This window comes from Pygocentrus nattereri, chromosome 3, assembly GCF_015220715.1.
Source record: "Pygocentrus nattereri isolate fPygNat1 chromosome 3, fPygNat1.pri, whole genome shotgun sequence".
NCBI classification, from domain to species: Eukaryota; Metazoa; Chordata; class Actinopteri; order Characiformes; family Serrasalmidae; genus Pygocentrus; species Pygocentrus nattereri.
In genome coordinates this window covers 35,451,502-35,695,294 of record NC_051213.1, presented here as the reverse complement: position 1 = coordinate 35,695,294, position 243,793 = coordinate 35,451,502, and the positions used below count along the sequence as shown (strand labels likewise).

The 243,793-nt window shown below is 40.3% G+C and overlaps 3 protein-coding genes across 19 annotated transcripts in view; all 3 read left to right on the top strand.

Moving 5' to 3' along the window:
- The first annotated feature begins 14,106 nt into the window (after positions 1-14,106).
- On the top strand, positions 14,107-169,673 carry LOC108429248 (F-actin-uncapping protein LRRC16A). Of its 7 annotated transcripts, none has more exons than XM_037536903.1 (40): positions 14,107-14,401; positions 21,929-22,026; positions 62,421-62,471; positions 68,516-68,575; positions 70,193-70,314; positions 70,919-71,016; positions 72,784-72,854; positions 75,553-75,626; positions 77,130-77,205; positions 84,251-84,339; positions 85,927-86,021; positions 87,675-87,761; positions 91,253-91,356; positions 93,582-93,659; positions 93,896-93,972; positions 98,372-98,476; positions 99,226-99,295; positions 105,747-105,758; positions 106,329-106,410; positions 109,633-109,732; positions 110,049-110,103; positions 117,374-117,546; positions 118,131-118,199; positions 122,475-122,568; positions 123,287-123,385; positions 124,657-124,785; positions 126,438-126,569; positions 134,752-134,927; positions 137,387-137,474; positions 138,404-138,544; positions 141,741-141,758; positions 146,521-146,587; positions 146,843-147,036; positions 149,115-149,221; positions 149,762-150,302; positions 157,843-157,891; positions 158,607-158,819; positions 159,747-159,884; positions 162,852-162,995; positions 165,797-169,673. In XM_037536903.1, the coding sequence occupies exons 1-40, from the start codon at positions 14,362-14,364 to the stop codon at positions 165,982-165,984; spliced, it is 4,404 nt and encodes a 1,467-aa protein (XP_037392800.1). In that variant the 5' UTR covers positions 14,107-14,361; the 3' UTR covers positions 165,985-169,673. The 7 variants fall into 7 exon arrangements, with proteins under 7 accessions (XP_037392800.1, XP_037392799.1, XP_037392804.1 ...); XM_037536902.1 differs by having other exon boundaries at positions 14,109-14,401; positions 149,112-149,221; XM_037536907.1 differs by lacking the exon at positions 162,852-162,995 and having other exon boundaries at positions 14,109-14,401; positions 149,112-149,221; positions 159,747-159,899.
- Positions 169,674-174,130: 4,457 nt separating this feature from the next.
- scgn (secretagogin, EF-hand calcium binding protein) lies at positions 174,131-197,214 on the top strand. Its single transcript, XM_017700881.2, has 11 exons — positions 174,131-174,324; positions 174,486-174,556; positions 176,616-176,708; positions 183,801-183,890; positions 184,064-184,120; positions 186,266-186,343; positions 191,650-191,705; positions 192,360-192,405; positions 192,503-192,562; positions 194,133-194,201; positions 194,442-197,214. Exons 1-11 carry the CDS (start codon positions 174,255-174,257, stop codon positions 194,562-194,564), a joined length of 813 nt encoding a protein of 270 aa, XP_017556370.1. The 5' UTR covers positions 174,131-174,254; the 3' UTR covers positions 194,565-197,214.
- Positions 197,215-215,608: 18,394 nt separating this feature from the next.
- Positions 215,609-243,793, top strand: part of LOC108429251 (protein MTSS 1-like) — a 63,384-nt gene continuing 35,199 nt past the window's right edge. For all 11 annotated transcript variants that reach the window (XM_017700886.2, XM_037536779.1, XM_037536777.1 and 8 more), the window contains exons 1-3: positions 215,609-216,093; positions 219,457-219,518; positions 225,544-225,617. In XM_017700886.2, the coding sequence (XP_017556375.2) occupies positions 216,022-216,093; positions 219,457-219,518; positions 225,544-225,617 (208 nt within the window). In that variant the 5' untranslated portion in view covers positions 215,609-216,021. The remainder of the gene's footprint in view (positions 216,094-219,456; positions 219,519-225,543; positions 225,618-243,793) is intronic.

Below are 243,793 nucleotides of genomic sequence, written 5' to 3'. Positions count from 1 at the left end.
CTTTTGGATTAGCGTCGTCACAATCAACAATAATAAACCTTACTTGATACATGCTTTTTTAGGATTGGTTTATCAATTTGAGTTTAACCACTCAGGATGCTGATGCTCAGCCAAAACTGTTAGCCAGCTCTCTGTGTTCAGCGTAGTTGTGGCCAACTATAGCTCTCTTATGAAGCACAATGACTTGTGCATAAGTTGTGTCTTCTTTCATAGCAGTAAACACTGCAGAATTTTTCATTAAAACACAAAAACGTTGATTGCAGAAAATATACTCTTCAGTAATGACACTTTTTTATTGTTACACACTGATTTTCAGACTTTGGGACACACTTACATCCAAACTCTGGGGTCTAACTGCTCATCACATGGTCATGATGGACAGAGATTCAGTCTCACTTGCTGCTCTAAATTCTGTGGCTTCAGTAAGGCTCTGCCTATAGACTAAAACTCTTCCAAAGCCACATACTACCATAATATATGCATCCATCGATCCATCCATCCATCCATTATCTTCCGCTTCTCCGGGGTTCGGGTCGCGGGGGCAGCATCTTTAGCAATGAGGCCCAGACCTCCCTTTCCCCAGGCACTTCCACTAGCTCTCCAAGGGGGATTCCGAGGCGCTCCCAGGCCAGCTGGGCGATATAGTCATGCCAGCATGTCCTGGGTCTTCCCCGGGGTCTCCTCCCAGGTGGACTTGCCTGTGACCTCTCCCGAGGGAGGCGTCCAGGAGGCATCCTAACCAAATGGCCGAACCACCTCAGCTGGCTCCTCTCGACATGAAGAAGCAGAGGCTCTACTCCGAGTCCCTCCCGGATGACCGAACTTCTCACCCTATCTCTAAGGGAGAGTCCAGACACCTTGCGGAGGAAACTCATTTCAGCCGCTTGTATTCGCGATCTCGTTCTTTCGGTCATTACCCAAAGCTCATGACCATAGGTGAGGGTGGGAACATAGATCGACCGGTAAATCGAGAGCCTTGCCTTATGGCTCAGCTCTTTCTTTACCACAACAGACTGGTAAAGAGCCCGCATCACTCCTGACCCAGCACCAATCCGCCTGTCAATCTCCCGCTCCCTTGTACCATCACTCGTGAACAAGACCCCGAGATACTTGAACTCCTCCACTTGAGGCAAAAGCCTATCCCCGACCCAGAGAGGGCTCTCCACCCTTTTCCGCCTGAGAACCTTTAGAGGTACTGATTCTCATCCCGGCCGCTTCACACTCTGCTGCAAACCGATCCAGCGAAAGCTGAAGTTCGCGGCCTGATGTCCCCAATAGGACCACATCATCTGCAACCAGCAGCGATGTGACCCTGAGGTCATCAAACCGGACACTCTCCATTCCCTGACTGCGCCTAGAAATGTTATCCATAAAAATTATAAATCGGAGACAAAGGGCAGCCCTGGTGGAGTCCAACTCTCACTGGGAACGAGTCTGACTTACTGCCAGCAATGCGAACCAAACTCCAGCTTTGTTTGTACAGGGCCTGAATGGCTCGTAGCAAAGAGCCATGTACCCCATACTCCCAAAGCACCTCCCACAGAATACCCTGCGGAACACAGTCAAATGCCTTCTCCAGATCCACAAAGCACATGTGGACTGGTTGGGCAAACTCCCATGAACCCTCCAGAATCCTGGAGAGGGTGAAGAGTTGGTCCAGTGTTCCACGACCAGGGCGGAACCCGTACTGCTCCTCCTGTATCCGAGGTTCGACTATAAGCCGGACTCTCTTCTCCAGTACCCCTGCATAGACCTTACCAGGGAGGCTGAGGAGTGTGATTCCCCTGTAGTTGGAACACACCCTCCAGTCCCCTTTTTTAAAAAGAGGCACCACCACCCCAGTCTGCCAATCCAGTGGCACCACCCCCGATGTCCACGCAATGTTGAAAAGGCGTGTCAGCCAAGACAGCCCCACAACATCCAGAGCCTTGAGGATCTCATCCACCCCTGGAGCCTTGCCACCAAGGAGCTTCTTAACTACCTTAGCGACTTCAGCCTCAGTAATGGACAAGCCTATTCCCATGTCCCCACACTCTGCCTCCTCACTGGAGAATGTGTCGGTGGGATTGAGAAGGTCCTCAAAGTATTCCTTCCACCGCCCAATGACGTCTTCCGTCGAAGTCAGCAGCACACCATCTCCACTATATACAGTACTAGTGGCACACTGCTTTCCCCTTCTGAGTCACCTGACGGTTTGCCAGAATCTTTTTGGAGCCAACTTAAAGTCACTTTCCAAGGCCATACCAAACTCCTCCCATACACGGGTTTTTGCCTTGGCGACAACTGAAGCCGCAGATCGCTTGGCCTGTTGATACCTGCCAGCTGCCTCTGGTGTCCCACAGGTCAACCATGCACGGTAGGACTCCTTCTTCAGCTTGACGGCATCTCTCACCTGGGATGTCCACCACCGGGTTCGAGGATTACCGCCCCGACAGGCATCATCTACCGTACGGCCACAGCTACAGTCAGCCGCTTCAACAATGGAGGAACGGAACATGGCCCATTCTGAGTCAATGTCCCCCACCTCCCCCGATATCTGGTCAAAGTTCTGACAGAGGTGTGAGTTGAAGATCAATCTGACAGGTTCTTCTGCTAGACGTTCCCAGCAAACCCTCACTATACGTTTGGGCTTGCCTGGTCTGACCGGCATCTTCCCCCACTACCTGATCCAACTCACCACCAGGTGGTGATCAGTTGACAGCTCAGCTCCTCTCTTTACCCGAGTGTCCAAAACACACGCATGCACACGTGAAGTTTTTTTGGACCATAATATATAGTAGGTCAAAATAGTTTGTCATCATTAGAGGTCCAATCATTAGAATAGTGCACAGTACATTAGCAGTACAGTAGTGTCAGGTTTTTGATGCAGCTTTTGGGTTTGTGTAGTGACATGAATGAATAGAGTTTTGTTTATTTAAAAATTAAACTCTTTCAACTTCACTTTAAAAGAAGTAAAAATCTTTAAAAACATTAAAAAGATACAAAAAATGACAGTATTATTTTCAGAAGTTTGGGACAGACACCTCCCAATGGAAAGTAAATGATGATGATAAGTAATGGTTTTGTATATACTTAGCTTATTACTATCTTTATTAATGACTTGGGTTTAAATAGATCCTAACATAATAGCCCTTGTTAAGATCTAAGCTTTGAATACTTCTTTTTTTTAAATAGTTTTTACTGTGAGGCAGTCTGAACTAAGCTCGTAGAATGTACCATATATCTCTCAGCCTTTCCAGCTGTATCCGGAGTGAGACATTACCCCACAGAAAGTGCTCTTGATTGCGTCATTTTCCACAGGGCTAAGTCCAGTGCAATCATATGACATCATCGAAGTGTGACAATAGTGACCTAGCAGTAGAGAGATTTTGTGTATTGTCATGTTGTTTTATAATAAACAAAACCTTTCTATTTGCTTTATACATCACATTTGTATAATATCACACATCTACTGGACATGTTTAAACAGTCAGGGTTCGGTGTGATAATTTCATAGGTTATTTTTATAGGTTTTATTTACATACAGTGATAACTTTCAGACCTACAGAGTAGACTTAGTTATAATACATTGGGTTGTTTGTCAAATATTGTTAGCAGCACTCTTGAAATACAATAGAAGAGGCATTCTATATATGAATTTGTTAGAACTTCATTCTTGATGTTATACAGCTTTCTCAATCATTTTACAATCATCTACAACTCTGTTCAAGTTTGGAACCAATATTTTCAACATTATAAAGCCAATTTGATTGTATATAATTGTATAAAATGATTTTCATATATTAGGGCGGCACGGTGGCGCGGTGGGTAGCGCTGTCGCCTCACAGCGAGGAGGGTCTGGGTTCGATTCCCTGGCTGGGGGACCGGGGTCCTCTCTGTGTGGAGTTTGCATGTTCTTCCCGTGTCTGTCTGTCTGCCCTGTGATGGACTGGCAACCTGTCCAGGGTGTATCCTGCCTTCTGCCCAATGACTGCTAGGATAGGCTCCAGCACCGCCCCCCCTCCCCCGAGGGACAAGTGGCTTAGAAAATGGATGGATTTTAATATATTAGTCCTGTACTTCATATTTTTCACACAATTAGTAGGACATTAGAAGAGAAAAGATTCTAAAATAACTGAGACCACAACTGGGAATTACATCATAATAAAAAAAATCTCCATAACTGATCATACTTTAAAAGTTGAAATAAATTGATATAAAATGAATCTACATAGATAATTACAGAATAATTTGGGTCATTTTGTTAAATTTTTGTTCACAAGACTCCTAAAATAATTCGTAATATTTAAATTTGCATTACAACAGTCATCCTTGTATATAAAATCAAATAACCATTGTGCATTGTGTACAGATATATTCAGCATTTTGACCAATTTTTTTTCATTTCTATGTTCCGACTAGTTATTTCAACCTGAGGAAGTTGCTCAGGACCATCCATCCATCCATCCATTTTCTAAGCTGCTTCTCCGTCAGGGTGCTCAGGACCAGCATATTAGAATTATTATTAAGTTAGCAGCCAAATTGGTTTTTATTGGCGTCTAACCTTTTAAACGGTAGTGTATTTCAAGTTAGTTTTGGTTCATGTGTTTAATACTGACACATGAACTTCATTCTTTTTCATCTTTTTTCCCACATTTCATTAAATGTCCAATTTCTGCTAATTTAAAATTCCACTCTTTCTTTCTCACTGAGCATTCTGACATGTGGGTGATAACAAGGAACTGACTGTTTTGTTGTCCATGGAAGCCAAAGTGACCCCGGTGACTGAGCCACTGGAAAGAACATCAGCCGCTATTCAGATTCTCTACCACAAGGTTGATGTGTGTGCCACGCTTATAAACTTGGTTTGTGCTCTTTGTCTGAGATATGTGACAATTAGGTTGTTTTGTCCAATTTTTCCAACTTTTGTCAACTTTTGCCACTAATCGTGTGAGGAAATGTCTGGAAACATTGTCGAAAAGTCGTGGTTATTCTGAAGCACAGCAAAATCCTCCAGACAGGAAGATGGCACTAAGACTCTGCACATCTCTACAAACATCAGCTATGGCAGATTCATCATCCACCCACTTTGAAGAGGAGCGGAACCAAGCCATTTTTCTAGATGGTCCAGTTCTTTTGAGGTGGAACTCTAGACTCAGACATCGAGGCTTGCCATGCATGCTGGCCTTAGTCCTACCAACACACCTAATGGACAGTCAGGGTTCCTGTGCTTTATTTTCTTAGTTTGTAAAAAGAAGTGACATGTCCAAGGACAAACTTATTGATGGTTTTGGCCCAACACTCTTGGCTACTCCACTGAACCAATGTGAATGCTTGCTTTGTGAGTGCAAACGATATAAAATTTTACAGTGCAGACATCACTTATGATTACACTCTGAGGTTAGGTTTATATGTAGCCTTCCTATGCCCAATTGCAGTTCACAACAATGGGTACCTTTCGCCAGTGGATCTGGAAGTTATATCTTTGTGATCATGATATGGGGCTGCTGCTCTGCAAACAGTACTGGGTTATTACTGGTAGTAAAAGGAAATATGAATGGAGAGGTGCACTGGGAGACATTTGAGAAACATTTAATCTCCTCGGCCAAGAAACTGAATCTTGGGAGAAGATGGACGTTTCACCCATGGAAGTTTTTGAAATTGTCCAGAAGAGGGATGGCTTGATGATGGGTTGTCAAGAGGAATGTGCCAGAATTTAACTACATCGATACAAAATCTTTTCAAAGCAGTTATTGTCAGCTTAATCTTTAGTATATGAATACTTTTTTCAAATGTTTTTAAGCAAATCGTTATGAATATTTGTTCATATTTATATGTACAAAGGCAAGAGACATTATGTGTGTAAATCTGAAGTGGATATATGCACTAGAAATATATAAATAAGTCCATATAATGTCTGAACACTGATTTCCCCTCAGTGTAAATCTGCGCTATATGTCCAAAGGTGTGTAGACCTTTCACTTGCTCATCCAGTTCTTACAAAATCGAGGCGATGTCCTCTAATATTAGAAAGGCTTTACATTGCTGCCAGTATTGCGTTTAGCCGCAAGACCATCAATGAGGTTAGTTTTGGATCACAAACTCCAAATCATCCCAAAGGTATTGGATGGAGCTTCATCACTCCAGAGAACACAGCCCAGTACTGAGGAGCTTTACAACCCTTTACCTGATGATTGGCATTGGACTTGATGACCTTAGCACTGCAGTGCTTTTCTATGGAGCTATGGGTGCAACATTTATTTCAGCACCATTAAGTAGCTGATCTGACAAATTAGAATTGAATGGAATAGTCACTAACGTTTTGTCCAACATTGCTTGTCCAACCTTACAACAGTTGTTAGGACAGTACACATTTATGGGTGTGGCTAGGTCAAATTCTGAAGGTTCTGGAGGCAATTTACTCCGTAGAGAGTTTATAAGTGATGTGCAAAACCAAACAAAACACTGAACTCGCACAACGCTAGGATTTCTGGACTAAACAGACCATCAATTCATTGAGTCTGGGCCTCTAGTCTTTCATAATCTCTCCTGAAAGATTAACCCTGTTCATGAACTCATTGTTGACTTTTTTGATCTAGAAGGTAGTCCTTCTCCAGCCCTATGATGATGGGCAACCAGTTCAGAGACCTCTACTGTACCAGGTATGACCAGTGTGTCTACAATGTCTGTAGTATGTACATCCGAACCTCAGTTATCTAAGACTCATAACAGCAGAATACAAAACCAACCTTGTAGTCCATCTCACTGTCCTCATGCCAATGTGTTCTGAAGACATCATCATAAAGAGTGTCATTCAAATCGGGAGCCATTAGCAACAATCAACACCCAGATTAGCCAAATGCGGAATTTGACTGTGAAGTCAAAAGAGTGTGGACATGGTAACAGTGGAATCAGACAGTCAGCAAACTGAGGATAGTATAAGCATTTGCATTGTCAGTTAAAACAGTGCCGTAATGTCAAGGCATGCATGGTAACCTATGCCTGTACATTCCTTTGAATCACCTCTGCTTTGTATATTATCAACGTAAAATCATCTCTGCTTCTGATTTCAAGGCCTGCCTCTGTCAAACTTCCGACTCTTTATCAGCATGCTAGCATTTCCTGAAATGGTGATGTGCCCTGGGGGAAACCCAATAGGTTAAGAGAGAGGAGAATGCTTTTCTACCCATTTTCAGAGCCAAAAACAAATGAATAAGAACGTCGGCTTTGGATTCGCCTGTGTGGTTAAAAAAAGGTGAGTCATTTAATTTAGTTTAGGCTATTGTGTTTCACTTTGCCACTGTTGTGGTTATAGTGACAGCCTGTGCCATTTAGTGATTTGCAGCAACATTTTAGGTATAACAATGGGATGAATAAGAATTGGACAGGCTGCCCCAAACTCACTCTAACCAACACTCATTGTATGGAAGAGATGATAAAGTTGACCTGGGGGTGGAGGAGGGGGGTTCAATGCAATATTCATAGGTTAAGTAGACCACCATGATGGCTAGAGAAACAGTAGAAGAAAGGGGCCTCATTTAAGCATTCCACAATACTCCTAGCACATTGCTAACTAGCAGCAATTGAAAATGTTTCAATGCAGCTAGTTAATCTATAGCCACAATTTAAAAAGCTTCAATGCTGACAGTAAATTGCTAACTAGCAGTAATTTTAAAATGTTGAACATCCACGTTCCAAGGCTGACAAATGTCAGCCATGCTGAACAAAGGCTTTTAGAATCATTAGGATTAAAACTTGATTGGACACCACCAGGAAACAACTGAAACTTTTAAAGGTTTCTATGATTTCTTTAGCAGGAATGGCCTGGAATTGACGCTGGATTTAAATAAAGTGGTATGTAATTTTAAACAAGCTGCCATTGTTAATATGTGAGTAAATACATTGTGGAAACAATATGAGTTTTAATAGTGTTTTTGCCTGTATAACTGACGGAGCTTCAGACAGATGAGTTTGCAGTGACTCCTGAACACCAGCATGCTGCTCTACACGGGACACATTCTAGAGCAGTTTTCTGAGTGCAGAATATAAAATGAGTGTTCAAACAATATCAACACCAGGTTCAGACAAAGACATAGCGTGATTCTCGTTTCATCACAGTCACATTGGGTTTTCCACAGGTTGTTGTGCAAATCAGACGAACACAGTGAACTTCATATGGAATAATGTACATTTAATTGATGCTCTCGCCATTCATTCCCTGAGGAAGTCAATTCACCATGAAACGCTCGCCCTGAAAATGAGTCTGTTCTGCCCTCTAGTGTCCTTAAAGGCAGCAAACATATACCTCGCTGTATTATAGTGACAGAACTATCATTGTCATACAATGACATGCATTTACTGCATACTGAGTAATATGTGTATATATATATATATATATATATATATATATATATATATATATGTGCACTGCTCACAAAAATAAAGGGAACACTTAAACAACACAATATAACTCCAAATAAATCAAACCTCTGTGAAATCAAACTGTCCACTTAGGAAGCAACACTGATTGATAATCAATTTCACAGCTGTTGTGCAAATGGAATAGACAACAGGTGGAAATTATTGGCAATTAGCAAGACACACTCAATATAGGAGTGGTTCTGCAGGTGGGGACCACAGACCACTTCTCAGTCCCTATCTGCTTTCTGGCTGCTATTTTGGTCACTTTTGAATGTTGCTGGTGCTTTCACACTCGTGGTAGCATGAGACGGACTCTACAACCCACACAAGTGGCTCAGGTAGTGCAGCTCATCCAGATTGGCACATCAATGCGAGCTGTGGCAAGAAGGTTTGCTGTGTCTGTCAGCGTAGTGTCCAGAGCCTGGAGGCACTACCAGGAGACAGGCCCAGTACACCAGGAGATGTGGAGGAGGCCGTAGGAGGGCAACAACCCAGCAGCAGGACCGCTACCTCCGCCTTTGTGCAAGGAGGAACAGGAGGAGCACTGCCAGAGCCCTGCGAAATGACCTCCAGCAGGCCACAAATGTGCATGTGTCTGCACAAACGGTTAGAAACCGACTCCATGAGGAAGGTATGAGGGCCCGACGTCCACAGATGGGGGTTGTGCTCACAGCCCAACACCGTGCAGGACGCTTGGCATTTGCCAGAGAACACCAGGATTGGCAAATTCGCCACTGGCGCCCTGTGCTCTTCACAGATGAAAGCAGGTTCACACTGAGCACATGTGACAGACGTGACAGAGTCTGGAGATGCCGTGGAGAGCGATCTGCTGCCTGCAACATCCTTCAGCATGACCGGTTTGGCAGTGGATCAGTAATGGTGTGGGGTGAAATTTCTTTGGAGGGCTGCACAGCCCTCCGTGCTCACCAGAGGTAGCCTGACTGCCATTAGGTACAGAGATGAGATCCTCAGACCCCTTGTGAGACCATATGCTGGTGCGTTTGGCCCTGGGTTCCTCCTAATGCAGCACAATGCTAGACCTCATGTGGCTGGAGTGTGTCAGCAGTTCCTGCAAGATGAAGGCATTGAAGCTATGGACTGGCCTGCCCGTTCCCCAGACCTGAATCTGATTGAGCACATCTGGGACATCATGTCTCGCTCCATCCACCAACGCCATGTTGCACCATGACTGTCCAGGAGTTGGCGGATGCTTTAGTCCAGGTCTGGGAGGAAATCCCTCAGGAGACCAGCCATCACCTCATCAGGAGCATGCCCAGGCATTGTGGGGAGGTCATACAGGCACGTGGAGGCCACACACAATACTGAGCCTCATTTGTACTTGTTTTAAGGACATTACATCAAAGTTGGATCAGCCTGTACTGTGTTTTTCCACTTGAATTTTGTGTGTGACTCCAAATCCAGGCCTCCATTTGTTAATAAATTTGATTTCCATTGATCATTTTTGTGTGATTTTGTTGTCAGCACATTCATATTCAATGAGAATATTTCATTCATTCAGATCTAGGATGTGTTATTTGAGTGTTCCCTTTATTTTTTTGAGCTGTGTGTGTGTATACATATATTCATTCTATATCTGTTAAAGCACACATTTATGACATAATGCCTATAAAATAGCAATGTCCCTGTTGCCGAGTGGTCTGTTTTTAGTTCTTTAATTGTGCTTTGTGCACTTTTCTCATGCTTTCCTGGCCCCGACAGCTGACATTTAAGTCTGTCACTGAATGCTTCATAATGTTTTGAAAGAAGAATTTTAAATCCATTAAAACTAAATAAATAGCAGGTTTCCTTTTCTTAAATGTGGTTTGTGTCTGGGTAACGTTTTCAACACTGTGCCAGGCATCCTTTGTTGTCATTTGAACAGAACGGCCAATAAAAACAAACTGTCTGGTTCGTAAGACATTCTTTTACTGAATAGCACCAGCACTCAGGAAGCATTTACTTCAGTGATGATAATATTTAATGGCAACTTAAATATGATATACTCACAAAATGTCATGGTATTGAATTTTATCTCCATTTATGCAAACCTTAGACATATAGTATGTACAGTATATGCAGAGTAAAATGGACTGAAATTGTTAGAGGAATAATTTAGATTATATTATGTAAGTTATATTATAGATAGATAAAATAACTTAGACAGAAAATAATTTAGGGAAGGGATTTTCTCCTAGATCCACAATGTCTGATCTCAAACTCACACTCTTTTTATGACATTTAGCCACTACAAAGACCTCTTATATATAAAATCACTGTACTGAAAGTAGTGATTGGTTCCCTAGTGATCCCATTAATCATCCTCAGTGGCGGCCGAAATGTAGCATTTTCTGTACTTCTAAAAATCATCTCCTTTGTTTTCTCCACACTTATGTCCAGGGTGCACAACTGACATGACATGCTGTAAGTATCAAATCTCAGTAAGAGTTTCCTGCTCTTTAAGCAATGTTGAGCCTTGTCATCTGCATATATAAATAGATAAAAAACAGATATCGTGTATAGGTTATGGACCAGGCCAGGGGTCAACAACATGCGACTGTTTAACTGCTCTGTTGCAGCTCCACAGCAGAATTAGATTTTGTGGGAAAACTAAACTCTAACTAAACTGTAACTCCTTTACAGTAAAATAAAGCTCTAACCCAGTTTAACACTAAGAGGTCTTCAATGCTGGACTTGATGTATAACTGTTGATGTATGTATGTAGAACTGCTAACGTTAATTAACGTTAAATAGTATCTAACGAAAAGACAAAGAGAAAGATTTAAGATGAACATTGATCATTGATCACTTGGCCTGTTGCACTCTAGAACTACATTGGTTTTATGCAAGATGATTCAAAGCCAACCTGCTTCACTGCATGTCTTATAATGCATCTCAAAATGTAGAGGAAAACTGTGTCTCCCACTTTATGCACTGCAAATCAATCCATACAGATATAAGTATTCAATTCAGGATGGCCACACTATTATTACCTACTCTACCACTGGTATGTGCTAATTTACTTTACCACTAGTATACTGTAAATTTAAATGAGTTGACTGAAAAATCATGCAAACCTATTGCCACAAAAAGATAAAACTATTAAACAGGTTCAGGCTTAATAACTATGTTTGAGTTATAGTGGCTTTCTAATTTTCAGTGATCCACGCTTCTGCAGCAAATAAGGTTAACAGCCCAGTAATTATAAATAGGTTCCACTGAGCTACACTGAGCTGATCTACTTTCTGTGTGATCGTGAATTTGTTTGATTAATTCCATTCAACTACTCACCTCTGTGTAACGTATTAGCGCATCAGTGAAATCAACTCCATTACATTACATGGACTGTTTAGTACAGTAAAGAACAAATGGCATAGATAAGACTAGAATCACCCATTTCTGAGGAGTCTAATAGCTTAATGCAAGGGTTCTCAACCATTTCCACCCCAAGGCCCATCTATTTATAACTATAAAGCATAGCGGCCCACAGACAAACTAAAATCCACTTATTTTAAAATATTTTTCATTTTTTCTTAATTGCTTTGAAAAAGATTAGAGTGTCCATTTCACTTCAGGCACAGAAGCCAAATTTTGCAGTTTGGATTGACGTCACCACAGTCAACAATAATAATAAATCTTATTTGCTTCTATTGTCATTAGTTTATCAATTTGAGTTTAACTATTGCTGATGCTTGGCCAAAAATCAAATATAGATTTTGGTTATTGTTTTAAGGCTTGCAGACCACTAGTGCTTTATGGTCCACTGGTTGAGAAACCCTGGCTCAATCTACACTCACCTGCCACTTTATTATGTACACATGTTCAATTGCTTGTTAACACAAATAGCTAATCAGCCAATCACGTGGCCACAACTCAATGTATTTAGGCATGTAGAGGTGGTCAAGACACTTTGCTGAAGTGCAGACATTAGAATGGGGAAGAATGGTGATTTAAGTGACTTTGAACGTGGCGTGGTTGTTGGTGACAGACGGGCTGGTCTGAGTATTTCAGAAACTGCTGAGCTACTGGGATTTTCACGCACAACCATCTCTAGGGTTCACAGAGAATGGCCTGAAAAAGAGAAAATATCCAGTGAGCAGCAGTTGTGTGGACGAAAATGCCTTGTTGATGTGAGAGGTCAGAGGAGAATGGGCAGACTGGTTTGAGATGATAGAAAGGCAACAGTAACTCAAATAACCACTTGTTACAACCAAGGAATGCAGAATACCATCTCTGAATGCACAACATGACGAACCTTGAAGAAGATTGGCTACAGCAGCAGAAGACCACACCAGGTCCCACTCCTGTCAGCTAAGAACAGGAAACTGAGACTACAATTCGCACGGGCTACAGAAATTGGACAACAGAAGATTGGGAAAATGTTGCCTGGTCTGACGAGTCTCGATTTCAGCTGCAACGTTCAGATGTTAGGGTCAGAATTTGGCACAAACAACATGAAAGCATGGATGCATCCTGTGTTGTATCAAGGGTTCAGGCTGGTGATGGTGGTGTAATGGTGTGGGGGATATTTTCTTGGCACACTTTGGGCCCCTTAGTACCAATTGAGCATCGTTTAAATGCCACAACCTGCCTGAGTATTGTTGCTGACCATGTCCATCCCTTTATGACCACAGTGTACCCATCCTCTGAGGCTACTTCCAGCACGATAATGCACCATGTCACAAAGCTCATATCATCTCAAACTGGTTTCTTGAACATGACAATGAGTTCACTGTACTCCAATGGCCTCCATAGTCACCAGATCTCAATCAATAGAGCACCTTTGGGATGTGGTGTAACGGGAGATTCGCATCATAGATGTGCAGCCGACAATTCTGCAGCAACTGCGTGATGCTATCATGTCAACATGGACCAAAATCTCTGAGGAATGTTTCCAACACCTTGTTGAAAGTCTGCCATGAAGAATTAAGGCAGTTCTGAAGGCAAAAAGGGGTCCAACCTTATACTAGCAAGGTGTACCTAATAAAGTGGCCAGTGAGTGTATATCTGTTAGCATCCATGGCTCCAGGCTGAACTGATGAACCTGAACATAAAACATTGTGTTTTGTGGACAGAACAAAGTGAATGTTTTGAAGATGAAGACATGATTATTTTATGTGAGTATAACTGTTCACAGCTGTGTTTACTGGTCATTTACTGGCTAGTATTTTTAAGTTCTCAAAATTAGCTTAAATTGTCACTACTAAACACTCCCTACTGTAATATTGGCTAAAGTGCTATGGTTGTGTTTGGTAGTGACAAACTGAAATGTTCAAGAATTGATTTGAATAAAACAAACATAATTAAAGTACAGAGGCCACTTAAAGCAAAACGCCTTTAGTCTAAGGCAGGCATGTCATACTGGGGACCTTCCAGGCCAAAGTGCTGTGGAGATTAGCGTCTACCACCATCCAGCTCTCTGACTCAGTTCATGAAGGCCTCGCTAATTAGCTGATGAGCTGAATCAGGCGTGTTTCATGAGACTGCGTGCAGAGGTCAGCAGTGTTTTGGCCCGTTAGGACGGGAGTCTGACACATGTCTAATGTCTGAGTGAGAGCCAGTTCAGTATAAAGGACCTGACTGGTCGGCTGGTTGACTCGGCGTGGAGTTGACTCGTGCAGTTCTCTGTTCCTCCAGCAGATGTCGCCGCCGCGCCTCTCCTGCCGCTCTCACCGGCCTCCGTGACTGGGGGCGAGGCGGGGCCAGCCGCTCGCTCGGTGTAGTAAAAAATAGCAGCTCGTTCTCCGCGAGGCGTCGTACGCGAAGCCTCTCCGGTTAAACCGGGATCTCACCGAGAAGATCGTACCATCGCGGGCGAGGACGGCTCGGAGGCGCGCGATGTCCCGGATCTACGGCTGCACCTGGTCTCGAGCTCGCCTGTTCCGTTTGTCCGGACTCTTCATCGCTCACGAATAGCGCCCAACATCAAGCGGAGAAAAACAAAACAAAAGCAGGATCGGCAAAATGAGCGAGGAGGCGTCTCACGTGCCCAAAGAAGTGCTGGGTAAGGGCTGCACGCGCTCTAAGCAGCAAGCGATCAAACCGGTTCTCTCTGTAATCAGTGCGGTCAGTGTGGATTATACCAGCCCGGTCAAGTGCACGACTGATTTTAACATTAGTTCGATCAGAGCTGTGAAAATGTGCAGCTGAGCGCTGATCGTGAGCTGTGTGGCCGATGCTGTGCAGGCTGAGGGGCTGAGGGGGCTTCATTGTGATGTGCAGTGCTGATCTGCTGATCTGGATGGTGCTGTGGTGATAGCAGGTTGGATGGCCAGGCGCTGAAGGGCTGGGCTGGGCTGGACGGGGACGGAAGGGTGGGCTCTGTGTGTGAGACGGCTTTGGATGTGAGGAGTGAGGAGTTATTATAAACCTTACATCACTGTAAAGCGCAGCTGATCTGAGCAGGTTCATCATCTCTTAGTTGGTCTTGTTGGGGACTGAAGTGCAGGAGATCTGCAGAGCCTGCTGACATCTGAAGGCTTCTTCTGATATTTCCTCTTTCCGTCTTCCTCCTTCTCCTTGTCATCCTCTCATCATCAGATTTCATATTTATCTTCTTTCTTCTTTAACTCACCTTTTCATCTTAATCCTTCTCCTTTATCTCCTCGTCCACTTATCATCGTCTTTATCTTCTCGTCCTCTGCCTTCTCCTCCTTCCTATTTTTTTATTCAGTTGATCATCTTCCCATCCTGTCGTCGTCGTCTTCTTCTTCTTCTTCTTCTCACCCCTTCCTCAACTTCTTATTCTCCTTCTTCCTCGTCCTTCTCCTTCATCGTCTTGTTCTCCATTTTTGTCTTCTCATCTCCTCCCTGCCATCGTCATCTTTATTAGCAGTGTTTCGTTTTCTTCTTCTCTGCTGTAGGTGCTGTGTATTTCAGTTGACCTGTAACTCTAGATTCTGCCGCTGGAGGTGATGATTACAGGTGTCTGAACAAACCGTGTGGACAGGTTTCCTCTGTAAAGTGTGATTCCTCTTCACGCTGACCGTGTAACACGTCTGTTGAGGGCAGTCAAGAAAATCCGTATCTTAGCTGCACACAATGATCAGTGACTGTGATTAGTTGTCGTGAGAAACGATAAGCGTTCACAAGTGCAACCACAACTCACGGCAGAGGATCAACTAATGCTGTGAGCATGTTCATGACTCTGTGATTCCTACTAAAATGCTTTAGTAAGACGCTTCAGAGTCATCTGTCAGTGTTATGACTCTCAGTGTCTGTCCGTCTATACATCCATCCATCCATCCGTCCATCCGTCCATTCAAAGCTTCAAGTAGTGAACTCCAGTCAGCAGGTCTAAAACCTAGTCTAGCAGTAAATAATGTTAAAGGGGAATCCCACCAATTTTTAAAAGGCAAAATTTCTGCATAATTCAGTTGCAGAGATGTAAACATTACGCCGGGTGGTTCATTAGAAAGAAATTGCTGACTTTACAGTGAAGATAACAACCAGACATTGCGTTGTTTATAACGGAAACATAGCCATATTATTTACTGTTCAAACAACCAGTGAACCTGCATTTCTGCTGAGCTTTAATATGTAATGTTAATAATGTTAAAATAAGGGTAACTATATAAAAATGTATTTTTGGTATTATTTAATTATACCTGCCTTCAGTGGATTTAAAAAAATACATTTTAGTCCAAAACCATTTTGACCTTATTTCAAAACTGATGTAAAAAGGTGTCTTAGGCAGCGAATCTATAACCAGTTCTTGTAATGCCTTTTTGTGGTGTAGCTTTTAGATACATTTAACACTTCAGACATCGGGGTGGAGTCAGGATGGAGTATTTCCGATCAAAACATTCTCACTGTCCTTTTTGACAGTAACTGTTGAATTTTGTAGACATTTTGTGGAATTCCCTTTTACCTGTAGAACCCAGCAATGTATTATCTGGACAGAAGAAAAAACCTTTAATTGACGAGTGAATGGTGAATGAATGGTGTTATTGGATAAACCTCACAAAAGAGAGAAGCTGCAGAAATGATGTAACTAATAGAAATTCCGCCAAGTTGAAGGTCATACATTTATCTTGTTGCCAGGTGTACAGAGTGCATATTCATGTGTCTTGTTTGTGCATCGCTTCAATCGATCACTTGCAGGAAGGCATACAGATTGTGAGGAGAGGCACACGGAGCACAGCCCCATCCATCCATCCATCCATCCATCCATCCATCCATCCATCCATCCATCCATCCATCCATCCATCCATCCATCCAGTCCTGTCTTGTAATGCTGTTCCTGCAGACTGTTGTTGTTGCAGTGTGTCAGATAAGACACAGTGGGAAAGAGAAAGACAAATGCACAGAGAATGACTGTAGAAAGAGGATCTCGTTGGCAGTGTGTGAAACAATGGGTAATTAGTCCTCGGCGTAACGAGGAAGAGAAAGCAGCTGCATTGTTTGACTGGCCGAACACAAGTGGCCGACAGCGCCGAGAGGAGAGAGGAGCATTGTTCTCCCTCAGTACAGAGGATGTGGCGAGAGCTGTCACCTGGTATGTTTGTGTGAGAGAGCTTTTTGGGATGCAAACCACTAAGTTCAGCCCAAGTAGAGATGGCACAGTTCTATAAAAACTGTTAAAACTGTTTAAATGGGCTTTTTTTAATTGTAGTACATCACTTAAGTTGTTTCATTGACACTATTACCTGATGAAGTGGCCAACAACAGGATTGTTAAAAGTTAAATTCAGTTAAATTCTTAAAAAAACCCAGAAACCTCACTTAGAGAGCAGATGTGTGCAAGAAGATTTAACATCAGGAATACATCTGTACAGGAATTATGAGGCAGTTCTGATATTCAGTATTTTTCATGGTTGTATTAAGGGTGTGTGTGTGGGTACTTGAGGGACTTGGTTAGCCATTCTTGGTGCCAGTGTTTGAATACTGAAATACTGTTTGGTATTTCTAGACTCCACACAAAAATAGTAAAAATATGCAGGCCTTTCAGTAAAAATCTGAATTTATGTTTTAACAAAAATGTAAAATGTGAAACATTTTGCTTGTATTTGCAGGTAAGTACATTATGCTGTACTTTGCTGCTCTTAAATGCAAGTACCTTAATTTATTGTTGCCAAGGATGCAACTGAGAAAGAGACAGCGCAGCTTTTATCGCTAAATATAAATACAGATATCGCCCAACAGCTGGGTGCAGTTCAAATATATTTCTTTGACAAACTAACGTATTGGCATGTGGTTCACTGAAGAGGAGAAAAATCTATACAATCTATAAAATGAGTCTCCGTCAGCATCCAGTGTTTTTTAAAATTATTATTATTATTATTATATAATCAACCGTATAATCTAAACAATTTTAAGTGGGGAAATTTAAACCAGTAACACGGAGCTGGTTATCTGCCTTTAGATGGAGTCAGACCAATAGAAAGCAACCAAATGTGATGTCTCAGTCGTAGCTTACTGCCAGTCTAGGGCACTGCATTCCGCATTCGAGCTTTAAGCGAAAAGAACTGGATTTGCTGGTGTTTTTGGTGTTTGGGGTCTCCTTTGTCATATTTTTTATTTCATAATTCACCATATGTTCTCAGTGGCGACCGGTCTGGATTGCAGGCAGGCCAGTTAAGCACCCGAACTCTTTTAATATGGTGCCTTCACAGATGTGCCTGGTAACCATGTCATGTGCACTGATGCCCCCTATAACATCATGAATAATGGCTTTTGAACTGTGCACTGCTAGCAAGCTGAATGGTCTTTAGCCCAGAGGACACTGTGTCCATGATTTAAAAAAAAAAATCAAATGTTAATTAATCGGACTACAGCACACTTTTCCACTTCACCTCAGTCCATTAAATGAGCTCGGGCCCAGAGAAGGTGGCAGCATTTCTGGATCCTGTTGATATCTGCTGTTGGTGTCTTCTTTGCATTTTGGAAGCAGCGATGAACTGTTTTACAGACAGTGGTTTTCAGAAGTGTTTCCATGCAGTGATTTTCACTACAGAATCATGTCTGTTTTTAATGTAGTGATGCCTGAGGGTGTAGATGATGAAAAGCGAAAATTTTTTGCTATTTTGTATTGAGAAACGTTATTCTTGAATTGTTGAACTATTTGATTGTGCAGTCTTTCACAGAGCTGCCAATTTACCACCAGATGTTTTTTTGTTTGTTTTTTTTAAGCATTACACAACTTTAGAAGCCTTTATTATCCACGTCCCAACTTTTTTGGAACGTGTTGTTGGCATCAACAATGTGATATAGGGTTTAAAGGATTTGCATATCATTGCATGTTGGTTTTATTTTCATTTTGCACAGTGTCCCAACTTTTTTGGAAATGGGGTTGTATCATTTTAAATCATAATATTGGTGAGAAAAATCACACATTTTTATATATATATATAAAACCTACCAATTTCCTTGTGTATTCTGAAATGTATGTCTGTGCATGAAGCAAAACTTTTGTGCAGCATCAGTGCTGTCACCTCAAACCAGTAAGCCACAGGTCTACATTTAATATCAGTTTTAATGCTTTTTTAACCATTGTCTCTGTGGTTAACCATTCATGAATTGTTATGAATACTTGAAAATCAAAATTAGTCAGAATGCACATCTCTAGTACGTACCAGCCGATGTTGGTACATAAACATTTATAAGTGTAGAAAGTGGGACTACATCCACATCGCTTAGCATAACAGAAAAATAGAACGTTTAATTCTGTAGAGTTACTAATACAGTATAAAACACAGGCATGCTCTGCTCTTCCAGAAGACAGTAAATACATTATCAGATGATTGGCAATGTTGCTTTCAAATCAAACTTTTTTTGATGCTAATCATTTTTGAAGCAAATTTCTGCAGATGCTAGTATTATTAAGACACCATGATGTATTCCTATTTAAAATATGAGTGGCACCACCGTCTTCAGATGGCCAGAAGTCCAAGATGGCATAAGTGAGCTCGCTGTCTCTGGGTGCATAGGATGGTCCTCTCTCTCCCCATCACTCATCACATTGGTAGCCAATGTACAGGTCTATTAACTCAAGTAAACAAAGTTACCGTTCTCCTCCAGATGAACACAGAATATGAATGGAATAGCTAGTGGCTAGAATGGGAACTAATTTGGCAAAAAAGACTTGGCTAATAGTCGATTTAGTGGTAACATTAGGCTACCTGTAGTTACTGTTGTTATCATATGAACTATTGCGTGTTAACGTTATGTTGCACTACAAGCAATTTTGGGATATTTAAAGCCAAGTTACAGAATCAGATAATATTTATTCTTTATTTTCCTCTAATAGCTGATCCAGCATTTTCTACCAGTATTGCCCCAAATCTCATATTGCCTATGCCATCAGTGCCATCTCTTCAATTCAGTTCAGTTCTGCTTCATTGCTGCTGTATAATTAATAAGCATAATTTTTGCAAAGATGCGACATTTTATTCAACTGACTTTTTTTTACAGAATTTTCAAGCGTGAATTTATTTGACAAGTCGCTGTTTTTTTTCTCACATTGGCATGGCAACAACCAAGATGATGTACCAAGATGACCACTAGAACTTTTTGACAACATCCTCTGCTTCATCACCTAAATATCTTCAAAAGCACCCCAAACTGAGTTAGGGACATCAGAGCTATTTGTGAAAGTACTTCCTAAATGAAGGGATAGAACATTCCCTGCTGATTTAGCTTTTCCGAAATGAAAAGTAGGCTGCCCAGTGTCACCATGTGACCACTTTTTAGTGGAGCCAAGGGTATTTCTTTTGATTTTAAGACTGTTTGTTTGTAAGCCTGTTGATTTTACATCAGCAAAAGAAAACCCAACTAACATATAATTATGTTTCTTTCGTGTATATTATTTTAGTGGTAATCATGTTGGACTATTCTGCATTTTTGTGTTCATTTCTCTTGGGTTCGGTGTGTTGCAGCCTTTAGTTTTCAAGACCTTTCTCATATTTTTTTGTCTTCTCTCTGCTCTGGTGGCTGACCTTCTGCCCTGTTCTTTGGCTGGACAATTTGCAATTGTGTATCTGATGCCACCCAAAAATAACACTCACCAAAAGTCCACCACTTCTGAACGTCTTTTCTTCACTAACGGACTTCCGAAGTCTGAACTGCAGCATGAAGGCACATATGACCCACTTCTCCCATAATCCTCTTCTCATGGATGGAAGCAGCTCCGTGAGGGTGTGGAGAATCAATTTGAGCAGAACAGTGGAGTAACTCTTGACTGCTGCGGAGGTTCTCCGTATTGTCAGGCTGAGGAGGGGGTGGAGGAAAGCTGAGGCAAATGTTGTGTTATGGAAGGTTTGTTTTGTGAAATGGTGACGAAGGCAGAATCTTACCTCTCAAACCTCATTTCCAGTTTGCTAGTTTCTTATATTCTCAAACTTCAGTTCAGTTCACTTAGTTGAGTGATTTCCCTATTGTAGCACTCTTTATTGAATCCTTCAACTAATTATCAAGACGTCTGAGTTGAATCAGGCACACGTCTGTTATCATAAAATTTTAGCTGACTGTTAGATAGCATGGGTGATATGACAAAACAAATCACGATGCTTAAAGATATTTTCATGACACACAATATGAATCACAGTATTTACTTTTTCTGAGATTGGAACAAGCAAAATGGAACCTATATAATAAAAAATAGTAATAAACCTACAACTTCAATGATTATTATGATGTTTATTTTCATGTTTTATAAGCTATGCTACACTAAATCCAATAAAACAGGCCCAAATATGCTCTGTTCATAATGAACCATCTGGTTAGTCTGTGTTCTTTAAGTACTAATTATACCCTGAAAAGGCCACTGTGACATAATCTATCATGATAATAGTAAAATATCATCATATTGCCCACCCCTAATTGCCACATACAGAGTTATGATTGTATTTTTTATTCATTGCATCTATCAAGGTGTAAACCTAAAGCATACAAAATAGCTGATTAGTGTTCTTGCTTTCTAGTGAGACGCACCTGATTCACATTCTGTTTGCTGTGATGTCAGCATATAATTGTGAACCCTAACAACTCTGAAAGTAATTACGAGCAGCTTAAATAATTATGATAATCTCAAATATTTGCGATAAGGTCATTATGCAATATTTTTGACAGGCCTGTCAGGCATTTTAAGCAGAACATCTTGAGTTGAATGGGTTGTTTTAAGCAGAACTTCATTGGGATAAATCAGGTGTTTAATGCAGTATTTCTTGCATTTAATAAGGTGTTTTGAGAGAGAAGTTCTTGAGATGAACCAGTCATTTTGAAGCAGGATTTATTGAGTATTATGAGGTCTTTTGGTAAAAATAGAACTGTTGGCAGTGTTTTCCAAACAGTACTGTGGATTTACCAGCTCCACTATGTCAGATGCTGTTTTTTGAGACATTATGGCGTACGCTGAAGTTCCCTCAGTGCTGCAACGTTTTCCAACTGCTTTTGATCTGTCATGCCCGTATCGTGATGTCTCAGTGGAAAAATCTTAACTTCTACAGTTTTGAGTGCTCTGGTTGAGTCAGGCTACGGCTGCTTATCCCATCCGGACACATTGTAAGTCTCTTCATTTTCTGTTCTCGCTGCAGAGAGCGTGAGGGATGCTGTGGGGAGGAAGATCAAGCTGGCGGTTAAGAAGAGAGTTAAACTGGAGATCAAAGGGGACAAGGTGGAGAACAGAATCCTGGTGAGTTATGCGGACCCCATCCTCCTGTCTGCATTTTAATATCTCCTTCTCTGCCTTTTTTTCTATTCTGTTGTGAAAATGCAAAGCAGCCCACTCTTTCACTCTCTTACATTTGATTTCCAGCATGTTTTTAGGATTTATACCCAGACTCTGGAGTCCCGTGTTTTGAGTGGTCCTTAAAAGAATAATTGGGTGAAACATCAAACTTGGCCTAATTTTATTGGATAAGCCGAGACATATTTGCAGCTAAGGCAAGGTTAGCCCTGTGTAGACTGCGTGCATAAATCACACCCTTTAAATTGCATGGAGTTGACACAGTTAATGACACAGTTTGAGGTAAGCATGTGATGGTTTAGGGATGCAGTTTGCACTAATTGGTGAGGTATGACCTTCCATTACTAGTTAGCCGCTCAGAACTCCAGTCCAAAACTAAGGAAACAAAGAATGAACACCAAGCATGTCTTGGCTGATCAACTACATTTGAGCAGAATTGTGTAAATTCAATGTTTCACATGACTTGCACCAGTATTATCTGAAGCTGCTGTTAGGAATTCCCATAGGCTGAGCTGGAGTGATAGCTGCTTGGTTTGGCTGCCTCTGAGAGGAGAGCTGTTCTCCTATAGCGCATTATCACCTGTGCGAGCTCGGTTAATGGAAGCGGGTGTCTCAGCTGGAAATGTCTGAAAAAGCTCAATGCTGAGGAGCTATTGGCAGTGCTTGGCCTGCTAGTAGTGATGTGGCTGGATTTTCCGCTTGAAGGCCTGTCAGGTAGCTGTCAGAAGCATTATGGAGCTCAGGTAAGTGGTTATATCAGAGCTCCGCTGGGTCCTGTGAATGTAGGTGCTGTCTGTATGTGTGACATATGGTTGAGGTAGTGAATGTGCTTGTAATGAGCCAGTGCTGCTTTTGGGTACTCTCAGTATTAGAGGGGATTTGGAAGGATGACAATAACAAGGATAAAAATAACACAAAAATCCTGGCTTTTCCACTCTCACCATTAGTGGGTCAGGGTCTTAGTCCTGAGGTTATGGTGGGGGACTGTTCAGTGATGTGATTGGAAGGCAGCCGGACCTCAAGCCTCTTTAGTGTTATTAATAGATCTGGAGCTCAGTTGAGTCCACATTGTGGTACAGCGATGCCTACAGTGCTGCATCAGTGTGGGAGCAGTGCCTTAACTCAGACAGAGAGGCTGCAGTGGGTTGTGGGGTACTATGTAAGCAGAACCTAATAAAGATCTCTTTAATTACAGCTTGGATTTCTAGAGTCAGGTCAGCATTGGTGATTGGCAGAGGGGAAACCTCAGGGCGCGAAGGCCTAATGATTTCTGTGAAAAAACTGCATGTGACATTTTAATTCATTTATGCGACAGAATCATCATGCTGTATTTTAACTCTGCAAGTGCTGTAGAAATACATTTATTTCATTATTACGATTTAGAACATTTTCCAATCATATTTTCCCCCCATATGGTTTCTAGATAGATACAGCCAAGCTATCTCTCCCATTGGTTAGGAGCTGAATTGATGGCCTAATACAACAGATTAACCAGTAACATTATTAAAAAGTGACCAATCATATTTAGAGTCCCAGTGTGTGGGGCTAAATATATCAGTAAAAACTACCTGTATTACAGGAGTCCCTGTAATACAACAACATACAAATAAATGTTAATGTCTTTTCAAATAAAACCTGGAAATCTTTAGCTTTAATTGTCAGTGTTTAATCTAGAACAGCTAAAAAGTGTTCATGCACATGGCCCTTTGCTTATGCTGACACAGTACTGGAATTCCTGAGGATAGCTTGCAGATATTAGCATTATCATACAGATGTTTTTTGATATTTATGGACCAAATTAAAGGCCTAGCTATAAGAGTCATGGTTTTCCACTTGTGACTGGTGTTATGCACAGTTTGAACAGATTCTTGGTTTTGTGTTTAGGCAGTTTGGGGCGCATTAGCATGTTAAATATGCTTGTGTTCACTTTAGGGGTAGACATGGTTATTGTGTTTATTGATATCCAGACTTTCAGGGCAGTTCCTGTCTTTGAGAGTAAGCAAAGTCTTAATGCTTTGATGTGAAATGGTAAATTTGAGAAATGTAGCGGTCTGTGTTTCTTTACAGTGCTGATGGGAACCAGAGGACACAATGTCTATGACCCAAATATTACTATTTTAATTATTTTCCAAAACCACCTACACCACAGTGAACCTACACCAGTATATTTCTATAGAACATTTCACATCAAACGACTCTGAATGACTTTGTTTAAAACTTAATGACTGAATTATGCATATACGATGAGAAATCAGTGGAATTCCCCTTTAATATCCATTTTAGTGATGCAAATGATCAACTGATTAACTGACAAATAAACAGTTTGACCAGTGCTATCAGTTAAAAAGGCAGGTTTATGTTCAAGTTGAGGAATGCTTTTATATTGCATGCATGAGAACATAATAGGCAACTGGCTCCAATATATGCTAGTGCAGTCTCTTGTCATCTCAAGGCTTGACTACTGCAACTCGCTCTTGGCTGGTCTTCCCATGCAGGCCATCAAGCCTCTGCAACTCATCCTCTTCTTCAATCTGCCCAAGTTCAGCCACGTTACCCCACTGCTGCACTCCCTTCACTGGCTTCCTGTAGCTGCACGGATCAGATTTAAAACCCTAATGCTTGCCTACAAAGCCAAAAATGGACCAGCCCCTACCTACTTGATGGCAATGATGAAATCTCGAACTGTACCACGAGCCCTTTGAGCTTCGAGTACAGCTCGGCTTGACCCGCCATCCTTCAAGGCGCGTAGAAGACAAGCGTTGAGAATGTTTGCTATACTGGCACCCAAGAGGTGGAATGAACTCCCACTGGCCGTCTGTACAGCAGAGTCACTGTCTTCAAACGCAGACTGAAGACTCATCTCTTTACACAGCACTTAAATGAGCACTGAATTATAAGCTGCACTTATATATATTTTATTGCATTGCATTGAATGGCACAGAGTTCTGTGTTAAACTCTTCCTTTTTCTCTCTGTATCTACAGTGACATTTGTTTCTAGCAGTATCTGAGTGCAGGACTGTCTTTTTCTCTAAGCTATTGGTAACTAGCAAAGATATTTTCTCTAGATAGACAGAGCACTTCTTGTATGTCGCTCTGGATAAGAGCGTCTGCTAAATGCTGTAAATATAAATGTAAATATATAGACCTACTAAAAAATGAAATGCACAGCTTAATATAGTGGACATAATAAAGGACAGTGAAAAACCACGTAGAAAGCAAACATCCACAAGTGATATATTGGACAACTGTTCTGTTAAATAAAGGCGAGGTGGACGGCAATGAACACCCATCCTTAAAAATGGTTACAGTATCCATCCCTTTACTGTAATGTGAGGTTTATATTTATGAAAAATTCCATTTATCCATCCACTTATCTGATGGCTGATGGAACTGGACTATTGCGGCACATCAAACCCGTAAATCCCCCCACGCACACAGATCAGTGTCATGCTGGGACTCGCGTTCATGGACTATGATAAATAGTGTGGAAGTGAGTGTGTGAGAGAAACTGAGTAAGAGGGGAAAAAAAAAACATAGCTGGAATTTCCCTGGAGTTCACTCTAAATTCCATGGTGGTTCCTGAACCATGAGAATAAAACGCTGACTCTCCCGCTGCCCTGTTTAAATTACTGAGCAAATAAATGCCCCATTGCAGTAACTGTCGGCTGAGGACGCAGATAACCATTTGGGCGGAAGTGGCAGAAAACAAAAACAAACCTCCAGGCCCACTTTTATAGTCTTGCCCATGGCTCCCAGCATGCTGCTGGATGATTTGGTGACCTTCTCTGTGGACTGGCTCTGAGGAGGTTCCTAGTGTAGATATATGTGAAAACACTGCACTAAACACAGATTTCTCCCTTCACTCCAAATGTAGTTTGTAAGCAAAGAGGTGTTGCCTGAAGTTCACGTCTTTAGTCTCGTAGCAGTGAAAAACTACTGTAGCAAGCAAGTAACTGAAGCTTATTGCCACCATTTAAACATTGCTTAAACTGAGTGTCTACATCATTACATGCCACTGCATCATGTACTATTATCTGAAAAATGAGTACAAATAAGAACAAAATTCAGGTTTTAAGTAGAGCTGGGCAAAGGTGTAATATTACAGTACACAATACTTCTAGATGTTATCACAATATGGTATTTTTTTTGACATCTGATATGTTTAAACACAATGTAGTGCCACATTAAAAAAAACAATCAAAAACTAAAATTGTATACTCTAAACTCTATATTATTTATATTTAACATTTCACACACTAACAGGAATAATTATATTCTCTTTTTGATCAAATAAGCAGTTGGGAAATATCCACAGTATTCTCAGAAAGGCATAATGTGACATATCATGATGTATTATATCATGATAACTATAAAAATTGTCCAGTCCTAGTTTTAAGATGAATGCTGCTAATATTTTTAGCTATATAAGGTACTTTTGACTACTAACACTGATTTTTTTTGTGTGTGTGTATGTGTATCCAAAAGTATCTAGACATCCCTTCTGAATTCAGGTACTTCAACTTATTCCCACTGATAGCAGAGGCAGCAGGCTTGCAATAACCCCATGGAGAATTATGGGGATCTACTGATACCCTTGATTTTGGAAGAAACGTTGGATGAGTGGGTGTCTACACTCTTTTGGACATGTAGCATATTTATTGTATGCCTAATACTAGACTACAAAGAATTGTAATTGTTATTCATCAATGCTGTTGCTGTTTAATCCACGACTAGCTGTGCAAATACCATAATCAGCAGGTCAGGAACAGCAAGAACATTACCATAAGTCATCCTCATGTAGCATAATTACAACCCTTTCAAAGCAGTTCCTCGTATATATTAACCATCCGTGAAGTGTTAGATGGCTTCATTAAGGCTCAGAAGCATCATGAAGTGCGTTTTAATAAAAATGCATGCTCTTCATATCGCGCACTGCAAGCACTGAATCAAATCCCCTCTCTTAGTCAAACTGAATCGCACTGTCGTTTGGGTGTAAGGGCATGATGTATGGGGTTTTCCCTGCATAAAGACTCCTGGGGGCAACAGAAGAGAGCAAGCAGGTGTTTTAATAATATCACTACATCAAAAGGTAAATCCCAATGGATTATCCACAGCAGTGGAGGAAGGCAAGAGGGAGAGGGAGAGAGACCAAGCTTCAAACAATGAAGCTCTCGCACTGAAAGCTTTTCACAACACTGCAGTGCCTCAGGCCTCAGCTTTCTGCCCTTATACTGCTGCTTTGTCTTCGGCTAGCAGCCCCTGTATCCCAACCCTAAATTCAGCTCTGGTCTGGCCTCCCCGTATTCTCATTTCACAGCATTACCTGCTTAAGCAAGTGCAATCACAAGTCTGGTATCTGTGAGCCCTATGGATCTGTTAGCTTTAGTCGGCCAGCTTACTGACCACTCTCAGTCCTGTTGGCGTCCTTTTCCCTGTGTGGCTTGGATCAGTCAGTCAGAAAGCTGGGGTTTGCCTGGCTTTTCAGAGTGGACATTACAATAATACTCTTAACACAGAAATATCGTTGCATTTTATCCGTGCTCTAAGGGTTTGGCTCAGAGGATTTTAAATTGAGCTGGAAACCGATTAGCTCTTATTTTAAAAAAAAAAAAGCACACTCTTCATGCTGTTTTTGCACTTTTGAGTTAATTATCTGTAGCACTGCAGAACAGTTCAGACAAAGTTCAAATAAAACAGAGAATGAATCTGTGTCTGGTGCACTGAGGTGGAATGCAGTGGATGTTGAGGAAAATTAGGCTCTGTTTATGATAAATGACATGATGTGTTTTTTCATAAATGTAAAAACTTCCATGTGTAGGGCAATTCACTGCCATACAATTAGCTTTTTCTGTTGTTAATTTGAGCTCAGCAAATTTTTAACCAGAAGCGGGAACCGCAACTGATGCATGGAATGCACTCCTGTGTTAATCAGTGTAGCTTTTTATACCAGCCATGCACTACAAGCAGCAATAGTGGTTGTGTGTATGAAGTGTTTGATGTTTTGAGTCTATTTTTGTGGCTCTTGTTGTGGGTGGTGTGCTCCAAGCAGCATATACAACATACCCCCACAGCATTCTTCACTTGTGACTGCTGTGTAATTTAAACAAAAGCTTTGTTGTAAGGTTCAGTTTTGCTGTGCAGCAGCGCTTTTGCCGTATACCTAGCCTAACAGACTGATGTCTGCTGTTGATATTTAGCCTTCAGTGAAGCACAGTGGACGGTACATTTCCACACATGTCCCGAATACTAAGGTTTGGACACAGAATCGGTTCTGTGCTTGTTTTGTGGAGAGGGGCTCATTACTGCTGGTATGCTTCACACATAAAAATTGCATCTAAACTGTGGATTGATAATGAATTTTTCTTTTTTAGTTTTGTCCCCAATTTTTGGACATAAATAAAACCACCCACTAGTTAGGATTCCCCCAATCACATGATACCACCAGCGCTAGTAGGGCAAAAGCCAGCACAGGCCTGCGCATCTTTTTGAACTGCGGCTAACGCAACATCACTGGATAGCTGACGCCAACCCACAGTTCGGTTACGTCAGCTAACAGACAACTAGCATGTTATCCTCCCAAAGAGAGCGAATCCAACTGTTCTGTCTTGGACTCCAGGCCAGGAATGTCTGTAGCATTACCAGGGTTTAAATTTGCGATCTCCTGATGATGGGGCCAACCCTTAGACCAGGCATGTCAAATGGGGGAGCTTTCAGGCCAAAGTGCTGCATAGATTAGTGTTTAACCTCATCTAACACTCTGAGTTCAGTTCATGTAGGCTTATAGATTAGCCGATGAGCTGAATCAGGTGTGTTTAATGAGGTAGTGTGCTGAAATCTGCAGTGTTTTGGTCTTTAGACATTGCGCAAAGTAAAATTTGGCAAAAATAGAGAGACAAACCTTCAGTGAAGGTTTTTTGTGCAATAGTGATCATATTCTTTTTAATATTGGGATATTCAGCAGTGTTAGTTTCTGGTGGTAGTGTCCCATATTGCAGCAGTAAGGCGTCTTTTTTGGAAAATCTGACGCCTCAGAACAGTAACTATGGGCCTTTTTTTGACTGTTACTTTGATGCATCAGAGGCTTAATGTGTGTTCCTGCTTTCTGAAATATGTCTCATCCTAAAAAGGAGAGCTCTGAGTAATGAAAAATAAGAAGTATCCACTTCCTCCACTGTAAACAAAGCATGTATGGTCATTGCGTTAAACAGTGACTATGTGAACCTTCTAGAAGAGCTGTTAGGCGGCTCAGGCTCAGGGTTATAAAAAGTCTTGTTTAATTGCTGGCAAATATGTACTTATTAATTATTTAATTATGTGATTTGCTTGCGTAGTGCTGGCATAGTGGTCCTTAGAACTGCACTAAGGTCTGCACACAAACAGGATGGCTATTAGTTTCAATGATAAAGTAATAATTGATGTATATTCTGCGTATCTATGTGATTTATTTACCTGTTTACCTCTGGGTATCTAATATGATTTATTTCCTTTACTGAAAACTAATAGTGTCATACGAAAGGTCAGAGGGGTCAGCCACCTCCAGAAGTCTCTCCCTGATTGGAAAGAAGCTTAGCTTGATTGGTCAAAGAGCCTTTTATGATTCAAAATATGTATCATGTTTCATTTTTTTTTTTTTAACAACATAGGCACTGAAATTTATATAAAAAAGTTATGTTATTTCTTATTGTAAGAAGGACCAGTAGGACAATTCCAATCAGTGTAAACCATCACAGTCCTCCTGTGAGCGCACACATAGAGTAGTCTGGATGCTACAAAGTCATGTGTGTGTGTTCTCTGTACATTGTGCAGTGCGGTGGGCGTCCTGCTAAATTCCACATCTGTATGAGGGTCTCTTTCTCTCTGCTTGTCTTAACATGACAGCGAAGATTACAGAGTAGCGTGACAATTAACACAGAATCAGGGTCCTAATGCCCCTCTTCTCTGCACACCAGCCATGTTACTGTGCACAGCATTTTAATGGAAAAAAAGTGCTGAATTAGTTATAATGAAGTGTAATTTTTGTGTAAGTTAATAAGTGTTAATATCATTGTGTAATGGTACTGTGATGTCGTCCCACTGAGGCTCTGATCATTATCAGAGTTGGATCATTACAGAATTATAATGATTTAACTGAGTTCAGCATTAGTTCAGTATAGCTTTGCTGTATGTAGGATGAGGAGGTTAGCCAGGTTCTTTATGCTCCTAGCTCCTGCTGCAGCGCTGCTATTTGAGTGATATCCCCCCCCCCATCAGGCATAACATTATGACCACCTCCTTGTTTCTGCGCTCATTGTGCATTTTATCAGCTCCCCTTACTGTATAGGTGCACTTTGTTGTTCTACTATAGTCCATCTGTTTCTCTACATACTTTGTTAGCCCCCTTTTACCCTGTTCTTCAGTGGTCAGGACCCCCATTGGACCCTCACAGAGCAGGTATTATTTGATTGGTGGATCATTCTCAGGACTGCAGTAAAACTGATGTGGTGGTGATGTTGTGTTAGTGATTGTGTTGTACTGGTCTGAGTGGATCAGACACAGCAGTGCTGCTGAGGTCCCCTTCAGTCTCCCCCGCTGTATCCTTCACTCCTCAGTTCTGACATCATCTTCGTTGTCCTTCAGTCTCTCATTGTCTCTGTTATTCTCCTGCTGTCTCATTCACTCTTCCATTGTCTCCTTCACTCTCTCTCTGTCTCCTTCAGTCTCTCACTATCCTACAGTCTCATTTGCTCTTGTGCCACCTCCTTCACCCCCCCCTAAACTGTGTTCATTTAGCAGTTAAATTGAAGTCAAAGTGGAAAGAAATATGAAAATGTCTCTTTATTTTCTAAAAGTGAACACCTCAGTGAAATCATATGGCCAGCACTCAGTATTAGAGCTGAGGCTTACTGCCTCACACACCCACACACACTTCATCCTCCTCTGTCTGAGCCGTAGACTCCCGTTCACCTCTAACGAGTCCTGAGGGGAAGTGACCGACTCTTTATCTGCTGTGTGGTTGTGCAGTCAGACAGTCAGCACTCGTCTCACCTTTATGGTAAACTGAACCAGTCTCTTTTGTTTTAAGAGCTCTGGGTTTGTGGTTTTGGGCTGTAAGGAAATGAATATAGTTATGTGATTTCAGTAGTTCCTCTAAATCCAGCTCAGACTGGACGCTTCCAATTCTGAATAATTACACCAGCAGCACTGTAGAGCTGCTCTGTTAGGTTACCAGGTATAGATTACAGTAAGATCAGGCTTTGAATTTGAGTGGGACAACCTTCCTCCTTCTTCTTCTACTTCTTTAAACAATTGTTTCCTCTGACTGTGTATAAGGTGTTGCTATTTATAATAATGCACACATATATGGATAGAATTCAGGCTGCTATTGCTGTTTTTAGCTATGCATCATAATTTTGTTTGTTTTTCTTGAAAATGTCATGCAATGTCAGGAACTAAATGAACTATTATGCCTCTTAAAATCAGCTGATGCAACGTATTTCATTAACAATACAGCTACTAGATGAAATATGCGAGATTGCTGCATTAATACTACAATAATAATGATTTTTGATTGAATTTCATTGACTGGCTTAATGGTCTGGCAACCAGTTATTGTAAAATCACTTTTTTTCATGTGTACGTAATGGTGTAAGTCTTGAAACTGTTACAAGCTGTGGATTAGGTCATGTTGTTGGCTCAGGCTTGATGAAGCCAAAACTCAATCCATAACGGTCCTTTAAACTATGACTGGAATAACACTGACATCACTACTACTTTCACTACAAACACAAGTCAGAGTCCTCTATTAAAGGGCCCATATGCCACAATTTTCTGGTATGTTGTCTACTTATAAGGTCCACTTATAATGTTTGTTTGGGTCAGGGGATGGAAACGTGAGGCTCTTTTACTGTATTTTTGTGGCTCCACAGCAGATTTTTTTTAAGTAAAAATATAAATAATCCTCCTTTGCAGTAAAATAAAGTTCTGCTGATGGTTCTAATACAGATTTAACAATAAATTATCTTAAATGCTGGAGTTAATGTACAACTGCTAATTGGTGTGCAGACTGCTAGTCACACAGGTGACAGTCTTGCCTAGTTAGTAGCTAATGAACAGGTGAAGGATTTAAGACAAACTTTGATAATTTGGAGACAAATTAACTTATTTGCCTTCATAAGTAGTCAGCTGGTATTCTGATATGTTTAATCTGCAATGAGTAACTGTCGAATACTAAAAAGTCTTTTTTCTCATTTTCTCATTTAAATTTTCTCATTTAAATTTTCTCATCTTAAATGGTGCAGCAATAACATTTAAGGTTGAACAGGAAAATTCCAACATTAAGCCAGTGAATGAGAGACGGACTTCAGCCTCGTAAGAAGCTGATTGCTGAGAGACATTTTAAAAGAGGCTATTCTGCATTTGAGGAGAAGTTTCCTGCCGGAGATGTGAGAAAAGTGCTTGTAGCTGAACTAAAGCTTAAAGCAGAGCAAAGTCAGTCTTTGTTTTCATTTATATTATATTTTTAGCCTATAGTAACATACTAACATACTTACAGCCAAGAAGAATGGACATGAACTGTTGTGGTTGCTAAGGTGGTTTGATTTTTCTGGAAAGGACAAAATGGCTCTTCTTAACATTTGGGTTGCTGACCCCTGAATCAAGTGTGGGTTAATGTACCAAACACAGAAGTGCATCTTCAAATGACCATTTGCTCCAGTTTCTGTACCGCTTAGAATTAAGCAGGTTGTTTTTGTGCCTAAACTATTATATGTTAATGACCTCTGTTCTGATATGCTCCCTGCATTGTACCTCTTTTAAAAAGCTCTGTGGGCTGAAAGACTCCTTATAACATCAGTGTAGGTGGGCGGGGCTAAACTGCTATAGGCTGATAGGCTGAGTAGGCAGATAAATGTAAATGGCTTGACATCACAAAAACACTTCATTCAAAATAGACTGGAGAGTGACCAGTACATTTTGAGACTTAATAGTGTTTCTATATGCTCTTAAAAACAATGGTTCTTCAAGGGTTCTTTAGTAAAGAAAATAGAACCATGAACACTGAAAGAACCCTTTGCATGATTAAAGGGTTCTTTGCATCATTGTGAAATAGCTCTTCAGATTGATGGAGAATGTGCTGGAGTTTTTTTTTTTTTTTAAGGGTTCTATATAGCACCAAAAAGGGTTCTTCTGTTGTAATAAGGTTTGCTTTGTAATAGTAGAACCCTTTATGGTGCTATATAAGAACCATTTTCAAAAAGGCTCTATATAGAACCATCTATAGCACATTCTCCATCAGTCTGAAGAACCACTTCTTGGTGCAAAGAACCCTTTAATTATGCAAAGGGTTCTTTGAGTGTTCATGGTTCTATATAGAACCATTTTCTTAATGGAAGAACCATTGAAGAACCATCTTTTAAGGAGTGTACTACGTTTTATTTCACATAAACAAGGAAAAAGTTTTTTTTTTTTCAAATATTTAACCTTCAGTAATAAGCAGTTGCAATGTAAGGTAGCTTAATGACCTTGATTGTGGTTGTGGTGGTAGTAGGAGTGCACCTGGAAGATGTGACCATGAGTGGACTTTCCATTGATAATACCATCCAATGCATCTGCAATGTTTGATCCCCAACATTTTAGCATTTATCAACAACCTGCTGCAACCGTCCTCCTGCCTCCCAGCTCTAGTATTGTTAGGAAGTTGTGTGACCCTGTGCTTATAGTCCTCATATTTCCCTGAACTGTTAGCATTGTGAGAACTCTGAATAATAAACCTAGAACAGAAAACTGAATCAAATCATGGGCTGAGTGTATCATTTCACCTCTGTCCACCAGACACAGTGACAGCTGCATTTAAAAGGTCATTTGTCACCCCGTGCTTAGAACAGATCTGCCAAACGACCGCATGGAGCTGCACAGTATGATGTCAGTTTAACTCTCCATATAGCATATTGGATGTGAAGCTTCTGAAGACTCTATCTACATGATTGATTCCTGGGAAAACCAGATCCAGCTTTAAATTCCTGTCCCTCTTTTCTCTATCCTCATCTATATACGAACCCGAGAGTATGCCTTCCTCCCCCTCTCTGCCTTTTTTATACGCACCCGTTAGGCTGACTTTAATCTCATTCCGAGCCGGCGTCAGACAGATGCTGATGTCTTTTGAGGAGCAGATATATTATCTCTCTGCTGGTCTGTCTGTCAGCCTGTTCCACAGCTCAGTGTAACTCTGCTGTGTTTGTCTCATAGGATGAGATAGTGGGGAAAAACAGGTGCAAGCATGTGTGCAGACAACTTATAGAACATTTACAGATGTTTACAGGTTAGAAAATAAAGCCTGACTGATTCCGTTATGTGTGAAGACTAGATGATACAGTTTTCTTTGGTAAAAAAATTCAAAATAGTTAAACAGCAGGTGGTTTATCACAATAATTCACACTTCAGTACCAGCTGGTCCAAGACTTGTTGCATGCAGCTGACTGAGTCTGGTGGTTTCTCAGGCAGTGTGAGAGAAAGTGCAGTAATTGGTCAGGTGTCCATGTTAAGCTAAGGCTGACCCTAAAAGACTGGCTGGTTCTTTATGTCCACTGCTGCAAAAATTTGGACTACTTCACATGCAACTGACAAGACAGTGGGTGGTAATTGTGGGGTGTGCTGTGTTTTCATGTCCATTGGAAGTGTGACACCCCTAGGCTATTCAGCTTAAGCTAACATTGGTGTGTTTCGCACTGCTTGTGCATCATGTTATCTGTGTGACATACGTGAGGAAGAATGTCTAACAGAATACCAGATGCACCATTATGAACTGGTGTCCCACCCAGGTATCCCTAGCTATTCTTTCTCTCAATTTACCCAACACACATTCCCCTAATTGTTTTATAGCACACCGTTAAAAGTCAGAAAGTCAGAGCATGTCATGATAAAATATCATGAATCGTGAAATCTAACGACTGGATAAACATTGCGTAGAAGAAGAATAATTGCAATCAGGCAATTACGTAATAATAATAATAATAATAATAATAATAATAATAATGTTTATAATTGTGAGTGGGCTAATTATTAGCCAGCCAGTCTACAGTTTTGAATGATGGTGGAGTTGTAGAAAAAATATCTAATTAAGTAAATTTTCTCTTATGATTGTGATTAAATGCATGTTTTCATTAAATTGAGCTCCAGGGCTTTTAATAATAATGTAGGGCATTAATGTAGGGAATAATATAGGACATAATTAAAACATGCAGCTCTTGCAATTTGAAAATTGCACTCAATTTTGACTGTGATTTTGATAAAAACCTCCAGTAAGATTACATTTCTTGATTTAAGTTTAACTTAAATGAGGCATTTTCCTGCCACGTTTTGTCTTTTATTTTTCATTTTAAATTCTGCAAATAAAATGTTATGTGCATTATGATGTGCAGAAATGTGTTGTCTGTAGAGCAGTGGTCACTAATCCTCCTCTTGCAGAACTGCTTTCCTGCAGAGTTTAGTCCCACTATGCATCAAACATAAAGCCCCTCCCCTTTAAATGATTTCTTTGAATCTGATCCAGCCAGATCCATCTAGAACTTCTGAGGAACTTGATTAACTGGAGCAGGTGTGGCAGAACTAGACTCCTCAGGAAAGTAGATCTCCAGGGTTAGTGACCAATGATGTACTGGATGTGTTAACTTATTTTCACTTTACAAAACTTGAAGTGCCCAAATTTTTGCATGCTGTGACATCATCTGAATTCAGTATATACCTCTACCTATCTGTCTGAGGACCCTCTGGTACAATGCAGAGCAGATTTTGTTTCCAAAACCAGAAACCATTAAGCTTTTATTGGCTGTAGCTTACACTCACTGGGCTGTATTCCCGGACGTGGATTAAGCTTTAGACTTGAACTAAATCACAGCACCAGTGATGATTCACTGCCGGAAACCCTTTTTTAGTCTAGACTCAGGATTTATCTGGGTCCGGGAAGCAGGCCCATTCATTTATAAAGCTCAGGCACATTTGGCGAGTTGCTGATCAGACGTTAAACCAGTCCTTCTCTAAATTAAAAATTTTAAGAAAGATTAAGCCTGTTTTAGAACATGTTTAAGAACGGCAGTGCTTATTAAACCAGATGAAAAGGGCCATTTTGCCAAGGCTTAATGCGCGTCTGGAAATCCGTCCCTATGCGCTGAGCTCCCTGTGCCTCTTTTGACTGCTTCAAAAAGCTGATAAACTGACATTTATTCAGCCATGGAAAACTACTATTATGAATAAGTCATTTCCTTGTGGACAAGGCAAAGAATCTCGTCTTTATCCTGGGTGAAAATTGTTATACGACGAGTGAGATACCATCAAAACATAGAATTCCCCATTTGAGCGTCCTCCATCATGGAGGAGCCAGTCAGTGGGTTTTTCCCCTCCATCTGTACGTGCCTCTCATCATAATTCAGAGGAGAGAAGCGGTGCTTCCCGGCCACGGCTGAGTCTCAGGGAGATTTGAGAGGTGCTTGGGGGAGGCAGAGACTTGCTTTGTCTAATTAGGTTACAGGGAGTGTGTGTGTGTGTGTGTGTGTGTGTGTGTGTGTGTGTGTGTGTGTGTGTGTGTGGTGGGGGGGGGGGGTTAAGCATTCTGTGTGAACATTTTCATTACTTCAGACTGCTTTTGCTTGGTCACACACCGCTGCTCCTCCGCAGCCACAGCAGCACATTATAAGAGCAATACACTTTCAGTTTGCACAGACTGGTAGTCTTGTGCAAGGAATTGTCACAATTGTTGATTAACCTTGATTACTCAGTTAAAAATGTTATTGATTCATGAACCTTCTCCATGAACCAGCAGTGATAAGCTTACACATTTTCATTATTATTGGACATTCACCGACTTTTCCACCACCAAAAATGTTCAGCCAAAAAATAGAAATATGGTGAGAAAGAACAGAGAATAGCCACCTGGAATCATCTGGATGTGGTATGAGTTTGAATTATGAATTCATAACATTATTTTTTCACCTTTAAAATTATGATTTATTTTGAAGCAAGCTATGAACAATCCGATCGAAGTCATAAATCTAAGGAAGAAAGCAATAAAGATATAGCAGCACACTATTTCTCAAGCAAGCGTTTCATCATTTAATATCAGAATATTTCAAAAATGAAGTAGAATGCAAGACAGACTTGGTGAAAAGAAATTGAATAGCAGAATTGAATAGACAATACAGTTTACACAGTCATTGCAAATAATGTTTCTATTATTAATAATAATAATTAGTATTATCATTCTCTTTTGCCTTCTTCTGAAAATACACTGTCAGGTAGTGTGAAAATCCACCTTGGTATCTACACTATATGGTTGCCTCCAAACATTTTGGCCCCTTTCATCAAATGATGTTTGGTTGAGTGCTAATAATTCAATTCAATTCAATTCAATTCAACTTTGTCATTATACAATACAGGGTAGCACAGTGTTACAAAACACTATCGGGCTACTTTTCCAGTGCAGTAATAAAAGATGAATAGCAAACAGTGCAAAGACAAAAGACAGTAAAAGACAAGGCAAAATGTGCAGAGTCATAATAAGTGAACGCATCCTCTACAGAGAGCACACCTGTGCACATTTTGGCCCAGTCCCATTTCACCCCTTGCCCCAACAACTTAGCCTTTAGCCCTGTGTCTAGGTGTAGAGTGTCCTGATTTTTGTTGAGGTAGAGGGGTAGGACGAAGTGTCCAAACGGAGGTTTTTCAGGGGCTCGCTCCAAACGGAGGTTTTTCAGAGGCTCAGTCTAAACAGAGTGTTATGAGGGGAAAAAAAAGGTAAGATGGCTGCGCTAGCGACCAAAGAAACTCACAAATGTAAGTATTTTCTCTGTTAAAAAAATTACACTAACCATTATATTATCTTAGTTTAACATCGTTTCAATATATTACAGTCCTTTTCTTTGTAACAAGCATAAAAAATCGCTAACAGCATGCTAATGTCTTGGTAGCTAGTTAGCTAATTTTCTCGTTCCGCCTTAAATAGCCCAGCAGTTGCCTAAAGCGCCAGAGTGTAACTGCTGCACCAGTTTAAGGTGAAACAGGAAAATTCAAACAAGAGATTTTCGGGTGGTGAACAGCCGAATTCAGCTTCGTAACACCAAAGGGTGACAATAACTAATTGTCTTATACTCCACTGTGAAGGCATATGATGCCCAGCAGCGAGGAGCTGAACTTTATCCTCCTATGCTATCACTGAAGATGGGTAGGGTCGCCTACACACCGCTATTAGCCTGTTAATGAAGCAAGGTGTTTTTTTTATTTTTATTTATTTATTTTTTAATTTGATGGTTGTTCCATTTCATAGGGCAAGATTTCAACCACTACCCATTGCAACTCAGTTCCACTTAGTGACACTCTAAAACAACGTGTAGGGGTAAAAACTAGAAATGGGATTGGGCCTGTAATGCACAGTTAATATTTATTTAATTTATATATTGTGCAAATTGGGGCCTGTGCAAATGTTATGGCACATTTTTTGCCTTATAAATTATACTTGATATTTTGTAATGGTTTTACAAGATTTTTTCCCCATTTTTTTGCTAAACTTAGCAAATAAATAGAATATGCGCAGGAAAGAAAAGTCGTATTTAATTGTAGAGGTTAACCTATTTTCACTTAGAATATCAACAAAACATGTAATTTGACCAGGGGTATTCAAAGTGTACAGACTGTTATGTGACTCTATGTGGCCCTGAACGATGAGCTTATGGATCCTGCTGCTTCAGGTATGAGCTGTTCTTGCTCGTCCCAATTCACAAAAACAGCACTTACAGTTGACTATGGCATCTCTAGCAGGGGAGTTTTAAGTACTGACTCACTGGAAAGGCGGTGTCCTCTGAAACTTGCTTGATTTTTACACACGTGTCAGCTGTTATCCTAAAATGAAGCAATGGGTGAACATCCTTGTGTTGTGGTCACCTCTTTAATGATATATTTACAGTATCTTGCTCTGAGAAAATGCCAGTGGCCGAACCCAGCGAGCAAACTGCACATAACACACCACCTTATGCTTTCAAGCAGAGCTCTGTGAGCCAGAGGGCAGGTCTGCAGTTGCGTCAGTCTTTTCTGCTGAACTTTACAGGTAGGCATTGCAGTGACTCATATGTCTTGTCAGCTGTGTACACAGAGTACTCCTCACAGAAAAACCTGACCTTTATGTGGGATGAGGGAGGGCTGCTAAGGAGAAAGGTCTCTTGTTTCCATCTCCATATTCTTGTTTTGGTCTTTTAAGAGAGGGTCTTGCTGTTAAATTGATTTGATTTGTCGACAGCCTCGTCCATAGTTTGTGTTCCCTGCGGGCCTTCTCTCGTTAGTGAAAGTGGAAGGAGCTGAATGCAGCTACTAGCATGTATCATGTACAAATTGGTATTTAATTCAGTTGATACCTCATTGACCTTTATAATAATATGAATATCATAATAGCAATGATAATACGTTTGTTTATATAGCATCCTGTGTGAATTACAATGCAGTTCAAGGGATTCACATTGTGTGCAAATAAAACAGTAAAGCTGGAAATAAAGCAGAGTAGGAAAAAATAATAAAATAACAAAATAAAATATCTCTTAATAAAACCAAAAGCAAAACGGTTTTTATTAATTAAAAAAAATTAAAGAAGTGTTGAACATTTAATAACTAGAGTTCCAAATCTTTGGCGCATGATAACAAGTTTGCATGCAGTGATGACTTTACATCGTGGGCATTTACATTATGAAGCTGATGGTATGAGCATCAGAGTCACCTTTGTCAGTTCTTTGCTTTGCAGTTGACCACCTAATAAAATTCATGTTGCCTATGCTTGATTTTTTTCACTTTTTCATCCTCTTGAGCAGAGGAAGAAAAAAGGCCATAACCATTATTGTGCTCAAACAGAAGTTTGTTTATGGCTGCCATGTGTTTACAGAGCGGGAGGGGCAGAGGGAAGTGGGACGGGACCTTTGCCTTTGTGTAGCCTCCTTAGGGCTCTTTACACTCTCCTGTTGTTTGGTCAGAGACCGGTATGTCTGGTGTTGATAGATATTCACCAAGACCACTGACCTCAGCACTGCTTTGACACAAACAGTGAAAACACCTCAGCTGTATTTGGCTGCTGTAAAGTTAGATGGTAATAGGTGTGGTAAGTGTGTGTCCTGAAACAGGGCCGCCTACTTGATTATAGTAGATCAGTTATAAATCACCCTTGTATGAAATCCATTTCTCTGAGTGTTTCATAAAAGCTCTATTTGGAGCCGTAGCAGAAGCGAAAATGTTTCCATGTTAAATGTGAAACTCTTGGGCTCTTCTTGGAGTCAGTTTCAAGCAATAGTGTTTCTGCTAACTGGGTCTGATTTGATATGAAACTTTTGTGGCCGATACTGATTTTAGGGGGCTAAAAATTCTGACATCATGACCCATATGTTGGCCAGAAAAAAGTTTTTTTTTTTTTTTTTTTTTTTTTTTTTTTTTTTGTTTGATTGTTTATTTTTACGTTTTAATTTTATACTCAAACTTTTTTCTGAACATTGCTTTGCTGGAAAATATGATTGTCAATTCTTAATTACCACACTTCTTAAACACAGGCTACGTAAATGGTATAATACCGCCTTAGGGGCAGAGCTATCAAGAACACTTTGTGCTTTTGGTTTCTGTTAATCATCTCTGTTGTTGTTGTTGTTGTTGTTGGTGTTGTTGTTGGTGGTGTTGTTGTTGTTGGTGTTGTTGTTTTCATGTATTTTATGGAATACCATCATTTACCATCATCGAGAGATACAGGCTTGAATCCACTTGGACCTGCAACCAAACAAAAGGAGCTGATTATTGTTGCTTTACTTGCGAAATTATCAGCCCATACTGATGATATCCACACGTTTATATATACAGTGGTTGGGCTCTAATCCATATAGTGATGGAAGCCTACAGTTTTACTCTTTATTTTTGATTAGTTGTATAACAGACGTGTTAGTAAGATACTGAAAATGGTTCATTGCGGTCTGTTCTGCACATCACATATTTTGAAGAAACAGAGCACAGAATTAAGCAAATTCAGTTAGTTTTGCATGAAGGAAATGCATAATATCATTTCCTCAAGTTTCACTTTCACAGTCAGAGTTGAATTGGCAGATTTTTTTATACCTCTGCTTCGTATTAGCATTTTGCTTACTTCCTTATAGAGCTTCATCATCATGTAGCTCTGTTAAATGCTGAAAGGATAATGATGGTGTTATATGCAAGCTGTGGCTTGTGTTCATGAACTTGTTATTGTTCACTGTTAATTTTACAGTCGTGGTTTCACAGTTCATAAAGTTCATTACTGAGTACTGCCTGTGCTGCTGCCTTTGGGTTTACAGATGATCACTCCTCTCCCTCATACTTAAGCTCTGATCAGCACCTCAGAGTGAACCATACCGATAATTAAGCATCCTCAATGTATATTTTACTAATTTTATTGTTGGTTGTAGACAAATATTGTTTTCCCAGCAATGTTTATTTGTTCTTTATTATTTTGGTCATTTGAAGAATAAATTTTTGGTGCAAAAATACTGTAATATTGTACATTTATCATCATGCATGTCAAGTTACTGTTTGTGCCCAGTTCTTCTGATGGCTGCCAGAGGAATCTTCGCATTTGTTTATAACCGGTATAGATGTTGCAATATGTCTGACATAGAGAATGTGATTGAGCATTTTTGTGTCAGAGCACTTCAGTAAAAATTGGAACACTTTAATTTTTTAATGTACAATTTTATGGAAAATCAAGATATTCAAATTGCGCAGTCCTGCCTCTCTCACAGTCATAGTGGTTTCATGGGTAGTGGATTCCAGGCTGCTCTGAACCGGCTGCTACTGCCCACAGGGAGACACCTGCCCCATGTTTTCTAGTGCCAGAAAAGGCTGCCAACATCACTGGCTACAGGAAACAGCAGCTCATTTTCTGCCCTGGTTTGCAGGACAGGCCCTGGTGGACATAACAGACCAGGGGAAGAATTCAAACCACAGCGCACTGTGTTTCTGCACTGGCCTTTCTGTGGTTTGTGCCCTGGACAGATCTGCTCCAGGCTTTCAACACCATTGTTAGATGGCACTTCTGGACGGGCTGAGTAAGAAATACTGTCTCAACAGCTGCACACAAACCATGTTTTGAGTGGCCTGCTGAGTCTGATATTTGTAGATTGTAGCTACCACAAATTCTGTACCTTTGCTAAACTTGCTGATTAAAATGTTTGTAAATGAAAATGCAATTCTAATGAAGACGTGTGCATCAGCTTTTATTAGCCGGATGGCTACCGGTAGCAGCATATCCGAACAATACAAGATCATTAAACCTGCACATTGCAGAAAAATGGCAAATGATGATCATCAAATGGTCACTCCTGTCAAAGCTAGGTAATATCTCAGCAGTAGTCAGAGGTCAGGCTGTCAAGACCTTCAACTGTCTGTTTTATTGCTCTAATTTAAGGCCATAATAATGAGGGTGAAGTTCTAGTCCTATTCAACAGCTTCTCATTCACATTGTCATCCACCTTAAATGGTGCAGCAGTTATATTCTGACATCTGCCACATTTAAGGTGGAATGGAAAGTTGGAATAAGAAATTGGCAAATCAGAAGTTAACCTCAGTGTAACCCCTTGTGTGATAATGTCGGTTTTAATTGCTTCGTGCAGTCTCAATGCTTTTCCTACTGCTCCTGATTGCTGGCTAGGAGTTTGCTTTGGTGTAAAATGGTTTTGAGCAGCTTAAAAAGCTTGGCCATATCTAAAACATGGTCACTGCCTCACTCATTGTCAAGATGTGACCAAAAAGCTGGTCAGTTTTGAAGTAGTTAAGGTGCGGTAAAGAAGCTGTATCCTCAGCTGTCCTGCTCTACTTAACACTGACACAACATACAAATATGCTACTTATAGTGGCCGTAACTGTTTATCAATTATGGTTTTCCACTAATTGTAGTCTTTCAAGTTTCACTAACAGTAACAACTGTTGTTAGTGTTGGTGGTATTATCCAGTAATATTTATTTATTTATTTATTTATTTATTTTAAGGTGAACTAATTCATATGGAATATTTGAATATTAAAGATTTAATATTCAGTAGAAGTAGAAAGCATCTTCAAATGTTTGTAAGGTGAAAGTAATTGAGTTGGCCACATGATTCAATAGCACTGCTTGTTAAGATCCTAGTTACAGATCTTGAGAAGTTCAAGACAGTGTGGTGATTTGTTTCTAGATGTAGGAAAACACATTTTGAGTTCATGAACCCACAGAGAGGCCAAGCAAGGGTCATTTTCCTTATCCAGCAGTTCACTTTGGATCAGTTTAGGGCTCCGACTTGGTGCCTGTTTGAAGTCGTGCGGTGAGATGGAAAGTGTTGAGGGCGAGGTCCAGAAAGCCGCTCTGCTGATGGAATAGTGTGTTTGGATGTGGATGATTGCTATCGGATCAGGGAAACATGCCCGTTTACAGCGGTGGGTGATATCACCTCATCAGATTGAGCCTTTGGCAACTCCATGCCCCCCAATCCCCCCCCGCCACTGGTCTTTCAAGTGGCCTGTGATTTAGCGCATTGAGCTAGCTTATTTGACGGTACTGATTGCCTGTTTACTTTTCCAGGACCTTGACTGATAAATGAGTTGTTATTGTCAGCTGTGCTGGACTTTCACACTGTTTATTTGGCTGTTAGATTACTTTCGATTACCTTTGTCTGATGGGGAAATTTGATAACAGCTAGTTCAGGGTTCCCACAAAACCTGAAAGTCTTTAAACAGATATGAAAAATAAAAGGTAATAAAATGCCTGGAAATGTTTTATTTATTACTAAAAGCAGGTCATAATTTAATGGATGAGGTAGCTGCATCATCAGGGAGGTCGATAAAACTGGATCATAATAGATTGAAAGCCAAAAAGTCATACATAGTAAATCAAACGTGTGTGCTGCCAGCAGTCCTGTGGTCAGAAACTCACCAGTGATGAAGGGCTTGAGGTTGGCTTAGCTGACAAAGTCAAACACAGGTAGAAGACTATAAGGATCATGCAGTCTCAAAGCACAAATCCATGCTTTTACAGCCAGTCGCTTTGTATGAGTTTGTGTGCTCTGTGTAGTTCAGATGATATTATTTTGGTTCCTTACGGCTCTGTGATCTAGTGATTACAGCATAACTTTGACACTAAGCTTTAGAAACTCAAATGTCAGCATGGCCCCATCTACAGCAGGAAAGTCGTCTCGAACCCGAATGACTTAATCAGCCCCAAATGCCAAGCTACATGCTGTACGTCTGTCTCTGTGGATCTGAAGTGTGATTCATGTAAACAAGGCCTGCAGTCAGATTAACGTTTGCTTTCAAGGATCTGTCACTGGCCAGTTTGGCAGTATTACAAACTGCACTAGCTATACAGGAAATGACGCCACCTATCAAGTTCCCTATCAACTTGTTTCTTGTTATGTTGCTGTTAAGAGCATATAATGAACGCATCAGTGGAAACTGACAGAGGAAATTCCTCGTAGCTGTCAATAGTGGCACTGCTGGCGGTGATCCAGTCCCCTGGCACCCCTGCTGGACCTGGAAGCTGGCCAGTCGCTTTTTGACCAAGCTAATGTGGGCGAGGATAGAGGTGGTGGGTGTCGGGTAGTGTGTTTTATAGCTGGACAGCTATAAAAAGCAAGATATTTTAATTGCTGGGGAAGTAAAGCTCCATTCTTTCTCCAGACATCATTGTACATGTTTTTCGGTTGGAATTTATCCATAAATATTTTTATATTTATTTCATTGTGATATAAATATAGTCTTTTCTTTGGTTGTCATATGTAACTATTTGAGCCTTTAATAGCCATATTAGCTGATCAGCAATCTTGCTTCCTTGTGAAATTACATTTCACTGCTGTCTGAAGAAAACCTTGTATCTCCATTTTAGTTGTTTTTCAGTTTTTGGTATGATTTAAAAATACCTGTTGCTCTTTACATTGTGTGTAAATTTCATGATAAATGGACGAAAAATAAGTGGTTCATTCAAATTTTTTGAGTCGCATGATTTCTCAATAAACAAATTCACTGCTGTCTTTTATTTACATTTATTTGCTTCAGCCAAGCTCAGTATGATGCAGTATGATTGTGAAATCTAATGACTGTGGAAAATGATTGCAGTCAGTTAACATAATGGTGGTCATCTCAAGTAATTGTAATTTGTTGATTATGTAATAATTGTTTCAGGACTAAAGAAGCACAAAATGCAACCTACTTCTAAGACTGAACTTTGGAAGTGGAAAAAATACCCCAGCAAATTTCTTTTAGAAATTGAAAGCAAATCTCCCAAAAAGAGACTAAAAAGTCACAGTGGATGTAGTAAATACTGAAAAATTGTATATTAAGTTGTTGAGGCTGTTAAATGTGTATTCTGCTTTTTTTGACGCTGAAAAATGAACAGCTTCTGCTTGGTGACCTTTTTAACGGGAAAGGAAATGAATCCAGGATGATCTCTGAATTTCGTAAGGATATCACTAAACTGTCTGGGGATCAGTAACTTTGACTGATTCTGTTTTTTTCCATTGGCAGAGCTCTAACAAAGGGATGTCTGTGTGGCTGTGTTGGGCATGGTGTATTCAAAAAGCCCTATTGTCAGTGTGGAGAGGCAGGGAGAAGAGGTGGGCACTTGTGCCTGCGTAATCCTTCCTTACAATGGAAAATGATAGAAAAAGGCTCAGCCTGTCTGAAGCGTGGGACAATGAGACTCGCTCCTGCTTTCAGGATGTGTAATTGGAGCACTTTTCTCAACGACAAAAGGAGTCCACCGAGAATAACCAGCAGCACCTTTTATAAAGCCACACTGCGGGACGTCGTCACCTGGTCAACCTGGTCAAAGACTGAAAGGGAAGAACTTTACTGGAGCTCACTTGAATATACAAGCAAATCTGATGGCACATATTGACTTCATATGTTGTATATTTGGTCCAGTACAGACAGTGGCCAGGTTTCCATCCAGCTGTTGAATGAAATTCAAGCAAATGGCTGAAATGCCACAAAATAATTATGTGAATTAGGATGGGTTTCCTTCAGCTCTGTGCAAGAGGGCATAACTCTTTATGACACATTCATAAAAACACTTCTGAGAGATATGAGCAAGTGTACAGTGAAATCTTTGAAGCTGGGCAGCTTCTTTTCAGATTCCTTTATTGATCCCAGCGGGAAATTGCAGTTGTTACAGTTGCAGCCATTTATGTAAAAATAAACACTTTACTAATAATTTAAGACAATATAGAGAATTTACAATATGTACACCAGATTTAAGTACTCAAGAATATAGTAAGGTGGCAGTGATTTTGATAGTAATATGAAACATCAGGTATAAAGCGGTTACAATTATTTAAATTATTTAAATTAAGTTGGTGTCCCTCTGAGTTATTGCACACACAATTGTTGTTATTGCACATTTGAACAGTTTCGTATTGAGTTTTGTGAATCAGACACTGAGGGAGGAGTTATAGAGTTTGATGGCCACAGGTAAGAATGACTTCCTGAACATGAACGGGAGCTACTGTAACAGGCAGCATGCACGTTGGCGCATGCGCACTCTCACTTTTTGCTGTTTCCTTTCATTTTATGGCTGTACTTCGCATTGTAAGAGCAAAGACAAAATGCAGTGTTGTGATAAAATGGCTCAAGGTCAGTTGCAGTGCTGGTTTCTTCTTTAATAAGATATGCATACATTTAAATTTCTTCATAAGTCCGCTGCTGCCTTCTGCCCAGCTATGTTGTCTTACACTGAGTGAGCATCACAGAATGTTTCCTTTGTGATTCATCCTGTATTTCTTTTTTTATTTGTCCTTAAACTAGTGTACAAACTTCCAAGTCAATTTTGGAGATTTTATTTCTATTTGTCATTTTTTTCAAGTCATTGCATATCAGAATATGCATGGGAACTGGGGGTGTCGCGATACACATGTAAATATGAATGTTTTCTGATATAGGATAGCAAGGCAACATGCAATGTGAATCGATTACGCAATATCCACAATATTCCTAAAAAAAAGATAACCACAAAGGTTAAAATACTCCGTTGTGCAGGTATCAAAACCAGAAAATAACAGTAGTCTTGGTTTGGTCAGAGAGCGCTGGAGCAAGCAAAGTCATCCCATTTGGGAACACCTCCATTTCGCATCAAGCACAATAATAATGGGACAAGAGTGGTAGATGAAGTGACTGTGTGATGACACTGGTGAACATGAGGATGAAATATCTGTGCTTGTGTCGTTGCTAACTGTAGTGAACATGCCACTAAAAGACATTACTTTTATAGTCAGTCGCCAGAAAGTAACTTCAATTAATGTGGGACATTAAATATTAGAAGCTGGCGAATAGGAAATCAGCTTCAGCCTCATGGAGAATGCTGAAGTCTCAGTAGTCACTTCTCCCCACAGGATTCCAGCAGAGTCTGCACAGGTAAAACGAATAACTCGCTTTGTAGGGGTGTTGGCGACCAATTTGCAGCTCAGTTTGGCTCTAGAGAGTCCTGGATTACGCAGTTGAGTCATGTTACAAAATGCATTCACACTCATTTTAGCCAGAAGGTAAGAGCCACACTTTATGGAGAAAAACACAAGATCTGAGTGTAAATAAATTTGTAAAGCACAGTTCATTTCACTTTGAGATGCAGCCTTAAAGTCCATATTTTGTTTACTTTTATTATTATGAGCAATAATCACACGCTTTTGCCAAAAACAAATGCGAAATGTGCAGTAAAGAGCTTGTGTTTGTGTTATTTTTGCTTATTTTATATCTTCTTAGAGCTAGTTATTCCTGTAACAGGCACTTTTTTTTATCATTTTGGGACAGCAATGGAATTACCAAGGAATTAATGCAAAAATAAATAATATACATTATAAATAAATGAATTTCTTTTCTAATTCTGTATCACCTTTGTATCACATCATGGTACAAAAATAAATGTCATGTAATGAAATTTGCGCATCGTCACAGCTGCTGTACATTGAAGTGAAAGCTCAGAGAGCACAGAACTCAGCACTCATGATGTTGGTCAACACCGTCTTGTGTCAACTGGCTCGTACTGCATGTGGCAGCGTTCTTTCCTCTCTATCCTGGAGGGCCGTGGCTTCGCATGATGATTCAGCTCATTAAGGGCTTGGAAATTAGCTAATGGGCTCATTGTGGTGTGCTAGGCTGAACTGATGGGTTCAGTCTGGTGCGTTAGAAAAGCACTAAACTGTACAGTGCATTGCACCTCCGGCAAAGGGAGGGGAAAACGTTCCTTTTCTCTAAGAATAGTGGGCGGGTGTTCCGAAGCATATAGTACAGCCAGCACTGAAACACGCTTTGTCTGGTCAGCAGCTGTTGGACGTCTTGCCTCAGTGCCTAGTCCTTTGTAGATGAATCATGTTACCGGAGTGAAGCAGGGACGATGTGCTGGTGTTGTTTAGTGGGTTGACCTTGTTGTCCCTCCATCTTGATAAGCAGGCGCAGTAGGATGCTGCAGGGCGACATGTACAGTCGCCCAGTCAGCAGGTTCTCTCCTGCATCACGGGAATTGATCTCTCCAGTTTCCCTATGCAGATGTGTGGAAGTCTCCCCTCAGCAGATTCAATCAGAATCGGTCTTCTGTCCCTGATGAGATTCATGAATTCAGGCAAATTCCTGACTTCTGTCATTTGGTGGATTGGAAGCAATTAAAGTCTGTAATGGAGTCCTAGCATGTTTGGATTCTTGTTATTGTTTTGCTGATGGGACTCAGTGGGGAAAAAACAAGATATGTGTAAAAGAAGCAGAGCTAGCAACTAAATGCAGGCTAAATGCTTTTACAGCTAAATAGTCTGATGTATTTTCTCTTTCTGACAGGGCAGACAGTAGGACACTGTGATGTTTATTAGGCTTGCGGATTTTATGTCTGATTTTTTTAGCTGTTTTTACCATCTGTATTAGTCCAGGCTGAAGCCCAGTTGCAGCCCTCAGTATGGATTTTTAATAACTTTTAACCCATTAACAATCCAGCCTTATTACAAAGGTTTGTTATTCAGTAGCTACAGGTATGCAAATGAATAGAGCTATTCTTAGGTTATATAAATGTGTAATAATATTTGTTAAAGGGTTAAATGAATATCTTCAGCACTTCAGCAGACTACACAGTGCTTGTGGGAGATCGAAAGATAATCAAAGTGCTGAAGTGCAAACCGAGCATCAAAATGGGGAAGAAAGGTGATTTAAGTGACTTTGAACGTGGCATTGTTGTTGGTGCCAGACGGGCTGGTCTGAGTATTTCAGAAACTGCTGATCTACTGGGATTTTCTTCTTATCACGCATTGTATAGCTTGAAATCTAACCGTATTTGGTTCACAGCATGTAACATCTCACGACCCCTGTATAAAATAAACGTGAATGTTAAGCTGCATATCGTGACGCCCGCTGTGACTACTGTTAGAAGCCTATCATGGTGAAGTGTTTGCATGAATAAGTAAAGACCTCTGTATAGTGTGAGGAAGGTGAACCGGTCTAAGATTGAATAGTTCTGGTTAGTCCATGCAGGCACCAAGGTCTGTATGTGGTCCAGGTCAATATGGTAGCATTATGACTGTAATACAGTATTTTGTCCTTCAGTATTTACACGTTCTGTTGAAAAAGAAAGGCATCACATCCTGATTCAGAGATACAAGCTCTCAATCTCACATGCAGTCTCAACCAGTGGCTATGAACAGATATGTTCTCAACCTCACAATGCCGCTGATAGATGCTATCTATATCGTTCCTGTAGGGAGATGTTGTAGTTCTGTTCACGTGTGCACTTACTGCCCCCCCTTCGAGATCCTGTGTTTTTTATTGTCTCGTCTGCGGCGTGTTCCGTGTTGCCTGGAGGCTCCTTGACTGTGCATTACTGTGCATTACATCATTTGTGGTTATTCACCGATAAAGACTGAGAGAAGAAAACACAGGACTGGTGTAGCATATGGTTTATAGGCAGTGCTGGTGTCTACTTTTGTGATGAATGGGAATTATTCATGTAGATGGTGTGGCAAAACACTCTTGCCCTCTTCAGACCACTAGAGCTGAACAGAACGATGGAGCTTCAGAATGTGCACTGAAATTCATTACTCCAAGTGCTGGAAAAGCATCTCTGAAAAAGTGCTGAGTGATGTCTTCTATACCAGTATATCGAGATTGGTGTCACGCCACGCAGCGTTGATGGATAGATAAATTTGAGTTAACAGCAATGTACATCATATTGTAGTAAGAATCTTTGGAAGTGGGGTTTGTGTCTGGTTAATGTTTACAGTATACTATATAAAAATGGCAATATAGCAAACATATTGTGTCACAATAATTCAAGATATATTCACAACACACTGCACGCATCACGATATTTAGTTTTTCTTAGAGTTTATAAGTTGGAAGAAGAAGAAGAAGAAGAAGAAGACCACAGCGATTTCTGTTCCATGTTAACAAACTGCACTAAATTCAATTAAACAGACTTAAATATACTCACTTTGTAATGAAACATGCAGTTAAGTGTTCTTTATTGACTGACATTATCCATGTTAGACTCAGAAAACAGTTTTGTGACATGATTTATCACAATAATGATGAATATCGTCATATTGCCCACCCTTGTTACTATATGAAGTTCCTTTTGTTGTCATTTAAGAGCAGCCAAGCAAAAAAACAGTTTGTATGACGTTATTTTGGAGTATAGTGTTTTATCAACTCTTTAAAATCTCAGGTCTATATACTAAGGCGTATTGTTCAGTAGATACAGGAAATTCAGTGCAGACTAGCTGAAGTACTCTTAGATTATAGAAGTGTGCAAGAAAACTTGGGGTCCTCTGGTGAGTCCTGGCCATTCAGGGGGTTAGCACTCTATTATTGCTCCACTGATTTTTCAATCTTTCTATGTAATTCAGTGGATTATATGGAAAAGTCATTCAGAGTGGTTTAATGTAAAATGGTTCATTGTAGAGAAACTTGCCAACTCAGATTTCTTTACAGTGGTGGTGATAGAGACCAGTGGTCACAATGTCAACAACACACATTACTGACTATCCAAACCCACCAGTGAACCTACACATGTCTGTATGTTTTAGATATAATGCTGATAATGGCAAACTAGTGGTGAGTCAAACTAAAAAATTCTTTTTTTTCCATTTACCTTTCTGTCAATAATGGATAAAAAAATCCCCAATACTCATCTTAAAATAATGATCATAAAATTGTTTCTCAGACATCAGACTGTGTATTCTTTAGCATTTCATGTAACAACTTCCTGTAAGGTAGTTTTTAGAGGCATTTAAACATGGTGGTTCCTATTTGTTACCACTGTGAATTCTGACTCCAAGTCTCAGTATAACACAGAATTTCACATCAAACTTCTCTTACTATGTTTACATCTTAACTATTTTTAATTATGCAGAAATTTGAGGGAATTGGAGGAGTTTCCCTTTCAAAAGTGGGACAGTTGAGAACTGTTTAACTAAAACAAATGCAATGTAACATTAACATATAAAAAATAAATATAAAACAAATTAGCTGATATTATTATTATTATTATTATTATTATTATTATTATTATTATTATTATTATTATAGGAATTGGTTTTGTTGTCAGTTCTGGAACTATATTTGCTATCGTCTGCTTCTTTGTCTTGTTGCCTATATATTTCAAAACATGGAACCAAGAATTCCTTGGAGGTCTGGATGAAGCAGGTTTTACTGAGCTCCTTCAGACAAAGAGAGATGGAGGTTTTTCAGGATCCTGCCAAGCTTCATGTGTGGAATTAGTCATGTCTGCATGAGCCGCCTCCTCAGCCATGCTTTTGGTGGAAGTAGGTTAATGTGGAGGAGCCAGGAGGCACTGAGACACATGAGCACACACGCTCAAAAAAAAAACCCCAAGTGGTTGAGGTTCCTGAATATACACGCCCGTCTCCTGTGCTGTGGCTTAGCTGGGCTAGCTGTTGGTCGGATGGTGCATCATCTAGCCTGCAGGCCTAAGCGTCTGTTGGTGTGTCTGTGTCTGTGTCTGTGTGTGTGTGTGTGTGTGTGTGTGTGTGTGTGTGTGTGTGTGTGTGTGTGTGTGTGTGTGTGTGTTTGGGGGAAAAGCACAGAGTGAGTGGCCTACAGAAAGCTGGACAGCATATTTCAGCCCATGCCCCAGTAAGCCAACCACACTGGGCTTTGCCAAAATGCTCAGGCAGAACAGCATGGCTGGATTCATGCCCCAATAACTTCAGCAGGCTTTCGTTTGCTTGTGGTTTGTCAACAAAATTGACTGTTAATCCATTCCTGATGGGTAATCTGTGCAACAATAGCTAATAGAGACAAATATGATTGATCTTAGATGTTGTAAATGACAGAACAGCCTCTTTAACTGTTCCAGGATTTGTGACTCAGAATCTGTTGAACTGTTGGTGCTGATGCTTTTGATCCTCATAGAATGTGGTTTGTTAGAACGTGGTTTCCTGTCCTGTCGGGAGTCTGAGCCAGCAAATGAGATGCGACTAACAGTGCGCTTCAGCGAGAACCAACATGCCAGAACATTACCTGTTCTATTGGTCATCCTTAAAGCAACAGCACAAAAAGGACGCATCAAAAAATGTAGTCAGTCAGTCAGCAAAAGACACATTTGAAGAAAAGTATGTTAATGGTTAAAAACAGTAGTAGCCATCTTGAAGCCTGGATTTCGGCCATGCCTTTGTCCATTTTGTCCCATTCACACCTGGAAGTCCTGGGTGACATGATTAGAGGTGGAAAATGCAAAGTACGCATGTAAACGGGGTCCTGATGTGCCTTGAAGATGTATTATAATCTGATAACTCAAACCTCCTTTGGAGGTATTCAGGGCCGTAACATTCTTAAAGCCTTTGTCCACACATTTTAATAATTTTCTCCTATTATGTATAGTATTTGTGACGTTTTTACAGTTAATTGGCAGAGCAAGAGTTTAATATAGAATCTGTTTCAGGACATATATTACACAGTATTTCACAAAAGTGAGTGCACCCCTCATATTTCTGCAAATATTTTATTATATCTTTTCATAGGACAAAACTATAGATATGAAACTTGGATATAACTTAAAGTAGTCAGTGTACAGCTTGTAAAGTAGTAAAGATTTACTGTCCTCTGAAAGTAACAACACACAGCCATTAATAGCTGCCAACACAAGTGAGTACACCTCACAGTGAACATGCCCAAACTGTGCCCAATTGTGTCGCTGTCCCTCCCTGTTGTCATGTGACTCAATAGTGTTGCAAGGTTCCAGGTATGAATGGGTAGCAGGGCTGTTAAATTTGGTGTTTTGGGTACAATTCGCTCATACTGGCCACTGGATATTCAACATGGCACCTCATGGTAAAGAACTCTCTGAGGATGTGAGAAATAGAATTGTTGTTCTCCACAAAGATGGCCTAGGCTATAAGAAGATTGCTAACACCCTGAAACTGAGCTATAGCACGCTGGCCAAGGTCATACAGCAGTTTTCCAGGAACGTGTTCAGCATCATATCCAGAGGTTGGCTTCAAAAAATAGACACATGAGTGCTGCCAGCGTTGCTGCAGAGGTTGAAGAAGTGGGAGGTCAGTCTGTCAGTGCTCAGACCATATGCCACACAATGCATCAACTCAGTCTGCATGGCCGTCGTTCAAGAAGAAAGCCTTTTCTGAAGCTGACACACAAGAAAGCTCGGAAACAGTTTGCTGAAGACAAGCCGTCCAAGAGCATGGATTACTGGAACCATGTCCTGTGGTCTTACGAGACCACTTGTTTGGCTCAGATATTGTCCAGCATGTGTGGCGGAGGCCTGGTGAGAGACCAAAACGACTGTCTCTTGCCTCCAGTCAAGCATGGTGGTGGTAGCTTCATGGTCTGGGGCTGGATGAGTGCTGGAGCTGTGGTTCATAAAGTGGAAACATGAATTCCAACATGTTCTGTGACATTCTGAAGCAGAGCGTGATCCCCTTCCTTCAGAAACTGTGCTGCAGTTTTCCAAAACGATAACGATCCCAAACACCCCTCCAAGATGACAGCTGTCTTGCTGAGGAAGCTGAAGGTAAACGTAATGGACTGGCCAAGTATGTCTCCAGAGCTAAGCCCAATAGAGCACCTGGGGGCATCCTCAAGCGGAAGGAGGAGGAGTGCAAGGTGTCTAACATCCACCAGCTCTGTGATGTCATCATGGAGGAATGGAAAAGGATTCCAGTAGCAACCTGTGCGGTTCTGGTGAATTCCACGCCCAAGAGGTTTCAGGCAGTGCTAGATAATAATGGTGGTCACACAAAATATTGATACTGAGCACAATTTGGACACATTCAGTGTGAAGTGGACTCACTTGTGTTGCCAGCTATTTAGACATTAATGGCTGTGTGTTGAGTTACTTTCAGAGGAAAGTAAATTTTTACTGCTAAACAAGCTGTACACTGACTACTATTATATCCAAGTTTCATTTCATTTGTGTGTGTGTGTGTGTGTGTATATATATCTGTGTCGTTAAACTCGTTAAAAGAGTTTTTTTTGTTGTTGGTATTTTTTTTTTCTTTATAGAGAACACCTTTCAAATTTAATTGCGTTCTCTGACTGGGGATGTTCAAACTTTTGCATAAGAATCTTGAAGGCACAGTAACAAAGTAACAGCCTCTTTAATTCTAAGGAAAAAATAATAAACAGAGCTTGGAAAATGATCATGTAAAATGGAATAATCACTTCTTTGGTATATAAAACTGCAAAAACAATGTGAGAAGTGTGTGATTCTGATTTAGTTACCAAAATCACAAGTAATTGTGATTCTGATGAGACTGAATGTTATTTTTATTGTTTATTTATTTATTTATCATTCTTTTTTTCTCCAGTCGTTTTGTGTACATGTGCACCCCGCCGGTGAGCAGAGATCTTGGCGTGGTTTTAATGCCACCAGCTAAAAGTTCCGTTTCCAAGACAGGGCTGTAACCATGGAAACCGTGGTTGGGGTTGGGAGGGGGGTGTAGGGCTGAGAGTGCGAGTTTGACAGTGAGGATAATCTGTTGGTGTGTGGAGAGCACACACACACACACACACACACACACACACACACACACACACACACACACACACTGCTTTCTGAACTGATGCTGTAAAATAAACACACATGCTTTCACACACTTCAGAGTTCAGCACACTTGAGTGTTCGAGAGCGAAACCGTTGAGTGTGTTTCCATTACTGCTGTGTATTTGGAGTGTGTGTCTACTGCCTGCCCTGTGGCTGCTGTCCGACAGGACCTGTCCATCTTACTTCAGGCTCCAATTGTACCATCTGTGGACGCTGACAGATGATTGGCTGAGCAAGCGCAGCAGGGGGAGGAGCATGCAGCACACTGCCACACATAATCAGACAAATATGTGGCACATTTTTACTTCCAGTCATCAGACTGTGACACTCACTCAGAGGAACATGAATAACCTCAGTGCTACTGTAAGTGCAGCACATTGTTAGGCTGGTGGACATTTTGCTTGTAAATGCTTTTAGATTAACAGTTCAGGATTTGTAACTTTTGTTCCAGGATGTTAGACTCCTGTAGAGAGTGAGCTAACGTCTCCAGCAGAGCACTGATCAGTGAGGTTAATAAGAACACTTTCAGACACTGTGTGATGTACCATTATGTATAAAAATGGAAAAAAGTATGTTATATGGCCAAAAACAGTTGTGGCAGCCATCCTGTAGCCTGTTTTTTATAGATAGAAGTATTTAAGAACATTTACATAGAGAAAATGTTTCTGTATAATTCAATTAAAAAAAAAAGTTTTATTCTGGGAATATTTTCGCATGTTACTGCCCTCCAGGGATGTATGGCTTTTGAAAAAGACAAGTCTCCTCAAAACAATTGTGACACAGTAAGTGTGATTACATGGACTTAATATTTCGATAACTGCAGGTTTTGTCAGTAATCTGATCATGTTTACATGCACTTGAATAATCAGATAATGGGAAAGTGGGTCTTTCTTGAGACAGACAATAATTGGATTTCTGCTTTACAATTAGCCAATAAACTCGCAGCACAAGACGTGACAAACGTAACACACTTCACTTAAAAAAATCACTTTTTACATGAAAATATGAACATGCATAATTTAGAAAATGAAGAAAATTTAAATCCTCCATTTTTTTTTTTCAACCATGTAGTTGGTTTCAACGTCGCTTATTTCCGGGCCGCCGTCTGTTTCACACATGCCCAGGCTGAGAAACCTGAAAGAAATCAGAGTAAAGTTTACATGCACTGAGAAATCTGATTACTGAGCTAAAATCCAGCTCTCTATTGGATTTCTCAATCAGATTTCTAGACCTTACTCTGATCTAAGGAATCGGGGTATGCTGTTTATATGACTGTTTGAATAATCAAATAACTGCAGAAATCCGATTATGGTCAAATTATTGAGTGCATGTTCACAAACAGTGTCTCAGACAGATCGACAGTGTATAATCATTTCATGTACTTTCTGTGAAGGAACTTTTAGGGGCCTTGACTCTTCACACTTCCTATCACCACTGTGAACAATTCTGACAGGTTCCTCTAAAACAAGATCATTTAACACCAAACCACTCTGAATGACTTGCATCTTTAATGATTGAATTATGCTCAAAGTCAATCTGTCTCTTAATGGTTGCCCCTCGTCCCATTTGAGAGATGAAGCCCATCTCCTCCACCCCCCCCCCCCCCCCTCCAGAGACTGACCATCTATAAGTGATCCCCACTGAGTTCCCCACTTTACTCATCCCTGTACTCACTCACTCACTAACTTCCTCTTTCTCTCACTTTATAGCATTTTATCTTCCTCTTTGGAAAACGATGATAAGTGAGTCAAACGTGCTGCACTCTGTCATGCACAGTCTGTTTTCTGAGAGGTTAATGTATTAGAATTAAGCACAGTGGAGAATTAGGTCCTGATACACATCATTACAGTACCTGAGCTTAGGTTTTCTACAGGCTTTTTCAGCTCTCTCTCTCTCTCTCTCACACATCAAAATAAATCTCCCCTTTGATTTATTTCTGTCTTTCACTAGCTTTTAAATCTCTCTCTCTCTCTCTCTCTCTCTCTCTCTCTCTCTCTCTCTCTCTCTCTCTCTCTCTCTGTCTCTCTCTCTCTCTCTCTCTCTCTCTCTCTCTCTCTGTGGAGCGACTTCACACAAAAGTGTCTCACTCACTCAGGCCCCTCGGCAGGAGCTAAATCCGGATGGTTCTGATTCAGCTGGACGACCTCATTGGAGTTGAGCGTGATGATTCTCGGCCTCATTATATTCTTTAAATCAGTACAAAACCAGTCAGAGGACTCCTGATGGCCTCCAGTGACTCCAGTCCAAAACACTTGTTGAATATATATATGTAGCTAATCAGCCAATCACGTGGCCGCAACTCAATGCATTTAGTCGTGTAGAGGTGGTCAAGACAACTTGCTGAAGTGCAAACTGAGCGTCAGAATGGGGAAGAATGGTGATTTATGTGACTTTGAACTTGGCATGGTTGTTGGTGCCAGACGGGCTGGTCTGAGTATTTCAGAAACTGCTGAGCTACTGGGATTTTCACGCACAACCATCTCTAGGGTTTGCAGAGAATGGTCCAAAAAAGAGAAAATATCCAGTGAGCAGCAGTTGTGTGGACGAAAATGCCTTGTTGATGTGAGAGGTTAGAGGAGAATGGGCAGACTGGTTCAAGATGATAGAAAGGCAACAGTAACTCAAATAACCACTTGTTACAACCAAGGAATGCAGAATACCATCTCTGAATGCACAACATGACGAACCTTGAAGAAGATGGGCTACAGCAGCAGAAGACCACACCAGGTCCCACTCCTGTCAGCTAAGAACAGGAAACTGAGACTACAATTCGCACGGGCTACAGAAATTGGACAACGGAAGATTGGGAAAATGTTGCCTGGTCTGACGAGTCTAGATTTCAGCTGCAACGTTCAGATGTTTGGGTCAGAATTTGGCACAAACCACATGAAAGCATGGATCCATCCTGTGTTGTATCAAGGGTTCAGGCTGGTGATGGTGGTGTAATGGTGTGGGGGATATTTTCTTGGCACACTTTGGGCCCCTTAGTACCAATTGAGCATCGTTTAAATGCCGCAGCCTACCTGAGTATTGTTGCTGACCATGTCCGTCCCTTTATGACCACAGTGTACCCATTCTCTGAGGCTACTTCCAGCACGATAATGCACCATGTCACAAAGCTCATATCATCTCAAACTGGTTTCTTGAACATGACAATGAGTTCACTGTACTCCAATGGCCTCCATAGTCACCAGATCTCAATCAATAGAGCACCTTTGGGATGTGGTGGAACGGGAGATTCGCATCATAGATGTGCAGCCGACAAATCTGCAGCAACTGCGTGATGCTATCATGTCAATATGGACCAAAATCTCTGAGGAATGTTTCCAACACCTTGTTGAAAGTCTGCCATGAAGAATTAAGGCAGTTCTGAAGGCAAAAGGGGTCCAACCTTATACTAGCAATACCTAATAAAGGTATGTACCTAATAAAGTGGCCAGTGAGTGTATATCTGTTAGCATCCATGGCTCCAGGCTGAACTGATGAACCTGAACATAAAACATTGTGTTTTGTGGACAGAACAAAGTGAATGTTTTGTGTTTGAAGATGAAGACATGATTATTTTATATATAAAGTATAACTGTTCACAGCTGTGTTTACCGGTCATTTGGGATGATTTGGGATGAGTCAGAGTTGTCCACAATGGTGGTGATGGGACCCAGACGAAGTGTTTTATACCTCTAAAATCTTCCTCACAGAAAGTTATTACTTGAAATGGTTATGAATAATACTTTGTTTTATGATAGTTATGACCTAAATTATATATTTTAATATTTTCATAGCCTAGAGGGAAAAAATCAGCGCATAAAAACATTTTTTTATATACCACTATTTATGTTAGATCTAAAAACTCAGAAGACTTCTGTAGGCTGACTAATAATTTGGATAGTCAACAAAATGTCTTGTATTGTAGACATCAGGACGCCTAGTTCCTATCAGTACCACTGGGGTACTTTAATGTTGTGGATCTGATTTCGCTTAAAATTTAGAAATGAAAAATGTGGCATGATATGGCTGCAACACCTCGCATGCTTAGTCCAAAAAAAAACACTCCATTACATCTACTTCTATGGTTTTCATCAGGCTTCTGTGGCTCAATGGACATTAATTTTCCAAAAGGATAAGTAGAAGTTCTGTACAACTTACAATTTTTATAGCAAAATTGCAATTTAAAGGAGTATAGGTTTCAAATCCCAAGTACTGCACTTCTAATTATAGCTTACAAGTTTTAAGAAGGGATTTTTTCACCTAATAACATGGAGCTTGTGAACTGCCTGTGGACGAATTGGACCAATCAGAAGTAACCCAGCGCCCACATATCGTGTACATGACAACACACCCACAACTGACCACCACCAAGGCTTGAACCTGAGGACAAAAAAGCAGGGTGTGCTGATCTGGAGCTGAAATTATTAAGAATCATCAGTTCGCAGTTACACTTTTAGTCCTAAAAATCTGTTGTTCTCAAAACATATGATCTTTTGAATGTAGTGTGATTACACACTGGTTTAACTACAAACTACAATACATTGGGCAGCTAGTAAAATGGGCAGCTAGTTTTCAGTTTCACTAATACTTGAGTAAAGTACAAATCTTCCAAAATAATACTTAAGTATAGTTCATTTGACTCCACTCCTGTTAATCTAATACTGAATTACAGTGAAGTTAGGTATTATAGGTAATTATTAAAGGTGACTATCAACACTACTCAAAATCTTGTTATCCTTAATAAATACATACTGAGTGACTTAAGTTACATTTGCATTTGAGTCACATTCAATATGGACCCGTTCAAGTCTGCATTTATGATTTTTCTTTGTTTGTTCTGGTGGCAAAAAGTAACATGTGGTTAAAAATGTAAATAAGGTTTTTTTCTTCCATTCTTCAGAAACAAAAATAACATTTTGATCTAATAAAACATCACATCTGTTCATAAACACGGATGTGGTATTGGTTGAAAGGGTAGAATCAGTACTTTCATCAGAATCTCTCCGCTTGTTTCAATAAGCTACAAATGTCTATTTGTAACATGCTCTTGTAACTGTGACTGCTGTGGAAGGAGCGGTTTTGCTGGAGGTTAGCAGATCAGACAGATGGAGGAGGACTTTGTGAGGGTGCGCAGAATCAATGGGGCGAGAAAAAGCGGATTTGTTTTGCTGTGCTTCAGAAGTGCTGTTTTTCTTGTGTTTATTCATGTTTTTATAATGTTTTTTAATCCTTGTTGCCCAAAATCAGCCACCGTTATGACACAGCAGTCTGTTACATACTGTCTTACAGGGGTATGTCAAGGACAGCTGGACCTCTGAGCTGAACAATTCTCTCTTTCTCTTTCTCTCTCACACACACACACACACACACACACACACACACACACACACACACACACACACACACACACACACACACACACACAAATACTCCCCCACTTACGTTTCTCTCCACCCAAAACCGCTGTGAGCCCACTCTGCAGGTCACTCAGCCAAAATAAACCGTCTGGTCCGTGCCCTTGTTTTTGAATGGTTTGGTTTTAAATCATTGACTAGCTCGGCCCCCCTTAAGGCTTTAAACCAGACCCTTTCAGGATAGATCACAGGTCACACCCCTGCCGGAGGATTAGGCTTCAAAATTCCCATGGAAACCAAATCGATATTTCACATTCTTCCTCTCCTGTACACATCAAGCGTTAAAGCAATGTTATGTGATCATTTTACCTGAGAAGAACAGCTTCAAAATCATTTTGATGGTACACTGACTCAAAATAGAGAGAGTGATGTCTCCATTATTGCCTCTCTAGGCTTGGAATGCCTGCTATAGCGCTATGTAACTTTGGTGGAGTAGGCACGAGACCTCTCGCATAACTGCGTAACTCAGTATGGCACCATGTCACACAACAACTAATCCAGCTGTGAGAGGTAGCTCAGTATTCTCAGTATATTCATGGCAGAAGCTGCCAAACAACTGAGGAAAGTGTCAGAGGAAGCGAGGAAGAAGAAAAGGGATATAAGACAGACTCACAGCTATCGGGAAAACAATGAAAATCCTTCAGCACAGTGTTCATCTCTGCTAGTGATATTTATGAAAGACTGTGATGTAGGCTGAGACCTTATCTGTGTCTTTCCTGTCTTACAGAGTTTTATAGTTTTTCTGGATGCTAGAAGTTATCTAACCTCAGTCCTGTTTCAGGCTATGTAAGCATGCAAAGAAATGACTTCCTCTCACGGCAGAAGGTTTGGTCAGTCTCATGTGAAATAAGCCTTGAACGTTTGCAACTTCTTATAACAAAATTCTGTATAATAAATTATGTTTCAGTTATACCCAACATTGTGAGTGTAATCTGTAGCGTCCATATGCCTGCACTACAATACACAATACACTCTGCAACTGTAGGAGCAGCCCAGGAGCATCAAATACAAATTCTTACAAAAAGCTACTTTAAAAGAAGTAAAAGCAGATGCCAAAAATGGTAAATCACTGCTTGTGTGTAGGTGCAAGTATTCCAGCTATATTTCTACTTGAATAAAATTACAAAATTACTTGTGAAAAATGTTTTTAAATATCAGGAGTAAGGGATTTGGAGTTAAGGATGTTTTGATGAATGAGTTTTATTAAGGAGACCTGTGTGACCGTTTTTCATGTTTGCAGTCACACAGGCCTCTTTGATAGAACATGTTCATCAAACTGAAAATAAAAACCTATATAAATAATATAATATAAATATAAATAAAACCTAAAATATAAACCTATATAAAACATAGTTACATAGGCTGCAGTTTACATAGTCCTTTAAAGGCAGAGTTTTCGACAGCAGAGAACGGCTCTGGAATGAACTTTTTGCCTACACAGTATTTTTGTGATATTTTTCTCATTTTAGAGCTCTGGCTACAGATGGACTTTCCTGTCTGCTGTTGTTATGCTGTATTGTGCTGTCATGAGGGATGTCATGTTTTCAGGTGTTGTTAAATCTGTAGTGAAGAAATTCTTGGGTGTTGTTTCTCCTCCTGATTTCGGCGTGAACAGAGATTATATAGTTTTCCTCTGTTTCTCACAGAAAGCATAAAATTTAAAATTTAAAAGTTTTCATTGTTGATCTGCTGCTGCTCAAGCTGTTTGAGTGTGTCAGTGCTGACAAAGAACAACATTTTTAATCACTGCTTCTCATTTTCGTTGCCATTTTCACTTTTTTTTCTGTTGCCAAATTTCCAGTCCAGTCCTACTTTTAACACTTAAATACATTAACAGGCAGTTACTTTTGTATGTTGCACTTCTTGTTTGTGTGTGTGTGTTTATTGATGTGTGTCTCTTTTCTGCAGGCACTGGCATCACATCGCGGATACCTCCTTACTGCACGAATCCCAGCAAAGGTAATCTCTCTCTCTCTCTCTCTCTCTCTCTCTCTCTCTCTCTCTCTCTCTCTCTCTCTCTCTCTCTCTCTCTCTCTCTCTCTCTCTCTCTCTCTCTCTCTCTCTCTCTCTCTCTCTCTCTCTCTCTCTCTCTCTCTCTCTCTCTCACTTTTCGTTCTGTCCCTCTCTCACTCAGTTTCCTTATTGTTTATCTCTCTCTCGGGTGCTGCACATATTGTAGTAAAACATGTTATAGTTGGATGTAGACTTTTTTTAAAAATCCAGTCACATTATGTTGTGTTGATTTTCTGAGTGAAAACGTTAACACATCTTTCACAGAGAACACACTTAAATGACATGTTTCTGCTAATTTTATTAGACAGTTTCTGTTTATTTAAAATATTAGAAAAAATAAATATATTTAATTCAGCAAAGATCCAGAAATGCTATATTCAAATATATAATATTGTGCAGAAGTGTGTCTCTAGAGGAAATGTAACTTATTTTCACCTAGAAACTCAATAAAAATGATAGATTGCAGGCATCAAATTCAAAATGAGTGAATATTTGCAAAAAACAATAAAGTTTATCCGTTTGAACATTAAATATCTTGTCTTTGTAGTGTATTCAATTGAATATAGGTTGAAAAGGATTTGCAAATCATCGTATTCTGTTTTTATTTGTTTTACACAACGTCCCAACTTCACTGGAATTGGGGTTGTATCAATGTACTGACAACATAGGCTGTTAATGACGACTTGCGGTTTTATTAATATCAGTGAAAGTAAGCCTGCAGTCATACAGCAGTGTCAACCAAAGTCTGTTCCAGGTTTAAATATCCTGCAATTTACTGCTTATCCACTCACCACCCTTTGTGGATACTCCAGCAGCAAACTCAGCTGAAAGGAAAATCTCTAGTCCAAAAATTAGTAGACACATTAATAAACAGATGTGCACTCAGGCTGTTATTTATGCTCAGTTTGTACTGTTGTGTTTATCAGATCAAGCTGTGCCAGTGTCTTACTCGTAAATTTAAACTAGTTTGTATTGTAGTTGTTTGTATTGATTTTATTACTGCAGTTTCCACATGCAGTAAGTCATTGTGGAGAGGAGTCTCGTAAATGAACAGCTGTAAATGTCTATTATAAATAAAATGAGTTTTACAGTTTATTCTCCAGGCTGAAATCAGGACTAAACGAGCAGCAGTGGCTCTCGGTGTTTCTCCAGTGTGTCTTGTCCTCTCTCTGCTTCTGAGGATTAAAGCCCTAGTTAAAGTCTGACCTCTGAGACTCCTACTGACCACCCTTGACCTCTGACCTCTTGAGCTGAGCCCAATTAGTATCTCAGATGAGCCTAAAAGTCTGCTCACAGTGGGGCTGTGTGTCCGAGCTGTAAGCCGATCAGCTGGATTACTGATTGGTTTTAGTGAATCCTTTGAGGAATCGACTCCTTTGAATGAATTCAGGTTTTCTAATAAACAGTGAAGCTGTATGTCGCATGATCTTGTGGTTCCATGATGAGGGGCTGCACCCAAACAATGTTAATATATTACAAGGTGTGTCACAATCATGCAACCACACTAGGAGCTCCTACATTGTAGTTCAACATTGCTGGTTTATGGTACATGGGAGTGTAGCTTATCTGTTAATGCACAGTTTGTGTTTGCCTTCCTTAATGGCCTGTTTCCGACTACAGAGCTAAACAGTGGTTAATATGTAGTACAGTCTGGGTCCAGTTTTTTTTTTTTTTTTGCCCCTTGATCTGGTCTGAGAACTGTAACATTGGCAGATACTGTCCTGATCTTTGAGGTTTTATTGATTATACAGCTTCACTATTTAGGTAAGATATTCTCAGCTGCTGATTTTCATGGATATGCTTGTTTTTGTCCTACTTAAAAAAGAAGCCCTTTTTAGCGTGTTTATTACTGACTTATGATCCAGTTTGACCAGCCACTTTAAAATCCTGCAGCGTAATCAATTCTATACAAACTGCTTTTTAAATAGCCATTTTGAGTTATGAAGATGCTGTAATTTCATATTGCTGTAACGCGTGTAGTATAAATAATAAACAATGATGTATCCAGCTGTAAGTCACATGATTCTGTGGTTCCTATAGACGGTCTGATAGTGGCCCATAGCTTTTCCTAGATTGGTACAGAGATTCCATTCCCCCTTAGGTGGGCCAGCGATTGTCCTGCCTGGTGTCTTCTAGCGGCAAACAACATGGTCATAAAAAAGATGGCAAATGGCTGTAAAGTCAATTCTACTTAAAGCAAAAACCGAGTTAAATCTGTGTTGCTCGATGCAGCCCCGCATTATGGTAGCCTACGTCACGTTAAGGTTCTTCGCATAACTGCAGTGGATGGACACAGCCTAATTCACAGTTTTTTCTTCTGGGATTTCATAAATCATTTCATAAAATTATATCAATTGATGTAATTTGAAATGTTTGAATGGAAACCTTGTCACTGACTCACATTACTCCTCAATGTATTAATGTTCATTTGTTAATTGTAGTATAAAATGTGTAATATTCTGAGCAAATAAGTTCTAATTAACTGAAATAGCTTTTTGAATGTAGTTTATCGTATATAAAAGAAATAAAATATGTAAAATTTTGTTCCCATAGCAAGGATATTGAATACATAGACCTGTGTTTGTAGTAGTGTGAGATTTGAACCTGTTATTCCTGTGAGCTTTGTGTGGTAGAGGTTTATTGAATGCAGACGTTGGGTTCAGTCCAGTGTATCTTCCTCACTGCTGCAGATTTACTGCCGGAGTCAACATGCGCACAGAGACCTTACACACACACACACATACACACACACATACACACACATACACACACACACCTCTTCAAATATTGATTTGTTTTCTTTTTTCTCTACATCTGAACCCACCTTGAGGCAATCTCTGACAATATCTCTCTCTCTCTCTCTCTGTCTCTCTCTCTCACGGTCTGTAATCATTCAGTCTGTTTGGTCTCTGGACTCCCTGCTTGTTTTACAGTGATACTCCAGGCAGAGGTTGGCATGGTTTGGTTAGCTGTGCTGTGTCAGTGAGTCAGTGTGCTTGTGTGACTGCATGCCTTTGTGTGTGTGTGTGTGTGTGTGTGTGTGTGTGTGTGTGTGTGTGTGTGCGCGTGCTCGTGCTCATGTTTGATTAGCTCTGAGGTGATTGGCAGGTTGCCCACAGCAGAGTTGTGTTTCACTGTGTTGCACTGTATGTCTCACTCTTATATTATTGTCAGCCATCAACCACTAATACTGTACAATGCATCCTTTGTTAAGCATTATTGCAGTACTGGCCTTTGCAATTGAGAGATAACTATTTTGAACATGTACTACATTTTAACTTTATCACACAACAACTAAATATATGCGTCAACAACTGAATATATTTACAATCTGTCAAAATTGAGTATGTTTATGTTGCCTTTATCACAGCTTCTGTTCTTTTTTAGGAGGCACGCTTTCAGTTTTTTTAGGAATATTTTTCCGCACTTTCATAGTTCAAGGTGGCTGTGTTTTCTGCTTCTCACAGTCCAAATAATTCCAATTACATTTAGTAATGTTGAGGTCTGGACTCAAGGTGGTCAATCCATTTTTCTGAGAACACCAGCAGCTTCTTTATTTCAAAAGTACATCTTGATCTTCTCTGCAGTGTGTTTGGGGTTGTTATCTTGCTGAAGAAATAACTTCTGTCCAATTAAAATATGTTTTCAGCTTTTTTTCCTGACACTGGAACATGAGTAACTTGAACTTAATGGCTGTTTTTGAATGGAATAGAGTGCTGGCTCATACACAGTATTGTAAATAAACCCTCAAATAAATCACTAGATGTTGTAATGTGTGCTGTGAGCATCCTGAGTGAGCTCAAACGCTCCAGATGTTTCTGGGGGTGATTAATTAAATCATTTTGGTCAAAATGGTGCGGGTTGGTTTTTAACTACGCCATATCTGGGATCACCCATGCAATGTTAATATATTACAAGGTGTGTCACAATCATGCAGCCCTGCAAGGAACTCCTACATTGTATCTCCACCTTGCTGGTGAACAGTTAGAGACTGTAGCTCTGTTAATGCAACAGTTTATGCCTTCATTAATGGCCTGTTTCCGACTCTTTTTGGCCCCCAATCTGATCTGAGTGGCCGATACTGAACCGATATTTGAGGTTTCGTAGGTTATACAGCCACACGTTTTAGGTAAGATATTCTCCACTGCTGACTAATGCTCTGTACACAGTGTGACATTCTTGATGCATATGGATATGCCCTTTTTAGTGTGTTTAATACTGGTTTATGGTCCAGTTTGACTGACCTCTCTAATGACTCGGCTACTGGTCACTGTTTTTTTTTTTTTTGTTTTTTTTAAATAGCCATTTTATAGTGTTATGAAGACACTACTATGTCATATTGCTGTATTGCGTGCAGCACTTGCTCATCGATTTCCAATAAATTAAATTGATGTTGGTACTTTCATTTTTAACTGGACTTGACTCGTGAGTGAAAAATGTGGTGGGAGTATACACTTCTAACGAAGTGAAATGTGCCCTTGTTTTGATCAAAAATAGCTGGTAGATATTATGTCAGTGAAGATATTATGTTTTCATTTTCCACTGTTACATAGTTCCACACTGCAGACATTTGCGCTATTTTCTTAACTTCTGAAAATGAGCCTCACACAAAAATAGGCACAGGAATGCAAGTGGATCAGGCTTAATGTAGCCGATACCTTGTTACATTATCTATTAATATACACCTAGATTAGATGAGGACATCCCTGGTACAGTCCCAGCACCAAGGTGGAGCTACAAGGCAGGTGTTTCAAATAAAGTGGCTGGTTTATAGTAACAGGAGGTACATGAATAAGGTTACAGTTATAAACCAAGGTCCAGTTAGTTTTGGATGTAACAATTCTAACTATAATGTGTATAATTAAGTGGAAAATCTCTATAAAGATTGTAATACACTTCTGGGCAAGTGTTGGTCTGTGTTGGCCCAACAGAGCTTAGTAACCTCAACTGAATCACAAAGTTTATTACACAGAGGAAATTAACTCAGTGAATTGCTATTCTCTGTCATGTTTCTCAGTATGGTGCCTCATCATGAGATCATCGTTCAGCTGAGTTTACCTAAAGAAATAAACTCATCGTTACTTCTCATACCATGTTTACCACAACATGCCATCGAAGTCGAGGGTTGTTGTCGTTTATGTTATAGTTAGTCATATAATAAATTAGATTTATAGTCGGCATTCCGTATCCACAGGTTCGAGAATGCATTACTGGCACTTTCTGTAAATTTAAATGTAACAAACAAACAAAAACCAAACAAAAAAGACTAAAACAGTCAAAATGTTAAGGAGTGAGACACTCTGAAAGTGAGGGGGTGTGTACATATGTGTGGGTCTGTGTGTTTGCTGTTATTAGATCTATCTCTCTTTTTCCATTGAATCATTTACTACTAATTTCCTCTCTTCGTTAGCCTTCTCTTCTCTTCTCTTCTCTCCCCCTCCATCTCTCTTTATATCCTTCTCTCTCCATCTTTCTCTTTTTTACTCTGTCCTCCCTTTTTACTTTCTTTCCTAAATTCTTTTTTGTCTCTCTTCCTCCCCTTCCATCTTTTTCTTTATATTCTTCTATCACTCCTTCTCTTTCTCTTTTTTCTCTGACTCCATGTTTCTTTCTTTCTTTCTGTTCTTCATCTCTCTCTCCCTCTCTTTCTGTTTATTCTCTCTGTCTTTCTCTTTTTTTCTGCATTGTAAGGGGTTTAATGTGTGGGTCATTATTAAGGTGTTTGGTGGTCAGAGTTAAACTGCTCCACATGTCAAACCCACCCAGCTCAGTTTATTCTGTCACTGACAGTCTGTGCTGATCTCCAGTCCTGTTAGAATTCCTCAAGAGACAGTGAAATAACTCAGACCACTAATTCAGCATACTCAGACTGTTACTGTCTGTTTCTGCTGTTTTTCTGTCTCTATTAATAGTCTGTTGTTTTGCTGGAGTGTCTGGTGATTCTGATAAAAATCTGATGTCATGATTTATTCATGTTGTGTCTATTTCAGGTGGAACAGACATTCAGTTATTTGGAGATTCAGGGCATCACATGCAACAAACCCACACAGGTAATAAATCACATGTCTTCTCAAAACTGTCCGACAGGCTCAGCCTGCCCGCACAGAGCTGATGCTGCATTATTCCTGTACTGTCACTGAGTTTTACCAACCAGAGCCAGCAGATTAGATTTCTACAGCAGACAGATCACATACCAGTCAAAAGTTTGGACACACCTACTATTTGACTTAAAAATATGAAATTATACAAATGGAGTTATTGCAGCGAGCAGCAAATGTTTTAAATGCATTAAAGGGCACATATTATGGAAAACCGAATGTCTCTCACTTTTTAAAATTTTTAAATGAAGAATTTGAAGGAATATGTAAACATTGCCAACGTTTCAATACATACCGTTCACTCCCCAGTCCGTACACTCAGTATATGGAGACTATGCTGCAAAAACAGCCTGAAAAAAGCCCTGAAAACAACTTGTTTATGAGAAGCATTTCATATTTTAAAATACTTGTTTTGGAGATAAATCCACATGTAGATACCCATTTCAAGCACCTGAGCATACACTTTCTGAAAAGCTTACATTGTCAAGTGTTCCCAAACATTAGACTGATTCTCTAGATGGTAAACAGGTACAGCAGGGCCTTTAGTGTAATTGATTATACTGATTATTCAGGTTATGATGCTTAAAAGCTTTGCTGATAATGAACTAGCAAACTGTCTCTCAGTCCCTCATCACATCATCCACTGATAGGACATCAGCAGCTGACCCTCTTATCAACACTCGTCTTGACCGCTGAGTGGTGATGGATGATGCAAGGGAGGAAAGGTTAATAGATCTTCATTTTATTGGGGTTTTATTTATCGTGCTGCTCTTTAGGGCCTGCAGGCCGGGTTTACTGTCGTGATCTTGAAGATGCTATTCAGGCTTGTACAGTCCACTGGTTTGTTAGATGCTGGATGCTGTTTTTCAGGCACTTTATTTAAGACTATACAGGTTTACTGTACCTTCAGCTCATATCTAGTACTATACACTCACTATATGACAAAACACTCCGTTTGGAAGTGTTTGTGAGAACAGCACATTTGTTTCACAACTACACTGTAATTTACTGTTAATGCATTCCCTTTACCACAGACAAAAACAGAGCGTGACTGTTGTCGGTTTCTCTTGGAATAATTGTCCAAAAATGGCCAAGCCCGCGTTTTATATGATGATCTACAACCAAGTATATTTCCAAAATATCCATCATCAAAGTTCTCTGAGCATAATGGTTCAGAAACGCAGAACACCTACTGTGATGCCCTGGTGGGTAAGGCAGAAGGCGTATAGAGGAGGCAGTGTCAGCAGGCAGAGATATTTTATTCTTTCTCTGAAAAAAATGAACAAAAACAAAAAATCGCTGAGAGTCACTCAGAGGTGTATTGGTTTCACATTTGAATGTAATCATGTGTTGCATTTTTGTATATAAACACTTCTGTTTCTCTGAAAGTCTCTTCAAATTGCAGACATTACATCAGTTGATGGCATGCAAGTAGGCGGAGTGGACTAAAGAACAGTGCTGAATATTACTCACATGTGTTCTCTCTCTCTCTCTCTCTCTCTCTCTCTCTCTCTCTCTCTCTCTCTCTCTCTCTCTCTCTCTCTCTCTCTCTCTCTCTCTCTCTCTCAGTTTGTGCTGGAGTATGAGAAGGGTCAGATCTCACTCAAGTTAACGTCTGTTGAAGAGGTGAATGAGGTGGTGGCTCACATCGGGAGCTGCCTACAGAGAATCATCCCTGGCCTGTCTCCTGTGTAAGAGAGAATGAATGAATGATTGGAATCAAGTGATAATACAGTAGCCGTATTCGGATAGGATTAAATTTACATGGGGTTGTGGGGTAATATCCTCCTCTACAGGTCCTCAGTGGTTTAATTTCCGTTGGGATCGGTCATTAAATATTTTCCCAGGTGTGAACAGTGGATGCCTTCGAAGTGTTTTAACCTAATATGCTTGATCTTGGTGATAGAATTTCATCTCCATCCTCTCTACACTGAGAGAGCTTCAGCAGTGGGAGAAACAAAAAAGAGAGAAGCCAGATCTCACAGGCTGATTAAAGGGGACGACGTATAATGCACTTTATGTTTACATGCCGCTATTCAGTCTCATCCAAGCATTATTTCTTCAAAGCTTTGCAGTTTTGCTAACTTCTCATGCTTATAGAGTGTAATCATTTTACCAGGTGTGATATAAACATCCAGGTTTGTAGGTTTGTAGAAATTACAGCCCAAAACTTGTGCCTCTTGTAGACATTATATTGCTGAGCCTGAATTTTATCACACAAAACATTATCACATGCCCCCTCATAAACTGCTCCAATCCGAATGATTGAGTTGGGTCTCTTTCTCTCTCTCATAGTAAAGTGATAAAGAAGTTGTCGATGGAGCCTGCAGAGAGGATCAGTGCTCTCCAGAGTGTGTGGGACAGTCAAAGCTCAGCAGAGCCAGGACCCTGTGGTAAATATATGCACTATGTGTGCATGTTTGTACATTTTAAAGGCAATAAATTCTTGATTTTGTAAATAAAACTCAGAAAAACAGAGTAACCTACAGTATCAGCATCAGCATCAACAAAACCATTCTGAAAAATCGGTCTGACTTTTTCCAAAACCTACACAATTCACTTTTTAAGTCTAACAGGCCAAAAACATTTTGGTTACTGCAGTTAGTTTTAGTGTTAGGCTTAGGAAACACTTTCTTAGCTTAATACACTTTCATTTCTGTCTGTTCATCATGAAGTGTTCACACAGTTTATATGGCTAATAGTGTTTTCAAAATGGGTAAAAATAAATTGATTAAATACCACCCTATTTCCCAAAATGTTGGGATGCTGTGCAGAATGTAAATATAATGCGATGATGTGCAAATCATTTAAACCTTATATTTAAATGAAAAAACTACAAAGACTACATATCAAAGGTTGAAACTGAGAAATTTGATTGTTTTTTGAAAAAAAAAATGCCCATTTTGAATTTGATGCCAATAACACACTACAAAAAGTTGGGACTGGGGAATGTTTACCACTGTGTTTCAATACCTCTTCGTTTAACACTCTGCATGAGTTTGGGAACTGAGGACACCGACTGTTGTATTTTTGAAAGTGAAATGTTTTCCCATTCTTGATTGATATAGAATTTCAGCAGCTCAACAGTTTGAGGTCTCCTTTGTCGTATTTATCAATTCATAATGCAGCAAATATTTTTAGTTGGTGACAGTCTGGACTGCAGACAGGCCAGTTTAGCACCCAGACGATTTTAATACAGAGCCATACTGTTGTAATACATGCAGAATGTGGCTTGAATTTCAAGCACCACATATAACTCACAAGCCAGACTTCTGCCTTACACTTTAAGGAGAGTTTCTCTGTTTGCTTGTTTTTTTATATACATGATTCAGTCATTACAACATAAGCAAAGTAATTCAGAGTGATTTAATGTGATATTCTAGTGAAAGTCATCATTGTGTTAGGAACCGGACGTCTGAAGCGTTAAGTGCCTCTAAAAGCTACGTCAATGACAGTTAAATGAAACAGTTGCATGTTTGCTGCCTGAAGCCTGAGACACTGTTCTGCAGTAGTTTATTGTGATACAATTTTGGCCTAAAACATTTTTTCTTAAATTCATTCATGCCGGAGGGGTACATGCAGGGTGTTGTTTGGCAAAGTAGTACTAGGAAAACCTTTTTTGGTGTCATTGCTCTTTTACTATTATTGCCATTCCATATCGTCTCTGTCAGACTGAAGTTCTGTGACGTGTTGGAGTATTAAACTGTGCACAACATGCTTGGGCAAAGCACACAAGGATATCTCATTTAAGAGCTATGAAACACTTCATAGAAGACTGTTGAATACCTTTCATTTTAGTTGATTCATCTGTCTCAGGAAGACTCATCACAGCGTGCAGAGCAAGTAGATAACCAGTCATAATCCATCTGAAAATTTATCTGAAAGTTCTTGGCAGCTTGATATGTATGACATATCAGACACTCCATGTCTGTGTGGGTGGAGTGTCTGAGGATGAGACTAGGATATGAAACACCCCACGTCCTCATATTATATAAAAGCAAACCTGTAACACTCTGACTTGTACACTTTACTAGAGACTGACAGACTGTTTGATTGACTTGTTCTCCTTTTTCTCTTCTCTCTCAGACACTTCCTCCCCTTGTGTGTGTTTATAGTGTGATCATGACTCACATGAAGTGTGATTCTCTGTGTTTCCTTAGGGGGCTTTTCTCAGCAGTACAGGTGTGTGTGTGACTGGCTTGGATTGCCGTACAGAGAAGAGGTTCAGTGGGTCAGTATGTGTTTACATACACATACATACACATTCAAACGCTACAAGAAAAGCTGTTTCACTTGAAAGCACATTTATTTTACCCATAAAGCTTAACAGGCCATTTTGTATCTGAAAGCCATTCCACTGAATTTTCATAGCGAGTGGTGAATATAATTTAGATATTGTTGTCTAAGGCTTTGTTCACACAGTAGGTAAAAGTGGCCCAAAACAGACCTTTTTCTTCATACGTGATCTAACCGTCTTATCTGTGTGGCAGTATGAACAGTGTGGTGGTGTGGAAACACACAGAATCTGACATTTTTGGGACACTTTCTTATGGAGTGCTGAATCCGATGTGCACCAATCCGACTCAGTCTGAAAAGCCAGATCGGAATTCAAGCGACTTTTACATCAATCCAGCTCAAAGTTTATCATCATTTTGTGCTTCTGAGACCTCATAAACATTTGGGGTGATGTTTCTGTACAAACAATATTGGACACTTCTCCATGCCTGAAGAGATTTCTAAAGAAATGACCAAATGTAGGAGAACGAGGCTGCATTGCCAAAGATGAGGTAAAAGTCTGAAAGCAAAGTTTAAAGAAAGCAAAGACACAAACCTAAGAAATGGCTCTGGTTGAATGACTTGCCCTTTTTACAAATTCTGGGTGATGAGCTAAACTATCAGCCATTGAAACTTCTTATTAGCTCCTATGATGCTGGTGAAGATGTAACTGGACCTGCATCCATTGGTTAGTGGCTGTTACTGTTGACATTTTGGCTGTACCTCTGCATGAGCGCACCCCGTAGAGGTGTCAAATCCAGGTTCAGAAAGTAAAAATCCTTCCCAGGATTTTGTTCCAAAAGGCTGGACAGCTCTGCTGGTGGTGTGATCTAACTAGAGAAGCCAGCCTGGTGGAACAAAATCCTGGGAAGGACTTTTACTTTCTGGACCTGAATTTGACACCTCTGCGGAAGCATTGTTCTTTTGTACATGCGGGTTTAGAAGCATGATCTATTCGGACTAATTTCGCATACAGGTCACATTTAAAAGATTATTGTGAACAGCCAAACAAAAAAATCGGATTTGGTAAGAAAATCACATTTGGGCTGAATTTACCTGCTGTCTTAACGAAGCCATAGAGTTGGGCGGTATCCACTTATTTCACACCTTCGAACCACCCCCAAATATTAGTATGTTGGTATGGTATTACCCAGGTGGTGGGGATGTAAATGCATCATAAGTGATGCAAAAGCATTTATCTTTTTTTCTGCTATTTATTTCACAATTTGAAAAAATTAAAATGTGAACAGGCTGCACAATTTTCTTTCCATAAATCTCAAACCATATTTCTAAAAGTTGGTAACTGGGACTAGGACAGAGGGGTGGTTAGCATTAGCTCCACTAGCATGTTGGCTATCAAATTTAGATGATCGCGATTCAGATCAGAGGGAGTGAAGTCAAGCCGCTGGCATGGAAAAGACAGAAAGGGAAATTTAAACTTGTTCTGTGGTGTTTGATCTTTAGCTTGGTGCACTAGCTTAATGTTAGCTTGGCAAGCAGTTTGCAGAGCCAAAAGGTGCCACATGCCCCAGTACAGATTTGAATCTGGCTAACCCATGCTCTGCTAACACAAGTTTAGATTATTAAAATCTCTGATAAGTATCTGAGAGAGCAAAAGTTGAGTGACCTGTGTTGGAGTGACAGGAAGCTGAAATCAAACCTGTTCTGTGGTGTTTGGGACAGTAACATATGGGCTAAGCTGACGATAGCTTTGTCAGCAGGCCAGAAGATGCCGAACAGCACAGGCTTGTTTCCAGCTAACTGATGCTAAAATCATTCCTGTTTAAAGGAGAGTGCAGGTGTTGGATTGAAAGCTGAAACTAAACATGTTCTATGGTTTGTAGCTCTAAGCCATCACAGAGCCACTGTCATGCTTAGTTTTTCTGAGATGTTCCTGACTCTGATTTTTCCACTCTTTCTGTCAGCGATACCTAGTGATGAAGTCCCACACCACCTCTAAATATAAATGACTCGAATGGGTTAATTTGGCCATTCAGACTTGGAATAGAAAGAATGACATGATATGATTTTGAAATATCATTATTTAATTACAGTCATTTTAAAATGCAGCAGTATAACTTATTAACATAATACTGCCCTGCAACCATGTCTTATTAAATCTGTGGTTCATTCTTCTGAAGTGGTTCAAATTGTGCTGTATAGTAACTGAGCATACATACATATTTTCAGAATTTGACCTAGTTTTAGACACATACAGACCATGCATTCTCCGCTTTGCAAAATGTATCTGTTTTGAGAGCCTGTTTACATGCCAGCGTGCAACATCAGCACAGTTGGCTTCATTTGATGGTTGCATACTGGCTAATAATGCTGGGCAGTGCAAATCCATAGATGTTTCTGCTTTGCCACTGTGCAACTGACAGCAATGCGGTAAAAAACAAGATTTTAAAATGTTTCGAGGTTTTCTTTTCAGCATAATTTCAGTGGTTAAATTTGGGGACTGCAATGCCCAGTATAGGACAGCATAAGAACATGTTTTTATGAAATTCAGCATGTAACTGTAATTGTTCAGTTCAGAGGGAGAGTCTTTTGAACCACTTCTGTTGAATGACCCCTTATAAACATGAAAATGAAAAAGCTTTTATGTTATTTTATGCAAGCATGGCTTGACTGCTTTATGTCCCTCTCGTCAGGATGTGGACACGATCTATCTGACCCAGGACACACGAGAGTTGAATCTACAGGACTTCAGCCACCTGGAGAACAGGTAGCCCAACTCGTGTCTCTTTGACAGCCTTTAATGGGTTTCTAATTAAATCAAATCAAATCACGTTTGTCACATCACACTTACGCAGGTGGAAAGTCAGTGAAAATCTTAGGTGCGTAGCCCCCTTATAGAATTTAAATACAAAACAAATATATATATATATATATATATATATATACATACATACATACACTGACTGTGAATATACGCATACACACAATATACACTAATATTGCACTGTTCCAATGTGCAGTTGTACAGTAATAAGTTATTAAATAAAACTATGAAATGTGCTGCTGTACACATTCCGTATGTGCAGTTTGTCTAAGGTAGATAATAAATGAGATGCAGGTATACAGGGGATAGAATACTGATATAGAAATCTTCCAGATTGTACAGGATAATGGATAGAGATGTCAATCTATATGTGTAAGTGCAGATTTGCTAGACTGAAGGTGCAGTAAGATCAGAGTGAGTCTGTTGGTGTGGATGAGGTTTAGATTGTCCATGGAGATGATGACTCAGAGGTGCAGTGACAGGCCTATAGAGCTGCACAATATATAGTTTGTTTATGGTTATCTCAACATTGGTCTTTAAAGTAGTAAGTTTATTGGGAGATTTTATGGGGTGAATAATAATTTTATAAATGAGGTGTAATGATACAAAATTGCAATTTGACTCAGTACCACAGTGGTGTCGAGCTTTTATACACTTTTTTTTATTACGTGAAATGAAAGTTCAGCTTTATATTACCCCAATCTGTTGCTCTCACTGCAGTCTTATGTTTGCCCCAACCTAACTCACTAGCCATAGGCTATGCCAGTCACAGCGCAGTATGATACAACATGATACGCTGTATTGTTACCTCGCCATGTAAATAAAGCCACAGACTAATCACTGAATGTTTTGTGTGCTGTGAGCATCATGACCAGCTTTCACACATCCCATAAGAGAATCTGTAGGTGTTTGGATGGATGAATGATTTACATAATTCAAATGATAAAAACCAAAATCAGACTTGAGTGCGATGTCAAATGTTTGTAAAGATTATTCCAGATCATGGGGTTATGGGGTTTTGAATGACGGCAGCAATAACTTAAATATTGGTTTTGTGGTTGGTATAGTGTAGTGGGTAAGTGTAGTCTACGTTGTAGACTGGGGTTCAATCCCCCCACTAGGGCAAACACCCTACACTATACCAATAAGAGTCCTTGGGCAAGACTCCTAATACCACCTTGGCTTAACTGTGTAAAATGGTCAAATTGTAAGTTGTTCTGGATAAGAACGTCTGCCAAATGCCGTAAATGTCTGTAAATGGTTTTGTAGTAGTTACTGAATAATTCATAGAACGTCCTGAATAATAAAGTCTTACAGCGGAATAATATGCCTGTGGTTGGGTGGTTTAAGTATCTGAAGTGAAGCAGCTCTAAGCAGCTCAGACTTTATCCATCATCATTTAGAAGAACACGTCTCACTATGTGTGTCTGTCTCTCTCTTTGGCAGGGATTTGGTAGCGATAATTGCAGTGCTGGAGTTCAACCAGTGGTTCACCAAGCTCTCCACAAAGGATTATAAACTGGTGAGTTAAACTGCAGTGGTAACCCAGCAGGCGCGACACGTGGCCTGTCGGGTAACGACTGCTTCTTCAGGTCATCTATTCACCAACGCAGCAACGTCTGTTCAACGTATCTACAGTCACAGAACTCAGCGCTGCTGAGAAAGTCTCAAACCTGTTATACCACAATGATTGCGTTCACATCCGATCATAGTTGGATTTCTGCAGTTGTTTGCTTGTTCAAATGGTCATGTAAACAGCATACTCCATTTTTTAGATCAGAGTAAGGTGTAGAAATCCGATAAAGAGGCTGGATTTTAGCTCAGTAATCAGATTTCTCAGTGCCTGTATACTCTTACTGGGATTTCTCAGTCTGCGCATGTGTGAAACCGCCCTCAGTACTGGAAATAAGCGAGTAGTGTTGCTGTGAGATGGCAGCAAAACCACATTTGGAGCAATCCTGAAACCAGCTACATGCTTGCTGAAATGAAGGATTTAAATATTCTTTATCTTCTAGATGACACACGTTCATATTTTCAGGTAAAGTATAGTGGTGTTTAAAAAAAGCAGCAACATTTGAAACATTTGAGTTTTACATTACGTTTACATCACGTTTTCTTCTGTGAGTTTATTGCCTGGTAGCAAAGCAGAAATACCATTACTGCCTGGCTCATGTTGATCCAGAGCTTCCCCATTATCTGATTACTCAAATGCATGTAATCACGTTGATCGGATTACTGACAAAATATGATTTTCCACAGCTATCGAATTATTAAGTGCTTGTAAACACACTGTCTCAGACATCAGGCAGCATATTTGTAACCGTTTCTTGTAGTAACTTTCTGGGAATTAAACTCTTCAGATGTCTGGTTCCTATTGCTACCACTGTGAACGATCCAAAAAATGTTGGCTCACTAAGTATCTCTAGATTGGAGCATTTCACACCAGACCACTCTCAGTGACCGTTTGCATCTTAACCTTTTAATTGATGCAGAGATGTTTTGAAAATCATTGGAAATTCTCCTTTAATTATAGCGTATAGTTTAGTCCAGAGGAGAAGGGGTTGCTCTTCTGAGTCCTAGCTCCTCTCATTGTTTCTTTGGGATTCTCTTAGGCAGTTTCTCCTGACACTGTCTCCCTCAGCTTGATCGTTAGGTGATCTGCACCCACGTTTCTGGAAAGCTGCTTTGGGAGAATGTAATAAAAAGCTCTAAAAAGGTAAATCTGATTTGTAATTAAATCAGAAATGCTCTGCTATTGATACCAAGAGACAATTGGCAGCTCCCTTGCTGAGGTTTGTCCAGGTTTTTCCTCTTTAGCTAATTTCTTTACATGGTTTTAAAGCCTTTGTGGGTGTGATTGGGACTGATCCATGTTCTGTAATGGGGCTGGTTTCTTTTGTCTGTGGGGCACTCCATCTCCATGGTTACGCTTAATGGCTTTATGCCAAAACCGCACACTTGGGACAATAACCGAAGGTCCAGCACCACTGGGGACGTCTCGCAGATGAAAAATGAGCGCCTGCTATAGGTGAATGATGTGTTTTTTGCTGGTGATAAAGAGCAAGAGGAGAGATGTTAAAGCAAATGAGATTTACACAGTTTACAGAGATAATCCAAGTGTAGTTCATCAGCAAAGACATGTTTGTTTTTTTTACTGGAGCTACGAGGCTAAAGTTACGGAGGCGTGAAAGTAAAAAAAAAATAAGGATAATTTGAGCAAAAGTTGTGCAGTTTGTACGCACGTTTTCTCTTATTCGTGCTCCCTTTGTTCGCTTGTTTTCTTTTAATTGTGTGCACATTTTCTTTACTTTGTGGGATTTTTTTTTTTTTTTAATTCGCAATCACGATTTTCTAATTTGTTTTCTTTTAACCGTGGTCATGTTTTATTTAAATTTATAACAGGTCCCTGAGACAGATCCCTGTCTGACAGGTTTTGATGAGTTAGATTGATGAGATCATGAACAGAGACGCTCATCAGTTTCCCTCTGGGATCTGCAATTTCCCTCTGGAAACAATAAAGATCTATCCATCCATCTATCCATCCTCCCATCCAACCATCAATCCATCCGGTCTGATTGTGATTTTGGGGGGTTATGAGGAAACTGCAGCTCCTCTTCACAGCAAAAGGCCTTCAGGGTTTCAGTGATGTTAGAGACAATCACACAATTACAGGAAGAAATCATCAGCATTTCAACATCCTCACATTAATATATCTACATCTAATACATACATCTATTAAACTCTCTTGCCATTTGACCTCATTCCACATGAACGTTTCTGTGTATGTTTAATTTGAGTTTTTTTAAACGTTGACGCTGGTCATTTCTTCCTGTAATTGTGTGATAATCTCTAACACCGTAACTTGTGGCAGGGGCAGAAACAGCGCTAAGCAGCCAAGCTGCATCTGTATCTGTTAAATAAGATCACTAGAAAGTGCAGTTTAGTGAAGATTGTGGCTCTAGTTTACTGTCTTCCTTCATTTCACCACCAAACTGCAGCTGCACTGATGAATCTGAGGGCTGTTTGCTGTGAAGAGGAGCTGCATAAGCTTCATAAGGCCCCAAATCAGAATCAGACCTGATGAGCATCTCCATCATTTCAACAGTCTAACACATCAGAACCTGTCAGACAGTATCAGGGAGCTGGTAATTACTCCTGCACAGGACAAATAACACGACCTGTAGCTACTACATTGACTTTACGCACAAATTAAAAAAATAAACAACGTGCGTTACGTTAAAAATGAAACTTGACAACTATTAAAAGAAAAGGAGAGAACGAATTAGACAATCGTGATCGCACATAAACAAAAACATACCCATGAAGTAAAGAACGTGTTTACGTTTAAAATAAAACGAGGGAAGGATTTAAGAAATCCTAAACATGAATAAAAGAAAACGTGCGTATGAACTGCAAAACGTTTGCTTGAATTAATTAATTTTTTTACCTCCATCCCCTCCAGGGCTCCGTATAAAGTAGCTAATAAGTAATGAGAACTTTTTACGAATAATCTGAAAGACTTGGCTAGGCCTTTGTGCTTTCTGACACTGTGTGGCACATTCATGTCTATAAATATGGAGTACAATAAACACATAGTGAAAAACGGTTGTAGTTATCTATGCTGTAGTACTTGAGTCATGTCTCGAGAGCGCGTATCAACAGTAATTTCTCTACATGTTTAAATAAAATGTGTTTGTTGATGGTTGAGAATCGAATTGATCTTTCTATGATCATGATCGCTGCATATAATTCAAACATCCTCTGAGGGCGGATAAGAATGTACGTCGTTTGGTTTATATTCTGTTGACTTTAGGTGGTGATTCTGAGTTTTCCAATATAATATAATGTAATTGAATCAGCTGGACTACACTGAGACTAAAGACTAAAATATAATAATAATGAAGATTATTTTTAGGCTATATAGTATTTAAAGTTAAATCTAATAATTTTAAAATCCTCTATCTCCAAAATGATAACTTTACAGGACAAGGAGAAAACATGCTTTAATTTCAGTGCAAATCAATGGAACCAGACATCTTTCCAAGTAATTCTGGGCCATTTCTTTTGGTCCATTCATCATGAAATGTACACACAAAATGAATGTACAATTTCAGTTTCAGTATTTTGTGTTTTCTTCTTCTTAATTTTATATTCTGAGAAAAGTCTTAATCTGGTCTCTGTCTTGTTTGTGCCTTAGTCACTTCAGGTCTTGGTCTTGGCTCAGACTCTTCTCTAGTGGTCTTGATTTCACTAGCAGTGGTCTTGAAACCTGAATTTTGTCTCTATGTTTATTATGTTCTGTCACAGAAGAGCAGGGGAAACGGTGGAAAAGGGTTAAGAAGTCAGAGAGAAGGAAAGGAAGACAGGAGTTAGGAAGGAAGGGGAGGAGAGAGGGAGAGGGAGTGAGGGAGAGAGAGAGGTCCGAAATTGCACTGCTAATTGCTTTATCTAGTGCGTATGTGAGATGAATTGGGGGACTCCAGCACAGATGAGAGATTAAATAGCAACGAGGGAGCTGACAGTGATCCTCAGACTCAATCTCTCTCTCTCTCTCTCTCTCTCTCTCTCTCTCTCTCTCTCTCTCTCTCTCTCTCTCTCTCTGTCTCTCTCTCTCTCTCTCTGTGTCTCTCTCTCTCTCTCTCTGTCTCTCTCTCTCTCTCTCTGTGTCTCTCTCTCTCTCTCTCTGTGTCTGTCTCTCTCTCTCTCTCTCTCTCTCTCTCTCTCTCTCTCTCTCTCTCTCTCTCTCTCTCTCTCTCTCTCTCTCTCTGTCTCTCTCTCTCTCTCTCTCTCTCTCTCTCTCTCTCTCTCTCTCTCTCTCTCTCTCTCTCACCCTCTCACCATGCCTCTCTTGTATTCATGCTGACTCTCTGGCTGTATATTATGTTGAGATGGATGGTTTGTTTTTCATTTAGGATGGTAGAAGATGCTTAGTGCTGTGTTTTGGAGCAGATGTGCTTCTGGATTTTAGGATGAGCGACTGACAGAGAGGAAAGACGTACTTGAATATGCACTTCTGTTTTATCTTTAACCTACAAATGGCCGCCATTCCATCACATGAAGATATCACTGCAGTGTTGAGAATAATTCACCATCTAAATAGTATCTGATCAGCAGAAGTCATGTGGACAGAAACTGACCAGTGATGAGGTAGAGAGTGTTTGACTGCAGTCTTTTACAGTCAATTACAATCCTTTATTGAGTTGCCAGTTCAGTATATTTAGTGTTGTGCCTCCTTTAGCCTGTGGAACTGCATGCCTTTGTCTTGGTGTGGATTACAAGACGTGGGATGTGTTGTGCAGGAATGGTGTGTAATATGGAAAGACTGCATTGTGCAGGAGCTCTAAAGTAAACGTGTACAGAGATGCAGGAGTTTTCAGCTGGGGGTGCTGAAATTTTTAGCAGCATATATGTGACAATGTGACACCAATGGTAAATACCTTAGCTGAAATATTAATAGACAAATGCGATCACTGTATTTTCCCTGAGATTCCACAATGCAACACAAAAGCTGTGTGCTTACAATAGCTGTGAAGACACCTACAGTTTACGTGTTGTTTAATGCAGAAACTGCAGATATTGCAAGTATTGGTTGAATGTGTGTGAATCTGTAATTGCAGAGGCCTGTGTAGTGGCCACGTAAAATCGATGGAGCTCAAGTGGACAGTAAGTGTATAATTGTATGTTCACTCTTGCTCAGTGGTGCAGCTCTGCCATGGGCCCTGCTATAACATTCCTCACCACTTGCACACACCAGCAATCCTGCTCACCTCCTTTACAACCCACTGTTTCCCTATTAACAGACAACAGGGAGCCTCCCATGAACCTGTGTTAGTCTGTGATAAAGAAATCTGCCACAACAGTTATTCAGAGTGCCTCCTCTGTGCAGTCGTTTGGTGGAATATGAGCAATATTTTTTTTGCCCCGTGGCTTCAGAAGATCCTGTGCTGTCTGGGGGCGGCTAGTGGAAGTGGGTCAGCTCTCAGTTGAGCTAAAATTTTTATTCCAGCCCAAATGTAGTCTCATCTTTAGGAGAGAGGGCAGAGTGGGCTGCTATTGCTGCACAGATTCAGAGATGTCTGGTGTAGTGTTAACCAGGAGGTTTTGGCTGCAGAAGCTGCGCGCTGTCTCTCCCAGAGCATTTCTTCTGAGAAACCTGCACCGTGTCTCTGAACATAAAGGCCTCTTTGTGCTCTGCTTTGAAAGGATGGGATCTGAAACCAACCAAGAGGCGAAATTTAGGGAGTCGCTTTCAGAGCTTTGAGGAGCAAGTTGGTGTGTGTGTGTGTGTGTGTGTGTGTGTGTGTGTGTGTGTGTGTGTGTGTGTGTGATGTGCTGAAAGCAAGTCAACATAGACAGTTTAGTCTGCAGTGCTTTAAAAAGGATCTGTCAATCATTCTGGTTTTTCAGTCATTCACCTACATGTCATGTCCATATTTAGACATTTCTACTAGGGAGTAGATATAGGATTTATAAGACTGATACCGATCAGCACATCCCTGTTTATACAATATCACTTAAAAGGCATGCTGGACTGAAGACGCACAAATATTTTCCATGTAGAACTTAGTACTTGTAATGTTGAAGTGCAGTTCTCCAACTTTATCCTAATAATACATAAAGGCTAGTTACAGGAAACTGTACTCTGCAAAAGTTTCTTACATACATTCATATAACATTCTGTTAAAGCTGTCTTTCTGGGCAGTGAACATTTATTTGTTAAAAAAACATAAAGCACAAATGAACAATACATTGTGATTATTTGTCTGTCACTGTTTTAGCCTAACCATTTCCAGGTCTCTCCTTGAGGAAGTCCAGTTTTTAGCCTTGCCATCCAACACCTGCTTCAGCTAATCAGTCCTTCATTAAATTGAATCAGGTGCTGCTGATGGAATTGACAAATCCATACAGTGGCTAAGTGCAATGAGAACGACTTTATAAAAACAAAATATTCTTGCTGTGAGTTGTTGTGTATGTTGGTATTGATTCTGTAGTGTTTGGTTATGGAGTGTTTTACGGGCAAAACCACACATACCATAGATACGAGTACAATGTGCAATGACAATAAAGTTCGTTCGTTCATCCATCCATCCATCCATCCATCCATCCATCCATCCATCCATCCATCCATCCATCCATCCATCCATCCATTCATTCATACCACATGTACTGAGATAGAGTACTAAGACATCTGCACAGTACAGTACATCAAGATTTTTTACTAGTACTGTATGTGACCAGTATCATGACTGATGATTGCTATAGCTATATGTCCACTTACAGGTCATTTCCGCTTAGAAGTCATTTGGGCGAGTAGTTAATATTGGTGCAGCTCTTATTTCTGTGTTTATACCAGGGTTTTTGGCTTGATTGTGAAGTTTTTTGGCTCTGTGATTAGGTTTGACTAAAAAAAAAAAATTAGCTCATCTCAAAAGAGTAAAGCAAATTTTTTTTTTTTTTTTTAATCAAAAGTGGATAGTTATTTAATGTTTAACACTTACTAACATTAATTCTCTCTCTCTCTCTCTTTGTGTGTGTGCGTGTGTGTGTGTGTGTGTGTGTGTCTAAAGCCTGCAGATGTGTGTGATCAGATTCTCCGAGTTGTGGCCCGCTCCAGTCGTCTGGAGGAGCTGGTCCTGGACAACGCAGGACTCAAAACGTGAGAAACATAACAATCAGGCATTTGGACTGTCTTTATCATGCAAAAACCTTGTATCTCCAACAAAATTGTTCTTTTGTTCAAAATTCTTTACTTTTTTTTGTTTGTTTCATTTTTTTAAAATAATGTGCTTAGGTGCCTGACACTTGCTTTCATACATGCACTATGTATATATAAAAATGTTATATATATAAAAATGTTATATATATAAAAATGTTGTATATATAAAAATATATATATTGCTGTTGTCAGAACAAAACCTCGTATCTCCATATTTGTTGATTTTGAGTTTTTGACATAATTTGAAAATGCATACTGGCCTTTATATTGTGGGTAAATTTCATGAAGGATGAACCAAAATATAAATGGCCAAATGATGGAAAAAAGTCTGGTTACATTGACTTACATTGAAAGTTGTTTTTATGTTTTTACTTTCTTCTGTGAAGTTACCATTTTGCAGATATGAGGTTTTGTTCCGACAAGAGCGATATATAAAGGTTTGCTTAGCCTTTAATGGGTTAGCTGAGCTGTTTGAAATGGCGAGCTTCCTTTGAAGAGTACAGCAATGATACACAAAGAGTGGTAGACTGAATAGTGACAGTGTGCCAACATTGCTTGACACATGGAACAAAAACCCATGCTAATAACTCAAAAATGCTAAACTAATTTCTGAAGACATCACCCTAATGGGTCAGTTACCAGATCAAGAGGAGATAAATTCTCACTTTTTACTCTATTTGTGTTTATTTGCATTTATTGTAATGTTACATAATGTTTTTACTGGCAAAAGCACACTTACTATCGAGATGAGAGCCAAGATGCTCTTTTGACTTTTACACCTTACTGTGTATGAAAGAAATGTTTTCTAAATCTACCCTTAATTTTAAACTCAGTAACCAGAAAGAAATGGTTTTACCTTTTCAGTTTTATGAATTTTTTTTTTTTTACAGCATTTGGCTGACGCTCTTATCCAGAGCGACTTCCAGTTTGATCATTTTACACAGGGAGGCCAAGGTGGTGTTAGGAGTCTTGCCCAAGGACCCTTATTGGTATAATGTAGGGTGCTTGCCCTGGTGGGGGATTGAACCCCAAATTGAATCTCAAATCTCGGCTATTATAGATGTGACCATGCTGAAATTGGTGCTAAAGCCCATAAAGAGAGAATACACATCACAGGATTTAGTATGTTTAGTTATTAAACTGAGGTCAGACAGAGAGTACAGGAACATCTGCCTTATTCCTTGAATACACGTCGTCCCACTACATCCTATCAGAATCGGTCGAAGGCCGTCAGATCTCGTTTGTGAGTTTTATCCATTTTCTCTTCAAGAGCAGGTAAACCAGCATCATCATCCACTGAGGATTTACAACAGTTTAGTCCTTACTTTCTTCATTTAAACATACCTTCCTGGTATTCAGATACACAGTCATATAACCAGTCATGTAATAATGGCTGAATACTATGCTAATAAAGAAGATAACCAGATTAGTCAAAATTATGGGGTGAGGTTGAAACAGACACCTGTTGTCTTGATGGATCACGCTCCACAGCCAAACCTCAGTGTTGTCTTTGTTTTGGTTCCTTAGGGACTTTGCACAGAAGCTGGCGAACGCCCTCGCCCACAACCTCAACTCAGGACTGCACTCTTTAAACCTTGCCAACAACCCTCTCGAGGACAGAGGTGAGTGCATATGGTGTGGGCTGTGTTCCAGTCTAAAATGAACCCTACACACATCCCCTAGGCTCCGAATACAGATTGATGGATTAGGGATTGTTAAGAGTTAAGAAAATGCATATAAGTAACTTGTATATTATATATACATACTATGTATTCATAAATTCTAAATGTATGTTGTGTGCATATGCATATGTGCAAAAGTCTGGGTGCCCCTGGTCAAATGACATGTTTTGTTAAAAAAATGACATTTCTTTTTTTGTTATGTTATTTATGTTTGCATTATATAATATTGTATAAATATAATATATTTATATAATAATTATATCATTTTGTATAATAATTATATAAAAAGCAGCTATATAACATATATACATATAATGCAAACACTTGGTATATAGCTAGCTAGCATGGACCAAGACAAATGGCCAAAAATAACTTGGAATGAAGTCTGGTTACATTGACTTACAATTACATTAAAAGTAAAACATGTTTTTTTCCTTCTCCTGTAAAGTTCTCATTTTGGAGATATGACTTTCTATTCCAACAGCAGCAATGTATAGTATTAAAACTCTTAATTGCTATTAGCAAATTAAGCCTACATGTTCACTGGATGTTAGTTGCAAATGAAGAGTGCTTAATCTGAATTGGAAGCAGTGATCGATGTGATCTTATGCATATTATCTTGAGGGACGGTGATGAAGAGATTACAGTAATAATTTTACTGTACTTACTGTATTTACTTTAAAAAATTACAGTAATTTGGATTGAAATTAGACCACTGTTTAGGAAATTAAGCATCTGATTATGTAGACAATATGTACGTGTGAAAGTCACGCCAATATTTAAGCTGAGATTTCAAGTTAGTAGGTCAGCATGCTAATGAGTGTGGGCTGTAAAAAACAAATGAACTGTTCAGTATTTAACTGTAATTGAGGGCACGATAGCACAAGCCAGTGTTCCAGTCCCAGTCCTGTTCTGCTTTGCAGAGACTCATTTCTTCCTGCTCTAACACACCTGTTCCAGCAGAGATAACTATGCAGAGTGACGTTCTCTCAAGCATTGTAGCATTGTGTAACGGTCATTACTGATAACATTTCTGGTGATCTAGGGCTTGTACATAACCTCTGTTCACGCTGGACCTTGACGCCTGGCTGAGCTCACCTGGGCGTCTCTTGTAATTAAAAGCATTTGTCATGCAAAACTGCAAGTCAGCCCGTGTAACCCATAAAGAGGATGTTTTCAGGCTGCTCAGCCAAAGTTAGAGGTTTAATATTTCATAAGACCCTGGAGAGTCAAACTTTTCTTTCTGGGCTATTAATTAAACATGGAGCCAGAGCTTAGTGCAGGCTTTTGTTTGTCCTTGTGTAAAATGTGGGAGTCATGAAGGTGGACGGCCTGTAAGTGCAGTCTGCTTGTCTGCTTTCTGTCTGTACCTACTACACCAAGAGCAGTGGATCAACAGAAAGAAAGGCAAGAGTGATGGACAGGAGGAGACGGAAGTGAAAGAAATGGGGAGAGATATGTTGAGCCATATTATTATAATGTACCTCTTATGAAAATATCACTCAGTTATAAAATAATGTCACCAACCATTACAAACACTGAGTAATTGAATGTTTTAGCCCTGTTTCACTGTTAAGTGATTGTGTTTTGCAGGAATCGCCTCTTTGGGTGCTCAGTTTGCCAAACTCCGTAAAGGCCTCAAACACCTCAACTTCTCCAGAACCTCATTGTCACCCAAAGGTAATCACAACACCTTTGCAGCAGTAGTCGTAACCTCCTGTCTAGTGCTGTGTGATATATCTATATAACAGTGTTGGTGTCCATGATATAGATTTTTTTAGTTGTAGTGGTATTGATAGATGATAGATATAGTTATATATGTTGTGTGCTTGGCACTTCAGATTGGTCTAAAAGAACAGCTTGAAGTCCATAAAAGCTAAATATATAGTCACTGTCTTGAATTTCCTTCCCGGAAATGTGGTTTCTGTCAGATTTCTGGCTTACAAAAATCTGTAAGGTTCCTTTTGGTGTCATTTTAAGAGCAGAACTTAACAGTTCTGAAAACAAGCTATGTCAGGTTTGCACACTAGTCTTTAAGCAGGAAGTACCAGTACTCAGAAGGAATGTGCTTATTAACTTTATTAACACTAACTTGTTAACTTTATTAATGCAAATGTATGGACATCATTATCGCATAGACAGCTGTCGATGCTTTAAAAACGCTTATTATTCATTTGCACTACCTCAGTATTTATTGAATTTACCAGATTTCTTCTTTAACAATATGAAAATCTGTAGAAAATCTATTGGGCTCTTTCCAAATATTCTCTCATATCATGATGCAATGATGAAATGTGGAAAATATTGTGATACTGAATTTGTTACATATCGCCCAGCCCTAATTGTGTCCATGTGAGTGACTGGGGGCACCTCAGCCAAAACCAGGAGTTTGTGGTTCAAATCCTGAGTAGGATAACAGTTCGATGGATGGATGGAAGAATGGAAGGATGGATGGATGGATGGATGGATGGGTTTCTTTTGTTTTGATGTCAATGGGATTGTGAGATATTTTCTTCAGAATAATTTCTGAATATGGGTTACAAATAACCACAATCCATTGTGCACACAACTCTTGTTGTATATCTTGATTATATCTGTAGCTTGAGTGAAATTCCCTGATTAGGTATGGTATACGGAAAAAAGCGACTGGAAAAAAAACAACTAAAAAAAATAAATAAATAGAATGGAATAAAAAGAAATGAATGAAAAGAAATCTCATTTGCCTTAATACCTGTTACACTTAACTCAGTATGACCTTGTTAAAAAAACTAAATGTACCAAGTTGCCCTGCTCTGACTTTAATAGAGCTCTCACTCCTGAAAAAGTAGCTCCGCTGTAAATGGGACTCTGCTAAGTCAAATAAAGGGCACAAAGGGTTGCGCATAATTGCTGCTTTTCTTTGCTCTGTTAAGCTATTGAATCATGATCTCCCTTGTGCTCTGTGCTGAGCTCTGAAATTCATATTTCATTTGTTAGAATTTAATGTTTTCAAGTGGAAATTGGCTCGACATTTTCCGAGCTCGCACTTTAAATGAGACACTTCACACCAGCTGGCCCTGTGTGTGTAATAAGACACTAATGAGCAGCGCCTTACGCTCTCTGAGACAGACCGCTAACCCTCCAGTGATTACACACGTCATTTATGTACGGCAAAACTGCAGATTCACGCAACACAAGTGCACATCAGAGGCAGCAGCACGTCTGAGGAAATATTAACTGGAATCCAAAGAATTATAACAGCTCATTTTACTCACTAATTGTGCTTTAAAGAACAATACAACTTTTACTGTAAGACGCTGTTCCTCAGTTTTCTATGAAGAGTGAATCCCTTAAAATACGTATCTACCCTGTTAATGAAGCCTGTGCAGCTGAATTTTGAACAACATTCTCAGCTTGATGTCCATTCCATGGGGGCCTAAGCAGTTGCTTGGTTTGCTTGCTCTGCTTGCTCTATAGATCTGCCTCTGCTGCCAGGGGTTGTACTGGAAAAAAAGCAAACAGCATAAAAACGTCTTGCTGTCCAACTCTGCTCGACAGCTGATGGCCCCTGTGCTCTCGTCCTGGCTGGCAGGCGGAGCGCTGTGAGATTCAGAGTGGGAAGGGGCACGGGGGGGCAGCGCAACTATCACTGCCAAATCTTTAGCAGCACAGACCACCCACAGCAAGCTTCACGTCAACACTTATAGTCTTACATATAATGAAACAGTGTAATGAAGGTCTTTTTTCTTTTCATCATCAAGATGTGATCAGTAAGTGACCTGAGTACAACAAAATTCTGTCTGAACTGACCCACGTACAGCAAAGTTCTGTCCAAAACTGACCCAAGTACAGCAAAATTCTGTCGTAAACTGACCAAATTGCAACAAAATGATGTCTGAAATTGACCCAAGTACAATGAAATTCTCTCTGAAAGTGACCTGAACTGGACCATCACTACCCAAAGTGCCAAATAAAACCTGAGGGCCCAGGACAGGTAAATTACTACACAAAGACTATAAAAGTGGGCATTAAAAATATGAAAAATGAAATTCTGCATTAGTATATTAATTAGTCAAGCAGTGTTTTTAAGTGCCATATTTTTGAGTGGCAGTTACACTGTCTCATAATCAACCCTGTGTCCAGTAGGAAGCCTTTCCAACAGTGTGTTCACGTTGTGTAACCTGGATTCTGACAGTAATGCATAATTGAATATGTTGAGAGCTTGACGAGGTATTAGCCACATCCTCATCATTTTCTGAAATAATCCAGTGTGTGATTGGTGTGTCTACTCAGAGAACTAATTAGAGAAAAAGTGATCTAAAGGCCACCATTTGAAATGTCGGCTGCTACTGGGAGATTTTACCATTTATTTAAACTCTGGCAGGGTCACTTGTCCTTCCGGGCTTCAGTGGGTCAGTCATGTGACTTTTCATGAATCAGAGATGTGTGCAAACTTGTCTACTTTTGTCAAACTGCAGGCGGTCAGCTGATATCTCTTTGCAGTACTGATCTGTTGATGTAGCTTGAAGTAGTTAGAGAGAGTTCATTGTGACCAAATGTTTTATTTATATATATGCCATTTAACTCTCCTATCACACTGGCTTGTGCTGTTATGAGTGAACAGCTAGACTCCTTTCATGTCTCGTGCACCTAATGTAGCGAAGTGGCATTTGTTCAAAGTTTAAGCCTTTATGGATTAAGGACCAGAATCAAAAGTGCGTTTTACACGCATTATCTATACAGATTGCACAATAGCTTAAAGTAGTCTATCATTCTCAAGCTACTCAAATACTCTTCTGTCCCACAGCTAACAGCATCACACAGTGTGATTGTTTGCTGTTTCAGGATAAGTTTGTTACAGGATTGGGTTGAATTTTTTTAATATCCTTTGCTATACCATCCTGGATATTCCGGTGATTTCAGCCTGATACGCATTGATTCTGATAGGGCATCTCTTACCATCAGCATCAAAAATGTCTGATTATATCTTTAGCACCTAGGCCTACCTGAAAGCACCTTGTGTAATCTCAACTTCCCTGATTTCTAGTTATTGTAGACGCATTATAGAAATCCACGTTCCAATTTCAATGCAAATACAACATTGCAAGGTGCACACCAACACTCAGCAGCTTGAGTTCAGCATAACTCAGTGTATTTTCTAAGCTACTGCCCTCTTTCTGTTTGTGTCAAAGGGGTGAACAGCCTTGCCCAGTCACTGAGTGCCAACCAGTCCATCCTCAGCACCCTCAGCCATCTGGACCTCTCAGGGAACATTCTGCGTGGGGATGACCTGCCGGTAAGTGCTGCCCCCTGCTGGAGGGAAGGAGGTGGTCAGTGCAACAGTGTTAGGGATTGGACTGGGGATTGCCCACAGAGGCAAGAGCTGGGACTTGATTCTCTGAATCCTCGGGGGGTTTGGGCCAATGTAGGGATTTTATTTCTGGACATGCTCTGTCCACAAAGCCTGTTGGCTGTGTCTCTCTTTCTCTCTCTCTCTCTCTCTCTCTCTCTCTCTCTCTCTCTCTCTCTCTCTCCTGCTCTCTCGCTCTCACTCTCTCACTCTCTCACTCTCTCTCTCTCTTGCTCTCTCGCTCTCTCACTCTCTCTCTCGCTCTCTCTCTTGCTCTCCTTTTCCTCTCATTACATTCTGTCTCCTGTTCTGTGGTAATGGTCATATCAATAACAGCTGATTGATCTGCTCCTCGTGCAAGCTGGGATATTGACGGGCATGTTTTTGTGGGGTTGTTTGGAGTCAGAGGGGAGGTAAATCAGTGTAGCATTCACGCTGGGGTGGTATAGGTCGGCCAAGCCCCTCTCAGTGAGAGAACATGACAGATATTGTAGTGTAGTGCATCCGTCATAGTGCTAATACTCCAGGAAAGGTTAGTGTCAGCAGAGCTGTGAGCTTTGACTGATGATCATGCCCTGAATTTGAATGAAGGTGCAGGCATCTTGTGTTGGTTTCATCAAAAGTTTCATTTTCAGTGATTCCACAAAAATCCGTGGTCCGAGAAAGTATAATTAGCCTCCCTCTCTCTGGGTGGGTAGGTTGCTTCTTCATTTCCCCCACCACTCAGCAAGATGCTAGCCAACGCAGATGTTTGTTAGCTGATGTAATAGAATAAGCAGTTAGTGTTCTCCTCCAAGCGTGTTAAGATGTCCAATGACGTGTTAGTGGCAGTCTGAAAGAATAACGCTTGGCGTGACTTGGGGAGAGCTAGTGGGAAACCTGGCTAGTGAGTGTAATTGGCTACAGCTAAAATTGGAAGAAATAAAATAAATAAATAAATGTACATGAAAAATACAGCTAAAAAGCCAAAAGTCACTAAAAGAGTGATGCAAAACAACTAGACTTGGTTCCCTAATAAAACCTTTCAAGAACATTTTATGCATTATTACTCAAAATATAGGGTAATAAAGGTTCTAGCCTATTAATATTCAACCCAAAATAACTTTAGGAACATTTATTTTACATTAAAATGTACCATAGTTCGTGTAAATGTATGGCATAGGTCTTAATAAGTTTGCAAGTGTGTTCAGTTTCAGAGGAGGTAGAGTCATCGTTCTGTCTGATCTGGTCAGTCGTTCAGTGGGTCTGTCTGATCTGGTCTGTCATTCAGTGGATCATTCTGCAAAACGTTACACTTTATTAGAAACACTGCCTCATAGCTTCCCCTTGCTCGTGTGTAAGTTTAGACAATTGACAATCTCTTGATGCACAATTTGACTTGGACATCCTCTGGGCCTTCATTAATAGTCAGTTTCTGACCACAGAGCTGCTTGGCTATGTTTTGGGAGTTGGACCAGTCTCCCTGACATGTAAAAACTCCAGCCCACACACACTGCCACACCACTACCATGTCAGAGCCACAGCTATGCTGTGAATGATCCATCACCCAAATAATATTTGGTCAACAGTGGTCCTGTGGTCAGAAAATACATGCATACAAACAGTAGATGGGCTGCAGTCTGTAATTGTATACCAGTAAAGGGTTTGATGATATTCCAGCAATGTAATTTCATAATACATGAACACATTTATGATACAATATACATACCATAGTATTTCATTATTCTGAGATTTTCTGAGACATATTTTAAAAAGTTTTTAGTCAACGTTTTCAGATACTCCACACACTAAATCTAGCTGAAATGTCAGGCTATAATGATCAAATTTAAGGTCACTTGTTCCAAAGTAAAAGGCAATAAGCCACTACCCATCCGGGATGCATTGTTTTGCACTGTCTGTACATCCCTTCCTCTTGTAAACCTTTCCCTTAATGTGAATATTAGTTCATATTTAAATCAGGTGTGACTGACTCCAGTTCAGCTGACACAAGCAGCTTTCTCTTTGATAACCTCATCAATTCCTGTCCACTTTGGCTCAGATTGCATTGATTTTGCCATGGCTGATGCAGTATGGAGATCTGTTCTCATAATCATGAGTTTATGTAGAACAGTATTAATGTTTAACATGCTATTTCTGCACAACCAAGCCTCTTCATTACCTTCTTTCTGCAGAATTTTTACAATTTCCTCAGCCAGCCAAACAGCCTGAGCACCCTGGACCTGTCCAATACCGACTGCTCGCTGGACTTGGTGAGTTCCAGCATCTGAGCTGCCTTCTTCTGTGGGACTCTTGACTGAATTTGATTAATAGAATGAAGGTTAAATTAGCTGGTTGATGAATACATTAATTCAGCACCTTCATTTATTTTACGCCTCATGAGCATGAATAATTGAATAACTTCTAATATGCTTTAAGTCATCGGTATGTAAAAGTGATGTAGAATCCTTTGTACATTTTAATAGTGTTGTATGTGTGTGTGTTCCAGCTTTGCTCTGCACTTCTTAGAGGATCTGTCCAGCATCTTGCCGTCCTCAACGTGTCTAAGAGTGTCTTTGCCCACAGGTAAACACTGTAGGCTGGTATATGAACTTTGATTTAAACTCATTGCATCTGTTTATCCAAGACTAAGTGCTCTAAGGTTCCAAAGTACCGAGCGTTTTGCGCTAGTTTTGGCATATTTTTCAGAAAGAAGTTTCCACAGCTCGCCTTTTGCTTCCAATTAACTAACACTTCAGTGGTTCCTGATTTCAGGGGGATATAGTTCATCTCAGCAAAGTGCAATTTAATGGATCAGGTGTGTTGGGGCTGTCTAATTGAAGCTGTGCAGGTCACAGGGTCCCCATGACTGAAACGGGGAACCGCTAGCCTAGACTTTCTGCCTTAGCAACCATGCAGCACACACCCACCCTGTGTGCTTTTGCAGTAGTATTGTCTATCATGGTGGTAACACTCCACATCCTTACCTAATCGCAGTGCTGCTGCGTCAACCCCGCTGCAACACCCATATTCAGAGTGCACACTGATAGAAATGCTGAGAAGATTAAAGACTCTAATACACACTGAGTGGGAGATAATTACAGGCTTTTAAACCATTGAAAAAAATCGTAGGCCTATTGTCACCAACATTTCAAAGAACTAGCCTGCATGTGCAACTATACGCAGAGTTGACTCTGAAGCTGGAGTTAGTTTTGTATAATGTTACTTTTAGACTTTAGTTTTTTTTTTATCTATCTATCTGTCTATCTGTCTATCTGTCTGTCTGTCTATCTATCTATCTATCTATATTTATTTTGGTTATGAGTTAATGTACCCAACATTCAGTATTCAGCATGCTACTATACTCTGTTGCTGTGTTGTAGTGATTACTGTGTTGAAACGTTATGATCAAATAAGACACTGTTGAGTCTGTTGTAGTAATACAACACTGCCCACACTGGCAGAAGCTGCTACTGAGTTGGCCATGTAGAGCTCCCTGTTCAGCTCAACTACAGACTGGAGCATATGGAGGGAGAAGAGCTGTGTCTGTAGGGAACACACACACACACACACACACACACACACACACCAGACTTGCAAGCTCAGTTATAGGTCGAGATGGACAATATTTTGTTGTCGTCATGATTAATGACAGCACAGTTCTGTTTTCTGAGCATGTCATGAATATTGTCTGTACTTAAGTAACCAACTATTTATTTTTTTTATCACAACGAGAGCATAATTAGTCCTTTGATTAATTTTTTGGAATGTTGTTTTTGATGATATGTTTTAAATGTGGCTTTCCTTTCCAACTTGTCAAATCATAGAAATGCAAAATATAGTGTATCATACATCATAAAATCACAAATGCCTTTAATATTGTGAAAATGATATATTTTGTCATGTTGCCCTTTCTAGTCATAGGTCCTCGTTCATCCATCAAAACACAAACATTTGTTACTCCTACTGGATGCAAAGATATAACTCGAGCACTCCAGAGCGCGCACACACACACACACACACACACACACACACACACACACACACACACACACACACAATCGCAGGGCAAAACATCCACCCAAAAGACATTTGCTCTGCTTGCCTGACAGCATTATTATATTCAGATGGTTTTGGGTTCTCTCTCTGCAGAGTGAGAGAAATTGATTTGAAGTCTCAGGAGGTTTATGATGATTGAATGGCAGCCTGTTCTCCCTCAGGAGACCATCTGGAGTCACATACCACACACACTCAGCTTACAACACACACTAACCCCTTAGACTGAGCATGTACACACACCCCCAACTTTTAATCTTGCCTGATGATTAGTAGTGATGATTTATGCAGCTAAGTTTTTAACAATATTAATGCATTTTCCTAGTTTTATGTGAACCATGATTTTGGCGAGACAGAGAGAGAAGTCATTCCTCCTTTGAAATAAAGTAAAATAATGTTGTCTTTATGCAGACAACAGAAACCTGAGAGCCATTCCCACCAGTTGGAAATTCTGCCCCTTGATGTTAGCGATTAGTCTTCCCTCCCTTAGTGATTACAGCAACCATGTGGCCATTTTTGTGTTTGTTGGGATCCTTTGTTGGGATTTTGGGGCATTTGGAGACCAGGATAACATGCATTCAGGCCAATTGGAGATGATAAATTGCACCTAGCTTAGATGACGAGTGTGTGTATTTGGTTAATGACTTTATTCATTCTCTAGGGCTGGGAGTCAATCCCAAAAAGAATCAATTTGCAATAGACACTCGATTCCCAAAATACCTGGAATCGAAATTATGCTGCAAAGCTTTGAACTCCGTTCCATATAGTGGTACGTTTTCCTGCACCTGAGTGCACATGGAAAAATTCTTTCCAAAACAAAGATGTCCAGCTTTAGAAAAGGTTTGAAGTAAAGTAGAATATAATTTACAGTCAAATTATATTGCTAGTGCCAAAACATCTGCCCACCTGAAGTGAATACACAGAAAAAAAATCAGGTACAACTCAGCCAGCCCATCTTGGTCAGAGAGGTTCATGCTGGCATTAACTCTTCACATTTCCTTGCCAAATATAATAGTCACAGATTATAAACATTGTAGATAATGTATATTGTACATGTGCATTCTATTGTATTTTTTTGGAATTGGAATCTGGAATTCTGGAATCAAACAGCCTTACCAGTTTCCACTTCCTTAAACTTTTTTGAAAATGCAAGCTCCACCCCCCTAGTTTTCCAGCTTTGTCCATAGTATTCCTGCTTCTTCCACAACCTTGGTGCTGTATAGAACCATTTTCAAAAAGGTTCTACATTTAACCACATCCAGTGGTTCTAAATACAACTGTTACCTTTACTGAAAAACCCTTAAAGGACCTTCTTGTTCTTCAACCCTCTTTGTTCATTGTCAGGGACTCACATTTTGACTGCTGAATAGACTGAAAGTCATTCCTGCAGCTCATTCCTATGAAGTGAGTATTTTCGGTTCAAGATGGAGTGGTCAGTCAAGTTTCAGCTCCTTTTCACTTTCAGACTGGGACAGGAAGCCTGTGCGCTCTTTCAGATGGCTAGAAAGTATCTACCCATCCTCTATTGGATTGCAGAGATGCATGCTAGTTAATCTTTTAATCCTTTTATTTATTTATATACATGGGACAGTGCACTTTAATCAGTCAGGTAAATGTTGCAGTGTTAGCCAACTGGCTAATTTTCAATGGCAGTGCCTGAAGTCTGAAGTCATTAGCTGGAAACAATTCAAGCCGGTTCAGTGTGGTTCTTAGTGTTGCATTACGAGTACAATCAGCAGTCAGCAGGCTGCTGCCGAAAGAAGAAGGGAGCAATTATGTCAAGAACATGAAGATTAGCATAGACGTGAGAGTAAAACGTCTCTCCACAGGGTCCCGCAAGACCCCATCAGCACTTCTAACTGAGCAAGATGACTTAACAACTTAACACATGCTTGTGAATCTGCTTCAAGTGACTCTTGTTAATGTAAATGACTGAAACGATGCACTTGGTTTAGCCAAATCACTGCAGTTACTGTGTTATTGCTGTCTGCTGTAGCAAGTTTAATGGGATTAAAATTTGATCGTTCTCAAAAATGTTGCTGCTGTAAGAAAAAATCAGAAGTATTGATATCTGGGCTGCTTTGATTGGATTAAATGCTATTTCAGCTTCTAAATCTGGACATATTTTCAAACTTGACAGCGAGATTTGTATGAGGATGAGTGTAAAAGTTGCTAAGGTAGTGCTAAGTGCTGCCCAGGGATGTAGCAGGTCAACTCCGAATGCCAGTGAGCGGCCAGTCACAAACAAAAGTTTGGGTGCCCCTGGTCAAATGACATTTAGTTGGTTTGGTAAGTGAAAGTGAGTTCCTCTACAACACATGCATCAGACTCCAGTCCTTGTGGGCCAAAACACTGCAGACTTCAGCACACTGTCTCATTAAACACACCTGATTCAGCTCATCAGCTCACTAGCAAGGACTTCATGAACTGAATCCAGGGCATTTGCTGATGGAAATTACTCATCTCCACCGTAATTTAACCTGGAAGGTCCCCAGTTTGACGTGCCTGCTGTACAGAGAACACACTTTTGCACATGATAACACACAGTTGCTGTTTATTTGCTGAATATAATATATATGTATTTTTTATTTTGCATTTAATCCCCACTATAAGATCTGTTATTATGAGTTTAGATTTAGCAGTTTTTCTCATTTCGTCTATTTTGTCCCTTGCACATGGAATTTTCACAAGATCAGTTTACCACTTTAGATCCTGACTGTATTAATATTATTGTGATCATTTATTTTTAGCACAGTTGAGTTACAGGTTTTAGATTCACTCTTTTATGGAGAGGTTATGGTTTTCAAAGCTGAAAAGCTTAAGCAGTTGTGTAAAAATGTGTCTTAGTAACTAATTAACTGCTACATGTCTTTGTGTGTGTGTGTGGGTGTGTGTGTGTGTGGGTGTGGGTGTGTGTGTACGCATCCAGGAAAAGTAAAGATATTCCTCCTGCATTCAAGCATTTCTTCAGCAGCGCTATGGTCCTCAACACCATCAACGTGTCAGGAACCAAGCTGCCGCCTGAAGCTTTGAAGTAAGATACTTTTCCCCTCTCTCTCTTCTCTTTCTTTCCTCTTTGTCTCTCGCTCTCTCTGTCTCCCTCTCGCTCTCTCTCTTTGTCTTTTTTTTGCTTTCTCTCTATCTCTCTGTCTCTCACATAGACTTTCAGTCACATTTGACTGGTCAGTGACTGTTTGTGGTCTCTTCTAGAAAAATCACTAGATAATAAACCCACTGCTGTCTGGGTGTATCTAATGCATAAGTGTACATAGTATAAACAATCATAAGGCTCTAAGTACAGGAACATATAGCTGTCTGTTTAATTGACTATAGGAGTGCAGTAATGCATTTTGGCGCTGATATCACAGCACAAAACTGACAGTCCTTTGTGAAGAATGGATATTCTGATAATTAAGTCATCTAATGAATTTGCATTTTTTAAAAACACAAATTAAAAAAAACATGTAATTGATCAACAGCCCCTACTTCCCAGCTGTAGTTAGACATAGTAGAAGTTGTGCAACAGCATGATTATTGTTTTTTTTTTTATTTGAATTTTGTCCAGAGTGTCATGTGAATATAGATTCATGAAGCCAACATTGAAAATCAAATGAAGCGTATTGTTACGCCTCTAATTGATTATAATAAAACCGAATAAATTGAATTGAATTGCGGAGAAATTTGAGTTTGGATGTTGCCCTGAATCTGAATGTCCTGAAGAGTTGTAATCAATGTAATGTCAGCCATTTAAATCCCTACAGTGACTGTTTGTTTCTCTTTCAGAGCCCTTCTGCTTGGTCTGGCCAGCAACCCCAACCTCAAAGAGGTGGCACTGGACCTCAGCTGCTGTGAGGTAAGACACTTGTGGTGAATGTGAGCTTGAAATATGTCAACATAAGTAGTGGCTCAGTGCATTCATCTTTTGCATCTTTGCGACAGGTTGCGTCTCTATTTATTTATTCTTTCTTTTGGACAACCCTGATTATATACACACACACACACTGTCCACTTTATTAGAAAGCCCTACCTTGTATATGCACTCCCTTTGACCTCCACCAACCTTACCTACTCTATAACAAAGCCTTTTTGGTGCTATATACTATACAGTGGCAAAAAATAGTATGTGATGTGTGTGTCTTCTCTCTGTACACTGATTAAAAATTCACAGTGCAAAAGTAAGTGAGCCCTTGGCTTTAATGACTCATTGAACCTCCTTTGGCAACAGTGACCACAGGCAAGTGATTGTGGTAGCTATAAATCAGACCTGCAAACTGTTCGAGAGGAATACTGGACCGTTCCTCCTTACAGAACTGCTTCAGCTTGTGAATGGCTCTCTTGAGGTTATTCCACAGCATCTTTGTTGGGCTATCTCCAGAAGGCAGATTTTCTTGTTTTGAAGCAAATCTGGGTAGTAGATTTACTTCCACTCAATCTTAGTTAGTCCACAAAACTTTTCCCAGTAGCATTTTGGAGAGTCAAGGTGCTCCCTGGTGTCTTGCCATGAACACCGTGCCTGTTCAATGTTTTTTGCAAGGTAGACTCATGAACAGAGATGTTAGTCAGTTCCAGTGTTTTCTATAAGCCTTTAGTTCTGTTTTACTTTATTGAACGATCTGCTTTCTGCCTTCTGAGCGATCTTGGCACTTCTAGGGAGAGTAGACACAGTAGTAATTCATCTCTATTTGTAAGCAGTTTGTCTGACTATGGACAGATGAATACCTCAACTCTTTTAGATCACTTTGTAACTGTTTCCTGTCTGAAGGAAATCAACGATTATTGATCGTAGGTCTTCTGAGATCTCTTTTTTGCGAGGCATGGTTCACGTCAGCAGATGCTTCTCAAAATGTTGGAGCAGTTTTTAAAAGTCAAAGTACCTCTAACCCAAACCTCTAGTCTCATCGATTGGCATCCCAAGTTTGCTAACTATTGATTACAGTTAGCTTGTGTTGTAGTCATTAGCCTAGGGATTCACATTTTTCCAACCTACACTGTGAATGTTTGAATGATGTTGTCAGTATGGACAAGAGCAATACATTGTTTTTTTTATTGTGTTATCATTTTAAACAGCTTGTGCTTTTCTTTATCAGAATTTTAATGAAGACCACTATAAAACAACTTACATAGGTTCACATACTTTTTTGCCGCTGTAGGTGTATGAGCTAGATAAGCTAGTTTCTGACCACAGAACTGCTGTTGACCAGAGATTATTTGTATGTAGGTCCATTCTCAACATGACAGTGACCCAGAAAGGTCCAGCCCAGTGTGGAATTAATGAGACTAAGTACCATATGCCAGCTAGCTTGTTCTGTACCACTGAGTCCCCCACTGTCAGTCAGACCCCAATATTCATTTCACTCAGATTGAAACCATGTGCCAGTTCCAAGACGGCGCCCTGCATAGCAGTGCTGTAGCCGCTCACATCCTGCCTGCCTCTCTTCCTCAATGAATGGAGGAAACGTTCCAGCCTCAGCTGCCAAATGAGCTTCAGTCAGAGTTAATCATCCTCCATTACAGCTGAGCTGAGTCTGAAGTTAATGCTCAGGCAATACTTTGGATTTCTTATCATCATTTCTTATCAACATTTGATGTGATCTAGCAAAGCTCAGAATTCATCAGTATCTTGTGAGCTACCATTTGGTGCTTCTTTTATACTGTGATACAAAACACAGTGGAGAAAATGAAGTGTTAAAGCAAAACTTACAATACTTCCAAAATTCAAGGGTTTGCTATTTCCAGTCTCCCAAATGTTGTCAGTTAGTTATGGTATGCTTAGTGTATGAAGTGTGTTTCATTCATCATTCCTGGGCCTTGAAACAACCACACTGATGTTGTGACACTTTTGACTGTTATATTATTATATCAGGCTTTACAGAGAGATGAACAGCAGGAGCGCACACACATCTTATTTTATGAACACTGCTTCTTCTAATTTTAATAAAAGAATCTTGTATAGTACAGCTTTGTCATCAGAAATATGGTTTTGGACTCTATATGATAGTTATCTACACAAAAACAGATAAAAATACATTTCCTACAATCCCAATTCCAATGAAGTTGGGACGTTGTGTAAAACATAAATAAAAACAGAACAAAATCCTTTTCAACCTATATTCAATTGAATGCACTACAAAGACAAGATATTTAATGTTCAAACGGATAAACTTTATTGTTTTTTGCAAATATTCACTCATATTGAATTTGATGCCTGCAACACGTTCCAAAGAAGTTGGGACAGGGGCAACAAAAGACTGGGAAAGTTGAGGAATGCTCAAAAAACACCTGTTTGGAACATTCCACAGGTGAACAGGTTCATTGGAAACAGGTGAGTGTCATGATTGGGTATAAAGGGAGCATCCCTGAAAGGCTCAATCGTTCACAAGCAAGGATGGGGCGAGGTTCACCACTTTGTGAACAGCTGTCTGAGCAAATAGTCCAACAGTTTAAGAACGTTTCTCAACGTGCAATTGCAAGGAATTTAGGGATTTCATCATCTACAGTCCATAATATCATCAGAAGATTCAGAGAATCTTGAGAAATCTCTGCAAGTAAGCGGCAAGGCAGAAAACCAACATTGAATGCCCGTGACCTTCGATCCCTCAGACGGCACTGCATTAAAAACCGACATCATTCTGTAATATTACCACATGGGCTCAGGAACACTTCAGAAAACCATTGTCAGTGAACACAGTTCGTCACTCCATCTACAAGTGCAAGTTAAAACACTGCAATGCAAAGCGAAAGCCATATATCAACAACACCCAGAAACGCCGCCGGCTTCTCTGGGCCCGAGCTCATCTAAGATGGACTGACGCAAAGTGGAAAAGTGTCCTGTGGTCTGACGAGTCCACATTTCACATTAGTTTTTTTTTAAATCATGGACGTCGTATCCTCCGGGCCAAAGAGGAAAGAGGAACTGTCTGGATTGTTATCAGCGCAAAGTTCAAAAGCCAGCATCTCTGATGGTGTGGGGGTGTGTTAGTGCCCATGGCATGGGTAACTTGCACATCTGTGAAGGCACCATTAATGCTGAAAGGTACATACAGGTTTTGGAGCAACATATGCTGCCATCCAAGCAACGTCCCTGCTTATTTCAGCAAGACGATGCCAAGCCACATTCTACACGTGTTACGACAGCGTGGCTTCATAGTAAAAGAGTGTGGGCACTAGACTGGCCTGCCTGCAGTCCAGACCTGTCTCCCATTGATAACCTGTGGCGCATTATAAAGCGCAAAATATGACAACGGAGACCCCGGACTGTTGAGCAACTGAAGTTGTACATCAAGCAAGAATGGGAAAGAATTCCACCTACAAAGCTTCAACAATTAGTGTCCTCGGTTCCCAAACACTTATTGAGTGTTGTTAAAAGGAAAGGTGATGTAACACAGTGGTAAACATGCCTCTGTCCCAACTTGTTTGGAACGTGTTGCAGGCATCAAATTCAAAATGAGTGAATATTTGCAAAAAACAATAAAGTTTGAGTTGAAGTTGAAGTGTCAAAATAGCTATAAAAAATACATGACTAGAATTTGAGCTAGTGTGTCATATACTGTCAGAAAGCACATAAGCAAGTCTTGACTCATATACAACATTTTGGGGTAAGAGGAAAACTATTTAAATTAGATTTTCGTGCTGAAATATTCCTATAAAATTGTGCTTTGGGGTTCGGCTGTTGGCTGCAGTAGTTCTGTTGATGTGAAACTGAGCACATGCTTTACTAAACAGCGCTGTGACCGCAAGCAGAGCATTCCACAAACCCTCAGCACTGAATTCTCACTCCCTCACAGTACATGTCAGACGTTCCTCTGCAAATATCTGCATAATGTGATGGTGGACAGAAGCAGCAGAGAGAAATGGCATTTACAATGCTAATAATGGGTTTGGGTGAGGGTTGGACTGTGTGTGTGTTCTAGCATATAAACAAAAAGGCCACGCTAATGTGTATGTGCACACCCGCTCTGATGGCCCTGGCTCAGAGCAGATTCCATTCAGAGGTGCTTAAGATAATGCATGTCCTCAAGCAGGGTCAGGAAACCTAATTAAAGCTCTGGTGATAAGATCTCACTCTCGGGTTTGACTGAGCACATTCGTGGGCATCTGGTTGTAGAGTTAAACTCAGAGTTGATGCCTCTTGAATTAGTATGTACATGTGGTTTTGTTTCTGTTTGTGTCTGTGTGTAGTGTGGCTGTATATAGTGTACATCAGTGAACTCTGGTACTGGAGATCTGCCTTCCTGCAGAGAAGAGTTTGAACATGTATCCAATAAGCTACTCTGCCCCTTAATCACTCTGATGCATTTGATCCAGCTAATCAGGGACTTGGGAAGAGGTTGGAAGAGGTTTGGCAAATTGTGGTTGGAACAAGGCTCCGCAGGAAGGGAGTTTTCCAGAGACCATTGTTGTACATACTAGGCCTGTCACGATTATTACATAATCACTTGATTGCAGTTATCTGAGCTGATCAGAGTAACTTTCTACAGTTGTTAGCTTTCACAATTGAATGTTTACATTGCAGCAGACTGAATTCGGTGGACTGACTTTATTGAAACAATAAAAGACAAAGTCAAAGCTTTTGTTTTTGTGCTGGAACACCTTTAGAGATGGAGTTTGGCATGGCTGAGAGGAGGCAGTGAGTAATATTTGCTTATTTGAGCTTGAGCCGTTTGTGTTGTCAGTCAGGAGCTTCTGAATATCGAAATTGATTGATTATCGAAGATGGTCAGCCAATTTGGCCACATTAGCTTTGTAATTTAATGGTTGCTTACAATGAACAATGAATTGTTTGTTTCAGCTACTTATACGGCACTTTATCAACTCAAATTACATGATCGTGACAGGCCTAGCAGACATGCCTGTTTGTACTATTGGCCAAAATTATGGAAGCTGTTTTTTTTCTGTTTTTTTTTTTTTTTTTTTTTTTTACATTAATATCCAACAAATCACATTTACTGACATCTAGTTTAACTAAAGATATATATTTTTTCCAAAATACTGTTTTGCTGTGTAGCAATGCACTCTTACTATAGCATATTATACAGAAACAAACTTTTCACTTTTCAGTCTTTGATGATAATACCTCATGACATAACACAGTTTTTAATTATTTACAAACACTTCTCATTTAACAAACCTGATTCAGCTCATCAACCTTCAGGAGCAGCTAAATGTGTGAATAATTAAGAGCTGCGATAAAACTCTGCAGGATAACCACCAGGAGCAAAACAAATTAAGAATTAGTTGTAAATTAGTGCTGCGAGACAGAAAATGTAATGTGCGATGAAGTTGGATATTGCAATGATGTCATAAGAAGTGATATTTTATAATTATGAATAATATAGAGTGACTGATTATAGATACTTCTTTTGCTGTGTAATGAAACAGAAATCTAACCATTCAATTAAGTCAACTGCAAAAAATACAGTCACTAAAGCACCAAAGTGTCATTTGATATTGGGCATACAGCTGCTTACAAAACAACTGCAAGCAAATTTTTGTAAGTCTGTGAGAAAAACAGTCAGTATTTTCTATATTATCAGCTGTTTTTATTCTATATAGGCCTACAAAAGTGAATGAACATATATTTCATTACTTAAAATGATGCAGGTTTGTTGTAACAGTAGCATTACTACATTACACATTTTACACAACTCTGGGAGTGAGTATAGTCATGGCAATTGAACTGTGTTCATACACTAGTAGTTAAGGATTAATTAGCTTTTAAGCTGTGCATGTGTGTGTGCTTTGTTAGTAGCTAGATAGCAGAATGGTTAAGTCAAATTCAAAAGTGGGAGAGCAGAGTTCAACTCCCAGCTCATCAAAGCACATTGCTAATGTTAGACTCTGCTCCTAAAACCACCTTCCCCTCTGATTTGCAGCCATTGATGTTGCATTCATTACAGAAACTCATAGCACAGTAAGAATAAAATATAATTAATCATGCAAATCGTGCTGCTAACACTTAGTCAAATCCTTTAGTACTGTGTTAATAAACAATTTTTTCTCTTAGATCTTCTAGATCATTTATATTTAGAAGAAAATAAAATGGCTATAAAAGTTTTTCTTCCAGACTTTTGGCCTGTAATGAATAACAATTACATTCTCATTGATGGACGTACCAGTGCATAATTGATATTTATTTGTTGATTGATTAATTAATGTAAGTGCACTTATGAGCTTGGCTGCTTTTTTTGCACTCTCCTCCTGGCATGATGCTTTTTCTTTAATTTACTTTTATGTTGCATAATAAAAAAAAGCATTTACAAGCCACTAATATATACCCCCTCCCTTTCCCCTAATGCACCCCTTAGCTTGGCCACTGTGTAAGTACAGCTACCACTAACCACTCTTTGCTGCTGCTGCTGCTGTCTGCATGTCATTCACCATCACTCACTGAGCATTCTTCACTCTACACTCAGATATATTAGCACTGTAAATGTTAACACATTATCTTGTTAATAACACATTAAAGTGATTATTAACAGCACAGTTTTCTTAATATCATTAATGCATTTTCCTTGATTGACCTTTCAAACTGGCCATAGTCCTGCAAGCTGAAGTCCAGCTGCTGACATGTTATATGTCAGCTATTACAAAATGCACTGCTTTTCAAATGGAAAGAAATCTTTCTTGAGGGTAAATAATCATATAAGACAAATATGATTAATCACAATTAACTAAGAATGCAGTTAATCATTTGACAGCCGTAATAGGCACATGGTCCATTTCATAATGTCATAAACCTCTCACCATTTTACTACATTACATAGATGGTAGACTTCATGCATGCATACTAACTAATGCCATACTATTGTCCTTTTCAGAATATCAGAAGTATGGCTAGCGTTGTTCTTGTATTTCTCTCTTTCTTCTTCCCTCCATTTCTCCTTCAGCTACGGTCTGGAGGCTCACAGATTCTGGAGGGCTGTATCGCAGAGATCCCTAACATTTCCAGCCTGGACATCTCCGACAATGGTGAGTTAAATGGGCATCCTGGACTTGAGCTTAATATGTTATTTATCATGTTATTGAAGCATTTTGTAGCACAGTATCATCTCTCAGTCTCATTGGTATGACAGATTTCATAGTTTTGTATTGTTTCTATGGTTTCATTCACCGAGGTTCTCTCACTGCAGTACCCAGCATGAATTACGCAGATACCTCATGCAACTACTGTGAATCCCTGTGGTTTTAACCAATACAGGCTATAGGCCTAGTAAGTGGGCTACAGGCTAATGAACACAACCAAGTTTGGATTAGCTTACCTCAGATCTTAAACATCATAAAGAAAATAGTAATTCTGTCTTTTCAGCACAAATGGGACACCAGAGTTTTTTTTTACCCTTTCAGCCAGAGAAGAGAAGCTACCTCATTAACTTTAGCTCTCAGCTTATTGACCCCTTCATCTGACGAAACATTTTTGCCGTTTGAGTGCGTATTCTCTCTAGTTGTAGAGATTTTAAGACTGTTATAACAGTCATATAGCTGTAATAAGGTGTTGGCTTCCTAGCAGTAACATTTGGTGCTAATCCACCATATGGTTGGCTTGACTCTACTAGCCTTTACTCTGTTCCAGCTACTTAGTTTTCCACTGCAGATATAGCAACAATTCAGTGTAGCTGGTCAACATAGCAAGGCTGCATAAAACAGCTGTGACATGATGGAGACAAATTTTTTTTCAGAAGAGGCTCATAGCAGCAAGACAAACACTGCTGAAAAAACCAGAAGGGTTTGGGAAATGCTGCAGTTCAGATGATGAGATGAGTTGGCCATCATTCAGTGTTACTATGGCAGCAGCGCCAAAAAGAAGTTAAAGCATTTAAACAGTGGAAAAGCAACACATCTCACTCTTTTCACATTGATCTCACTCTAATAATGAGCAGCTGAGAGCTGTTCAGAGTTAATCATCTTCGCAGTGAAGGCTCGTTCTGACTGTTAGTTTGTTTGCTGATGATTTACGTGATTCATTCATGTGGTGTTACTGAGTAGGATGTGCTCATTCGGGTCATTTCAGGACACCGGTTTGTTTACATTCATAACAGATTTGAATCAATTACCAATCAATTACGAGTGTGAACCATCAAGTCGGAGAGATCGGAGTAGTGATGGTTAAATTGTGTTTTAGCAGGAGTTCCTTTTAAAGGAGTACTTTGGGCTAAAATGCTATCATTGCAGATTCAGTTTGCTGCCTAGCCTTTTGCTGAATGTTGCCAGTACCCACATTAAAACATTCCCATGCTTTCCCTTAATCTGCATCAAGATCTAAAAATGGACAAAAGTACATCACCCATGATTTGGCTGATTATATTTGGGGTAAGGGGAAAAATTGTGAATAAAATTTTTCACTGAATTGTTTCTTTAGCTATTAACTGAACGACTGGCATCTACATTTGCTTCTCAAGTTACAGTCTGCCTACCTAACTTTCTTTGTGATGGTCACATTACGTTGTAATTTCATTCGGTGTGGTAGGAGTCAGCTGTTCTAATTTGCATTTTCTCATTGTGCCTGTAATCCACCGTTTCATTACTGCAGTTAAAGATAAGAAGATGCCATTAGGCTGTGAATCATCACCATCCTTTGTTTTGAGAGGATTCCTCTGCACATCATGTCAAACTCTGCAAGCTGGAGAGAGATTGGGTTCTCCCCTGTGGATTCTGCTCACAGATTTCAGCTGTTACTCACAGATTTAAACCTCTCGATAAGCCGCCTGGTTCTAATTAATCTGCTGATTGACAGTTTCTGTTGCAATATTTTGAGTCATATGGCAAAAAATATGAATATCGCATCTATCAATGTAAAAGTGTGGTAGCAGAAAAGCCGTTGATATGTATTTTATTAATCCTTTCATATGCCATCGTCAGAAAAGCTCTTGATTGCTCTAGAATCTTAGATCTGCACTCAGTAAAGACTTTCTTACACTCGGTGACCGCTTCATGAGCTCCACCTGCCTAGTGGGTCTATATGGGTGTACAATTACAGACTGTAGCTTATCTGTTGATTTGCAATTTGTCATCCACCCTGTACCCCATTCTCAATGACTAGGTCGATTTGACACCACACTTAATCCTTGGTTCATGTTTGCAACATTTTGCTGGCAATAAACACGTTAGAGTCTTTGTTTTTAGCTGTATAGAGCTACTCTTTTTTTACAGTGCTTCTCCAGAGAGACGAGAGAGTCTGTTTCATTTTCAAGAGCTCAGCAGCCGCTGTTAGCATTAGCTAATGTTCCTCTGTCCACTGCTTAGTAACTCATAATGCACTGTGGTATACATTTAGCTTGTGGCATTACATTACAAGCGCTATGGGAGATTGTAGTGTCCACAAAATCATTGTGGAATTAGGACACAAAATGATGCACATAATAATGCCAAAAAATGCAAATAGGGATCTGCTTTAGTCGCAGCCAAGGTTCTGTTAGTGCTCCTTACACTTCCTGTTGAAGTGGTTCTCTATGATAAGGTTATTATTGTATGCTTTTGTTTTTAAGGAGACATCCACTACCAACAATTTTACAGTCAGGTGCGTCTTTGTTGACATAAACTGACCACTGTTTAAGGACTTGAGCAATGGTCAAGTCCTTAGGGAAGGGGGAGCAGCATTGAATGAGTGGGCAGAATTAAACACTACAGAAAAGCTACCCTAAACCAACCATGAATGTCAAGATTCAGTTTAAGATTCGATTTAAATGGCACTTTTTACAATAATGTCACACAAAGCAGCTTTAGAGAAAACTGGATCCAATCCCCAAATGAGTGAGCCTGCAGGCTGAATGGTAAGAAAAGCTATCTAAGAGTAAGAGGAAGAAACTTTCAGATGAATCAAGACTCAAAAGGGGGACCCGTCTTCCTCTGGATGACACTAGATAGCAAGAATAATACAACAAGAGCAATAAGAATAAAGAATTGACAATGAATATAAGCCTGTCACTAAACAGAAGTATTTAGATAACCCTCCAGGAGAAGGCATGGTAGCCACTGGACTAGAGAATGGGTAACAGTTCTTAGTCAGTAGGTAGACTACAGTCTCTAACTGCCTCTTCACTTTTAATAAATAATAAGGAAATCTTAGAAAACTCTGCCTCAAGACTGTTGTGTTGCAGCTGACCGAGGGAGTCGGGGCGAGAGGAAACAAAAGCAGGTTGGTGTCCATGCTAAGCCATTTCAAGGGTCAGCCATTTTCTGTCATCTTCTGTTCAGGTCTGGACTCCGACATGAGCACTCTGCTGGTGTGGCTGGCCAAGAACCGCTCCATCCGTCACCTTTCTCTGGGGAAGAACTTCAACAACATCAAATCAAAGTGAGTACAGGAGGGAAGGAGAGATGGGGAGCGTGTGGAGAGAAGGTTCAGATGAGAGGTGGTTTTGATGTTTGTTTCTGAGTGCACTCCAATATAAAATATTGATGTGGCTGATATCTGAGCGCATGTTGACCTTTGTTTTTAAGTATTTCTGAATGTTGACGTTCTTTGTTTTTCAGCCTGCTGTAGCTGGACGCGCGTCTGTTGCTCTTTCTACTGTGCTATCTTTGACGCGAGTCTTTGATGAAGGCTGATTTAAAATGCAGTGTGTTGTGGTTTTCTGAAAGCAGCGTGTTGTTTCATCGTGTTTTTGCAGAAACTTGGCACCTGTCCTGGATAACCTGGTCCACATGATCCAGGAGGAAGAATCGGTGAGCGATGTCTGCAGTAGTACTGAGATTCAATGAGTCCCTATATGTTTGAATTTGATGTAGAGCAGTGAAAGTGCGTGGACAGACTTCACCTTTTTAGATGAATGGCTATTTCTTCCATTTTATTTTATTCTATGATCATCATATTCTATGATGATGGATGGATGGATGGATGGATGGACTATTATTATGGGACCTGATAAAATGGACAGTGAGTGTAGATACAAGTACCTAAAAAGGTGGTCAGTTTGTTTAAAGAACCATAAATTAGAATAAACAGACTGTGTTAAATGTAACGAGACATCCAAGTCAGCAAATTGTTTCCAAGTCGATTTAAAATAATGAAAAACAGCAAAAAAAAGTCTATGGTGACACTTTATTTTGAGTGGTCCTTTTTAGATTAAACAAACACACAATAGACTCCCAGTGTCAAAAAACATATGACTGTTAGGATTTTTTTTGGATTGAGGTTAAGGTTAGGGTTAGGATTAGGACCAGGGTTTAGGATTAGGTTTTGGTTTAGGATTAGGTTTTGGGTTGAGGTTAAGGTTAGGGTTAGGATTAGGTTTTGGGTTGAGGTTAAGGTTAAGGTTAGGATTAGGTTTTGGGTTGAGGTTAAGGTTAGGATTAGGTTTTGGGTTGAGGTTAAGGTTAGGATTAGGTTTTGGGTTGAGGTTAAGGTTAGGGTTTGGACCGCTTTACATGCATTACATTATTGCTTGTTCCGTTTTGCTCATGAGACTTAAGAACTCATACTTGTGAGACAAAGAGAAATTGTGGGACTGCTGCAGTCTTCAGGAAACTCATGCATAAAATGTGTGATAACTGCAGTATTCAGTGTTGCCCAAGTTTGTAACTCCAGCAAATAATTGTAAATATATTGCAAATATTCCATACTTCACCCAGCCCTTGAACTCTTTAGTCCTGTACTTACCAACTTGATTTGGAAAAATGATTTTTAGTAAGTAAAGTTTAGTTTTACGATCTAAAACTTTCTTTCAGCTTTATGATTTTTAGTCTTCCACATAAGTAATCTTCAGCTCACACTCTTTCTCACCCCAGATTCAATCTGTGAGGGGGTTTAATCTGTGTGTGTGTGTGTGTGTGTGTGTGTGTGTGTGTGTGTGTGTGTGTGTGTGTGTGGGTGTGTGGGTGTGTGGGTGTGTGTGTGTGTGGCTTCGCAATCCTGTAGAAAGAAGACAGATGAGCTGATTGTGGAACCACTTGTGATAGGAGCACTGCAGCTCTTTATCAGAAAGTTCAGGAGGGACTGGGAGGTCTGTGTGTGTGTGTGTGTGTGTGTGTGTGTGTGTGTGTGTGTGAGAGAGAGAGAGAGGTGTTGGTCTGCTGGAGTGATTTCTTTGTCTCCCATTATAGCAGATCTCTCTGCTTGTAGCTGATGGATGAATAAGGACGGGACACTGATCTTATGCTTGTGTGTGTGTTTGATGTCACGTTGTTCTCTGTAAATGATGTTAATCTGTAGTGCTGCTATTAGTTGCTTCTTCAGTGTTTTTTTTTTTTAATGAAACATGATGAGACTGTGTTTTCAAATACTGAAATTACTGTATAATTATATTGAGCATAATGAAAATATGAGGCCTGTAACTATGCAGTGTTTTCATTTTCACATGTTGACTATTTAAAAAAGCTCAGTATATGTTTCACTTTCACTGGGTAGAACAGTATAATTATTTCTGTCGCTCTTCTTATTACTATTTTTAAATATTATTAATTCTATTATTACTGTTGTTTAATTTGTTGTTCAATAATTCAACCTAGTACTAAAAGGTAAAGGAAAACATCACTGATATATCAATATTTTTATAGTACATTGCATTAAAATAAATAATTAAATAATTAAAAAAGTAAACCAGGGATCCTGCCCAATCTGGCAACCCTGACACAGATTGCAGGCTCTATTTGAGCAGCGGTGAGCACTAAAAGAGAGCAGCATCTTTTTAACCATCACGTTAAAAAAAACAATAACAGCAGCTTTGTGGTCAGCTCTTATCAGTGAACGGGGGAGTGATGAATTTTTTAAAAGCTGTTAAAAACCACTGTAGACCAGAACATACACTAAACACTCTAAGCCATATCAGCTTTATCACCCAGTGCAGTCTGCATACTTTTCCTGCAGCTCTCAACAGCTAGCTAGACTGCACACTCTCATTTATTCTCACTTATTCTCAAAAACATGCTAGCACTAGCAGTCCAGCACTGCTCCTGCCTCCCAGCTTTATTGCTGTAACTCAGTAAGTTATGCAATGGATAACTTACTGAGGTTACAGTCATTTTGCTTCTTGTTGTCAAAAATCACACGACTATAATGTGTATAAAATGCACGTGGTTATAAACCTGCAGACAGGGCAGGTGCTCTTACCCCTGATCCCTGGCCGTCTGTGTGTCCACTGCACGGTCCCAGTGCAGAAGGTCCAGCCACAGAATTTAGCTTGTCTTATTATGTTGTGAGGCGCAGTTCCAACGCGTAGATTAGAGCAGAGAAATCAGCTGGCAGGCAAGAGCGAGAGAGATAAAGATAGATGGGTGAATGCATTTCTTAAAGCAAAAGCCGGGCCAATATCTCCACTGTGAGCTTAACTGTCACAGAGCAGCTCAGACAGAGTCAGACTCTCTGAACAACGAGAGACGGTTCATTTATAATGGTACATCACAAGTGGCCTATAACAAGAAATTTTAATAATAGCTGATTTAGTCAGAATATTATTATATATTAATAACTCAATACATGAAATGGGAGTTCCTCCCATTTTTCAACAATTCTGCATAATTCAGTGGTGGAGATTAATTGTTATTCAGAGTGATTTGATGTGAAGTGGTCCATTGTAGAGAAATGCGCTGATTCATATTTCTTTACAGTGGTGGTGATGTGAACCAGAGGTCATGATATCTACAACATAAATATAGCCATTTTATTTACTATCCAAAACCACCAGTGAACCACATTGTCAGGGTTTTTAATAGTGGTAAATCCTATATATATATATATATATATATATATATATATATATATATATATATATATATATATATATATATATATATATATATATATATATATATATTTAAATAAATAAATACTTTCAGGGCTGGTACACATTTCATACATGTCTTTGTCATGAATGTATTTTAGGACGTGGCCTGCATCCACTGATTTAATTTCATATCTGGTGAAAAATGCATAGTATTTCAAGATGTGTGAAGATGCAAGGAGTAGAGGTCGTAAAGGTGGATGACTTCAAATATCTTGGGTCAACCATCCAGAGCAATGGACAGTGTAGAAAAGAGGTGAAGAAGAGGGTGCAGGCAGGATGGAGTGGGTGGAGACGGGTGTCAGGGCTGATGTGTGACAGAAGGATAGCAGCAAGAGTGAAAGGGAAGGTTTACAGGACAGTAGTGCGTCCTGCTATGATGTATGGTTTGAAGACTGTGGCTCTGTCTAAAAGACAGGAGGCTGAGCTGGAGGTGGCGGAGATGAAGATGCTGAGATTTTCATTGGGAGTGACAAGGCTGGACAAGATTAGAAATGAGCAGATCAGAGGGACAGTGAAGGTGGAGCAGTTTGGAGATAAAGCCAGAGAGGCCAGGTTGAGATGGTTTGGACATGTGTTGAGGAGGAATAGTGGATATATTGGGTAAAGAATGTTGGAGATGGAGCTGCCGGGTAGAAGGAGAAGAGGTAGACCTCAGAGGAGGTTTATGGATGTAGTGAAGGTGGACATGGAGATGGTTGGTGTGAAAGTAGAGGAGGCAGTGGATAGGGCAAGATGGAGGCAGATGATCCGCTGTGGCGACCCCTAAAGGGAACAGCCGAAAGAAGAAGAAGAAGAAGATTTCAAGATGTGTGTTAGTTGTTATGAAAATATCTGGAAATATGGTGTGCTGTTCCTTTGTCCTAAAGTATGGGTTTCTGTCTGAGTCTCCTTGTGAGAAAAGAGTGGGTGTTCTGTACACCCCCCCCCCCCTTCAGCCCAGTCTCTTACTCTCTATTTTCTCTCTCTCACTCTTTCTCTCTCTGTGGGTGGTTGCAATTGCAGTAGTAGTAGACACATACAGAGTCTGCATTTCAGTTCACCATGACTCCATCAGGCCTAGTGGACTTTATCTCTTCTTTGAAGCCAGTGAACTGGATTGTTCAGTTCAAAACTCTGCACTTTTTCCCTGTAAAACTTTTTTTCCTTTTTATCAGGCAAACATTTATGAATGGCCATGATAATATCAAACTAGGCTCCTGTCATTTTAGATTGATTATTTCTCAATCATAGCTAACTATGATGAGAAAAGAGCATATTCTAAACATGCAACATACTCCACATACTTACATGTCTTCCATGTTTTTATGGAAAAAAGTTGTAAGTACAGACTAAATATAAAATGTGATTCTAATGTAGTTCACTCTGTAATTCATCATGTATATTATGTTTAAATAGCAAAATGACAGAAGTAAATCTAGACTTTTCAGGCTTTATAATCCTGACAGTCCTGGTGACCCTGATTTAACAAAGCCAGAAATGACTTCGTCAGTGTATCTGAAGGCCGTGTAAGTGGAAGTTACTCTCGGCCTCTTTGATCTTCTTTGCAGTTAAACTGTTCTGGCCGGCTGGTGGTGGAATTTTTTGCTTCTTTGAGACAGGCTAATCCTCGGGTCAACCCTTGTATTTCCTCCTGCTTTAACAGACTTCTCCAAATCTGCTGAATCCTCATGATTTAAGTGCATAGATGGTACCGCCTCTCCCTCTTTCACTCTCTCTCCACCAAAATAATCTCTACGCCCTTTAACTGATTGACTTCTGCATTCTTCTGACTGTGAAGCAGCAGTCGATTTTTGATATCCAGAAAAGCCCTGTAATGTGAAATGCTTGACAAAAATAATCCCATCAGAGAGAGTGAGAGTGAGAGAGAGAGTGAGAGTGAGAGAGTGAGAGTGAGAGAGTGAGAGTGAGAGAGTGAGAGTGAGAGAGAGTGTGAGAGAGTGAGAGAGTGAGAGAGAGAGAGGTTTTGAGCCATGTGATCCAAGGAGCAGGTTGCAGTTATTAAAGGCTAAACAGGAGATGAATGGTAAAACCTTTTAATAGGTTAAAGTGTTTCTGCTGGTTTGTTGTGGACCCCTGCTGTTGGTCCGTTAGATTAGATTAAGACTTTTATTGTGAAGTGCTGAGTTTCTTTGATAAGCGCAGTGCTATGGAGAAGCATGTGAATGCTCCTAAGAGGCAGATTAATCAGTATCATGCAGGGTTGGAATGATGGCAGTTTCAAAAAGATATTTTCTTTTCAATATGAATAATAACTGGGCAGCTAATAAACTGTCCAGCCTGCCGGGTTGGTTCCTGTAGCTGTGAGTGTAAGATCAGCTACCACAGTCATGACTGACCATTTAAATTTTTCATTCTTATATAACTAATATATATATATATATATATATATATATATACCTTTTACTAGCAGGGTGTACCTAATAAAGTGGCCTCTGTGTGTGTGTGTGTGTGTGTGTGTGTGTGTGTGTGTGTGTGTGTGTGTGTGTGTGTGTGTGTGTGTGTATATATATATATATATATATATATATATATATATATACACACACACACACACACACACACACACACACACACACACACACACACACTGTGTGTGTGTGCGCGTGTGTGTGTGTGTGTATTTCTGTTGGCAGAAGAAAACCTTGTATCTCCAAAATGGTAACTTTACTGAAGAAGGGAAAAAAACTACTTTACTTTTTAACGCAAGTCAATGGAACCAGACTTTTTTCCACGTCATTTTAGGCTGTTTCTGTTGGTCCATTCTTCATGAAATTTGCGCATAGCATAAAGGACCACAGGCATTTTCAAACTAAAAAACGCAAAAAATGAACGATTCAAAAGAAAATCTGACTCAGCATGAACGCTGTACACTGAGCACACACGCCTTTAATTTAGCTGTTAAGTTTAGTTAATTGACATACCTAGTACGCTCATTTAGACTGGTAGGTGATTAAATCTACATTCTACAATCTATAGAGTGAAAGCATCAGACAAATCCACAGAGAACACAGAATTAACCACTTCACTCACAGAAACACAAATATTGCAATAAGAGTCCCTTATAATCTACTGTTATGTAATTGTTATACTTACATACATATGTTATACTGTTATGTAATTAGTTAACTTGCTTTAATTGAACATTAAAATATTCACTTTGTGTTTTTTAATATTAAAAAGAGTGATAATAGTTATACAATAATTATAGTAGTAATAGTAGCAATAAGCATTGACTTGGATGCACTTAAATGGGTGTGTATGTTACATATGGGACACATCTTATGAGACCAGCTGGCTAGTGGCCCTCCTGTAATTTGAGTTTGAGACCCTTGCTTTAAGAGATTGAGTGCATTATTTAACATGAGGTGGCTAGGTGTGCTCTTCTTGAGAGGTTGAGTGCTATAAAACAGCTTACCTAGCTTGTAATGTTTGGCAACAGGATTATAGCAACCTGGCTCTAGATAGCTAAGGTACTGCTAAGGCACTAAGGCTAGCTGTTTGGAATTGTATGTATGTATGTATATATATATATATATATATATATATATATATATATATATATATATATATATATATATATATATATTATGTAAAAATGTCTCTCCTTTTAAATATAGGATTTGTCAGCAAGAATAACCAACTTCTCAGCTGTTTCAAAGGGTTTGCTTTTGTTCTAATAGTAACAAATCATGTCTTTAAGTTTAAAGATAAAAGCAGAATTTACAAGCCTGCTGATAAAGAAATGCAAATTGTTGTTTTCATAATTTTACAACAAAAAAAGTAAATGACCATATGGTGGTTAAAAAGGCTTTGTGTTTCACTGCTTGCGGCACTGCCACCGTCAAACTTGCCATTCATTCATTCAAGCTGGTAGTTGGATATCCACATATTGACGCTGTGTTGCCAGTTTCTTTCTGTTTTTATTTTTTACATCATCTGTGTACATCAGTTGCTTTTTACACTATGTGAATTTGAATGGACAACTAGAAATGCTTTAAACATTACTGAAATAAAATGTAGTTGCATACATGTACATTACAAGTATGGCTCCAACCTGAGAGGAAAGAGTCAGCTAGCTCAGAGACCCGCCTTGATACTTCAGTCAGCATGTTTACTGAACATTGAAGAATTGAGTGGCTTGCCTAGTCTGAATGTTGCCGATGTAGAAATCTCACTGGGTATTGAGACACAGCTGTTTTCTCTTCTTCCTTCAGCCACTGACTTCTCTCTCTTTGGCGGATTCCAAGCTGAAGGGTGATCTGACCATCGTCCTGAACGCTCTGGGCAGTAACAGCTCTCTGACCCGAGTGGACATTAGTGGTAACGGTATGGGAGATATGGGGGCCAAGATGCTGGCCAAAGCCCTACAGATCAACAGCAAGCTGAGGTGAGAGATCAGAAGCACTAAAACGATATAGTTCAGGGTCCTCTGTGAGAAGAACATACTGGTGTGGGGTTGCTGTGTCAGAGTTCAGTACTCTTGATGAATGCATTTTAGGGAAGAGATTAGTTTGAAAACTGAAAAATAAAATGTGAAATAATGTGAAATAAGTTCATTACAGGGCCCATGATAATAAATGAGAGTTCAATGTAGTATGTAAACATTGTTCCAAAATGTACTGTGTTCTCCCAGTCCATACAGTCCATATATGGTAACTAAACTAAAACAGCCTGTTTTGAAAAACAGAAAACTAAAATACAAAACATGTAGAATACAGGCCCCCTTAAGGATAAAGAAAATCAAAATGTTAATTGAGAAACATTTCAGTGAAGTGTACAGATCAGTGTTGGACTGAGGTGTTTATTGTGGCCTTCAGCACTTGCTTTCTGGCTGTGTTTATGTCTGTGTGTGTCTGTGTGTGTCTGTGTGTGTGTGTGTAAGTGAGAGAGAAAGAGAGGCAGTAGTTTTATTGATCTGTAGTGTTTGATTCATCTGCTCTTTTCTGGCTGAATGTCTGTTTGATTCTCCAGGACGGTCATCTGGGACAGAAACAATGTTAGCCCACAAGGTCTTCAGGATGTAGCAGCAGCACTGGAGAAGTATGTATGACTATTAATGTGTGTGTGTGTGTGTGTGTGTGTGTGTGTGTGTGTGTGTGTGTGTGTGTGTGTGTGTGTGTGTGTGTGTGTGTGTGTGTGTGTGTGCACGTGCGCATGTGAAGGTTCTTGTATGGGCATCACATCCAATATTAAGGTGTTTGTGTTAGAGCTCAGCCAGTTGAACCAAGAAGAAAATGATGTCACTGATATTGTTGTTAAGGAACTACAAATTCCATCAGCTCATAATATTGGCTGGTTTTATTTAATATGGTCAAAAATTAAACAAAACCCCAGTAGTTTTAGTAGTGCTGACCAAAACAGCATGCTACAGCCTTCCTGTACTCCTTGATTCCAAATGACCACCCATATACTCATTCTCAAAATCACCTGTCCTAACAACGGTTACTTGGCCTGTCAAACATTTGAAATATTTATCATGATTTATCGCATTTGTAAGTGCAGTTAATTGTGATTAACCATATTTGTCTTAGCTGCTCAGATTTCCTAGATGGAGATTTTTTGCATTGTTGTAGCCACATGAGTGGACTAAATTCCAACTCCACCATTATTGTAGCCCTCCTGCTTTAATATAGCAACACTACATTTCACTATGCTAATGCTTTGCTATTTTGTGGCTGTTCATTTACCCATAGTTGTCCCGTGAACATAATCTGCAGGCATTTTCCTGATATTGCTGTATCAGAACTGTGTTGATGCTTCAGACTCGATGTACAGTGATTCACAACGCTGCGGTAGCTGAAAATAACTTTAAAAAGAGCCTTGAATGGGAACATTATTAAGAAATGAGTGAATCAGCTCTAATCTAAATCTGATGAATATGTGGCGCCATACTATCAAGCCGTTTTATCTGCCAGCTGATACTGACAGAGCCTAGTTTGGAGAGGGAGAGGGAGAGAGAGAGAGACAGAGAGAGGGAGAGACAGAGAGAGGGAGAGAGACAGAGAAAGAGAGAGACAGATAGAGAGGCAATAAAATAATGAAGGCCTGTGCTGCACCTCCTCTCCTCTGGGAATCCAGACCTTTCGTCTAGCCCTTTCATGTCTCCATTTCTTTCTACACTGATGTGAGAGAGAGAAAGAGAGAGAGAGAGAGAGAGAGAGAGAGAGAGAGAGAGGTAAACAGAGTTTGGAGTGCTTTCAAAGGAATGCGTGTAAGTTATTTAATACTATATCTGGGTGTAAGCATGCGATGGCTTCATGTTATGGGCTGGCATCTCTCTCCTTGCATCAACCTCATTTGAATAACATTTGCATAATGACCACCGGAGCGCTGGTATTGGCTGCCCGCTTCCCGCCAAACAGCGCTCCTCTGAGACACAATTTGGCAGCGGCTAGCAAGCTCGCCCACGGTGGCAAACGCAGGAGTGGAGAGAACAGAGAAAAGACAGAGAGGGAAGAAAAGGGGGATGGGGGTGGGATTTCCTCTGGCAGAAAGAGGGATCATCTTGTGCTTCTTCCTCTGAGACCCTCCTGAATTCGAGATTTAAAGGAATAGTATAAGCTGAGACATGTTTGGTATAAGACGTTTGTTTGGGTAGCTTTGGAGCTATGAGCTAATGTAGCTATGAGACTAATGTCACTAGCGAGTAATGGAAGCTCACACCCACTAATTAGCATGAACTGCATGTCTAAATGGTCGGACACTTGCCTCACGCCACTTTGAGTGTTTTACCCTAGAAGACCAAACCAGCCCCATTAAGACTAATGTTTATGACACATGTTTAAACCTAAATAGCTTTGCAGCTGTTTAAAATATTAATAAACATTAAATTCCATGTTAAATTTGAGAAACTGGGCTTAATGACAGTATGGAGAAAAATGTCACATAGCTAAAAACAGTAGTAGCAGCCACTTGAACAGCTGGATTCTGTCTGGTTTTTGTCTATTGTTATAGAGGAATGTGTATCATACTTTGTCAGAAACAATACTTTGGACTGCAATTATATCTTCGCTGATTGACTACATTTGGGATGAGGGGGAAAGTGTGTGTGTGGTTTTTTTTTTTTGTTTGTTTTTTTTTACCTGAAGACCCCTCCTACACTGCACTGTAGTATGAAAGTGGTCCAGTGCATTGTGTGATGTTTATATGAATCATAATTTGGCAGATGTCATCATTTTCCATTGCACATCAGGAGACCCTCGTACATCAGGCCCCTTACATTGTCCTAGTATGAGGACTCTAGCCTGGCTTCGTAGATAACTCAGCAGTGTCAGGTTAAATCAGTGAACGTAGGTCTAATAGCCTGTTGTGTGTGTGCTGTGGTGCTGTGGCTGTGTGTGTCCGACTGACCTGACCTTGACCTAAACAGTTGTTCAGTGAAGGTGGGAGCCAACAGAGGAATGAGGTTTTTGTGTTTTTTAGATACACTTTACCCCAAGACACACACACACACACACACACACACACACACACACACACACACACACACACACACAAATAATCCACAATCACTCTCAGACCTTTGATGGACAGCTAGAATCCTCGCTCTCCGCTCTAAAACAGCCTCCCCCTCTGCACTGTTTGCCTATGTAATTGTGCATAATTTCCCCCAGATTCACTGTGACTGGGATCAAAGCGCTGGTGAAAGCCTGCCCCTCCCCCATCATCACCACTGAGAGTGTTACACACAGAGAGAGTGTGTGTAGATCATTGTGCCAGGCCTAGACCCTCAAGGCCACCGTTCAACATTTTGGAAGGGGGGCCGATGAGACCCGGTGCCCTGATCCTCTCTTCTTATTATGACTGACACTTTGTCCCATCAGGTAGCTTGAGCTTCATTAAAAAATAAATAAATAAATAAATAAAAATAAAAAGCATACTTTCATTTAAAGGAATTATTTGATGATAATTCAAAATTACACAATTTTCCACTGACTCCAGATGTGGCTGATTACTCAATATATGTTTGCCATCCAAATGGTGCTTCTTTAGAATAGAACTGGAGCTACAAGGCTAAAGTTGCTAATAAACGATAGAAGTCAGTAGTCACACAAATCTTTTCTGTAAATACAGTACTGTGCCAAAAAACCTAAGTACATTATTTAAAGCCATTTATCTTGCTAATAAGTATGCTTGTAAAAAATCATATATTATTAGAATAAATGCAAATAAACATAAACCAATAAGCATAAACAGTAGTAATAAAAAGTAGTTGGTATCTTGCGAGCTAGTTTAAAGAACAATGTTTAATTCCAAGGACGCTCAATAGAACATTTAATTTATCTTAATGAAGCCTTTATTGAGTCAAACAAGGTATTGGATGGTAACTACAATTAATACTGTGCTACCACTGAGGAGAGATTTGGAAGAAAAACATTGACATATGCAGAATCGTTACCTGGTGTATTGAAGTTATTCGTAATGAGAATCAGAATCTTTCAGGGATATTAGCCTTGCAACACCAGTACTAAAAAAAAACTAAATATGGACAACATGCATGTCTTAGCTCATGTCTCAGTCTCTAGGGTAAGAGAAAATAGAATGACAAATGAGAAAAAGTCATTAACTATTTAAATACATTTACATCATACAGTAGAATGATACTAACAAGTCTACACATCCAAAAATGTGATTAGGGTGAATTGTACCTTCTGGTGATGTTTCGTTGGTGTGCCTGTATATGAATGAGCTCAAATCTCGCTCTCTCCCCTCAACTCCTGGCTCATGAATATTGATGGTCTGTGCCTGTCTGAGGGTCCATTCCGCCATTTCAACAGGATCAGTAACCTCAGTAATGATGTCAAGTCTCAATCAATTAGCCTTTTCAGAGGCTGATCTGTTGTCACTGCCACTGCTGATGTGCTTTTGTTCTCTGGGCTGTTTGGCACTGAATGACTGATCAGCTCCCCTTCAAAGACATTTTTACACAAAGTGTTTGGCTTATCCAGACAGCCTCTCCATGTGGGTTGGAACCAGCCATGTGTATATAAATCCTTCATCAAGTGCATATTGTTGTTTAACAGGCCTTATTGTTCCTTTTAGGATTTTTTTTTACGTTTGGATTTTTGTATCCTCCTCAAAAAGCTAATCACAAAATCCCTCTCTAATAGCGAAGCAGAGCCACATGAGCGCAGGTGTGTTTTCTTTAGTCATTTGTCTGTTCAGACCTTTAATTCTCACCTATTTTCTCCTTGGTTACACCTTAATTGGATGTTTTGGCTGGATGAAATGAGGAGTAGGCTGTGACTGTTTAAATATTCACATCCCTGTGTGTGTGTGTGTGTGTGTGTGTTAATTCTCATTTTCTTCCTTCAGGAACTTCACCATCCGCTTCATGCCCATCCCCATAATAGATGCGTCACAAGCGCTGAAAGCCAGTCCGGAGAAAACTGAGGACGCCTTGCTGAGGGTGAGAACGCGTGTAAATCTGGGCCGTTTAAGATATAATCACTTTAACCAGTTCACAGGTTAAATGTTTGTGTTGAGTGAGAAAATGTTGGCAACCTAGTAAAAGCTCATACAGACCCTACGTTTACTGCTAAATGTATTAGTGAACTTATTAACTTAATTATGTGTACTGTAATCACATTATGTATGTACATTCACCCAGTAGTGGGTGGTATGGCCAAAAATGTACATCACAGTAAGATTAACAATAAAATAGTGTGGTATATATGGTGGGGGAAATATGTATTCAACATGTCTACAGATTGTTGTTTAATGAAACAGACACTCAGTGAGCTCTTTATTAGGTACACCTACCTAATCTCTTCACTCTGTCCATTTTATCAGCTTCACTTACCACTTAGGTACACTTGATAGTTCTACATTAACAGACAGTAGTCCATCTGTTTCTCTGCATACTTTGTTAGCCTCCTTTTACCCTTTTCTTCAGTGGTCAGGACCCCATGGACCCTCACAGAGCAGGTATTATTTGATTGGTGGATAATTCTCAGCACTGCAGTGCAGTGGTGAGTTGTGTGTGTTGTGCTGGTGCAAGTGGATCAAACACAGCAGTGCTGCTGGAGTTTTGCTGCAGTGCTCAAATTTGGATGGGGTACCCAAACTTTTGCACACTTCAGTAGGCTGAGAGATGAGCCTGCTGAGTTTCTCTTTTTTCCTTCCAGATGGAGAACTACCTGTTTAGGAACCACGAAACCCGCAAGTACGTGCAGGAGCAGGCGTACCGGCTTCAGCAGGGCATCGTCACCACCACCACACAGCAAGTGAGAACATTTATCTGTTCCTTTTCATACTAGACTTGCATGACATAGACATTTATTAAATGAAGTCACTTTTTAAAACGTAGGGAATTGTGATTATAGTTAAAGCCTGGCCTACATTATGTTTGATCACAGTGGTTTATGTTTGTTGTATCATGCATCCACATCTGTATTGTCAGAGTGTGTCAGTTGAAAATTTAATGATTGTTTATAGACATTATTTCCATTTTGCAGCCTTCTGCAATATCAGAATTGCAAGGGGCGATATCATAATAAGTAACAAACAGACCCGCAGTTGGGTGCACAAGTATTTGAACAGTGATTTTTGTCTTTTTCCCTCTGTGAAAATGAAGGGACTGTTTGCAAAATGACTAATTCCTACAGTTAATGCAGTAGTTTTGTTAATTCCCTTGAGTTAAAGCTGAACGTCTATACTTCAGTCACATATTGACAGCATCATTTCAGATCCATTTCAGTGATATATAGGGGCAAAATGACCATTTATATCACAATATCATTCAAATTTCTGATGCTTTTGGCATGTATCACAATACATAAATATGTTAGAATATAATGTTAACAGTGTGTTATTATTCTGAAATATCCTTTCACTTATTAATAAGAGCCATAACCACCAAATTAAATCTAAACTATTTTAATTGTGTAATAGTAAAAACAAAACTGAACAGTACATAGATAAACCTATGCCAGTATTGTTTTTCTGGCAGAAATGGTGCCAAATACTGAGGCACATATGACTTTTTACAAGGCTAAAGTTGTTTTTTCATCTGGCAGATTTTTAGTTACAGCCAGTATATCAACCACAGATACTATATAATACACAGACAAGTCCCTCCTGCTTGCCTTGGTCAGATTTAGAAATAACTGGAGTCTTCTTCTGTTCTGGGCTGTATCTACAGTCTTATCTGCAGCTAATAACTGCTTGTTTTACATGAATAGTTGTATTAGCATGTCTAAAACAGAGATGTAAACGGATTGATGATGCACTTGGTGGCTAATGGGCAATTACAAATGCTAATGAATAATTGGAGGAATAAACCCCTCGTGACACTGCTGGAGCTTGAAGTCAAGATTTCTTAGTTTAATAAGTATTTTTTTCCGTTCCTCTTTGAAGTCCAGCTGCACAATTTATGCTGGCTTATGATCCCTGAGCGGATGGGAAATGTGATTCTGAAGTGGTTTCTTCTCGTTAAGAAGCCTGCTCAGGGAGAGTGGGTCCAGCTGAATGTGTAATCACGCCTCTCCCTTTCCAGATGATTGACCGAATATGTGTGAAAGTCCAGGACCACCTCAACTCTCTGAAGAACTCTGAGAAAGACACCATCCTGGAAGATGTCAAAATAGCTGAGAACCTCATAAAGGACGCAAGGAACTCAAAAACGGTAAAAAAAAATGCAATAAAGAAGAAAGAGTAATCGACTCTGGTCCTGGAGGAACAGCTTTCAGCTTAGTTTGGTGGTTTCCCTGCACAAGCACACCTGAATCAACTCATTTAATTGCCAGGTTTAGTTGAGTTTGAGAGAGAAAGTACTGACCCTTCAGGACCAGCGTTGAATAGCCCTGGTCGGCAGTATCAAAACGTTTCCACGTGATCCATCATGTAACTGTGAAAATGCATGCATAGTTTGTATGTATTTTGCCTTCTGTTTTCATCAAACCATGTTCTCCAGCTGCTGTCCTCCTCTTATATAATGAAACAGCAGTGGAAAGACATAGTGGTCTTAAAATTAAGCTCATTTTAAAAGGTTCATGTCATGGGAAACAGAATTTGATGTAGCATGTAAACATTTTCTAGTCAAACCATTCAAACCCCAGTCCATGCAGTCCATATGTGGAAACTGCTCTGCAAAAACAGCCTGTTTTAAATTCACTGTTTCTGTGATGTCACAACATCACCTGTGCAGCCTAGAGCAGGTTAGCTCCGCCTATTCACATTAAAGTTATATGCAATGTTTCAGTCTGCTTGTTGACAATAAAGGACAGCTAATCAGAGCAGAACTCATTTACATGCATCCATCTTAAAGGTACAGTAACAAAAACTGCCTGTTTAATTCTAAAGGATGAAGAGTGGTTAGGAAATGGTCAGGTAAAAATGTATAAATGCACAAATGTCATAAGTGACCAAAAAAAATATAAGCCTTTCGAAGTTGCGGTTATTGCCAGTAATAGCAAAAGCACATATTAATATTGTATTGCTTATTTCTCTGAAAAATTCTGTTGAAAGTGCAGATTCTAAACTTTCTCTCAGTACATTTGTGTTTCTTAGAGAAACATCAATTTTATTATCAGTGCTGTTCACGTAATCACGTAGAATCATGTGCAGGTCATCTGCACTATAGTCTTCTATACAGCCAAATTCTGACATTGAAGCAAGTGAAAAGAGCCAGAAGTGCTAACTTGAACCTGTTTGCAGGATGTAAATTAAATGCATATACATGAATAACATGAATGCACATTTATTGTAATATCTATGTAATTAATTATGAAATTGTACATTTTTATTTAAACTGTATAGCGAAATGAAAGTAATAGCTGATTCTGTTGTCCCATGTGAATCAACGATTCACCAAATAATTTGAAAAGACCAAGAATTGTGGACTGGAAGCAGTCAATCTAGGAGAGGGATCACTCTCATTTGGACTCTTTGACTCAGAGTCTCTGGGCTTGCAACAGCCCTATTTATGATGATGGCAATGCCTTGAAAAGTTAACGCTTTGCATACAGCCCTGTTTTTTGCAAATAAAAATCCTTTACAGATTTATTATGTATTTTTGTAATAAGGTAATTACACAGTAATAACACATTACAAATAGCAGTAGTAACTCTAGAGGATCAAGATCTATACTCTCACAAATTTAGGATTTCTGCGTCATCCTTTGTGTAGCCCTTGTGTATTTTGTCTTACTTAAATGCTTACAGTGACTGATTCGTACCTCTGGTACAACTTTTCTCATATAAATAAGTAAAAATATTTAATTCACATTACATTTATGTGAAGGACACTGCCACTTAGCAATCTGCTCTCCATCCACAGCTCTTGCCCAACCTGTACCACCTGGGAGCTGCATCCCGTGAGGAGCTGAACGGCTCGTCTGTCGGCCCCATCCAGGAGAAGCTGGACTCCATGGCTGGAGAAGTGGCTCAGGTCATGGACGAGCAGCTCCAGGTAACCTCATCTCACTGATGACTTCAATGAAAATATCTATAACATTCACTGTTGCTTGTAGAATAAAACTGTAAAATTGATTTTCTGTGGTTTACGACGTGCTGGGTATTGAAGTGAGGGGACATGCATGAATGAAAATATTAAAAGTAATAAACTTGTGAATCTAACTGATGTGGCTGAGAGGTGTAATGCTGCACTTTGAAACACTGCATAACGTGACCAATTCTCCAGTTTTTTATCCTAATCTCTTGCATCTGTAGTGTGGGGCTGTGTGCGAAGAAGAGTTATTTCGTCAAGTTCCCCTGTACTTCTAAAGATATAGAAAACCTTTTGATTTGACACGCGTTTGCAGTAGAATCCAATTAGCAGATTGTTTTCAGGTTTAAGGCTGAGATTTGAAAACCTCTAATCTAGATTATTTATGGCATCACTAGCTTTTTCCTAAATGCCCATGTTCTCTCAAGCCACTAAACAGGCCCATTCAGCTTTTTGGGCTGAAACGTTGACATTTAATGTCTAGGATCTTGGGCCTTAAATATTATGTTGCAGTCACTTCTAAAGGTTTATGTAAAAGTCATGCCTACCTACTGATGATTTTCACCAAATGCTGTCTTAGAGAATTTCCCCCACTGTCGAATTATTTATAAGAATTGCCAACCATATACACTTCATGTAAAAGATGACTTACACCCTTCATCTACAGAAAGAAATGAGATGGTTACATTCAGGAAACAGATACAGATTAGGGTAGCTCCGCCCCTTCTCTCTTACAATAGGCATTAATGCTGAAACCCCTGTGTACCTGTCTGCTTGTCTCTGAACACTGATACCAAATGAGACCTTGTGTTTATTGCTACATAGTGTTTTATGTTAAGGTTGAAATGATGAAAAAATAAAGTACAAAAAAGGACATTCAATTTTAATGTAGCGTAGGTTTTGAATAATACTAGATGTTTGGCCCCTTTTATTTCTGCCAGTTTGCTGTTCTGTATGTACATATTCCCACCCAAACTGCATCATATGGTTTGAAGTCTTTCCAGGAAGTCTCGGGATGTGCTGTCAAGCATGGACACGTCCTCCAACATGGCTAGTAAATAGGCATGAGTCAGTGGCTCTACTTGGTTGGCATGTTGCTGTGCAGGCTGAGAGGCTGTCATTTTTCATCAAGTTTCTGTTAATTGCATCTTGCCTCTGAGGAAGTAAGAGTGGTCTGACAGACTCCAAAGCAACAGAGTGGACAGAGCGGAGCTTTTCCAGTCTCATTTTCAGCTTATTTAATGCACTGACACCACAGGCCTGCACTGAATACAAACCAGCTACTGTGTGTAAGGTCTAGCTGGCATAGCTGACCACACAAGAGGTCTTTCATTAAGGAGACTCCCCTGAGGAGGAAAGTTTGCAGCAGTGCTAAGTAGCAGGAGCAGTTAATATGACACACGCACATATAAATATAAATGGATGACTTTGAAATGCCATATAAATGCCAAACACATACACACATGTCCTAAAATGTTCAAACAAAAGTAGAGAAACTGACAGAGAAGCACAGCGGTGGCGATGGGACCCAGACGTCCGAAGAGTTGAATGACTCTAAATGCACACTCACAGAAATGATATGAAATGGTTACAGATACGCTGCCTGTCCTAAAACAATCAGTGTTTTATGATTGTTTTAGGATAGGTTATCGGTCTAAATTCAATTTTTACACACTTGCATTTTATTAAATCCATTCATGCTGGAGTGGAACATGCAGGGCGATCCAAGGAGCAACAGTCACCAAAAAATATTTTTTCTAGTTTTTAGACTGAACAATTTTGTTCAAATCAGATCTGAGCCGCTTTCATATGTGGTCCTATATCTGATTCATATCCAGTTCGTGTCTGTGTGACCTTAATGAGAATGCCCAGATTGGAATTCATGTGTTTTCTTTCACTGGCAATCATGCCGAACCTGAAGTCAGTGCCAGTAAAACCTGCAAAAGCATAACATCTGCCCTTTTCCCCTGTGTCTTGCTCTAGTAATGAACAGCTTAGAGCTCTTTGAAGAGCTAGTAGAACTTTGCTTGTTCTACTAGTTAGTTGGCTCATTGTTGGCGCATGGTGCATTCACATGTTAAATTTGGTTTAACATTGAGTTGCTTGTGCGCATACAGGCCTTTTCAGGACACAGGTTCCTTCACCTTGATGACAGATTTGAGTCACTTGCCCACATAAATGAGAACCATCAATACAGAAAGGCTGGATCTGAGCCAAAACATCAGAATTGAGCAATTAGGCTTGTGATATGCATGTAACCTAAGAGGCTGTGGCTCATGTTTTGATGCAAAATTTGTGTTAGACATCCTCTGATCCTTCCTCAATGGAACGTTCTGAAAATAGAGCTGTTCTTGGCTCGATATTTTTAAGCAGTGGTCCAGTCTCAGCCTTGCAGTGACACTGTGTGTAAAAATGGCAGCAACACTGCAAGCAGTGCACGCGTTACCATATTAGTGTCACTGCAGTGCTGAGAATGAAAATAGTATCTGATGAGAAACTGAACAGGTAGAATGTTAATAATAAATTGTGTGTGACAACAGATTCAGGCTGCAGTCTGTAATTGTACACCTACAGTGGCACCAAAAATATTTGGACTCTAAACGTTGGTGTGCTTTAATGAACAAAGTATTCATTTAGGAGAAAAACCTTAGCACAACATTAAACTAATGGTAGGCTTTTTATGTGGAGAACGTCTGACCGGATCATGAACTCCATTATATACAAAGGCACTTTGAATTAAGGGTGAAGATATGCTTTTGTTATCATCAGGGGTGCCAAATTGATCTTGAAGTTTTGGGGTTTTTTTTGGGGGGGGTGCTTTGTATTAGATATTAGATACCATTGTTAGTAGTTGCAGGACATGCATAGTAGTGTTGATACAAATAAAAGGCAGTAAAGTTAGCAGTTAAGTTATAGTTACATATGTATCTTAGTTTAGTTGTACTACAAACAAACTCTTTTTTTAAACTCGCTGGATTTAGTGCACTGCAGCATGATAAACATTAAACATGATTAAATCATTGTATCATTTTTGAAAATTTCTGAAAGAAAATGACATCTTGGGTGTCTTGGAATGGTCCCAAGGAACTTGATACAAATTTATAGCGCCCTCCACAATTATTGGCACCCCTTGTTAAGATGTGTTAAAAGCCTTAAAATAAATTACATTTTTATTTCAGAAGCATCAGCTCACACTGAAATTTGTAGAAAAATGTAAGCTTTAACTCAAGTGAACAAAAAAATAAATAAATAAATAAATAATCCCTGACTAAGAAATCATTTTTCATAAAATCGCCTGTTCCACAATTACTGGCACCCCTAACAATTCCTAGAAAATAAATGTAATTGAAGCATTTACTGTCATTAGTACTGTAGTTTATAAAGTTGATCAGAGTATCTAGGAACCTTTAATTAGTAATTCATCACTTCCTGTTTCCCTGGGGTATAAATATGACGTGAGACAGAGGCCTATTTCTCTTATCCAGTCATCAATATGGGAAAGACAAGAGGACACACCATTCAAGTAAGGCCGATGTGTGTCGACCTTCATAAGTCAGGCAATGGCTACAAGAAAATAGCCACTCACCTACACCTGCCCATATCTACAGTCAGAGGAATCATCAAGAAGTTTAAAACAACTGGAACAGTGGTAAACAAGCCTGGACAAGGATGCAAGTTTATCTTGCTACCACTCACTGTGAGGAGGATGGTAAGAGAAGTAAAGAGTGCTCTAAAGCTCACTGTTAGAGAATTGCATCAGAGAGTAGCATCTTGGGGTCACAAAGTCTCCATAACACCATCAGGCACTATCTACATGCCAACAAGCTGTTTGGGAGGCATCCACGGAAAAAAACATTTCCCCACTTACAAGCATAAACATGAATGTCTGGTGTACGCTAAGCAGTACTGGGACTTCAACTGGGACCGTGTGCTTTGGTCAGATGAGACCAAGATAGAGCTTTTTGGCAACAAACACTCTAAGTGGGTCTGGCGTAACAAAAAAGATGAGTATGCGGAAAAACGTACCTCAAGCCCACTGTGAAGTATGGGGGAGGATCGGTGATGCTGTGGACCTGTTTCTCTTCCAAATGCCCCGGGAACCTCAGTAGGGTGCATGTCATCATGAACTCTTTGAAATACCAGGACAATTTCAATCAAAATCTGGTGGCCTCTGCCCGAAAGCTGAAGCTGGGTCGTCACTGGGTCTCTCAGCAAGATAACCCTAAGCATGTGGCCAAATCTACACAAAAATGGTTCACAAGACACAAAATCAAGCTCCTCCCATGGCCAGCTCAGTCCCCAGACCTCAGCCCAATTGAAAACCTATGGGGTGAGCTGAAGAGGACAGTGTATAGGAGAGGACCCAGGACTCTGGACAATTTTGAGAGATTGTGCAAAGAGGAATGGTTGAAGATCCCTCTCTTTGTATTCTCCCATCTTGTAAAATGTCATAGGAGAAGATTAAGTGCTGTCTAGTTGGCAAAAGGAGGTTGTACAAAGTATTAACATCCGGGGTGCCAATAATTGTGGCACAGATGATTTCATGTAAAAGATTTCTTAATGTGGAATTTTTTTCCCACTGAATAAATGCACTTGATGTCAAGGTTGGATTTTTCTCTTTTTTGCTTTGTTGTCCTGTGTTATTTAAAAAAAGAATAATTAGAAGCCTAAGAACACATCTTAATGATGGGTACCAATAATTGTGGAGGGCACTGTATATGTGGTGCTAATGTCCAAATACTTTTTGGGCCCACTGTATGTTGACTTCATAAAATAACTCGTACATAGAGATGCAAAGTAGATGATTTCACTTTGAGTGACTTTATACCTTAATTATGTTTGTTATTAAAACAAATGATCGAACATTCCATTTTATCACTAACAAACCAATCATAAAACCAAATGTTTCAGTAGTGACTGTTTCAGTAGTGACCATTTTAGCTCATTTAATGCTGAACTCAAAAATGCTAGCCAGTACACGACTAGCAAACACACATACAATCAGAATATTTTGCATTTAAACAGAAAAGGTTACATAATTGAAGAAAATACATGTTTCAGTTGTGACCATTCTTAATGTTACCCACTGATTTTCACACTTTAGGACACATTTACTTCAGTGAGCTTAAACTGCTCACCATGTGGCCATGAGGGACAGGGATGCAGTTTCGCTTCCTAGTCTAAAATGCAGGGGTGTGGCTCAAATAATGTTTAAGTGAACATGAAAATGCATTGGACTGCATTGTTTTATGTTTTGTAATTAAACTGATGTTAAATCAAAATTGTTCATCTTCAAAAGAAATCAAAAAAGATCTTTAAAAAAACAACATAAAAACATGAATACTGACTTTTTAAATACAATTTTTTTTTCAGTGAGACTGCAGTTTGACCTGTCAGTAGAATGGTCCATATACAGAGAATGTATATGTGCAGTATACCCACAATGCTTTCTCTGTCCAGTCCACGCTGATCTAATAAATGACTCAGTCGTCTTTCCTTGGTTCAGGACGTCGTATAACATCTTAGTCATGCTGAGGAAATTTCTCGGCCCTCTTTTGTTTAGCTGTCTGAGCAACTGTTTGTGGATAGTGGATGCTGGACTTTGTGTGTGAGTGACCCACACAGATATATTTAGTCCATATCAGAGGCTGATATAAGAGCACACTGTGCTGTGTTTAGCTTTGTTTGGTCTCTGTCTTACAACTGGTCAGCCACTGCAGGCTGTGTTTCATGTCCATTTTTAGAGTTTAGTCTGGATTTCTTTGTGTGCTGGCTTGTGATCATTCGCCGGCTGCTCTCCTACTTGGAACTGAAACGATCCTGAGCCATATTAGTCTATAAAAGATCTGCACCTGATAGGAGAACATAAATCATATTAGTGGATTCAGTGTTCTTTTAAGAAACTCCCTCTTTCTTCTGTCCGGATCTGGCGTTGAACTGTAAGATTTCCTGCTATACAAGCAGTTTGGCTCAAGAAGACTCACAGCTACACAACTCAGTACAAGCACTGCCTGTTCAGACTACAGGCTGAACAATTTCTGTGCCTGAGGTTATCATGTACAGGATGATGGTGGATAAACCTATAAACAATTAAAGGAAATAAACTGGCATAGCAGACAGTTTTGTTTTTATAGCATAAAAGAAGAAATCCTGTAAAAGTGCATCTTGTCCCACTTGTCAAAAATAGTTATTTATCAAAGTACAACACAAAAGATATATTTTATATTAAGTGAAATTGAAGCCTCATCAATTTATAAAAGACAAATATCTGCTAATGCTAGATAGCTGGTGAAACCCCAGTGAACAGCTTTATGGCTTTCCGATGAAAATCAAATTCAATAAGTTTTGGGTCATTATGCTAAACCTTGTATAGTGGGGAGTTCTTACCCCAAAAGTCTTAACTTATATTTTCATCTTAAAGTTGAGAAAGAAATAGTTTTTTCTTCTCAAAATGTATTGCCATCCCCTCCTAATAAGATCACATATACGCTATATGGCCAAAAGTATGTGGACACTTGACCATGCAGACCAAGCAAACAAATTAGCTGGACATCCTGTTCCAAATCCAGCCTCCAGTCCTTTAGGAAGCCTTTCCACAGGATATTGGCATGTATCTGTGGCAATTTGTGCCCATTCAGTTAAAACAGCATTTGTGAGGTCAGGCAGTGATGTTGGACGAGAAGACCTGGCTCACAATGTGTGTTCCACTTCATCCCAAATGTGTTCAGTGAGGTTGAGGTCGGGGTTCAGTGCTGGCCACCTGGAGTTCCTCTACATCAAACTCATCAAACCATGTCTTTAAGGAGCTCACTTTGTGTACTGGGGCACAGTCATGCTGGAACAGAAAAAGACCTGCCCCAGAATTGGAAGCATGCACATGCCATAATTTTGCTTTAGCATTAACATTACCCCTCACTGGAACTAAGGAGCCTAGCCCAAAACCTGAGGACACATTTCCAGAGTTCCAGAGTCCCATGGCGGTGTGCTTTACACCACTCCAGGGAATGCTTAGCATTGTTCATAGTGATCTTAGGTTAATGTGCAGCTGCTCAGCCATGGAAAGCCATTTCATGAAGCTCCGGACACACAGTTCCTGTGCAGATATTGCTCCCTGAGGCAGTTTAGATTTTTATAGTGAGTGAGGCAAAAGAACATAGTCAGTTTCTACACACAAGTTCACAAGTGCTTCGGCAGTCAGTAGCCCTGCTCTGTCAGTTTTCTTGGTCTGCTGCTTTGTTGCTGAACTGATGTTCCTAGACACTCACATTTCACAATAAAAGCACTTACAGTTGACCGGGGCAGATCTAGCAAGGCAGAAATTTCACAAACTGATTTGTGGCAGAGGGCATCCTATGCCCTGTGCATACCATGTTTAAAGTCATGAGTTCTTCAGTATGAGCCATTGTACTGCTGCTGTTTTTCTATGGAGATTGCATGGCTATGTGCTTGATGTTTTTTATGTGTCCCTATATATATATATATATATATATATATATATATATATATATATATATTTTTTTTTTTTCTTATTTAAAATCAACAGACACTAAATAAATTCAAAATAAATTCAGTAATTGTTTCGAGATTAGGTACATTTGATCAGGAGAGAAAGTAAAGGGGGGGGGGGTATCTAGCCCTCTTCCCCCAACGTAGTGTCAGTCAAAAGTTTGAATATGATTTGAATCTTTTTTTATAATCTTTCAGTCATTTTTATCTGAATGCATGTGCTTAAATGCTCAACATTTGTTTCTAGTTAATAAATAAAAGTTGTTGTCTATGTACAAGTTTAATTTTACAACAAAAAGATCAAATAAATATATTTATATTTATATATTAAAATAATATACTAGAAGTTGGTAGCATTTAGATAATTTGTGACATTGTGAATTGGACCACAAGTCTAATATTATCCTAGTTACTTCATAAAATTAATCATAATGTGTGTCCTCGTTAATGTGTTTGAGCCAATGAACTAGTTGGAAAAATGCCAACTTTTGTATTTGTAGTAATGAGTAGATATGTTAACCTTTGCTTGGTACTGTAGGATATTAATGTGCTTCATCATGAGTGTTAAGAGAAGGTTTCAGGTCTTGTGCTAGCAGACTGTCTACACTGATAAAATATTATTTCCCATCTTGTCTTCTAGACACTGCTGGAGTCAATGGTGGACGCAGCGGAGACTCTCTGTCCTCACGTGATGCGTAAGAGCAACCTAAGGCAGGACCTGATCAAGGCCAGCATGGGCAAAGTGGTCGTCCCGCGCACCTTCGTGAAGAACACACTGCTCGAGCAGTCCGGCATCGATATCATCAACAAGATCAGGTTAAACACACTCTCTAAAGAATTCCTTTAGAAAAGTCCTTTAAATATCTTAAAGACAGCAGTGGTACTGGTGTCCAGATACCATCTTTCATTGTTTATTAGGACTGCAGCTAATAATTATTATTGTAACTGATTTTGCTTTCTGTTGTTTTGTGCTGCATCTTTTATGGTGTAGTGAAACAGCAGAAGCTGTATTGCCCTCAACAGTTCATATAGTGAATTGTAGTCGGTCAGAACAACTAGAGGTATCATAGAAACATGTAATTGACAGGTTACCTCCATGGCCAACATCTAGGAGTTGTTGACTAATTTGTTAACTTGACCATGCATATCAAATGTCTTTACGCGGTATTACCTTTGTTCCTGTTTTGACGCTGAGTTTATGGTCTCTGTTTGCATTCTTCCTCACTTCAGGCTTAGGCCACATAGGTCACATTAAAATATAATGTAAACCCTAGCTGGGCACTATGCCATTTTTAATATCTTCAAGCCATCATGTAATAAATATCAATCCATCTAATAATTGTTTCAGGTAAATCAGTGCTGTTAACTATTAGAGAGGAGCTGCTGAGCATTAGCTTAGCTAGCATCATAACCGCTCTGCCTACAACCGAACGTCTGTTTCTTGCTAACTAAAACACTGAGACAAGTTTAGGTGATAAGGATTCAAATCTGAGGGTGAAGTTGAGCAGGTGGCATTGAAGAGACAGAAAGGGAAAATTGAATCTGTTCAATGCTGTTTGGCCTGAGCTTTGCCCTGATCAGCTAGCTTAATGTTAGCTTAGTGTGGAGGCTACAAACAGAAACAGTGCCACACACTACAGTACAGGTTTGATTCAGACAAACCGGAGCTCTGTTGACACAAGTTTAGGTGATAAAAACAAACATCTGCAAGCGCAAAGTGGAGCGACTGGTGTTTGTCACAAAGCTGAAATGTATTCTGTGTTGTCTGGGACTTCAATTTTTGGCTAAGCTAACATGAGCTTGGTTAGCCAAATGTGCCACACAGCACAGGATTTGTTCCAGCTGTAAATGATGCTAAAATTGCAGCAGTTTAGAGGACAACTGAGAGTGCAAAGTGACTAGTGTTAGAGTGCGTGTCATTGAACATGTTCTGTGGTGTGCAGCTCTAACCCATCGCTGAGCTACTTTTGTGCTTAGTTTTTCTGAGATTTTTCCCGTTTCTGATTTTTCCCCTCTTTCCATCAACAACACCTGTCGGTGAGCTCCCACACCACCAAGTGAAGTCTAAGATATAAAAGGGTGAACATGGTTAAGTTTGTCTTAATCTAGAATTACCACCTTCATTTTTAAAATACCGGCATTATTTTTAAACACTGCGGTATACCTTATTATCGCCATACCAGCCAACCCTAGTGAACCACTGTACAACATCAGATTTTGGCAGAAAATCGAATCTGGACCAGTTTTAGCTGTATGCTAAAACTCAACTAGTCACGATAATGAAATGTAAGCTGACGAGTAACTGCCATCTGAACAATTGCAGTTCAGTTTTTTGTCTTTTCTTCTTCACTGTATGCATCTAGTCACTATGCACTGTCGAACTCACAAAAATGGCTCAGTTGCACAGAATTGGGTGGAGTCAAAACAGGGAATTTCAAGCAAAAAAAAAAAAATAGCTTGCATGCTAAAACATTAGAATTGGCTGTATAGCTAACAAATAAACAAACATTTATAAGCACTGCCCTCTAAAAAATTTAGAGCACCGTGTTTATTTGGTTTACATAAGTTCCATGATGTCTCAGTGAATTCATTTACCGATGAATACCGATCGTGTTTGTTGCAACTTAATATGTTTATGAGATCTAACCATTGTGGAAAATTATTGCAGTCAGCTTAATTAATTGCAATTATCTCAAATAATTGTGATTATTCAATTATGTAATAATTGTGACAGGCCTAGTCTGAACACAGCCTGATTGTTTATGTTGTTTATAGTCACAGTTGAATTCAGGCTGCCTGAATGTGCAAGGGTTTATATGCTTTGCTCAACAGCAGAGCATCCGTGGCCTCAGTAATATGTCGTCTGGCCATCCGTACAGTAGCTGACCAGAAATAGAGGAATGATACATGGTGATACTGAGATTAAGCTGATTTTAAGATAACCATGGGTTTTGTTGCCCGCCCTGCTTCACTTTTACAAGTTAGCAACACAGCAGTAAACCTCAGGCTCACACTTTTGTGCTTTTTTCTCTCATCTCTGGCTTCAGTCCGCAGGGAAGTGAGCCATTCTGTTCGTGCAGGGGGGCTTACGCTACCTGCTGTGTGGATAAAGGATGATGGAAGCTTCCCTCTGGTGCTCACTGATGACCTGTTTATCTGTTTCTCTTCTGATGCTTGATGTCTGAAGCTGTGTGGCTTTTATTGCAGTGATCTTGCTACAAGAGCCATTCTCTCACTCCCACCTCATCTTTCTATCTTCTGTTTTCTTCTTCTAGTGAAGTAAAGCTGAGTCTGGCTTCCTTCCTCTCCGATCGAATAGTCGATGAGATTTTGGAAGCACTTTCAAGCTCACAGAATACACTGGTGAGTCGTTTCTTGTTCTTGTTTTTCTTGTTTTATAAATATTTATAAAGTAAACTTGCTTAATATCTAAAACAAAGAGAAGTGTCTGAATGGAAGCAGCCATTCCCAAGCACTATATTCAACTATAAAGCATCAGTGTTTATGGGAGTTTGATTTGTATTGTCTGCTTACAAAGATCCATCCGTGACCTATTATTCAAGCATGACAAGACATGAAAGCCCTCTCTGACAAGACAGTCATCTGAATCCAAGAGGGTATAAATGTAGGCCTGGCTAACCCAATTTACTTCAGTTAGTGTTCAGCTTGTGACACAAGAAATTACTCATCTTATAATGATAGAGATGATAAAGTGCATCACTTCAACCATGTAGTTATGAGAGAAATGATGTATATATATATATATGGGCCTTTTTTTATATTTCTGAGCTCACAGTGCATTCAGGTCTTTAAGAATGTACCAAATAGTTGGTCTGGCCACAATTATTGTTTTTCTATCTGTCTTGTGGGTTTGTTTTCGTTTTTTGAGAACAGTAGTTTCCAAAACCAAATGCCACACTTGAAATCAAGTACCAGCCAATTGTCCAATTACCTTTGAGTCTTTAAAAATTGAAGGCTAAGTATGAACATGGTTGTAATTCTTACATCTTTCTAATTAAAAGTTTAAGCTAAAAGTTTAAATAACTTTGTCAACATCTAAACTGACTGTAATCATATGAAATGATTAAATCAAACTGTCCTCTGACAAGTAGTAACAAAAAAGGAAGATGAAAATATGAACATTATTGGTGCCCCTATCACAGTCTCCTGTGGTATTAATGACACATGCTCATGCATCAGTATCTCTGTGCAAACAATAATATTTTTCAGCCCTGATATGCAGTATTAAATAACATAGGTTTCTGTCAATTGTCTGTTTGTTACGGCCCCAGGCGGAGCACTTGGTGAGTAAAGGGCGCCCCCTGGTGCAGCAGGAGTCTCTGGACTTGGACGTCCCGGAGATGAGAGTCCCCAAACGGGGAACCATGGAGCTGCTGGAGGGTGAGAGGCTGGATGACCTGGAGACCTGCATGGTGAGCCTCTGCTCATCTAATAATATCAGTGGACTGATCAATTCAGTGAAGCAATTACTGAAATCTGTTGAATTCTTTGAGAAGTCTTGACTCGATCAGTTCCTGAACTGAGTATGTAACTGACTGCATACAGACTGCACACATACAATCTCTAAAGGCAAACCTAGATTCATTCAGTCTTCCCAGATTCATGCTTTTGGTGAAGGTCCACAAGTTTTGCATGTGATATGTTCTTGTACTACTGATCAGAGATGAGATATGCTGATAGGCCTGAGGGAAACAGATACAGTGTTACAGTGTTGGCTTATCTCTCTCCAGTGACTGGTGTACATTTTGCCTCTTCATGGGTTTTAGATAGTATTTCTTAGTATTTAGCCATACAAATCGCTACAGTGCATGGACTGAGTTTTAAAGGTAGTATTAACACACCTCAGTGTTTCTGCCCCTGCAAACAATTGCACTTACTCATGCTTACTCGCCATTCCCTGCATCATTCACATTGACGTTGAAATTACTCTTTTTACACAGTTACACTGGTTGAGACTGACTCTAACATGCAAAACTGTTTAGAAGGCTGCAACTATACTTCATCTTAAAAGCCCATATGTGTTGGTGCCTCATGACTTTGTTACATTGAAGATAGATAGATAGATAGATAGATAGATAGATAGATAGATAGATAGATAGATAGATAGATAGATAGATAGATAGATAGATAGATGTGTGCGAGTACTTACTGAGCTGTGTAGATAAGCAAACTGAAAAATAGCTAATGGGGACCATTGACTTGCAGAGGTTTGTAGCTAGCTAGCTGCCTCAGGGACCGTTTTATTCACCTCAACAAATGTTTATATTTGTGACAACTAGCACTATTTGATTCTAGAAGTTTTGGAGTCAATTCCAATTCCAAGTGGCTGCAATTGATGGTGTTGATTCCTCACAATGATCTCAATTCCAAAAACCAAGATATTGAGAAGGCTAGCTAAATTAACTTTGTTGACTAACAAGGGCTGGTTAAGTCCCTGATTCTCCTCTATCACCTCCTTCAGGTGGGTATATGTTTTGGCACTGACAATGTAGTTTGATTGTAGCCAATTTGCAGGGCTGCCAACTTTTACTGTTTTGGCGTAAGAGAAATTAATGTCCAGCCAACCAGACGCTCTTGAGATCAAAGTTGCATTGCAAATTTTTTGTTGTTTCTGCATGATGACATCCGAATGGTTCATGTTATGGCTTGTTGGGAGGACATTGGCTAAATCTCTCCAATACTTAGGTTTGTTTTATTCATATCCTCATGTAGTGAAGGTGGACATGGAGATGGTTGGTGTGAAAGTAGAGGAGGCAATGGATAGGGCAAGATGGAGGCAGATGATCCGCTGTGGCGACCCCTAAAGGGAGCAGCTGAAAGAAGAAGTTGTTTTATTCATATCCTCATCATCTGCTGCCAACAGTGTAGTATAGTATAAACTAAATAAATATATATATATATATATATATATATATATATATATATATATATATATATATATATATATATATATATATATATATATATATATATATATACACACATTGACCCTGTCATCAAGAGATTGTGAGTTCAATTTCTGGTGATGCTTCAGCCATCTGTGGCCAAGAGTCCAAGAGAGCACAATTGGCCTCGCTCTCTAGGTGGGTAGGATGGACCCCCTTTCTCCCCACATCACTCGGCGTGCTGCTAGTCGACACAGGTGTCTATTAGCTGACACAACAGAACATGCGGGTGATGCTTTCCTCCGAGCGTGTTCGGCTGTCCAATGACATTGTATTAGCGGCAGCTCTAAAAGATATGGTGGTTCACTTCATGGGTCTCTACTAGCTTTTGCCCTCCTAACACTTGTGTGAGAGTCTGAAATAGTGGATACAACCAAATGGGGGGAGAAAAAAAAATAATCTTACTACTCTAAATCGCTTTCTACTACTGTGACACTGGACATTGAAAATGAAAAAATTATTTCAGTGCTTCGTTAGAAATGAATACAACTATAACGTTAACCATGTGTAAGTTAACGAGACAGCCAGTTATATTTGTTTGAAATTATGAACTGGAGCTGTTTTAAAGCAAAAACCTGCACCACCTGGGGTTCTAATATGTTGTCATATGTGACAGCAGAATATCTAACTCTGCCTGTGCATACGTGGGTGTGTAGGAAAACTTCAGCATTTATCTGTGGAACCTTTGGAGTCAATTCTCGATTCCAGAATGTAGGGAGTCAAGAAATCTTGGGGTCGACCCCCAGCCTTGGTGAAGACCTAGCTAGCTACAAACCAGCACCACACAATCTCTATAGCTGTAGCTATAAGAAGTCAAGAAAACTCTACATAGCTAGTAGAGTTGATTAGCTTATTTTAACCAACTCATGACATTTGACAACATGATTACAACAACGAAGCACTAACTGGCAAAAGCCTGAGGTGGCAGATCTAGCTAGCATACTAATGTACAAAAGCCTTAATGAAACTCAGCTGTTTTTTATCTTCATAAACTGTTTTTCTACACTGAAAAAAAAAGTGAGTGTGCTCTCAACCAGTGAGTTTTAACATCTGGCGGGAATTTTAACACTACGGTGAAGGAGGTAGTGGTTATCAGGCCTGACAGTGGGGAAAATAACCAGGCCACAGGTTTAAGCCTGGGTTTTGTATCATTCCTGAAGCATCAGGTTCACTCTCTCTGCAGGTTTTGGTCTTTAAGCGATGTGCCATGTGCTGTGTAAGACCTTTGGACGAAAGTGTACAATGCTCTGCTTGTTCTGCAGCTCTCTATAAGAGATGGCTGCTATTCATTAGTGGAGTTTCAGCCTGCCAATGTATAATTGTATATCCATTGTATGAAGAGTTCATTGTAATGTTAATGTGTCTTGTATAGCCCAGTATGTACATTGGTATATGTTTCTTTGTCTGAGTTCATGAATTGACATACGTGGCAATGCAAGTCATTGAAAAGGAACGTTCGTTTTCAATGACCTCCTCGTTTAGCTGGTGTGCATGATGCACTCTCTGTCTTTCTACTTTGCTGCTTCTCTACTTTGTTTCTTTTCTCTTCTTCTCTCGCTTTTTCTTCTCATTTCTGGAACCACTGAGCTTCTTATCTATCTTCTCTTTCTGCTCTTTCTTCTTCCTTTCCCCCCTCTTTTTCCCCATCATTTGCTTCATGGAGACTCTGTGCTGCACCAGTGTAAGTACAGGCTGTTTGCCCTGTCTGTCTGTCTTCCTCTGTCTCTCTTTCTTGCCCCCTCTCTATTTTCTCCGCTACCCTGTGCATAAACACTTGGACAAAGAGCACTGTTGTTCAGCCCCCCTTACTATCACACATTCACATCTCTCTCACTTTCTCTTTCTGTACTTCTCCCCCCTCCCCCCCCTCTCTCCCTCGCCCTCTCTCTCTCCCTCTCCCTCTCCCTCCCTCCCTCTGCCTGATCAGTGGTGATTATGATGCTCAGTGTGAGTCTAAGCGCTAAGGGCTTATCTCTCATCTTCATCGATAAAAGCGGAGAGATGGTTTCACTTCACATCTTCTGACTCAACATGGCAGTTTTCATCTCTGCCTGTCGATATGGGAGATAGTGGGGGTCCTGAGGCGGAACAGTTGCGCTGCCTTTAGTCAATGTGTGTGGCTTTGGACTGATTGTAGCTCTGTCGAGGCTCACGCCAACATCTGTTTGTCTTTATGTGACACTGTGTCCTGTAACACAAAAATTAAAGTGGCTGTTCTGTCTGAGAGACTACAGGTTAATGTTCACTGCTCAAAACAATAAAGGGAACACTTAAACAACACAATATAACTCCAAGTAAATCAAACTTCTGTGAAATCAAACTGTCCACTTAGGAAGCAACACTGACTGACAATCAATTTCACAGCTGTTGTGCAAATGGAATAGACCACCGACCACTTCTCAGTACCTTTCTGCTTTCTGACTGATGTTTTGGTCACTTTTGAATGTTGGTGGTGCTTTCACACTCGTGGTAGCATGAGACGGACTCTACAACCCACACAAGTGGCTCAGGTACTGCAGCTCATCCAAGATGGCACATCAACGCGAGCTGTGGCAAGAAGGTTTGCTGTGTCTGTCAGCATAGTGTCCAGACGTTGGAGGTGCTACCAGGAGACAGGCCAGTACACCAGGAGATGTGGAGGAGGCCGTAGGAGGGCAACAACCCAGCAGCAGGACCGCAACATCCGCCTTTGTGCAAGGAGGAACAGGAGGAGCACTGCCAGAGCCCTGCAAAATGACCTCCAGCAGGCCACAAATGTGCGTGTCTGCACAAACGGTTAGAAACCGACTCCATGAGGATGGTATGAGGGCCCGACGTCCACAGATGGGGGTTGTGCTCACAGCCCAACACCGTGCAGGACGCTTGGCATTTGCCAGAGAACACCAGGATTGGCAAATTCGCCACTGGCACCCTGTGCTCTTCACAGATGAAAGCAGGTTCACACTGAGCACATGTGACAGACGTGACAGAGTCTGGAGATGCCGTGGAGAGCGATCTGCTGCCTGCAACATCCTTCAGCATGACCAGTTTGGCAGTGGGTCAGTAATGGTGTGGGGTGGCATTTCTTTGGAGGGCCGCACAGCCCTCCATGTGCTCGCCAGAGGTAGCCTGACTACCATTAGGTACCGAGATGAGATCCTCAGACCCCTTGTGAGACCATATGCTGGTGCGGTTGGCCCTGGGCTCCTCCTAATGCAGCACAATGCTAGACCTCATGTGGCTGGAGTGTGTCAGCAGTTCCTGCAAGATGAAGGCATTGAAGCTATGGACTGGCCCGCCCGTTCCCCAGACCTGAATCTGATTGAGCACATCTGGGGCATCATGTCTTGCTCCATCCACCAACGCCACAGACTGTCCAGGAGTTGGCGATTGCTTTAGTCCAGGTCTGGGAGGAGATCCCTCAGGAGACCATCCGCCACCTCATCAGGAGCATGCCCAGGCGTTGTAGGGAGGTCATACAGGCACGTGGAGGCCACACACAATACTGAGCCTCATTTTGACTTGTTTTAAGGACATTACATCAAAGTTGGATCAGCCTGTAGTGTGTTTTTCCACTTTAATTTTGTGTGTGACTCCAAATCCAGGCCTCCATTGGTTAATAATTGGTTGATTTCCATTGATGATTTTTGTGTGATTTTGTTGTCAGCACATTCAACTTTGTACAGAACAAAGTATTCAATGAGAATATTTCATTCATTCAGATCTAGGATGTGTTATTTGAGTGTTCCCTTTATTTTTTTGAGCAGTGTATATTACATTCTCATCCAAAGCTGATCACATAGAACTGAATTAGGAGGAATAACACCGCAGAACAACAATGACCTGTGTAATCAACTGCATAACAAGGGGGTCCTGTTACGCAGCTGTTGAGATGGAAACTTTCTAACAGATGTACGGATGTATATCTGAGGTATCAGATGAGTCAGTTGAGCTTGTTCAGCATTATTAAATCCAGTTTGTCACTACAGAAAACCATAACATAAAAAACCCATTGATGCACTAGTGGAGATTAGCACTACGCAATCAGACAAAAAAGGCTGTATGTAAAGTGAAACTGAATTAATTGAATTAAATGTTTTTGATTATATGATGCAATATAAAAACTAATAGAAAAAGGCATGAACTTGTTGGAATATATATATTGATTCATATAGTAAGAGTTTGTGGTAGTAGGTTGTGGAGATTAGACAGCAGTTAGGGAAAAAAGCCCCAAGGTTGCTGTGGAGGAGTAGTGCTTCAGATGAATGACACAGTAGAGAATAGTCTGTAATATAGTTTCTACTTTCTAGAATTCTGCTTTCCACCCAGTTGGAATAGTTTAATACAATTAGGGAAAAAATCATGTTGTTTTCAAGGGTCTAGATGAACAAATCAGCATACAAGATTGGCGACAGAAGCTTCCTTTATACCCTTGAACATTAGTGATTAGTCCAGGCAAAAAAAAAAGGAATGATATTTTTACACTCTAATGAGCATTTTAAAACTGTATGGCATTTGGCTGATGTTCGTGAAAGAAAAAAAAGGAAAATCTTTTAAATTAAATAATAAATTTAAATATTAATTTACACTCTTGCAGGGACTAGGCACTGGTGAGTCTTTCATGCTGAGCTTTGAGTTCATTTTATTTGTCTTTTGCACTGGTGCTGACACTTCATGCTTCCAATTTTGACCAGTACCACAAAGTCTAAACAGATTAGACATATCGATTTTGAATTTGAAACGGGGAGAAAAATTAGAAGAGTTCTGTTGATTCGTTTTTAAACACGTTTACTTCATCAAGTCATGCTGTGACTTCACTAGTCAAATCAGAAATGTTTAAAATCTATGAAAAATTAAAATATGTGAAATCATTTTCTGACCTGATATCTCAGCTTACAACTAGCCTCTGTTCTGATGAGCTGCTTCGTCTGAAGTCGTTTACATAAATGTTAGTGATTGGACAAACTGTAACTCGAGACTGCTACAGTAGCCGCACTGGTTCATGTCATGTCATGTATGTCACTGAAATACGACCAGTTATTCACATACATTAGTCAGCTTTGGTTCGGTCCCCTGAAATACTTTGCAGGGTCCACATTTGGACAATGGTCTACCAGTCGGGTGACCCTAAATATAAATCAAGAGCGAAAATTGTCCAGTTCAGATTCTGCCTGATTCTCTGTTCAACCTGACTCCGTACTCTTTCTTCTGTTCATTCAGCAGCTGCTGCATTTATGATTAAAGGTTTCCTCGTTATGTTCACTGGTAGGAGTTTTGATCCAGAAAGGCTTTGGTCTGAAACAGAACGTTCTGAATCCTTGCTGAGAAACAGTTCTTTATAATGTGTCTGTGTGTGATGAAAGTTCGAGTCGTTATGCTTCAGTGGCAAAAAAGCAAAGGGAGAGTTTTGGAAGTGACCTTGATCTTGGAAAAAAGCACTATATAAGTGTTATAATATTGTTATTATTACATCTACAGCTGTGTCTGAAGCTGTCTTAGGTCAGTGCAGACCTTTCAGTGGTGTAGAATGTAGTTACAGTAAATGCTTGTTGCGGAGCAATAAAGGAACATGCTGCATACAGTGAGGTATTCTGAATGTAATAGTGGTAATACTATACACTCAGACAGTGCAGAAGACTACAGTGAGTAAGAGAGGTTTTAGAGTGAGGCTGATGGCAGCAGAATCAGCACCATTGTTTCTGTGTGCATCATGGAAAATGAGGCCCTTTCTAAGAATATTTAGTAACACCTACATAAGCTGATCATCATCAAGGCAATTGATGTAAACCTTACACATTTATAATGGCTTATTCCAGTAGCTGTCATCTGTCATAAAGGCTGCTTTTGTCAACGTTGAGGTCAAGCTGACAAATCCAATGTCAGGTGGCTTCTGACACCAGGTTGTCATGACACTTGTTAGGTGAAATAACAGCGCATTATTACAACTGACTTTGTAGCTCAGTGTTTATCACAGCGATGTGATGCTGATGTGTCCTGGCGTAAAATCTTAGAAATATTAAAATTAGACTCACTTTACCTACAAGCAGAAAATTCTCCCTCTTGTTCCTCCAGTCTGACTTGGGAAGCTATGTCATATCAGCATTATATCACTGTGACATGCACACAGCTAGAAAGTCTGTCATTTCATGAAAGTGTAATGTAACAACCACATATCAGAAAAAATCACTGTCATCTGACATGGATGTTTTGACTGCTTGTCATTAAACTTGACATCTGTAGTCTTTTAGAACAAGTGTTAGAATATTGATACAAGTGTGGTGGTTATCATCAAGTGATTGTAGGTGTGATGTAACCTCACGAGCACTGGCCTACAGTACACTGAGTATTCTAAGTTTTAAGAAGTGTGTTCCTGCTGCAGAGGGCCCTATAAATAGTACGCAGAATGTGCAGAACATGTAGGATTAATGCAACTGATCATTCATGTTCTGATCATTCTTTTGTAGATGACCCCAAAGTCCAAAAGGAAGAGCATTCACAGCCGGATGCTGAGGCCCGTCTCCAGAGCTTTCGGTGAGCAAGACAGCCATGCTTGATATTCTTAACAATATCAGAGAATCAAATGATACCATATGATATTTGATGATAATGAAATTTTCATACATGAAATGAATAAAGTTTTAATTACTTTTTTTGAAATGTAGAATTCTGAAAATAGAATGACTAAAAAGAACATGGATCGTCTTACCTGTGTTTGGAGAAACTGATCAGTCTTACCTATCAGTTTGGCTGGTTGCTGATGTTTTTACTGGCTCTCCTGTGCATCAGAGATGGAGTTTGACCTGGATAAGGCTCTAGAGGACGTACCCATCCATGTGGAGGACCCTGCACCTCCTCCTAAACTGGACAAGAAGACATCAGGAGGCATGGGTGAGCTACCTTCTGAAGAGGCCAAGAAACTCCAGCATTACACCAAACTGCGGCCCAAGAGGAACAAGAAGACCCACTCCAGCAGAGTCCCTGTAAGTGTCGGGAGTTTTATGTACTAAGCTAAAAGTTTTGTATAGCAGTGTTTTTCAAACGGGCTCGTGACACACAGCCAGGAAGCCACATCAGTCTAGTAAGCTGCCTACATGGATCAGAACAGATTTAAATGAGACATATGTCCAAATAATGTTCATGAGAGCTGAATCTATGAATAGCACGAACAAGTGTTGCTGTTATTTTATTATTTTTCTATTCTACAATCTCACGGTTTCTGTAAAAGTGTTTTGCATTCTTTTGTCTTGGTACTCGGTTACATTTATTGACTGGAAAAGTACACTCTGAAAACAGATGCATTAGAAAACGACACATTCTGTTCCTAACTAGACATATCGTGTTACTTTACTTTATTATGTTACTTTAAACAGAATGTTTTAAATTAGATAACATGACACAAAAAGTGTTTAACAGGTATCATAAGTAAGTATGTTATTTAACACTTCACTTCCTAGAGTGTATAATAAGTAAAAGTGCATTGAAACCATAAGGACTTAAGGCCTTTTTTGAAGACTTTATGGGTCTCAGGAAGGGGTCTTATTGGCCTTTATTCATCGTTTACTCATCGTATTATAGTTGTGTACGGTCAAATGTGATTGTAAAATGTGAGCACGCATATTTCAGTTTTATTGTTCATTTTTTGTGTGTGAATTTGAGTGTAATAGTTCAACAATCTGAAAAAAATGCTTGATTTGTCATTAATTTACCAGACGTTTTGTCCGTATCATCTGTCACACCAATAATAAACACCGAAAATAACAATAATACTAATAATTTATCAAATCAAATCAAATGAAATTTATTTGTATAGCGCTTTTTACAACTGATGTTGTCACAAAGCAGCTTCACAGAATTCCAGTTTTACACTACTGACACCACCCAACAACACAAACAATACAAAACACAACTGGTGTAGACATATTTTATACACTGCAGTAAACTGGCATTGAAATCTGTTATTTTTGGATCACGTCATTCTGCTGTCTTAAAAAGCCGAGACATGTTGTTCATTTTACGTGGTTGTAATTTTAACACTGAAAGGTTTGGTCAAGCAGTGCACTCACTCCCTACAATACATGTGTCAGGCTCCATTCCTCGTGGGCTGAAACACTGCAGACTTCAGCACACTACCTCATTAAACACACCTGATTCAGCTTATTAACTCATTAGCAAGGCTTTCATGAGCTGAATTCAGAGTGTTAGATGAGGGGAAATGCTAATCTCTTTAGCACTTTGGCCAGGAAGATCCCCAGCTTGACATGACTGCCCTATAAGTATAGCCATTGGCTTATTGACTACCAAAACATCTGCATGAATTAAAGCATACCTTATGGGTGCTGATAGGCTGACATTTGATTTCATACTGAAGCTGATTCATTCTTTGCATTCAAACCTCGCCTTCATTTCCACATCATGAAGGTTCATGAATCAGACACAGAGTAGTGTGTACATCATTAATGGTGGTCAGATGTACACTTTTTAAACACAACTTTGATGAATGGGACCACTGCCTCTGCATATTTGTCATGTCATTAAAAAGGTCAGCAAATAGTCAGCAAGGGCTCAGCTTCTGCTGTCTCCCTCGGTCCAGTTAGGAAATCTTTGCTTAGAAAAGTTGGCTTTCCTAATGAAGCTGCCTGAGAGAAAATCAGGAGACTGCAAGGCTGCATCAAGACAAACTGGGAACTGAACAATTACAAAAGTTTCAGGAATGTTCAAATTTCTGCACAGTTCAATGGTTGAGGTGTATACAAAGCCATTCAGAGTGGTACAAATATAGCCTTTTATTTACTATCAAAAATTGCCTACACATGTCTTCTGAGTGTTTAAATGCAGTGTTGATGCAGGAAAAATAGTAGCATGTCCATCAAACTCTTCAGCTGTCTGGTTCCCATCACCACCACTGTGAACAATTCTGAATCTGTATGTTTCTCTACAATAGAGCATTTCACACCGAACCATTTTGAATGACTTTGTATACATCTTAACCATTTAATTATGTGGATGTTATGTAAACACTGTTGTTTTCCCTGCACACTCTAATGTGCTCTTACAGCAGATCAGCAATGTGCCCTCTCAAGACGGAGAGCAGAATGGCCTCATGGGAAGAGTGGATGAGGGCGTGGATGAGTTCTTCTCCAAGAAAGTCACCAAAATTGATGACAAGTGAGTCCCAGTGCCTGCTGATCCTCTCAGCATGGTTGAGTGATGTTGCTATACTTTCAGGGCATTGTTCATATGCAATTACACCATGAACTAACAGCTAACTGTTTTATTAATTATATGTATATTTTGTTTAAATTCTGTAACAACAGATTTCAAATCTCTGATTAGTTTTGGTGTAAAAAAAAAACTGGCAAAATGTAAAGAATGAGTTTATTTTCTGGAAAAAATGTTTCGTCTGCACTTTTTATAGACTTTGTTCCAGTGTTGATGATTTAATGATTCAATGATTTAATAATTTAAAAATTAAATAAATGTGAAATTAACCTTTTAATGTATAAATGGCATGGAGGGTGTAAGAGGCTTAAAATGTGTTAAGTGCCTCCTCAGTGTCAAATAATGAGGTTTAATCATTTCAAGCCAGAAGCTCTTGTTTTGTTTGGTATGTAGTCTGTCTGCAGTTTAGTGCTGTCAAATACACAGTCCTTTTGGATGTTCTGTTCTGATTTCTATTTGTCACTTCTTTCTCTATCCTTTCATCAGACGGCCGTCCCTGAAGAGCTCCGACTCTCAGGACGGCGAGAAGAAGCGAGACTCCCGCAAGGGCGGCTTCCTCAACCTCATAAAGTCTCGCTCCAACAAGTCCGACAAAGAGAAAGAGAAGGAGAGGGAAAAGGAAAAGGAGAAGGAGAGGGAAAAGGAAAAGGAGAAGGAGCGGGAAAAGGAGAAGGAGAGGGAAAAGGAGAGGGAGAAGGAGAAAGAGAAGGAGAAGCTCCAGACCCTGTACTCCTCCCCTGTCCCGGCCCAGTCCGCCCCACAGACCTCAGAGGATCCGTCGTCCCCCAAGGCATCTGTGCGGAGTCCTGCAGCTGAGGCCAAAGCCAAGTCCCAGTCTCTGCCCACAGAGCGTAGTAGCAGCTCTGACCGCTCAGAAGAGCTGAAGACCCCAGACTCGGTGGACTCTGAGCCCTCAGAGGGAAGCCCTCAGGGCAACCGCCGCTACGGTGTCCAGGTGATGGGATGTGGCCTGCTGGCCGAGATGAAAGCCAAACAGGAGAAGAGAGCCACATTTGGGACACATAAGGTGCGCATAGTGGGTTATTATCATTATGATGTTTTGCTTAGTGTTCATTAACTGTATATTCATCTGAGAAACACATTTTAAGCATTTCCGAACAAGCGTTTAAGTCTTTAAGATTATAAAAAAACACGTTTAATCAGCTTTATCCAAACTATGGACTAGTACTGAACCTTACAAGCTAGTGTGGTGGTTTTCAGAGTACTCGCTCAAGTGAATGCATGACACTGGTGATAAAATAATGCCATCAAGTGGTCAGTTTATGACAGCGCAGCCTATCCTGCTCATCAGTTTAATCCTATCCCATTTAATAACGTAGGATTCTCTTGTTCTGGATGCCAAATCAAGTTAGACCCGGAGTACGCCTTAGTCATCTTAATCCACAATGGCTCATTGCTAAAGCTGTTTCAGAGAAACTTGAAAAGCCCCTTAAAGCCCCATGACACCTAAGCATTTTTGAGAGGTTAAAGATGTATTTAATATAAAAATCAATGTCTGGCAGTAAATTTCAATCAGTAAGAAAAGGCCACTGCCCTGAATCAGCTTAAGTATTTCACACAGCTCAACTAAAACTCTCCATTTTGATTTGGCAGCATCTCAGAAACCCATTTTGGATTTTTACACTCTTTGGCCAAATTTGAACGAATGACCTTTGTAGAAACTTTCCTGCGTCGAGGGCTGCTGAGTCAATATGCTGTGGATAACTCTTCTGAAGCTGATTTTAGGCAGCTTTGTGGTTGTACTCTGCTCCTTTCTTCTATCTATCGTATGCATATATGTGCTCTCTTGTTTGTTTGTGATTGGTTACTTTACCCACAGATGCTTTTGCTATTGCTAACAGTGACTCAGGAACATTGGGGAGCAGATGAGGACCCATTAGCATTCACTGGCCTCTGCTGGCTTTCACCATTATCCCAATTTTTATTTTTGAGTATAAAATATGGCAAAAAATGTATCTTTTACACCAAATGTAGTATTTCAGCCAGACCTAGAGGCTAATGGATCTTTTAAGCAGGGTATGACATTGTTTGATGCTCTGAAAAAAGGTAAAATAATGTTAACACAAAAAGGCTGTACAAAGAAAACAGAAAACAAAATAGCTGATAGAATAGTTAATACACGGTTCTTACTTGATGGGGCACTATTGTTTAACACTGCATTTCTCAGCCATTACATCATTACGTCATTGAATGCTGGAGGATCCTTCAAATGCAGCCGAAAAATTTCATTTTAGACAAAATGGTGCTGAAAGATGCTGATGTATGCAGTATGAATGGCGCCATGCTGTGGGTCCAGATTTTGTAACAAAATGCAGAATTTATTTTCAGTTTCTTAAACACAAGATTTAAGCATGTTATGTTACATCAGTAAGCAATGACATGTCATCACAGCCTGCTCAGGCCATCTCGAATGTGCCTGAGTGAGAACTAAAGAGGAGCTTTTATATACCAGTGCTAGGAAGATCTCTCCCTCCTCACCTGCAGCTTCCACTTTAAGGCACACTGAACATGTGTAAAACTGAAAAATGCCCAGACAAAAGGTGACATGATATCTAAGAAAACTCCTGTACAAGGTACTTTTGTCCAAAGGCCCAACAAAGCATTTTCCTCTCTTGCTCAAAATCTTACACTGATTAATCTGATTATCTGCGTACTTTTGTTTGAGTACAGCACCAGACGCCTGAAGAATGAAAACATTTATCTACTGCCACCTAGCCACCTTTTTGGAATTACAATTTATTTGACATTGTGGCCTCTGTTTACACCTGGTCATTTCATGTGATATATTGTATTGTAACCTGGTAAGAGTTTAACCACATTTATTTATACTTGATAACCAAATGTGACTCCAGTCAGATTGAAATCTGACTGCTAAATGGTGAACAATATGCAAATCAACTTGTATACAACAAACAGTTGTGGTGTTAGTTGTCTTTCCTGTTGTATTCAAAAAGGTTACCACCTTGGAAAATTAGTTTTTCATGCCATCATTTATTTTCTTACTCTGGTAAATAACGACAGGGTGAAGTGAAGATGAACCAAACTAACACAGATTAGCTCAGCCCACTACATAGTTAAATTCAGAGGTAGGGCAGTCACAGTCATGACATTTTAGCTAATAAATTGTGATTGCTTATTTAATGGTCTGGGCGGCATGGCGGTGCGGTGGGTAGCGCTGTCGCCTCACAGCAAGGCGGTGGTCCTCTCTGTGTGGAGTTTGCATGTTCTCCCCATGTCTGCGTGGGTTTCCTCCGGGTTCTCCGGTTTCCTCCCACAGTCCAAAGACATGCAGTCAGGCCACATACATTGCCCCTAGGTGTGAGTGTGCGTGTGATTGTGTATGTCTGTCTGTCTGCCCTGCGATGGACTGGCGACCTGTCCAGGGTGTATCCTGAAAATATATGCAAAAAACATCATATATGCTACAAATGTTAGAATTAGTTTCATAGCTAACAAACAAACATTACTCTTGCTGCCCTCAGAACTTGTTAAAACAAAATTAGGATTTTTTTTTCCAAGCGCACTATAATCTGTCCATTCTTCTTTTTCTTTTTTTTTTTTTAATGATTTATATTGGTTTGTGTCAGCCCAACATTCCCAGATCACATTTGGTTAGTTGCAGCAATCTAACAACTGTGGAAAGTGCTCATATTAAGCACTGAACAGATGCATTTGCACTTGTATATCATGTGGCTAACATGCATCTCACCGCCTCCAGAAGTGGTGTGAGTGTTTAGATTTGAATCTATTTTAAATGTGTCTTTGGTGCATTTACACCTGCATTTCTATGTGGATAATCTTTATGTAGATATAATCCTGATACTCAAGATGCATGGAAGCACTATGTGTAAACAGGGTCTTAGCCAACATACTACATGAATTACACGCCCTGCTTATACCTAGTATTAACACAAGTGATCTGATCACACCTCTGAGGTTGATCGATTATCTTGGCGAAGGAGAAGTGCTCACTAACACAGATTTAGACACCTTTGTGAGCAATATTTGAGAGAAAAAGGCCTTTTGTGTACATAGAAAAAGTTCAGCTCATGAAAAATGGGAGCAAAAACAAGTGTTGTGTTTATATTTTTGTTCAGTGTATTATAAAGCTTAAGTGCCTGTGCAGGATCTTAAACATCACAGTATGTCAATACAGTGCTAGGAACAGTGTCTTCCCTCGAACGTTAGTAAATTTGTGTAAATGACCACCACCACTTTTTACCTACTAGTTTCTCGTTACCTTCAGAGAGAAGAAAAACAGGCTATTTTCATACCTTCCAGGCAGATCAGTGTCAACATGTGAGCTCCTGCTTACTTGTGGAACTGTATTGTTGATCTGAGTGCAGCGGTCGTTACATGCTCACTGACGCTGAACACAGTTATCAGCTTGTGGGAACACAGTTAATAATGGAACCTGTTCAACATGATTAGTCACTGCTCCGGGGAAAATGTGCATCGTTTGTATGCGCCGTCTCAGATCCTGTGGAAATCTCAGGGTGTTTGAGCCTGTCAGGGGTAATCTGCTCTCTGAACTGTGGACAGGACAACAGCAGGATGTGAGCGAGATGTGAAATGTGATTAATACGCAGTTAAACTCAATTTCCTCAGATCTACTGCACAAAAATGGTCTCACCTTTATCATTTCCCAGCACTGCATTGAAGGGGCCTTAATGGATGCTGTGCACTTCAACCATGAAAGCAGGTTCACAGGTGGTTCTAATAGTCAGACAGTAGTTCCCCAGGAACAGAGGTGGGCCGCCATTCTGTATTGCCATCTTTTATGTATTAGACGTGATGGTATTAGTTTGTGTTAACAATAAACATTGAACGTAATATTAAAGCTACAGGAGTTATTGTGCATTGTCAAACCTCTTGGGATAATTGCACTGTATTTAGCACAATGAGGCACAATGGTTGTCATGTTATGTTTATGACAACTAGAAGCTTGGAATTTTCCAACTGGGAATCTTAATACCCACCTAAAAGTATTCCTGCTGTTTGAGGTTGTAAAAAATGGTTCAAATGTCCACAGCAAGGTAGCTGTTGCTTGGCTGCTATGTGCGTATAAAAGGATCTTAAAAGTGTTTACAGTGGAAATAATGAGCTGTTTGGTTAGTGATTCATTTGTTTTGAAAATGGACGTGGGCGGTGGCAATTCACCATTAATATAGTGTGGAAAAATGACACAGGCTTGAATTGTGGCAGAGGTCTTGGGGGACGGACTCTGAGTAAACAGAGTCTGAGTAACTCTGTTTCGAGTAAGACTATTGCAGTTGAAGCATGTTTTCAATCGAGAACATTTTCTATTCCATATTATTCCATACTAAGCTAACCGTCTACCACAATGTTATGTTACTATTGAGCATTAATTAAAGTAAACACACTTAACTGAACAGCATTCAGTTTCATGTAGGATAATAACCTTAAACACAGACACTATACTAAAATTTGAAGTGACACAGATCTACACATATAGACTTTATACAATGTATAAGGGAAATGAAAGGAACACACAGTCCCTGTATCGTGCAGAGAATAATAGAAATTACCTCCTAATTTCTGAAAATCTCACAGCCTACTTAATGTCATGCTATTATTTTGAGGATTATCAAAGCAATAAACTACAGAAGCCCATTCATTATCTAAGACAGCATATGGACTTCACATTTTTCCTGACAGCCATTAGCTGTGTAAAAATCACTGCTGTGCATGGAGCAGTCGGGCTATTACCTTTATAAAGCTATAGCAAAATACCATAGGCTCCACAGTTAAAAACTAAAATGATCAAAAAAGTTTCCTTTAGTTTATTACTAATATTAATCGTAACAGACAAGTCTTCACCAAAGTAGTTTAACAGAAGAATTTAAAAATTTTATCAGGTATCAGGTATAAGTTAATGCCCAGGTGCACATTAAGCCAGTTTAGCTAAATGTGTGTCACACAAAGACTAAACCATGCTAATCTCATGCCTCCTCTGGGCCATGTCTAAACTTAGGCTACACAAGGACATTTTGGTATGTCCTTGATGTGTCCACAGGTACCAAGAAACACGTGAGCAGGAACCTTATTAAATATGAATGCTTGTAAGCAAGTCCTGCTGGCAGTTAATGTTCTTCTTCACAGAAGAATGAATTGGTACACATGGTTCTGATGGTCCAGGATGTGCCACAGAAAGCCTCTGGCAAACAGACAACAGTGCTGTTTTCTTATATTGCCATGTGTTGGTGTCTTTTGTTTGTCAGTGGATTGATCTCAGAGCCATTTTTACATCATCAGTGGTTGATCTCATGTCTTTTTCCTAGTGTCTCAGTGCTCTCTTCTTTGACAACATACTACATGAATTACACGCCCTGCTTATACCTAGTATTAACATAAGTGATCTGATCACGTGATCATTGAAAGGCATAGCTGTCTATATATGGCCTTTCCATGGGTCTCAAATGCATTTCCACTGACTATATCAGAATGAAATGTCCCTGTTCATGTACATTTATGGGCTGTTTCAAATGTAAAGGCACATTGTAAATCTTTGTAAACTTGTCTCACCTCTATCATAACTTCAGTCCAGTGCAGTCCGGAGGACTTTCAGTATTTCTTCCTCATTCTCTCAAGGACTTTTATCTGACGCTGTCTTCCTCGGCTAAATCGTTAGGGGTCCAAACCCCACGTTTCTATAACAGTTCTTTGGGATAATGGCCCTATGTTGCATACAAAGAGTGCTAATTTAACCACTTTTAAGGGCATACAAACTACTCTGTGTCTGATTCATGAAAGCTTTGTACAACATGGAAAAAAATGCACCAAATGATGAATCAGATTCAGTGTGTGAAATCGGACGCTAGCCTACCAGCAGCTCGTTTACATAGCATTTATTTAAAGCAACTCCATAGTCATACACATGTTTCAACAGGGAGCCAATAAAATGCCAGCATTAATGTTGCATAATAAAACTCTCAGTGAAATTTCCGTGTTCATGTTCAGATTTGACCGCTCAAACTAATGAATAAGAGCCGATGTCTGCTATAAAAAGTTCTGTATGAATATGAGTGAACACTAAAGTGATCCTGCCCGGTCACACATTAATCCTGGCCTTTGACTCTACAAGTCCAGTCAGTATATTTCACTCAGTCTTGCTCAGTGTACCTTGATCAATGACTGACACGTTGTAATGAAACGAATAATGATTTATATTAGGCATGATGGCACTGGAGCTTTATTGAAAGTGGTAGCTGTTCGGCCCTGTTCATCCTGTTAGGCTGTTCGTGTTATCATGCTGCATTGGCATCTTCTGTTTTGAGGTGGAATGAGGTGCATAACGGGCTGCTGAAAGAGCTTCTCTCCCTCTGCCTCTGTTCTTTCTCTTTTATAGCTGTACATTAAGATCCCACAGTTTGGCCTAGTTCCCTGACTGGCTTGGCTGTGGTGCACATTGCCCATGCATTACTAAGTGGGTTTGAGTGCACGTTTGCCTGGTTTATTGGTCTTACATCCATTCCCAGGTGTTTGTCATTTGGTAGTAATTCTAGGTTTACACAGTCACCTAATTTATTAGGAGCTCTTACTGTGCATTTCCACTAATTGGCCACTTTATTAGAAAACCAACTGTCCACTAGACACTTTATGAGCTCCAGCTATCCGGTCAGTCCACTGTATAGGTGTACAATTATAAACTGTAGCCCATCTGTTGTGATTCACAATTTGTCACTTCCTACTCCATTTATGATTGGTCATTTTCTGTCAGAAAAAAAAATAAGTATACTCTTATAGGGAACGTATGCCCTGCAGCCTTTTATTGCACCCACTGGTATATTGTGGCCAAGCCCTAGAGTTCCCAATCCTGGCCTTTGAGATCTACCACCCTGGAGTGATCCAACACACCTGCCTTTAATATTCAGACACCCATGAAGGCCTTAATTAACTGGATCATTACCTGGTACTTAGGGTTGAGCATCACTGGCCCACCCTATAATGCCTCTTTTATACTCTGAAAAATACAGCGTTTCTAGAACACAGTAATGACCAGTAAACAGGTTTCTAGGAAGCAGATAGCATGTCCTGATTCCTGTGTGCTTTCATTCATCATCAGAAGCATTAGGATTCCTAGGAAGCCCTTTAAGATGACACCAGTTGACAGAAAGCTTTAGAAGAGTCCCGACACAAGACGCTTTTAAATCCACTCTGAAAACGTTCCTATTCCGAGCAGCTTTCAGCTCAGTCTAAAACACTCTTAGCTCTACTGCACTTCTCTCCTGTAATGGCACTTTATTGTTCCAATTTCATTTTGATTTTGAATTTAATGATTCTTTTAAAATGTATTGTTTAAATGATGTTTTTTTCTGTGTTTATTTGATTTTTATTTTCCTTTACTTTGTTACTTCTTTCGTTATAAATTGAATTATCTTTGTATTTCATCATTTGTAAAGCACTTTGAATGAGCACAGTTTATGAACAGTGCTCTACAAATAACTTTGGCTTGCCTTACCTGAATTGTTTTTAAGACTTGCTGGCTGATTGTGTGGCTAATCAACTTTAATGATCTCTTGCAGATATCAGACTCTTCATCTATTCCAGATAAGCCAGATGTACCTCCATCAGGTAAGAGTGCTCTGCCCTGTAGATTATCCACACCTTTCCAGCGCTGAGGCCAAGTGTCGTGTGGGGTATGCAAACCAAATATTGGCAAACCTGTTTCATTATGTGTGAGACAAAATTCATCTAGCACATAATAAAATGAAGTCTTAGCAAGTGTCCTTTTCCCTCAAAACCATTCTAACAGTTAAACTCTGATGCAGACTTGTGAAAAGCACTGTGCTTCTGCTCTGTTTGACTGAACTGCATTGTCACTCTCAGTACAAAACCTTACGTCTGTTTATTTTTTGACACGATTTGAAAATGCCAGCCACTCTTTAGATTCTGTCAGACTTTCATGAAGAACTAATTGTTTGTATCACTGTGATAACTGTAGCTGCTAAGCATTCAGTGAAGTATACTATACTGTGGGAGGCTAATTATAAACTTTACCATGGACCAAAAACAATATGCAAAGCAGGGAAGTGTAGAAACACAATTTATAATGCACAAGGTGCTATTATAGTGCTGTTTGTTCAGCAGATTTTCTTTGTTTGATTCTCTCTCTCGCTCTCTCTCTCTCTCTCTCTCTCTCTCTCTCTCTCTCTCTCTCTCTCTCTCTCTCTCTCTCTCTCTCTCTCTCTCTCTCTCGCTCTCTCGCTCTCGCTCTCGCTCTCGCTCTCTCTCTCTCTCTCTCTCTCTCGCTCTCGCTCTCGCTCTCGCTCTCTCGCTCTTTCTCTAGGGCTGACCAAGCCTGAGGTCAGCAGCAGTGTGAGTTCCCCAGAAAGAGTGCCACGTGCCGGCAGTGAAGGCAAACCGGAGACAGCACCCAAACCTAGAGGTTCTGGCCCAACACCTACAAGCCCCAAGCCCCCTCCGCAGAGCACCAAGCCCACCTTGGCTGCTCGTCCTGCCATCCCACAGAAACCCCGTACCAGCAGTAGCCGCAGTATAGGTAGGGTAACGAAAAACCATATCTTACTATTCCCCCATTTTATTGCTTATGTTTTAAGTATAATTTAAAACTATGTATTATTTATGTTTAGTGGCCCCTTTAGTTTAAATACAGGGCATCAAATAATGCCATACTATGCTTATATGATTTTTACGAAAACTATCATATATACTGTTTTTCGTTGCAATGGCTCATTTGGCACATCTTATTAACATGTTTCAATTATTAAAGAAAGAAAACGTTTTCTTATTTAAATTACAAATGAGGAAAATGGATAGATAGTAATAAATGAAAGTATGAATAAAGAAATGAATTTCGACATACTCTGTTCATTCACATCATTTACATTACTTTCATTTACAGTACTATCCATTTGTACTGTGACCGACTGTAGCTTTTCTGTTGTCCTTCATAATTAGTCACCTTTTATCCTATTTGCTGCTGAATTATTCTCAGCACAGCAGTGACACTGGTACAGCATTGTTTTGAGGTTCATACGTGGTCCACCTTCTGAAAGTATCTGTTCAAGAGTGGATCTGAGGTCAGAAACTGAGCACTAATGAAAGGCTATAGGATGGGTACCACAAATTGTGCAGAAGATAAGCTACTGTCTCCACCCAGGCCTCCCTGATATCAGTTGTAAACCTGCAATAAGGCTGCAATAAACATGCAGTATAATTCTCAGTATTTTATTGTGCTGTATGCATCCTAACCAACCCCAGGTCTTCCTGATGAATGTTTCTGTAGGTGTTTAATCTATCAAGGTTTCACCAGTGTGTTTTAGTATATTCTGAGTCATTTCACATGCAGTATCTAGCAATGTAATCACATTGTGGTATTTTGCTCAGCCCTGTACACCACAAGGTAGATGTTTCTAATAAAGTGGCCTGTGACTGTGTATTCTTTCTTGCTGTGTTCTTCCCCCAGAGGAGAGCTCAGATTCCCCTGTTGGAGGTCCCAAGTCTCCAGGCTTGGTATCAACACTGAGGAAAGCTCCATCAGACAAGGAGGGAACACCCAGTCCTCTACAGAGCAGCTCAGCCACCAAGAACTCTGCTCAGGAAGGTAGGCTCCCAACAAGTAGGTACTTTATACACATGCAAGACAGTTTTAAGAATCAGCTGTGATTGTGTGGTTAAGCTTTGGTGTCAAGCAGTTTTGTATGACTGTTCATTTCTGTATTCCTATTTTTTATTGTTCTAATCAGACCCAGAGAAGAAAAACATCTTTGTCTAGTCATATCATGTCATTTAAATGCATGTTGTCTGTTTCATGCAGTTTCTTTTGGAAATATTTTGCCAAAAGAATTTTCATGTTGTTTGCTTGCTTCTGTGTGTTGGTGTGTGTGTTTTAGTTTTTTCTCCATCTTAAATGCTGAATGTTGCCTCCATCCATTCCCCATGTAGACCTATTAGGCTTAGATTCCTCTGCTCTAGTGACCACATATGGGGTTTGGCCAATCACTGGTGGACAGAATGAGGTCACAACTCATTTACTTCCTGTCCTTTTGTATCAGTGATGTTTATATTGATCTAGTTTAAAACCATGACTCAGTGTTTTCACACTACAAAATGTCCATCAAAGAATAGCCACAGCATTTTTGGAGCATTTTAATCCCCAATGAACCACAGCAGTGCCAAAATCGGAGCCATTTTGATAGAAATCAAATTTATACAGTTGTCCTCTTACCCATATGCGGTCAATGGAAAATGTTTGGTAAACCTCACTTTATTAGTTTTATTTTGGCACTATGAGACTAGTTTAGCTAACAAGCAATAGAAGCTTTAATCCTGTAGGGCAAAATTCAGGCTTCAGTATGGCTGCTATTACTACTTTTTTTAGGTATGCAACATACTGCTGTTCATTCTTATAGATAACATTTTTCACACTGTTAGAAACCACATAAGCAAGACTATTTGAGATTGCTTAAAGGAGACATCTTTCCTCTTTCTGCAGGCCCCCTAGCGGCCATTCCACCAGCAGAATGGGAATCAACTTGTATGTAGGGCTGGGTGATGTGACTGAAAATGTTATCACAATAAAAAAAATTTACATCAGTCGATATCGACACAAATTGCTATAGAAGTTTACTGGTAAATTGCTGTTTTAAACTATCACTCATACAAAACAGTGAAACTTTTCACAAATCTCATAGGAGGGTGGTAGAAAGCTTCTGATTAGCCGTTTACCAGCTGGAAAAGCATGGCCGCAATTCTTGTTATAATCATGATTTAAGAAAGAAAACAGATTATTTTTAGCTGCCTGGTGATGAGTGCTCGGCTATCTGGTTACAAGTGCTAAACTGATGAGTTTCTTCATAACATCAGCTTTATACAAACAGCAAACATTAGCTGGCTCGGTACGTCAATGATGGAACACACCGCCTTACTGCTGTGACTTCTACCACATCCAAGTCAGAGTAACGTTATATCACAGTATTAAAACACCAGCTAGCAGATGTCTGGGTTTCTCTATTCTATCATAGCATTAGCTGCAGTGTGAATCTTGCACCAGACAAACAGAGTCCTTCTTTAAACTACGTTTAAACCAAAATCAGTGCTTTTTGTCTTGTTTGACATCAATTCAACTGAACTGTGCAAGTGACAGAGCTCTGCTTCAAGTTAGCCAGCTGCTAAAAACAGCTAGCCTAGGAAGCTAGCATTCTCACACTCTTCAGTGCCTCACAGCTTCCTCAGTATACTTTCCTTTAAATCAGTGCAGCGTTCTTTCTTTCACTTTCATTGCTTGGGAATGCACTAATATTACAATATGACTGTTTGAAGCAGACTGTAGTTGTTAGGAGCAGACGTGATTTACCACTGCTAAAGCTTGTAAGGATGTTAGGAAAGAGGTGAGTATCACTGTAGGAAATTAGGTCACTAGAACGTGGCAGTGTGAGAAAAGTCTAATATATCCAACATTTATTGAAAATTTATATTTCTATCAAGGAAAGTTATATTGTGATGATCATCATTAATGCTTTATCACCCAGCCCTATTTGTATATTTGGAATGAATGTAATCAGATAAACTATTTCCCCCCACAACTCTGTAATCGCATTAGCTAGGATGCTGTAGGTTCTGTGTTGAGCTGCTAGTAAGCAATGAAGGGTGAAAGGGGCGCAGAGAGAACCACCTGCAGTGAAAACACTTCACACTTCTCCAAAAAAATAAAACACACAGCACAGTTCAAGCACTCACGTTTTTCTTAGTCATTAAACACATTGCTTGCTCACCTACAAAGCTTTGCTCACCTTTGCTTCCTTCAAAAAATATTTCATGTTATTTGAGGGGAAAAATGCATTTTTCAACTGAGGAACCCTCAAAAATAGGCAGAAATTGCATTTTACAGGCTGCACATTCATTCACAGCCATTATAGCACATAGCTGTTATAAAATGTAGCTTGGTGCTAACATAGCATTGGAACCCCCATTAGCCAACTAGCATAAATGAGCACTATCTTAGAGGTGGCAGATGAGTAAATAGAAGCTACAAAGAAAGCAAATTACAGTGGTTTCTACATTAAACACTGCTGTTTAATGGCATGCCTTACTGGCACAACACAACTGGCGCTCAACATAAACAAGCTTAAAAGTGTATGGTCCGTATTCTGTGTTCTGCCGCAGCCATTGCTGAGCTCCCCAACACGACACGGTGATAAAAACGCAAACATATAAAGACTGACTGAAGGTTCATTGATTTACATTATTCACAGTTATAGCACAGCGAAATATATGTCTTTAAAAAAGAGTAAAATATGTCTCCTTTATGCAACGTGGTTTGAAACAAGTGTTTTAGGCACACGGTTTGAGCAGTGCTGATTGCTAAGGTATAAGTGTGTAGCTTGAATCCAAAACTAAAGAAGCAAACTTCAGACAACAGAAATGTCTTGACTGATCTGACTACATGTGGGTTAAAATTGCCCCCCCCGCCCCCTCACGCCACCACCACAAGAAGAAGCAGCACAACATGAGGCTTGCATGCACACAAATCAGCCAGTCCATCTAAAGAGCATGCTGCTCCTCTCTGCAGCGGACGCAGCAGGAGACGCATGTGTTTTTAAAGCTGACCCTGAGCTGGATAAACCAGCAGCACCCTCCAAAGTGCAAGGCTCACCACAGCGCTCCGAGGAGGAGGAGGGCGAGCAAGAGCACAAGACGTCTCTCTCACGGCCTGGTCAGACCTCACACTCACACATCTCGCCAATCAGCTTTCAGTTATCCCTCATCATGCGGCTTATTGCTCATCACAGGCCAGAGCGAAGTGATTTATCAGTGCAGTTCGCACAAAAGCATCGCAGTGGTTAATCATGCTTCTTCTGGCCATTTTCCAAATAACACAGAGGACAGTGTTTTTCCCCATGGTTATTTACTCACACAAACGAGATCAAATTGAAATATAATAAACATTTGGGGCAATTCAAAAGCTCACTTTATGTGAAAATGTTCATGAGAGATCAAGGGCCTCAGTGTTGCTTGGGAAATGTCTACATTTTTATTCTCTGAATTTTATTTTATTCTTCTGTTTTTGTCTATATGTGCTCCATGTGCTAATGTTTGATTGGTCCATTGAAAGTTGGGGATGGGTGTTTTTGCTTTTATTTTTAGGAGATGCAACATGTAGGTTAAAGTTTAATTTTAGCCAAATTTAGTAAAAGCTGTGGTTAGTTTTCTGTCATCTTAAATTTGGCCACTTGGCCTGATGGCTTGAGGCCATTACTCCTGATATCCATATAAAACTGACATCACTGTTCTTCCCGTTATTTTGTCTGATGTCTGAAACCTGATACTATGATATAAGGAATGTCCTAAAATGTACATGCTACCATAGGCAGCTTTTTGTTCAGTGCCCCATCCCCTGAGCACGTTCAACTTGTGCATCTATCTATCTATCTACCTACCTACCTCTATCTATCTCTATCTACCTACCTATCTATCTATCTATCTATCTATCTATCTATCTATCTATCTATCTATCTATCTATCTATCTATCTATCTATCTATCTACCTACCTACCTACCTACCTACCTCTATCTATCTATCTACCTACCTCTATCTATCTATCTATCTATCTATCTATCTATCTATCTACCTACCTCTATCTATGTATCTACCTACCTACCTACCTACCTCTATCTATCTATCTCTATCTATCTACCTACCTACATCTATCTATCTACCTACCTACCTACCTACCTATCTCTATCTATCTATCTACCTATCTACCTACCTACCTCTATCTATCTCTATCTACCTACCTACATCTATCTATCTATCTATCTATCTATCTATCTATCTATCTATCTATCTATCTATCTATCTATCTATGTATCTACCTACCTACCTACCTATCTCTATCTATCTATCTATCTCTATCTATCTATCTATCTATCTAACTACCTACCTACCTACCTACATCTATCTATCTATCTATCTATCTATCTATCTATCTATCTATCTATCTATCTATCTATCTATCTATCTACCTACCTACCTACCTACCTACCTACCTACCTACCTACCTAAAACACACTATCAGCCATCGCAACAATAACCGCACATTTGTTCACTGTGACGTCTTGTTACCAGAGCCAAAGTTTAAAAGGTTTTAATAAGAATTTGAAAAGAATAAATCTAAAAAGAGCAAGAAGACTTCAACAATAACAAAAGAACAGATAGATGAGAATGTATAACCACAGTTATGTCTGCACCACAACATAACACGCCTCCTCTTCATAAGCATGACTGCTTAACAGTTGCACCACCATTAATGTTAATCTCAATTTTAATGTGAAAAATCAACACTAAAAATGTAATTAATTGTAAATAACATTAATAATAATACACTGATGTGTTTATGCTGTTTTACTCATAAATATGCCATAAATTTAAGTATATCTGTTTAAACCCCACCAGCCAAAAATGACATTTAAAGGTACAGTACGTCAAAGCAAGCTATATGGACTGATTTTAAATTTGAAGGATGCATTCAATAGTCTATACACATATTTTACATGCAAAGTCATACTGTCCTCTAATAATCTTCTAAGCTAGGTACATTGAAAATTGCCATAATGCAGGAAAAGACATCATACAACATGTTTAAAAGTTTGATTAAGTTTCTGTGTTAGATTACTAATGTTTTGCTCTGGCTTGCATGAAATAAATGATTAAGTAAACAACAAATAAACAACATTTTTTGTTATCCTCAATGGGGGATGTTGCCACAGTAACTCTGTGCTGTTGAACCACTAACAAAACCAACCCAAAAGGCTCTTATTCGGTCCTCGTCCCAGATTCGTGCCTACAAATAGTGCTGACATTTTGAATAATTGGTTCTGTGGCAGTGACTGGAGAGTGGCTATCATTTAGCCCTCACTCTTTCGTCTTTATCAAAATTCGGTCGTTTGGATATAAACAGTCATTCAGAGTGGTTTGATGGGAAGTAGTCACTACAGAAACTTATGCTAATTTCTTACGTGGTGGTTTTGATAGGAGACAATGGTGTGCTGCACAAATATAGCCATTTAATTTATGATACAAAATGACCTTCTGAATGATTTTATATGTAACGTTGATGATGCTCAAACAGTGGAATATCTGAAAATATAAGTTTTCCTTGGGGACTATTTTTCCTCATGTCACCCTGAATGTACCTCTTTACCATGAGTGCTTTTTAAAAATAGACCTCAATCATCAGGCAGTGAATTCGTAACTGTTCCTTGCAATAACTTTCTGTGAGTTTTATGGCCATTAGATATCTGGTTCCTATCACCAACCACTGTGAGTAATTCTGACTTATTAAGTGTCTGTAGAGCAGAGCATTTCACATGAAACCACTCTGAATGGCTTTGTTTACATTGTATCTGCAGATGTTTTGAAAAGGCTGTGAAGTTTCTTTTGTGGTCATGGAGGAGAGAAACAGGGAGCGCTGTTTTAAAGTATGTATCTCTACTTGTTTGCGCTCTCTTCTACAGCAAGGACGTCCTCTTCATCAGACGGCCCTCAGCGCTCGTGCGCGAACCAGCAGAACTCGGACGAGAACGGCTCGAGGGCCAAGGACAAAGCAGCCAATGGCGAGAAAGAGAAAGACAAGGACTCGAGCCAGGGCAGCAAGTCGGCTGACTCTGGGGAAGAGACCGATAAAGATTTTATTTTTATATAATCGTGGGAAGAGAAAGGGAGAGAAAGAGAGAGACCGGATCACTTTGTGTTCATTTCAACCTGTTTCAGGAATCTTCCCCAAGACTGTTAGACGTAATGCTGCACTTCCAACAACACAGAACACACATATAGAGTGGGTGTGTGTTTGTGCGATTGCACGTATGTGTGTCGTTACTACATGCAAGTTTCCTGTAGTGTATGTCTGATTCTGTCTCTCTGACACAGAATGCATGTGTATACGCTGTATGACGTGTCTTGCTTTATAAAATTTTAATATGCTCATTTGTATAATAACTAGGGCTAAAGCACTGTTAAAAAGAATTGTCCAAATGAGGCGGGTGTTTTCTCACTGTAGCAAAACCCCGCTCACTCTTTGAAAGCAGGGGATGCGCTGACACTAGAAGAAGTGGGTAACACTTGACTGTAGGGCAGTGTTCATGAAGCTTCATTAAACCTACATAAGCCCTTCAAGACTTCACGAGAAAGAACGACGACCTACGTAAACATTTTTAAACACTTATCACAGTTTTTTTTTTAAATAAAATAATAATTAATAAGTCTGTGTTCGGTGACATTGGATCTTATAAAAGTTGCGTACACTCAAATCTTATCGTACATTAATCGCACACAAATGCTACAGACAGTTTTGTGATTTATCACTTTCATCTTTGGCCTATCTGTACGATCAAACTCACTTCTGGTAGGAGTGTGTAAAGTTTATAGTTAAATTGTACAGTTTAGCAAAATCACATCATTCTATCATCTTAAGAAACAGACATTTTGTTTGTCGTATTTTATTCTTTCCAGCCATCGTAAGTTTGGTTAGTAGGGGGAGCACTGTACTCTCTGACTTGAGGAAGATATGTAAGCATTTTCTCTGGCCTCATTATAACATTTATAAGATTTAAGCTAGGAAACATCATGTCACTATTTATTATGTATTATGTCACTGTGATAAACACCAAGCTCAGTTGTTATAACATGCTATGTCATGTCACCAAAAAAAGTATTATGACAACCCAGTGTCAACTGATGCCACCTGACATTGTTATGAAGTCAAATTTAACAAAAAAAAAATTCATAACAGATGATGCCTTTTGACTTAAGCCTTTGTTCATGTTTTCGTAGGTTCGATTCAGTTGCCATGACAAGCTTCTGTAGATGTCAGGCAGCCTGAACACTGCCCTGCATTAAAGTGTAACCAGGATGTGTCACTGTCTGCCCTTGTGCCTTAGAGCTCCACTCTACTACTGTACTGTGACCACTCAAAGCAGGACACTGATGGCGTCTTAGACACTGTATGTGTGTACGTATGTCGGTTGACTGTACAACCCCCACTCCATTTAAACTAAAGATACGGGGAAGGATTTCAGATTTGTCGATGTCACATTTTTAGGGGCAATTGGCTCTCAAACAGCTCATTTGTCCAGTTTCTAGTCTACAATCAGTAATGGATGGACCACATATCTAAGATCAGACTCAAATAGCTGTGATTAGACATCTCATGTGTGAGATAAGACTCAAAAGAAAACTCTTGTGTTCTTCAGCCTCATCTCTGTCTGCTGCAGGTGTGTCAATTGTCAGCCAACATGGATAATAATTCCTTCTAATTAGAGAAGAACTGAAAAGCTGCCGACTCGCAATAAAAGCTGTTGGGCAGTTCTGTTTGAAGGTTTACTGTATAACACAAACATGAAGCTATGACTAAAGTCTAACAGGTAAGGGAATGTCTTGTGAAGGCTGTTGTTGTGAAGTTTTATCCAACTTTCCAACACTGTAGCAGTGCAGTAAAAAAAAAAAAGAAAAGTGAAAACTCCTCTCCACCACTGAGCTGGTAACGTACTACCAAAACTTCTTCCCTCAGGACAACTAGTGCAGAAACAAATGACAAGATTTACCACTTCATTCACAAATATCTTGGGGTTTCCGAGTAGTGCAGCTGCCTAAGCGTTAGTCCTGTCATCCGGAGATCATGAGCTCAAGCTTTGGCGATGCCACAGCCATCCTTCCAAGAGAACATAATGGGTGGGTAGGCTGGTCTTCCCTCTCCCCCTATGCTTCAGCATGATCTTAGCCACAGCAGACATCTGTTACCTGATGTAACAGAAATGGCAGTTAGCATTCTCCTCCAAGCGCGTTGAGCTGCCCATTCACACTGCATTAACGGCAGTTTGAAAAGATGCAGTGACTGACTTTACAGGCCTGTGTGCTCACATTCAATCTCCCAGGTTGGTAGCATTATGTTAAATGCCTGTGTAGAAGGTGGGAATCAGCTACATCTAAATTTGAGTGAACATTTTGGTAAAACTCCCCAAAACAGACTGCAAATATAGGCGTTTCTCATAAACATTTACAGATTTCAGCACATGCCAATTTGGTCCTCAGAGGATGCATGTGCTCACCTCAACCTCATGGCTTGTTAGCATCATTTGTAAGGAAAGACCTCTCTAGCAGGTGAGAACTGGGTACAGGTGAAGTGGAAAAATGTTGCTAAAAATCGCATAGAAAAAAAAACTCCGATATTTTTGATGGAAGAATTCACGGAAGTACAAAAATATGTTTTTCATAAATGTTCACTGATCGCATTCAGCAAATTCAAATTTGCTTCCATTGTCAGTTTTTCTGTTTTTGTCCAATGAATGGCTGTGATCAGATGTATGCTACAGATGCAGCGAATAGAGGCTGAAAAATGTTGGCGTATTCCTTTAATGTAGCAGTGATTAGACTTCATCTGTTCATGCCAAATGTATTTGAATGCAGGAGTTGCTTTATGTGTACCTGTTATTTTCCTGCCTGTCCGAGTCGTCGGGGTGTGTTGATGAAGAACAGCAGTGATCAAAGATCAGATTCCTTGTGTTCATTATGATCACAGCCATCTAAACACCTACTAAATCAGCTCTGGGCTTCTTTATGAACCCAGTCCAGCCTCTTTTTGTCCATTCTCTTTCTCTGTTTTGCGTAACTTGAGCAGCTGGCTTTTTCCTCTTCTGATGCCCAACATCATTTTTTCCATTTTTGCAGTAAAACTTTGTCAGCTCCTAAATGGACAGTCCCTGTCCCACATGCATGTGATGTCCACTTGTGTATATAAGTAATGTGCTTTCATACATGTGTGTGTGTATATATGCATACGTTTAATATATACAGGCTTCAAATATTAACACGTAATATATATGCACACATAATGTGTGTGTACACAGATCGTATACTGATAAGGTACTAAGCACACTAAAAAAGGGAAAAAAGACAGACTGGGAGTTGTACAGCTACATAATTTATTATGATGGATACATGGTGGTTGGTGCTTTTTTTTAATCCAATACAACTGGCTCTTCCTCTTTACTTAGGATGTACATTTTGTGGATACGGTGCGAAAAGAATTTCTATTAATTTTGTTATTGCACACTGCTTGGCACAATGATTTAGTGTTATTTTTATTCTTGGAGGAGAAGGGTAACTGTAAAATGAGTGTGGTTCTTCAGTGTTAATATATAATGAGATCTTGTATTATTTTAAAAGCCGCAGGCGTGTTTGATTTGCTCATCGTGTTTTCATCATGCAGTATTTTGAATCTGGTTTTGGTGATAATCAAACTCTAACATCTTTCACTCACGTGTTCTGTAGACGGTGGACCTTTTCTTTTTGGGTATATTTCTACCAAGCTGATTAAAACTGATTTTACAAGTTTAAGCCTGGTCTGATTCAGTTCACTTCAGACTCTACACTGATGCCTGCAGGAAAAGTCAAGTCCTTCTCTACAGTTCTGACTGGTGTGGTACAGATACTTTCATTCAAGGTATTCTGGGCATTATCTAATAACGGGATGTTTACTGAAGAGTTCTCTGGTTTGTGTCTGTTCAAATTCCACATTTCACCACAAGATGGCAGTCATGTTACAGCCTGTAGTACATTAAAACAAAACTAAATACGATCTCTCTCGCTTTCTTTGCCTATCTATCTATCTATCTATCTATATCTATCTATCTATATCTATCTATCTATCTGTCTATATCTATCTATCTATCTATAGATAGATATGGGTGGGTGGGAGTGTGTGTGTCTATATCCAGTATCTTAAACTCAACAAATAGAAAATTTGCTCTAAAAAATGTTTGCAGAAAAAATGTCAATGCTAAAATGTATGTACAGTGTGGACAGACACAGCCACACACACAAACACACACACAGAGACAAAACCTTGTATTTCCAAAATGATAACTTTAAATGAGAAAGGAAAAAAACTATATCTTTTTACACAAAATTTACACAAAGGATAAAGAGCAACAGGCATTTTCAAAAACTGAAAAAAGACAAAAAATGAGAGATGAGCTTTTTTCTGACAGCAGCGACAACAGACGCACAAAATCTGTATCCTCTCTCTACAGTTTCCGTTCAGAACACGCAGAGCTTTGGGCTGGATTCTACTTTCCGCTCCTGCCGGCGCGTTTTCCGCTCCTTGCGGTTTGTAGCAGAGGAGCGGCGATATTCTCCTGACCGCCCGGCGGCCCTGTGTGGAAACACCGGCTTGGCCCTGTCGGTCATTTAGACCGCTAGCGAGCTGTTAGCATCAGTTACATTTGAGCGGATTCTATGACATCCAGAGCAGCTGCTAGCCGAGCTAGCTCCAGAACCAAGGCAGCGAGCTACTGACTCTCCTCCTCTTCAGGGCCCGCTTTAGTTCCTTCATGGAAGAGCCACAAAGGTGCCCGTCTTTCCTCATTTCTGCCTCCACTCTCTACTCAAAATTCCCTATTTTCTGGCTCGTCGTCCGACAGACGCGCGGAGCGTGAGCGCAGGGCGTGTCTGGGCGTGTGACGCAATTTTAGCATTTACGACCTTCGGGTCTAAACCGGCCCCCATCAGAGTTCACACAGGAAACGTGCATTTAGCAGAAAATGACACAAAAGCTTCCAACCCTGTAATATTAAGGACCACTCCCTTTATCTCATTCTTACCCCTGCCCCTCGGAACGGAGTCACATGGGGGACGTTAGTGGTCGAAATCTTCACCCCAAAAAAGCGCATGAGCTACTTCATTATCCGCCACTAGCGCCGCCTGTAGGCGACCCCGCCGGTCTGCAGCGGCAGCAGAGGGGCGGTGAAGTCCAGCGACCTCGCTGCTGGGCTTTAATCACATTTAGAGAATCAAATGCTTTCAAATTTGGGGATTTGACAACGATTCGTTATCGCCCAGCGCTGTACAGCTGAAGTCAGCAGTTACACACGCGCTTCAAAACTGCTGGACTGTTTAAGGTGGAAGGGAAAGTTATCTAGCTTAGCTAGCTACCGAGACGTTAGCATAGTATTAGCGGTTTTTAATGCTTGTTATGAAAACGACCATAATACATTGAAACGACATTAAACTAAGATAATACAGTGGTTATCAGGATTTTTTAACAGAGAAAATACATTTGTGGGTTTCTTTGGTCGCTTGCGCAGCCATCTTGCCGGTTTTTCAGTTTTTCCCCTCCGTTTGGAGTGAGCCTCTGAAAAACCTCCGTTTGGAGGGCCATGTAGCTCTAACACTTCACCCTCTGTCTCAACTAAAATCAGGACACCCTAACCCTACACGCAAAATAGAGGGCGAAGGGCTAAGTGGGAGGGGCATGGGGTGAAATGGGCCTTTACTTTTGTGCTCCTTTCTGCTGCTTTAACTCATCCACCATTCCAGTCTTAAAACCAACCAGCTACAGCTGGTTCTCCCCACAAAAGCTGTTCCTAAACTCTCACTGACACACCTGAGCTGCCTCTACATTACATCCTCATCTGCATTTAAGATGGCAAGGTACTTCTGAGGATCCACTCAATGAGGATGGAAGAAAAGACAGAATAACTGAAAAAGCAGTTTCCAAAACTAGAGTTCAGGAACTCCTGACAACCATCCAGGACCTGGTGGACCACCAAAACTGTCCCCATCAGATAAACAGCTTAAACCTGAAGCTTTCATCTTTGAGAGAGAGAGGAGAAAATCAAGCTCCACTCTTACTTCAGATCTGAAAAAACCACAGGTGTTCCTCTCCGTGTTTACAAGAAGCATAGAAAAAAAATGTTCTGCAGATTCTTTGAGCAACTGAAAGCAAGCGACCCCTAGTGACCATCAAGGCCACTTTAGCCAGTTTCCATTATTGTTGCATTTCTAATTATGTACTATTTTAGTAACAACATTGTAGCGTTGGCATAGAAGGAGACGCAGGAAAGGCTGTGGTTTCTGCTAGGTGACGTGTTCTTTTATTGAAAGTAAGCAGAAAATGCACAGAATAAGCTGAGCCAACGGGAGGCCGGGTCACCATGAGCCCTGTACAAACTACATTAGATCCGTAACCCACCTAACTAAACCACAATAACATGAGCAGTAGCATCGTTTTGCACACGTTGCCTCTAAAGCCCCTTCTGCCAAAAAGAGAAAGCTGTATCTAAATTATGATTAGTGTTTGGTAGGGAAGCAGTTCTGTTCACCTCATTCTGTAGAGAAAAAAGTGAAGCTGAATCTACAAAATCTTCAGTGAACAGCTGAATCTAAGGGCTATTACTGACAGTTAACATTATCATGGTCAAAGTCTTGAGTATTACTACTGATTTTCATTAAAACATATAAATTAGACAGTCTTCATCCCACCCTGCTGAAAATGGACTGTTAGAAACTTTAAAATGACTTTGCTTTCTACTGCGAATTGGCTTAATGGTTATAGAGACCACTAATTACTTGTTGAAGACCTTTTGATCCCATTAGGAATCCATCAGATGCATTTAGAGTCAGCCATTGGTCACCTGTTAAACCATTAGGATCCTTTAGACTGTGATATCAGCCTAGTAAAACACAAACACAAAGTCAAAACACATTACAAAACCATAAGGAACCAACAGAAACACTTAATGGTTTCTGTGGGTTTAGCAGGGCAGACTGGGAAATAGTTTCATTTTTTAACAAGCACATTATTTTTCTGGTGCCGACTGTATCTTATTCTGTACTTCACTGTTTCATATGCATGTATTTACCGAAGCAGTTTGTAGTACTTTACACTGTTTCGTATTGTCTTAGCATTAATGCTGCAACATATCTGCCTTGTCTCGTTAGTTACTTAGTACTTGATATCGCTGCTGTCGTAACAAAACCCTGTATCTCCATTTTTGTTGTTTCTGATTTTTTGACATATTTTGAAAAAAATTTGAGTTCTTTGTTCTGACAGCAGCAACTTGCAAAATATGCACAAAATACTGAACTGGCAAAATATGCAAGCATTACTAAAGTAATGAGTAAGTACTGTTATTCATACCTGGTAGGCTTTTACATAAGTTATGCTGTAAAAATTGGTTCATCAGATCAGCCTAAAAATGATTAACAAATAAATTAGCTAGTTTTGTCAAATAAATGAGTTACTCTTTCAATTATTGTGATTTTTCTGAGTTGAATAAAATCAAAATTCGCTTCTTTTGGAACAAAACCTTGTATCTCCAAAATGTTAACTTTACAGCAGAAGATAAAAAAAAAAAACACTTTAATTTTAATGTAAGTCAGTGGAACCAGACTTTTTTCCCAAGCTTTTTTGTGCCACCGTGTAAAGGGCAACAGGCCTTTTCAAACTATGTCAAAAACTGAAAAACAACGACAACAACAAAAAAGAAAATTGCTTCTGACAGCATCAAATATCACAAAGTATTTTTAGGTTGATCTAATGAGATTTTGTTTTTCACTGTACTCTGTACACACAAAGTGCAAAAATGTTTTGTATACACGTTGTATTTACCAATTAAATAATAGTTTCAAGTGCTGCTAAAGTTTTGATTAATATTTTAGTACATTCTGAATGTACTAAAGTGTATACACACACACACACATTTTCTAAGCCGCTTCTCCCTCAGGGTCGTGGGGGGGTGCTGGAGCCCATCCCAGCGGTCAAGGCAGGATACACCCTGGACAGGTCTACTAAAGTGAAGTGTAGTAAAAATGTAATACACTTGGGAGAAGATAGCATTAAAATAACAAAATAAGGTAAAATGAATCATTAATTAAGCTAACGGTTCATGGGCTACTACTCTGATAAGGGAACTGTGAGCCAGATCCTGCTGAGAAAGAAAAAAAGAGAAAAAGAAAAAAAGAGGAGGAGTTTTGGTTGCCATCGTACAACAGCAGCAGTCAGTCAGTCACTTCCACACAGTCTCTCAGTGAAGCTGCTGCACAGCTGCTGCATTACTCTGACTCTGTGTTCACTGTTAGCTCTGTTCAGCACAGCTTTCTGTCTATTAGAGCATCAGCTCTTTATAACCTGCTGCAATGGACAGTGCTCTGAACAACCTGGACGCAGCTGGGTTTCTGCAGATTTGGCAACACTTTGATGCAGATGGTGAGTGTTCATAGCATTCATGCAGGAGTTTGGTTCTGTTGGCTTTATTCAGCTGAGAAGTGTTATTTAAACGAGATACTAAAGCCTGTCTGCACTGCTTGTGGAGGTGTAGTGTGTGATACATGCTGGCACCTGAGAAATGCTTTGAAACTGTGTTTCAGATAATGGCTACATTGAGGGGAAAGAGCTGGACGCCTTTTTTCGTCACATGATGACCAAACTGGGACCCGCGGTATGAGACATGCACACTGATAGTTCTTTGTCTTGCATTTTATGTTTTCCACTTTTGACATTTGTGTGGTTTTGTGCACCAAAAAAGTCATAATTCATTTTTCCTTGACTATTTTCCCACCTCTGTTAGAGTTAAACAGGTTGTTTTTGTTATTATTCCTTAAACACAACGAGCTCTGTTGTGATTAGCATTCAAAATACAGTCTGAGCTGAGACCCTCCTAATAACTTCAGCAAGAAGGGGCGGAGCTAAACTGCTATAGGTTGAATAGGTGGATACGTTCTACATCAAACTCGTTTACTCCAAAAAAGCAAGGAAAATTCGTTTTTCCAAAATATGGGCTCTTGCATTTCTCTCACTCAAGCATTTCCTTAACCTAATCGCTCCATGACCAGAGACAGGCACCTGCTTGTCATAGAAGCCAATGGGAAGTCTTTTCAGCTCATTGACTTCTATTCAAAGTATCTTTTGAGTCAACAGTTTCTCGAAGTACAATTTACAGAAAATATAGAGGTTTGATATGAAAAATACTTCTTGAATCATATTTTCATTGTTTGCTGTCAGTTAAGGACATGGGGCAGGTTGGCACTGAGGCAAGGCAAGGCAGAACCTTTCTTAGCACACATGCACAGTCCTGCATGAAGTCATGTCTAATGTTACTGGTATACCGACTTGAGAAAAGTTCTCTCTCCAGCTGTTTTGTCTCATTTTAGCATCTGTTTGCTCTGCCTTTGGCTATGAATCCTGGGCAGAGTTAAACTGCATTTTAATAGCAGACAGTCCACAGTTATAGAGCTGTGTTGGAGAGATGTACATCTCTGAGCCTTCTTAAGATGGCCGTGCTTTTAGAGCACTGAAAACTGTGCATCACTTGAGCATGCATTTTAACAGGAAATTCACACTGTAGGTCCCCAGGAAACTGAGGTTAAGCTTATAGAACGATATCAATCACACTTCTGGGTTAACCACATTCTTTATAGCTGGGCTCTGTGCTTCTGCTTATTTATGGTAATACATATACACCAACAAGCCACTTCATTAAGGACCTCTCTGTATCTAAACTCTGTATCTAAGTTGTTTGTTTTATCAGCTCTACTTACTATGCAGGTGCACTTTCTACAATTACAGACTGTAGTCCATCTGTTTCTCTGCATACTTTACCCCCCTTTTGCCCTGATCTTCAGTGGTCAGAACAAATATTATTTAGGTGGTGGATCATTCTCAGCACTGCAGTGACACTGACATGGTGGTGTGTTAGTGTGTGTTGTGCTGGTCTGAGTGGATCAGACACAGAAGTGCTGCTGGAGTTTTTAAACACCTCAGTGTCACTGCTGGACTGAGAATAGTCCGCCAACCAAAAATATCCACACGACATCTTGTGGGCAGCAACCTGTGACAACTGATGTAGAGCTAGAGAAATTATGTCACTCTCAACTGCTGAAAGGACCCTATTAAAACAGCTCATCAAATCCAGAGAATGCCTATTTTCTTATTGCATTTATTAATAACATTTTACTATAGCTCAAACTGCCCTGTGTGTATTCAGAAAATAAAAAAAATGTGTGTATATATATCAAGAATTAATGAACTTGCAGCCAAGAAAAGATGCTAGAGGTAATAGGTAACATTTAAGGTAATAGGCAGGTTAAAAAATATCCACTTCCTGTGGACATTCAAAGTGGCACCTTTACTTTTATATTCATTATTCACACAGAAACACCTGGACATATTCTTTTAAGTTTGTTTTTCTGATTATTTTATGCTTGTGATTGTACCAGAACATTTGGAGCCTGAAACAGGATGTAGTTCTGTGTCCTGTAGAAGTTTATGGGAATTCATTTTTTTGCACTATATTTTATGTTTGGAGCAAATAAAAATGAAAATTAGACCAAAATAAAATGTTTTTGAGGAAAAATGCTGGACATCTCCTGTAAGTAAAAGCCACGTTGATGCGCATGTTCATGTACCTTAATGTATTTGTGTGTTTGAGTGGGAGGGAGGGGTGGTTAAACACAGTCAGAGTGGTCAGGGTAACAGCCTTATTGCTATTGTTTCTTCAGGACAACATAACAGAGGAGAAAGTGCAGCAGCTGAAGACCAGGTTTATGTCCGCATATGATGTCACTGCTGATGGCCGCCTGCAAATTCAGGAGGTACCAAGCCCCCCCCCCCCCTTTCCCTCCTTCTTTTAAAGATTGGTTAGGTTACATTAATGCCAAAAAGTTCTGCTTACTGAGCAGACTCACATCATCATCACATCATTCGTTAATCATTATTGAGACATCAGGCCTCACAATATTGCCCACTATTGCGTAAGGCTGCGCAATGCAAAGGAGCCTCTAACCAATCACTGATTGTTTTTATTGTGTGTTGTGAGTGCACAGTATCTTGAGCAGTAAACATATGCATAAATAACAATATCAATAGAAATGGAGGCCAATCTTTAACTATGTCACACCAAGGGTGCCCTAATGTGTTTTCAGTATAGCAGAAGGCACAATGCAGTTTGAAAAAACTATCAGGTCTGTGTCATGTCATCCACATACCAAAGGTTATTGATGTTCCTTCCACCAGTCTTGAACTATGAATCATTTTCCTTCAGTCCTTCTTCTGTTTTACGTGCTCATATACAAGCTGAACAAGTATGTATGCTTGCATAAGTATGCTTATACGAGAACAGTTTCTATCCCATTCCCTTTTTGTTTTTCATAAAACAATATCTAATTATTTATCACAATATCATGATTTCCTCTCCTTGGATCACCACCTTATCGTGGTGGAGGGGTTTGCATGCTTGAATGATCTTAGGAGCTATGTTGTCTGGAGCAAAAGCTCCTGGTAGGGTCTCCCATGGCAAACTGGTCCTAGGTGACAGGTCAGACAAAGTGTGATCCATAATAACCCCTATGAAGACACAAAAACAGGACTTGTGTACCCTGCCCGGAACAGGGTTACCGGGGCACCACCCTGGAGCCAGGCCTGGGGGAGGGGCTCGCCAGCGAGCGTCTGGTGGCCGGGCATTTACTCATGGTGCCCGGCCAGGCCCAGCCCGAAGGAGTTACATGAGTCCCCCCTCCCATCGACCCACCACCAATGGGAGGGGCAGTAGTAGGGGTTCGGTGCGTTGTGGATCGGGCAGTGTCCGAAGGCGTGGGCCTTGGCGTTCTGATCCTCGGTTGCTGAAACTGGCTTTTGGAACTTGGAACGTTACCTCACTGGCGGGGAAGGAGCCTGAGTTGGTGCGCGAGGTTGAGAGATACCGGCTAGATATAGTCGGGCTCACCTCAACACACAGCTTGGGCTCTGGGTCCAATCTCCTTGAGAGGGGCTGGACTTTATTCTTTTCTGGAGTTGCCCATGTTGAGAGGTGGCGGGCAGGTGTGGGCTTTCTCATAGCCCCTCGACTCGGTGCCTGTATGTTGGGGTTTTCTCCGGTGGACGAGAGGGTAGCTTCCCTACGCCTTCGGGTTGGGGAACGGGTCCTGACTGTTGTCTGTACTTATGCACCGAACAGCAGTTCAGAGTACCCAGCCTTCTTAGAGTCCTTGGGAAGGGTGCTTGAAAGTGCTCCTCCTGGAGACTCTATTGTCCTACTGGGGGACTTCAACGCTCACGTGGGCAATGACAGTGAGACCTGGAGGGGTGTGATTGGGAGGAATGGCCTCTCTGATCTGAACCCGAGTGGTGTTCAGTTTTTGGACTTCTGCTCAAACCACAGTTTGTCCATCACGAACACCATGTTTGAACACAAGGATGTCCATAAGTGCACATGGCACTTCACATGGCCGCAGTTCAATGATTGACTTTGTAGTCGTGTCATCGGACTTGCGGCCATGTGTTTTGGACACTCGGGTAAAGAGAGGAGCTGAGCTGTCAACTGATCACCACCTGGTGGTGAGTTGGATCAGGTGGTGGGGGAAGATGCCGGTCAGACCAGGCAAGCCCAAACGCATAGTGAGGGTTTGCTGGGAACGTCTAGCAGAAGAACCTGTCAGATTGATCTTCAACTCACACCTCCGTCAGAACTTTGACCAGATATCGGGGGAGGTGGGGGACATTGACTCAGAATGGGCCATGTTCCGTTCCTCCATTGCTGAAGCGGCTGACTGTAGCTGTGGCCGTAAGGTAGTTGGTGCCTGTTGGGGCGGTAATCCTCGAAACCGGTGGTGGACACCCCAGGTGAGAGATGCCGTCAAGCTGAAGAAGGAGTCCTACCGGGCATGGTTGGCCTGTGGGACACCAGAGGCAGCTGGCAGGTATCGACAGGCCAAGCGATCTGCGGCTTCAGTTGTTGCCAAGGCAAAAACCTGTGTATGGGAGGAGTTTGGTGAGGCCTTGGAAACTGACTTTAAGTCGGCTCCAAAAAGATTCTGGCAAACCGTCAGGCGACTCAGAAGGGGAAAGCAGTGTGCCACTAGCACTGTATATAGTGGAGATGGTGTGCTGCTGACTTCGACTGAAGACGTCATTGGGCGGTGGAAGGAATACTTTGAGGACCTTCTCAATCCCACCGACACGTTCTCCAGTGAGGAGGCTGAGTCTGGGGACATGGGAATAGGCTTGTCCATTACTGAGGCCTAAGTCGCTAAGGTAGTTAAGAAGCTCCTTGGTGGCAAGGCTCCAGGGGTGGATGAGATCCGCCCTGAGTTCCTCAAGGCTCTGGATGTTGTGGGGCTGTCTTGGCTGACACGCCTTTTCAACATTGCGTGGACATCGGGGGCGGTGCCACTGGATTGGCAGACTGGGGTGGTGGTGCCTCTTTTTAAAAAAGGGGACCGGAGGGTGTGTTCCAACTACAGGGGAATCACACTCCTCAGCCTCCCTGGCAAGGTCTATGCAGGGGTACTGGAGAAGAGAGTCCGGCTTATAGTCGAACCTCGGATCCAGGAGGAACAGTGCGGGTTCCGCCCTGGTCGTGGAACACTGGACCAACTCTTCACCCTCTCCAGGATTCTGGAGGGTTCATGGGAGTTTGCCCAACCAGTCCACATGTGCTTTGTGGATCTGGAGAAGGCATTCGACTGTGTTCCCCGGGGTATTCTGTGGGAGGTGCTTCGGGAGTACGGGGTACATGGCTCTTTGCTACGAGCCATTCAGGCCCTGTACAAACAAAGCTGGAGTTTGGTTCGCATAGCCGGCAGTAAGTCAGACTCGTTCCCAGTGAGAGTGGGACTCCGTCAGGGCTGCCCTTTGTCACCGATTCTATTCATAATTTTTATGGATAGAATTTCTAGGCGCAGTCAAGGGATGGAGGGTGTCCGGTTTGGTGACCTCAGGGTCACATCACTGCTGTTTGCAGATGATGTGGTCCTATTGGGGACATCAGGCCGCGAACTTCAGCTTTCGCTGGATCGGTTTGCAGCCGAGTGTGAAGCGGCTGGGATGAGAATCAGTACCTCTAAATCCGAGACCATGGTTCTCAGGCGGAAAAGGGTGGAGAGCCCTCTCTGGGTCGGGGATAGGCTCTTGCCTCAAGTGGAGGAGTTCAAGTATCTCGGGGTCTTGTTCACGAGTGATGGTACAAGGGAGCGGGAGATTGACAGGCGGATTGGTGCTGGGTCAGCAGTGATGCGGGCTCTTTACCGGTCTGTTGTGGTAAAGAAAGAGCTGAGCCATAAGGCAAGGCTCTTGATTTACCGGTCGATCTACGTTCCCACCCTCACCTATGGTCATGAGCTTTGGGTAATGACCGAAAGAATAAGATCGCGAATACAAGCGGCCGAAATGAGTTTCCTCCGCAGGGTGTCTGGACTCTCCCTTAGAGATAGGGTGAGAAGTTCAGTCATCCGGGAGGGACTCGGAGTAGAGCCGCTGCTTCTTCACGTCGAGAGGAGCCAGCTGATGTGATTCGGGCATCTGGTTAGGATGCCTCCTGGACGCCTCCCTTGGGAGGTGTCACAGGCGAGTCCACCTGGGAGGAGACCCCGGGGAAGACCCAGGACACGCTGGCGTGACTATATCGCCCAGCTGGCCTGGGAGCGCCTCGGAATCCCCCTTGGAGAGCTGGTGGAAGTGGCTGGGGAAAGGGAGGTCTGGGCTTCATTGCTTAGGATGCTGCCCCCGCGACCCGAACCCCGGAGAAGCGGAAGATAATGGATGGATGGATGGATGGAATATCATGATGTGACTCCCCTCCCAGTATCATTCAGCTCTGCCATAAAGAAAGGTTTTGACTTTAAAGCCGCTGAGTTAGCTAATAATTTGCTGGCACTGTGACCAGATGATATGGATGAAAATAAGCTGTAGTGGTACTTCCTCCAACCACACTGAGCACTCAACTTCTCATGTGCTGAAAGATGGTCTGAGTGTCTGTGTACAGTTTTAAAAGCTACACATCTGAAACCACATTTCTAAGGAATGCTGAAAGAACACAACATGGATTCATTTCTCTGGGCAGCTTTGAAAGTCTCTTGAAAAATTCTACAGACAGAAAAATCAATCCCCTACACTTTGTGGCTGTGATCAGTGGTAGCCAGCACAGAAGCACCTCTAGCTATGGATTGAGCATTACAGGCTTTTGTCACAGCATCCTAATTAACCTAGTTTCTTCCGTTCTATGTGTCTTATGAACAGCAGGCACAAGAAACTCTAGCAGATCCTGTACAACTAGCACATTATTAAGGATATTTAGCTATAAGCACCAAAATACACAGCAGTTACGCCTTCCCAGAGCATATCATAAGAATACCATCCACTTTATAAAACTCTCTTGTTCCACCTACTTCATAGGTCCACTATATAGGTGTGACTGGAGCCCAACTTTTGACATGGATAACTCTCTACACCATTGATCATTGGTCAGTTTCTGACTACATGACTGCTGTTATTTGGGCAGTGGAGCATTCTCAAATGTGACATGGTCATGGTCATGGCATGGTGCGTGGTGCTGGCATGGGTGTTTCTGGAGTTTTTGCACACATTAGTATCACTGCTAGTTTGAGAATGGCCCCCGATCCATTCTGTGGTCAGAATTTTTAATCATTTTAATCATGAATCAGGGTTCTCTGTTTCTTTACTAAAGAAACCTTGAAGAACCATCTTTTTTAACCGTGTATAATAATGTAAATAGATCATTGAAGTATGTTCTTTAGCATTTTATTCACGTCTTGTTCACAGAATGCTTGTAATATTAACCGAAACATTTTGTTTTGTTGTTTTTATTATTCAAATCTGCATTTAAAATGTATTATTACAATAAAATAACAAAAAAGATTAAAATGCCAAGTTTAAACTTTTAAACTGTAGGGTGTGTTTTTGTAACGCAGTGCAAAGTCACATATAACTACTTTTCCCTGTAGTGAAGTAGTGTCGTGCATTATAGCTTAAACCACATTACAGCTTTAGATTTAACAAGAATTTTGTCACTTTGTTGAATTTTGTGTTCCCAAGCGAATGAAATTCTGCACAATTCATTTAAGGCATAAATTCTATGCATGTGTTGTTTGTGCTTGCCCTTTTATGTGTTGTGTATGTGTGTATGCTAACTGCACCACTGACTACAGCATTGCTCAATTTGGTATTGGATATCCAGAAATATCCTTTCATTATTTAGAATTTATTGCACATTGAGATAAACAAACAATACTACATGTAAATTATGTCTAAGCTTCAAAACCACGCTTCAAGGCTGTATTAACAACAAGAAGCCATCCGTCATGGCATCTCATCAGACTACATGCTGATATATCTGTGAGGGTTACTGATCTCCCTGCCAGAGAAAAGGGTGCCTAAAATCTCACCTAGACAGGACTGACTCCATTTTCATTGTTATTTCAAATGAAACAGGCTTGTCATTGTCTGTCATTGGTTGTCATTGTTGTTGTCATTTTTAAACAGAGGTGTAGGGATTTTAGAGAGTAACTCAGATGTAATGGATGGTGCAGTTATTTTTCCAGAAAGTAATCAGTAAACAGAAACAGTGGAACATATTTGGGGGAGGATTGGAATTGTTTTCATAATTTAATCAACCACAATGCGCCATAACATGATATAATAAGGACATTGTGGCTCTACATATATAACCAGCACAGAAACTGCTGATGCAAGCTCTGTTCTGCCTTGTTCTGGGAAACAATGCAAATAAGCTGAGCTATGACCAATCAGACTGTTGATATGTGGCACAGTAATTGATTCTTGCCCATAGTTTTGCTCACTGCAATAAAAATGCAGTGTTAACTTAAACAGTGCATGGCTACCGCAGGTTATATTATAGTTCTCTTATATTGGTACTTTTAGCAGCTGCAATTAAATAATCCTGAGATCGCTTTCCACATTACTGCAAGCAATCTCATTACAGTTTGAAAGAAGAAACAGTTTATTTCTTTGATGAACGACCCCAGCAATGTGTATTAATATTATGAATAATCTTATAATACTTTGAAGCACATCAGACATGCAACTGCTCATTGGCCTACGTTTGCCCAGGAAAGGGTTTTAGGAGCATCCAGATATTATTGAAGAATCTAAAGGGAGGATTCAGGAGACGTTCTTAAGAGTGGTCATTGTGTATTCATGCCATATTGTGGGCTTTGCTGTGTTTATGATTTACAGCCTGTATCTGCTGGCACCTTGTCAACAGGAGTGTTGATCACGGTCCAAGTCTAATGGACAGCAATGTAATTAGGGGTGGTGGATTCTAAAGGCCTCAAGTTCACTCTCTCTCTCGCTGAGTTTCATGCCAAGCCATCAGGCAGCTAGACATCTATTTCCATATTGTCCTTGACGTAAGAGAAAATAAAGCTATGTAGTTTGATAGGCAAAGAGTGAGTCATCGTGTAGGAGAGCAATCTAAAGAAGAGGCGCAGGTGGTAGAAGGTGGTGAATATTTCAGGGTTAGTGGCCTATTACTGAAGGGTAGGTGCCAAGCCACTTGAGAGTATGAGCTTGTGAGATGAGTGTAGTTAGTGTATCTTGGGCCTTTTCTTTAAAATGTATTTGTTGCATTGCATATATCAAACTGTGGCGGAATGGATTCCTGCCATGTGGCCGTCTTTTGTTAAATTACTGAAATGTTCTTTGGGAAGAATAGAGCAGTGTAGTGCGTGACCTGCTCTTGGGCCGTTAAGAGGCTTTTTTAATCTAAGTAGAAATCATCTGGCATGTACAATGCTAGCCAGAAGACCACTCAAAGAAACAATGGGGCCTCAAGGCTGGAACTTGAATCGATTTAATTCAAGCTAACCAGGCAGTCGTGTGCTGTAGTGACCTTATTGCTCTTCATATTGTTTCCATTGTGTGTCTGCTAGCTCGCTAATATGATCCTGCCGGAGGATGAGAACTTCCTGTTGATATTCCGCCGTGAGGCTCCTCTGGACAACAGTGTGGAGTTTATGAAGGTGAGGTCCCACACCATCACATCATCCTTCACATTATCCCCTTTTACAGGCTCTTATCAGCAAGGCTAATGCTAACCCTAGCGTAAACTGAGACTAGTGTGTAGTGTGTAATGGTGTTGCATGTGACATTGGTACAGCATGTGGGTGAAGTTGTTTCCTCTTTCTCTACACAGATCTGGAGGAAGTATGATGCGGACAGCAGCGGATACATATCAGCAGCAGAGCTGAAGGTAGCAGCAGTTAATGAGTTAATATAGATGAGACTTCGCAACAAACTTTCTGGGCACTTTATTAGAAATCCCTATCTCATAGGTCCATTTCGTTGATGTGGTATTTGAGACTTCTTGCCTGTTGTTGTTTCTGACACCACAAACACTCTTAGACATTTTAGTGTGGTAGACCAGTCTCAACCAACAACACCTAGCAAACTTGTACCAGCACATTTATTACCCAGTTTTATGATCCAGTCGCAGTTGTTTACTTTCACAGTCAAATGTTTACATTGCAACAAACAGATGTGAATTGGGCTGGGTGGAAGGTTAAAGCAAATGCATAAAAGAAAACATTTCCATGTTGTTAAAAACAACAAAAATTGCTGTAACACATTTAGAAGGTGTAGTGCAGTAGTGAATGATGTTTATTTGAGCTCAAGCTGTTCCTGTTTTCTTCCAGGAGCTACTAAGTATCAACAACTAGGAAGCAAAATAGCTAGTCAGCCAGTTTGTCCACTTGAGGCTTCTGCTTTAATAGTTGCTCAAGTTGACCAAAAGGACAGTTACATTGTGCATTGCAATTGTTTGTATAGCAATTAATTGTCAGCTACAACCCCAATTCCAATGAAGTTGGGACGTTGTGTAAAACATAAATGAAAACAGAATATGATGATTTGCAAATCCTTTTCAATTGAATACACTACAAAGAAAAGATATTTAATGTTCAAACGGATAAACTTTATTGATTTTTGCAAATATTCACTCATTTTGAATTTGATGCCCGCAACACGTTCCAAAGAAGTTGGGACAGGGGCAACAAAAGACTTGGAAAGTTGAGGAATGCTCAAAAAACACCTGTTTGGAACATTCCACAGGTGATGTATTCATGTATTCTTTGTAGTGTATCCAATTGAATGTAGGTTGAAAAGGATTTGCAAATCATTGTATTCTGTTTTTATTTATTTTTTACACAATGCCCCAACTTCATTGGAATTGGGGTTGTAAAATTTCATGATCATGACAGGCCTAAGCACCACATACACTACCACACCACTCCATAGCATAAAGTGCTAAAAGGGGCTTGAGCTTTCACAACCCTTATGTGGAAATTTAAAGAATAAAGGCAGGAAGGACAAAACAAAAACAAAAACAAAAAAAATATGACGTAGTATCTACATAGTGGGTGAATTATGCTATTAAAAACAGTCAGATAATGACTAATCTGTGTATACAAGATTGTCAACATTTCATTTTTAGAATAACACATCGGCCTGTCACAATCATTTTACCTAATTACCTAATTTGTCTTTTTCATTAATTGCATGCATTTATTAAAGTACAAGCCTAAATTGGCCAAATTGCTTCTAATTGTTGATACTTAGTAGGTTCCAACTGACAACAGGCACTTTCTGAGAGAATGCGACAATGATGTACCATAACAAAAGCACTAAGACAGACAACTATTTTGTCCATCTTCTTCAAAAGTGTGATCCATGGTGAGGATATGACATACTCTCAGTCAGAAAAACATAACTCACAGCTGCCCTCACAAGAGGTTTATAGCACCAAGTCATGCATCTGTTCGCTGAACAGGTGGGAACACTCTGAACTGCGGTACTCTGGCTATTCATTTTAGTTACCCTCTAGTAAGTTATGCTGCGCCACATCTTTCCAAGGGACGCATAGTCACAGCCTGATGCCTTTTGATCCTGTACATGTACCCACAAGAAAAATACACAATGTGGGTTGTGCAAGTGAAGTCAGTCAAGGCCCTTTGAGGCTGTTTTTATCTCCTACTGCCTTACAGATTGAACCCTGATTCTTCTGCCAATTCCCAGCACATCTCATCTCAGCTGCAAACGACTGATTTAAGCCCTCTATTCTTCTTACTGAGTTTCTCTGTCAGACTGCTTCAGTGTTCATTTTAATACACTTTGAATGACTGTTCTGCTTTAGCTATGGTAATTTTATGGGTTTGATTGTGTTTAGTCACCACAGTGGTGAAGCGTAGTTCATTTAAAGTGTAAGAACTTTAACTTTCTTAACCAAGATTTCCTTAACCAATGTGAGGCCTTTCTAAAGTAGAGATGTCTAACTTCTCTTATGTACTAAAAAGGTGTGTGTTGTTTGATTCTCCTGACATTTTCCTGGTTTCTCTCACAGGGTTTCCTCCATGATCTGTTTAAACACCACAAAAAAGACGTGTCCTCCGACAAGCTGGACGAATACACAGATGCCATGGTAACATTTCTTTGATTGTTTCTACGTGAGTCATTTATTGATGGACTCCAGGATATCAAGCTCTTAAAACTAATTAGTGGGATGAGATTTGCATTGGGGAGCATCTCCCTGCCTGATGTTATCAGAGGATAAACAAAAAGGAGTTTCGGATTCGTAAGTAAAGCAGGATAAATCCAATAATTCTAATTTCCATGAATGCCAGGCTTTTAAACACATTCTCAGAGCCTCTGCCTGCAGAAAGTTACTTAACGGAAGTGAAGCATTTAAACTGAAATGTTCCTGCATTTGCAGGAAGAAATGAAGCAGAAATGACGAATCCCAGAAGCTGCTTTGTGATTGACATTTATGTCTATTGATTGTGGAACATTTACATTTTGTTCTGCCATTTACAAGTATCGAATATGAACTTGGACTACTGGATATGTTCTTGGACATGCACATGAGTCACATCAGCCTGCAGCCTTTTCTAATTCACTACAGGAGACTTGCTCAAAGGCCAGCCGCTTATTTCAGTCATTAAACTGTCATCTTTGGCTACTCTTTCCGAGCCGCTCGCGATATATGATAAAGAACATACACTTCAGTCAGTAAGTAACCAGACATGGGCACAATGTGAAACAATGATTATGACATTAATTACAGGGTAATTACATCTATATTATATTACCACATAGGACCATATAGCCTTTTTATTTATAGTCTCCTATTTTCAGGGAACAAGGTTGGTGCCAGATTTGATTTTACAGGACTGCTGAAACATTTAAATGGGGTTCTCTACATATGGCTGTTGTGGTCACAGTTTTTCAGCACAAATATTAAAAGAGGCAGGGGTCGGGGCATTCAGTCAAAAGAGCATTTATGAGGTCCGGCACTGATGTTGGATGAGAAGGCCAATTCACATTCCAAATGTGTTCAGTGGGGTTGAGTTCAGGAGGTCCTCCACAACAAACTCCTCAAACCATGTCTTTATAGAGCTTGCTTTGTGCACTGGGGCACAGTCATACTGGAACACGAAAGGGGTTTCCCCAAACTTGTTCCACCAAGTTAGAGCCATATAATTGTGTAATATGTCTTTGTATGTTTTAGCATTAACATTTACCTTCACTAGAACTAACTGGTTGTGCCCCAACCCTGTAAAACAGCCCCTTCTTCTACCAAATGTTATTGTTGGCACTAGGCATTCTGATAGGTATCGTTATCCTGGCCAGCAACCAACCCAGATTCATTTATCAGACTTCCATATAGTGAAGTGTGATTCATCATTCCAGAGAACTCATTTCCACTCCTCCAGAGTCCAGTGCACGTTTCAGCATTCCAGCCGACGCTTGGCATCATGCATAATGATCTTAGGCCTATGTGCAGTTCCTTAGACAAGGAAACCCATTTCATGAAGCTCCCAGTGCACAGAACCTGTGCTGAGGTTGCTTTTGGAAGCCGTTTGGAATTTTGTAGTGAGTGATGCAACAGAGAATAGGTAAGTTTTACTACGAGCTTCAGCACTTGCAACCCTGGCTAACATTAAGGCACACTTGATGACACATAGCATTCAACAACTCTGAAACCATTGTATTTAAAGAAGCATGAAAGTTTTTAATGAACGTGCTGCTCACTGTCTCTGAGCACCACTCATCGTCGTACTTTTAATGCTTTAAATTAAATACAGACCTGAACCACAAAATGCCATAGCAGGTCACATGTGATTTGAAAGTTACACAGAGTAGGCAATTAATCTGGAGTGCTAATCATCTTTTTCCCCTCAGGATTTCATCTCATTTCTTTAAGCTGGAAAACAACATTTGAACTGATACCGAATGTGATAAACTCACTAAATGATGATCAAAAAATCTGTATGAAAACTACATAAGTACGTTAAGTTAGAATGTAAGATTTAAACCTATCCTGAAGATTTCAACTTATCCTGAGATGAGTTTGAACTTGAGCTTGCATTGTTCCCTATGTGCAATAACTGTACTTTGACTGATCTCCTGTGTAACACCGCAGTGCAGCCCCCCTGGTATGAGGTAGAGTTTGTAGTCTGTAGTTAGATTATCACATTTTTCCTGATGTAAACACTGCAAAGTTGTTCCAGTGTTAAATTTACCAGTGTGCTCTTGATTCTTAACTATGTAAGGAACCTTTCAAAAATTACAACTGATTTCGAAGCGATTTTTGAGGTGGATTTCTGTTTTGAGTCTTTTTTTTCCATTAGCTAGCAAATTCAGAAAGAAAGCTGACGTTACTGCTAGGAATCCATATATGTTACTGCAGCTGTAAAACTGTGGTCTTGGTATTCAGCTCATTATTCCAAAAGAGAGAATAGAGAATACTTAAACGACAGTAATGCCTCGTCAAGTGGTGATTACAAAAAGCTAAAAGCTACAGTTAGCGAAGCAGCCACATAATTATCGAGGTGTTTTACTTCAATTTGGTTCTGTTCCTCCCGTCAAAAAATGTAAAAGCTTGCCTCTGCTGTTCATTTTTTGCTGAATAAAGACACAATTTCTGTTTTCTTTGATTTTGAAAGACAGCTGAGGTAAGTTACGCTAGTGCTAGGTTGTGTTGGGCCTACAGATCAATGGCTATAGACCATTTTGTATAGACCATCTCTGTAAACAGAGATGACATGTTTTGTGGGTGGAGCTTAACTGGTGGCAGAACGTGACACTTAGCATAGTGGTGTCAGGTGTACGAATGTAGGAACATGGATCTTCGCAATGGAGAGAGCTTTCTTGGCCTGTACTCACTGTCTGGTCAATGCGTCAAGGATACACCTAAATGGCCAAAGTTACAGTGACTGGGCATCATCATATACCATTTGGAAAAACTCAGCACCTGCACAAAAGATAAACTCAAGCTATATAAATCTTATGATGCATACAATTTCATACCTAGCAGTCATGTCCAGGACCTTGAGTACAGAGAATTGTTGGATGTTTTTTGCGTATTATGGACCAATGTACTATCTAGTCAGTGACAAAGACATGAATCACAGCTATAAAAAAACAGATATGGCCTATTATAAATAAGTCAAACAACTATATGATGGCGAACTTCACTTGCCTGACTGGGTTACCACTCTTTTTCATTGTTTAATGCATGCTAGAACAACATAAATCACTAGAACTACTTTTATTACTACTGTCTGTGCTTACAGGAAAAAGTTATTTCTAGTTATTGGTCTAAATACTATTTCATGCTGTAAGGCTAATGTAGGGCTAATGCAGTTTGAACTGCATAATTGAATGTTATCTAGATCTACTGTATCCATCAAATTCATGCTCTAATGTAGGCTAATCATGCCATGCAGCTGCACTGCTTTTTAAGGATGAGCTGTATATCAGGATGGGAAGGGCAGATGCACATCATGTGTTTAGCCTCAAAGAGTGCCTTTGATGGTGGTTTTCTATAAAAGTGAAGGTCATTTGTTTCCCAATGCCTGTTCTGGCATCCAGCAGGATATTTTTGGTCCTTATTCCATGGATCTTGCCCATTTTATACCTCTTCTTTCTGATGTTTTTCTGCCTCCACAAGGCCCAAACAACTGCCAGTGATGTACTCATGATGTCTGCTCCAAATTGGTCTATAGAGTGGAGGTTAGAATTGGTTGACACCACAGGAATTCCCAGTAGCTTTATGATGTACTTGCATAATGCATGCTTGGTATTGTAGTGAGAGAACATTGCTGTACAAAAAATCAGAATAAAAGCTAAAGTTCTGCCAAATTGATGAGGCTGAGGGATTCGATTCTGCCTAACAAAATACTGCAAAACATGACAGATAACAAACTGCTGCTTTAATATCACAGTCATTGTTTCATTTTAAATTCAATGTGCTAGAGTACAGAACCATGGCAACAACAGATGTTTTACTTTCCAGTTAACTGACAGTCTGCCTTACCCCGAATGACTGCTTGCATGTATATGCAGCCATGAAACCCTCAGTGTTTGGCATCTGGCTTGAGTGTTTCACCCATGACCCTGTTTAGCTGGAGATGGCTCAATCTTGGCTGGGATGGTGCAGGTGGAGCAGGGTTAGATTGGGCGGCAGATGACAGCACCTGATCACTCATCTCCAGAGCCCAACAGCTGGTGCCTGGCTCCATCCCCCAGAGCCAGTGTCCACAGATAGCCATTTAATACATGATCTGCCCTTCACCCAGACCTCAAGCTCAAAATTACTACCTCTCACTCTCGAGTGGTCCCTGCTCACTGATGCTAGGCAAGAAGGCTAGATAGATTTGTCTGATCCACTGCCCATTAGATGTTTGGTTAACCTACATCTAGCTATTCAAGCTGTCTTTATTAAAAATGAGCATGTTTTAGTTGCCAGTTAGCAATATTGTGACCTAGACTCACCAGGTTAATTTCGAGGAAAGCAGTAGTATGCCAGGGATGTCAAAATAAAATATGCAATGTATTTGAAAGTGAGCTCAAATACTCATTGAATGTTAATTCAAAGTTAAGGCCTGTGCTGCGGTTCCTAGTACATTTTAGCAAAGGATGATGGTTACCAAATGCTATTGATTTAGATATAAGGTGAGCTGCTAGTTTAGCTGCTTGGCTAAGAACTGCATTTTTGCAGTTCTTAGCCAGTTTTCTTAAGTCATTCTGAGAAATACGTAAAAACAGGCTTTCTTATGAGTAGGTTAAGAAACACTGGTTTATAATGCTTTTGGGATATTTCTGAGTGCTCAATTATAGATTTGGGACATACAACTGTCCCATATAATTGAGACATGTAAATTGTCTTAGAAAAAAATTGAGTTTGCTACAGTTAAGTTATCCCAATCCATTTCTCTGCATCTTAAAAAGTTATGAATTTGAAAATATTTAAATAGTTGATAAATTAATTAATGGCAATTAAAATTTGATTTCTGGGCACAGCTGAAGGCGTCATGTGACATGTCAATATTTGAAACAGTATTATCTTGGCTATAACATCAGGTCCCACACGTTCTATCTCTTTGTTCTGATGTCAGCACTCATCAACACCCAAAATTTTGAGCTCTTTAAGACACCTTTGTGCCAAAATATTTTCAGTATGTGCTTTTAACAATTGTTTGAGTAGTTTGGGAAAAAAAATTGACAAAAGATAATTTAGGAAGTTTGATGAAAATGAAGCTGTGTTGCAGAATACATGTGTATTAGTAATAATATATGATAAATAATATCTGCTAGTGAGTGATCGTAGTAATTTGCAAAGAAACAGAGAAAAAATTAAAATTTCAAATAAAAGCAAGGCCTCAAGATTTCAGTGATAGTGTATGTTGTTTGTCTAACATGTTTATTTGTTTTTCTTCATTGCAGATGAATATATTCGACAAAAACAAAGACGGCCGTTTGGATCTAAACGACTTGGCGAGGTAACGTGCTCAGCGCCTACTACTTTTACACAATTTGCCTCCATTGCCAGGAACTTGTGTTCCTTTACAGCTCAACCTTGTGAAGGAGTCTATAGCTAAAAGCATAAACAGAGTAATGAAATAAGTTGCCATCTCCATTAAATCCTATGCCTCACAAGGAAATCACAAATGGTAAGACGCCGATCTAAATAGGATGTTAACTTCAGACCCATTGAGCTCATCAAGGCACATCATACCCACTTTCAACAGAATTTCTCAGCACTTGTTCTGTGGTTGGCATTATGTTAAAAGTGGCTTCCTCTTTTTGTGAGATGCAGAAACAATCAGTGGACTGACCACCAAAAAAAGACAGGGGGAGGTTCTCTGCTATATAAACATGAGTCATGTCCAGTCCATTAAGATCAATCAAGATCCATTAGACAGATATGAAACATACAAAATCAATAAAAGTGGTTGACTCCTACAATGATTGCGCTTAGTTTTTTTCACTTAATATAAGAAGAACATTAAAGTCTGTTTTATTGTAATAGAGCATTATTCAATTTAACTGACCAATCCCTTATCTTGTAAATGGACTCTTGGCCTGATGCTTGTGTCCATATATTTTTTAGGTTGAATGACATTAACTTGGTTATGGTGTTCCTTCTCCAATAGAATCCTGGCCCTGCAAGAGAACTTCCTGTTGCAGTTCAAGATAGATGTCAGTATCTGTTTGGTATCATGTGCAGTGCACGTCTCAGAGATTGATTAATTTGATAAATACGCTCATCTCAGAAAGTGTCCTCTGTGTCCTCCAGGCGAACAGTCTGGAAGAAAGAAGGCGTGACTTTGAGAAAATATTCGCACATTACGATGTGGTAAGTACGGAGATGGTGCGGGTTGCCTAACCAGAGCCCTATGTGTTTTCTTCACAGCAGTGACACTTCCTCTCGCTCACTGCTTTTGAACACATTCAGCCCAGTCTCTAATATGTGACTGCAGACGAGGCAAGTAGTGAGATGATAGTTTGTTTTTTTTAATATGTGAAAAGCCACTTTCAAAATGAATAGAGCGACATAGAACCTGTATTATGGGATAAAGAGAGGCTAGAAAACAGTTGAAAATAGAAACAGTGGTGCACAATGCCAGAGAAGAACCTTACAATGGATAGTTCTTTAGAGTACCATTTTTCTTAAATAAGATGTGTGTAAAGAACGTCCACATAAATTCTAGGAAGAACACCTATATATAGGGCCTTTTCATCATGTCTGCATGGTTCTTTAGGGAACCAAAAGTGGTTCTTCTTCAGCATCGCCATAAAAGAACCCTTTGTGAGCCTTTTTTTAAAGGGTGTACATTTGATTTACATTACACAATTATTGAAATGCAGTTGCATAATTAATTACGTAGTTAGCACTGAATTGCTGTTAGTCAATTTTGTTTGATTCTGCACTTCTGCCATTTTTCAATGACAAAAAATGGCAAAAAAGAAAAGGGTTTTTTTTCTTTCCTAGGTGCACAAGAATGAACACAAGTTAATAGTGAGTTATAATATTTGCATAATTACAGAATGAATTAAATATTTTTGTTACTGTGCAGTCCAAGTCACTGCACTTTAAATCTCCAACAAAAACAAAAAACAAGAAAAAATGCTAAAACGAAAACATGGCAAAAAACATCTGCTGTTTCTTTCTGTGCGCTGGTAGAGTGTTTGAGTAGTTTGAGCATGATAGCCTACCTTTAGATGATCATCTTAAAGGGGAATTCCACTTATTTTTCCAAGTTTGTCCGTAATTCGGTGATTGAGATGTAAACAAAGTCATTCCGAGTGGTTTCATGTGAAGTGGTTCACTATAGAGAAACTCCTTGACTGATTTCTTTACAGTGGTGGTGATGGGAACCAGGAATCACAATGTCTACCATGCAAATGTAGCCATTTTATTTACTATCTAAAATGACCAGTGAACATACACATCCTCTGAGTTTTTGTATGTAGTGTTGATCATAATAAAATGGACTATTTTGCCTTACAACACCCTGCATGTACCGCTCCGCAATGAATAGCTTTTAAGCAATACGCTTACGACCAAAATCGTGAAACAATATTCCAGCATCAGGCAGCGTATTCAGAACCATTTCAGGTAATATTGTTCTGTAAGGGAGCCTTTATGGGTCTTATTTCTTCAGACGCCATCATCATTGTATTAGATTTAATCTTCTGCTTTAAGTGAAGTGTATTAATTACATATAGCTCATTTTCAGGCTTTACGGTTTTTAAAGAAGAAAAATCTGATGAGTATCAGCCGATACTCAAGATATTAATATCGGTGTCAGTATCGGTAGAGTGGCATCGTGCCATCTCCACTTGTTTCAGTGAGCTACCAGTGAGAAATACCTGTCTAAAGGTTAAACTGTTTACATTGTATTGCTTTATCATTTCTCTTTCAGAGTAAGACGGGAGCTCTTGAGGGACCAGAGGTGGACGGCTTTGTCAAAGACATGATGGAGCTGGTCAGGGTGAGTGGACGCTCTACTGCATGTTTGAGTCTAACAGTGAGTTAATCATTATAGAGCTGAATTGGAACATCAGATAAGCCTGTGTAGGTTGAGTACAAGCACACTAATCCTCCAGTCGTGCTAATGGAGCGAGTGTGTGAATACTGAACAGTAGTACAGGTGCTCCACCTGAATTTACTTTAGCTTTTCATTTAACTCCTTCCTGCCCCCTCTCTCTTTCCCACCCTCTCTCTCTTACAGCCCAGCATCAGTGGGTCAGAGCTGGATCAGTTCCGTGTTGTGCTGTTGCGCCATTGCGACATAAACAAAGATGGAAAGATCCAGAGGAACGAGCTGGCCCTTTGTTTAGGGGTGAAGCCCTAGCTTTAGTCCACTTCAGTCATACTGCATGTGTAGAGATGTCCATATACCACCACCTGCGATATGGATGTTTGCAATCTAATGTGTATAAACACTGCTATATGAATCATTATGTAGTCGTGGTGTAGGTTTGGGATGCGACATAGCAGAGTGTGTCTTTTCACGGCACAGCTAAAGCCCAGTCTTAACTACAGTTGTAAGCAAAAGTTTGAACACCCCCAGTCAAATTGCACGATTTGTTTATTTTCTGAGTGAAAATAAGTTAACATGTCGTCTACAAGGAGCTTTTTTTTTTTCAAATTTTACTGCACATTTTCTATATATCAATTTAAAATATTGGCAAAAAATTAAATATACAGTATATACAGTACAAAGTAAAGTATATACTAATAATAATAAAGTATACAGTAACTGGTGTCGTAAGTTTTGCAAAGTAGCTTAGGTGTGTGTGTGTGTGTGTGTGTGTGTGTGTGTGTGTGTGTGTGTTAAAATCAGCAAATAACAGTAATTGTGTATTCAAATGTGCAGAAGTTTGTTCGGTGTAGATGATGTGTGAAGTTTTCACCTAAATGTCAAATCAATGTCATTTGACCAGGGGTGTTCAAACTTTCACTCATGCCTGTACAAAACAGAAAGGATTTAATCTGTATGGTTCAGATTGGTTAGGCTTAAAGCCATATTTTGGCAAAAAAATCACATTGACACAATTTTCCTCTCACTCGAAATGTACCCAATCAGCCAAGACATGTTTGGTGTCTGAAGTTTACTTCTTTAGTTTTGCACTGGAGTTTTGGGGCCAATATAGCCAACATGAGATCAGGGGTGGATTTAGTGATTCTTGGGCCCTATGCAACAGACAGGAATGGGGCCCCCTGGATGCACCTTTTTAAATTGGTTGAGGCTCTGAACTACTATTTACACAGCAAAAAAATATATGTTGTCTAATTAAGCGATCTTAAATGTAATCAATATATCTGATGTTTCTTATTTTGAGAATGTGGCAAGAGTTTTAGAAGACGAACTTTAAGCAGATAATTTTGCATGTTTTGGGGAAATATGCTTGAGAGAAGCAAAATCATCTCCCAAATTGGAGAGATAATTTGCTACTGAGTAGTGTAGAAGTAAGGTGAGATTACTTTTTTCCAAGAAATAACAATCATCACAGTTTGAGAATAGTAGCTTGTATTGCATTACTTTTTTGAGTAAATCCTCCAACACTGGAGCCGATCTATGCCAACATTAACAGTAGCATTATCAGTTAGCCCTTTTGTTGCCATATGAAGACTAAAGCAGAGAGCTGACAGTAGGTTTTACCATGATCTGGCTGTGTTTGTGTACTATATTTCTGAGTTTTGGGATGTTAGAGCTGGTTTCTCTCACTCTGACTAGTGATGGCAGGAGTGTTCTGGCGTGTAAATGATGTTGTGTCGCTATTTTTAACCCTCTGTTTATAATATGAAGGCTAAAAGCAGAGATGTAATATAACAGAGCAAGTGGGTTTTGGGTGATGAAATCCCTCTGTGGATGAAATCACTCTGGATGGTGAGGGCAGAGTCTGATGAGAGATCTGATGTGTGAATCATGGCACTGTTTTTACCCTTTGTTTACAATATGAAGGCTAAAACCTGAGGGCTAAAAGTCGATTCTAAGCATGATTGTGGCTGAAATCGCTGATAAATCCTGCTACAAATGCACCAGCTGTTTTATAAGGTGTGCGTATGTATTTCAGAATTAGTTATTTAACATTGACACAGAGATCTAATTTGTATTGTCATGAGCTCCCTGGCTCATTAGGGCCCTAGGCGGCTGCCTACATTTGCCTCGTGCAGACCACCTCTGCTTGAGATGGAAATTTATCCCCCACCCATTTAGCATCGTACATGCCTTAATTCTCACTTTTAAAATGGAATTTTCTGCCTTGTTTAGTCATGTCCAGTTCCGCTCACTAGCTATTTGTCCACCTTGAGGGTGAAATCAGTCACTAATGTAATCTCACTGGCCAGCTCAACACGCTTGGAGGAGAATGCTAACTGTCCTTTCTATTGCGTCAGCCAAATGATATCCACTTTATTATGATGTGCTCTTGAAGTCCTGGCCATGGATGGTTGTGGCATGACTGAGAATCAAACTCAGTGTCCCAATGACAGGACCTGACAGAACATGGTCACACCTGCCTTAAAAATAGACAAAAATACTCACAATTCAGCCTTAAAGATTCCTGCTGTGACTGTTTTAGCTAGGCAACATGCTGTTGGGTGAGGTATCAGCTCCCATTATCTATTATCTTTATTAGTCTCGTAGCTCCATTTCAAAACTAAAAGAGCAAACTTCTTCAAACAGTAAACATGTCTTGGCTGATTGATACATTTATGGTTTATGGTATTAAGGGAAATTGTGTAAGCCTGATTTTTTTTTACTATTCCCATAATAAACTATTCCTTTATCATATGCCTGAAAACTTAGATGCTTGTAATGAATCTCCTGAATGATTCTCCTGAATGTAACTGTGGGTTGGTACTTAAAATTTCACAATGTAGGTTATGCACGTGTGAACGTATCTGATTTTCTGCATGTGACCCTGTTTTGACGTGATTTTGATATAGTGATGTGTGTGTGGATTAAAGAAGCAAACAGGTGACTGTTTTAAATCCAACTCTATGCAGCACACAGTGTCTTGTATGTTAAAGATTGAATTACAAAGATGACCTAAGGAACTTTCCAGCCTCCATGGTGCCTCAGCGCAAACCAGCAACAGAGAAAAACATGCCACAGAGCAGGGCTTTCCCTCTAATGATGTCTTGTCTTTCCTCCAGTGCCTGGAAACCGCAGCATATTAGTGCATATTAGCTAAGAGAGAGACAGGGAAAGCGTGCATTACTGATAGGATACACCCACGCACCTATTGGGGGGGGGGGGGGGGGGCGGGGGGGTTGGTGTGAGTGTGCGTAAGCCTCTCTGAACCACCTGTCAGACTGACAAAAGAAGCGTTTTGTGTCTGTGAGGTTGTTTACAGTGTCTTTCTGTGGCCTTTAGTGCTCATATAGTGGAACACCTGCCTGAAGGCAAACAGATACACAAAGCAAGACCATCTTCTCTATGTGTGTGTGTGCGTGTGTGTTAGTTAAGCACTCTGTGGAGACCAAATGTCTGCAGGATGGTGAAGAACATGAACATAAAACACAGAAGGCAGCTTTTAGCTCTAAAAAGGAAAGAAAATAAAACCTTTGTTTCCTAGATTTAAAGGGGAATTACACCAGTTGTTCAGAATTTCTCCAGAACTTAAAAAGTTTCTTAAAAAGAGAGTTTTTTTTTTCAGTCCACTTATAACATTTGTGTTTAATATACCAAAATTGGTCATAATTAATTTTTACATGACAAATTTTCCAACCCCTCTTTATCCTGTAAATGGTCTTGTCACTGCATCTTTAAGACTGATATAAGATAAATGATCTCTCATATAAGAAAAATGAATGAATGTCCTGTACTATGCCTCATTCAAAAAGTACTCAGAGCTAAAGCACCACCTAGACCTTTAATATGACTGGGCAAGGCTAAACTGCTGTAGGCTGAACAGGTGGATATATGTAAATGAGTTAATTGTTGTGAATTCAAAACAAGCTTTTTTTGCAGCTTAGTTTCCATATATGGACTGGACAGTCCATCCATCCATCCATCCATCCATCCATCCATCCATCCATCCATCCATCCATCGCTTATCCGAGTCCGGGTCACTGGGGCAGCATCCTAAGCAAAGAGGCCCAGGCCTCCCTCTCCCCCGTCACCTCCCCCAGCCTTTCTGGAAGGATACCGAGACATTCACAAGACAGTCGAGAGATATAATCCCTCCAACGTGTCCTGGGTCTTCCCCGGGGTCTCTTCCCCATCGGACATATCTGGAACACCTCCCTAGGGAGGCGTCCAGAGGCCATCCTTACCAGATGCCCGAACCACCTCAACTGGCTTCTCAACGTGGAGGAGCAGCGGCTCTACTCCGAGCCTCTCCCGAATCGCCAAGCTTCTCACCCTATCTCTAAGGGAGAGTCCGGCGACCCTGCGGAGAAAGCTCATTTCGGCCGCTTGTATCCGCAATCTCCTTCTTTCTGTCACTATCCAAAGCTCGTGACCAAAGGTGAGAGTCAGAACGTAGACTGACCAGTAAATTGACAGCTTTGCCTTCTGGCTCAGCTCTCTCTTCACCATGACGGACTGGTATAGGGTCCACATTACTGCAGACGCCGCACCATTCTGCCTGTCAATCTCTTATTCCATCCTTCCTTCACTCGTGAACAAAATCCTGAGATATTTAAACTCATCCACTTGGGGCAAGAATTCACTCCCGACCTGGACAGAGCATTCCACCTTTTTCCAACTGAGGACCATGGTATCAGATTTAGAGGTGCTGATTTTCATCCCAGCCGCTTCACACTCGGCTGCAAACTGGTCCAGAGAGAACTGGATGTCCCGGCCTGATGATGCCAACAGGACCACATCATCTGCAAAAAGCAGATGTGAAATCCTGAGGCCACCATACCGGACACCCTCCGCCACTTGGCTGTTCCGAGAAATTCTGTCCATAAAAGTTATGAACTTGGTGACAATGGACAGCCCTGGCGGAGTCCAACCCTAACTGGAAACCAATCTGATTAACTACTGGCTATAGGAACCAAGCTCCTGCTCCGTTTGTACAGGGACTGAATGGCCTGTAACAATGGGCCCCTTACCCCGTACTCCTGGAGCACTCCCCATAGGATCCCCCGAGGGACGAGGTCGAATGCCTTCTCCAAATCCACAAAACACATGTGGACTGGTTGGGCGAACTCCCATGCGCCCTCCAGGACCCTGGTGAGGATAAAAATCTGGTCCAGTGTGTCACAACCAGGGCGAAACCTGCATTGTTCCACTCGTAGCTGAGATTTGAGTATCAGTTGGACTCTCTTCTCCAGTACCCGTGCATAGACCTTACCACCCAGTAGTTGGAACACACCCTCTGGTCCTCTTTCTTAAAAAGAGGGACCACCACCCCAGTCTGCCATTCCAGGGGGACCGCCCCAGATGTCCACACGATGTCCAACTCACCACTAGATGGTGATCGGTTGACAGCTCTGCTCCTCTCTTCACCCGGGTGTCCAAAACACATGGTCGCAAATCCAATGACACAACTATGAAGTTGATCAACGAACTGCAGCCTAAGTTGTCCTGATGACGTGCACTTATGGACATCCTTGTGTTTAAACATAATGTTTGTTATGGACACACTGTGTCGAGGACAGAACTCCAATAACAAAGCACCACTCGGGTTCAGATCGGAGAGGCCGTTCCTCCCAATCACTCCCTTCCAGGTCTCACTGTCATTGCCCACACGAGCGTTGAAGTCACCCAGCAAGACAATGAAGGGGGCACTTTCCAGTACCCCGTCCAGGGTCTCCAAAAAGGCCAGGTGCTCCGAGCTGCTGTTCGGTGCATAAGCACAGACAACAATCAGAGCCCGTTCCCCAACCCGAAGGCGCAGGGAAACAACCCTCTCGTCCACCGGAGAAAACCTGAATGTACAGATGCTGAGCCGGGGCGCTATGAGTAAGCCCGCTCCTGCCCGATGCCTCTCACCCTGGACAACCCCAGAATGGAATAAAGTCCAACCCCTCTTGAAAGAGTCTGTTCCAGAGCCCCCGCCATGTGTTGAGGTGAGTCCAACTATATCTAGTCGGTATCTCTCAGTCTCTTACACTAGCTCAGGCTCTTTCCCTGCCAGAGAGGTCACGTTCCATTTTCCGAGAGCCAGTTTCAGTAGCTGAGGATTGGAACACCAAGGCCCCTGCCTTCGGCCGCCACCCGATCCACACTGCATCGGACCCCCATATGCGCCTCTCCCACAGGTGGTGGGTCCATGAGAGAGTGGTCCCCTGTGGCTCATTTAGGCTAAGCCCAGCCGGGACCCATGGGTAAAGCCCCAGCCACCAGGTGGTCGCCGAGGAGCCCCTTCCCTAAGCCTGGCTCCAGGGTGAGGCCCCGGTAACTCAAATCCAGGTGAGGGAAACTAGGTCCTGATGGTCTCCATCATATGGGGGTTTTGGATCACCCTTTTTCTGGCCCATCACCTAGGACCTGTTTGCCTTGGGAGACCCTACCAGGAGCTTTTGCCCCTGACAACGTAGCTCCTAGGATCATGTAGGGACGCAAACCTCTCCACCACAGTAAGGTGGTGATCCAAGGAGAGGCTGGACTGGACACTGAATTGTATATTTTGAAGCTTTGACTTAGATTACACTTTACTTAAAATGCACTTAAAAAATAAAGCAAGGGACATTTGGTTTTCCATGATAGTAGCCCTTTAATTGCTGAGATGTGAACCTTCATTCAGAGAGTTTTGGTGTGAAATGGCTCATTAGCTATGTTTCTACTTTCTGCACAAATTGCAAGGGATAAAATGAAAATGTGTTTAATTTTTTTTTTTTTTTTGCTGCCCAGCAGCTTTTCATCCACAGAGTTCTGGAGATGAAATGCTTTTTTGTAATGTCATGTTTATGACACTTCTATGTTTATAAGTGCTGAAAAGTGCAGCACTCATTTTGAAAACATTCTCATCCCCTCCTCACTCCACCTCTCCACCATACTGTTTGTGTTTTTTTGTAAGAGGGACGCAAGGGCGGTCTGTCATGACACTACATAAATAAACAAAAAATGTTCTCAAAGAGGTTTTCACAACACTTTAGACATTGTTAAAAGATCTGCTAAAATTCAATAGAGAAATGTTCTGTCAATATTCATAATATACTACCTGCAATATAGGCTTCCATAGCCTTCATACTTAATGTAGCAAAGCCTGTTGATTTGGATTTTTTTTTACAGGGGCTGCAATGTTTACAACACAAATATAACACAATTCTCCTATTTTATTAGATGTTTTTATATGTAATGGTGATGATGGCAATATAGTGGTAAATCTGACAAAATATGTTTTCTTTGGATACTGTTTTGCCTGATAACACCTTGCGTGTACCTCTCTATCTTTTCAAGTATTTGAAAAAGTACCAGGCTACCTCAGGCACCAGGCAGCCTATTCATAAGCTCATAAGTAGATTTTAGAGCAGGGAAAACCAATTTTAGCTGCTAAGAGCCAGTGTGGCAGGTTTTCAATGCAAAAAAGCAGGAGCACACTTCATCACTTGCTTGAAGACTGATCAGCTGATTAACCAAAGTGAATCAGGTGAGCTCCTCCTGCGGCCTTATCCCTTTGTGGATAAGACGAGATATCACTGTTTTAGAAGCATCTTTAGATATTTGGATCCTATCAGCACCACAGTGCTGATATTCTTAAAAATGGGTGGAATTCCCCTTTATTGTTAGGGTTGGTTTAGGTATAGTACAACAGCAGTTAAATACAGAACACAGAAACACCCCACAAGGACAGGAATACACAGCACTGTGTTTGTTTAGAGCGTGGAGTCATGGCCTAGTCGTGTCCCAGCTGTTTTCTTTGTAATACAGGTTTGTGTGTGTGTGAAGAGGCGATTTGTGCTTTTCGTTTTGCTTTGTTTCACATGTTCCAGGCTTATTAATATTGATAAGGCAGCGACCTGAATGAATCATCACTGACTCTTTGATACAATATCAACAAAATTACCCAGTGAGGAGTTTAATTTTGCCCCATTATGTAACATTGTCACGTTCATCCAGTAGGCACTCACAGTGATATCGTGTTTCAATCAAGCTGTTCTTTTAATAGAAGCATGGATGAATGTCCATGTCAGAGGGAAAAAAAAACAAATGCGAAGGATGGAGAAGAAAGAAAAGTACTTTTGTGACTCAGCGCTCCAAGGTTTCGTATCCATAGAAACCTGTCCTGAGATTATAATAGATGGACGTACAGTCTAAATGAGAAAAGCAGCAGGTGAGCGTGTGATGAAGGTGGGCTTGTTGAGGCAAGGTGGAATAGGCAGAAACAGACGACATAACTTGTCCTCTCTCTGGGAAAACGGTGCCTGATTGAATTTTTGAATCAGCAGGCATCTTCGCTAACTTTGGAGGGAATTGAAACAACAGATTGGTTTCCAATTTGCAATTTGCTCCTCAATATATCTGCGGGAGGGAGAGTTGAAGCCAATTCTGCTCAGAGATTGGGCTGGAAATCTACTGTACGAGATGAATTGCTTCTCTGATTCCGATGTAGTGTTCTATTTTTGTCCTCGACATGATCTGCTGACATGTTTGTGGTGTGGAACTATGGCATCAGTATGCATAGGTGCCCTTTTTTTTCTGGACCGTGCTCCAGAGTGGTCAGTCAAGTACTTGTTTATCCCCTCGTTTCATATTAGCAGAGAAACTAGTGGCTCAGTGTTGAGATCAATGTACTGATTCAGATTCAGCTCCCACAGGTCTGTGTAATTGTATTCACAACAAAAAGGCTAAATCTGAACTTTAAGACCCTAGAAACACCTACCTTGTACTTCCACCGACAGGCCACTTTATGAGCGCCATCTAGATTTTAGGTCCACTTTGTAGGTGTGTACAGTTACATACTGTGTCTCAGGGGTTCCCAACCTTTTGCAGCTTGCGGCCCACGCAAAAGACCATAAAAGCTTTTGCAGTCCGCAAAAGGGTTTAACTGATGAGATTTTTTTCTGACTCACCTGGAGGACTGTTTCTGCCACTTGGAAAAAGGGGCCACATAGTATGTCATAATAATGACTTACTATCTCATAATAATAATAAGAACATTTTCTCATAATTATGAGATGTTAAACCATTCTCATGAGATGTCATGTCATTATTATGAGATACTATGTCATAATAAATCATGAAATGGTAAGTCACAATCATGAGATACTATGTCATAATAAGTCAGAATTATGAGATGGTAAGTCATAATTGAGATATTATGCCATAAGTCATAATTATGGGGAAAAAAAACAGAATTATGAAATACTAAGTCATAGTAAGTCATTATTATGAGATGCTGTCAGAATTATGAGATACTAAGTCATAGTAAGTCATTACTATGAGATGCTCTCAGAATTATGAGATACTAAGTCATAGTAAGTCATTACTATGAGATGCTAATTCAGAATTATGAGATACTAAGTCATAATAAGGCATTATTACGAGATGCTAAGTCAGAATTATGTGATACTAAGTCAAAATTATAAGGGTCATACTTATGAGATGCTAAATGATGATCATAGATAGTAAGTCATGATTTTGATATAGTAAGTAAATTATGGGAAAGTAAGTCATAATTATGAGATACTGTGTCATAATTATGAAATGCTAAATCACAGTTATGTGATACTAAGTCATGATCAGCATTGGGCAAAATACTAGTATTGGCTAAATACTGAACATACTGTCCTAAATGTATTCAGTAAAATATTCCATTAAAATGATAATAAAAACATTCAGAATCCATTTAGAATATGTTTAGAATACAAATTGATGAAGTTCATGGGAAAAAGTCATCTGTAATCTGTATTTATTTCATGCTGTTCCTTCATGTAATTGGTTGGCAGTTTTGTTCACGTAATATGATATGTTTCAAGAAAAATTCAATTATTTAAGTAAATACAAAAATGAAGCAAACTCCTCAACACTATTTTGACTCTGATCACCTATTTCAGTCCAGCTGCTCCTATAATCCCACTGCCATTTCATGACCTAAGCCAACAATTCACCATGTCCCAATAATAAACTCTCACAAATATGATAATAACATGGGTAATTATGTGATTTTCAGGTAATGATATGTATGTAACTCGACACAGAATGCAGGCATGAGTCCTGTACAACACCAAAGCTAAGCTTATCGCTTGTGAATATCCACGCCTCAGTTGTTTACTAACGCTGAGATTAATAACTGTCTCATCACAGTGACTTATCAGTCCACTCAGGCCTTTAGCAGGAGTTTTTGTAAAGAAACCATTTTTGAGTAGTTTTGAGTTAAGTAAGTCTTGCTGTGTGCTGGTTTTAATTGATTTTATATTATTATTTTATTATATTATTAGTTTTTTTATGTTATTTACTATATTTTATTATTATAGTTTTTTTTTTATTTAGTGAGTAAGTGTTCTAAAAGTAACTCCTAAAAATGTAAAAAGTAACTGTATTCTGAATTCTGCCTTAACAAAATGTAGTTTGGACTGAATACATATTACCAGTACTTGTATTCCTTTACATCTCAATCCTTGTTAAATGTCTATATCAATCTTTTAAAAAGACATCAACGGCAGTACCACCTGCTGTAGCCCATCTGTTGTTCTGTTAGCAGTCCTATCATAGATGTAGCTAGCATGTTGTTCCAACATAGTATAGCCTTTAAGCCAAATGTTGAAACATGTTTGAATGAAAAAAGAAAAACTGCATTGCACTGGTGTGTATGGTGGACGTATGTTTTTTTCAGTTAGTTACATCAGAAATGCACAGACGTAGGTCCTATATAAAAGGTATGCATTGAACTCCAGTGAATTAAACTCACCATGCACATTTTTTGTAGAAGTTCCAGGCCCCCATCCCCTTAATAATGTGTCCTTTACATATACATAGGCTATATGTTATTAAATCTTACTGATGATATCAGCAGGTAGAATACTATCACATAAAATATGCGTACAAAAAAACCTAGAAGAGACTTCTTTCTTTTTTCATTGTGGAGCAGAACAGCCTGAAATGGAACTGGAAAAACCATAGATGTACATTATTTTTTACATATTGATTTTTACATATTGATTACAGGACATGCAACTGAAGCAATCATTGCAACAGTGCATTCAGTGGGGTCCAAACGTCTAGGACCACTACTGAAAATGCTTCCAATTTGTATTCTTTGCTAATTTAATACATTTAATACATAAGTTATATTAGCAGTCTAACAATATGGGTTAGGTTTATGTGAGTTTCTTAGTATTTGGAATGCCCCCCTTTTTGGTTTGGTGACAGCATGTACTTGAGCTGGCATGAACTCCACAAGTTTGTGTAGAAGCCTCTGATGAGTAGATAAGTGTCATCCGAACACAAGCTTCAATGGAAATGTAAACTTTAAAAAAAACAGACCTTTTTGTACAAAGGCCTTAACATGGTGAACATCAAAAATCTCCTCAAAAATAAATATAGTGGCTTAGAAATGGTGCAGGATCTAGAGTGTCTCTTCTTCGCTTTAACTTATGTTAGTGCCTAGCTAACGGTGGTGTACATTCACCAGTATTTACAGTAATACTATGGCATGACCAAATTGAGTTTCATTACAAAATGCATTATATAACTCCAAAAATGTGTTACATTTATATTCAAACTACACACTGAAGTGTTGAGAAGGTGGAGGAAAAAAATGACATTGGTTCACATTTATTGAAACAACATTAGATCTTTTCTCACCTGCATTTCATCAAAACACAGAATGAGTTCAGCAGACCCTTGCATTTTAGTATGTAGTGTAAATTCAACATAAAACAAATGGGGCATGCAAGAAAAATGTGTTGACATGGCTTCACATGGCTATGTGAATGATCTTTATCTAAGCCTGAAAAAATAACAAAAGCTGCTTATCTAGCTTTATCTGCTCAGAAAAACACCAATATTAGGATAATTTCACATAACATTAATACAGTAAGTAGTGGTTTTATGTATGTCAATGCGTTTTTCACAATTTCAAAACCTCTCCTCGTGGTAGCCTGTAGTTGTAGTTATTGTAAATTCCTGGTCTAGCTTATGGAAGTGAAGTGAAGGCGTCTTCATTGACCCTGTCTAGACCGCTGACCTATACTTATCAGCCACTTCATTAAAAACACCTTGCAAACCCTTTTCATCTACCATGGAACACCTACCTTGTAAGCCTATCTAGTGTACAGTCCATAACTATTCACATACATAGACACGTAACGCTTCAGGTGTTTGTCACCCCCATAGCTATCAGGTGGATAAAATTAAGCACAGAGCCTTGCAGTCTCGTTAGACAAACACTGGCAGTAGAATGGATCTTTCTGATGAGCTCAGTGATTTAAACATGGCACTGGGATTGGTGTACGGTGCAATGCCACTGGACTGGCAGTCTGATGGACAAGTCTGGGTTTGGCGAATGCTGGGAGAACATTACCTTCCTGACAGTATTGTGCCAAGTGTAGAGTTTGGTGGAGGAGGGATAATGCTATGGGGTTGTGTTTCAGGGGTTGGCCTAGACCCCTTAGTTCCAGTGAAAGGAACTCTCAATGCTCCAGCAGAACAGAACATTTTGGTCAATTCTATGCTTCTATCTTTGTGGAAAAACTGAGCCCCAGCGCACAAAAAAAGGTCCATAAAGGCATGGATGATCAAGTTTGGTGCAGAAGAACTTGACTGACCCACACAGATCCCTGACCTCAACCCCATCAAACATGTTTGAGATTAAATAGAATGGAGACTGCGAACCAGGCCCTCTTGTCCAAAATAAGTGTCTGACCTCACAAATGCTCTTCTCGATGAATGGGCAAAAATTCCCACAGGCACACTCCAAAATCTTGCTCATAAAATGGCCAGAGAGAGGACACATGTTGCAATACATTGGATGGTGAGAAACAAAAAAGTAATTGGCTTGTACAGAATGCTGCTGTTTTCCTGACTCGTGCTGTTCTGTCCCTGCATATTCAGAGTCTCCTGTGGCCTGTGATTCAATTATTTCCAGTTCAGCCCCCACCAATTACACCATGTACATGTGCTATGGCTCCAGACCTTGAAGCACATATGAACACATGCAGTGCAGGTGTGATTATGCATGGTGTTGCACAGTCACACTCTGTCCTACATTTATGCAGGTTTCCATTTTTTAAGTGATGTGCTGCTCTCATAGTCCCAAAAGGCAGCTAATTCACTAAAGCTAATACGCTAATAACTTGTTTGGTTTTCAGTGTGTGTCTTCTCAATGAGCGCTAAGGAGCTAATGAAAGTGTCCAGGGAGCTTTCATTACTACTGGCACGATTCATCTTGATTGGAGTGGAGGTTGACATCTTATGACGTGAAACCTAGGTCCTGAAATCCCTGGAAACACACTGTAAAATACTAAAATTGAGTGTTTTAATGAAAAAATTCAAGATAGAAATATGAAAAAAGAGGGTTTGCAAAATACTAATCGGATCTGAAAACTGTCTAGATATGGCTCTATATATTGTCACTGTCTGGAATTTTAAATTGCCAGTTGCTCTTTGCATTGTGTTAAAAATTAAGCATAAATGGACCAGTATAACTAGTATAAAATTACTTAGAAAAGCATGTTTTTCCATGTTTTTCCATTCACATTTGAGAATGTTTTTTGAATGTTTTCTCCTCGCAAGTCATTGTTTTGAAGATGCAAGGTTTTGTTCTGACAATAATGATGGTGTAGAACCCAGCTGTGTTCATAGTTCACTAAAAATATTATTTTATGTGGCAACATCTTGAAAGAAGGTAATGCTTTTCACTTCACTGCTGCAAGTTTACCCAGGGAATGCTGGCATGGTCAGTTTAATAGCTCAGCTGTGGTGCTAAGTTAGCATTCGCTTGGTTGTTAGCCTTCTCTTTGTACATTTTTCCATCTTGAAAAGCAAGAGAGAGCATAGCTATAAGAGTGATGGAGATAACTCACACTTGCATCCTGTATCATTTTCTTTGTTCAAGTCCAAGTTGACAGTACTAACAAATTGTGAAGCTATGGCGAGTAAGTTAGAGATCTCCAAACATAAAAGAAACAAAAACCAAATGGAAACTCACAGAAGAATGACCAAACACAATGCATGACAAAGGGCAAGGGGCAATGCTCAACAAAGGGGTAGATATAGAGCAAGGAACAAGCTGGACATGAACACAACCAAGAAGGTCTATTAACTGAAACCAGGCCAGGGGTGTGGTGAGTGGGTGGGGATAGGGAGGAGCAAAGAAGTTATAGAAACAAAAGGAGAAAAACAAGGAGATGAAGATTCAGGGAGAGGGGGGCATTACAGGAGGCCCTCCTCCAAAGTTCAGCTCCCAAGATACGAAAAAGAACTCACTACAGGAGCCAGGATGGAGAAGAGGCCAGGAAGTCTAATGACAAGACCAGTGACAGCTGAGGATTGGAAAGGTGAATGGACAAGACACTAGACAGATGACAAGACAGATGACTGAACAAGGACCTGGGCAGAGACAGGACACTGCACAGTTGTCTCAGGTGACTGGATGGGCAGCTGAGCCAGAGACTGGGCAGCTGGTGGGTGCCATTTCCTGGACACCTAGGAAAGCCACATTCTGGGCTACTGGCTGTTAACGGCCATATGTTGGGCCCCTGGCAGGGCCTTAAGCTGCTTGTCTTGGTCTGGCATGTTGGTACACTCCAGGACAAAAGGCAATGCTGTGGAGCACCTTCCTGCAATCTGGCTTTCTCTGGCTCACTGATCTGCTGCTGCTCCACCACTAAACTCACTAGATCCTTCAGGGGTCATGCATTCTGTAACCAGTTTTCATTATCCAAGTCCAAGTTAACTGCTGTAACCAGTTGTGACGCTGTGGCAAGAAAGTTTGAGATCTCCATAGATTACAACAACAACAAAAAAAACAAACCTGAAAACAAATTAAAAGCAAAATGACTAGAACAGATAAAACTGGGACCCAAGATAAATTACTTGGAAAATCAAACTCAGAATAAGCTAGAAAAAGGAAGTCAAACAAGGATGAACAAACACAATATATAACAAAGGGCAAGGCTCAACAAAAATAAACTGAAACTGAAACTCACTGAAAAAAGTGAGTGTTGTGATGAGTAGGTGGAGCTGGGAGGAGAAAATGCCAGGAAACTGACTAACAAACTAAAAACTAACCCTTGGGCTCCAGTGCATCATCGATAAGCACTAGCAAAACAGAGAGAAGTTAAAGCCACCGCACACCAGATGCGCCGCATCGTGTTGTGCTGGGTCCAAAATCGAAACCTTTGTTTTTAATGGAGGTCACACACTGCTGACACTCCACATCGACAAGCAGTGGTGCTCACGACACCAGCAGCCAGTCTTTTAGGTAAACAGCTACTGATAAGTTACCTTGGTTAATGCTACTAGACTTTTTCAGCTCGTATCTTTCAGTGAGTTTTTATAGAGGTGGTAAACAGAAGCATGATGAGTGTTGCTGACCACTTTGTTTCATTGAAGTTAGATGAGTACAGTGTAAAAATAAACTTGAACCGGGATATTATCGTCTCTCCCTGCCAGCGTTTTATGGTAGCGCTCTGCTATGTGGTGCTACACTGCATGACAGGGCTGTGACTAGTAATGACTAGTAAACCTACACATGTCCTCTTTATATGTAATGCTGATTCTTTATATGTAATGCTGATTGTGGTAAAATAGTTCATGGAAAAACGGTTTTCTTTGGGGACTATATTTTCAACACTCTGCATGTACCACTCCATCATGAATGCATTAAAAAAAGGCCAAAACCTCAAAACAATAATAAAATGATGTCTCTGGCATAAGGCAGCATATTCATAACCATTTTGAGTAATAACTTTCTGTAAGGGACCTTTTAAGAGGCATTAAACTATTCTGACGTCTGGTTCTTATTGCCACCACTGTGAACAATTCTGACTTGTTAATTGAGAAACACTGAACTATGAATTTCATTCTTAACCATAAGACAAATGACACATAGTGCAACTCATAACGTAGGGGACACGTGTCCTAACCAATCTAAATCCCAGAATGTGACTGATAAGAAATATTGCTAAAACCTTTCTAAAACATTTCTTTTTACTGCATTCTAAGAGTCTGTGTGTTTTCCTCTCCTGCCCTGCAGCACATTTAAAGAGTCCATATCTTAGATTTTTCTTGTGTTGTTGTCTTTCCCTTGTCGACCACTTACAACATGTTTTTATGTACCAAAAGTGCTCATAATTAATTTTTTCATCACCATTTTCTAAGCTATCTTCATACCTTATAATTTGACAGCATGTTTTTTTTGTCTAAGACTGGTGTATGTTAATGAGCTCTGCTCAGATTGGCTGTCCTGTATTGCACCTCATTAAAAAACCCTCAGAGCTGAAGCACTCCTTGGAACTTCAGTGCAAGTGGGTGGAGCTAAACTGCTGTAGGCTGAGAATGTGGACCTATGCAAATAAGTTGGTTCTCACAGCATCACAGAAACACACACACACACACACACACACACACAGACACACACATTTTCTAAGCCGCTTCTCCCTCAGGGTCGTGGGATCACAGAAACTATGAATTCAAAACAGGCTGCGTGATTTCCAAATATCTGTACACACTTGGTTCTCCTCAGCTCATTACCAGACCCTTCACGATGGTACAGCTGTTGGTGCTGGTGCAGCAAAACGCCAGAACCAGGACTGAGAAATGCTGTTTAACTGAAGACCTTCCTGTATTAATTTTATGTTGTAGTAAAATGGCACCATCTTGTGGTAAGAAATGGCAATATAAATCTAACAACAACAACAAAAAAATCAGAATCTAAAAAATACCTACATATTACATGTGCTGGACTTGAATATATATATATATATATAACGTTTTTGAATATTTATACAGTGCACAGTAGATACTGATAGAAAAATGGCAAACAAATAAAAGTGAAAACATAAAAGTAAGAACTAAGAATAAAAGCAAAAGGGCTAAATGGTTAAATATTAGTTAGTGATGTGTTATTCATATTATATGGTTGGTTTTAACCAGAGATTTTCTAGCTGCCTCAGCTCTAAGAAAATAATCATCCACTATATTCATTCACAGCATGAGTATAAGTTGGGTATATATGAGTTGGGTATAACCTGCAATAAAGCTACATTTAGAATAAACTTTCTTGTGCAACCTCTATAACCCCTTAAATGGCCAGGGCCCAGCAGCAGGCACAAATTTTATTATCCATCCATCCATCCATCCATCCATTTTCTAAGCCACTTCTCCGTCAGGGTTGCGGGGGTGCTGGAGCCTATCCCAGCAGTCTTCGGGCGAAAGGCAGGATACACCCTGGACAGGTCACCAGTCCATCGCAGGGCAGACAGACAGATTTTATTATACACATCTGTAACCTAATGATAGCTTCAATAGTTTCCACTGAATTCTCTGTAGTTACTGAATAATACGCCTGGTATACAGGGATTTTAAGGAGTCATTCAAATTGGATTCTGACTTTTGAAGTGTTGTAATGATGCTTTTACTAACAAACCTGCAATATTGATGAGATTGCCAGCAAATAAAAAAAAAGCAATGCATGAATTCACTCTGAGGCAACTATTTGTGAGCAAAACATTGTCTTTTTAGCATATTTGCCTGCAGAAGAGGAAATACAATAGAAACTGTAATAAATTTGTTCCCACCACTGCTGCCTTCTGGACTGTTTGACTAGTGGAGCAACTTCAACCACCAGGGGGTGCCATGAGCTAACGAGATTTAGTCCAACGGTATAATAATACTTTGTCTCTTTGTGCCAATGAAGTTCCAGTTTCACAGAAATCTGCAGAAAATTATGTGGATTATTATTAACATTATACATAAATATTATGATGTATAACCTTGTTGAGCTCACTAGTCTGTCTAATCACCCTTAAGCAGTGTTTCTCAGGTCTCCTGAAACCCCACGCTCTGCACATGTTTACAGTTTCCACTTCTTTAACCTAATGGAGGGCTTGGGAGAGAGCTGATTAGTTGAGTCAGGTGTTTTAGAGCAGGTAAACTAAAAGAGCTGCAAGGACGGCAGTTAGAAACACAGAAGTAAAGGATAGACATAATTACAGGCCAATGCTTCGGCAGTGTCTCAAATGGACCCCTTGTTTCTTATGTAGTGGATCAAAGCTGTCCCATCCAAAAAAACACCCTCCTGCATGTTTGATTGATGCCATTAGTACTTTTGGGCCCCTTACCTCAACTGCTTTGCCTTAGCAGAATCTGCCACAACATTAAAAGGGCTCAAATTGTCCTAAAAACACTATTTTGTTATAATTCCATAATATAAACTCTTACTTTCACCCAGCTGTCCTCTATAGCATGCAACAAGTCATAAAAACTAGCATGTACATAGCAGGTGCTGCCACAGGCCTCACATTTCAAAACGGGCTTTAGAGGCATGGTATGCAAAGCTACACTCTACAACCCAATACCCCCACCTCCATGAAAGGATTGTGATTGTTCATTTTCTTTTTGTGTAAATAAAAGAGCAGTTCTTGTGGCAAAAGTAATGGTTTCAGTAGTGTAATGGCCACAAGGGTGTCAGAAGTGGGATAACACCTCGAAATGGCAAAATGTGGAATGGCACTTCAGTAAACTTAGAGGTGTATTGCAAAGAAAAAAATGCTGCAAGAGAAGCTGGAGTACGGTGCGGCCGCAGTAGAAGGCATGACAAAGCAGCCAGAGACTGACACTGGAAGAGGCCTGGTGAGAGAGAGACGCTGCACCTCCACCTATGTGCTACAATAGCTGGTGGAGGAGCTATAGAAGGAGCATACATAGTCACTGAGGGAATTGCGATGGCGCCACAATTGGTGTGCTCGTAATGTATGTTCGGTGGGAACACCATGCCAAGCAGTACAACAAACCTGAGCCAGTAGGGAAACAGAAGCCAGGCGAGAGGACTGATGGGCACAGTGGGCTTTGAGGGGGCCAGGTCCACATGGGGGGCAAAGCAGCTATCGGCTGTCGTTTGGGGTCTGAGCTGAGTACATGAGTTCTGACTTGCCCTTGAACGGGATACGTTTATACAATGCATAAATGTCCTACTGGTGGATGAGGCTTTGCTCAATCTCAGGAAGCAAATTGCATTGGCAAGTGGTACATCTGAAGCAGAGAGTTGGGGCAACATACACAGGCAGCACTAGACACATCACCAGTGTCAACAGTGCATAGGATGACTGGCAGAGGAGTGCTGTTGCTGCTGTCGTCTTCCTCAGTAGCATTGGACTTTTTTACTTGTGTACATACAAAAAGCACTTCTTGTGGCAGTAATAATGGCCTCTTCTGCACCTCCTTCTACACTGATGCCACAATACTGTATTCAGCTTGCCAAAATTGTAATGTTACTTCTTAAAAGCGAAGCAAAACTCTATAATGATTTATTTTTGTCTAGTATAGGACGGACACATCATTCCCCACTAAACCCATTAAAATCTCCACAAACATACTTGTTTACTCAACTGTACATCATAACTTTGGTGGTGAAATAATAGCGATACTCTGGTTTTAATTTGTACTTAATCAAGGCTGAAAGATGGAACTGAATTATGAGGGAAAGACTTGAAAACACTGAAAATTTGCAGTATGATATGATGGGTTTTTCAACAGCTTGTTCCATTATTTCCATTTGACAACTGCATTACTGCATAAGCTTCCTAACAGCACTATTTTCATAACGCAACAGGGTGAAACTGTCTTCTCTGCCTTTACTGTTCTTCTTTTTCTTTTGGTGCTTTAAAAATAAGCATGATTTGCATTTTGGCAGCGTCTTCATTTGAATTGAAAATGTACATACTACGAACCTTGACTGGTGCTGGCTTAGCTGGTCACCCATCATGGTCATGCTGCTTAACCTGCATATCAGCATCCAAAACCCAACATATTGTAGCTTACCCCTACTGGCCTGCATTACCATGGGTGCACGGGAGGCGTGGCCATGCAGAGTGGCCACCTAAGGACGCTCTTGGGAAGCACCACTTCCGTAGCAGGAGAGACTTTAATATGTACATAAGTTATTGTAAGCTTAAAGATGTGTATGTGTTAGTGTCAGCAGGAGAAAGTGCACAGCTAGAAGGGACCTGTCTGCTGTCACATCTATTTGGTCAAAGGAGGATAGTGCACCCCACTGGACTTGAGAGGAAGGGTGCTTTCACAAACTCAAGGTGAACAGCACATAAAACTGAGTCCAGCTGAGGACTGCAGAAGAAGAACCAGAAAGGCTAGGATTGGCAGGGAAGATAACAGAAGGCCTGTAGTGGAGCTTGGCCAGAGGATGGCGGCTGACAAGGACCTGTGCTTTGAGCAGGCGACAGAGGCATGGATGTCCAAGACTGAGAGTTGGGTCTCCTGGACACATCAGCAGCACCAACATTGTTGTCTATGGTACAATGCATGTCAGAGGAAGGATAGTGTAGCTGAGGGAGCGCTGCTGCTGTTGTCGCTACCCCTGTAGTCTAAGTATTGACACTGCGAGCAGAGGAGGAGGATTCTGGACCAGTTCCGAAACCCCTGCTGTGTAGAGACTCAGAAGAGGGGATGGGGATGGGGATGGGAATGGAAGTCTCCATGCCTCCCGTTTTAAGAAGGGACTGCTTGAACTCTGTGAGGCCACCAAGATGGCTGATGTCTGGGGCAGGGCTATGTAGCATTCTGCTATGGGTTCATGTTGCCATGAGAGCACGGGAAGCTTGGCTATGCAGAGTGGCCATGCAAGGAGGCTCTTGGGATGTGCTGTGCTTGTAGAAGGAGAGACACTAGTTGACTAAACCCCTAAATAATTAAGAGCGCAATTTAGATTGACACCCATGTAGTAAAAATGAACTGGGCACCCTTTAAAGTGGCAGACCTCTCAGTAAGTCTACTACATACAGAAAAGGTGGCTGACACACTCTTTGCTTACATGTTGTTATAGGTTTTCTGGCAAAGTTGAGTGTCCCAGTGTTCCAGTATATCCGCTCTCTTCAGGGGATATTTCACGTAGCAAAATAAGTAAGATGAATAGCCAAAATCAAAAGTGAAGATTGTCCAAGTGGAATTTCCATGACTTATTCTTTGGTTTACGCTGGCTTAAGTTGTTTGGATAACTGAGGTTAAGAAATTTTGCTTTGTGAAAAATATTTGTCGTTCCCTAGACAGTGGTTCACTACGTGAAGAGCATAGGCTCGACTCACAGCTTCTGTTAAGCCATGTCACAGTTTTCCTAAGTGGTTAAGTTTTCAAATCTAATCTCCGTTATTGCTTAATGAAGTGACTCACTTTCGTCCACTAGGTAGTAATTCCCTACCTACTAGGGCTGGATTTGAGACACACCCTACGCGAAGCATTTGAGGGGCGGGGCTTCTCTACGCTGGTGCTCGCTTCTAAGGGAACGTGCACGGCCATAACTCCGCCCCCAGGTTCACGTCGTTGCCACAGCAGCAGCTGCTACTATCTGCTGCAGTCGGAGGAAGACGAAAAGGGCTCTTACTTGTTTGAACCTCTTCAGAGTATCTTTTCTTTACTTAAGCATTCCTTTCAAAATCATTGACTTTGAAGTACGTGGACTGACATCAGTCATGCTTCTTAAAACGGAGTTATGGAAATGTTTTCGTCGCGGAAAAGAGAGGGAGCTCTGAGTCTTGCAGCGCACTGTTTTCTGTAGCTCACTCACCGCCTCATAGCGATACAGTGGCTGGAGGGGGGTTGTGTTTTTGAGCCTTGCCGGATATTAAAGTCACAAACCGACTGGAAAACTGCCCGTTTTCATCCTATTTGGAAAGGAGAAGAGCTGTGGTTTTATTTGTACCACTAGTTTAGCTAGTTTTGAGGGACAAAAATGGAGGCTGTAATAGAAAAAGAGTGCAGTGCTCTCGGAGGACTCTTTCAAACCATTATCGCTGACATGAAGGTAAAGTCCAGTCCTGTTTCACCTTCAGTCTATTTATATGTGTTTTCTATGTGTTTGTTAGCGCTTCTTTTTCTTTTTAAGCCTAAAGCAATTTGGCTAATTTAGTTTTACTTGGTTAACTTATCCTGGTTGTGCTCAGTCCGAGCAGCTGGTCAGTTGGGCAGCCGTGAAGAAATGTTCAACTGTTTACTTGTTTACTCTGTCTTGATCGTCGTGGTTACTAAGGGGATGAGCGAAACATACAAGGCTGTGTAGCCACCTAAAGCCAGGGTTTAAAGTTTAAAAATCAATTGATTTTTAAAAAGTTTGTAATTAAATGGTTGAGACGTCGACAGCCATTCAGAGGGGTTTGGTGTGAAACGCGCGGTTCTAGGGAATCAGAATCGTTCACAGTGGTGGTGATAGGAACCAGACAGCTGAAGCGTTAAACGCCTCTAAAAGCTCCCTCACACAGAGTTAGTGCATGGAAATGGTTATGAATCCGCTGCTTTATGACTGAGACATAGTTTTAAGATTTGTTTTAATCCATTTGTGACACATAGCTACTTGCAGGATGTTTTAAGGCGATATATTCAACTAAGAAAACCTTTTCCCTCACTTTACCACTATTTTACGATTGCAGACGTTCCATAGAAAAACTCAGACTTTGGATGCTAGTTCAAATGGCTATATTTGTCTTGTAGACATTGTGATCTCTGATTCCTATCATCACTGTAAAGAAATCTGCGTCAGTAAGTTTCTCTAGAATGAATTTTTTCACATCACACCAGTGTGAATGGCTTTGTTTATGTCTCACCAATTGTCAGTTATACAGTATGCAGAGATTGTGGAAGATCCGAAACCCATACTCAGCTAAGATTGCCAACAATAAATACCAACAAACCAACTTGAGTCAAAAAACGATCAGGTCCTTAAGTACTGTGTCTCTTGTAAAACTCAAGGTAACTTACTCAGTACATCCAGCATCTATTAGCATAAGCCCTGAAGTTTGTTTTGGAGCTTTTTTGGCTCAAAATGCTGAAACACACGACCAACAGCAGATCAGTCCAGGTGCTGAACCAGCACAAGAGTATGAAACTGAAGCCAGAACGGCAATTAGGGGCAATATGTGGAGGACTAAAATATTAATAGTTATTGCTCACTTTGACCTTCTGACCCTGAACAGCATTCTTATATTTCTCTAGTGTACTTGATTCAAGTCCAGGATTGAGTAGTAACTAGTTTGTTTACTCGGTTCTGGGTGCAGAAAGATGGAGTTATGCACCTCTGATGGTTTTTATTCTTTCATTCATTGTTTTCTCTTGATTCAGCACCCAGACTACTTTGCTGCTTCATGTTCGATTAGAAGGAGTTTTTTGACCTGTTACTTTTTGCTCAAATTGGTTTTGTTGTTTTGTTGTTATATTTTAATATAGACAGATGTCAAATATACTGACCTATTTTTATTTCAGGTCATGTTAGATTGACCAGCTTCCAGTCTGGTGCTGATCATGGGTAGAAATCTAAAAAAAAAAAAAAAAAAATCGATCAATACCAAAATAAAATAATTAAATGATAAACTATTCCTCGAAGTGTTATTGTGTAAATCACTGTGCCCAACTGAGACCCCCTCAAGAAGACTCCAAGTCAATTTACAAATATGCTCTATCCAGCTCCTGATCCACCTGAACCACTCAATGAACCAGGCTGTATATCTTAAACAGCTGTGCTGGAATGGACCAAAAATGGGGACCTTCTGGGGTCTTTAAGGAACAGATTGGGAAATGTTGCTGTAGAACAGTGAAAAAGCCAGATGGAAATGGCTAGAAAAAGCTAGAAATGTGGTTTTCATGTTAGGGTTGAATTTGCTGTCGTGCTCTGGAATTGACAACGTGTTCCTTCCTTCACGCATTCTGGTGTTTGAATGCACCTGTTAAAGGTCAATTAGGGAACCAGTATTGGAATTCCATTGAGCTCAAAGGTCTCCAAAGTCCTACACGTGGACGGAGCTAAACTGGGAGGAATGGCAGTTGCCATCGGAGCCGTTCAGCATGGTGACTGGCATTTGGTGATGTTGGAGTTAATCATATTTGCATGGGAGTTGTTTTGTTTAATGATGAACAGAGGGATTTATGTATGCACGTCGGTGAACTTAAGCTCAGCGCTGAAAACATTGTTATAACTGCTAATTAACTTCAGGAGTTTGTAATTTCTTGTAGAGTCCCGCTTTTCTTCCTGTTAAACTTTGGCTGCACTTCTAAAGTTCATTATTATGCATTCTTGCTGTTGAAAATTACAAACATGATATTTATTTATGAGATTTATTTATTTATTTATTTATTTATTTATGTTTGAGGTCATATGATGCCTTTTTAGCTTTTTCCAGCATCAGGTGAATACAAGCATCATGTACCAATGCTTAAAAGAGTCTCTATGTAGCTAAACAAAGATAAACCAAAATCAAATGGCTCAGTGATGCAATCCCTTTGCACTGTTGTGTTGAGCTGCTCCATTGTTGCCGCTGATGTATTGTAACCCAGCAGGGGGTAAACTTTCCAGGCCCGTGAAATATTCAACAGCAATTGCAAAGGCCTCAAAGGCCTGTGCTCATAAAGAATAGGAGACTAAGAGGGCTGATCTAAGATCAGATGTCCCTCTGTCCTTATTGCTCTGTTATGCTGTATTAAATTGCCCTTATGCAGACCCCTCATCTCACTAAGTAATTTAACCTTATATAGGATCCTTATAAAAGTGTAGCCCTTACATGGTGTATAGATGCTGAACTGGTCCCAGGTCAGCAGCCATTGGAAACGTCAAATGACTTTACTAAAGAGGCTTGTCCTAGGGGGCTGGTTGTCTCTCTGTCTCACTCTCTTTCACCTTAAGCAGATTGAGTTGCATGGCCTCACATTCCTGAAGTCACTGACATAAACAGCCAGTGCCAACCATCTTCGCTCTTGTTAAGAAGCTCAAGGGAAAAATTGGCATCAGCTTTTATTTGAACATTATTATGTATAAGCAGTTGTTCTTTCTTTAAGAGCTGAACGAAACTTTATCCAGTCGGGGCCATATTTCATTTGAATAACACTGTTTGCTTATAATTAAAAATATCAGTATGTTGAACTGCGTTCCTGGCTGTTGCATGCATCTAAAACTAGGATTTGTGTTTGTTTCAACTCATGGTCATTGCACCTTAAGCTTCTATTTTAAGGAAATGGAGTGTGTTTGTGATGCTAAACGAGATGTTATATGAAGTTGTGTAATGGTATCATGATGTTTGTCTGTCAGTGTTTTAAGTAATTTCATTAGACAGTTGAGGTTAACATGTCATTAAGCATTCAGCAGCTACAGTAACTGACCAGTCTTCTGTTTGTGTGTCCACAGAGCAGTTATCCAGTCTGGGAAGACTTCATCAGCAAAGCAGGAAAATTGCAGTCTCAGCTCAGGTAAGATGATTGTGCCTGATTGCTCTCTCAGGCTTGTCAATAACAGCCTTTATACTTCTATTAGCAGTGATCCAAAAACAGCTTAAGAAGTACTTTTAATAGCCAGGTTTAGGTAGCGGCAGGCAATATGATATTGTATCATTATTGCAATAAACAACATGCTTTTATGAGCATATTGTGGATATCTTCCATGCATAAAGAATGCTGACCAAGTGTGTTTCATAACAAAGACTGCGTAATTTGACTTGTATGTGGGATGTTGAATGAAAATCGTTGTATTGACAGTCATATTATGCTACTAGTGCATGGTGTCTGTGACAAGCGCTTCATTTTTAGTAGGACTATTCACTGGAACCAAGTGCCTGTTGTGCCCGCATGCTTACAATTCTAAAATGTTCCTCAACTTGAATGATGGACTCATCCATTTAAGAACAATATATATAGTTTACTGGAAATGAAATAAAGTTAATGTGTTTTTTTTTTTTTTTTTTCCCCAGTAGCATCGGTCGAGTGGCTGTTTTATTTGTCAGTTTATGGTTAATCTCTTAATCTTTTACCTCCCTAGTTCAAATTTAAGACTTAACTATAAGAAATTAGGCTGAAACGTGTGAAGTGTAGAGGAGCAAGCATTTGTGCAAAAGTGAGCAGGCCTGTCGTGGTTAGTGTTCTAGTTCTCAAAACAAACACAATGGCATTTTTGATATATTGGGTGAGAGTGGAGAGGCCTGATTAGTCATTCCAGAATTGATTTGGATGATTGATTTTTGTCAAGCTAGACCAGTTTTATTAATAGATTATAAGTCAAGGAGGGTAATGCTGGATAATTTACATATAGTTTAGCTACTGTTGATAGATCTGAGTTAATGATAATGACCTCGCTGTCTGCCATAATACATAGCTTTTATCAGACATTGTTATAATGATGCAGTGAAGTGTTGACTCTATTGGACCCAGTAATGTTGCTGGGTTTTTTTACATGCTGCCAAGTTGAGAGCCACCAAAACATATCCAGCCAAAAGTGGTTCTGTGGTCAGAATCTGACCATTGATGAAGGGCTAGAGGAAGAGCTGAAAATGTTTAATATTGAAGTTGAAATCGCAAAAGCTACCATTTTCATTGTAACTTATATTGTGAACAATTTTGTCAGTTTTACATGGAAAAATGTAACGTAACGCCAACCTCATGAAGTGCCTGTAGATGAGTTAGACCAATCAGAAGCTTTTGGAGCTTTTTTGCAACTTTTTTTGGAGCTTTTTTTAGAACTGGAGCTTTTAATTTCTAGAAAATAATCACAACTTGAATCACAGTCTGAATATTGGTCATAAAAATCACATAATTTTCCCTAAATTGTTACAGCATTAGTTAGAAGATGACTACCAAATTCTGCATCAACAGATGGGCTATAGTGATTGAGACCTACAAGTGCCGGGTAACAATGTACAGTTTACTGCTCTTATAACTATACAGCTTTTATACACCTTCCTTGATGAGGCAAACTCAAGCAAGGCTTAAGTCTCTTGGAAGGAACTGAGGTGGCTTTCATTCCCTCCTCACTAACCTGACGGCAGTCTGCAGTTAGACCTTAAATTTGGGGGATTTAGGTCATGAAGGACTTTTAGTCAAAATAATCTCCTGTCTTATGTGTCCATGTTTTCAAAGCATTATATAGAATTTAATATCCATTTATGGGTATCAACATGAATCGCTTTTCCAGGATGTTGCCTAAACAGTGTTATGACTCGGAGGCTGAAAGTCACTCAGTTATAATGATGGGATATTTCTGGAAATTGCCATGATTGCTTTCTGTGGTCAGTGTCTGTGGATGTAGGGTGTTTTCACAAGCCATGTGATATCCAAAATGTAGTCTGTCACGAAACGCAGATTGCCTGACACATCTGGATTAATCATCATCTAATCAAATGTCACGCTATCCAGCCAGCGTAGCTGCCTCATTAAAAGTTTTCAGAGTCATGCATCTTAGGCCTTAATTCTCAGTTACATTCTAAAGTCAGAAGGTTCTAATAAGCTGATCTTCCCACAGACACTTTCTAGACCTTCAAAGCCCTGTTTTGCATTGAGTAACTTTCACCCACTCATGACGCTCACTCAGTTTGCACAAGGAGTGGCAAACATACGAGCCCTCGTTGTGCAAACAGGTCTGTTTGATGAGTATGAAATGATTCAGTATGAAGAGGAAGACTATAGGCGTTGTACAGTTATCTGTGACAGAGTGCCTGCCAGACTGTTTGGAGCAGTGTTTCTCAATCCTGGTCCTGGATTTGTGTTATTTCCTTCTCTAACACATCTGATTAACACCTGATCAGCATGTTGTGAAGGATGGCATCAGGTTAAAATTGTTAGAGCAGGAGGACTATGCTGCATTAGAGTGCTGACAGAAACTGAGAATCTGACTACACCAAAGCGGTAATTACAAAATGCTAATTAAATGAGATGCACAGATTCTGGAGTTTTTATGAGATGTGTCACATAATTGTCCACCTCTCCCACTGGTAAAATGTGCAAACATATGCCTTGTTTCCACGTAACTGATGTGCAACCATTGTTTTTTTTTCTAATATAGCAAAACAATTAGGATAACCTCCATGCTTTCTCTTTCCATGTTGTGGATGTATCTTCCACAAGCTCCTGAATGGAGCGAAATTCATGATTGATTAAAAGTTCACATTTCACATTTTCTGCGTGATTCAATCAAGATGCAAACAACGTCATTCAGAGTGGTTTGATGTGAAAAGCTTCATCATAAACATACTACTCAAATTTCTTTACAGTGGTGGTGACAGAAACCAACGATTACAGTGTCTGCAACATAAATACAGTGTTTCCCACAGGATTTTGTGAGACTATGATTGGTAGACCCTATTGTTTGTATACATTAAACTTGATTGCATCAGTCTCGTGCTCTTTGAGAGCAAAATTAAGAGGGTAGCTCTATGAAGACCTTGTAAACAGTTTTGTGCTTTAGTAATTTGATCATAAACACACTGGTTGTATGGGTATGAAAGGAAACTCCAAACATGGTAAAGGAGTTTAGTTCACAAATGGTCACAACCGAAACACTAGACCATACATAGCACGCACGTTAAACTTTAAAACAGTAGTGATGATGTCAGCTTGATTAGTTACCGATACTTCTGCTTGATTAATTAACATTACAAATAGCCTAACATTACATGAAGAGCCAGAATTGCTCTCAGAGGCTGAAAGTAGTTACGTTGTCAGAGCATGTGACTCACATAATCTTGTCATTTTTCCACCACTCTGGCCACGACAAAGAATCACATCTCAGAACTCTCTGAAATATCACAGTAGCTCTGGTAAGAGCATGCAGTCATATTTTGGAGGACAAAAATACACTACCAGATGTATTATCAGCATTGATTCAAACTTTTCTGACTCAGAAACAAGCTAAAACTTTGCAAATTCGGCAGCGCATTGTTTTAGGGTGAGAAGACGAGAGTCAGACACAAAGTCACACACTTTATCTGTTTGCTGTCTTACATTGATACGACTGTGTTTGGACTGGTGGATAACTGCAGTGGATGCTGTAGAGTTAACATTACTGTCCTCAAAATGCCTCATATATTGGATGCAGCCAGGTGACAAGACAGTCCAGTGTGTGGGTGACTGGAAGTGAGAGATGCTTTGCTGAAATGAAGATGCAGTGGAGCAACACAACGTAATTTATGCTATTATAAGAAGTGTGAAAATATTTTCGGTACAAATTAGACTATGGTGGTCTGCCACAGTCTACAGTCTAGGCAGTTAATGGTAAACATTGAAATAGGCGTGATATTTGCTATGCAAAATGACCGGTCAACCTACATGTCTTCTGAGTTTTATATGTAGTATTGATGAGATTTTAAACAGTAGTAAATTGGAAAAAAAATCTCTGGGAACTATTTTGCCTATTAAGTCCCTGAATATATGTCTCTTATTTGTAACCATTTTGTCTTGTGTCTCCTGTGATCTTGCTTTTAGGGACATTGAACATCAGTTGTCTGGTTCTTAATGAATGCAGGGGTCTGAGTCTCAGTGACCGAATCCCAAATGGCTCCATTTGGGACTTTCAGTGCATTGTTTGGGAGTAAAAGCCCTTATTTCATAGACTATGTAGTGCACTGTGTTGGGGGAGGCTTGAATTGCAGGGCAATGAGACTTCACCACAAATCTAGAGAGTTAACACAGTTAACGCACACAACCTCTGCTTTTTTCTAAATACAATGTCTTTTTTTGAGTTGTAGCTCAAAGGAGACACAACATTCTTTCACAGCTCAGATGCTGAAGATGGCAGAAGTGTTGATTAGGTCAGGGTTCATCTGAACCGTCAGCCTTTCTGCTCTTGTTTTGTGATCACTAGTTGGAGCTGCCTGTTGGGAAGTGGCTAATGAAGTGCAGAGTTCAAGCGCTCTGTAATTTAGCCCATGTCTGCTCTTCCAAAGCAGCTAAGATGTTTTGCTCCAAGATTACAGCTTTTCTGGGCATCACTGTCTTTTGTGGTTAAAGTATCTAGTGTGTTTTTCCTGTATGATCTTACCAGCATGACATTTCTGAAAAACCAGCGTGTCCTCCAGACCGTCCATGGGTTTGTGTTTGCCTTTTTGCCCGTCTAATCTGCAAAGCAGCTGCTTCCGTAGCTGGTTGTGTTTTTCTTTTTTCTTTGTCCTTGTTTAGCATTTACTACTAGTTTAATCAGTTATGCGTTAGACTGACAGGTCCACGTTTGCAAAGCTTTAGTGAGTGGATTTCTGTTATATCTCCTTTTCTTGCCAAACCAAGTCAGCGGTTCATTTGTTTTGCTTTGTTTTTTTTTGTTGTTGTTGTTTTTTGACCAGGCAGGTAAAAACAATCAAACATCTCCTCCTCCTTGTTCTCAGTCTAATATTAGAGAGGAATGTGTAGGGTTTTTGCTTTCTTCATCCATCCTGTGACATTGTTTTTGTTTCAATCACAGAGAGAAGCACACTTTTAACTTTAACACTGCTTCCTTGAGCGTGGGGGCTTTTAAAATGATGTTAGGTTGATTAGAAACACGCTGTTTGTTATACGATAAGTCGTGTGGAACGCTTGGAGTCAACAACAGGCCTCACTGTGGAACATTTTGTTTGGAGCCAAAAAAGGAAGATATAGGACTAGAGGCCTAGATAAATGGTGATAAGGGAGGAAGAAAGGAAAAACAAGTATAGATTAAAAGATGTTGAAAATTTTCCTCTGGGTTGATTTGTTTTTTTGGTTCTTGCCTGTCAGTAATTTCATCTTTATCTGTTCTGTTACTCACACAAGGCATTGTTTGTGGATCTGGGCATGTGATGATCAGATCATGCCATTGTGGAGAGCAGGGTGTAGCACTACGGTAACGTGCTTGTGGGTAAGGTGTCTGTTTTGCCTTTGGCGCCACGCTCACTGGAGGCGAATCTGATCCTGGCGACCTCGGCTCGTGCTCCAACTCTCATCCGAGTGCTTGGCATGCCTCATCACATGACCTCTCTACCGTGGATACACAAGATCAGATTTCACGCCACTGCTGATGGGCGTTCCAGCTATGGAAGAGGAATTCCTATAGTTCCACTTGTCTCGTTGACTTTTTTTTTTTCTCTAATTTTTTCCTCTGTTTTTTTTTCTCCTTTATATCATTCCTGCTGCTGTGTCTGCAAAGACCTTATCTGGACCCATTATGGAGCTACAGGAGGTCATTAAAGGCTCTCTAAGCAGCTGGCAGACAAAGAGACAAGCCGACACAAAGGAACTAAGCATTCAGTGCAGTCATTAAAGAAATGAACTGCCTTTAAATAACCATTAACCTACACCCCTCCTATCACCGTCCTGACAATTTTCCTCAAACAACAAAGCCACCTCTGACAAGTTCCTGAACCCAGGCCAAGCATAGCAAATGACCAAATGCCCTGGCACGTGTGTGTGAGTGTGTGCGTGTGCGTGTGTGTTTTAATGAGTTGCAGATAAGGGTACAGAACAACTGACCAGCTTCTGTTTCTGCTTGTGTTCGCAGGACAACGGTGGTGGCAGTGGCTGCTTTCCTCGACGCCTTTCAGAAAGTGGCCGACCTGGCTACAAGCACGCGAGGTAAGTAGCCGGTGCCTAGATGGAAGAAAAGAGAATGTGTTCAGGAAGGGCTTCCTGTTGTGGTCCATTGTCTCAGCACAGCATCCTCTGCTCAGAGGGCTGTATAAAAGCTTTTAACATTGTTAGCAATTCTTCACATCGCTTTTGCTGCAATGGGAAAGCGGCTCTCATGACTCGCAGAGGAAGCAGAGACGACTCCAGACATGCCTGAACTTTCGCTGCGGCGAATGTGTCGGTTTGTGATGGTGTTTCTCTGGAGGATGTCCTTCATGATGGAACAGGGTCATTGAACTTCTTACCCATTTTTACCCGGTTCCCCCAGGACACCATCCTGATTCTAAGAGGTGCCATCTACTTATAGTTTTCACACATTTTTGTCTTCTGAACTCATCCTGAGGACATACACGTTTGAGCCTGTCGAACATTTGGAGACATTGAGAACTGGTGGGTGAACACCTTTTTAAGGCACTGTAAGTAGACCTCAAGAGACAAAATTAAGTAATTAGGCTTTGTAACGTTCAGTGGAAGTTCATGTAACAGACAAGATTTTTGAACAGAATGAACTCCAGAATGATACCTTTACAGGAGGAGGAAAATCAGACTTTACCTTTTAATGTAAGTCAGTGGAACCAGACAGTTTTGTTAGATAATTCTGGGCCATTTCTTTTGGTCCATTCATCTTGAAATTTACACACAATAGGTAGGTATTTTCAAATTATGTCAAATTATGAAAAATGACTAAAATGGAGATACAAGGTTTTGGTCCAACAGCAGCAATATATTTGTGACAGCTTACCCCATGCATATTATCGCCTATTTGAAATATTGAAATTTCAAAAAGGGTAAAGACATCTATAGGCTGGTCTGTGGCTGACCAGCTGACTGGCCATTCAGCATCTAGTCTGTTCTTCTTTTACACACTGAGATGAAGAGTGAAATGAAAAGATGCATAGAGAGAGAGATGAAGGAAGATTAAGGCCTGTACTGCACTGCCTGTAGTAAAGTAGGAGTGCTCAAGCAGCCTCTCATCTCTACACACCCAGGCCTCTACAGGCTCCTATTAATAGTCACCTAGAAATGTGCACACATTCATCACTGGCCTCTGGAGCAGGGAGGAAATAACAGGCAGCCCGGCTGCAATGGCCACGTTTCTTGGCTTTGGCTCTAGTCTGTGCAGGTCTGTGACTGCCTTGGAAGGAAAATAACAGAGTTGCATACAAAGTCTTCTTCTCATCTGCCCCAGAAGAGGCAGCACGATGCCAGGTGCAGTCTTGTGGTGTATTGAGAAAAAATAAAAACAAACATACATGCTGCATACAAGTGGGATAATGCTGAAAGCTCTCTTGACCACACAAAATGGAAAAACGCCCAGCAGGGTCCCGCGTCCCCTTTTCCTCCGCCCAGAGGGTGCAGTGGTAGGCCCTAATTGTCGACTCTGGCTATGACAGGGGTTCGATTTTTATGTGGTGAAAAACCCAGAGGCCTTTAGCTTTAATGAAAAGGGGGTGAAGTTCTAAATTTACAGCCTGCCCCCATCGGGCAGCTTTCTCTACCCTTTCGTGCTTAATGATGTGTAGCTCTTTCACTCACTCACTCACTCACTCACTCACTCACACTCTCCCTCTCTCTCTCTCTCTCTCTCTCTCTCTCCTCTCTCTCTCTCTCACATACACACACACACACACACACACACACACAGTTTGCGATTGAAAGCTCGTAATCTGATGTCATCAGAGTTCAGATAGGCACTTTAATGGCATCCATGTGCTTCTGTGATGGTAGTAATTACCTGACAGACATTAAGTCCATTATCAAACAGGTCCTGGCTTTGCCATTTATCTAAACTGTTTACGCTGGAAAGCACAGCAGCCATCCATCCAAAAAATTGCGTTCATTAAAACCAGAAGGTTGATGAGAAACTTCATTAGAATCAGCACAGTATTATGTTGAATTTTTGAAATTCGCTGTTAGCGTCGTCCCCGGGTTTGCATGAACTCATTTATTTTGAGCAGAAACAGCTTCCTAATCATTTTGATGTACATAAGCCAAGCTGTGATACTGTGTATTGTGAAATTGATGATTCTATTGTGGGTGGCTGTGTGTGTGATAGAAAGTAGGTAACTCGACTTTTCAAAAAAATAAACGCATCATCTGAACCGAGTTTCAGTGCATACAGAAAAAGGAACTTTAAATATGGATTGCAGGCTACTTCTTACTGAGGGTCTGAGGATCCCCCTAATTGATATAAGCCTTTTTCTCCACCAGCCGTTTCATCATGACCAGTTATGTGGTAACACCACACTACCTACCCTACCTACATAAACTGGAGAAAATAAATAGAAACTTGGTTCTTTATCAGAAACTTTGTTCTTCTTTGGTTTTGAATTCTTGGTATTGTTTGCTAGTTTTAATATTGTTTGGTAGTTTCGCTGTAGGTTTGAGAAATCTTGCCTATAAACTGTGAAAGCTTAACAGCCTAAAGGATACTGTTACTGTGCCTGTGCATTGCCTTTTTTTTTAAAAGAACTGATGGAATCACAATATAAAAAGCTTTTAGGCCCCTGTACATGTTTCGTGAGAGAAGCCATTCTGTGTGTGGACGGCTATCGCTCGGCTTTCAGTTTAGCAAGCACGACAGCGGGGGATCTACCTTGCATTGCTTTAGAATGTACTAACTAATAACTAATGTTATGCCCTAAAAGAGAAGACAAATATATGAGACAAATATAATTCCTTTTGTGCATCTTAAAGCTGCAGACGTCAACGTTCTTAGACATTTAAATTGACTGGCAGTCTCATAATATCATCAGCATGTTTGACCACCCAGAGATGAGCCAGAAGTGTCTTCTGTGCATCTTAAAGCCACGGACGATGCACTTTTCAGACATTTAAATTGTCCAGCTTGATTGACAATCATGATAGATGGAAACAGAGGTTGACTAGACTGTCTTCAGTTAGTTCAAGCCCTCTGTGTAGCCAAAAGCAAACCAGAAAAGAGCCGTTAAGAGTCTTTTGCAAGTGTTTGTATGTTTGCTTTTTAGTGGTGTTTATTGTGGCACAAGCAAGGGGAGAACCTCTGGGACTCATTTGTAGTTTTATGCTTGCCACTGTCATGGGAAACTAATTTAATTGCATGTGTATGTGTGTGTGAATGTTTGTGTGTGTGTTTGCATGTGTGGAAGAGTTGGGGTGAGGGGGTTCAGCTTTTGTCTCAGTGGAGGTTGAGTCGGCCAGGGCGGAGGTGCAGAAACCGATTGTGTACATTTTGTTGTGGCCAAGTCTGAAATAGAGCCACACAACAGTCTGCCTCAGCCGGACTGTGGGTGGGTGCCTGGTGGGAGGCTGGTTCTCTGATTTCTGTGGTTACATCACGTTCTCACACATACTCACACGCAAACACAGTGATCTGTGCACTTTTGTCGTAACTAGGCATGTAAGAAAAACCCTTGGTATCATGTATCAGAACATAGAGCTGTTAACGTTGCTTTGCATCATGTAGTGAAACCTGTGGATAAGAAGGATTAGTCTAAAGTGTTTCATGTGTCACGCCTCACCTACTCTTGTTCTGTTTTTGTAGATTTTGTTGTTCAGTGTTTGCATTGTTGTGTTTGGACTGTTATTTGTTTTTGATGTTTGATAATATCTGTTTGGTGTGTGTGTGTGTGTGTGTGTGTGTGTGTGTGTGTGTGTGTGTTTTATTTGTATTATTATTTTTTACATAGGAAACTATGTCTGTTGTTGGGAACAGGGTAGGACGGAATCATGTCTGGAATCACGTTCCATTACAACCCTGCAGCACCAGCTCCTGTTTCTTGTTCCTCTTCTTTTTTTTTTTTTCTTTGGCAGTTTCTCCCTTTTTGTGCTCTTTGTGTCACTTCAGCTCTCGTTTGTAAGTGCTGTCTCGGTTTACTGCCAGGTATATCAACACAAGGTGGGGATCCCTCCTCCTAGCTTCAAATCTCCGGGGCATGCAGCAGTCTCCATGGCAACGGAATGGAAAGAACATGCGTGCGTGTGTGTGTTTGTCTGCGTCTGTGTTTATGTCTGTCTGTGTTTGTGCATGAGACAGAAACAGTGAGAGAACCCGTTTAACATGCTACAGTTCAGTTTAACTATTTAACATTGCTCTGTCCCACACATCTAGACCATTTCTCTTTCACAGCTCCATTACGCTGATCTTTAGGCTCTGTTTGATTCCAAATAGAAGCGTTTGATGTTTTATTTAACACCACCTCCCCTCCATCCTTCCTGCTCACGGCCCCCCATGTCAGCTCAAGGGCCTAATGTTTTTTTAATTCTACCATACGCGTGTTGGAGCATGCACCCTCTCATCCTGTTAAACCCTTAAGCGTAGCTGTCTCACTGTATTTGTGTTTGTTTGTGTGTGGCCTGCAGTTTTATATCTCAGCCTCATCACCTCACTTTCTCTTGTCCACTGTTGTTAACGTTCTGTGACGAGACGTGTTGTTCGTGTTCCTTGTTATGTACCAACCTGGACGCAACTGTGGAAACTGCACCCTGACTATCATCTTCTTTTCTCTGTTCTCTGGTGTATTGCCTCCCGCTACAAGAACAGCTCACACAACATAGGGTTTTTCGTCATCAGTGACGCACGAGGGGAAGTAGGGCCATGTCACAGTTGCTCTGGTAGTAGGCGGACTGTGAGAGAAACGCTCTTCAGTTGTGGCGTTGCCATAGCAACAGCTTGGCGTACCTTTGCTCATTCAAAACTCTGCTTAATTTAATGGAAGCCTAAATCACCATCATCCTGGCAAATCGTCTAATCAGAGCTGGGTACAAACTCATGTCTCCTCGACATCCACTCTCAGGATCATTAATGTAATATTGTAAAGCTCACAGCAGCAGCAGAATCATGCGAGAGTGTGGGAATTATGAAATCGAATGATTTTTGGCCCAAATATGCGATCACTTCTGATATTTCTATACTGAGAGGCGATCAATGACCATGACTTGTGCTGAAAGGCATTTTTTTTCCCTTTTATGATATCTGACTCACACTAAGTTGATATTATTGGCAACGTCTGAAAAAAAATACTTTTGGGAGAAGCAAAGTTTAACTTTAACTCGTAATGTCATTAACCACATATGTGACAGTTTAGCACATCATCCAACAGTGCAGTGAGTAGCAGAACTAGCAAAGATGGATATCATGACACTGACAATAAGATACCAAACTGTTGAGATGATAAGTGGACTCCTCATCCAACATGTCCACTGAAACGCTCTAGGAAAATGCAGGGGACAAGTGTGTTACAACCGCAGGCGGCAGTTTTATGGAGTACACAGGCACTGGCTTAATGGCAGAGCACTAAAAGCCTTCCCACTCTTGCTGATGTTTCCCAAGTCTACCTCTCTGCACCTTGTTCAAGTATGGGCAGTGAGACGTTGTTTGGCATGGCTTCAAATATCGTGAACAAGAAGATGACTTGGACAGTCGTGCCAGAAAGCTGAAATGTACTCTACGTGAAAGAAAATCCATTGACTGTCATGTTAAGCCTGATGCAAAGCCATGTACCCATGACACTTTGTTTTGCAATTAAATGTTTTATCTTGCTGGATTTGTTTGTCTGAAAATTTTGTGACATTTGCTCTGTGCTTATAGCTGCAACAATTGCACAATTCTTTTATTTTTTGCCTTTAACGGCTGTCAGTACAATTGAAAATGGTTTAGTGCAAATAAGTGTTTGGTCTTGAAGCTGTATGTAGGTGAAATCCATCTTCTCTAGATTGGATGTTGGATAAGCTGTGCTTGAATCAGCCACCTTAACCTGAACATTTACATGATCTGCCCTCATTGCCGCTTTGCTTGATAAAAATGTAAGATGCGGCTCAGGATTATGCCCCCACATATGCAGCAACAGTGGTCAATTAACGTTGTCATACGCTGATTTTATGCGTGTCTTTTGTAGCCTCCTTCAATGACGGCATACATACTATAGTTATGCTGGAATCTTGTACACAGGATTACAGAGAATTTAAGTGATTTGATACTGTTATATCTGACTTGAGGGAGACAAACTGGGCACAGGTAGAAGCAAGAATGAGGGGAAAAGTTTTAGTTTTCTTATCTGTTTACATCAAGGAAGCAGGATTTCAGAGTTTCGTGTTTATTTACCAAATATGTCCAAAGAGAAGAGGGCAGGCACTTTGCTTCTGGACAGTCTTTTTTAAAGCATGCTTGATCAAATACTCAGTATCATGAACGCGGGAACAAAAGCACATCACGAAAAGCACAGTCCAGGGCTTTTGGGCTTTTTTTGAGTCGAGACGCATTAACATCCTTCCGCTCTAACTTCCAGCAGCCTACTGTGGTGAAAATAAAGTGCTTCAGTTTAAGGGGTTATGGGTTATGGATGGAACAAGAAACAGGTGTGCAGAGTCTGCCGATTACTCGCTCACTCTCTCGTGACTGCCTCCTCTCAGTTCTATGCCATGCTAGGCCACACCCCTGCCTGCTACACATGTGAACCCTCTTCTTCAAATTGGGGTTGCAATGTTCATGCTTTTATGAGATCCAGATGTAGCCTGGAGGCCACTAGTGTGAAAGCAAGTTGAATTTTTTTACATCTAAATGAATTTGGCTATGTTCACATTACAAGCCTCATGGCTCAATTCCGAATTTTTTTTTTTGTTTGTTTAGATCTGATGTGTTTAACTTAACAGTTCGCATTCATGTAGGTAAGTAACTCGAATCTGCCATCAGTGTGGAAAAAAAGGTTGCATGGCCATGAATCGGATATGCATCTGATTTAGGGCTATGTATGGAAGTGGCTCAGATCTGATTTAAAATATCAGATTTACATGCCCACACAATTCTAGAAACATCATATGTGTCACAGATCTGAAGGCAGAAGGGAATTTGTGTTGCTTCAGCTTGGTAATGTGAACATAGGCTCGGATCTACTTGATATAGGAATTGTGGGTCAATGCTTATAGCCAATATTTTGTGTGTGCCAGCCAGTGCCAACACATGAATATTCATTTTTTAGTTCAAACCATGCCTTCAACGTGGTGGTAGTATGACAAAAGACTGAATGAGGGAGGGGAGAGAAGCCGGGCTGGAGTTGGGCGTCTTCTGCCTGGAGCTAGAAGGCCGGACCAAGGTCGAACCCAGCCCCTTTTTGCTGTGCACTACCCACCGTGCCACAGTGCTGCCCCTAATTTGACATGCCTAATTCAATTCATCAAGCCTTTATGAACATCTTAGTGTGACAATCAGGTGGATCTGATTTAAGCTGCAATAAAACTCTGCAGGATAACCCCAGGCGCAAAACAAATTAACCATGAGTTAATCAGTTAGAACAGTTGTAGATGTGCTTGCAGACATTTACCCCTTTTGTACTACATTAACAGAAATGCTACTGTCTTGTTATCCATTGAATGATGATTGTGATTCTTCCAAACTGTTGAAATGGATTATAAAAAGGATTCTTTGGTGGGTTTTGGAGTGCCAAGGAACATCGAGAGACTAAATTGTTCTTCCATTTGCTCATACGGCATATAAAGTAGTGCCTGTGCCTATAAAGCGTCCGGTCACTGAGGTCTGTTTACTCAGATGCTGCATGCCAGTCAGCGAGGCTGGAATCTGACCTCTTTAATAGTGTTGTCCAGTTGCCAGCTTCAGCAGAAGATAAGAACAAGTTTCTTTCTCACACTGTACTTGGCAGTACCCCCTGTACCCACAGTAACTTTGGTCACAAATACACTCTGGTAGTTGCTGATTGAACTAAATTAAAGAATGTTAATGGTAATAAAGTAATTTAGAATCAAAGGTCCACTTTTATGACTCGGGTTAGAATGTTGGTCTTCTGTTTACAGCTTCCTGAGTAGAAAGCCATGCCAATAAATCTTAGCATATGCAACTTAATTAACTTGGCATATGCATCATTCAATAGTTTCTGCGCCTTTTAGCTACCACTGTGACTCGTGTGACAGAGAGGGGTGTTTTTTCCCTCCTTTCTCTCTGGACAGGTGTTTTTCTGCTCACTTGGGTTTGCTGGAAACTCCAAGGACTGCTGTGTTTTCATAATCTGAAAAAAGCATTTATGTTTTTGTCCTTAACATCCAAACAGCGCTTCATATTTTATGGGGCTGTTTTAGTATCACCATCTGTGGCAATTTACTATGTTCACAAGCCACCTATGCAGAGAAAGTTTTCTAGTGGTGTTTTTTGTTGGTTTCCTTTTTTGACATGTTATTTCAGCCTATATTGCTATATTTGTCAAAGTTTTCCCCTTTGTCTCAATCGAAATGGTACCCAAAGTTGCCAGGCTCAGCAACTAACTAACAGCTCATGTGAATCTCCAAAACCTTTCCATCCACATATCTGTATCGTCTGAAGCAGGGTATTGCACCATATTGCATACGTGGTTTGCAGCACATTGCATTCTTGGGCTGTAATCAGTAAGGGAGTGTGGGAGTCAGGTGTTTCTCCAATCATAAAACAAGGCAGTTTCCTCAGTCCCCCCACCCCCCCACCCCCCCACCCCGGCCTTCGCCCCCTCCAGTGCACATGGCCAGCAGGCATGTGCTTAGTTCTTTGCCTTAAGCTATGCCACTCCTGAAACGTTGCCTGCTCAAGATGAACTAACCCATGCTAGAGAGAATTTCAACGCAAACTAAAGGCACCTTGGTTTTGTCACCGGATGAGTAACTCCATATTTGGAGAGCAGGATTTGTGCTGTATTTTCCTAATCCAGGTTTTTCAGACACACCTTTATGTTGGTTGCGTCAAAGACTGAAGCTCTCTTTCAGAGTTTAGGAGTTTTGCTTATTCTTTCTCCTTTTTTCTTACCGCTGTTCTTCCCATTCATCAGCTCAGTAATCATACATCCTAATCTTTCACTGTCTCTGTCTTTCAGATCTTTCTCGCTCTTACATGTTCCCCTCTCAGCCCTCCCCCTCAACTTATTTACCACAAGGCCATTCATTATATAAGATTTAAATGGATTTTTTAAAGATTTTATTAAAAAATTAAGTGCCGTCCATGCGCTTCAGATAAGCTGGTCTTACAGTTGTGCTCGTGATTTATTTATTTAAATGTGATTTATTCCTGTTTGACATTTTAGTATAAAGTATATTAAATCTAAACTCAGAAGTGTCACACATACTGCCCATAGAAAAAGACTGCAAGTGAAACTCAAAGCAAAAAATAAAAAGAATCCTTCTCAGTTTTTTGTGTGAGCACTGAGGCCAATTCATTTTTCCGTAGATGCTGATTGCTCTCAGATCATATTTTCCCCCCTGAATGTCGAATTGCTCCCTGTGGGAAGACTGAATGGGTTTGTGTGAATGTCTGTCTAAATGCTTTGACTTTATTTTGTTCCGTTGCGAATCCAGAAGCGCTGGCGTGCCCGGCCATTCGAGCTACTGTACTGGTCAAACACATGGCCCATTGTGAGCTCTCTCTCTGGCCGAGTCCCGGTGATGGGGTTCACAGGCCATAGCCGCAAACAAATGGGGATGAAGTCACTGCTTTGAGCTGCATTGAAGGCCACTCATGCCTACTAGGTCTCTTTTAGCTGTATTCCCCAAGGGGGCCCAGCCCCTGCTCAGCCCGAGAAAAATGGGTGTGCAAGCGCTGAGGCCTTGGCTGTGAACTAGAGTGCGTGGGGAGATGGCACGGAACTACGCTGTCCTGAAAATGCCTTACTGTATGCAGACTGAATGGAAAGAATCTTATTAATTATATACTGTAGAGATGCTTTAGGCCTTTCAGGACTAGAGCTCGATCTAGCTTAAGTTTATTTTAGTTTAAACCCTTAAAGTCTAAACCATCAGGGTCATATGAAACCGCTCCACTGAAGGGTCATTTTTGCTTTTTTGGGTCCTGAATGCCCTTGTAAACACCAGGGGAGACTAATCCTAGATTAAACCTCTTACTCTCTGATGCTTGATGTATATGGGCTGTGTCCTTAGAATGAACTCGTGTGTTCTCTGTATTTACTGCTTAGTGTGCTTCAGAAATTTCTTTAGTACCCATATTTTACTCATGCTTATTGGGAAATGTTCAGTGATGTTGAACAGCAGATGGCAAAGATTGAGTTGCACTGTTTTGGCCATGTTGGACGACTTGCTCCCCGCCAGAAGGATGACATTTTTGCATTGTACCCTTTGTTAAGCATCTGTGTGTATTTCTTAATTCTTTAATTTCTATAATGTAGCTGAGTCACACCTTGTATAAATAGGCACAAAAGCACTTTAATGCAGCCAAAAGTGTCTAAGTGATGCTGACAGAAGCAGAGCAATGAGCTCAGACTTGTCAGAGGACGATTACATTTCTGGGGAAACCTGTTCATCTCTCTGTCTCCTGGAGTGTTCCTCCAAGCATGATTCATTTGTTTTGAGTCTGCTTATGAGGCAGACGTCAGCAGCCTCTTTTGCTTGAGCTCGTCTTGCATCATTGGCAGTTTTGCAAGTGTATGATCTGCCAAACCTCTGCCATTTTTTTTGCCAAAAAGGCTGAATCACAAAGGCCGTTTTAAGGTGGTAGCAGTAATTATGGCTTGGTAAAGCAAGAGTGAAAAGTCCAATTCTCATGACATTTACACTTGATTGCTGTTCTGTGGCTGTGCTCTGCTCATTTTGTTTCAAGTGTCTTTATGTTTCATCCTCTGATGCTCAGTTCACAGTATCATGTTTAACCTCCTGGCTAATTTTCTTTTTCCACCACTGCAACACTCCTCAAACACACCCCAAAGCTCAGGATGATCACTTATGGCATGTTACAACGAACACTAGAAAACAGTCTGCAGTGTTTACTTTAGCCTGAGTGAAAGCAGCCTAAATTTGACTCCAACACTGTCCTATACAACAAGTCCTTTCATGCACACCGATCACAAGGTGGATTTTGTGACTGTAGGTTCCCACTTTGCATGCTGTAGTATTGAGGTAAGAGGAGGTGGCCCTTATTCATCAAAGTTGCGTAATAGATCGTGGATTGACAGCTTTCAATGACATACAAAATACTCTGTATCTGATTCATGAAACTTGCACAGTGTGGAAGCAGAGATCCAAGTGCAAGTAATCGGCTTCAGTGTGTGGAAACAAACGTACCTCATTTACATATTTACATGAAGCAGACCCTAATTCATGCAGATGTTTCAGTAGGGAGCCAGTAAAATAATAAAGTGTGAAATGAAAAAAGTTCATTTTAAGACAGTGAATGATGTGTTTGTGATTATTTTCCTGATATAACATATTTAAATGCTGTATTATTGCAATGTGTCAGTATATTGTAAAACCGTCTGCATATGCTATGTTTTATTTATTTTTTGGGCAGTGTCAGTAATTCAAAACAAAAGCACAGTGTAATATGTCTTTAAATGGGACATGGAATAGTTGTACATAAAATCTGTCCGCTTTTGTGCTGGATTGCCATGCGCACAAATGTTTTAGTATTATTGTTATTTTCTATTTTATTCATACTATGGGCATTTCAGATGATTTTGATAATAGTTTTAGTTAGATAACTGCAAATCAAGCATTTTTTCAGGTTGCTCAACAGTTCTTACTCCTATCTGACATGAGTTTATACAGATATTCCAATGATATTTTTTTTAAAAACAGATTTGGCTTTACACAACATTGGTAAGTAAGGGCCAGAGTGAGAGAACATAAGACTTTACTGGAATGCACAATAAACAAGGTTCTACAGATCTGATTTCTTGTCATCACCCCTACAATGCATTCAGTGCTCGTCAGCAGTCACTGACTTTCTTTGTGTAGGCCATGGTAATTTAGCTGTTGCTACTTTCACACCCTTTTAAATCTGTGTTTCTGTAAGTGCATTCTCAGAGGTTCAGTTCTGTCTCTGATCTTATTTGTTTAGTTGAAACTTTCAATAGCCTTGTGCAAACTGTGAGCCATTTGTACTACCAATAAACATGTTTTCTCTCTCCCAGCATATCCTTTCTGCACAAATATTTTTGTTTAAAGCAGTGACTTGCTGGGAAAGAATGGCCCAAACCCGCATGGGCTCCTCTTGTGGTGCAGCGAACTTCTAAACATCCCCCCACCACCATTCTTCCTCACTGAAAGCAGACGTTGCCAAGCCCCACTGACGTGGCCATGTGAATGAGTCTCATCAACATGGCCATTTTCTACAGTTGTCTGTGCATGTGCGTGAGAGACGGTGAGTGGATCGGCTAGATGTTGAAACCTCAGGCCTCGATACTTTGTGGTTTTCCTGATTGGCATTCAAAGCCTGACTGAGATATGGCAGCTGACTTGAGGGGCCTTGCAGCGACAGACGAGGTCTTCGACCATCTCTCCAGAATGCAATCCACTGAAAGCTAGCGTCAGTCCAACCGTGCCTCTGAGGCATAAGAGTATACAGAATAGTATACAGTCTGTAGTATGGGATTGTCTTTCACCCTTTTTCTTCCCAAACACATGGTTACAATGATGTATCTTTCATTGTGGATCTCATGACTTTTCTTAGTGATGTTTTCTCTTTCACCTCTTGTTTACCTGTCGGATTTGGGCGTAGTCTGATGGGGGGGGGGATGGGGGGGGGGGGGGGGGTTGCCTTTGGTGGTATATTATGATTGTGAACGGTTACCTTGTTTTTCCCCTCAGTAAAAATTATCCTCAGTGGAGAGTTTACCTTACAAGAAAAAATGAATAATCTCCTTTCTTTACTTATCTAATTCATGGAACTACCTGAAAGGCCTTTGTTAGGGCCTCCTAATTGAAAACCGCCCACTCGGAGCAAAGAATGCACACTGCCGGCAAGCTGAGCTCAAAAGCCCTAATGAGGTGGTCATGGCCCACCAGTGAACTTGCGCCAGTCTAGAGGAGCTTTTAAGTAACTGGGTGGGTGTGAAGATAATAATCCCGTTTTTACGTGGTTGTCTAGACAGATTCTGCCATTTGCACCTTGCATATGTTTGTGGTTACCATGAGCCGATCAGAACCTGTGCCCTCTTGCTAAGTGCTGTTGGACTTTGACTCTGTTTGGCATTAACTACTTTTCGTCACGTGTAGTTGCTGCTGTTATCCTGTGTGTTGTTCCTAAAGGGTGATTTTTAAAAAAGTAAATACGACCTCTGTAAATCAGCCAACCGGTCCATCGCCGAGAGAGGTTAAAGTTCCGTTTATAGTTTACAGCCCCATCATTTTGACAGAGCTCCGAGAAGTAGGATAATAGACATTCTGTAAGAAGAGCCATGGTGATTAGTGGTCAGTACTCACAGCCATTCGACCCCCTCACCATCCCACAGATGAAACTGGGGCGATCGAGGATGCTTAGTGCTAACAGAGCAGTTCCTTATCACAGCTCACAAACAAGAATCATTCCAAGTCAACAGGCTGAAGAATTATGAAGTTCATCACAAGTCTCCTGCAACTTGAAACCAATTCCTGAGCTTGTTGCAGGCTGCTGGCTTGCAGCCAAGCTCAAGCCAAGCCATTAAGCACTAGCTCTTTCCCACCTTTTCTGTCAATCCTAACTACCTAATAAATGGATGAGATACTGAAAGCTGACGGTTTAGGTGTGAACGGTTTAGGTGTGAAAGAAAGCTAGCAAGGTCGCAGTCAAGAAATATCTGCTTTAGTAGGCTAGCAAGCACTGACTGAGGTGGTGGTCAGATGTGAAGTCGCATTATGAGAGCGTCAGGGAGTACCACAATCCGGCTTCTCACTTGGCTTAGCGGATCTGTCTGCCCTCTCTGCCCCCACCAGCTTTGTCAATGCCTCTCTGTTCATCGTGGAGGACTGTGGCCTGTGGGACAAGCAATTAAGCTTTTAACATGCATGCGCAGATGTAAGCAATTAAGCATTTAATAGAGCACAGAAGATACAGTAGCCTCAGGCCTAATTTACAGTGTGTCCAGAATCAAGGCATTGCTTTCTGGCACATAAGCTGGTCTTTGCATCTTGTGGAAAAGTGGTGACAATCCAAAGAAACAGCTTTAGAGCTAGAAGTTAACAGTACATAGACTTTATTCCCCATTGGTGTACTGATTTGTGTGGAACATACATGGCTTGTATTCATGCAGACTTGTTTGTCTCACTTTATCTGTGGTTTATTATGTTACCATGCTTTCTGTTGTGTGAGTGTAGTGCATTTCCTAGATTGCTTGGAATGCATGGTCTTCTCTCCTTTTGAGGTCAACTAATATGAATGTTAAAAAGGCAGTCAGAGATGCAACCAGAGTGATTGACATTGCACCGTAAATATGGTGCACATGAGGGCTTGCCAAAGCATAACTCAGTATAATGGTGTGGAGTGATTACTATATATAGCCCCTGACAAGACTTCAAGCTGACAGATCATTCAACATGCTGGAAAAAAATGGCTAAATTCAAATAAGTAATTATTTGCTTCGTCTGGAAATGTGAATTTTAGGTCTAGACATGATGTTTCTCACCCAGTATTATTCACAAAATTGCTTATCGAACATCCCGTTGTCTTGTGAAAGTCCTCCTGTAAACCAAAACCATTCCTTTTCAAGACGGACTTCTATTCTACCAGCTTTTGTGAGGTGCAGTTTGTTGTGCTTGCACCCTCTATTTCGACAACTTTTATTAAGTTCTTTCAAGGACACTGTGTACAGGGAATCAACAAAGGCTCTTGTCGCCTTGGGAAGGCTAAGGACAGTAACAGATTTTTTCCTCTCCACACGCAGTGGGAGGCTCATATGGCCGTTCCCCTACCTGGGTCGACCATCTGCCATGGGAACACAGTATTCAGAAGGTTTTGGAAGGCGTCACCCTTTTTCAGCTGATCCAATCACAGTGTTGGTGCATCTTTTATAATGGCAGACAGTAGGATTCAGCTTGGAGTGACTGTTCTGCAGTCAGGCTGTCTTTCGTTATGGGTCATGTGGACAGTCTGGGAGCAAAGTCCAGCACAGAGTGCCCAAAACCTCACGGTTATCATTAAGCACCCGCAGTGTTTGCAGACTAGCAGTACTCAAACCCACACTTGGTGCAATCCAGCTACGGGAAGTCTGCCACACATTCTGCTCCCGTTCGAGTGGCCCTTATTCCAAGCGCCTGCACAGGTTGGCCAGTGCTTTGTGCTGCACTTCAGAGTAGGGCTTTGTTGAGAGCTGGGCATATGAGCTAAGCTGTGTGTTAATAGTAATCAGACCATTAAACCAAAAACATTGGCTTACTGTTTGTAAGTCTTCTGCATCTTAATTGTTGGCTTAGATGGAATAGAGCACAGCATCTGACATAATACAGGGCTAGCACTCTGACAGTCCATGTGAACGTGAGCAAGTTCCTGTCATTAAGGGAACAAGGCTTACTCTGTAGCTGACACAACAGTCAATATCAGTTTCTCTGAACCTCTAATTATCATGATGAATGCCTTTTCAATAACCCATTAGATTTTTTTCAGCCAAAGATGTCATAAAGAGAGAAGCTCACTGTGGGATGCAAATGCACAGAAAATTGTCATTATGGCTTACTCTGACCGCTCGCCTTGTTTTCTCTTTTGGCCCAATGTGGAGGAGAGAATAGGGGTGGGCTTGTGCTCATCATGCCATCATTTCAAAACAGAGGACATGTCATGCCGAATTTTTGGCAGGAGAGAGCAGTGATTCTTACAGTCCAAGACTGGACCACTGCAGACTTTTCTTTGAGAAATGGCCAACCCACAGTACTTATCACAAAGTATCTCGCATTTAAACTTGAAAGGGAGAGTTTTTATTTTGTTCAAACTCTGTTTTTGCAGTGTTCATTTTCTAATGTAAACTCAGTGTCCTAAGAGAATCAAAGAGTTCAGTGAAAAATACTGAAAATGTGGTTCCTGAAGGCTTTATTTAGAAAAGGGTTTCTCTGCTGAGATGGTCTGCTTTTAGTCTTAAGTGCTGATAGTTCGATCATTACAGATCATTATAAACCTATTTCCTAATGTGGTGTTCCTGTCTCACAGAGCAAAGGTCTGCTGTCTAAGGAAGTCTAACTTTGTCCCATAGGTCCTGATCCATTCTGTTGATCTTCCGGCCTTTCCATGCACTTATCAACAGCATTGTTTATCGATACAGGGTGCACCAGTTTCACAAACCCAGAACAGACAGACCATTATCTGTCTTTGGGTTTACCATTTCACAGTTATGCAAGGCTGTGCAAGCCATTCAGCCACATTTAAGCCTTTAAAAACTACCTTATGTTTTTTTTTCCTCTAAATACTCTAACATATACTTTACCAAAAAACACAATAAAAAAACTGAACAGCACATAACTACTGTATCTGTTTTTTCAAATGTCTCCTTGCATGTTTGTAGCATGCTTAGATGTGTCTCACCATTTCAGTGCCTGTTATTTTTAACCAGCATGGTACCCTTACCATTCCGTTTAATGGTATTTGATAATTACTTGCTCTTTGACATCAGTTAAGCTGTAGAGCTGGGTCCCTCATTGGGAATTAACACTGAGCATCCCAAATAATCCTAGAATGTGTGTCAGGCATCGCCAGATTAAAAGAAGTGGGCCACTTTGGCCTAGAAAGACAGGGGGCTATGGGGGGGTAAGGCATTTGTCCTTAGGGCAGTCAGTGACATTAGACCAAGCCATGGTGGGCCACGAATTTCTTGAAAAAATACCAGAAGATTAAAAACTTGTTTTTGTAAGTTATCAGCTTATGATTTTGTAACGTCACTTTATTTCTCAATAAGTTTAACATTTAGCAGCTATCATTATCAATATTGGTACAACACTAATAAATACCTATGACCTTTACAGATGTAACGATTTCACTACATTGAAAAATCTATTTGAGAGTGTATAGGAAATTTAAAACTGCATTGCCGATATGACCCTAGGTGTCTTCAAAGTGTCTTTCATTTATCATCTTTCATGGAAACCACTCTCAGTGAACAAAAAAATTGCATCTGTGTGCATCCTGTCAGAGTGAAGTGCTTATGTTATGCATGCACTCATGCTCAAATGACTGGGCTTTTTTTGTTATTCAGTTATGCCCCTGTCTTGCAGTCTGTAGACAGACCCTTCTCTACTGAGCAGCTGTAAATACCGGTGTGGATATTTTTCTGATGGCGTCGGCTCTGCTGTATCAGTTTAAATCAGAATCCGGCCCTGAAAGTGGCTCCGAAACCAAATAAGGTTTTCCTGGCCTGGCCAGGCTCTGCCCACCCCTCTGTTGTGCACAAAAACTATAAAACAATAAAGAAAAGGGAAAAACCAGAAAAGCATAATAGGTCCCCTTTAAATGTTGTACATTGTTACACCCCTGTTGACCACAGATCTTGTCATAGGTGAAATCTGGCATGCTTGGAAAATGGCTTACGCACAGGTATTCATAGTAACATTGCTGACGTATGCCTTTACAGAGATTTGTTATCATGAGTAGCATCTACTCAGGTGTCATTCCTACTTCATGTGCTGATACTGATTCTGGAATGAGGGATATGCAAAACAAAGTGCTACTTTCATTACTTGCATATTCTACAGTATAGAACAGGACTAGGTTTCACTCAGTCTGCTTCTCTTTGGGTGTGGAATTTGCTTGGTGTACAAATTTTTTTTTTTTTTTTTTTTAATGAAGCTATTACATATCTCTTTTGCCAGTATACTGTGCTACATGCACTTCAGTCATTAATGAAATTGATCTATTTTACTAGCTCCATATATAGCAGCTTAATCATCCTGGATTTAGTATGAATTACATTCCTGAACAAGCTGCAGTAAACTCCTCCCCGGCTGGAGTTAGGTTTTATAAATCTCCCCTCGACCTAGATTTTATGTGCCCTGTTTGGAAAGTATGTTAGTATCTGGAGCTATTTCTGTGCTTCTTGGCTTTGTTACAAGCAGAGGACAGCTTTAACTGGACGTCCGTTTTTGATGACGTACAGTTTCTGCTGAGGTGCATGAATACTGTATGAATGATTCCATAATGTCTTGCTGTTAAAATTACAATAGCTGTTTACTACTAGAAAAAGAGATCTCTCTGCAGAAAGGAGATCTGAACATGGCAGTCTACCTGGAAAGGTGCTATGACTCCTGTAGAAAACTGTAAAACCACAGTGAAACCTGAAACAAGACTTATTTACACGAGACTGCCTGTACAGGTCACTGTTCCATACTACACAATATGATGCTCTGAAAATGTCACATCCCTCCATCGTTCCACTTTCTCAAGCCTTGGCAGGCCTCTGTCAGTCATATTTAAAGAGTAGTAGTTTGAC

What these genes read in the sequence shown, in the direction of transcription:
- LOC108429248 (XM_037536902.1), top strand. Translation starts at nt 14,362, where the DNA reads ATGAGCGAGGAGGCGTCTCACGTGCCCAAAGAAGTGCTGG. An exon ending in GACAACGCAGGACTCAAAAC is followed by an intron (nt 84,340 to 85,926) that starts GTGAGAAACATA and finishes TTGGTTCCTTAG; the next exon opens with GGACTTTGCACAGAAGCTGG. An exon ending in CAGATCAACAGCAAGCTGAG is followed by an intron (nt 117,547 to 118,130) that starts GTGAGAGATCAG and finishes TTGATTCTCCAG; the next exon opens with GACGGTCATCTGGGACAGAA.
- scgn (XM_017700881.2), top strand. Translation starts at nt 174,255, where the DNA reads ATGGACAGTGCTCTGAACAACCTGGACGCAGCTGGGTTTCTGCAGATT. An exon ending in TGTTGCAGTTCAAGATAGAT is followed by an intron (nt 192,406 to 192,502) that starts GTCAGTATCTGT and finishes TGTGTCCTCCAG; the next exon opens with GCGAACAGTCTGGAAGAAAG. An exon ending in ACATGATGGAGCTGGTCAGG is followed by an intron (nt 194,202 to 194,441) that starts GTGAGTGGACGC and finishes TCTCTCTTACAG; the next exon opens with CCCAGCATCAGTGGGTCAGA.